The following is a 288358-nucleotide window of genomic DNA, read 5'->3' as shown; positions in this document are numbered from 1 at the left end:
CCTGTCATTACTTAATCACAGGCCATATACCTTTTCTACCCTGGTCCCTGACACACTATGGACCCCCTTGAGGCCCTGCCTCAGCAAATGCAGGGTCTCTCCCTACAGGTCCAAGACCTGGCTCAGAGGTGCAACCAGCGTGATGCTACCCAGGTAGTGCCCTCCACCCCACCTCTTGAACCCTACCTCAAGTTGCCTGACCGGTACTCAGGGGACCGGAAGACTTTTTTCTCCTTTCGGGAAAGTTGTAGGCTCTATTTCCGTTTAAGGCCCCACTCCTCAGGTTCTGAGAGCCAGCGAGTGGGTATAATTATGTCCCGGCTCCAGGACGGCCCCAAGGAATGGGCCTTCTCCTTGGCCCCTGACGCCCCTGAACTCTCTTCTGTTGACATTTTTTTTTTCGGCTCTCGGACTCATCTATGACAAGACTGACAAGACTGCCTTTGCCGAGAGTCAGCTGGTGACCTTACGTCAGGGTAAGAGACCCGTTGAGGGGTACTGTTCTGACTTTAGGAAGTGGTGTGTAGCTTCTCGGTGGAATGACCCTGCCTTGAGGTGCCAGTTTAGATTGGGTCTGTCGAACGCTCTGAAAGAACTGTTAGTTAGTTATCCCTCTTCTGACTCTCTAGATAAGGTTATGGCTTTAGTGGTACGTCTTGAACGACGTCTCAGGGAACGACGACTTGAATGTTTTTGTGCATTCTCCTCTGGCTCCCCTATGATGGCCCCTGAGGTTCCGTTGCTTCGTTCTTCCACGGAAAACTCGGATGAACCAATGCAACTCGGGGCCTCTGTGTCTCCCAACAACGTAGAGAGCTCCGCAGGAAGAATGGTCTCTGCTTTTACTGTGGGGATGGCAAGCATCAAGTGAACGACTGTCCTAGACGTAAGAATATGCAGCCGGAAAACTTCCGCGCCTAAGTGACCATCGGGGAGGTCGCTTGGGCGCACAGGTATTTCCCGTATACATGAAACCTAATAAGATCTTGCTTCCCTTTCAGGTCTCTTTTTACGGTAGGTCTGCCACCGGCAGTGCCTTCGTGGATTCAGGGTCTTCTGCTAATATTATGTCTGTGGAATTTGCTATGTCTCTAGCCATGCCATTGATTGATTTGCCTAAACCTGTCCCGGTAGTGGGTATCGACTCCACCCCACTTGCTAATGGTTATTTTACGCAGCATACCCCTGTTTTTGAACTAATTGTGGGCTCCATTCATTCGGAGCAGTATTCTGTGTTGGTGATGCAGGGATTATCGTCCGATTTGGTTTTAGGCCTTCCTTGGTTGCAGATGCATAATCCCACGTTTAACTGGAATACCGGGGATCTTACTAAATGGAGTAATGAATGCATGATGTCCTGTTTTTCTATTAATTTGCTTTCTCTCGCTGAGGAGGTAAACACTCTACCTGAGTTTATTCAGGATTTCGCTGATGTTTTTTCTAAAAAAGCTTCCGAAGAGTTACCTCATCATAGAGAGTACGATTGCACAATTGATTTGGTACCAAGAGCTAATCTCCCTAAAGGTAGGATATTTAATCTCTCTATATTCTCTCATGGCTTCCCGAACGTGAAGCCATGAGAGAATATATCCAGGAAAGCCTGGCCATGGGTTGCATTCGTCCCTCTACTTCTCCGGTAGGTGCTGGCTTCTTCTTCGTAGGGAAGAAGGGTGGTGGTCTTAGGCCGTGCATCGATTACCGAAACTTGAATAAGGTCACTGTAAGGAACCAATATCCCCTTCCTCTGATTCCTGATCTCTTCAATCAGGTTCAGGGGGCCCAATGGTTCTCTAAGTTTGATCTTCGGGGGGCTTACAACCTTATACGAATCAGAGAAGGGGATGAGTGGAAGACTGCGTTTAACACGCCCGAAGGTCATTTCGAATACCTCGTCATGCCCTTTGGGTTGTGTAATGCTCCTGTGGTCTTCCAGAATTTCATAAATTCGATTTTTAGAGACTACCTGGGGGTATTTCTTGTAGTGTACCTTGATGATATACTTGTGTTTTCCAAGGACTGGTCCTCCCACATTGAGGATGTCAGGAAGGTGATCCAGGCCCTTCGGGAAAACAAACTCTTTGATAAAACCGTAAAATGTGTGTTTGGGGTGCAGGAGATACCATTTTTGGGTTAAATCCTCACTCCTAACGAATTCCGCATGGACCCTGCCAAGGTTCAGGCTGTGGCTGAATGGGTCCGACCTGCCTCCCTGAAGGCTTTACAGTGCTTCCTGGGGTTTGCTAATTATTATAGAAGATTTATTGCTAACTTCTCGGTCATCGCTAAGCCTCTTACGAACCTTACTCTCAAAAGTGCCGATCTCCTCCACTGGCCTCCGGAGGCGGTCCAGGCTTTTGAAGTCCTTAAGAGGTGCTTTATCTCTTCCCCAGTGCTGATTCAGCCTAACCAGATGGAGCCATTCATCGTTGGATGATGACGCCTCCGAGGTGGGAGTGGGTGCTGTCTTGTCCCAGGGTACTAGGTCTCTCACCCATCTCCGTCCCTGTGCCTACTTCTCCAGGAAGTTCTCCCCCACTGAGAGTAACTATGACGTTGGCAAATGCGAACTCTAAGCCATTAAATGGGCATTTGAAGAGTGGCGCCACTTCCTGGAGGGGGCTAGGCACCAGGTAACGGTCCTTACCGACCACAAGAATCTGTTTTTTCTAGAATCTGGCCGGAGGTTAAACCCGAGACAAGCTCGATGGGCGTTGTTTTTTTACAAGATTCAACTTTGTGGTCACCTATAGGGCTGGGTCTAAAAATATTAAAGCTGATGCGCTGTCGCATAGCTTCATGGCCAGCCCTCCTCCAGAGGAGGATCCTGCTTGTGTTTTGCCCCCAGGTATAATCATATCCTCTATTGATTCTGACTTAGTCTCCGAAATTGCAGCTGATCAAGGTTCAGCTCCCAAGAACCTTCCTGAGAACAAGCTGTTTGTTCCCCTGCAATTCCGGCTAAGGGTACTCAGGGAGAATCATGACTCTGCACTATGTGGCCATCCAGGCATCCTGGGTACCAAGCACCTCATTGCCAGAAACTATTGGTGGCCTGGGTTGCCTAAAGACGTTAAGGCCTACGTCGCCGCTTGTGAAATTTGTGCTAGGTCCAAGACTCCCAGGTCCCGACCAGCGGGCTTTCTATGTTCTTTGCCCATACCCCAGAGACCTAGGACCCATATCTCAATGGATTTTATCACCGATCTGCCTCCATACCAAGGCAAGACGGTGGTGTGGGTTGTAGTAGACCGCTACAGTAAGATGTGCCACTTTGTGCCCCTCAAGAAACTACCCAATGCCAAGACGTTAGTTACCTTGTTTGTCAAACACATCCTGCGTCTCCATGGGGTTCCTGTCAATATTGTTTCTGACAGAGGGGTACAGTTTGTTTCATTGTTTTGGAGGGCTTTCTGTAAGAAGTTGGAAATTGATCTGTCCTTCTCCTCTGCCTTCCATCCTGAAACTAATGGCCAAACTGAGAGGACTAATCAGTCCCTAGAACAATATATAAGGTGTTTTATCTCTGACTGTCAATATGATTGGGTCTCCTTCATTCCCCTCGCCGAATTTTCCCTCAATAACCGGGTCAGTAACTCGTCAGGGGTCTCCCCCTTTTTCTGTAATTTTGGATTTAATCCACGGTTCTACTCCGTTTTACCTGGTGGTTCCAACAATCCCGAGGTAGATGTCATTCATCAGGAACTGTGCACAGTCTGGGCCCAGGTTCAGAAGAACCTAGAGGCGTCCAAGAGCATACAAAAGGCAGATAAAAGACGTTCTGCTAACCCCTTGTTTGTGGTCGGGGATCTGGTGTGGCTGTCTTCAAAAAATGTGTGCCCATGATAGCCGCAATTTCCCTTATACCAACCCCCTGCCCCATGACATGCTTTAAGCCACATGACAGACATACTTCCCCATGACAGCCACAATGTCTCTTTTGCAATAATGACAATGCTCCAATGATAGCAATACTGTCCCTTATGCCAGCCTCAATGCCCATATGACAGCTCTAATGACAGCTCTAATGCCCCTATGACAATATCCTCTTAGCAGCCACATTGTCCCTTATGCCATCCAAAATGCCCCATGACATCCAGAATGTCAATAATGCCAGTCACAATGCCTCATGACAACCATAATGCCTTCTATGTCAGCCTCAATGCCCCCACGAAAGGCACATTGTCCCTTATGCCATCCACAATGCCCCCATGGCAGCCGCAATGACCTCCCCATAACAGCCAAAATGCCTCTATGACAGCTACAATGTCACTTATGTCACAATTATAATGCCCAATGACAGTCACACTGTCCCCTATGCCAGCCACAATGCCCCTCTGACATCTAAAATGACCCCATGACAGCCACAATGCCTCCACGATAGCCACACTGTCCCTTATGCCAGTGACAATGCCCATATGACAGCCACAATGTCTCTTCTGCTAGACACAAATACACTATGACAGCCATAATGCCATCATGACAGCCACAATATCCCTTGTAGAAAATATACAAAAGAAATTGGTCCGCTCACCACTCATTTGAAGTAAGGATGCCACATTCTATGTTTGATCGGTGTATGGGCAAGAGAGCTACATCGAGAGTAGGTAGAAATCTAGGGAACAAAGTCAGAGGTCCAGCACACGATATGATATGAAAAAATACAAAACTGTTTATTTAAGTCAAAATTAAAACAAAAAGTTAAATGTCCCTTGTGCCCAATGACAGCCACAATATCCCTTATACCAACAACATCATGCCAGCCACTATGCCCCTATGACAGCCACAAGGTCTCTTATGCCAGCCCAAATGCCCCCATATCAGCCATAATGCCCCCATTGATCAGGGACAAATGTGATCAGCACAGTAAATAACAGGAATGATAATGCTTGCTTAAAGGAACAGTGTCATCACAAATTATTTTTTTATATGTTAAAGATGTTAGTGCTTTATTAAAAACGTTTATATTCATTTGTGTGTTTGTGTTTTACTTTTTCTTATTTTTACACTTTTTCTTCCCTATGGGGGCTGCCATTTTTTGTTCCATTTCTGTCTGTGTCGATTAACGACACATACAGACATGGAATACGGCAGCCACAGTCCCATAGGGACTGCGAACGGCTCCCGTCCCATTGACTTCAGTGTACGGCGTCTGTGTGGGAACTGCGCATGCGCCGCTCCCACACAGTCCAATTCGAAATTGGCGCCGTCCGGCGCCATTTTCCTGTGGACCGGAAGTCGCGGCCGGACAGTAATATTACTACTTCCGGTCGCGGCTTCCGGATTTGTGCACTTGGACCAGCGGCAGCAAACGGAGCAGACGGGCCGGAGGGAGCCGCGGCGGCAGGAGCAGGTAAGAGATTTCAATGTATGTTCGTGTTTGTGTGTGTTTACTACTGTATGTAAACCTACTACACTGTGTGTTAGCTCAAAAAATGGCGACACACAGTGTAGGAGGTTACACCGTTCAAACCCCTCGTTTATCCCGGCACTAGCCAGGATAAAGGAGGGGGGGATGCTGAGAGCTCACTAGAGCGAGGGCTTTTAACCCTATGTTGCACTGCTGCAATTTTGGGAATAGCTCCATCTAGTGACCAAAAATGGGTAGTATTATAAATTAGAATTAATTTATAATATTTCCTGACTATTTCCTGACTCGTGAAAAAAATAAAAAAAATTTGAACAATGTTTAATCACCCACACACTAAATGTTTAATTTTTAAAAAAAAAACATGTTTTTCTGGCAACACATTCCCTTTAAAGTAACCAACTAAGGCTTCGTTCACATCTGCGTCAGGGTCCCGTTCTGACGGAGTTTCCCATCAGAACGGGACCCTGACTGAAAAAAACAGAAACCATAGGTTTCCGTTTGTATCACCATTGATTTCAATGGTGATGGATCCAGTGCCAATGGTTTCCGTTTGTCTCAGTTGTGCAAGGATTCCATCGTTTTGACGGAATGAACAGCGCAGTCGACTTTGGTATTGATTCCATCAAAACTATGGAACCCTTGCACAACTGAAACAAACAGAAACCATTGGCACCAGATCCGTCACCATTGAAATCAATGGTGATGCAAAGGGAAACCTATGGTTTCCGTTTGTTTCAGTCAGGGACCCGTTCTGATGTCTAGCTCTGACGGAACGACAGAACGGGACCCTGACGCAGATGTGAACAAAGCCCTAATAGTTGATATTCTATGGTCCAACACATCACATTTCTTCAAATAACTACAAATTTCAATGTGCACAGTCAATGTTACAACAGCAAACAATTTAAACAATAGGTCATTTTCTGATAACACATTCCCTTTCAGCCCTGTATGCAAGCTAGTTGACTTCAAGTGTGAATACTGCCTTCCTTTCAAGAACAACTAAGACAAACAAAATTATTAGTATGTGAACAGAAAGCTTGGTCAGAAAAATGTGGACACATTGTACATGCTTGCTGCAGATAAAGAAACAATGTCCAAGCCCAAACCTTCTTCAAATATATTCAACCAACTTATTTATACATGTCAGCTACTTAGTCTAACAGACTGTGAAAATATTGAAGCCAAAATAGACATATACATCCATTACAAACACAATCATTTTGTTTAACGACTGGTTTGTATTAATTAGTAATGCTTAATTAAACACATTGCCAGTGTAAGCAAAAATATTCAAAGGGGTACAAAGACGTCTCCTAACAGAATCAATACAGTGTGAAACACTTGTCTATGTTACCATGTCTGCTCCACAGGACCTGAAAAGAGGATTATTCGGGAGAATTTGATCTGGGCAGAAAGGCTACTTCTTATTCCAGAATAAAATTTCCTTGGTGGGGTGTTTTACAGACACATACAATACTTAAAGAGGCTCTGTCACCAGATTATAAATGCCCTATCTCCTACATAATCTGATTGGCGCTGTAATGTAGATTACAGCAGTGGTTTTTATTTTGAAAAACAATAAGTTTTGAGCAAGTTCTAAACAATTTTAGATTTATGCTAATTAGTTTCTTAATAGACAACTGGGCGTGTTTTTACTTTTTTACCAACTGGGCATTGTATAGAGGAGTGTTTGACGCTGACCAATCCGCGTCATATACTAAGTGTCGGGAGTGATGAATATACATTGTGTCCTGGCTGGTGGTGATGTCTATTCACTCCCAAGACACTTCAATAAAGTTAACCCCTTCCCGACATTTGCCGTATGGATACGTCATGGAATGCTAGCGCTTCCTGCATTTTGCCGTATCCATACGCGAAATGCTTGGCACCGGCTCAGAAGCTGAGCCGGTGCCATCATCGCCGGATGTCAGCGATATCTTACCGCTGACATCCGGCTGTAATGGCGGGGACCGAAAATAGCTCAGATCACTGCCATTAACCCCTTAAATGCAGTGCTCAAATGCGATAGCTGCATTTAAGGTGTTTGCAGCTCATCAGAACCCCAGCAATGAAATTGCCGGGGTTCCAGGGTCTGCAATGGCAACCGGAGGCCTAATACTGGCCTCCCGGTCTGCCTAGCACAAAAGGCGTTCAGGACCCGCCCGGCGGCGGAGCCTGAACGGGTTCCGTAACTGCCGGCAAGATGGCGCCGGCTCAGGACCTGAGCCGGCGTCATCAGCGGTGGATGTGAGCTGTATGTTACAGCTGACATCCACCTGTAACAGCAGGAACCAGAGCTAGCTCCGATCCCTGTCATTAACCCCTTCGATGCAGCGATTGAAATCGATCGCTGCATCTTTAGCGGTTGCTAGCAGATTGCCAGCCCTGATATGCAATCAGGGCTGCCGACTGCTGCTATGGCAACAGGAGACACAATGGCCTCCTGCTCTGCTACTATGGAAGTCGATTAGGCGCCGCTGGGAGGCGAAGCCTAATCGGCTTGCTGTCAGTGAACAACTGACAGATCTAATACATTGCACTACGTAGTAGTGCAATGTATTAGAACAAAAAACAAAAATCAGACAGTTGGGACTTGAAAAAAAGTATAAAAAAAAGTATAAAAAAGTGAAAAAAATAAAAGTTTGAAAACATAATAAAAGTTTAAAGTAATAAAATAAAACACAATCGCCCTGTTCCCTTATCAAGTCCTTTATTATTGAAAAAAGAAATAAACCATACGTATTTGGTATCGCCGCGACCGTAACGGCCTGAGCTATAAAAATATTATATTATTTATTGCACGCGGTAAACAGCGTAAAAAAAACCTGTAAAAAAACTATACCAGAATTACTATTTTTTGGTCACTTTGCCCTACAAATAGTGGAATAAAAAGTGATCAAAAAGTCGCACGTATCCAAAAATGGTACCTATAAAAACTATAGCGCGTCTCACAAAAAACAAGGTCTCATACAGCTCCGTCAACTAAAAAGTTAAAAAGTTATGGTTCTCACAACACGGCGACAGAAAAAAGACATTCTTTTTATAAAAGTAATTTTATTGTGCAAAACGTTGTAAAACATAAAAGAGTGCTTTAAATTAGGCATCTACGGAATCGGACTGACACGCAGAATAAAGTTAACATGTAAGTTTTAACGCATGGTGAACGCTGTATAAAAAAAAACAAAAAAAAAGCTATGCCAGAATTGCGTGTGTTTGGTTACCTGGCCTCCCAAAAAATAGGATAAAAAGTGATCAAAAAGTCGCATGTACCCCAAAATGGTACCGATAATAACTACTGCTCATCCCGCAAAAAAACAGCCCTCATACCATCAGCGTTTGCAGGTAAGTAGCTACATCGACTTACCTGCAAACGCCGATGCTGCTGCAGAATCAACTGTAGCCTCTGGTGTCGATGTGTCCTCGCTCGTCCGACACGATGCAGGACCTGGGGCAGGAAGTGAGTGACGTCACAGCGTGATCTCTCGAGAACACGCTGTGTCTGCACTGCCAGAAGCTGGGCGTTCTGAAGAGAAGTGGATGATACTTCTATTCACAACGCCCAGCTAGTAAAAGAAGTAAAAACGCCCAGATGTACATACACAATACACGCCCAGTTGTACTTTAACTTTAAACACGCCCAGTTGTACTTTAGAAAGCCTCATTTACATAAATATAAAAATGGTCATAACTTGGCCAAAAATGCTCGTTTAAAAAAAAAACAAAAACGTTACTCTTATCTACATTGCAGCGCCGATCTGATGCAATAGGAGATAGGGGTTGCAAAATCTGGTGACAGAGCCTCTTTAAGGCTCCAATAAGTCAGGAAATAAAAAATATGCAGTCGTGCAGGTCCGAGGGGAACATTTCTTCTATTTCAAGAGGCGATTTATCAAGGCCCTAAAATTAGGGAACCAGGAAGGGTAGGGCCCAAACATATCCGCTGGAAGCGACGGTCCCCGTATTATACCAGGACAACACTTTCCTAGCAAAATACCCCAAACTGCAAAGGTGCCGAGTGTGGACCAAAAGGGGGATAAGAAAGGACACCGGCCTGTGTAGAAAGGACTGCTTTACAGCGTAACACACATCTATGGATTATTTTATTGTTTTTTTTACCCCATTATTATACCACCTGACTATGCCCCTGATGTACTCTGCCCAGCTTACATATGCCACCACATTATAAATGGAAACACAAGCAATTCTTAAACAAATCTACTACCAAGCAAAAATCCGCTCTCCAAAAGCCAAATGGTGATTCCTCCACTCTGAGCCCTACAATGTGTCCAAACAGCAGTTTACTTCCACATATATTGCATCGCCATACCCGTGAGAACCCTTTTAACAATTTTTGGGGTGTGTGTCTCCAGTGGCACAAGCTGGGCACGACATATTTGCCACTGAAATGGAAAAATATTTTTTTTTAATTTGCACCATCCACAGCGCATTCATTTATGGAAAAGACCTGTGGGGTGAAAATGCTCACTACACCCTTTAATAAATGCCTTGAGGGGTGTAGTTTACAAAATGGGGTCACTTATTTCACATCTGAGCCCTGCAATTGTGAACCAGTACTTTGTAAATGGCCAAATTAGGCCTCAATTTTACATGGTACTCTTTCACTCCTGAGCCCTGTCAAATGTCCTGGCAAAAGATTAGGGTCACATGTAGGGTATTTCTAAAACCGGGAAACAACGCATAATAATTAGAGAGCTGTCTTGTTATAGTGGCACAAGCTGGGCACCACATATTGGCATATCTATGGGAAAAAATCCCATTTTCACTCTGCAACATCGAGTGCACACTAATGTCTACAAAACACATGTGGGGTTAACATGCTCACTACACCCTTAGGTCAATGCATTGAGGTGTGTAGTTTCCAAAATGAAAAAAAAAACCGAAGCAAATGTGCCTGAGGCACACTGAAGACCAATTTCCCAACTGCTAACTGATATTATTAAAAAGTAACTTTTATTATTTCATTTAAAGATGTCCATAGGGACAAAAGAATAAACACGAACAATTAAAAATTGTAGCCAACGTTGCTTTAGCACACGCTCTATATTTTCTCTATCTGCATGTATTGCCAGGCAGAGTATGGAGTGTTCAGATTGCGGGGTGTCAGACCAGCAGCTGCAGACTGCCGGGCTATATTAGATGCCGAGTAATGTGCGTGCTAGGAATGCTAGTAAAGCCTGGCTGATTAAAACAATAAGTATAGCCCCCCGGACATGTTTCGCTGTCAACACAGCGTCCTCAGGGGATCAAAACGGGGCTAGTAACCGCGCGTGCATATTGTCACTCCCTTTAAAGACTTTGATTTACATCATACAGGATTCACCTGTGTCAGAACCAATAGGGGCTCTATTCAGAAGACGAGCCTCCAAAACTCCAGATTGACATGTGAATTAGCCAATGTGGGGATCGCTTGTGTGGCCCAATTGGAATGCGCCAAGTGCGCATGGGCACTGAATTCATCGCTAGACTTAGTCGGTTTCTTAAGAGATTTTACTCTATTAGCGGGGCATGCGCATATCAAACCCGGCTGGTCTTAGTCACTTTTTGACATCTTTAGCGGCAGTGCGCATGTCTGAGCTTACACAAAGGCAAGCCTCCATACTACATGATTGGCATCTGCATTAGCCAATATGGGGAGAGTATGTGTGGCCAATCGAGGTGCGCCGGATGCGCATGGGCACCAAAATCACGGCTAGACATAGTCAGATTATGATGACAACCCGACTATCTTTTCCGCGCATGCGTATATAACTGCTAGTTGGACTTAGCAGATTTTGACATTTATAGGGGAATCTGTGCGCATGTGCCTCAGGCACATTTGCTTCGTTTTGTATTCACTATAGACCTGCCAGCTACTAGGGTCCTTTCAGTATCTATACTTCAATTGGGTTAATCACCCTATATCTAGACCCTTTATCTGTGTTTTATTGAGATATCTTGGTCAAAAATATATACATATATACATCATTTATCTCTAACCAGGTGATGGCAAATTTTCTATCTAGAAAATTTAATCCAGACGACTTGGCTTCTGAAGCACTGTTCGTTTTTTCCACGGAAAGCATACCATTACACCAATTTGACGTACAGACTGCATTTAGAGACCTGCAAAAAACCTATAAACAATATGTGAGATCCTGCTGGGAAATTACCAGCTTGGAGACATACATCCAACAACAAATAATATACAGAGGTCTACGCATCAATTTAATTCCTAATCTCTACCGTAGTGATACCAACTTCATTAAGGGATGGGAACAAATACTAACTGAAAGCTCTTTGCGTCTAATGCAATATCTTCTGGATTTTGAAAAAAGAGATCTTCTCAAAGTTGGTTCACAATTGGAAAAGGAAATTCATGACATTCAGAACTTCAGTTCAACGCCAGAATTTAATGAGTGTGAAATAAAACTACAAAAAAATATTGAATATCTACAGAGAGAAATAAAGGAGAGAAAACATAGAAAATACATTAGAGACCGCAGAGATTTTGACACAGGTCAAATATACACATATCGTAGCCATGCCCCTCCTACTCATTTTCAGAATCGTGACAACAGATTTATAGATATCTCTGAGTCAGACATATCTGGTACCGAAGAGTCCAGAATACCTTCTGACGATAACAGACTAGGAGCCAAACGAAAAATAAAAAATAGAAAATACAACCCATCAAAAAGAACATCTACTGGCCCTAGGGGAACACCACCCTTATGGCCAATTCACAACGGGCAACGTACCGCTGGCCCGGCTACTTCAGCTATCTCTGGACATGCTACCTCCTCATCCTCAATATCCCATATACCTACAACAGGGACACCTACCACCCCTTTTCCCATAGGAAAACATACAGATGGCCCAGTGAGGAATATTATGAACATTGGAAATACGGGCTCATTAGCCCCAGTACCAACCAACACTTTTTCCGCGATTCCTTTTTTAGGACTGCACAACATACCGTGGAGCCAGACCAAATAACACATAGCGACAAATGCCGTCTAGACGATATGCAAGTGATCAATCTATCTCAATTTAAACTGAGCTCACAGCAAAAATCACTTTTGTGCAAAGGTTTATCATATACCCCCACTCCAAATTTTGATGAATTCACGTGGACTAAAGACATCAATTTATTTGCAAGAAAACTTGCCCTACATAAATACTTTAAGAACAAATCTGACGATACCACTTCTTTGAACTACACTGAACTCACCACCTTACGTGCATTAGAAGATTTATCAAATGAAAATGAATACACGGTTGATACGGCTACAGGTCCTTTTTCTTCACTACGACCTAGGTCACGATTAACACCTCCTATCTCACAATATCCACATATTGATATATTTGTCAAAATGGTGAGTGCGGACCTAAAAAAACTTCAAGCGCACAAACAAAAACTTCGCAGTAACCTAAGCAAATCAGAGAAAACAGCATTAGAGGAACTTAGTAAAAATGAGGAAATCATATTCAAATCATCTGACAAGGGGGGTAACATTGTCATTCTTAATCGAATAGACTATGTTTCCATGGTACATAGACTTCTCAATGACACATCTACATACAAGGTACTAGATGGTAATCCGACTGAACGATATCTGTCTGAATTACGCATACTATTGGACGACGCGAGGTCAAGCAGTTTAATATCAATAGAGGAATTTAAATCCATGTATAACTCTACCCCCACTTTGGCAACTTTTTATGCCTTGCCCAAAATACATAAAAACGTTACACCAATACCCGGCAGACCAATCGTCTCCGGTAATGACAACTTAACGCAAGGTATCAGTACGTATGTAGACTAAATGTTGTCACCTTTTGTCACAGCTCTACCCTCGTTTCTACGAGATACAAAAGACACCCTCACCAGGATCCAGGGGATTAATGTTTCCCCCACTACACTAATAGCTAGCATTGATGTCGAGTCACTGTATACCAACATCAATCATGATCTGGGCCTCAATGCCGTCCGACACTTTTTGAGCACCAAGGGGACTCCGTTTCAGGCACACAATAATTTCACTGTATCTCTACTAAAATTCCTACTCACACACAATTATTTCCTTTTCGATAAAAAATTCTATCACCAACTCAAAGGCACAGCCATGGGCACCGTCTGCGCACCCACTTACGCCAATTTATTTCTAGGGTGGTGGGAGGACACTTTAATTTTTAACGATGATCTACTCTTTTTCACTTGTCACATTTTGTTTTGGGGTAGATACATAGATGACATACTTATTTTTTGGGAGGGGGACACTGCTCTTTTTTCTGATTTTATGGATATCATCAACAATAACCAGATTGGGATGAAATTCACCTACACCATACACACCAAAGAAATTAATTTTTGGGATCTAAAAATCACCCTGGACCCTGGTGGGGCTGTACAAACTAATATTTATAGAAAAGAAACTGCAACAAACAGTTTCCTGCACTGGGGAAGTTTCCATCCACCGGCCCTCAAAAAAGGCATTCCAATCGGGCAATATCTAAGAGCGAAAAGAAATTGCTCCGAAGAAACTACCTTCCAACAAGAATGCGACACATTATATCAAAAATTTCTCACACGTGGATACCCAAAGAAAACCCTGCATAGAGCCTATGGTAGGGCCAGGGCAACATCGAGGGATGACTTACTCCATGGTAAGAAGGAGAATGATAAATCTAATCCCGATAACACCAAACAATCCCCCCTTGTCAGATGTATAGGGAACTTTGATAACTGTTCCTATCAAATCAAAGATATTCTAAAAAAACACTGGTCTATTCTATTAACAGACACTGACCTTTGTGATACAATCTCTAACATTCCTAACATCACTTACAGGAGAGGTAAGAACCTCCGTGAACATTTGACACATAGCCACTACTCCCGACCAACATCTTCACAAAAAAGCTGGCTTCCACCTCCAACACAGGGATCCTTCCCGTGTGGCAGATGTTCCTTTTGCCCTCTAATGCCGACAACCAAAACCTTCTCTAATCCAGTTGGTGGCAAGATTTTCACCATCAAACAATTTATAAATTGCCAAAGCAGTGGCATTGTCTATGCTGCACAGTGCCCCTCCCCAAAATTATATGTGGGCAAGACCACTCAACAAACTGCGTAGAAGGATTTCAAAACACAAAAGTACTATCAACACGAAAGAAGATACCCCGCTTTCTAAACACATCAGATATCACCATCAAGGTGACATTAATGCCCTGAAATTTTGGGGCATTACCCAAGTTAACTTGGGTCCCAGGGCGGGCAACCTTGATAAAAAACTTTTGCAAGAAGAAGCCAAATGGATTCATAGGCTTAGATCTCTAAGCCCAAATGAGCTGAATGAGGGCTTCACCTTCGTAGCTTTCCTATAGTGCCATCGACCTATATCGAATCATAATGTTATATCAATTACTATGTAACCATGATGACCAAACTATATCTCTACTGAAAAAATGATGAGATATCTTTACTTAAAAATGACAAGATATCTCCATACAAATAACTTGTATGATATATAATAGATATGTCCATCTGGACTACTTGTCATCTCCCCTATTTTTTTCCTCTCCTTTATAATTGAACCAATATATCGGACTTGCCCTAAATGTGGGATACAAAGCATTCTATACATTAACTTATAGTATGGATAGCATATATACGGGAATACGTACCTTATCCTTAGTAGAACCCCTGCTGCTGCATCTCGTAAGCACCCAGATGTGCGCACTGATTCAGACATCTGCAGGATCCAACTTAATCCCACTGGTAGCACAGTGCACTTACATCACTAATATATCCAGCTCTTCACCACAAATATTAACTAAGTCTCTCAGTGATCCCATTGCGCAAGCGCGCTTTACTTGTTCACTTTTATTTTCTAAGAGCCTAGACATGCGCACAGATTCCCCTATAAATGTCAAAATCTGCTAAGTCCAGCTAGCAGTTATATACGCATGCGCGGAAAAGATAGTCGGGTTGTCATCATAATCTGACTATGTCCAGCCGTGATTTTGGTGCCCATGTGCATCCGGCGCACCTCGATTGGCCACACATACTCTCCCCATATTGGCTAATGCAGATGCCAATCATGTAGTATGGAGGCTTGCCTTTGTGTAAGCTCAGACATGCGCACTGCCGCTAAAGATGTCAAAAAGTGACTAAGACCAGCCGGGTTTGATATGCGCATGCCCCGCTAATAGAGTAAAATCTCTTAAGAAACCGACTAAGTCTAGCGATGAATTCAGTGCCCATGCGCACTTGGCGCATTCCAATTGGGCCACACAAGCGATCCCCACATTGGCTAATTCACATGTCAATCTGGAGTTTTGGAGGCTCGTCTTCTGAATAGAGCCCCTATTGGTTCTGACACAGGTGAATCCTGTATGATGTAAATCAAAGTCTTTAAAGGGAGTGACAATATGCACGCGCGGTTACTAGCCCTGTTTTGATCCCCTGAGGACGCTGTGTTGACAGCGAAACATGTCGGGGGGGCTATACTTATTGTTTTAATCAGCCAGGCTTTACTAGCATTCCTAGCACGCACATTACTCGGCATCTAATATAGCCCGGCAGTCTGCAGCTGCTGGTCTGACAACCGGCAATCTGAACACTCCATACTCTGCCTGGCAATACATGCAGATAGAGAAAATATAGAGCGTGTGCTAAAGCAACGTTGGCTACAATTTTTAATTGTTCGTGTTTATTCTTTTGTCCCTATGGACATCTTTAAATGAAATAATAAAAGTTACTTTTTAATAATATCAGTTAGCAGTTGGGAAATTGGTCTTCAGTGTGCCTCAGGCACATTTGCTTTAGTTTTGTATTCACTATAGACCTGCCAGCTACTAGGGTCCTTTCAGTATCTATAGTTTCCAAAATGGGGTCACTTCTGGGGGGTTTCCACTGTTTTAGTCCCACAGGCGCCCAGAAACCAATCCAGGAAAATCCGCACTCCAAAAGCCACCACTTCCCTTCTGAGCTCTACTGTGTGCCCAAACAGCAGTTTATGAGCATATATGGGGTATTGTCGTACTCTGGAGAAATTGCTTTACAAATGTTGGGGTTCTTTTTGTCCTTTATTTGTTGAGAAAATGAAAACTTTTGAGCTAAAGCTACGTCTTATTGAAGAAAAAGGATTGTTTTTATTTTCACTGCTCAATTCTAATAAATTCTATGAAACACCTGTGGGGTCAAAATGCTCACTACACCCTTAGATGAATTCCTCAAGGTGTGTAGTTTCCTAAATGGAGTCACTTTTTGGGCGCTTTCATTGTTTTGTCCCCTCAGGTGACTTGCAAATGTAACATGGCCTCCGCAAACCATTCCTGCTAAATGTGATCACCAACAGCCAAATAGCGCTCTTTCCCTTCTAAGCCCTGCCGTGTTTCCAAACAGCAGTTTATGACCAAATGTGGGGTATTGTTTTACTCGGGAGAATTTGTGTTACAAATCTTATAGTGCTTTTTCTTCTTCAGTCCTTGTGTAAATGAGAAAAAATTAGCTAAACCTACATTTTCTTTGAAAAAATTTAGATTTTCATTTTCAGGGCCTTCTTCCAATAATTTCTGCAAAAAATCTGTGGGGTCAAAACGCTCACTATACCCCTAGATAATTTCCTCAATGGGTGTAGTTTCCAAAATGGGGTCACTTGTGGGGGGTTTCCACTGTTTTGTCCCGTCAGGGGCTTTGTAAATGTGACATGGCCTCCGCAAACCATTCCTGCTAAATTTGAGCTCCAAAAGCCAAATGGCTCTCTTTCCTTTCTAAGCCCTGCCGTGTGTTCAAACAGCCGTTTATTACCACATGTGGGGTATTGTTTTACTCAGGAGAAATAGCTTTTTCTGCTTTTGTCCTTGTGGAAATGAGAAAAAACCCGCTAAACCTACATCTTCTTAGAAAAAAATTTAGATTTTAATTTTCACAGCCTACTTCCAATAATTTCTGTAAGAAACCTGTGTGGTCAAAATGCTCACTATACCCCTAGATAATTTCCTTGAGGTGTGTAGATTCCCAAAGGAGGTCACTTTTGGGGGATTTCCACTGTTTTGGCACCGCAAGAGCCCTTCAAACCTGACATGGTGCCTAAAATATTTTCTAATAAATATAAGGCCCCAAAATCCTCTAGGTGTTCCTTTGCTTCTGAGGCCGGTGCTTCAGTCTATACGCACGCTAGGGCCACATGTGGGATATTTCCTAAAACTGCAGAACCTGGGCAATAAATATTTAGCAAAGAAACAAGGGGAGGAAACCTCCAGCTCACCAATCCAACGTCTGACACTCCAGCTTCGCTCAGATCTCCGTGACGGTCCACGGTAGACAGCAAATGGGAAGAAAAGAGGTTGATCCAGCGCTGTTTTAGTGTTTAAAAAGGAATCAATATGATAGCCATGACTAAGAACACCGCAAGTGTTCGAAACGCGTAGGCTTTGAATACCTACTGGAAACTGCCTTACTGCCACGTCTGTTTGTATGCCCGATTTTAACATTTTGTTATTCAATAAATATAGGAACATGATTCCTTTTTAAACACTACAACAGCGCTGGATCAACCTCTTTTCTTCCCAATAAATATTTAGTTGCATTTCTCTGGTAAAACTCTCTGTGTTCCAAAAAAAATGGATTTGTAAATTTTACCTACTTTGCTTTAATTCCTGTGAAACGTCTAAAGGGTTAAGAAACTTTCTAAATGCTGTTTTGAATAATTTGAGGGGTGAAGTTTTTAAAATGGGGTGACTTTTTGGGAGTTTCTAATATATAAGGCCCTCAAAGCCACTTCACAACTGAATTGGTCCCTGTAAAAACTGCCTTTTGAAATTTTCTTGAAAATGTGAGAAATTCCTGCTAAAGTTCAAAGCCTTGTAACGTCCTAGAAAAATAAAAGGATGTTCAAAAACCTATGCCAATCTAATGTAGAAATATGGGGAATGTTAATTAGCAACAATTTTGTGTGGTATAATTGCCTGTATTACAAGCAGATACATTTAAATTGAGAAAAATGCAAATTTTTGCAATTTTTCGCAAAATTTTGGTGTCTTTCACAATTAAATACTGAACGTATCGAGCAAATTTTGCTAGTAACATAAAGTCCAATGTGTCACGAGAAAACAATCTCAGAATCGCTTGGTAAAAGCTTTCCGAAGTTATTACCACATAAAGTGGAACATGTCAGATTTGAAAAATGAGGCTCTGTCAGGAAGGTCAAAAGTGGCCAAAGAGGAAAGAGGTTAATGTGGGAGAATACGACTGCACAGCATGATCTCGCAAGATCACGCTGTGTTGCGAGTACTGCTAAAAATTAATAAAGAGAAGTGTAGGACGCTGATTAGTCAGCGTCATACACTTCTCTTTACAACGCCCAGTTGGTAAAAAAGTAAAAACACACCCAGTTGTCTATTAAGAAACTAATTAGCATAAATCTAAAATTGTGCATAACTTGCTCAAAATTTATCGTTTTTCAAAAGAAAAAGCACTGTTGTTATCAACATTACAGCACTGTTCAGATTATTTAGGAGATAGGGCACTTATAATGTGGTGACAGAGCCTCTTTAAAAACAGGTACAGAGTGTGATTAATATACTGTAGTGGTTGCTGCCTTTTTGTTTTCTACCCATCACATCTTAATTTGTATAATTATTAAAGCATTTGAAAACTGTTCTTCATAGGTCGCTTTCACACTAGCGTATTTTGGTCAGTATTTAGCATTAGTATTTATATGCCACAACCAGGTGTGGAGCATAAATAGAAAAAGTATAAAGAAAAATTTGCAACTCAACTGTGTTGGACTCACTCCTGGTTTTGGCTTAAAAATATTTATGCAAATTACTGACCAAAATACTTCTATGTGAAAGAGACCATAAACACATTGGGGGGAATTTATTAAAGGGGTTGTCCATGACCAGGCAACTGATGACCTATCCACCAGATAGGTCATTAGAACATGATCTGTGGGGGTCCAACACCCGGACCACGCACCGATCAGCTGCTCTGGCTGCCTCCAGGCACCGGACGTCCATGCCGGAAGTAATTGGCTCCGGTCATGGAATTGTGGCTAAGCTGCAGTACTGCAGCTCTACTCCTATTCAAGTGAATAGGAGCAGAACTGCAGTTCGGCAGCACGGCCGCTATACAATGTACGGAGCCAACTGCTTCCGGCTCCATACATAGCAATATGTGCCATAACATTTGGTGCCCGCAGGCCACCGGAGCGGCTGATTAGTGCGGGGTCCGGTTGTGATATGATGATGACCTATCCGGTGGATAGAGCATCAGTTGTCCTGTAGTGGACAACCCCTTTAAGAGTGGGGTTTCAAACACCAGTTTTAATATAAGGGTATGTCTTTTAAGCATCAAACTTTTTTTGATGCGTTTTTTTGTGGCCTTTTTGGAGCTGTTTTTCTATTAACACAATGAAAAACGGCTCCAAAAACGGCTCAAGAAGTGACATGCACTTCTTTTTATTTGTTTTTTTTCTACGCACCATTTTTTTTCAAACGGCCGCGTAAAAAAATGCCCCGTGGGAATGAAACGCAGTTTTTCCAATTGAAATCAATGGGCAGATGTTAGGAGGCATTCAGCTTCCGTTTTTTCAGCCGTTTTCGGGCCATTTACGCCCCGAAAAATGTCTGAAAACAACAACTTCTGATATGTCACTAACATGTCAAAAGTTTTTTAAAAGCTTAGTTACTCTTTAAAGAGGCTCTGTCACCAGTTTATAATTGTCCTATCTCCTACCTAATCTAATAGGTGCTTTAACCCCTTAATGACCGGCGTATAGTGTTTTTACGTCGGCCGTTCAGGGTAGTTCTTCTGAAGCGCCGTCTTTCCCCGCATCGTGCGGGGTGCTGCTGAAGCCTAGGCTGTTAGTAGCAGCCTCGGGCTTCAGGGCAACGATCGGAGACCACTAATAGTGTTCTCCGATCATATTTAACCCCTCAGAAGCGGCGCTCAATAGCGAGCGCCGCATCTGAGTGATTTTAGAGGGAGGGGGCTCCCTCTCTAACCCCACTGGTATCCCGCGTGCATCGCGGGGTGCCGATGGGTTCTATGGCAGCCTGGGGGCCTAACAAAGGCCCCCAGGTCTGCCTTTAGTAATTGCATGTTAGGCCATGCCAGAGGCATGACCTAACAGGTGCCTGTGAGTTTTACGCTGACTGGCAATAATACACTGCAATACAGAAGTATTGCAGTGTATTATAATAGAGATCAAAAGTTTGAACAGTAAAGTCCTCTAGTGGGACTAAAAAAAAAGAAAAAAAAGTTAAATAAAGTTTGAAATAAGTAAATAAATGAAATAAAAACCTCCACTTTTTCCCCGTACAAGATACTTTATTATGAAAAACAGTAAAAAGTTACTAATATCTGGTATTGCTGTGTCCGTAAGGAACCCAACTATAAAACGATTACATTATTTAACCCGCACGCTGAACGCCATAAAAAATATAATAAAAAACAACGCCAGAATTGCTGTTTTCTGTTTATCCTGCCTTCAAAAGAATTTGATAAAAAGTGATCAAACCATCGCATCTACTCCAAAATAGTACCAAAAACTACAAGTCGTCCCGCAAAAAAAAAGCCCTCATACAGCTGCATCGGTGAAAAAAGAAAAAAGTTATGGCTCTTAAAATATGGCGACAAAAGCAGATAATTTTGACAAAAATGTGTTTTTACTGTGTAAAAGTAGGAAAACTTTCGGACGCATTATCCTCATTGGCGAAGGGCAAGTCATCTGGCCCTGATGGCATACCACTTGAAGTGTACGTCAAATACCAGGAACATCTCTTGCCTCAGTTACTTGCTGTCCTGAACACGTCTTTTGAAAAAGGGATGCTGCCCACTTCATTCTATGACGCGACCATAATTGTCCTCCTGAAGCCGGATAAATCTCCACTGGACTGCGGGTCGTACAGACCTATTTCCCTGCTCAACACAGATTATAAATTACTGACGAAAGTGTTTGCGAACCGGCTGAACTCGGTCATTGCTGAGCTCATCCATCCTGATCAATCGGGATTCATAACGGGGAGGAGCACATCCGATAACCTGCGGAGAGTCCATGCAGTGGCACAAATAGGGGAACGGCACAACAATGATTGGGCCTTAGCATCCTTGGATGCAGCTAATGTCTTCGACTCCGTGTAGTGGCCTTATCTCTCTGGCGTTCTAACCTGCTTTGGCTTTGGACCGACCTTTGTGTCCTGGATACAGCTCATATATAAACACCCGAAGGCTAATGTGCAGGGCCGCCATCAGGAATTTCAGGGCCCCATACAGCTAAATTTTCTGGGCCCCCCTACCGTGGCACCGCCTGTTAACGGTACTCCGTCCAGCACTAAATCATGCTACCCCTTCATTTCTACTTGCTCTCTGAGAATCGTCGACACAGATGTAGTGCAATTCAGAGTATTGCAGCCTCCTCACATTCACTTCATTGTGAGAAGGCTGCAATACTGTGAATCGGCGCTACATCCGTGATGACAATTCACAGTGAGCAAGTAGAAATGAAGAGGAAGCAGCGCTCGGACCGACCCATCAGCTATTGATGGCCTATCCTGAGGATGTAACTACATTGTGCTGCGCCACACGAACGTATTTCGGCCGCAAGTCCCGGACCGAACACAGTGCAGGGAGCCGGGCTCCTAGCATCATAGTTATGTACGACGCTAGCAGTCCCTGCCTCACTGCAGGACAACTGTCCCTTACTGGAATCATGTTTTCAGTACGGGACAGTAGTTCCACAGAGAGGCAGGGACTCCTAGCGTCATACATAACTATGATGCTAGGAGCCCGGCTCCCTGCAGTGTGTTCGGTCCGGGACTGGTGGCCGAAATATGTTCCGTCCTTTACGGACCGAACATGCTCGTGTGAATCCAGCAGCCTCAAGTTTTGTATTTTTTTAAGCTGGTTACAGAAAAAAATAATTGCAAATTCTACTGAACCAACTGCCTATTTAGAGACAGGCAGCAGCTCCAGGAGCACATCATAAGGGTAGGAACACACTAGGCGGATATGCTGAGTAAAACTACACAGCTTATCCGCCCCAGTAGCCGCAGGGAATTCCGCCAGCAAAACCGCACCAAATAGTGGCGCAGGTTTCGTGAGGTATGTCCGCTGCGGGAATCCTGCAGGGAAAAAAAAGTTTAGACTTGCCCCGGCCGTAGTTTAGGTGACGCGTCTCTCTCTTCTGAACGAAGCCCCGCCTCCTGGGATGACGCTGTAGACCATGTGACCACTGCAGCAGTCACATGGGATGAAACGCCATGAAAGGAGGCCGGGCTGCTCTAAGAATAGAGGATCGCGTCACCAGGACTACGGCCGGGGTAAGTCTAAACTTTTTTATAAATTAAAAAAAATACCTTTTTTTTTTCTCATTTGTGATTTTTGCGGCAGAACCGCAGCATTTCCGCAACAGAGGAGCAGCGATTCTGCAGCATAAATTGACATGCTGCGGCTTAAAAAAACACACTGCACGTCAACTTTTTTTGCAGCGTGTGGATGAGATTTGTTCAAATCTCATCCACTCTGCTGCGACTGTAATACGCTGCGGATTTTCCGCAATAAAACGTGTTGCATAAAATCTGCAGTGTTTATGCCTAGTGTGTTCCTACCCTAACAATAAGGCCCAGTTCACAGAGTTTTTGGGCCTTGATATTGACTCGGACACTGCGTCGGAATCAGGGCCAAAAAACATCCAAAACCGCCTCCCATTGATTTAATCTGAAATCAATGGGAGCCAGTCGCGGAAAAAATAAAAAGCAGCATGTCCTTTCTTGCCGCGGTTCCGCCTCTGACCTCCCATCGAAATCAATGGGAGGCAGAAAATGCATTTTTCGCTGCGTTTTTTGTCTGCTGTCCTCAATCGCCGCTGGCAAAAAACGCAGCAAGATAGTGTGGGCAGGTCAAAATCTGCCTCAAAATTCTTTAAGGAATATTGAGACAGATTTTTTCTGCCTGCAAAATACACAATTTTTTCTGCCATACATAAACAGCACTTTGAGACACTTTACTCACTGTGTCAGAAGAGCTGCTGGCTCCCACTGCAGTCCTCGTTGTCAGGCGATGTCTTCCAGGTGATGCCTTCGGTCCAGACGTCCAGTCCTTCACTGCCAGCGAGGCTCCAGAAAATGGCGTGGATTGTAGAACGCCTGCCGCCGCGCTACATTTGGACTCCTCCTCCACGTAGCTGCATAAGGAGAGGGGGAGGAGGACGAGGCGGAGGAGGACGAGGCGGAGGAGGACGAGGAGGAGGCGGCATAGGAGCCGGAGGAGGACGAGGCGGAGGAGGACGAGGAGGACAAGGCGGCGGAGGAGGCTTAGGAGGACGAGGCGGAGGAGGACGAGGAGGACAAGGCGGCGGAGGAGGCTTAGGAGGATGAGGCGGAGGAGGACGAGGCTTAGGAGGCGGAGGAGGATGAGGCTTAGGAGGAGGTCTAGGCGGACGAGGCGGACGAGGCGGACGAGGCGGCGGAGGAGGAGGAGGACGAGGCTTAGGAGGCGGAGGAGGAGGCGGAGGAGGAGGCTTAGGAGGACGAGGCGGATGAGGACGAGGCTTAGGAGGCGGAGGAGGAGGAGGCGGAGGAGGACGAAGCTTAGGAGGCGGAGGAGGAGGCTTAGGAGGACGAGGTGGAGGAGGACAAGGCTTAGGAGGCGGAGGAGGACGAGGCTTAGGAGGCGGAGGAGGACGAGGCGGCGGAGGAGGCCGAGGAGGAGGAGGAGGCTGAGGCTTAGGAGGTGGAGGAGGACGACGAGGCTTAGGAGGACGAGGCGGAGGAGGACGAAAGAGGACGAGGCTTAGGAGGAGGAGGACGAGGCTTAGGAGGAGGAGGACGAGGCTTAGAATGCTTAGGAGGAGGAGGACGAGGCTTAGGAGGTGGAGGAGGACGACTCCGAGGCTTAGGAGGCGGAGGACGAGGCTTAGGAGGCGGAGGAGGAGGCGGTGGAGGACAAGGCTTAGGAGGCGGAGGAGGCCTAGGCGGAGGAGGCAGAGGAGGCCGAGGCGGCGGAGGAGGACGAGGCTTAGGAGAAGTAGGAGGCGGAGGAGGACGAGGCTTAGGAGGTGGAGGAGGACGAGGCTTAGGAGGAGGAGGAGGCTTAGGATGCGGAGCAGGAGGAGGCAGAGGAGGAGGAGGAGGACGAGGCTTAGGAAGAGGAGGAGGACGAGGCTTAGGAGGAGGACGAGGCTTAGGAGGACGAGGCTTAGGAGGACGAGGCTTAGGAGGAGGAAGAGGAGGAGAAGGACGAGGCTTAGGAGGAGGACGAGGCTTAGGAGGCGGAGGATGAGGCAGCCCAGGTAAGCTGTCTCTGGGTCGCTGTCCTTGTGTGCCCGTCGGTGTCTCGTTCGCGGGTGTGCGCTCCGGCGCTCGCGGTTACGCGCGCGGGCACGCACGAGCGGGTGGGCACACGCGCGAGCGGGCGGTGTTTGACGGCCCCCGCGACGAGAGGGGGGCCCGCAGCTCACGACATTACTTTGGTGAAAAGAACAGACCCCATTGCAGGGGCCTGTTTTTTCTACCAAATGCAAGTCGTGGCAGTGGCCGGGCCCCCCTTTCAATTAGGGTTGGCCGGGCCCCTTACAGAAGTACCCCTAATACCCCCCTGATGGCGGCCCTGCTAATGTGGCGCTGAATGGATTAACATCGACTTCATTTGAGCTTGGCCGGGGAACGAGGCAGGGATGCCCCCTGTCGCCCTTACTCTTTGCTATGGCAATGGAACCACTGGCGATACTCATCAGATCAGACACAGAGTTGCAGGGTATCCCACATGCAGCAAGTGAGGATCGAATTGCTTTATACGCGGACGACATCATGCTTTTCATCTCAAGGGTGCAGTCTTCCCTTCCAAGGGCAATGAGCCTCATTAATACATTTGGAGACTACTCCGGTCTACGTATAAACTGGACAAAGTCGGCAGTAATGTTTCTTCACCCGGTCGAGTCTCAGCCGGTGGGTTCCACGATAGAAGGTCTTGCGGTAGTTGAACACTTCAAATATCTAGGACTGCATATTGCTGGAAAAGCGACACTCTCACTACCACTCAATGTTCACCCGCTTCTAGCCATTTTTAGAGAAAAATTCAAGGTGTGGGCAGCCCTTCCCTTATCAGTCATGGGCCGTATTAATTTTATTAAAATGGTGGTACTGCCAAAGAGTCTGTATGTTCTGCAACATGTCTGCACTCCTATACCAAAGTCCTTTTTCAAACAATTGGACTCATTAATTATATCCTTCATATGGGGAAGCTCTAGATCTAAACTGGCCTTACAAAAATTGCAACGCCCAAAAGAAATGGCTGGTATTGCTCTTCCGGATATCTACTTATACTACTTAGCTGGCCAACTCAAATATTTGAGCCCATGGACACAAGCAGGTCGACCCCCTGGAACCGAGGGAATATTACTGGAATACTCCGCACATGAATCATTATGGCCTGTCCTGTTCCATCAGGGGATTCCTGGGACATCTTTGCTACCCATTTGTCGATTGGCCAGAGGAGTGTGGAAAGTGGCTGTGGACATCTCCTGTTCATCTACAATACGCCATTATGGCACAATGTTGCCTTGGGAGCCTTATACACCTATCCGGATGCAGCGTATTGGATAGCTGCGGGTATACAGGTGCTCAACAATGTCTATGAAAACGATGTATTTATATCCTTCGAACAGATGCAGGAAAAATGTAACATTCCGAGGCAGCACTTCTTCAAATACCTACAATTGCGCCATCTACTTTCTACACAGTTTCCGGAACCTCGCCAGCCCATCTCCTCGTATCCTCTCATTGGGGTGGTCAGATCTCAAGGTCCTAAGGGGCTAATCTCTACCATTTATGCCCACCTACTGGACAAAAAGGCTTCAGCGGCCCCGCTGCCAACTACTTCTAAATGGTCCCAACTGATGCCATCACTCACTGAAGAGAATATCGTTGACCTATTACAGTCCCACTTACATGTGTCGCTGGCGGCAAACAACAAGCTCATTCAGTTATACTATATCCATCAAGCCTACCTGACACCTGTATGATTGTTTAAAATGCATTGTATAGCTGAATCTTCCTGCCCTAAATGTTCTTACGCTCCTGCAGATTTTTATCATATGGTGTGGATGTGTCCTCGTATCAAAGCATATTGGGCAGAAGTAGTTGGCTTCCTAAATCTGATATTACCTTCCCCTATTACGAGCTCTCCAGAGCTTTGTTTGTTTGGCATAATCAAGGAAGAACAGTGGCTATATTATACCAGAATCTTTCTACAAGAGACTCTATTTTTAGTTCGTAAAGGTATCTCAATGAGATGGATGGATAGGCGACCTCCTACAGTTACAGTGTGGAAAAATATGGTTAACGCAACGGTATCGTATGAACGTGTCATATTTAAACATAGAAATCGACCTGACAAATTTCACAAAATTTGGGACCTGTGGTGTGGATCTTCAGATACTAATTATTCATCCAGAGAGCTGGGGCTGGCAGTGAATGCGCTGGTAGGAGGGGTGGGGTGATAATCGCGGATTGTTGTGGTAGTAGTGGATGTCCCGGGCCTCTGACATAAATACGCACTTGTCATAATCTTTTGTTATGTATGCTCAGATTGTAAAGTTTCATGTCTGTGGTGCCACTGTTCACATGGCACTGTTTGTAATGTGTGAAATACTGTACTTCTATTTTCAGCACCTGCGAGTGCTCTGTTACGAATTTATAGGACAATGTTGTCCACTCAACATTTTGAACATGTCCTGTGATAAACTTTGTTTACTGTTCAATAAAACGAGTTTAAAAAAAAAAGTAGGAAAACTTTAAAAAATCCATATAAATTTGGTATCGCCACAATCGAAAAGACCCGCTGAATAACGTTATTATGTTATTTATACCACACGGTAAACGGTGTAAAATTAAGACGCAAAAAATATGGTGCAATTTCTCTTTTTTTTCAGTACCCCACTAAAAAAGTTGTTAAAAAGTTAATCAATAAATTATATGTACCCCAAAATGGTGCTATTATAAAAATACAACTTGTCCCGCAAAAAAAAAGTCCTTATACAGCTATGTCGACGCAAACATAAAAAAATTAAAAAGTTATAGATCTTTGAATGCGATGATGGAAAAACTTAAAAAATTGCTCGGTCATTAAGGTTCGGTATTAAGGGGTTAATGTAGATAACAGTTTTTTTTTTTTTTTTTTTAAAAACATTTATTTTTGACCAAGTTATGATTATTTTTAGTTTTATGCTAATTTGTTCTAAATGCCCAACTGGGTGTTTTTTTTACTTTTCACCAAGTGGGTGTTGTAAAGAAAAGACCAATCAGCATCATACACTTCTCTTCATTCATGCCCAGCTTGTTTCACAGCACAGCGTGATCTCGTGAGATCACGCTGTGACGGGACTTCCTCCCACAGGTCCTTCACTGGAGCCATGGAAGACTGAACAGACATCGCCTCCAGCCACTGCAGATTCGGATAAACGTCTTGGTACGGCTGGAGGCGATGTCTGTTGACTATTCCATCGCTCCGGTAAAGGACCTACGGGAGGAAGTCGCGCTGTGCTATGAAACAAGCTGAGCATGAATGAAGAGAAGTGTATGATGCTGATTGGTCAGCGTCATAGACTTTTCTTTACAACGCCCACTTGGCTAAAAGTAAAAAAACCGCCCAGTTGGACGTTTAGAACAAATTAACATAAAAATAAAAATGATCAGAACTTGGTCAAAAATAAAAGATTTAAAAAACAAAAAACTGTTGTTATCTACATTAAAGTGCCTATTAGATAAGGTAGGAGATAGGGCAGTTATAAACTGATGACAGTGCCTCTTTAACATATTCTGCTTGATTTTTCTCTTGGTTTATCAACATGTACTGTGCAACTTCATGATTTTTGTGTTTGATGAATACTTTTTTCTTAATCTCTATATTATAATTGTTATATTTTTATGATTAAAAGAAAAAAAAGAAATAGAATGGTATAGCACAATTGCAAATCTGCATTGAGCAGCTCATTCTTAGGGTATGTTCACACGAGGGCGTCCGTTACGGCTGAAATTACGGGGATGTTTCAGACTGAAAACATCCCCGTAATTTCAGCCGTACCGGCATGTGCAGGCGCTTGAACGCCGCGTCATTTACGGCCGTAATTAGCGCTGCTATTCATTGGAGTCAATGAATAACGGCTCCAATTACGGCCAAAGAAGTGACAGGTCACTTCTTTGACGCGGGCGTCTAGTTACGCGCCGTCATTTGACAGCGGCGCGTAAATATACGCCTCGTGTGAACAGACAAACGTCTGCCCATTGCTTTCAATGGGCAGATGTTTGTCAGCGCTATTGAGGCGCTATTTTCAGACGTAATTCTGGGCCAAAACGCCCGAATTACGTCCGTAAATAGGCCGTGTGAACATACCCTTAGGGTATGTGCACACGTAGTGACCAAAAACGTCTGAAAATACAGAGCTGTTTTCAAGGGAAAACAGCCCCTGATTTTCAGACGTTTTTTGAGCAACTCGCATTTTTCACTGCGTTTTTTGCGCCGTTTTCGCTGCGTTTTTTTTCGTCCGTTTTTGGAGCTGTTTTCATTGGAGTCTATGAGAAAACAGCTCCAAAAACGTCCAAAGAAGTGTCCTGCACTTCTTTTTACGAGGCGTAATTTTACGCGTCGTAATTGCCGTACGACGTGTAAAATTACGCGTCGTGGGAACAATACAGCGTTATACCCATAGAAAGTAATGGGCAGATGTTTGACAACGTATTTGAGACGTATTTTCAGACGTAAAACGAGGCAAAAAACGCCTCGTATACGTCTGAAAATAGGTCGTGTGAACCCAGCCTTAGGCTAGCCATACAGATAGGATTTTGATCTGCCAGAATGCTGCAAATCAATCGTCCTTGGCATCGTTTGTACAAATGATACCACCAGCAACATGGAAGACTAAACTGGCAGACCAGTGGAAAAAAACCAAAACAGACTGGGCTTGTGCAAATAATTGGCTAAATTCGTTTGATCATGCCATACACTTGTATTTTTAGCTGACCACGGATGAAAAAAATCGAAACCTGAAAGAAGCTGGGCTGGAACAATGAATGAGAAGTGTATGAGGCGGATTGGTCACTGATTGGTCAGCGTCATACACTTCTCTTTACAACGCCCAGTTGGTCATTAAGAAACGAATTAGCATAAATCTAAAATGGCTCATAACTTGCTAAAAAATGATCGTTTTTCAAAATAAAAACCACTGCTGTTATCTAAATTACAGCGCCGATCAGATTATGTATGAGATAATAATCATTTATAATCTGGTGACATAGCCTATTTAAAGGGCTTATCCAGGGATTTAAAAAAAACATGAAAAAACTCTTTTAATTCTCCCCAAACTGCTAAAAGTATAACTTATCAATATACTTACATTTAGAACTCCTCTACTGACACTTCAGTTAAAACAACTGGGTGCTTACTATCATGTGAGCAGGCCAGCCAATCATGGTCTGCTGCCACTCGTGTTTACTATTGTGATGTCACTACAGCGGGATATTCAGGGGTGGACACAAACAGATGGTCCTTGTGCAAGACCAGAATATGGGGGTGTCATCAAAGAGCACCACCCTTATGTTTCTCACCAGGGGCGTAACTAGGAAAGACTGGGCCCCATAGCAAACTTTTGACTGGGGCCACCCCTCCCCTGGGTATCACACAACCCCCCCTTGTAGATAGTGCCTCCCTATAGATTCTGCCACACAGCGCCCCCTATAGATAGCACCATACAGCCCCTTGTAGATAACATCATACAAGCCCCCTGTAGATAACGCCATACAGCCCTCCCCTGTAGATAACGCCATACAGCCCTCCCCCTGTAGATAACGTCATACAGCCCTCCCTGTAGATAACGCCATACAGCCCTCCCCCTGTAGATAACGCCATACAGCCCTCCCCTGTAGATAATGGCATACAGACCCTTGTAGATAATGGCTTACAGCCCCCCCCCTGTAGATAACACCATACAGCCCTCCCCTGTAGATAATGCCAGACAGCCCCCCTGTAGATAACGCCAGACAGCCTCCCCCTGTAGATAACGCCATACAGCCCTCCCTCTGTAGATAACACCATACAGCCCTCCCCTGTAGATAACGCCATACAGACCCCCCTGTAGATAATGGCATACAGCCCCCCTGTAGATAATGCCAAACAGCCCCCCTGTAGATAACGCCATACAGCCCTCCCCCTGTAGATAACGCCATACAGCCCTCCCCCTATATATAACATCATACAGCCCCAACCCCCCCCCTTGAGATAACGCCATACAGCCCTAAACCCCCCCTGTAGGTAACGCCATACAGCCCTCCCCCTGTAGATAACGTCATACAGCCCCAAACCCCCCCTTGAGATAACGCCATACAGCCCTAAACCCCCACTGTAGGTAACGGCATGCAGTCCCCAACACCCCCCCCCCCCAAAAAAAAACGGCATATAGTTTGTCCTACAAAAGATATGCATCCCCTATCCACAGGATCGGGGATACATGTGTGATCGCTGGCAGCGATAAGGAGACCGGGGGACCGAAAGTCCGCCAAAGTTCTTCCATGACAAATCTCGGACTATCCGAATCTGCAGTGGCTGGAGGCGATGTCTGTTCAGTCTTCCATGGCTCCAGTGAAGGACCTGTGGGAGGAAGTCCCGTCACAGCGTGATCTCACGAGATCACGCTGTGCTGTGAAACAAGCTGGGCATGAATGAAGAGAAGTGTATGATGCTGATTGGTCTTTTCTTTACAACACCCACTTGGTGAAAAGTAAAAAAAACACCCAGTTGGGCATTTAGAACAAATTAGCATAAAACTAAAAATAATCATAACTTGGTCAAAAATAAATGTTTTTAAAAAAAAACAAAACTGTTATCTACATTAACCCCTTAATACCGAACCTTAATGACCGAGCAATTTTTTAAGTTTTTCCATCATCGCATTCAAAGATCTATAACTTTTTAATTTTTTTATGTTTGCGTCGACATAGCTGTATAAGGACTTTTTTTTTGCGGGACAAGTTGTATTTTTATAATAGCACCATTTTGGGGTACATATAATTTATTGATTAACTTTTTAACAACTTTTTTAGTGGGGTACTGAAAAAAAAGAGAAATTGCACCATATTTTTTGCGTCTTAATTTTACACCGTTTACCGTGTGGTATAAATAACATAATAACGTTATTCAGCGGGTCTTTTCGATTGTGGCGATACCAAATTTATATGGATTTTTTAAAGTTTTCCTACTTTTTTTTTTAAACTCGTTTTATTGAACAGTAAACAAAGTTTATCACAGGACATGTTCAAAATGTTGAGTGGACAACATTGTCCTATAAATTCGTAACAGAGCACTCGCAGGTGCTGAAAATAGAAGTACAGTATTTCACACATTACAAACAGTGCCATGTGAACAGTGGCACCACAGACATGAAACTTTACAATCTGAGCATACATAACAAAAGATTATGACAAGTGCGTATTTATGTCAGAGGCCCGGGACATCCACTACTACCACAACAATCCGCGATTATCACCCCACCCCTCCTACCAGCGCATTCACTGCCAGCCCCAGCTCTCTGGATGAATAATTAGTATCTGAAGATCCACACCACAGGTCCCAAATTTTGTGAAATTTGTCAGGTCGATTTCTATGTTTAAATATGACACGTTCATACGATACCGTTGCGTTAACCATATTTTTCCACACTGTAACTGTAGGAGGTCGCCTATCCATCCATCTCATTGAGATACCTTTACGAACTAAAAATAGAGTCTCTTGTAGAAAGATTCTGGTATAATATAGCCACTGTTCTTCCTTGATTATGCCAAACAAACAAAGCTCTGGAGAGCTCGTAATAGGGGAAGGTAATATCAGATTTAGGAAGCCAACTACTTCTGCCCAATATGCTTTGATACGAGGACACATCCACACCATATGATAAAAATCTGCAGGAGCGTAAGAACATTTAGGGCAGGAAGATTCAGCTATACAATGCATTTTAAACAATCATACAGGTGTCAGGTAGGCTTGATGGATATAGTATAACTGAATGAGCTTGTTGTTTGCCGCCAGCGACACATGTAAGTGGGACTGTAATAGGTCAACGATATTCTCTTCAGTGAGTGATGGTATCAGTTGGGACCATTTAGAAGTAGTTGGCAGCGGGGCCGCTGAAGCCTTTTTGTCCAGTAGGTGGGCATAAATGGTAGAGATTAGCCCCTTAGGACCTTGAGATCTGACCACCCCAATGAGAGGATACGAGGAGATGGGCTGGCGAGGTTCCGGAAACTGTGTAGAAAGTAGATGGCGCAATTGTAGGTATTTGAAGAAGTGCTGCCTCGGAATGTTACATTTTTCCTGCATCTGTTCGAAGGATATAAAGACATCGTTTTCATAGACATTGTTGAGCACCTGTATACCCGCAGCTATCCAATACGCTGCATCCGGATAGGTGTATAAGGCTCCCAAGGCAACATTGTGCCATAATGGCGTATTGTAGATGAACAGGAGATGTCCACAGCCACTTTCCACACTCCTCTGGCCAATCGACAAATGGGTAGCAAAGATGTCCCAGGAATCCCCTGATGGAACAGGACAGGCCATAATGATTCATGTGCGGAGTATTCCAGTAATATTCCCTCGGTTCCAGGGGGTCGACCTGCTTGTGTCCATGGGCTCAAATATTTGAGTTGGCCAGCTAAGTAGTATAAGTAGATATCCGGAAGAGCAATACCAGCCATTTCTTTTGGGCGTTGCAATTTTTGTAAGGCCAGTTTAGATCTAGAGCTTCCCCATATGAAGGATATAATTAATGAGTCCAATTGTTTGAAAAAGGACTTTGGTATAGGAGTGCAGACATGTTGCAGAACATACAGACTCTTTGGCAGTACCACCATTTTAATAAAATTAATACGGCCCATGACTGATAAGGGAAGGGCTGCCCACACCTTGAATTTTTCTCTAAAAATGGCTAGAAGCGGGTGAACATTGAGTGGTAGTGAGAGTGTCGCTTTTCCAGCAATATGCAGTCCTAGATATTTGAAGTGTTCAACTACCGCAAGACCTTCTATCGTGGAACCCACCGGCTGAGACTCGACCGGGTGAAGAAACATTACTGCCGACTTTGTCCAGTTTATACGTAGACCGGAGTAGTCTCCAAATGTATTAATGAGGCTCATTGCCCTTGGAAGGGAAGACTGCACCCTTGAGATGAAAAGCATGATGTCGTCCGCGTATAAAGCAATTCGATCCTCACTTGCTGCATGTGGGATACCCTGCAACTCTGTGTCTGATCTGATGAGTATCGCCAGTGGTTCCATTGCCATAGCAAAGAGTAAGGGCGACAGGGGGCATCCCTGCCTCGTTCCCCGGCCAAGCTCAAATGAAGTCGATGTTAATCCATTCAGCGCCACATTAGCAGGGCCGCCATCAGGGGGGTATTAGGGGTACTTCTGTAAGGGGCCCGGCCAACCCTAATTGAAAGGGGGGCCCGGCCACTGCCACGACTTGCATTTGGTAGAAAAAACAGGCCCCTGCAATGGGGTCTGTTCTTTTCACCAAAGTAATGTCGTGAGCTGCGGGCCCCCCTCTCGTCGCGGGGGCCGTCAAACACCGCCCGCTCGCGCGTGTGCCCACCCGCTCGTGCGTGCCCGCGCGCGTAACCGCGAGCGCCGGAGCGCACACCCGCGAACGAGACACCGACGGGCACACAAGGACAGCGACCCAGAGACAGCTTACCTGGGCTGCCTCATCCTCCGCCTCCTAAGCCTCGTCCTCCTCCTAAGCCTCGTCCTTCTCCTCCTCTTCCTCCTCCTAAGCCTCGTCCTCCTAAGCCTCGTCCTCCTAAGCCTCGTCCTCCTCCTAAGCCTCGTCCTCCTCCTCTTCCTAAGCCTCGTCCTCCTCCTCCTCCTCCTCTGCCTCCTCCTGCTCCGCATCCTAAGCCTCCTCCTCCTCCTAAGCCTCGTCCTCCTCCACCTCCTAAGCCTCGTCCTCCTCCGCCTCCTACTTCTCCTAAGCCTCGTCCTCCTCCGCCGCCTCGGCCTCCTCTGCCTCCTCCGCCTAGGCCTCCTCCGCCTCCTAAGCCTTGTCCTCCACCGCCTCCTCCTCCGCCTCCTAAGCCTCGTCCTCCGCCTCCTAAGCCTCGGAGTCGTCCTCCTCCACCTCCTAAGCCTCGTCCTCCTCCTCCTAAGCATTCTAAGCCTCGTCCTCCTCCTCCTCCTAAGCCTCGTCCTCCTCCTCCTAAGCCTCGTCCTCTTTCGTCCTCCTCCGCCTCGTCCTCCTAAGCCTCGTCGTCCTCCTCCACCTCCTAAGCCTCAGCCTCCTCCTCCTCCTCGGCCTCCTCCGCCGCCTCGTCCTCCTCCGCCTCCTAAGCCTCGTCCTCCTCCGCCTCCTAAGCCTTGTCCTCCTCCACCTCGTCCTCCTAAGCCTCCTCCTCCGCCTCCTAAGCTTCGTCCTCCTCCGCCTCCTCCTCCTCCGCCTCCTAAGCCTCGTCCTCATCCGCCTCGTCCTCCTAAGCCTCCTCCTCCGCCTCCTCCTCCGCCTCCTAAGCCTCGTCCTCCTCCTCCTCCGCCGCCTCGTCCGCCTCGTCCGCCTAGACCTCCTCCTAAGCCTCATCCTCCTCCGCCTCCTAAGCCTCGTCCTCCTCCGCCTCATCCTCCTAAGCCTCCTCCGCCGCCTTGTCCTCCTCGTCCTCCTCCGCCTCGTCCTCCTAAGCCTCCTCCGCCGCCTTGTCCTCCTTGTCCTCCTCCGCCTCGTCCTCCTCCGGCTCCTATGCCGCCTCCTCCTTGTCCTCCTCCGCCTCGTCCTCCTCCGCCTCGTCCTCCTCCCCCTCTCCTTATGCAGCTACGTGGAGGAGGAGTCCAAATGTAGCGCGGCGGCAGGCGTTCTACAATCCACGCCATTTTCTGGAGCCTCGCTGGCAGTGAAGGACTGGACGTCTGGACCGAAGACATCACCTGGAAGACATCGCCTGACAACGAGGACTGCAGTGGGAGCCAGCAGCTCTTCTGACACAGTGAGTAAAGTGTCTCAAAGTGCTGTTTATGTATGGCAGAAAAAATTGTGTATTTTGCAGGCAGAAAAAATCTGTCTCAATATTCCTTAAAGAATTTTGAGGCAGATTTTGACCTGCCCACACTATCTTGCTGCGTTTTTTGCCAGCGGCGATTGAGGACAGCAGACAAAAAACGCAGCGAAAAATGCATTTTCTGCCTCCCATTGATTTCGATGGGAGGTCAGAGGCGGAACCGCGGCAAGAAAGGACATGCTGCTTTTTATTTTTTCCGCGACTGGCTCCCATTGATTTCAGATTAAATCAATGGGAGGCGGTTTTGGATGTTTTTTGGCCCTGATTCCGACGCAGTGTCCGAGTCAATATCAAGGCCCAAAAACTCTGTGAACTGGGCCTTATTGTTAGGGTAGGAACACACTAGGCATAAACACTGCAGATTTTATGCAACACGTTTTATTGCGGAAAATCCGCAGCGTATTACAGTCGCAGCAGAGTGGATGAGATTTGAACAAATCTCATGGTAGGCTTAGATACATGGTCCATGCGTGATCCTGTCTGCTGGGCCCTGTATCTAAGCCAATCACATGGTAGGCTTAGATACATGGCCCATGTGTGATCCTGTCTGCTGGGCCCTGTATCTAAGCCAATCACATGATATGCTTAGATACATGGCCCATGCGTGATCCTGTCTGCTGGGCCCTGTATCTAAGCCAATCACATGGTAGGCTTAGATACATGGCCCATGTGTGATCCTATCTGATGGGCCCTGTATATAAGCCAATCACATGGTAGGCTTAGATACATGGCCCATGTGTGATCCTGTCTGCTGGGCCCTGTATCTAAGCCTACCACACTGTAGGTTTAGATACAGGGCCCCAGCACACAGTAATCTTATACTGTATAACATTACTGTCTGCTGGACCCTGTATTTAAGCCTACGTTGTGGGAGGCTTAGATACAGGGTCCCACAGACAGTATCACACATGGGCCCTGTATCTAAGCCTAACACATGTTACTAATCGTTTTTTGTGTGTTTTCTTACAGGTTCGGTCGTTGGACTACGGAGGATTCCAGGACTACTTCAGACTACAGATTTTTTTTTTATTATCAATAAAATGGTTAATAAGGGCTGTGTGTTTTTTTTTTATTTCAATAAAATATTTTTTCTATGTCTTTGTGTTTTTTTTTAAACTATATTACTACCGCCTTAGTAATGGCCGCCGGCAGATTGACAGTATCCATTGCTAAGACAGGGCTTAGTGTTAGCCGGTGCAGAGGCGTACACTAACCCCCTTTATTACCCCGGTACCCACCGCCACCAGAGGTGCTGGGAAGAGCCGGGTACGATCCAGTACCTGACCATCTGTAGTGATGGTCGGCCACTGGGGTGGCCGCAGGCTGGTATTATCAGGAGGGGAAAGGCCAAAAACAGTGGCCCTTCCTACCCTGGTAATGCTAGGCTGCTGCTGCTTTATTGTATCTGGCTGGTTATGAAAATGGGGGGGACCCCACGTCATTTAAAAAAAAAAAATAATAATAATTGGAAAGAATGATGTGGGGTCCCCCCCATTTTTCATAACCAGCCAGATACAATAAAGCAGGAGCAGCCTAGCATCATCAGGGTAGGAAGGGCCACTGTTTTTGGCCTTTCCCCTCCTGATAATACCAGCCTGCCACCACCCCAGTGGCCGACCATCACTACAGATGGTCAGGTACTGGATCGTACCCGGCTCTTCCCAGTACTCCTGGTGGCGGTGGGTACCGGGGTAATAATGGGGGTTAGTGTTGGCCTCTGTACCTGCTAACATTAAGCCTCGCCTTAGTAATGGAGGTTGTCAATCAGCCAGCGGCCATTACTAAGGCGGTGATAATAAAGTTTAAAAAGATACAAGCACATAGAAAAAATGTTTTATTGAAATAAAAAAACACAACCCTCATTAACCATTTTATTGAGAATAAAAAAAACGCCGTCATTGAAGTCCTCGAATCCGAAGTCCAACAACCGAACCTGTAAAATAACACAAACACACTAAAATAATCAGTAACACATAAAGAAGCAAAATTATTATTCTTACCTATCCTGGGTCCAGCGCTGGAGACGCAATGTCAGCGAGCTGGGCCCTGTATCTAATCCAATCATGTGTGATACTGTCTGCTGAGCTGTGTATCTAATCCAATCATGTGTGATACTGTCTGCTGAGCTGTGTATCTAATCCAATCATGTGTGATACTGTCTGCTGGGCCACTGTATCTAATCGTATCTTGTGTGATACTGTCTGCTGGGCCCTATATCTAATCCGATCATGTGTGATACTGTCTGCTGAGCCACTGTATCTAATCCTATCATGTGTGATACTGCCTTCTGAGCCACTGTATCTAATCCTATCATGTGTGATACTGTCTGCTGAGCCGCTGTATCTAATCCTATCATGTGTGATACTGTCTGCTGAGTCATTGTATCTAATCCTATCATGTGTGGTACTGTCTGCTGAGCCACTGTATCTAATCCTATCATGTGTGATACTGTCTGCTGGGCCACTGTATCTAATCCTATCATGTGTGATACTGTCTGCTGAGCCACTGTATCTAATCCTATCATGTGTGATACTCTCTGCTGAGCCACTGTATCTAATCCTATCATGTGTGATACTGTCTGCTCAGCCACTGTATCTAATCCTATCATGTGTGATACTGTCTGCTGATCCGCTGTATCTAATCCTATCATGTGTGATACTGTCTGCTGGGCCACTGTATCTAATCCTATCATGTGTGATACTGTCTGCTCAGCCACTGTATCTAATCCTATCATGTGTGATACTGTCTGCTGAGCCACTGTATCTAATCCTATCCATAGTTTATAGGGTCGTAGTGCTATAGATATGCTATGCTGTCTCCTATACACACTTTTTTTTGGGCGGACACATATGTATTGGGGCTATTTCCCTGACATTTTAAGCCCTGAGGGTATGTTCACACGGCAGCGTCTGTTACGGCTGAAATTACGGTGCTGTTTACAGGAGAAAACAGCACCGTATGTTCAGCCGTAATGGCATGTGCAGGCGTCTTTCGCTGCGTCCATTACGGACGTAATTGGAGCTGTTTTTCTATGGAGTCCATGGAAAATGGCTCCATTTACGTCTGAAGAAGTGACAGGCACTTCTTTGACGCAGGCATCTTTTTTACGCGGCGCGTAAAAAAAAATGACCGTCGGCACAGAACATCGTAAGACCCATTCAAATGAATGGGCAGATGTTTGCCAACGCTTTTGAGCTGCATTTTCGGACGTAATTCAATGCTAAAACGCCCGAATTCCGTCCGTAAATAGGGTGTGTGAACCCAGCCTTAGTGACGCCCCGGCTGCTAGTGCTGCATTGTTGGGTCACTTAGGAGACCCAGCGATGCAGCTGAAAGCTGCGGACCGTCGGCCATGAGAAGTTTGCGGGGGGGGGCCCAGTAAGAATTTTTGCATCGGGGCCCATGAGCCTTTAGCTACGCCCCTGCCACATGTATCCCCTATCCTGTGGATAGGGGATGCATGTCTTTTGTAGGAACAAGTATTTGTGGAAGGGGAAAGAAGGGAAAGACTTGTGGTTCAATTGAACAATTGAAAAAAAAAAAAAAAACTATTTATAAACAAATATTATGAATATTTAAAATTATTAATGTTGCTATCTGGCAGTGAATTAGTGTAAAACAACCAATAAATATTTCTGCCTAGAGTATAAGTGCAGGTTGCAAGGGAAAACAGTATGAATGTCTGAATGTCTCCCTTTTATATCAGTTGAAACATGCTTAGACCCTTATTTGTGTCTATGTTATTATAGACACAAAGTGACATTGAGTTATAGAGTTTTAGGTCATGTCAAATTAAGCTGCCTGCTCCCTTGTATAGTAGCTGTAGCAGCTGTGAGCACGAAGAACGCACTGACTTAGTTATCATTGCTGTCAGGGCCGGCCCTAGGATAGATGGCGCTCTGTGCGAAATACCCCATAAAAAAAATTATAATGCCCCTTTAGTGCCCCCATACAGTATAATAATAATATTTAATAATATAATATATTACAACCCCTTCAAGGACACAGTATTTTGTCCTCTAATTGTGCCCACAGTATTATGCCCCCTGTAGTACCCCTACACAGTATAATGTCCGCTTAGTGGCCCCCACACAGTATAATGCCCCCCTGTAGATTTTGCCATATAGCCTCCCTGTAGACAGTGGCATAATCCCCCACCTCCTTTTTGTAGATCGTGCCATACAGCCCCCCACACCTGCCCCTTGTAGACAGTGCCATACAGTCCCACACCTCCCACTTGTAGATCGTGCCATACAGTCCCCGCACCTCTCCCTTGTAGACAGTGCCCCCAAACAAAAACAAAAATTGTACTCACCTAGGCCCCGTTCACATGACGAAATGAGCTGCTCCATGACGGGACCCTAGTACAGAGTTTCCCAACCTTTTCGGACTCGAGGCAGCACTGGAAAAACAAAATTTCCTCAGGGCCCCCCTACCAAAAATTGTTTTGAGAAAGACAGAAAATGGCTAAGTACAAGCACTCCACTCGTAGGGCATGTTCACACACGTTTTTTGTAAGGCAAAAAAAATCTGCCTCAAAATTCCTTCAGCAACTGACAGCGTTGTGTGACCTTTTTTTTGTGTTTTTTCTTAAGCTGTTGAAGCGAATGCAAAAGACGCAGGAAAAAAGGCTCCAAACGGGCGCTGCAGGTATTTTCTGCCTCCTATTAATTTCAATTGGAGGTCAGAGGTAGAAACCACTTGAAGACCATCAGCCCCCCACTCACAGAAAAATGACCATCAACCCCCCACTCACAGTAAAATGACCATCAGCCCCCCACTCACAGCAAAATGACCATCAGCCCACCACTCAGTAAAATGACCATCAGACCCCGACTCACAGATTCCCTCTGTAGGTAGCGCCACACAGCCCCTTGTAGGTAGCGCCACACAGCCCCTTGTAGGTAGCACCACACAGCCCCTTATGGGTAGCGCCAGATAGCCCCCTTGTAGGTAGCGCCACACAGCCCCTTGTGGGAAGCACCCCACAGTCCCCTTGTGGGTAGCACCACATAGCCCCTTGTAGGTAGCACCACACAGCCCCCTTGTGGGTAGCGCCACACAGCCCCCTTGTGGGTAGCGCCACACAGCCCCCTTGTAGGTAGCGCCACACAGCCCCCTTGTAGGTAGCGCCACACAGCCCCCTTGTAGGTAGCGCCACACAGCCCCCTTGTAGATAGCGCCACACAGCCCCCTTGTTGAAAGCGCCACACAGCCCCCTTGTAGATAGCGCCACACAGCCCCCTTGTAGATAGCGTCACACAGCCTCCTTGTAGATAGCGTCACACAGCCCCCTGTAGGGAGGGCCGCACAGCCCCCTGTAGGGAGTGTCTCACAGCCCCCTGTAGGGAGTGCCGCGAGCCCCCTGTAGGGAGTGCCGCACAGCCCCCTGTAGGGAGTGCCGCACAGCCCCCTGGTACGGAGTGCCGCACAGCCCCCTGGTAGGAAGTTTCGCAAAGACCCCTGGTAGGAATTGTCGCAAAGACCCCTGGTAGGGAGTGCCGCACAGCCCACAGCCCCCTGGTAGGGAGCGCCACACAGCCCCCTTGCAGATAGCGCCACACAGCCCCCTTGTAGATAGCGCCACACAGCCCCCTTGTAGATAGCGCCACACAGCTCCCTGTAGGGAGGGCCGCACGGCCCCCTGTAGGGAGTGCCGCACGGCCCCCTGTAGGGAGTGCCGCACGGCCCCCTGTAGGGAGTGCCGCACGGCCCCCTGTAGGGAGTGCCGCACGGCCCCCTGGTAGGGAGTGCCGCACGGCCCCCTGGTAGGAAGTGTCGCAAAGACCCCTGGTAGGGAGTGCCACACAGCCCACAGCCCCCTGGTAGGGAGTGCCACACAGCCCCCTGGTAGGGAGTGCCACACAGCCCCCTGGTTGGTATTGCCCACAGCCCCCTGGTTGGTAGTGCCCCACAGCCCCCTGGTTGGTAGTGCCACACAGCCCACAGCTCCCTGGTTGGTAGTGCCACACAGCCCACTGCTTGGTAGTGCCACACAGCCCACAGCCCCCTGGTTGGTAGAGCCACACAGCCCACAGCCCCCTGGTAGGTAGTGCCACACAGCACCCTGGTAGGAAGTGCCACACAGCCCACTGGTTGGTAGAGCCACACAGCCCACAGCCCCCTGGTAGGGAGTGCGACACAGCCCCCTGGTAGGGAGTGCCACACAGCCCCCTGGTTGGTATTGCCCACAGCCCCCTGGTTGGTAGTGCCCCACAGCCCCCTGGTTGGTAGTGCCACACAGCCCACAGCTCCCTGGTTGGTAGTGCCACACAGCCCACTGCTTGGTAGTGCCACACAGCCCACAGCCCCCTGGTTGGTAGAGCCACACAGCCCACAGCCCCCTGGTAGGTAGTGCCACACAGCACCCTGGTAGGAAGTGCCACACAGCCCACTGGTTGGTAGTGCCACACAGCCCACAGCCCCCTGGTTGGTAGTGCCATACAGCCCACAGCCCACTGGCAGGTAGTGCCGCACTGCCCACAGCCCCCTGGTAGGTAGTGTATGGACTACAAAATGACCGATAGCTGGCGGGCAAAAGACAATCAAAAAAGGACAACTGTGCAGGAGCACACAAAATACCCAGCTTTCCCAGCTATCAAATAAATGTGTGGAAATAAATTAAGATATAACTTTTATTTAGTCTGAGTAAAGGATTAATCCTTTTAGCTAGATTAAATAAAAGTTATATCTTAGTTTATTTCCACACTTTTGTTTCATACCCGGGAAAGCTGGGTATTGTGTGTGCTCCTGCACAGTTGTCCTTTGTAGGTAGTGCCACACAGCCCACAGCCCCCCTGTAGATAGCAACCCCCCCTCCTTCCAGTAAAGATAGCACCACAGTAGCTCCCTGGAGGAGCGGAATCCCCGTGTGGCCGGGGATTCCGGTCCTGCAGCGCTGCTTGATGCCTCTGTCCATATGTGGACAGTGACATCAGGGAAAACTCCCTGCTCTGCTATAGTGCCGTCGCTACCGCTATAGCAGCCACAGTAGCTGCTAGCGGTGTCACCGCCCTCATGCCCGGTGTCACCGCTAGCAGCCGCCATTGCTTCTACAGCGGTAGCCACTAAGTGAAGAAGCGCCCGGGTGCGACTGCAGTTAGTGTGTGTATCCCCGCTGGTAGTTGCAACGGCGCGGGGATACACACACTCGCTGGCGCCCCTCTTGCTGTGTGGCGGCTGGCGCCCTGTGCCCTGTGCGACCGAACTGGTCGAACATAGCTAAGGCCGGCCATGATTGCCGTCGCCGTGCTGCAGACACTGAGTGAAATGTCAAATCCTCCACACTGCCGGAGACGGGAGGAGCGACAGGCAGCAAGAGAATGAAGTTCCCGGGCTGGGTGAGTGATATAAGCCGCTGATGTGATCCAGTGCCTCTCGTAGTGTGAGAGGTTCTCAGCTGTCAGTGATGCACGATCACCTGACAGTTTCTCTTGTTGCCCTTCAGTGGCGTTGCGCTGTAGCAGTCATAGCGGCTCAGGCCGGCGGGTGGCACAGGCCCCCTCATGCTGCGGGCCCCGTAGCAGCCTCTACGGCTGCTACAGCGGTAGTTACGCCACTGTTTCTCACACTCCATTAGTAATTGTGAGCTATGAACTTTGTCAGCTCGGTCTGTTAAAAGATTTTTTTTTTTTGTAATCCTGGAAAAACCCTTTAAGGCTATGTTCACACAGAGTTTTTTTCAACGAGTTTTTTGATGCAGAAACCGCGCCGCAAAACTCGTCAAAAACGGCCCGAAAATGCCTCCCATTGATTTCAATGGGAGGCTGAGGCGTCTTTTTCCCGCAAGCGGTTTAACAGTCTTGCGGGAGAAAGAAGGGACATGCCCTATCTTCGGGCATTTACGCCTCTGACCCCCCATTGACATCAATGGGAGGCAGAGAAAGTGTATTTCGCTGCGTTTTATGCCCGCGGCGCTCAATGGCCGCGGGCGTGCAGGGAGAGGAAAATCTGCCTCAAACTTCCAAACGCAATTTTCAGGCAAAAATTCTGCCTGCAAAAAACTCTGTGTGAACATACCCTAAGGCTCTCCTTAGCTACACCATTTCAGTTACCAGAAATGACTGACATATCATCCATAAGAGTATGCTCCTGATGTCAATGTCTGTATCTCTTTAAAAGCACTGCAAAACTGCAGCAAAGGGCTTTTTTTTAAATCATTTGTTTTGATGATCCGACATTCCCAAGCAAATGCACTTCCTCATTGTCAGGATGTAATTAGATAGATCTCTTTAAAAGGCATTAAAACATGTTACACAACACAATTTGTATCTGAATTCTACTTGTTCATTACAGAGCATAATGGTAAAATGTTCCTTGCTGTTGTTGGCGGAGCAGCGGATGTGATAAATAATGCACTCTGTTTATATTTTTGTATTGTACTGAGTGGTGACCGGGAGTAGATGTTCTCTGATGGCAGACAACTCTGGAATTATGTTTAAAGTGTACCTGCTTTATACACACTGGGGAAGTAGGCAACAATATCTCCTGAACCAGTATTTATAAAAAAAAATATATAGCTTATAGCTCCTTGAGAATATTTACAGTATATCCTTGAAAAACTTTTTAAAGAGGATTCTTCAATAAAGATTTGTACTCTTCTAATTAGTTGTTTGCTGAGTATTTTATAATTCCATCTTTTTTTTCTGTGAAATTTTATAAGAAAAAAATATATATTTCCCATACCTTATATTGATATAGTAATATCAATATTGTACCTTTGTCTAAATAAAACGTAAATGCGTGAATGTCCCTGTTCTCTTAGTCTTTAGTTTGTGCTGCAGAGCTTAGGCCCTGTTTACATCACGTTAGTGACATACGCTTAGCGTGTATGCCAGGAAATGCTCCAGTCGTACATGCTAAAGTAACTATAGGGCTCTATTAACCCAACAGAGTCCAATAGTATCCCTTTGGCCTATACCAGGCTAGTATACAACAAAAAAAGGGTATGGAATAACATAGAAGATCACGCTATTCCATACAATGGTATACAGTAAAAAATTGTACAGCACAGTGTCACAGGGCGGGGTGTGGACCCACTGGGCCGTACCGCGTAGCGGGATAGCAGCTGGCCAAAAAGGTACAATGCAATGTCTATAGTTCAGAAAGGGTACCTGAGGCAATGTAGACAGTAGCGGTAGATTCAGGCTAAGATGAGGCTCCGACAGTAGACAGACACCCAGCGGGATGCGACACAATAGATGCAGCGGAGGGCACAACATGACTCCAACTCTTGACGGCACAGAGGCACGGTAGCACGGGATACAGGGTACAGGCAGCAGGAACAGGTAACACTGGGAATTGGAAAATACTAGACCATTTCCAATGACAAACTTTAAGTAACAAGGATCGAGAGGGCAGAGCCTCTTTTATAGTCCTGAAGCATTCTGGGATAATTGCAGTAATCTGCAACTGTGCGCGTACTGGCCCTTTAAGGCCGTGCACGGGCGGGCGCGCGCCCTGCGGGAGATAGTGTCTGGACCAGGAAGTGAGTGCCGGCGTCTCTCAGGAGACAGATGCCGCCGGGAACTCGCTTGTCCATGGCCGCGGCCGTCAGAGGGTAAGTCAGGATGACGGTCCGCGGCCATAGACGTTACAGTATCCCCCCTCTTCTTGGGGCCGGGAGAGAAAAATCTTCACGAGGGCAGGAGCATTGATGTTCTCCTCTGGCTTCCAAGACCTCTCCTCTGGACCAAAACCCCTCTAATCCACCAAATAAAATGTAATTCCTCCTACTTTCTTGGTTGCCAGGATCTCCCTCACCTCGAACATCCCTGACGAGCCGCCAGGAGCCACTGCGGAACTAGGAGTCCCGGAGTAGTGGTTCAGGACCACAGGCTACAGCAGGGAGACATGGAAGGAGTTTGGGATCTTGAGGGTGAGAGGCCGCCGAAGCTTGTAAGAGACAGGATTTATCGAAGGGTCCAAGGAACCTGGGGGCAAACTTGCAAGATGGCACCCTCAGCCGAATATTCTTGGAGGACAGCCAGACCTTAGTACCTGGAAGAAACTGGGGAGGTTCTCATCTTCTAGTGTCTGCCTTTTTCTTCATGGGGTTGACCGCCAGCAGAATAGAAGATCGGGTCTGCTGCCATATCTGCAGAAAGTCCCTGAAGGCAGAGTCAGCTGCAGGCACCTGGGACATAGTGGAAACAGGAAGAGGTATACGTGGATGTTAGCCGTAGACAATGAAAAACGGGCTGGAGGTGGTGGACTCACTAGTATGGTTGTTATTAGAGAACTCAGCCCAAGGAAGCAGCTGCACCCAGTCATCATGCTGCCTGGAGATAAAGTGCCGCAGATAGTTCTCCATACTCTGATTAACCCTCTCCACATGACCATTGGACTGGGGATGGTAGGCTGAGGAGAAGTCCAACTTTACACCGAGGAGACCGCAGAGTGCTCTCCAGAACTTTGAGGTGAACTGGACCCCTCGATCTGAGACAATATGCAGAGGCAAGCCGTGCAGACGCCAGATGTGTTGGATGAAGAGACCGGCCAGTCGGGAAGCAGAAGGCAGACCAGTCAGTGGAACAAAATGAGCCATCTTGGAAAATCGATCCACCACCACCCAGACCACACTGCATCCAATAGAGAGAGGCAGATCTGTGACAAAGTCCATTGCAATATGTCGCCAGGGGGCATCGGGCACAGGCAGTGGTTGGAGCAGACCAGCTGGTCTTGAGTGGGCAACTTTATTTGCTGTGCACACCGCACAGGAGGAGACAAAGTCCGTGACGTCTTTGGGAAGCGTGGGCCACCAGAACTGACAGGCAATTAGATCTCGGGTCTTATGGGCACCCGCGTGTCCTGCCAGCTTGGAACTGTGTCCCCAGCGAAGGATTCTTCCTCTGTCTGCTAGACGTACAAAGGTCCATCCCGGAGGAATGTCTCTAACTTGCAGAGGGTTGACAGAGATGATGCAGGAAGGGTCAATGATATTTTGTGGGGACTCCACAGTGTCTTTCTTGTCAAACGACCTAGACAAGGCATCGGCCCTCAGATTCTTGTCGGCAGGTCGGTAGTGGAGCTCAAACTGGAACCGAGTGAAGAACAGTGACCACAGGGTTGACGAGGGTTCAGCCGTTGAGCCGTCTGAAGATAGGTGAGGTTCTTGTTGTCCCTGAAGACCAGGATTGGATGAGCTGCGCCTTCTAGTAGGTGTCTCCACTCCTGCAGAGCCTGATTGATGGCCAGTAACTCCCGATCCCCAATCGAGTAGTTGCGCTCTGCGGTAGAAAAAAGCTTAGAGTAGTAGCCACATACCACAGTCTTGCCTTTGGAACCTCTCTGGAACAGAAGTGTGCCAGCACCAACAGAGGAGGTGTTCACGTCCACCTCCAACGAAAACTGTAGGGACACATCAGGATGATGAAGAATTGAGGCTAACAAGTGAGTATGGATTAAACTTGGCGTGGAGCAATCTTTTTTCAGAGGGTGTTGCACTATGTGTCTTCCTTTTTCCATCTATTCGAGACATAAGATCCTTTTCCTACCAGGAGTTCTTTGAATGTGGAGAGAGACAATAAGGTGCTCGGTGGAACTACAAGGATAAGAATTACCAACCACACCCTCATTGGATTGCGGATTGTCCACTGCATTTTTCTGGGATAGAGTGTCCATACTGAATGATATTACACTGTTACCAGTGCCGTCTGAGCGGTAAACTTAACTGTACTTTATATATGTCGTTTAGGGTATTTGTTGCATCATACCCAATTTAGTTTTTCCTGCTCCGGTCTGTGAGAGGTATTTTGGGTATTTGAGCCAAGAGAAACCACCATTATATTTATACATGTATGATGGTTGCGTATATTTTCTGTTTTGATGTATAAAATTTCTAATGAAAATATAAATAAAAGAATGTATATAAAAAACGAAAGTCATTAGCATAAATCTAAAATAGGTCATAACTCCATCAAAATTGATAGTTTTTCTAAATTAAAAAACACTGCTGTAATCTACATTACAGTGCTGATCACATTATGTAGAAGATAGGGCACTTATAATGTAGTGACAGAGCCTCTTTAATAAGGAGTGTGTCCCCCCTTTGCAGCTAAAACAGCTTCCACTCTCCTCGGAAGGCGTTCTACAAGATTTTGGAGTGTATGGGTATGTTCACACAGCCTATTTTCAGCCGTTTTTCGGGCCGTAAACGCCCAGAAAAACGTCTGAAAGTACGGGGGCTGAACGCCTCCAAACCTCTGTCCATTGATTTCAATGGTAAAAACAGCATTTCGTTCCCACGGGGCGCTTTCTTACGTGCAGTTTGGAAAAACGGCATGCAAAAAAAGCCCCGTAAAAAAGAAGTGCATATAACTTCTTGAGCCGTTTCTCATTCTCTCAATAGAAAACTGCTCCAAAAAACGGCCGTAAAAAATGCATCAAAAAACGCCTGATGCATAAAAAACGGCTGAAAATCAGAGGCTGTTTTACCTTGAAAACAGCTCCGTATTTTACAGCCGTTTTTTGATAAGCGTGTGAACATACCCTAACTGTGAGAATTTGTGCTAGTTCAGCCAGAAGAGCATTGGTGAGGTCAGACACTGATGTTGATCGGGAGGGCCTGGCTCACAATCTCCATTCTAGTTCATCCCAAAGGTGTTCAATGGGGTTAGGTCAGGGTTCTGTGTGGGTCAGTCAAGTCCTTCTACACCAAACCCACCCAACCATGTATTTATGAGCATTGCTTTGTGCACTGGGGCACAGTCATGCAGGAATGGAAAAGGGCCTTCCCCGAACTATTCCCACAAGGTTGCTAGCTTACAATCGTCCAAAATGTCTTGGTATGATGAAGCGTTGATATTTCTCTTCACTGGAACTAAGGGGTCTAGACCAACCCCTGAAAAACAACCCCATATCATTATCCCCCTACACCAAACTTTACAAGTGGCACAATGCAGTCAGGCAGTTAAAATTCTTCTGGCATTCGCCAAACCCAGACTCGTCCATCACACTGCCAGATAGAGAAGTATGATTTGTCACTTCACAGAACATGTTTCCACTACTCCAAAGTCCAGTGGCGGCGTGCTTCATACCACTCCAACCTACGCTTGGCATTGTGCATGCAGCTGCTCGGCCATGGAAACCCATGCCATGTAGCTCTCTGTGCACAGTTTTTGTACTAATGTTAATGCCAGAGAAGGTTTGGCACTCTGCAGTTATTGAGTCAGCAGGGCGTTGGTGACCTTGATGCACTAGGCGCCTCAACACTCGGCGTTCCCACTCTGTACCATTACGCGTTCTGCCACTTTGTGGTTGAGTTGCTGTGGTTCCTAAACACTTTCACTTTGCAATAAAACCACTCACAGCCGACCATGGAAAATCTAGGAGGGAAGAAATTTCACAAACTGACTTGCTACAACGGTGGCATCCTATTACAGTACCACACTCGATTTCAGTGAGCTCTTTAAAACAACCCTTGTAAAGGCTACTGCATGGCTAGGTACTGAATTTTATTTACGTGTGGCAATGGGACTGACTGAAACAACTGAATTCAATGATTAAGAGGTGTGTCCCAATATTTTTGTCCATATTGTTACATAGTGGGTTAGTGGACCCACTAGGCCGCACCGCCGTAGCAGGGAGGCAGCTGGCCAAACAACAGGAACCCCAGAATACAAAGTCCCGCACAATGGTACTTGGATAGTCCAGACAGTGGCCGCAGCTCTGGCACTGATGGAGATGGGTGCAGCAGGTGTCGCCAAACGTGGTGGATGTCACAGGTGCCGCATTAATGAACTCCTGAAACACTGTGCGTTACACAGTCCGAAGGGCATCACTAGGTATTCGTAGTGCCCCTCCCGGGTGTTAAATGCTGTCTTCCATTCGTCATCCGGACTAGATTATAAGCCTCCCCGGAGGTCTAGCTTAGAAAAAATGTTGGCTCCTCGTATGTGATTAAACAGCTCGGATATAAGTGGCAACGGGTATTTGTTCTTGACCGTGATCTGGTTGAGACCATGGTAGTCAATGCAGGGTCGAAGGGATCTGTCCTTCTTTTTAACGAAGAAGAATTTAGCCCCGGCCGGGGAGGAGGACTTTCGTATGAAACCCCTCTCCAGTTTCTCCTTGATATAGACTGACATGGATAGAGACTCTGGCAAGGAGAGAGGATATACTCGGCCACGGGCGAGAGAGGCATTAGGAACCAGTTCAATGGGGCAGTCATAAGTCCAATGTGGAGGCAGCGTCTCAGCCTCCCTTTTGCTGAAAACATCTGCAAACTGAGCAAACTGGGGGGGGGGGCAGTCCCACCAATGACTGAGGCAGAGGAGGCTTGACAGGATGGATCTGCAACAGGCAACGACCAAGGCACTTGGAGCCCCATTGTAGAACCTCTCCAGAATTCCAGTCCAGGACTGGGGCATGTAGTCGAAGCCAAGGCAGGCCCAGCAGAACAGGATTGATGGCTTTGGGCAAAACAAGGAAAGAAATCAGTTCAAAATGAAGGACTCCAACCTAGAGCTTCAACGGCTTGGTTTTAGAAACAATGGGATCAGGCAGAGGCAGTCTATTAACTGAGGCAACAGCCAAAGATGTTTCTAGCGGGACTGTGGGCAACTGAAGATGATCCACTAGCTCCTTTTGAATGAAGTTTGCCGCAGAACCAGAGTCAAGATAGGCAGAAACTTGATGCGTCCTCTCGCCGGATACTAGGGTCACAGGAATAGTCAGCTTGGAACAGAATGCTCTATTACGTATCGTTCCACCTAGGGTTGTCTCTCCAACCAATCCTAGGCAATGGGGTCTCTATGGCCTCTGGTGACACAGACGCACAATATGGCCTCCAAGGCCACAATACAAACAAAGTCCAGAAGTGCGTCTGCGTTGTTTCTCTTGGGTAGACAATTTGACATAGTTACTCTGCATAGGAACCTCTGGTGGGACGACTGAGGGGGATTGCTGGAAAGTAGAAACCAGCCTAGGAAGTTCTCTCTCCCGGGGAACCTCCTGGGAACGCTCCCGTACCCTAATGTCAACCCGGGAGGCGAGTAGGATAAGATCGTCCAGGGTAGATGGCAGATCGCGAGCAGCCAGCTTGTCCTTAATCCCTGAAGACAGTCCCTGCCAGAATGTGGCCACCAAAGCCTCGTTGTTCCAGGTCAATTCAACAGCCAGGAGACGGAACTGAATGGCATACTCTCCCACAGAGAGGTCTCCCTGGTGTAGGGTCAGCAAGGATGCAGCAGCCTAAGAAACTCTCCAAGGCACCTCAAAGATCGAGTGGACGGTCTGTAAGAAGCACTGCAAGTTACGGGTCTCAGGTCCCTGATGTTCCCACAGAGGATTAGCCCATGCCAGGGCTTTGGCAGTAAGGAGAGAGATGATGAAGGCGATCCTGATGTCATCCGAAGAGAAGGACCTGGCATGTAGTCTGAAGTGGATCAGGCACTGATTCAAAAATTCCCTGCCGGTCCTCGGGTCTCAGTCATAGCGTGGAGGTAGCGGCAGGAAGCACAGGGGATCGGTAACGGTACATACAGGAAGTGTAGCAGGAGGAACAGCAGGAATGGCTGCGGTGACGACTGTGGTTGGAACAAGCAGCCGATGGGCTATGGCGTTCACCGACAGGAGGAGTTGGTCTTGTCGTGACTGGAGATCCTCCTTCTCGGCCAGCATGGCTTGTGTCGTCAAGGTCTCAGGTTGACCAGCGGGGTCCATGGCCTGAGCGTACTGTCACGTAGCGGGTTAGTGGACCCACTAGGCCGCACCGCCGTAGCTGGGAGGCAGCTGGCCGAACAACAGGAACCCCAGAATACAAAGTCCCGCACAAGGGTACCTGGATTGTCCAGACAGTGGCCGCAGCTCTGGCACTGATGGAGATGCGTGCAGCAGGTGTCGCCAAAAGTGGTGGATGTCACAGGTGCCACAGTTTGCGCCAGACGTGGCGAATTCCTCCGGACGTGGCAGATGACACAGGACGTGGCGGACTCTGACACTAATAGGCACAGGAGCAAGAACAGCACGGGATACAGGAACAGGTAACAGGGCAACAACTGGAACTGGAAACACTAAGGGACCATTTGCAAGACAGACTGGGAAAACTAACAACGCTCAGGCAAGGATCAGAAGGCCTGGGGCCTTCTTATAGCCCAGGAAATCATGGCAGTTGATGATGATGATGATGATTTCCTCGTGCGCTGGCCCTTTAAGGCCGGGCACGTGCGTGCGCGCGCTCCCTACGGGACACAGCAGACCGGAGCGGAAGTGAGCGCTGGCGTCTCCTAGGCAGGAGATGGAGACCAGCGCTCACGGATCCATGGCTGCGGGCGTCGGGAGGTGAGCAAACCCGACGGCCCGTGACCATGGACGCTACACATAGTGTTTATTCCTATTCTTGCCTTTCTTTTTCCAAGACTTTCAATTTTGTGCATGTCACTCCTGTAGCTATACACCCGTGCTTTGAAGTGTTACTTGGTTTAGTACACAGGCAGAAGTCATTTCTACACTAAAATGAGGATGTCCACATAAATCCTGGAAAACTTTTCATATTTATTTTCACAGCCTGGTCAACAGCTATAAAATATGGTAGAAGTCTAATCTTTAACCCTTTCAGGACCGAGCTCATTTTGGCCTTCAGGACCAGACCCATTTTTTCAAATCTGACATATTTCACTTTATGTGGTAATAACTCCGGAATGCTTTTACCTATCAAAGTGATTCTGAGATTGTTTTGTTTTGGACGATAAATTCAATATTTATCAGTGAAAAACACCAAAATTTTGTAAAAATTGCAAAAATTAGCATTTTTCTAAATGTAAATGTATCTGCTTGTAAGACAGGCAGTTATACCACACAAAATTGTTGCTAATTAACATCCCCCACATGTCTACTTTAGGTTGGCATCGTTTTTTGAACGTGATTTTATTTTTCTTTGACGTCATAAGGCTTAGAACTTTAGCAGCAATTTCTCACATTTTCAAGAAAATTTCAAAAGGCTATTTTTACAGGGGGCAGTTCAGTTGTGAAGCGGCTTTTAGGGCCTTATATATTAGAAACCGCAAAAAAGTCACCCCATTTTAAAATCTTCACCCCTCAAAGTATTCAAAACAGCATTTAGAAAGTTTCTTAACCCTTTAGACGTTTCACAGGAATTAAATCAACGTAGAGGTGAAATGTTCAAATTTCATTTTTTTTTTTGCAGAAATTCATTTTTAATCTATTTTTTCTGTAACACAGAAGTTTTTACCAGAGAAATGCAACTCAATATTTATTGCCCGGATTTTGCAGTTTTTAGAAATATCCCACATGTGGCCGCAGTGTGCTAATGGACTGAAGCACCGGCGTCCGAAGCAAAGGAGCACCTAGTGGATTTTGGGCCTCCTTTTTATTAGAAAATATTTTAGGCTCCATGTCAGGTTTGAAAGGCTCTTTCGGTGCCAAAACAGTGGAAACCCCCCAAAAGTGACCCCATTTGGGAAACTACACCCCTTGAGGAAATTATCTAGGGGTATAGTGAGCATTTTGACCCTGCAGGTTTTTTGCAGAAATTATTGGAAGTAGGCTGTGAAAATTAAAATCTACATTCTTTCAAATAAAATGTAGGTTTAGCTAATTTTTTCTAATTTCCACAAGGACTAAAGGAGAAAAAGCACCGCAACATTTTTAAAGCAATTTCTCCCGAGTAAAACAATACCCCACATGTGGTAATAAATGGCTGTTTGGACACACGGCAGGGCTTAAAAGGAAAAGAGTGCCATTTGGCTTTTGGAGCTCAAATTTAGCAGGAATGGTTTGCGGAGGCCCTGTCGCATTTACAAAGCCCCTGAGGGGACAAAACAGTGAAAACACAAAAAAAGTGACTCCATTGAGAAAACTACACCCCTTGAGGAATCCATCTAGGGGTGTAGTGAGCATTTTGACCCCACAGGTGTTTCATAGATTTTATTAGAATTTGGCAGTGAAAATAAAAAAAATCCTTTTTCTTCAATAAGACGTAGCTTTAGCTCCAAATTTTAATTTTCTCAACAAATAAAGGAAAAAAAGAACCCCAACATTTGTAAAGCAACTTCTCTGGAGTACGGCAATACTCCACACGTGGTCATAAACTACTGTTTGGGCACACGGCAGGGCTCAGAAGGGAAGGAGCGCCATTTGCTTTTGGTGTACAGATTTTGCTGCATTTGGTTTCTGGTCGCTATGTCGCATTTGCAAAGTCCCTGTGGAACCAAAACAGTGGATCCCCCCCAGAAGTGACCCCATTTTGAAAACAACACCCTCAAGATATTCACCTAGGGGTGTAGTGAGCATGTTAACCCCACAGGTGTTTTGCAGAAATTCGTGTGCACACGATGTGGAAGAGTGAAAATGGGATTTTTTCCATAGATATGCCAATATGTGGTGCCCGGCTTGTGCCACCATAACAAGACAGCTCTCAATTATTATGCAGTGTTTCCCGGTTTTAGAAACACCCTATGTGTGGCCCTAATCTTTTGCCTGGACATTCGACAGGGCTCAGGAGTGAAAGAGTACCATGTAAAATTGAGGCCTAATTTGGCGACATATAAAGTATTGGTTCACAATTGCAGAGGCTTTGATGTGAAATAAAAGAAACCCCTGAGAAGTGACCCAATTTTGGAAACTGCACCCCTCAAGGCATTTATTAAGGGGTGTAGTGAGCATTTTCACCCCACGTGTCTTTTCCATATATGATTGCGCTGCGGAAGGTACAAATTAAAATTTTTCCCTAGATATGCCAATTCATTGTCAAATATGTCGTGCCCAGCTTATGCCACTGGGGACACACACCTCAAAAATTGTTAAAAGGGTTCTCCCGGGTATGGCGATGCTATATATGTGGACGTAAACAGCTGTTTGGGCATGCTGTAGGGCTCAGATGGGTGGGAGCGCCATTTGGCTTTTGGAGCGTGGAATTTGCTTGGTAATAGTTTTGTTTGGAGTATCACTGTTGTTTCCGTTTATAATGTGGGGCATATGTGAGCTCGGCAGAGTACATCAGGGGCATAGTTAGGTGGTATAATAATAAGGTAAAAAAAATAATAAAATAATCCATAGATGTGTGTTACGCTGTGATCGATCCTTTCTGCACAGGCCGGTGTCGCACTGATAAATGTTCTTACTTATCCCCCTTTTGGTCCACACTCCGTACCTTTGCAGTTTGGGGAATTTTGCTGGGAAAGTGTTGTCCTGGTATAATACGGGTGCCCTCCCCTTCCTGGTTCCCTAATTTTAGTGCCTTGATACATCGCCTTTTGAAACAGAAGAAACGTTCCCCTCGGGCCGGCACAACTGCATATTTTTATTTCCTGGCTTATTGGTGCCTTGACTAATTTTATTTTTTCATAGACGTAGTGGTATGAGGGCTCTTTTTTTACGGGACGAGTTGTAGCTTTTATTGGTACCATATTGGGGTACATGCAACTTTTTGATCACTTGTTATCCTTTTTTGGGAGGCAAGGTGACAAAAAAACAGCAATTCTGCCATAGTTTTTTAGTTTTTAATATACAGCGTTCACCACGCGTTATAAACTACATGTTACATTTATTCTGCGGGTCAGTACGATTCCGGCGATACCTAATTTATAGAATTTTTTTAAATCACTTTTTGCACAATAAAATTACTTTTGGAAAGACAATGTATTTTTTCTGTCGCCATGTTGTGAGAGCCATAACTTACATTTTTTCGTCAATGGAGCGGTGTGAGGGTTTGTTTTTTGCGAGACGAGGTATAGATTTTATAGGTACCATTTTTGGATACGTGCGACTTTTTGATCACTTTTTATTTCAATTTTTGGAAGACAGTGACCAAAAAAACAGTAATTATGGCAGAGTTTTTTAGAGGTTTTTTTTACGGCGTTCACTGCGCGGAATAAATAACATCATATTTTTATAGTTTAGGTCGTTACGGTCGCAGTGATACCAAATATGTATGGTTTTATTATTTTTTTCAATAATAAATGACTTGATAAGGGAAAAAGGGCGATTGTGTTTTATTTTATTACTTGAAACTTTTATTGTATGTTTTACAACTTTTATTTGTACTTTTTTTACACTTTTTTTTTTACACTTTTCTTTAGTCCCACTAGGGGACTTGAAGGTCCAACTGTTTGATGTTCTAATACATTGCACTACCTATGTAGTGCAATGTATTGGAACTGTCAGTTGTTCACTGACAGCAAGCCGATCAGGCTCCGCCTCTGGGCTGGGCCTAATCAGCTTACGTAATGGAACAGGAGTCCATTGTTAGGGCTCCTGTTGCCATGGTAGCAGACGCCAGCCTTGCCATCGCGTGGCAAGGCTGCCGATTTGCTACAAACCTCTAGGATGCAGCGATAACAATGGATCGCTGCATCGAAGGGGTTAATGGCAGGAATCGGAGCTAGCTCCGGTTCCTGGCGATAGATCGGGGTGTCCGCTGTAACATACAGCGGACACCCACTGCTGATGACGACGGCTCAGCTTCTGAGCCGGAAGCTGAGCCGGCGCCATCTTGCCGATTGTACCGGAAGCCTCCTGGGCCCCGCCGACGACGGGGCATAGGAGGATTCCACTACTGGCGGACCGGGAGGTAAGTATTAGCCCTCCGATCACCTTTGCAGCCACCGGCAACCCAGCGATCACGTTGCTGGGGTGCCGGTGGCTATAAACTCCTCACATGCTGCGATCTCTATTGAACGCAGCATGTGAGGGGTTAATCGGCCGGAACGGATGCTCGCTCCGGTCCTGGCCAATACCTCAGGGTGACAGCTGTAACATACAGCTGTCACCCGGCGGTGATGTCGCTGGCTCAGCTCCTGAGCCAGCTTCATCTCCATCACGTACAGTTACGTGAAAAGGCGCTAAGACACCAGTAGTAATCACGTAACTGTACGTGATTGGGCGGGAAGGGGTTAAATACTCTAAATAGCGTTTGATAAAGTAGCCTTCTTCAATAAATATTGAACAGACTATTTTCCCTTCACATGCATGTATAAAGGTAGGGTTAGTCTAATTTGAAAAGTAATACAACACATTCTGGGGACTGGAGATTTATAAAGGGCCTCAAAAAGCCATAGAAAAGCAACAATTGCCATATAAATCAAGGTGTCATACAGCTATGGAAATGGGAACTGAAACTAAAATGAAAAAATTATTTGTGTCTTATGGCAACATGTACGTAAAGAGGACCAGTCAGCTCTCCCGACATGTTTTAGTAAATTATTGTAAAGTGGTCCCTCAAGTTACAATATTCCGGGGCAACGATTGTAAGTTGAAAATATTGTAACTTGGGACTATAACTCTATGGAGAACTAGGAATTGGTTCCAAAGCCCCCAAAATGTGAACCACAGATAAGAAAAAATGATGATTAAGCAGATAACTTGTATGCCGGCGACGGGCCCTGCATCTGACAGCAGTCCCTGCCGCTGGGTCTTGTACCTGCCTCGGCGGCCTCTGCTCACGGCCGCCGGATTCTTAGTGCACGCGCTCCGGCCGCCTCTTAAAGGGCCAGTGCGCGTGAAATTCAACAATTACCCAACCATCACTGCTGCTTCCCAGGACTACTTAAGGCACTTTCGCCATCACCCAAGTGCCTGAGCAATGCTGTACTAACCCAGTGTTAGCCTGCGAAAGTTCCATATACTGTAACCTGAGTCCTATGTCCGTGACCAGTCCTGTATCCTGTGTCTGTGACCAGTACGGTATCCTGTACTCTGTGGCCTGCTTCCAGTAATACGGCACCAGCAAGCTTCCTGTAATCTGGCACCAGTCTGTATACGCTACCTGCTATCAGACTGTGTCCAGCTGCCACCAAAGTATCATGTACCAGTGACTGTATTACACCTGTCTGGCCAGCAGCTACTGAGTTGCGGCAGAATAGCCCGGTTCCACAACCCCATTGGACGTTACAGTTTGCTCAGGCTATGGACCCTGCTGGCAAACCCAAGACTGCTGTTCAAGTCATTGTAGATGATATGTGCACCAGGATCAGCTATTGCAGGCAGTTAAAACCTTAGCCAATGGCCTGAACATTGCTCCTTTTCCTACCCCGGCAGCTCCACAAGCTGTAGCTCAGTCCAATCCTCAGCCAGCTGTAGCTCCAGTAAGCTCCAGAGCCGGAATTTCTTTGACACTTCCACCCTGTTACGATGGAGAAGCAAAAACCTGTCCAGGCTTTCTCAACTAATGCAAAATACATTTTAAGTTACATGCTCATCTGTTTCCATCAGCTCAGGCAAAAGTATTCTTCATTGTCTCCCTGTTGTGTGGCAAGGCCCTGGCATGGGTTAATTCTATCTGGGAACATGAGGGACTGGGGTCTTCAAATCTTCAGCTTTCCATAGACACTTTTCGCAGTGTTCGAGGAACCTGGCCGTACTTCTTCAGCCGCTGCTTTGCTTCTGTCACTTTGCCAAGGAGGTTTGACGGTAGGAGAATACGCCATACCATTCCGTACTTTGGCAGCAGAGTTCGCTGGAAACAATGGTGGCAACCTTCTGGCAGGAATTAGCCAGTAGAGTCAAGGATGCATTGGCGGATTGTGATCTTACTTCTACCCTGAATGTCCTGATTTTTCTGGCTTCAAGCATTGATAAGCGGTTTCCGAGAGTGCTCCCAGGAAGTCCTTTGAGAGAGAAAGTACTGTGCACTGGTACCTGTTACCTCCTTCTGCTACATCCTCTGAAAAGCCTATGCAGGTTGATTGGGTCAGATTATCGGTCCAAGAGCGGCAGCATAGACGTTCCGCTAATATTTGCATGTACTGTGGAAGAAAGGGTTATTACGTGCGTCAGTGTCCTCAGGAGCCGGGAAACTCTAGTACCTAGGGTTGATAGGAGAGACTACCTAGTTGAATCTATGCCCTCTGCAAAATTCTCTCCTAGACTTTCTACTACAGTCGTAATCTTCACAGGTGAAGCTTCTCATCCTGTTCCCGCTTATCTGGATTCTGGATAAGCCGTAAATTTTATGCATCAAGCCTTAGTGGATCGTCTCCATTTACCTACAACTCCACTAAAGAAACCCCTAGCAGTGGCTTCTGTAAATGGACATCCGCTGCCGGATCCAATTATGTCCCTCACGGAACCATTGAAATTACAAGTGGGAGCTCTACATACTGAACTGATAGTCTTATGTTCTTGCTGAAGCTATTAATCCAATCCTGCTGAGACTTACTTAGCTTCGAAGACGTGCTTCGATTCTTGACTGGAATTCCGGAGAAATGCTCCAGTGGGGACCTCGGTGTCTACCTAATTGTCCCAGGTTCATCCTGTCCGACCTCGTGTACATCAGACTTTTCCTGGTCTGCCTACACAGTATGCTTGTTATGCTGAAGTATTTAACAAAAAGGAAGCCGAGACGCTGCATCCGCATCGTGCTTACGATTGTCCAGTCAAGTTGCTTCCTGGGCTCTTCACCTCCTCAAGGATGGGTATATCCTCTCTCACTGCCTGAGACCCAAGCCATGTCGGCATACATCCAAGAGAACCTTGAGAGAGGGTTCTGCTCAGCCAATTGTCATCTACACTGATCACAAGAATCTCACTTAATTACAGTCTGCACAATGTCTGAATCAATGTAAAGCCAGATGGTCACTTTGTTTGTGAGATTCAAATTCCAACTCCATTTCCGTCCTGCTGACAAAAATGTCAAAGCTAATGCACTGTCTCGTTCCTTTGAGACAGATGACCTAGAAGAGGATCCTCAACATATTATTGACCCTTTCCTGTATTATTGCTGTTAACCCTCTACAGATCAAAGACATTTTTTTGCCCAATTGACAGGAAGAAAATTCTTGTATGGGGTCAGAACTCAAATTTGGCAGGCCATTCGGGCATTCATAAGGCTTAGGACTTTTTTTCTTGCCACTATTGGTGACCCACGTTGCCAAAAGGTGTTATGGACTAGGCCTCCTCTTGTACCAAGTATGCACAAAATAAACGTACTCACTCCAGGCCTGCAGGTCTGCTCCTGCCCTTGCCAGATCCGAACAGCCCTTGGCAACACATTGCCATGGAATTCATTACAGATCTTCCTCTTTCTGATGGATGCTCCACTATTTGGGTTATTGTGGACCTTTTTTCCAAGATCGCATATTTTGTTCCTCTTTCTGGTCTTCCCCAGCTTCTCGTCTGGCAAGTCTATTTGTTCAACATGTCTTCCGTCTGCATGGATTGCCCCTTCATATCGTGTCTGATCGGGGCGTGAAATTCACATTCAAATACTGAAGAGCCCTGTACAAACTTCTGGATGTGAAATTGGACTTTTCATCTGCATACTACTCGCAATCCAACTGCCAAGTTGAAAGAATTAACCAAGTGCTTGTAAATTTTCTTCATTATTTCGTATCTGCTCAACACGACAACTGGGTACATCTCCTTCCATCGGTCGAATTCTCTTACAATAATCATACGAGTGAATCTATTGCTACTTCTCCATTTTTCAATGTTTACAGCCAACATCCGCGTGTTCCTCTTCCAGTGCCCACTACATCTTAAGTTCCTGCAGCTAATGTTTCTTATGGGAGTTTTCTCCAGATCTGACAGCAAACCAAGTCTGCGATCCTGCAGGCGATGGATCACATGAAGAAGTACGCTGATAAGAAAAGAAGGCCGCCTCCTCAGTTACTTCCCAGAATTAAGATCTGATTATCTTCTAAGAATATACGCCTGAAAATCCCTCCTACAAATTTGCTCCTAGGTTTCTCGCTACCTTTGAAGTCATGCAACAGATTAATCCTGTGTCCTACAAGTTACATTTGCCTCCTACCCTCAAAATTCCAAATTCCTTCCATGTATCCCTTCTGAAACCTGTGATCCTCAACTGGTACAGTAAGTCCTCTAACTCTACTACTGCCCCCATGGGATCGGCTAATGTCTTTGAAGTCAAGGAGTTTCTGAACCACAAGAGGGTTGGAGGAAAGACTTTTTATCTTATGGACTGGAAGGGATTTGGAATTCAGGAGAGATCTTGGGAGCCTGAAGAGAACATTGATGCCCCAGCTCTCATCAAGAAGTTCTTCCTACGCTATAGACCGAAGAAGAGGGGGCGTAAGGAGGGGGGGGTACAGTAATGCTGGCTGCAGGCCCCACATTTGACAGCGGTCCCCGCCGCCAGGTCCTGTCATCTGCGGCTCACTGCTGATGCTAGCACGCGCTCCGGCTGGCTCTTAAAGGGCCAGTGCGTGCGAAATTCAAAAATTACCCAACTATTGCACCAATATGTACAGAGAAGACCACGTGGGCCGCCTTGCACAATTGAAGAGCAGAGGCCTGATGGCGCATAACCCAGGGAAGCCCCAACCGCTCTGGTAGAGTGGATCGTGACCCGGAAATGGGGAACCTTTCCCCGGAGGTGATAAGCCTCACGAACAATCATTAGAATCCACCGAGCAAAGTGACCTTAGATGCCGCCCAACCCTTCCTGTGATCCTCTGAAAGGATGAAGAGGGAATCCAACTGCCAGAAGGGAGCAGTGATAGAAAGGTAAATGCGCAGAGCACAGACAACATCCAGGCTGTGGAGGGAACGCTCCCTCGGATGACTGGGAAAAGAACAAAACAATCCAGAAAATATCCTTTAATGTCGAAGACCGAAACCACTTTAGGCAAAAAGGAGCGCACCATGCGGAGCACCGCCTTGTCTTGGTGAAGAGTCAGAAACAGAGAGCGACAAGTGACAAGTGAAAGCCACCAACTCCGAGACTCGCCAGATGGAGGTCACCGCAACCAGAAAAACCACCTTCCAGGCCAGAAAACTAAAAGAGATCTCTCAAAGGTTCAAATGGAGTTGACTGTAAGACATCCAAGAACAGACTCAGATCCTACAAGGGAATCGGAGGACTATAAGAGGGGATCGCATGAACCACCCCATGTAAAAATGTCTTAATGTCAGATTTAGATGCCAATGGGAGACCAAACAAGATGGAAAGGGCAGAAACCTGCCCCTTCAGGGAGCCGAGAGCTAAACCATTATCCAAACCCTCTGTAAAAAGGATAGCATTCTGGACAAGAAAAAACGCAAGGGGGAAGCTTGCGATCCTCTCACCAACCAAGGTAAGTCTTCCATGTACGATGGTAAAGGCGGGCTGAAGAAGACTTTCTAGCCTTAAGCATGGTGAGAATAACACTCTCTGAAAAGCCACAAGCTCTCAGAATGGCGGCTACAACAGCCACGCCGGTAAACGTAGTGACCTTAAATTTTAGTGGAAAAGAGGTCTCCGAGAGAGGAGGTCGGGACAGAGAGGTAGGGGCTACGGGTTGTCAGCCAACAGGGATACGAGGTCCTCATACAAACATCGGCGTGGCCACCAGAATGGCAGGAATCCCCTCTGCCTTGAGCCGTCGGAGGAGCTGCGGCACGAGAGGCAGAGGAGGGAAAACAAACACGAGAGAGTCCACGGCGCATGCCTCTGGATCCTGAGCTCAGGAGATGAAGTAGGGGACCTGTCGATTGAACCTGGAGGCCATCAAGTCCACGTCCTGATGACCCCACCTGAGACAAATTTGATCGCAAACATCTTGGTGAAAAGACCACTCCCCGGGATCCACCGTTTTGCGACTGAGAAAGTCTGCAACCCCGTTGTCGACACGCTGTGAGAGCCAGAACGTGGGCTTTCGTACAGACCAGAGTCCTGGAATCCTCGGCCATCACTGTGGCGCTGTGAGTTATGCACTGGTGATTTAGATAAGGCGAGGGTGTGGCATTGTCCGCTTGAACCCTCACCAGGTTATCAAACAGAGACGGAGTCCAGTGCAGGAGGCATAGAAAAATGGCACTCAATTCCAAAAGATTAATGGGAAGGGAAGACTCCTGTAGAGATCACAGTCCCTGAGCGATGATATTTTGAAAAGTGCCCCCCCCCCATTCCTTGAGGCGAGCATCCGCGGAGAATATAGGCCAGTTCAGCAGGAGGAAGGAGTGCCCCCGGGGAATGGCCAAAGAAGTGATCCACCACTGAAATGAGCAACGAACTGAGGGGGGAGGGATGAACTTCAGATTTAGCAATTGCAAGGACTTGTCCCACCGGGAGAGGATCACTCGCTGTAGAGGGTGCTTGTGTAACTGCGCAAATGGAATAGTCTTGATTGATGCCACCATGGTCCCGGGCACCCACATGCAGAGGCGGAGGGAGGCCGGCACAGACGTCTGTAGGGAACGAATCTCGTCCTGAAGAATGAGAAGACATTCCAGAGGAAGGGCAACCTCTGATGAGGGAATGTCGAAGATGACCTCCCAAAAAAACGTTCTGCTGTGAAGAAAATAGGCAATTTGGACTGGTTAATGATCCAACCAACCCATCTCAGAGTGTCCAGAGTAATCTGGAGAGCCATCTTGTTGTCCTCCCTGGAGGGAGATTTGAGAAGTATGTAGTCCATGTACGGGGTGACAGACACCCCCCACCTGCTGCGAAGGAGTGCCATCACGACAGAACCTGCATAAACATTCTCGGGGCAATGGTCAGACCGAAGGGAAGGATCACGAATTGGTAATGACGAGACCGTACCTCAAATTACAGGTGGGTAGGGCACATAGGGACGTGTAAATAAGTGTCTGATGTCCACAGAAGAAAGAAAATTCCATCCGAAAACGATGGACCCAAAGAAGCGCGTTGAGGTGCTTGAGATCCAGGATGGGCCGAACTTAACTGTCCTTTTTGGGGGACGACAAAAAAGGTATGACTAGAAGCCCCGGAACCTTTGGTTCAAAGGTGTCGGAACAATGACCCCCTGTAGAGTGCCCGAAAAAAGGGTGTCCTCCTGGAGGGGGATTGTGGAAGAGCCGATTGAAAGAAAAGCTCTAGAGGGAGGCTGGCAAATTTGATTATGTATCCTGAAGATACTACCTCCTGAACCTAGGCATCCAAAATGTGAGAGAGCCAGACGTCCTTCCTTGAAGTGCAGAAGCCTGCCACCCACCCAAAAGCAAATCAAGTGGGGGCACACCTTCAGGCGGAAGTGGCCTTGTCAGTTCCAACCTTTGGAGGTGGACGTCGGGGACGCTAGGAGGGCCGTGTCTTGAAGGAAGGTTTGGCCAGATCCTTGCGAGTCTGGAGGAAATGGTATTGGATAAATCACGAAAGGAACGAAAACACCGACCCACCTTTTTGGGGTAGTGAGTTTACGTCTATTCAGAGGAAGATGGGTGCTTTTGCCACCCGTGGCTTCCGAAATAGTCTCGTTCAACTCAGGGCCAAAGAGATTAGACCCTGAAAAATACAGAGCAGTCAGGGAGTGCTTGGAGACTGAATGAGCAGACAAGACTTAAAGGACGAGTGTCGCGAATTTTTTTTTTTTTATATGAATTTACTCTTAGTGTTTTATTAAAAAATGTTTTATTTATTTGTATGTTTGTGCTTTACTTTTTTTTATTTTTGAACTTTTTCTTCTCTATGGGGGCTGCCATTTTTTTTCCATCTCTGTATGTGTCGATTAACGACACATACAGACATGGAATACGGCACATACAGCCCCATAGTGAATGCGAACGGGGCCCGTACCATCCACTATGCTGTACGCCGTCTGTGTGGGAACGGCGCATGCGCCGCTCCCAAACAGTCCAAATTGAAGGTCTTCGGCCGAGCGACATCCGGCGCCATTTTCTTGTGGACTGGAAGCCGCGGCCGGACAGTAAGATTACTACTTCCGGTCTCGGCTTCCGGACTTGTGCACTTGGAGTGGAGGGAGCAGACGGAGCGGACGGACCGGAGGGAGCGGCGGCGGCAGGAGCAGGTAAGTTAGGTCTGTGTATGTACGTGTTTTAGTGTGTGATTACTACTGTATGTAAACCTACTACACTGTGTGTTAGCTCAAAAAAATGGCGACACACAGTGTAGGAGGTTTGACCGTTCAATCCCCTCCTTTCTCCTGGCACTAGCCAGGATAAAGAAGGGGGGATTCTGTGAGCTCACTAGAGCGAGTGTGTATTCTCAAATTTTGCAGCATAAAGCAATGTGGTTGCTTTACCACATGCCAATGCTGCAATTTTGGGAATTGCTCCATCTAGTGACCAGCACTGGGAAATGTTATAAATTAGAATCTAATTTATAATATTTCCTGACTCGTGAAAAAATTTAAAAAATTAGAACAATGTTTAATCACTTATACACTAACTGTTTAACTAAAAAAATATATATATTTTTTCTAGCGACACATTACCTTTAAGCCAGGTAGTCCTGCGAATTGCGACAGAAAAAGCAGAAGCCCTCGCCACTAGGTGGACAGCGGCAAGGGCAGCTTCCCAGATATACTTCATTGGAGATTAGGTGAGATAGATTAACTAGTTCCTCCTGAGGAAGACCGGAGTTTGTGAGCCCATTCAATGACAGCTCTACTAACCCAGACAAATGCAAAAATTGGCTGAAGGGAAGTGGAATCTGCCATTGACAAGGTAGTGGCCTTGGCTAAGCGAGAGACCAGAGGATCTACCGCCAGAGTCCGCACACATGCGGAAGAATTGCCTTCTTGAAAGGGGTAGAAACCATCCAGATGACTAGAGTGGGAAATCTACTTGTCTGGGTGCTTCCATTCCTTAAAGACAATACCCTCTAGTTCAGAGTAGGCTGGAAAAACAGCCTGAGAAGGAAAGAAACGTAGTCAGTTGAAGGTGCAGAATCAGTGACTTGAAGTGTGCCACAGACCGCACTAATTAGAACCTTGAACGAGGAGGGAAGAGAGGTAGACCCTTACCAACTGAATCCAAATCAGATAATTCTCCATCACATTAAGCTTCTCTAGGAGAGGAGGCACCAGACCTCCTTCAGGACTAGAAATACCCTGCCCACATGTAGGAGGTGAAACAGAAGGGGACAATAAAAATTAAGGCAGGCGAGAAGCTCTATATTAGAGGGAAGCATCTGCAAACTGTTATCACAGAATTGGGGTAGCCTTGGGGAGGCTTTGTTGAATGTTTTTAACATAGAATCAATTCTGGGATAGCGGTCTGCAGACGCTTCCTTCTAGTATAGACGGTATATTAATTCTAGTGCTGTTAGCAGAGACTGACGCATTACAGCTATATGAGTGATAACGTTTCCGGGCTCATGGGTTGTTTTTAGTATATAGCGTCTTTAACCCCTTCACAACTACCATACAGCTATATATGTTCCAACTGCTGATGCCCCATGCAGCTGCCATGTATATAAACGTTGGCAGCTTGGAACAGGGTTTAATGAGTGAAGTGCTGCTTTATTGCGGCACTCTCATGTCTGTTGTGGCTTTGAGAGCCCAGAATACACCCCCCTCTGGATAGCGCCACACAAAACCCCCTGTAGATAGCGCCATCTAAGCTCACTCTAGGAGAGGAATCCCCGGTCAGAGCGATATGGCTGGGATTCCGCTCCTAGAGGGAGCCCCTGACATCTCTGTCCATATATGGACAGTGACGTCAGGTGCTCTCTCTAGGAGGGGAATCCTCGGCCAGAGTGTCGGCAACATTTTGGCCAGGACTCCGCTCCTAGAGGGAGCTCCTGAATTCACTGTCCATACATGGGGCTCTAACTACAGAGGGGATGGCAAAGGATAGGGAAAAGAAGGGAGACACAGAGCGCTCCTCTAAGCGGAAACTGTAGATTCAAAAACAGATGGCACAAACAAAGGTGTTTTTGGTAATGCACTCACCTTCTGTGGTTGCGCATGAAACTCGGTACAACACGATCATCTAGCCTGTGGAGACCTTGAGTTCCATACATAGGCAGTCTGCTGGCCTTCGGAGTGGGCACCGGTGGCTGAAAGATCAGCGGGATCTGATGTGGCAAAACAGTCCAAATAAGCTTGAAGAAAGGATCACTCCTTGATGAAGGTGCTCCTGCACAAGTGTTGAAAGTCGACCGCGTCCCCAATAACGGAAGGGCCTCTCAGTGAATGAAGTATAAAACGGCTTTATTGCTTAAAAAAGACATCTAAAAATTTCTTTTTTTAAGCAATAATCATGTTGTATACTTAATTCACTGAGAGGCCATTCCGTTATTGGGGACGTGGCCGACTTTCGCCGCTTGTACAGAGGAGATGGTGCTATCTACAGGGAGGTGACGCTAGCTGCAGGGGGGGGGGTGACACTTTCTACAGGGGGTGTGGTGCTTTCTACGGGGGGGGGGGGGTGCTATATACAGGGGGTGTGGCAGTATCTACATGGCCACTGCGGCATTATATGGGGACTATCTACAGGGGACACTGTGACGCTATCTACATGGGCACTGTGTGTGGCACTATGTGGACACTATCTACACTGGAAACTGTGGCACTATGTGGGCACTATCTACAGCGGGCAATGTTCCACTATCTACATGGGCACTGTGGTGTTTTCAGATGGCTGGGACAAAAAAAAAACAACGGATAAAATTCATCCATTTTTTTTCTTTAATGGCCATGAAAAACAGATGGCAAATGGCTGTTAAAAACGGTCAGACGTCCGGAAAATGGATTTCAAGTTTTGACACACACACAGATGCAAAACAGCCATGAAAATCTGAAAGTAGATCCGTTGTTAACTGCCCTTTTTTTCATGTTGTGTGAATATATATATATATATATATATATATATATATATATACAGTGAAGGAAATAAGTATTTGATCCCTTGCTGATTTTGTAAGTTTGCCCACTGTCAAAGACATGAACAGTCTAGAATTTTTAGGCTAGGTTAATTTTACCAGTGAGAGATAGATTATATAAAAAAAAAAATTTAAATCACATTGTCAAAATTATATATATTTATTTGCATTGTGCACAGAGAAATAAGTATTTGATCCCTTTGGCAAACAAGACTTAATACTTGGTGGCAAAACCCTTGTTGGCAAGCACAGCAGTCAGACGGTTTTTGTAGTTGATGATGAGGTTTGCACACGTTAGATGGAATTTTGGCCCAGTCCTCTTTGCAGATCATCTGTAAATCATTAAGATTTAGAGGCTGTCGCTTAGCAACTCGGATCTTCAGCTCCCTCCATAAGTTTTCGATGGGATTAAGGTCTGGAGACTGGCTAGGCCACTCCATGACCTTAATGTGCTTCTTTTTGAGCCACTCCTTTGTTGCCTTGGCTGTATGTTTCGGGTCATTGTCGTGCTGGAAGACCCAGCCACGAGCCATTTTTAATGTCCTGGTGGAGGGAAGGAGGTTGTCACTCAGGATTTGACGGTACATGGCTCCATCCATTCTCCCATTGATGCGGTGATGTAGTCCTGTGCCCTTAGCAGAGAAACACCCCCAAAACATAATGTTTCCACCTCCATGCTTGACAGTGGGGACGGTGTTCTTTGGGTCATAGGCAGCATTTCTCTTCCTCCAAACACGGCGAGTTGAGTTAATGCCAAAGAGCTCAATTTTAGTCTCATCTGACCACAGCACCTTCTCCCAATCACTCTCAGAATCATCCAGATGTTCATTTGCAAACTTCAGACGGGCCTGTACATGTGCCTTCTTGAGCAGGGGGACCTTGCGGGCACTGCAGGATTTTAATCCATTACGGCGTAATGTGTTGCCAATGGTTTTCCTGGTGACTGTGGTTCCAGCTGCCTTGAGATCATTAACAAGTTCCCCCCGTGTAGTTTTCGGCTGAGCTCTCACCTTCCTCAGGATCAAGGATACCCCACGAGGTGAGATTTTGCATGGAGCCCCAGATCGATGTCGATTGACAGTCATTTTGTATGTCTTCCATTTTCTTACTATTGCACCAACAGTTGTCTCCTTCTCACCCAGCGTCTTACTTATGGTTTTGTAGCCCATTCCAGCCTTGTGCAGGTCTATGATCTTGTCCCTGACATCCTTAGAAAGCTCTTTGGTCTTGCCCATGTTGTAGAGGTTAGAGTCAGACTGATTAAATGAGTCTGTGGACAGGAGTCTTTTATACAGGTGACCATTTAAGACAGCTGTCTTTAATGCAGGCACCAAGTTGATTTGGAGCGTGTAACTGGTCTGGAGGAGGCTGAACTCTTAATGGTTGGTAGGGGATCAAATACTTATTTCTCTGTGCACAATGCAAATAAATATATATCATTTTGACAATGTGATTTTCTTTTTTTTTTTTTTTATATATAATCTATCTCTCACTGGTAAAATTAACCTAGCCTAAAAATTCTAGACTGTTCATGACTTTGACAGTGGGCAAACTTACAAAATCAGCAAGGGATCAAATACACACACACACACACACACACACACAATATAAATATATAAAGAAATTACAAAACAAGTGTTTTTTTTCAAATTTTTGGCGATTTGTCTGCTCATAATAAAAAAAATGAAAAGCATGGAATTATTTAAACTAATCTAAAAAAATGAAAGCCTCATAAGTCTTGTAAAAAAAACAAAGTAAAAATAGTTGTGATATTCAAAGCAGTTGCAAAGATATTATCGTTTAAATAAGTGCATATCAGAAATGGAAATTTTGACTTGGACCATCAATGACCCTTGGTCATGAAAGGGCTAATAAAGGCTATTTTCATTATTAGGAATTATGTGAATAGAACAATTCAATACCTCCTGTTAGTAGTGTGGAAAATAGGGTTAGTTGCCTAATAGGCACATTGCATTCTATAGTGAAGGACCCGCTCCTCCGCCTACGGTGTGAAGCACAAATTAGCGCCGGGCATACTGTAAAAAAAAAGTGACGGGGTGCGCAGAGTAGGTTAAGGGCAAGCCCCAAGGAATAAGCACGTCCAGCGGACCACTACAGTGCACAAGCGGTGGCCCAGTTAGGGGTGGGGGGTTAAGCAACACTCACCCTACTCTCCATCTACTAGATGTTCTGACCAGCATTAGCAAACCCTCAGTGTTACCACCTTACTAAGGGGACACTGGTGGGAGAGGTGCTCCTTAGGCTGGTGGGTGACAGAGGAATTGATGCTCTTGTCCTGCTTGTTTTCGTAAGCAGATTGGACAACAGTGCCTGAGCATACAGTTAGGTCCAGAATTATTGGACAGTGACACAGTCTTCATGATTTGGGCTCTCCATGCCACCACATTGGATTTGAAATGAAACAACTGAGATGCAATTGAAGTGTAGACTTTCAGGTTTAATTCAAGGGGTTGAACAAAAATATCCTGTGAACCATTTAGGAATTGCAACCATTTTTCTACACAGCCTCCTCATTTCAGTAATTGGACAAATTAACATTACCATAAATAAAGTTGTTTTTTTTTCATACTTTGTAGAGAATCCTTTGCAGTCAAGGACTGCCTGAAGGCTGGAACCCATGGTATTACCAAACGCTGGGTTTCCCCCTTTGTGATGCTTTGCCAGGCCTTTACTGCAGCTGTCTTCAGTTGTTGCTTGTTTCTGGCTCTTTCTGCCTTAAGCAAGTGAAATGCATGCTCGATCGGGTTGAGATCTGGTGATTGACTTGGCCATTGCAGAATATTCCACTTCTCTGCCTTAAAAAACTCCTGGGTTGCTTTCACAGTATGCTTTGGGTCATTGTCCATCTGTACTGTGAAGCGACGACCAATCAACCTTGCTGCATTTGGTTGAATCTAAGCAGAAAGTATATCCCTGAACACTTCAGAATTCATCCGGCTGCTTCTGTCTTCAGTCACATCATCAATAAACACTAGCGACCCAGTGCCTTTGGCATCCATGCATGCCCATGCCATCACACTGTCTCCACCATGTTTTACAGAGGATGTGGTGTGCTTTGGATCATGAGCCATTGCAAGCCTTCCTCATACTTTCTTCCTCCCATCAAACTAAGGTTGATCTTAGTCTCATCTGTCCAAAGAATGTTGTTCCAGAACTGGACTGGCTTCTTTACATGTTGTTTGGCAAAGTCTAATCTGGCCTTTCTCTTTTTGAGGCTGATTAATGGTTTGCACCTTGTGGTGAACCCTCTGTATTTGCTCTCATGAAGTCTTCTCTTTATGGTAGATACTGATACACCTACTTCCAGGAGAGTGTTCTTCACTTGGGTAGATTTTGTGAAGGGGTTTTTCCTCACCATGGAAAGGATTCTGCGATCATCCACCAATGTTGTCTTCCGTGGATGTCCAGGCCTTTTGGAGTTCACGAGATCACCAGTGCGCTCTTTTTTTTCAAGAATGTACCAAACTGTTGATTTGGCCACTCCTAACATTTGTGCTATCGCTCTGATAGGCTGAAAAAAATTGAAGAACCCCAACGATGGTCTGCATCACTTGCATCGAGACGTCCTTTGACATCATGTTGTGGGTTCACAGCAACAGCTTTCAAATGCCACACCTGGAATCAGATCCAGACCTTTTACATGCTTAATTGATGATGGATTAACAAAGGAATAGCCCATGCAGCCCATTAAATAGCTTTTGAGATAATTGTCCTATTACCTTTTGTCTCTTCAAAAAGAGGCAGCTGCATATTAAAGAGCTGTAATTCCTAAACCATTCCTCAAATTAGGATGTGAATACCCTCAAATTAAAGCTGAGCCTGCACTTTAAGCCCATATTGATTATATAACTGAATATTCAATGTTTTGGTAAACAGCTAAAATGCTAAAACTTGTGTCACTGTCCAAATAATTCTGAATCTAACTGTATGACACGGTGTGCCTGCCAAAATGGAAACACAGGGAGACCCTAGTTCTTCATGATGAAAGGAAAAAAAAAAATGAACAAAAAATAAAAATTCTTGGAAGACTCTGCTGACATCAGCAGAAGTGTCTGCCTCTTACTTACACTAAGCTAAGAGGGGTTATGCAGTCCCTAAAAAAGTATGGCCTATCCTCAGGATAGGCCATCAATAGCTTATGGGTCAGGGTCTGGCTCCCAGGATCCCCGCCGAGCAGCTGTTTTGAAGGGGGTGCAGTGCTCGTTCGAGCGCGGCTTCGCCTTCGTTTCTACTTGCTCACTGTGAATTGTCTGCACAGATGTAGCGGCGATTCACAGGTATCGCAGCTTTCTTCTGCCATTGAAGTGAATGGGAGAAAAGGCTGTAATACCGGTGAATAGTTGCCACATCCGTGTCAATGAATCACAGTGGGCAAGAAGAAATTAAGGGGAAGCAGCGCTCGAACGAGCACTGCACCCCCTTCAAAACAGCTGATTGGCGGGTGTCTTGGGAGTCGGACCCCAACCCAAAAGCTATTGATGGCCTATCCTGAGGATAGGCCGTCAAATTTTAGGGACTGGACAACCTCTTTAAGAGGTTAGTGGTAATACTTCTCCTTTGAAACCACCTGGTATTACTACATGAAATTCTAAAGCAGCCCAAAGGACAAATCTACCTTTTGTATTTTCTTCCCAAATTTTCCCCTAACTACAGGATGCCAGCAAAAGCCCATAGTTGGCTAATGGAGCGCTTACTATAGATTGCTGTGAAATTGACATCTATAGTTTTAGCTGGCAGACAGTCTTTGGAATTTTGAATGGTCGCAGCTGCCAATATAAGTTGACCACAATATATCTAAGAGAGAGCACATTAATAGAATAGGACAAAAAAAAAAATTTGCAGTAATATAAATTTACACCATGTGGCGCATTAGGCAAATGTATTCTTTGTAACATGCAAGAGTAGTATAACATTTTATATCCCTGTATGTAATTATTCATAGCAGTTACAGTATGTGCATTAAGGAGCCAAGTGCTTTTAAAATATCATCATTCTGCAGCCAGTTTTCAGTTTTTCCTCCCCACTTTCCAAGAGCCATAACTTTCTTTTTCTGTTGACATAGCCATATGAGGGCTTGTTTCTTTGTGGGACAAGTTGTATTTTTCATGTTATTACTGCCCCTCAGTTATCTAAAACCATACAGGCAAAGGGGGAGGATCACAAATCCTCCTCCTCCCCCTGCACACTTAGCACTTACGCTGCTGCTCCCACTGTAGCTTACACTTCAGCCTGCTCTATCTCTCGCTGGATCGCAGCTAGAGCCGCAACTTTGGTCTTGGTTTAAAGCCTTAGCTGGGTCTATTTTTAGCCAGGACATATGAGAAGGTTCTACAATCGCTGACTAGTGCTGGACATCACTGTGAATGCCTGAGTAATTCAATGATCCTGTCAAGCAGTTTATTCTGAAGAACTACAGTAGTGAACATGCATTTTCGTATGAGTTCTCAGCAGCTGCATGGCTTATAGTCCAGCCTTGAGGGGGTTCATCCTGCACTTCAGTGTATCCTGGAAAGAATAATAGGTTCACACAAATGAAGACATGAAAATAAACCTTTTATGCTAGAATAAATGGGGTGTCAAGCAATGACACCCCATAAGTTAAAGCAACAGAATACGTTAAGTTCATCCAGCTATGTAAATTTGCCCTTGATGTAGCTTTGGGAGCCACTTCATTTCTTTCCCTCCCTCCTCCATAGACATTAACCCTTTCACACCGCAGCCATTTTTCCGATTTTCACTTTTGTTTTTTCCTTGCCACCTTCCAAAAGCCATAACGGTTTTATTTTTCCATCAATATTGGCATATGAGGGATTGTTTTTTGGTGGGACGAGTTGTAGATTTTCACAGGACCATTTTTTGTACCATATAATGGGAAATGAGAAAAAAAATATATGTGGGGTGGAATGTTTTACGGCGTTCACCGTACGGTAAAAACGGCATGTTAACATTATTCTGCGGGTCAATACGATTACAGTGATACTAAATTTATATAGTTTTCTTTATGTTTTACTGCTTCTACAAGGAAAAAACTGCTTGTTAAAAAATAAAATTTGAGTTTTGTCGCCACATTCTGAGAGCCATAACGTTTTTATTCTGTCGATTTAGCCGTGTGAGGGCTTATTTTTTGCGGGGCGAGCTGCAGTTTATATTGGTACCATTTTGGGGTACGTGAAACTTTTAGATCACAACAGAAATTCTGAGGTTTTAAATGTTTCATTTTTTACGGCGTTCACTGTGCGTAATAAATAATGATATATTGTAATAGTTCAGACTTTTACGGACGCGTCGATACCAGTTATGTTAGCTATTTCATTTTTTTACATTGTGCTTGAGGGAAAAATGGAAAAAAGGTTTTTTTTGAGCTTTTAATTATTTTTTTTTTTTTTATTTGTTGAAAAAAAACAACTTTATTTTACTGTTTTTTTTACTTGTCCCCCTAGGGGACTTTAACCAGTGATCGTTAGATCGCTTGCATGATATACTGCAATACTAATGTATTGCAGTATATCGCGTTTCTGACAGTCTCCTATGAAGCCCTGCCGGAGGCAAGAGCTTCATAGGAGTACAAAGATGGCGGACCTGGGGGACTTAGGCCCCCAGGCAGCCGTGCCAACCAACGGCTCCCCCCGATCTCGATGCGGGGGGACGACGACTACGTTGGAACGTTACAGTGGGTCGGCCCCTGTTTTTAGTAATTTAAATGCCGCGATCACTATTGAAAGCGGCATTTAACGGGTTAAACAAGCCCGCTCCATATTCCCCCACCCGGCGTGCACCGTATATATAGGGCGGATGTCGTGAAGTGGTTAACATGCATGCGTGCACAGCCAAGCTGAACACACAAGTTAGGCTTTGTTCACATTTGCGCTAGGGCTCCGTTCCATCTGAGCTTTCTGTCGGAACGGAGCACTGGTAGACACAAACGGAAACAATAGGTTTCCGTTTCCATCACCATTGATTTTAATGGTGACGGATCTGGTGCAAATGGTTTCCTTTTGTCAGTTGTGCGAGGGTTCCGTCGTTTTGATGGAATCAATAGCGTAGTTGAGTTGTGCACAACTGACACAAACGGAAATCATTTGCACCGGATCAGTCACTATTGAAATAATAGGTGATGGAAACGGAAACCTATGGATTCCGTTTGTGTCTGTCAGGGCCCACGTTCCGACGGAAAGCTCTGACGGAACGTCGGAACATAGCCCTAGCGCAGACGTGAACGAAGCCTAAACTCTGATATCAGAAGCAATAGGTGTTGACCAAACAATGCTTCAGCTTCAGCTAATTTATGTCTATGGACACCTATAGTGGACACAAAGGCTCTTTACAATTATGAAAATCCCAAGATCCGAAGGTCAAACAGGAAGTTGAACCCCTCTAGTCTTGTTCCACTATGTTCAGACAGAAGGTTTAGTCCCTACTTATTACAGAGGAACCAGCATGTGCAATTTGCCATTTACAGTATGTACCAGCTCACCATATTAAAAGAAAAACAAAATGAACAAAGTGTTTTAAAATATTATGCACAATATTATGTCAATTTTTTTACTTATTGGTCAACAATTTACATTGAGCGCAAATGTACATTTGAAATATATTTTTTATTATAAAAACAATGTTTAAATCAGCGTAATGCAAAAATTTGATGTACAAAGTTGTGACAACAAGCGGTTTCCATGTAAATACTTTCTTGCACTACTGAACATCAATCTTGTAACCTGTAGCCCAATATACAAGCATAAGGTTACAAAAGAAGAAAATGGAAAAAAAAATTACAAATTTCTGCGACTCAGGGTTCTTCAAGGAATCGGATGTGCTTGCTTGCCTCCTGAGTTTTTATAAGCCTCATGTTCTCACCTTTGGCAACCAGCTGCAAAAAAGAAACCGAATTAAAACAAACATGCCATTTACCTGCACAATACAAGGACCAGGCTTTGATTGATCATCACGGTTTATTTTCTGCTGTTCGGTCTAATATATGTGCTCAGCAATATAGTGTACAGTTGTACTGATACATGGGTTAATGTAATGTCCAGGTGACAATTCTGAATACCCGCTCTGCAGTGACATCACTGGACTTTAATGGCAGCTTTATTTACCGTGTGACACTTCCCGGTCCCCAGAGGCTTTTTATAAGAGTATTATATTATATAAAGGAAAGCTGACAGAAAGTAGATATTCTTGTAACGTTTCTAAAATGATTAGGGAACATTCTATAGGATTTTTGCAAACTCTTTTCAAGTGCACAGGTACCCTGGTGTTAATTCAGGGAGTCCTGCTGCTGAGACTTCTGGCATCAGCTGTTATAACTGTGTGAGCGATCAATACGTGCGCATTGATGCAGGGAAAGTGAAGTATGAACTGGTGGAAGCAGTCCTCCAGAGATAGAAGCTTTCTGCAGCAGCTCTCCAGTGCATCTCCTCTTGTTTAAAATAGATCACGCTTTTATGAAGTCCAATATATGGCAGCACGTACAGATCACTATTAAGAATTATACCTTTTTAGTTCCACGTATCTTTTCACGAGGTCTATTTAGCTTTGCCTGCCTGTCCACCAAAATCTTCTGCCAATATCTCTGTTCACTATCTCCTATGGGAAAAAAATAACATTAGCATTTACAAAAACACAAAATCAGCATAAAAACAAAAATGATAAAAAACAAAAATGATAAAAAACAAAAATACATCTAAGTGAAGTATTACAAAGTGTCTACTCAAATTTGCATACAAACTCCATTACATTTGTCTTCATCTGGATATTATTTCCCTTCACTATCAGGCTTTCCAGTATTTTTGACGGCAAGAATAGAGCAGTCTGAAGCACTACTCCTGCGGTCGAAAATACTGGAACCCAGACGGACCGTATAAAAATCATTATAATACTCGTATTTACAACCTTATGTCTTAACAGGTTCCCGACCGCTGGCCGTATTTATATGGCCAGCGGTCAGGGTCTCTAAAGTCCGGCGTATAGTATATATACGGCCGCACTTCAGAGACTGTGCACGCGGGATCGCGTGCACACAGCTCTATGCCCTGGCTGTTGCTAACAGCCATGGGCACTGGGCAGAATGTCAGGGTTCAATCTTTTGGCCCCTGAACATGTGATCGCTGTGACAACCAATCACAGCGATCACATGCATTTCTGCATAGAAAACAGTGTGCACGCGATCGCGTGCACACAGCCCTGTGCCCTCGCTGTTACCAACAGCTCTGAGCACTGGGCAGAGTATCAGGGACCAATCTGATGGTCCCTGAACATGTGGTCGCTGTGACAACCAATCACATGCATTCCTGCTTATAAAACAGTGTGCACGCGATCGCGTGCACACAGCCCTGTGCCCACGCTGTTACCAACAGCTCTGGGCACTGGGCAGAGTATCAGGGACCAATCTGATGGTCCCTGAACATGTGGTCGCTGTGAAAACCTATCACAGCGACCACATTTGTTTTATTTTGACTTTTCTGGCAGTAAATCTCCTGCCTCTTTTCTTCTCCTCAAACATTGTTTCAGTTTGAGGAGAAGAAGAGACTCGAGAGAATTGCTGCTAGAAGATTACAGTTACAGTTACAAAAAAATACAGTTACACTCTAAAACATTCTCTGTATAGATAGATTTCTATCTATCTATACAATCTATCTATCCATCTATCTTTTTTTCTATATATCTACCTTTCTATCTTTTATTCTATTAGAATAGGCAGGTAGGGAGTATATAATTATATATATATCCACATATATATAATATATATAGCAATAGCGGTTTATTTTTTTGTTAGCGGTAGTGTAGATATATATAGCAGTTAGTTTGTGTGTTTTATAAAAAAAAAAAAAATAAATAAATAATTTGTTGTGTTAGTGTTAGTTACGTTATGGCGAGGAAGTTGTTTAGCGCCGAGGAGGCATACGCCATGCTGTGGTCTGAGTCGGAGACCGCATCAGAGATGGCGTCCGAGATGGAACCTGTTTTAGGTAGTGACGATGACAGCGTCACTTCAGGTTCATCTTCAGGGGACGTTGTCCCTGATGCAGTCGAAACTGCAGAACATGAAAGCGCAGGGCCAAGTAGCGCTGTAGCACGGGACAGCCTGGTCCCTCCAGTCCAGGCTCTTGTATGGGCACCTGCCCCATCTTTTGGGCCTAGAATCCACGGATTTACGGCCACTCCTGGCATAACCGTGGACAATACAAATTTTGTCCAAATGGATTACTTCCATTTATTTATAACGGACGACATCCTAAATCAGATTGTCCACGAAACAAATTTATATGCCACGCAATATATAAGGCAGAAACCTTCATCCACCCATGCCAGAGATTGGACGCCCACCAATTTGCAGGAATTAAAAAAAATTTTGGGGCTCACCCTAAATATGGGTATTGTCAAAAAGCCCTCCATTAGGTCTTACTGGTCAACAAGACCCGCCCAAGCCACCCCAGTATATTCTGCAGTAATGCCCAGGTCTCATTATGAGACAATAATGAGGTTCCTCCACTTCAATGACAACGCACAGGCCCCCCCAAGTACCGATGCAAACCGGGATCGGTTGTTCAAAATAAGACCGCTAATAAATTCCCTGAATAATTTATTTCTGCAACTCTACACCCCTGAGCAGAATGTAAGTGTGGACGAATCCCTCCTCAACTTTCATGGCAGACTTAGCTTTCGCCAATATCTACCTTCCAAAAGGGCAAGATATGGCGTTAAGCTCTACAAATTGTGTGAAAGCGGGTCAGGATATACCACCGCCTTCAGAATTTATGAAGGGCGGGACCGCACAATAAATGTTCCTGGATGCCCCCCTGATCTTTCCACCAGCAGTAAGATCGTGTGGGACATAATGCAGCCTCTGCTTCACAAGGGGTACCACCTGTACTGTGATAATTTTTATTCCAGTGTGCCCCTGTTTAGGCATTTGCATGCTGCAAGGACTGGGGAATGTGGTACCATGCGCAAAAACAGAATTGGTTTTCCACAGCAATTAGTGGGGAAGCGCATGGTAAAGGGGGACTCCTGTGCTTATGCATCTGAGGAATTGCTGGCGGTCAAGTTCAGGGATCGCAAAGACGTGTATGTGCTAAGCACGATTCATACCGCAGGAACAGTGGCATTGAGGGAAAGAGGGGCAACATCGGACAAGCACAAACCAGTGAGCGTGTCCGAATATAACAAGTACATGGGGGGGGTGGATTTAAGCGACCAGGTTTTACAGCCCTATTTAGTAAAACGCAAAACTAAAACCTGGTACAAAAAAGTGGCCATTTATTTGTTACAGGTGGCCATCCACAACTCATTTGTGCTCTACAAAAATAACAGAGGCAGAGACACATACCTGGATTTCCAGGAAAAAATTATTGAAGGCCTCATTTTTGATGTTCAGGACACCCGAGAATGCCCCCAGTCTGAGGATGTCACGCGACTGACTGAAAGACACTTCATCAGTCGGATTCCCCCAACAGCAACCAGAAGCAACCCCCAGAAAAAGTGCCGCGTCTGCAGAAAAGACGGGCACCGCAAAGATTCCCGATATTTCTGTCCCTCATGTCCCTCGCAACCAGGCCTGTGCATTGAGCCATGTTTTAAAAAATACCACACTGTTCTGAATTATTAGATTTTAGTTAATTTGTTGAAAATATATTTGCCCTACATTACGTTTTTATTTTTCCCCTGATTTTACTCCAAGGGTGAGGGAGGGAATGGGTGGGGGGTGGATGTCATGTTTGATGTTTTCTAAAGTTCATCTGCTGGAGAGCTCCATTTGCATTAACCTGCAATTTCTTATTTTAGAAAACCCCAAAAAATTAATTCCCATTATACCCCTAGATGAATATTTTGGGATTTCTGCTTCAAGAGCAGATATTTTGGAAGTGTTATAGCAACTCTGTTGAGTTTTGTAAAACCAGCTTTGAAAAAAAGCGATATGTGAAATAATCTTCTTCTATCCTCCGCCCTCCTACATCTCTATGTGATAAATAAGACACACATATTTGGTATCCCCGTGCACGGGAGAAGTGGCAGAATGTGAACGGAGATTAATTTTGACCGTGGTCTATACCGTGTGTGAAAAATGCTGGTATAAACTGACGCATTTGCTAAAAAATTGCTAATTTTATTTTGATCCATCTTATTCAAGAAACTTTCAGAAGAAAACTGGACTGTCTAAAAATATGATAAACCCCTTGAAGGAAACATTGTGGGGTCTACTTGTGTGAATGAAGTCATTTATGGGGTGTTTCTAATGTTTCAGTAGCATTACACCCCCCAGAAAACAGTATGTGGCTATAAAATCAAATGCAAAATTCCTGGACCGAAAAGGCCAAAAAGCCTCCTTTTATGCCAAGCCCTGGCACATGCCCGCACAGTGAATAAGGCACACATATTTGGTATCCCCATGCACGGGAGAAGTGGAAGAACGTGAAAGGAGATGAATTTTGGCCGTGGTCTATACCGTGTGTGAAAAATACTAGCCTAAACTGACGCATTTGCTAAATTCTTGCATTTTTTTCCAATTTTGCCCACTTTAGAGAAAAAAATAAAAATGATATATACTGACAAATGCCACTAAAACAAAGCCCTATCTGTCCTTTAAAAAGAGTGTAAAATTCAAAGATGAACTTTATTCACCTGCAGCGTTATAGTCATCTAAAGAAGCGCATAGCAAAATTGTGAAATTTGCTCTGGTCATTTAGCTGTAAAACAGCCTAGTCCTTAACCGGTTAAAGAGGCTCTGTCACCGGATTATACGTGCCCTATCTCCTACATAATGTGATCGGCGCTGGAATGTAGAGAACAGCAGTGGTTTTTATCTTGAAAAAACAAAAAATTTTGACCAAGTTATAAACAATTTTTGATTTATGCTAATTAGTTTCTTAATAGACAACTGGGCGTATTTTACTTTTGACCAACTGGGCGTTGTGAAGAGAAGTGTATGACGCTGACCAATCAGTGACGAACCAGCGTCATACACGTCTCATTGTTCCAGCCCGGCTTCTTTCACTGCACAATCACGCTGGAACAATGAGAAGTGTATGAGGCTGATTGGTCACTGATTGGTCAGCGTCATACACTTCTCTGTACAACGCCCAGTTGGTAAAAAGTAAAAAACACGTCCAGTTGTCCATTAAGAAACTAATTATCATAAATCTAAAATTGTTTATAACTTGCTCAAAATTTATAGTTTTTCAAAATAAAAACCACTTATCTACATTACAGCGCCGATCAGATTATGTAGGAGACAGGGCACTTATAATCCGGTGACAGAGCCTAAGACTACAATAAAAGATAGATACTGTAAAGATCACATAGAATTACCATGGGAATAAAATAACAGTTTATTTTTTTTTCAGCCCTCTTACACGGATCACAAGGACTAATCACATCTGCCGCTCAGACCCTCCATTTGAGGTGAAGTTCAAACATGCCCGATCCTTCTCATCCCTACCCCGACATCTGCTATTGGGAGAGTCTCGGGAGACCTCCAAGCACATTATATAGAGCTTAGCTGACATTTATATAATGTGTATGACCATTATCTCCTTGGTTTCCTTTCATATGCTTATTTACAGGTTATATAAACAAATTAATTTCTCTCCACCCAAGAGGACTTTATCACAGCAGAAATGTTTTCACATTACCTATTTAAAAGTATAGGCAACTAAAAATAGCCACCTTTCCGTGATTCTTTGCTTATCAGTATTAATCGTGTTAATGCTAAATGCTGATCAGGATAACAACTGCATGGAATTTTTCCGTTTACATGGGTTTTACCCAGGTACTCCGGTTTTCTACAAAAATCCAATGAAGAAAATTCTTGGTTTGTGGGTTCATCTGATGAAAGAATTTCATATTATGAACTACAATGGGCTAAGGACCAACATGAGTTAATGCATTCTTTGTATTGAGATGTATAATACAGCACTATATAATTTAAGGGTTATTAATATTATAGACATTTATAGAATAACAGCAGGATATGCTATAAATGTCTGATCGGTACGGGTCCCACCTTTGGGACCTGCACTTCTCTCCAGTAGAATGATAACCCAGCAGCTAACCCTCCCGGTGACCAGCTGCCACATCCAGGAGGATGAATGGAGATGGGGCCCTCTCCACTTAATTTTATGGGAGTTACGAAAACAGCCAAGCATGATTGCCGTAAAGATCTCTGATGGAAATAACCCCTTTACCCCGAATTTTTGTTATGCTGCAAATAACCATCAGGGGTATCACATCACCCGCAACATATAACAATATGTAGGAGACCAAGCGATTGTGAATAGATCATTATGTCCCTGCACTTTGGTGCTGAGAAAGAATAAATGTAATGTGCCATAATCATTCATTAAAAGTAATTATTTGGTAGTCCTGGCTTGCTGTTAAAAAAGCCACATGCAAGTAAATTGTATATTTATTGGAAATTTATGCATAAAATACAAAAGTATAGTACTATAATATATTCACAGAGATAGAAGAGGTACTTGTTGGGAATCACCATCAAAGTTGGGGGTTCCAGTAGCACTGCCATAATCATGGCCCCTTTATTGAGCAGATATATTATAGTCTGGTTATTGGTATGTCATGAGGACAGCCGACGCCAATCATTCAACGCCTTACCAGACAGGATCTGCATTTTCCAGTTGTGTTTTCTCTGCACTTCTGGGCAGGAATTGAAGAGCGTCTGGGCATCCTCAGGAGTTTTAAGACGGACATGGCACTCTGTATCACCTTCCAACATATCTACATATGCAACTTCAGATACTCCAGACAAAGCTTCCTACAGGGGGATAACTATATATTAGTTCATTTTGCATTATTACATATTAGCCGGAGGTATTCTGTGAGTGATTCGGAGAATACTATTTTCTATACACAACGCATTTTTCATACAGTCTTAAACCAGGTTGGCATTTCTTTCAAAATCGCAGCATTCTCTAGATGTGGAATTTTATTCTGCTGCTTTGCTCCAAGAAGTCCTCTATTTTGCTGAAAAAGGAGTAAACACCCGACCCAAATAAAAACCGCAACAACTGTAGTTTTCTTTTATGCTGATGTTTTTGATGAGGTCTTGCTGGTTTACAAATGCACAGAAAACCCTTCGTAAAGGTGGCCTTAATCGAAAATATAAAGTAGTCGAATTAATTTTGTGCTGCCAGTGAATGTATATATTCTTGTGTACATCCCAAAAACCTGACCATGTCCTGCTTACACAAGTGGATGGCTTGCGTAATAAAACAGAACTCTCTCTTCTGCTGTGTTCACACATCGCAGTTAAAAAGCGATTTTTGCAAAACCGTGCCGTTTTGCCGTGACGTGTGAACGTGTGAACACAGCCTTCAAATGTGTCAGGACAATTTTTCAGCTCCTGGATGTAAACAAGAGAGGTGCTGAAAATGATGGGGGAACAAACACAAAGCACATAAAAAAACGTGACCACACATTTGTGCATACCATACAGTTCTAGCATGTAAAAATAAAAAAGGACAATCACTATTAGATAAGCTGAGAATAGGAGTCACCTTAACATGCTGGCGATTTGGAAAAGGTTCCAAACTGGTGACCTTCACAATAACCCCACTGACAAATTGGGGTCCAAATGTTTCGTTTTTCACAATATCCACTGTAGATACAAAAAAATAAAAAAAATCAGTGTCATGAAGAAAAGCAAAAACTGAAATATATCTAAATATTTTCATATTTATAAGCAAAAAGGGGAACAAATATACGCTATATGACCAAAAGCATTTGGACAGCCCTCCTAATTATTGATTTCAACAGCATACAAACATTGGTGGTCGTATGGGTCGTACTGAATAGCTCAGTGTCTTTATACTAGATCTGCCGTGGTCAACTGTAAAGCTAGCCATACATTTCAGTTAGCCGTCAGCCAAACGCTTGTTCGGCGAACAGTTATTTCTCTTGACCCCCATATACACATGCACGCTCGGTTCTCAATAGAGATGACGAGTAAAGCTGCTGCCGGACTCCTCTCTCAAGACTGTGTCGGTAGAACCATGAAATGGGTTTCCATGGTTGAGCAGCTGCACAAGCCAACGTTCACCATGCACAATGCCAAGTGTTGGCTGGAGTGGCGTAAAGCACACCACCACTAGACTCTGCAGCAGTGGAAAAGTGTTCTGTGGAGTGATGAATCATATTTTAATATCTGGCAGAAAGTGGGTTTAGCAGATGCTAGGAGAACGCTACCTACTAGACTGCATAGTGCCAACTGCAAAATTTGGTGGAGGAGGGATAATGGCATTTCAGGGTTTGGACTAGGTCCCTTATTTCTAGTGATGGGTAATGAGGTCGTCGTAAAGTGGCAAGTAGGCTTATACAGTTTGATCGAAATGTTTACGAATAACCTCATTTGCGTGCATTTTTTAATTTTGCAGAGCCGCAATAGGTAAAGTATAGCAAGCGGATGTGCTCCCAACTGAGAGTTTAATCAGCCTTCAAATGAGAAAAACGCATGTGCATTATGCGACTGGAAGATATTTGCAATAATCAAAATGCGTTTTCACCAATAAAAGAGTCATTCAAATAATTGCAGGTATCTTGCCACGTATGCCCCTTTAACAATCATTTAAAGAGTGTGTCAAACCGCAACAAGTTTTCCCGGAAAGGTGATAAGTGTTTGATTGCTGCAGGTCTCACCATTGGGCTCGCCTTCTGCGTCCCATAGAGAATGAACAAAACGCCAGCAGACATGCATGACAGCGGCTCTATTCAAACAGAGGACTCGGGATTTCCATTCCTGTGATTGGTGGGGGTTCAAAGAGTGGGACCCCGAATGATCAAAAACTCTTATCACCTATTCTGTGGATAAGTTAGGGTGGGAAAACCCCTATAACAATCAATAAGTGCTTACATGGTGAAAAATATCAAATGCTGGCTGGACTGGAGGGCAAATTAAACTCTGTATGGCCAATTCATTTTCATATGCCAGGTTCTTCCCACAGATAACAGGTCATTGCTGGTGGTACAACCTTGAATCATCTTGTCGTCAGGGGACCCTTCTAATAAGAAGGGATAATCCAATATGAGCAACCTACTTAAGGACATGCAAAGTGGATAAAACGAAAAGGTGGAAGATGGACCCATCCTCTCCTTACCGAGTGGGCAACAAGGGAACATGAACATCATCATAAAGAAAATAAGCATAGTGCCGTATTTCTTTTGGACTGTAGGACGCACCGGACCATAATTAGAAGTTTAAAAAATAAAAAATAAAAATACATTTTTCCTGTACGTATCCTATGTGTAATATTTAGGTAATTTTGTACAGACACCGTAATGTACGAAAGCCTGATAACTTAATCACAATGCAAATCACAGTGCCCAATCATTATTAGGGACAGGCTTGCAATAAACCCCCTCCTCTGAGCTCACCAGACAGCAGAGGTGTGGAGAAGAAGAGATAAACCAGCTGGCTGTCAGCATCATGGCTGCTCCTATTCATAGAAAGGGGTAGGGAGACTGGAAGGTCCTCGCAGAGCATAAATTGCACAGATTTACTGCATTGTGCTTGTACAAAATGTCTTATCTGCTTACGGAAACTCAGATTTTTTTCCAGCTGTGCATGATCCAATTGTTAAGTGAGCATATGCTACAGAAGTTCTGTACAATACGTGCTGCTTCAGCATAACTGCACAGCCAGGACCTTGGACTAACTCCAAGCTCTCACACGGTTTTGCCGCGATTTTCACAAAAAAAACAAACAAAATGACCACAAAGTGTGAATAGTTCCAGATTCTCCTGCTTCTAAACACTGGCAGCTGCATGCATTCTAAATATTAGACACATATATACTATATATATTGCTACATACTTAAGACGAAAAAAAATGTCTCTGATATTCTAAAAAAACATAGAAAATATATGGTAGTTATTTCTACGGTTTAAAAACGTTGGGCATCAAAAAAAAACAACAAAAAAACAAAAAAAAAAAAAAAACACAAAGCAGGAGTACATGGAACCAAGCAATTTCACTGAAGTCAGGGCCAGATTAAGGCTGGTGGAAGCCCCTGAGCAAAAAAATGTATGAGACCCCCCCAGTCCCTCCAATGGAATCGGGACTACACGATAGGATCGCCTGACAGAACTGCTAAAAGAGACCTGCATGGATCGCCGCTTTCCTTCCCTATAACACGGAATACAGTACGTATAAGTGAAAATGTTAAGGTTAACAAGCTTTTTACCATCTTTCATCTTGGATTTCTGTTTGGTTTGTTGAATTTCCATTTCTCCCGTTAATTCATCATTTCTTCCACTTATCGCCTTCTTTAGGGAAGACATGCTGGCTCTCTGCAGTGTCAAATATTCAGCCTTCAGATCTAACCATTCTTGCCTGTATTAACAATGGGAGGATAAAAATGTTATTAAACAATGGAAGAAGTCAATTCTTTCAAAAGTTAATCGTTTTCAAGATCTCTTCTTGCTGTTGGTGAACAAACCCATTCATTGTTCACATACAGAAGCTGAAACCTGTCCTGCTCATAGGTGAGGATTTGATAAGCTGAAGGAAATCCTTTTAGGAGCTAAAAAAAACAAAAGCACATACATATCTCCTGTCCTGGACTCCAGGCTGATCGCTCTCATCTAAACACATACATTATAACAAAGCCTAGCTGTGAGCAGGACTAGGTTTGTGCAGCTTTTCTTCCCCTGAATGTAAACTAGATCGTTTTCATTCAATGACATGAAGCAGAGATACAATTATTATTCTACAACAATAAAACTATATTTACCCAACACTGGTCCAAACCTGCCCAAATAATTTGGCAAATCTATAGCCTATTAGGTTTTTTCAAACAAATATCACATTTTGTCTCATTTTTAGCAAGCTTCTCTACCCTGCTGAATGACAATGGTTGCAATTTTTCAGTGAGGATGGGAAATATTAGAATAATTGTACATAGTAAGTTAAAAATCAATGGAATGGTGGATCTGTGCTATACTGCAGTATATATCTTGCCCACATACATACATACATACTGCAAGAGCACTCATATTTGCAGACTGGACACAGATGGTAAGGCTGTGTTCACATCACCGTCTGTGTTCTGTTGAGGGGTTCCATCGGAGGTTTCCGTCGGGTTAACCGAGTCGACTGCGCTATCGGTTCCGTCAAGAACAACGGAACCCTGTCACAACGGTGACAGACGGAAACCATTAGCTAGGTTTCAGTCACCATTGATATCAATTGTGAGGGAAACGGAAGCTTAGGTATCCGTTTGCCTTTCCATTGAGTGGTTAACCTGACGGAAACCTCAGACGGAACCCCTCAACGGAAGGGCAACGGTGATGTGAACAGGCCCTAAAGGGAAGCAATGGCTTATTTATTTGCATTAAGATCTACCTGTGAAAACGGTATCCAGCTTTAGGGTGGTCACCGAAAATCATCTATCTTTACACCAATCCATTAAATACCAAATATTGTACTCTTATACTATTTTCCATTTTAGAAAAGGTAAAGCTTGTGATTAGCTCATAATAAAATATTAAAGAAACAGCCTGAGCGCCTCTAATGATTGGAAAATCTCTATATCACCCACATATCCCGTTTCTCTCCCAAGTGTTATTTTGTAGCAAAACCAGACAGCAGGTGTTTAACATAAAGATTACTATTTCTTATTAAAAATGGCATAAGTTTTTTTTTGTAGGTTAGTGGTGTGGTTCGATCAACTATTGCCCATGTGCAGTGGCGTAGTTATAGGGGTCGCAGTTGCCTAGGGGGCCTGCAGGGACTCCGTTGTCACCCAGCGCTGAGCGCGCTTCTAACTGTATTTGCGTCCTTAGGACGCAAATACAGTTCAGTGCAATGCTGGAGCCTCCCCCCAGCATTCACTGTGCCGCGAGCGACCCGGCGCAGGCAGGGGCGATGTAGTGACGTCATCGCACCTGTTTGCGCCGAGTCACTCACAGCACAGTGCAGAGGAGGAGAAGAATCTGCTCCACCCGTCGTGGGAACAGGGATGGGTAATGAATTATGTTATTATTTTTCTACTAGGTATGTACATATGGGGGGCATTATACTGGGTATGGGGGGGAGGGGCTCATATGGTTGCTGCTGAGAAAGCATTACACTATACGGGGGCATTATACTGTATAGGACAGCTAAGGCTGGCATACTGTATGGGAGCATTACACTGTATGTTGCAGCTATGGAGGGTATTATACTGCATGGGGCAGCTATGGGGGGGCTTTATACTGTATGGGGGCATTATACTGTATAGAGCAGCTATGGGGGGCATTATACTGTATGGGGCAGCTGTGGGGGACATTACACTGTATGGGGGGCACTATGGGGGACATTACACTGTATGGGGGCATTATACTGTATGGGGCATTATAATGTATGTGGCAGCTATGGAGAGCATTATACTGTATGGGGCATTATAATGTATGTGGCAGCTATGAAGAGCATTATACTGTATGGGTCAGCTATGGTGGGCATTATACTGTATGGGGGCATTATACTGTATGGGGCATTATAATGTATGTGGCAGCTATGGAGAGCATTATACTGTATGGGTCAGCTATGGTGGGCATTATACTGTGTGGGGCATTATACTGTGTGGGGCAGATATGGGGGGCATTATAGTGTACGACGCAGCTATGGCGGGCATTACACTGTATGTGGCAGCTATGGTGGCATTATATTGTATGGGGAGCATTATATCGTATGGGGTTATTATACTGCTATGGATGGCAATATACTGTGGGGCAGCTATGGGGAGCATTATACTGTGAAGGCATTCATTGGATCTGTCGGGCAAGGCGGCTGGGCATAGGAGTTCGCAGGGGTCTGGTGGTGTTGGGGAGGGGTACGGGCGCCCAAGCGGAATTCTTGCACCAGGTCCCATAAGCCTTTAGCCCCTGCCCATGTGTGAATGAGGGCTTAAAGGGACGGCACTAATAGTTTTCTGAGAATTAGGTCACAGACATTAGCATAGCATGTTTTCAGAAGTCACTGGATTGTAGTTGGTGTGAACAATGACAATGAAACTTGCTCCTAGGCGTCACGGAGGTTAGATAGACTTGAAAAACCAAGTTATTCCTGTAAAGAACTTAATTGCACTTAAACATGGAAGTGTTCTCCTGAGCTCTGTACAGTAAGTGCTTCAATGTGTCAGTGAAGTTGGGCTCTACTTTCTTTCCCAACATTACACCCCCCCCCCCCCCATAACCCATGCACAGCCCCGTATCAGCATCTCTAACAGCTACAAAACAAGATGTGGTTATAACTAAACCATACCTAATAGAATTACCCAAAAATGAAATATAAATATAGCACAGTGCCATTTCTGATAAAGGATATATAAAATACTAAAAGAAAAAAAAAAGGAAAAGGTATTCCAGAAATATAACTAGGCACTCTTGGGTTAATATAAATATATGAAAAGTATTTTATTCTGAGCTCCGAATATTTTCGGAAATATTAATAAATACACAAGTTTAAAAAAAATCTCCTGGCCAGGGAAAAGGTAACATACAATTGAAATCAATCCTCTATACATGAATTCAAACAGCTAAAGGATAAAAAACATTTATAGTAAGTGGATGTATTTGATCTCGGAGAATTACTTCCAAAAACCGCTGGGTTGTATTCACACTTGCGGTTTCTGACAGAATATATTTTCCATCCTGAAAGTGGCCAGAGTTCCTATTCCAGATAGTTGGTAATAATTTTTCTTGGAAAGAAGCTTTCCATATAGTGTAATTCCCGTCATAAGAAGATAGCCATCATATATTGAGGAGACATATCATACAGCGTGTTTTGTTTCACTCTCCCCCTTCGGTGATTAGATCCTTGTTTATATAGGGATCAACGGTGTTTAGCAGTTTATTCATAGACCCTTAGGTCAATCTATAGCCCTCCCGATCTCAACTCTTTCAAAGGCCCATTTCATCAAGATTTTTGATTTTCCCTGGCCAGGATATTTTTTTAAACTTATGTGTATATATTAATATTTCCGAAAATATTCAGAGCTCAAAATAAAATACTTTTCATATATTTCTATTAACCCAAGAGTGCCTAGTTATATTTCTGGAATACCTTTTCCTTTTTTTTTCTTTTAGTTTTTATATATCTCTAAGGCTATGTTCACACGGGGTATTTTGCCGAGTTTTTTGACGCGGAAACCGCGTCGCAAAACTCGGCAAAAACGGCCCGAGAACGCCTCCCATTGATTTCAATGGGAGGCGTCGGCGTCTTTTTCCAGCGAGCAGTAAAACTGCCTCGCGGGAAAAAGAAGCGACATGCCCTATCTTCGGGCGCTTCCGCCTCTGACCTCCCATTGACTTCAATGGGAGGCAGGAGAAAGCGTATTTCTCGCTGTTTTATGCCCGCGGCGCTCAATGGCCGCGGGCGAAAAACGGCGCGATAATTGCCGCGAAAATCGGCGTGCAGGGAGAGGAATATCTGCCTCAAAGTTCCAAACGGAATTTTGAGGCAGATATTCCTCCCCCAAAATACTCAGTGTGAACATAGCCTAACAGTTACACTTAGTACAAGATCAGTTCCATTAGCAGGACCCAACGTTTCATCCCCAGTCTGCTCTTGTTGTTACTACAAATGATCCCTTAGACTAGTGTCCGTATTCTGCTCAGATCAGATGACACCACCTCAGGGCAAGCCAACCATCGTCCCCATTGCTTATCAAATTTCGTCACATTACTCCTTTTCGAGAATATTTTATACTCCATCAAAATATTATGATTTAGCATTCCCACTATTTCCCTCTGCACGGGAGGCTCCACATCCAACCAGTGTTTAGTGATGCACTTTCTAGTCTGATATAAAATTTTTGCAATTGCTAAACATTCCAACCGGTCACAGTTCTCCCACAAACCCCAGCAACAACACCTTTGGATCTGCCGCCAATTCCATACCATATACCTTTTTTATAAAATATCTCTCCCCATAAGGTCCGCAAGGCCCCACATGTCCAGAACATATGATAGATGTCTGCCTTCTTCTCCGGGCACCTAGGACACTTAGCATCCGATCTGAGCCCCATCTGTTTTGGCACCCAAGGGGTTCGGTAAACTCGATGTATCAAGAAAAGTTGCAACCTCCTCTGCGCCATACTGAGAGAAAAATGGTAAGATCTCCTCCCAATCTTCTTTGGGCAAAGAGCCCACATCCCGCTCCCATTTCACGCTCACCAGCTCCATAGGATCTCCCAAGTGTTTTGATAACAAGCTCTTAGAAGCCATCGAGATCAGACCTTTAGATGTGTCCGCCTTAACCGTATATTCCAAGACCCCCATCGCACAAACAGTCAGGTCCACCACAGCCGCCTGCAGATATTGGTAGAACATACTGTGTTCCAGTTGGAATTGATCTTTCAACTGCTGAAAGGACCGTAGTGCGGTATCATCATACAAGTGACTCAGTCGTACAACCCCTGTCATTTCCCATTTTTGCATGCCCTCCAATTTATACAATTCCCACAGAACCGGATTATGCCATATGGGAGTATATTTAGTACACATCCCTATGCTTAAGATCTGTTTACATTGCCACCATACGTTATGTATCAGGTGTAATGTCGGTTTAGTACTTGCTATTCTCTTGTAAGTATGCGCTTCCAGCCCCTCCAGCGGAGAAATCCCTCCCCCATATACGACAATAAGTGTGCACTAGATCCCCAGTTCTCTTTGTCCTCCCATCCCTTAAAATGTTGGCTCTGAGCAGCCAAGTAGTATATCCAAGCATTCGGTAAAGCTACACCCCCTTCATCTTTTGGCAATTGTAATTTCTCCAATTTTATTCTAGGCACCCCCCTTTTCCAGACCAGATCCCGAAAGAGATTATGCAGTCGTCTAAACCAGTGTTTGGGTATCCATACCGGGGAATTGTGGAGAATGTACAGTACCTGGGGTATAAGAATCATCTTAATTAAGTTGGTCCTCCCCAGAGCAGAGAGAGGAAGTCTATTCCAGGTCTCCACCTTACCTTTAACCTTGGGCAACAGTGGCAAGACATTTAAAGTCATATAATCTTTAACCCTAGACATCACCTTAACCCTCAGTTATGTAAACTCTGATACTACCGGGACATGGGGTCCCACTCCATTGTCCACAATATTAACCGGGTCAAGTGGCATAAGAGCTGACTTGTTCCAGTTAATATTTAACCCTGAAAATACACCAAATCTAGTGATTGTGTCCAGTACCAAAGCCAAAGTGGTCTCAGTGTCTATCAGAATATCGTCCGCATATATAGATTTTTTTCCTCCATTTCCCCATATTTCAAACCCCGTATGCGCTCCTCCTGTCTTATGAGACAAGCTAATGGTTCGACTGCCAGAGCAAATAGCAATGGCGACAGTGGGCACCCCTGGCGCGTTCCCCTAGCCAAAGGAAACTTTCCAGACAGTGCTCCATTCACCCGTATTCGGGCCGTAGGAGCCACGTATAGCAACTGTACCCACTTCACAAAATTAGGACCAAATCCCATCTTACCCATAACCTTCCATAAATACCCCCATTCTACACAGTCAAACGCTTTAGCAGCATCTAGCGTTAGCACAGCTCTTCCCACAGGGTCATCCGGTACTGCCTGAAGATTGAGGAATAACCGCCTAAGATTTACAGCCGTTGACTTGGATGGCATGAACCCCGATTGGTCGTCGTGCACAACCTGCTGCACCACCTTATTTAGCCTTAGCGCTAAAACATTGGCCAGTATTTTAATGTCTGATGTCAGAAAGGATATCGGTCTATAGGATTCCGGTAATTGATTCTCTTTCCCCACCTTAGGTAAAACCACTATAGTTGCTTCATATAAGGAATCAGGTAATTTGCCTCTTTCAAAACTATCCAGCAGAGTGTTTAAGAATTGTGGAGCCAATTCATTCCTATATTCCTTATAAATTTCCCCAGGCAAACCATCTGGACCTGGAGCCTTTTCGTTTGCCATATCCCCTATCCAGTTCCTCCAGGGAAATAGGTGCCTCCAAATTTTCTCTGTCCTCAGAACCAAAGATAGACACTTGAATGTTTCCCAGATAATGCACTCTAGAGGTATATAGGTCAGTATAAAACTGCTTAAACACTTGTAGAATTTGCCCCGTGTCCATCTCCACCCTCCCCCTAAGGCCATGAACGAAGTTATTGCCCCCTTGTGGCTGTGCCATCCTAGCAAGCAACCTCCCAGCAGTCTCCCCTTCATAATATTTTATTATCAGCTGTCGCCAGTTGGTGATTTTTCAACAGCGTCTGAGCCCCAACCCAATGTCTACGTGTGTCCTCTGAACCCTCTTCCACGTGCCTCCCTTCTGTTTCTGCCACCCGTTCCATCAGACTGTCCCCCAATTGCCGAGACCTTGTTTTGATCCGCTTAATATTCTGGATGAACACTCCTCTCAGTCAGGCCTTCATGGCGTCCCATAAAACCCCTTGTGGTACCGAATCAACATTAAAAGTAAAATATTCCCTTATCAGGTCTCGTATCTCCTTGCCATCCATCAATTTCAACCAAAACGCATTCAGCTTCCAAGTCCCAGAACTTCTGACAGGCCGTTCACCCACTTCCAATGTCACCGCCACGGCCACAGGGGAGTGGTCCGACAACGCCCTCTGTAAATATTCTATTTGTACGACATAATACACTGCCGAAGCTGAACATACGATTAAATCTATACGAGAAAGTGAAACGTGGACGATGCACACGATTCCCGGCGCACCCCTGGGTGTTTATCTCTCCAAATATCCCGTAGTCCCATTTCCACAATTAACCTTACAAATGCTGTCATGTCTTCCCCTTGTCCCCCACCCCACCTATGAAATCTATCCAACCCCTCGTGCATCACCGCATTAAAGTCCCCCATCAGGAGTAACGGTACCTCAGGCAACGTTGAGAGTTTTTCCATAACTTTCTGAAGTACAGTGCTAGAATAAGGAGGAGTGATATACAGTACCACTAAAATACATTCCCAATGATATATGGTGCAATGCACTCCCAAATACCGCCCCTCACCATCAGTGAATGAAGAATGACAAACAAAAGGAAGACTCCTATGTATCAGCAGACTCACCCCCCTAGAATAAGTCGTATGAAAGGAGTGAAACCCATGTGCGATCCAGACTCTATGCAATAAGGACACTGAATCCCTAGTCAAGTGAGTCTCTTGTAACCCCACAATTAGAGCATTTTGTTGTTTAACACAGTCAAAAATCGCCTGACGTTTCCTAGGTTCCCTTAGTCCCCGGACATTCCAGGATATACATTTAACCAACCCCATCAAGAAGTCTGCTATTGAGCCTAACCACTTTGACAGAGATACTGTGCCATGCTCCCCCCCCCCCCAAACAAAACCTCCCCTCCAAAAAGGGTCAGAGCGACATAGACTGTCACTCCTAGTCAACAGAAGCACACCTGAGTGTGAACATACTTCATGCCTTACAGACACATCTAACCTGACCATGTAACGTTCTCACCACTCCCATCAAGTGGTGTCTCCCACTGCTATGCATAGGTAATAAACAATCCCACACAATCAGATATTACAGTGAAGTTTGTTACCCAGTAGTTAACCCTTAATGCCAGGTCTATCAAGTGCAATAGCTTTGTAAAGGATATCACTCTGCGGAGCTGGATTTAAGGGTGCTCGCACAGATGAAAACAGAACATAGTATAGAATACTACAGTCCCACAAAAAAAAGCATTTCCTCCGAACTTCACCACCGAAGCGGGCTCTCATGCGTCCTCCACTCCATCAGGTCTCCGCAGTCGACTCTCGTTGCAGTCCAGACACCTGGCAGCCTCCCTAGGCGTCTCCCAAAAAGAGGCAGTCCCAAAAGCAACCACTCGCAATTTAGCCGGATACATCATAGAATATTGAATGTTCAGGTCTTTTAAGCGGTTTTTAATATCCCAGTATTGCAACCGCTTTTTCTGCACGTCCGCAGAGAAATCCGGAAAAAAGGACACTTTAACGCCATTAATGGATATATCTTGCCGCTCCCTTGCCTTTCGCAATATCCGATCTCTTGTCCTTATGATGCAGCAGCTTCACTAATACCGGTCTCCCCGGCGGTCCTGGTCTGGTAGGGACTCTGTGCGCCCTCTCGACAGCAAATAAAGGGGACAATTCCTCTCGGCCAAACTGTTCCAGCAGCCATTTTTCAAAGAACTCATCGGAGTTAGTGCCCTCCACATTTTCCGGCACTCCAACCAAGCGCACATTATTTCTGCGTAGCCGATTCTCCAAATAGTCTGCCTTGGCCTGAAGGGCTATTACAGCCATTGAGTGTGACTGTACATCTCGTCGTAACTCAGGAATAACATCTTCAACCTCAGACACTCTCCCCTCAATAGCCGTTGTACGTTCTGCAAATCATTCCTCAAAAGCAAAATGTCCTCCTTCAGGCCTCCCACCTGACCTGTCAGTATGGAGAGAATCGAGGAGTTCTGCTTCACTGCAGCAAGTATGTCTGTGAGGAACGGCTCCTGCACCTTATCCTTTCTGTGGTGCATTCTTCCACCATCGTTATGCATTTCCCGCCGCTGACTACCCAGCTCTTCCTCCTCTTCACTCACCATGTCCTCCTCCAGCACAGAGTAGCGTGAGCCATAAGATGGGCTGTCAGCCTTTCCACCGCTAGCCACAGGTACCCTGCCCGCAGCGGAGCTGCTCGCACGTGGTGTTCTGGCAAATCTCTCCAGTCGGTCTGCTGCTTCAGAGCACATGTGTCTGCTCCGGCAGTCTTTCTCCTCAGCGCCATCTTGGATTCCAGGCCCCGGACTCGCCGGCGGTGTTTTTTGTTTCTTTGAGCGGGTCATCGTAGCCAAGTTGATCGGTACAGTCACCTCCAGCTTCACAGCAACCAATTCGGTAAGTATTACCCAGGTAAGTAAGGGATAAACGTGAATATCAGGATGGGCACAGCGGGAGCTCCAGCCACACACGTCCAATACTTTAACGGTAAGTGCTCCAATGTTTTAGTATCGATCAATCCTGTAATTTTCCACATAAAGGTTTAAAAACAAAAAGTTTAACAGCTGGAAGACACATTTTCAGAACAGGGAGCAAATGCTGATTTAAGTGTCTTAGTAAGTGCTTCTTATTTTGGCGCCGGTGCTTTGCTGGTGGACGTTGTTGGGGATATGCAAATCGCACATGACTGCTTCAAACCCTTAACGACCAGGCCATTTTGCACGTTAATGACCAAGGATTATTTTTTGTTTTCTCACGGTCTCATTCCAAGAGTCGCAACTATTTTTTTATTCTGTTGATATAGCCGTATAATGGCTTGTTTTTTACGGGACGAGTTGTATTTTTCAATTGTACCATTTTTGGACTAGTCCTTCTCAATTAATTAGAATGTCATCAAAAACGTAATTAATTTCAGTAATTCAATGCAAAAAGTGAAACTCATATATTATATAGATTCATTACACACAGAGTGATCTATTTCCAGCATATTTTCTTTTAATGTTGATGATTACGGCTAACAGTTAATGAAAACCCCAAATTTAGTATCTCAGAAAATTTGAATATTATGTAAGCCCAATTTCAGAAATGATTTTTAATACCGAAATGTTGTCCTACTGAAAAGTATGTACAGTATATGCACTCAATGCTTGGTCGGGGCTCCTTTTGCATGAATTACTCCATCAATGTGGCGTGGCATGAAGGCGATCAGCCTGTGGCACTGCTGAGGTGTTATGGAAGCCCAGGTTGCTTTGACAGTGGCCTTCAGCTTGTCTGCATTGTTGGGTCTGGTGTCTCATCTTCCTCTTGACAATGCCCTATACCCGGACTATAAGACGCACCTAACCATAAGACGCACCCAGGTTTTAGACAACAGGAAAAAAATAATTTGTTAAAAAATAATTTATTCTGTTTCACCACATTCTGAGCGCCAAAACTTTTTTAATATTTTTTTTATCGATTGAGCGGTGTGAGGGCTTATTTTGTTGCGGGACGAAATTATTTTATTTTTTTACATTGTACTTGGGGAAAAGTTTTATTTTTTTTTTACATTCCTAAAAACGTATCTAACATATATTTTTTTTTTTTTACACATTTTATTAGTTCCCCTAGGGGACTTGAACCAGCGGCCACTTGGTTACATGTGGCGTTACTGAAACAGCGTAACTACTCTGTTTCCCTAACTCCCATAGTAGTGAATGGCAGTTACGGCAGCAGCGTAGCATGCGAGCTACGCCGTTTCTGTAACTACTGTTCAGTTCTATGGGAGTTACGGAAACAGCGTAGCTCAGCGAGTTACGCTGTTTCAGTAACTCCACATGTAATCAAGTGGCCGGAAGAGCACAGAAAGCTAGAACGGGGTTTAGGGGGCCCCGTTCTAGAGATAGGTGCGGGTCCGGGGGTGGGACCTACATCTATCTGACATTTGAGACATATCCTGTGGATATGTCAGAAATGTTCTTCATAGAAAAACCCCTATAAATGACGCGGTCGCTATTGATCACAGCATTTAACTAGTTTAAGGGGTTTGCCATAAAACAAATGTAGCCCCTATTCACAGGATAGGGGCTACATGTGAGATCGCTGGGACCCCCAGCAATCAGAAGAACAGGGGAGCGAAAGTCACCCAGAGCGTTACCTTAGAAGCCTGGACTTCCGGGATCTGTGTCCGGCTTATCTGTTCCGCAGCTCCATAGAGATCAATGGAGAGCCGCTCGCGCATGCGCAGAAGAATCCCATTGATCTCTATGAAGCTGCCGGACACAGAACGCAGAAGTTACAGCTTCTCATGCAGCGCTCTTGGTAACATTCAGTCCCCGTTCTCCTTATCGATCACACATGGTATCCCCTATCCCGTGGATAGGGGATACAAGTGTTTTATGGCACAAGCCCTTTAAAATGCCAGGAACAACGAAATTGCTGTTCCTGGCCGTTATAGCAGCGTGTCAGAAGCTGAGCCCGCTCCATACATCACCCCCCTCCAGCTCCATGATGTGCCGGCACGTCATGGGTTGGGAAGGGGTTAAGTAATGAAGTGGTCATGGCGCCCGGCGATGCCAGGTCCCTTGACTGCGGACTATAAGACGCAGGGACTTTTTAGAAAGATTTATTCTTGCTAAAAACTGCGTCTTATAGTCCGAAAAATACGGTATATATTTTTTTCATAAACTTTATTTAACTGCTTTACATTTTTTCACCATGCGATCTGCCGATTGCTGATATAATGCTTTGGTATACTTAGTATACCAAAGCATTATTGCCGGTCAGTGTAAAGCTGATAGGCAATCTATTAGGCCATGCCTTTGTCACCTATACACAGTACAATAAAGTGAGGGATCAGCGGCGCTCCTCTGAGAGCATACGTGGAGTGAAGTGATGTTTTGTACCGGCTGCCACCCACTGCGGTCCCTCGGTAGTAGAATCCTTCTTACCGGGTACAAAACATATAGAGGAATGATGAGCAGAAAAATAGCAGTGTCGTATCGGGCCAGGCTCGGAAGATAAAGAACGAATTAGTTCTTTATCTTCCGAGCTTGGCGCCGATACGACACTGCTACTTTTCAGCTCATCATTCCTCTGTCACCTATAGGCTCTCATGTTTTAAAAGAAAAAAACGAAAAAAAACAAAAAAACGTAAAACGGTGTACTGATGTATATAAGCATGACGGAGGCCAAAAGGACACATTTATTGTGTACGTGGGGAGCTTTCCTAATGTACACAATAAACGTAGGGCAATAATGTAATCTGAAGGGGGCCTTATCTGTGAATTTCAATGTAATAATTCCAAGGTAAATAGCTCTTAACACATGCAATTTTAGCATTTATACAGCTAAAATGTAGCTAGAGGTCATATGCAGGGACCACATAAAAAGATCTATGCACCCAGCAAAAATGTACTTGCATGATGTGGAATAGTTCTCATTAGAAAAGATACTTTATCTAGAACGGTTGCCACATTGCAATTGAGACTTTCCTTTTAGCGCTGGATCCCACTTTACAAACCAGGTGACTGGACTCGGATGATAATTCCTGAGGACAACCCTACATTTTCAGTCTGCTTTGCCATATACATAAAACGATGATTCCCATACTGTACTGTAAAACGAAATCATAAACATATTTTTTTATTTTGAAACATGGATCCACTGGCAATCTCAGGTCTATGGATACAAACCAAATGTGACCGGAGGTCTCCAGTGGAGAAGCAATGATAAGGTAGTTTTGAGTACAAACCCTTCCCATCCTATCGTTTTTCAGTGATAAGGGTCACAACCTCTTATGGATTTAACAATACATCACAATGTTGTGTATATATATATATCTATCTCAAAAACACACACACACACACACACACACACACACACACACACACCACACACACACACACACACACACACACTCTACATACTTGGATAATACTCTTAAGGGAATGACCTCTTCTCCAACTCTATGTCTCTCCCTATGCTTCTTTTTTCGTTTTCTCTTCACCTTGTTAGCAGTTTCCTTCTGGTCATCTGTGACCTTTTCTTCTTCTGTTGAAATCTCTGCCCAAAAAAAAAAAAAAGCAAAAAACAGATATGAAGACAAATTTGTGTGGTTTCCCTTGTCACAGTGATAACAGATTATGAGAGGGCTGATAGATGTGCGCAAATGGACACTTATGTTGGCCATACACATTGTATAGGTGAAAGGCGAAATGTTCAGCTGACTGCTATCTCGGAGTCCCCCATTTAATCTAACGTGTATAGCGCCATCATGTGGTCTTGTTCATGCGCCACATTTTGGTGCAGGTTTGCATGGATTTTACAACCAGATTATCTAGTCCCAACACATGACAAACAGAAAAAAATGATTGTCAATATCTTTTGGATCAGTTTAAATCGCAAAAGCCCACATTAGCGTGCATCTGTGGAACATGCTCGATAACTATGAAATTGAGGGAAATAAGAGGCTGCCAAACCACTCAACTTGCATACCAGAGGTAACAAAATAAATGGACCTCATGCAAGCTGTTACAGCCTCCATAAACATCTGTCTGTTGATACCAGTGTACCCCCCAACACTTCTAATTATGGTGGGCAGTTTTAGATAAATGAATATTACGTGCTATACTTGATAGGACCCTGCGCCAATAAAGTTTTTTGCCTACAATTAATGTATACATCAGGAAAAAGCTTCCAGTGAATGCATTAAACCTAGTCTGTGACAGATGGTATCCGTTTAACGGATACAGCATGAACTTTCATGACGCATCTGTTAAACGGATACAATTATGGCCTATGGGTGACGGATGCCACGTGTAGGCATCCGTCGCTGACCTCCGTTTTAACGGATATGTTGAAAAGCTTCCGAGCCTGCGTGCAGGGTGGCCTCTGCTGCTTCGGTTAGATCCAGTGATATCGGTCTATTTATGGACAGTTACATCACTGGAGCTTCCCGACATACGTTTGACAAAGGCATCTGTAACCCATGGGAGTTAAAACCATATACTGCGTGGTATACTTTTTTTTTTTGCGGGATCCGGCGGGATGGAAAAGTGTATGCGCACAGGGCCATAAAAGAACAGAACAATCACCTCTACATTCTGCCAGCTCTAAAGATGCCACTTTTGATTTTGACTGTAGAGCATCATCTTTATCTTGCAATTTCCTGTGCTTGGAAAAGTCCTGCTCCTCTGAACTGCTGTATTTTCTTTTAGAAGGTCTGCCTTCTTCGGACTGGTCAGAGCTCTCGGCTCTGTCCCGTTTCCTTGTTTCCTTCTTAGGGGGTGGTTTGTTAGATTCTGATGTATCCGTCACCGAGCTTTCAGAAACACTGCGATGCCTCTTAGATTTTGTTGCTTCTTTGGTTGGTAATTCCATCACACTCTGGTCATTACTTTCATCCTCTGCCGTTTCATCGCTCTCCTTTTTGCTCTTTGAGTTTTTCCTCCTCTTCTTTTTCTTTTCCTCTGAAATAAAAATAAAAATTGTATTAGGCTCTGTTCACATCTGCGTCATGGCTTCCGTTCAGAATTGAGGCCACAACCCTGTGTCGGATCAGTCCTATGTGATACCCAGCAGCGCCTGACTAATTTGATTGATTCATGACGAGGCCCGTCGGGGTTCATAGTGGTTTCCGTTATTTTCACGGCAATATAGAGCTGCATGCTATTCTTGCCGTCAAATCTGACAGAAGTGCCAATGATGCCAAATTCTCAGAAATTATTTTATTTGCATGCAATCTTTCCCCACAGTGAATTAAAGAAATTACATGCGACTGCAAATCGCATTATTTCAAGTGGCCGTGTAGCCCTAGCAGTCTATAGAACAAAATGGCAGGACTAATAGTTTTTGTTTCCTTTCATGATTTACGCCAGGAGTCAGCAACTTTCAGCACTCCAGCTGTTGTGAAACTGCAAATCCCAGCATTCCCTGACAGCTAGGCTTTAGCATTCCAGCCAAAGACTGTTAGGGCATTCTGGGAATTGTAGTTTCACAAGCGATGGAGTGCATAAAGGTTGCTGACCACCGCTTTAGGCAATTGCTCTTTAAAGCTACATAATCTATACTTGTGATATAATCGTCCTAAATTTACTTTTAGGACAATTTTGTGAACTAGAGCAAAACTAATAAAATTTATTTTTGGAAAAATGTTCGATCCTTTTCATAGGCAAGTATACATACCTATAAAAAGGACTTCATGCATAATCTATACCGGAAACAGGTACCAATCAGCTTAATTTATGATTCTGCATATCCCTGCATTTATAACAGTTAAAGTGTAACTAAACTTTTAAAAAACTTTTGACACGCTTTGTTTCTGATTGGCTTTCCTTGGAGCGGTGTACAGGCCCAATAGAAAGTCTATTGAGCCCATACACCACTTGCTTGGCTTTCCAGGACAGCCGATCAGAAACTAAAGCGGTCCAGCTGTTCTACCGCTTCGTTTTAGTCATCGGTGGTGGTCTCAGTGCTCGGACCCCCACCGATCAAAACTTTTGACATGTCACTATAACATGTTAAAAAGTTTTTAACAGTTTAGTTATCCTTTAAGGGAGTAACGAACAAACTTAAAAGATAGTTTGGATTGATAATCACTATATCTTAAAGAGGCTCTGTCACCAGATTTTGCAACCCCTATCTGCTATTGCAGCAGATCGGCGCTGCAATGTAGATTACAGTAACGTTTTTATTTAAAAAAAACGAGCATTTTTGGCCAAGTTATGACCATTTTTGTATTTATGCAAATGAGGCTTGCAAAAGTACAACTGGGTGTGTTGAAAAGTAAAAGTACAACTGGGCGTGTATTATGTGCGTACATCGGGGCGTTTTTACTTCTTTTACTAGCTGGGCGTTCTGAAGAGAAGTATCATCCACTTCTCTTCAGAACGCCCAGCTTCTGGCAGATCACGCTGTGACGTCACTTCCCCAGGTCCTGCATCGTGTCAGACGAGCGAGGACACATCGGCACCAGAGGCTACAGTTGATTCTGCAGCAGCATCGGCGTTTGCAGGTAAGTAGCTACATCGACTTACCTGCAAACCCCGATGCTGCTGCAGAATCAACTGTAGCCTCTGGTGCCGATGTGTCCTCGCTCGTCCGACACGATGCAGGACCTGTGAGTGACGTCACAGCGTGATCTCTCGAGAACACGCTGTGTGTCTGTGCACTGGCAGAAGCTGGGCGTTCTGAAGAGAAGTGGATGATACTTCTCGTCAGAACGCCCAGCTAGTAAAAGAAGTAAAAACGCCCTGATGTACACACATAATACACGCCCAGTTGGACTTTTGCAAGCCTCATTTGCATAAATACAAAAATGGTCATAACTTGGCCAAAAATACTAGTTTTTTAAAAATAAAAACGTTACTGTAATCTACATTGCAGCGCCGATCTGCTGCAATAGGAGATAGGGGTTGCAAAATCTGGTGACAGAGCCTCTTTAAGTTATCATTATTGGATAGGAGAGTCCATGGCCATTTAAACACAATGAACTAACAGATATGAATGTGTATCACTGTACAATTCCAACAATCTCCCTTTAAGTCATACCTAATTCATGTGTCTCTTCGGCACTTAGCTCAGGGATAGGTTTGTTTTTCACAGTTTTCGGAAAAATGCCTACTTTCCTTGGGGCTTCCTCAGGTGGGTTGTTTAAAAGCTACATAATGTACAAGGGAGAAATAAAAGTCAAGATCTCACGGTTTGATCACAGCTCCTGGCTATATTTATAGGAAGAAATTTTATTAGAGGGGTAGTCCAGGATTAGAAAAAAAATAAAAGGGTCTGCTTTTTTCCCCAGAAACTTGGCTATGGACGGTATCTTGTATTTCAACATCAATTTGAATGGAGCGGACCTGCAATACAAGATATAGCTCATGGCCAAGAGTGGCATAATTTCAGGGGGTAAAAAAAAAGCAGACTTGTTTTTTTTATCCTAGACTCCTTAAACTGTATCTCGATTAGGTAGAATAGAGCGAGCGATGGATGATTTTACCATTAGACTCAAGGGGTTTGTGCTTGGTTTCTTCAGTTTTGAGCACAAATTCCTATCTCCCAAGAGAATACTCACCTATAAGCTGCAGGTAGTGATGCTAAGCAATATACACTGCTTGTATTAACCTCCTGATGGTTACTAACAAGGTAATGTCTTATTTCCCCTATTATATAAAAGGGATAATTTGCTAGGGTTAGAACAATTTTTTAGACCGTAACATTTTGCTCATTTTACTAAACAAATCTAATGCTCATATATAGGGTCTTCACAGACAATCATATTTACACCACTAAGATCATCATAATAGAGAACAAAAAGCTTGTGGAAAACAAAAACCGATAAGCGTGTGGTTGGCTGTTTTTTTTGGGCTATGTATTTTTCAAGCCAACCACGAGCCTTTGTTATATTACAGCTCAAATGTCAATTGCTGTGGGACTTGAGTGCAACTTTTGTCATACCGTTTCTTTGTAAAGTGATTCATAAAGCTTTCACGTGTTAGTCAGCCGAGAGTTAACGTGGCAGTTATCAAGTGACAAAATTTTGGGTGTAGCCCCAGCTTAAAATACTGCCAATAGTTCACAAATGTATCTAGTATATAAACTTGTGGCATACTAGTATCTCATATTGGCATACAAGGCTGCAGAAAATCCATGTAATAAAGTGTATAGTACACATGCACCAACCTGGGCTTTCCACTTCAGACAATCCCTACTTGTTAGAAGGGTCCCTGAAAAATGAGCAGATCACAAAGTGTCCCCTTGCTGGATCCGCAGTGATCAGCTGTAATATGTGGGGAAACCGGTCAGTAAGTGTTCAATTTCCCTGCTCTGCCACCACAGGGGAAATTAAGTATTACACGATGCTCATTCATATCAATAGGTTGTCTGTGTAATGCAGACCAGGACCGGTCATCCACAGAAAGACACTATTTATAACCCCTCTCCACTCTGGCCACCAGATGAACAGGGGACTCTCCTCTTTTACCTCAGAATTGAAATAAAAACAAGTTTTCTAAACTGAACAACCGCTTAAAGATGTTGAACTGGGATTCAAGACCTAAGGCCTGTTCAGTTCGGCTCAGTGTGTCAGTATGAGAATGACATCATCGTATCCAAGCCACTGCCTAAACAATTCATGAATCTTTAGCCCTGATCGCCATTTCCCTATATTGAATGTTATTTGGGTTTCGTAGATGGTCTGTATCCCCATTTGCCACGTTTTGCTGTTCTTTATAATCTGATCCATTCGTGTAAATCACTGTGTAAATGATCATCGTTAAAAATGAAATTTATTGTAGCAAAAACCCTAACAAATCCCCAGTCTGTAAAGAAATCACCTCAATTGCTTTGGCCGCTTGTTCTTGTGTCTCAAACTCTATAAATGCGAATCCTTTTGTGTCTCCTGTGGCTTTATACCGAGGAATGCTTATATAGACCACATTGCCACATTTACCAAATACCCGTTCTATCCAGCTGTGTGTAACGTTTTTAGGAAGCAGCTCCTGAGAAAACCAAAAATAGGAAAAGTTTACCACAAGAAGCATTGAGCAGAGCCTATACACATTAGAAAGAAATTGGTTAAAATAGCGGATTAGGATTGGTTCAAGCTAATGGGCACATGAAAATGTTATGCGAATGGCTGACGCCTGACAGATGAATTAAACTCTTTAGACTGTTTTGGCCGTTCGTCATCTGACCTGGTAAGGAGTTGTCGGTGAAGCAAGAACCCTTGTTTGTTACTTTGTACAGGAAATAAGCTTTCCTAAATCACCCATTAGGTTCACGTGCTATCATCGAGAAATCACAGTGATCAGATCGGGGGAATCCTCTTTTACAGGTCAGATAATGGATTGATGGATCTAATCAGCATTTTACACAAACGTTGTTGGATAGACTGTACCGAGAATCACCATGTGTAAACATAGCAATAAGAAGAAACGTTAAACAAATGTATCTTTGAAATTATGGAAATTATTTAACTAAAAGAAACTATTTCATTTTATAATTACAAAACAATGATTCTTTGTGCTGTCGTACTCTTAGGCTAGGACCCCACATGCAGTTTTGATGCAGTTATTGGCCAAACATAGAAGTGGACACAAAATAAATAAAACACATCAGCCTTTTCTTTATACCTTTACTTCCCTTTGAATCCACTTCTGACTTTAGCTCAAAAACTGCTTACATGATTCTGGCCTTACTCGCTGTGTGCAAAAGGGGACCTTAGAATGGGCACATGTTTCAATAACAGCTGTTCTTGGTGAGGTATATGGATCTCTTAAAGGGGTTTCCCAGCCACTAAAAATTGATAGCCTATCCTCAGGATAGGCCACTAGTAGCTGATGGGTCAGGGTCCGAGTCCGGGACCCCGCCGATCAGCTGTTTTGAAGGGGCCGATGCACTCGTATGAGTGCTGCTTCCCCTTCATTTCTTCTTGCTCACTGAGTCGTTGACACGCATTTAGCAGCGATTCACAGGTATTGCAGCGCTTCCTCCCATTCACTTCAATGGGAGAAAAGGCTGCAATATCTGTGACTTCCGCTAAATGCGTGTCGAGGATTCATAGTGAGCAAAAAGACGTGAAGGTTAAGCAGCGCTCATACAAGCGCTGCGGCCCCTTCAAAACAGCTGATCGGCGGGGTCCCGAAAGCTGGACCCCGACATCAGCTATTGATGGCCTACTCTGTGAATAGGCCATCAATTTTTAGCGGCTAGAAAACACCTTTAAGTCTGTTTTAAAGGCGTTATCCTATGTATCATACCAAAAGTCCAGAAACGCAGTTAATAACGGTTTTAAAGTAATATGCAGTGTTTCTAGCATATAAAAATACCTTCCTCATACTTTTTTTTGCTTCACTGTGCCCCCCTTGGTGCTGCTGCAAATCTGTGCTGCTAGGGGCGAGCCCTGAGTAGAATCAGTCCCCTTGCCCCTCTGGCAGCTGACAATATAGTCCTTTCTTACTTCCCCTGTAGATAGGCAACATGGAATCCAGAGTAGTGAAGATATATACTATGTGACATCCACAGTATGCACTCCCTTAGAAACCAATGAAAATGGAATGAAATAAAGACTAAGTAGGCATGTGAATTGTGTATAACTGCTGTCAGGATGCAGAGCTTTACAGTCCTAACAAGCTGAGAAGTAGTCTCCTCAACTATACTGCCCCGCTACTGCACAGGCTTTGCAAAAAAAGCTATTTCTATTAACTGCTCTGCAGTAAACGGAGATTCACTATGAAGACCTGCCTATGGGGTGAGTAACTAAGCACGAGTAACCACCAGCACTCCGCTATGGTGCGCAGTGCTATGCAGCTTGAACACCAGAAGCGCCATACTATGGAAGTACATGTCACAATTCTGCACTGGATCAGTTTTTTAAACAGTATGTAAATAGAAAACATGTTGGAACATCCCCTTTAACCCCTTAGTGACCACTAATACGCCTTTTAACGTCATTCACTACTGGGCTTTAGGCTAGGCTGACGCCTTTTCACGTCAGCCTAGTCTAAGTCCTGCACGGGTCTCCAGTGCAGGCTGGTGCCGGGGCTCTGCTGTCTGATGACAGCTGAGCTCCTGCTCCAACGCCCGCGATCGAAGTTTACTTCGATCGCGGCCGTTTAACCCGTTAAATGCCGCCGTCAATAGCGACCGCGGCATTTAACTTTGTTTACAGAGGGAGTGCGCTCCCTCTCTCACCCATCGGCGGCCCGCGAATGCAATCGCGGGTCTCCGATGGGGTGTCATGGCAGCCGGGGGACTGATAAAAGCCCCCAGGTCTGCCCTGGACATATGCCTGTTAGGACGCGCCGGAGGCACGTCCTAACAGATTGCCTGTCAGATTTACACTGACAGGCAATAATGCTCTGGTATACGAAGTATACCAGAGCATTATAGCAGCGATCGGAACATCGCACAGTAAAGTCCCCTAGTGGGACTAATAAAATCAGTCATCAAAGTGAAATAAAGATTATTAATAAAAAGTACAGTAAAAAAATAAATAAAACCATTTTTTTCCATAAAAAGTGGTTTTATTTAGTAAAAGTACACATATGTGGTATCGCCGCGACCGTAATGACTCCATTAATAAAGTTAATATGTAATTTAAACCGCAAAGTGAACACCGTAAAAAAAAAACGCCAAAAACTATGGCGAAATTGCAATTTTTTTCCATTGCCCCCCAAAAAAGTCATAATAAAAATGAATCAATAAGTCCCATGTACCCCAAAACAGTACCATTCAAAACTACGTCTTGTCCCGCAGAAAACAAGCCCAAAAAATCACTACATTGATGGAAAAATAAAAAAATTACGGCTCTTGGAAAGCGACGATGCAAAAACAAATAATTTTAGTTCAAAAGTGTTTTTATTGTGCAAAAGTCGTAAAACATAAAAAAACCTCCACATATGTGGTATCGCCGTGATCGTACCGACCCATAGAATAAAGGTAACATGTTAATTACGTCGCACAGTGAACGGCGTCAATTTAAAAACGCATAGAACAATGGCGGAATTTCAGTTTTTGTTTATAATCCCTCCCAAAAAGGTTAATAAAAGTTAATATAAAAATTATATGTACCCAAAAATGGTGCCATTAAAAAGCACAACTAATCCCGCAAAAAACAAGTCCTCATACAGCTATGTAGACGAAAAAATAAAAACGTTATAGCTCTTTGAATGCGACTATAGAAAAACGAATAAAATAGCTTGGTCATTAAGGCCTAAAATGGGCTGGTCACTAAGGGGTTAAGTGATGCAAGAGAAAACATATTTTTATTTTATTGTGATAACCATCAAAAAATAAAGTCACCATAAGAGGTCAATCCAACTGTGTATTGTGAGTAGAAACCTTTCAATATCAGTATTAATAGTGATATTTTCTGATGCCTAGGATCCCTTCCTGCTCATAAAGGAAAAACATCAACCATAGAACGGAATGGTAGTTACGGAAATAGCGTAGCTCGCATGATACGCTTCTTCCTTTACTGCCATCACTACTATGGGAGTTACGGAAACAGCGTAGCTCAGCTGTTTCCGTAATCCATGGTTGGGATTCGCACGTTTCAGCCACAACACTGATCAGTAGAAAGGGGTTCTAGAGAAAGGTGTAGGTGCCAGAGGTGGGGCATCTATCCGATATTTATGACATATCCTTTGGATATGTCATAAGTGTCTCTGATGGGAAGACCCCTTTAAGCTTCTTAAACATTAGGGTAAAAGACTTAAGCTAAAAACAGCTTAATAACGTAGTACGAGGTTTTATATCAGCAAATGACTCCTACATTACTGCAGATACAATAGAACTATATTTACTGTTGGGTTTATAGAACCAATATATTCCGGAGCACTATACACAGATTGCCATTACTCACTTACCGCATATACAGTACGTGCATCAACATCTTGTGGCTTCTCCCCTAGGGGAAGCCGCCTTCGGACTTTTGTACTGTCCAAATTAATCTTAGAATAAAAGAAAAAAAAAAATTTAGAAGCTGCTTAAAGCAGATTGGTCACATATTTATGCTGCCGTGTCGTACGGCAGCAAAAATAATTGACTAACATGCTGATTTCAGCAGTCTGTCACATATTAGGCAATGTTAAGTAGTTTCTGAGTATTTAGATGTTATACTTGCGGAACTCGGCCAGGGCTGAAAGCTTAAAGGCTATGTACACCTTTGAAAGGCAATTTTATTTTATTTTTTTAATAAAAACGTTATTCAGTGTGATTAGTGCAACTTTATAAAAATACTTTTTATTAAAAAAACATTTTACTTTTTAGAAAAGTCTCAATCAGCGGCTGGAGAAAGGCGGTAGCAGCATGACTATATAAATATACTTGGACAAGATGCAGAGCTGGCCGCACGCCGCAAGTATACCAGCTAAATACTCAAGCTCCGGCACATTACCTAATAAGTGACAGACAGCCAAAATCAGCATATTAGGCACCTCTTTATGCTGCTCTCAGACACACAAGCATAAATATGACGGACCCACTTTATAAAAGTCTAAGAGTAAGGAAAACCTGATGGTAAATACTTACCTCTACTACAGAAGAATTCTTCAGGGCTCTGGCAATAAGCTTGGGGTCGGTGGTCAATTTTTTCATTTTATTAAAAGAAGCCAGAAGGGATATGTCGATATCTAGAACAGAACACATTTGAAGTGAACTTTAAATACTGCATGAATCCAAAAAACAAATGATTTGCAGATGCAGGTACACCTGATCTGTATTAGGCCAGCTTCCTACGAGCATATTAGTAAATGTCCGCAATGCGGACATATTACGGATGATATTAATAATAATAATCTTTATTTATATAGCGCCAACATATTACGCAGCACTTTACAATTTAGAGGGAACATGAAACAAACAATATCAGACATTACATAGTGACAAAGTTCATTTACAATTCAAACCTGGGGAGTGAGGACCCTGCTCACAAGAGCTTACAATCTATGAGGACATAAGGGAGACACAAAGTGTAATAGTGTTTGTTCTGTACAATGGTCCGGCCATTTTTATACACATGCGGTGGTAACATAAAGCTGCATGAGCCGGTCACCAGCCAGTATCCGTGTATGACGGACATGAAGAGAAGGAGTGTGAGGGGATTTAAAACTGTGGATATTGGGAATTAATCGGATTGTCTGGGGTAGCACATTCCAGAGGACGGGTGCAGCACGAGAGAAATCTTGGAGACGGGAGTGGGAGGTACGGATTATGGAGGATTTTAATCTAAGGTCGTTGGCAGAACGTAGAGCCCGAGTAGGGTGGTAGACAGAGATGAGTGAGGAGATGTAAGGAGGTGCAGCACTGTGGAGAGCTTTGTGGGTGAGAGTAATAAGTTTGAATTTTATTCGGAAGGGGATGGGCAACCAGTGCAGTGACTGGCACAGATTAGAGGCGTTGGTGTAGCGGTTGGTCATAAAGATGAGCCTGGCTGCTGCATTGAGGATAGATTGGAGAGGGGAGAGTTTAGTGAGGGGAAGACCGATTAGTAATGAGTTACAGTAGTCAAGACGAGAGTGAATCAGAGCAACAATGAGAGTTTTGGCGGTTTCCTCCGTAAGAAAAGAGCGGATTCTGGAGATGTTTTTGAGGTGAAAATGACAGGAGCGTGAAAGTGATTGTATGTGAGGAGTAAAGGAAAGATCTGAGTCAAAAATAACCCCGAGACAGCGGGCGTGCTGCTTAGGAGTGATGGTAGTGCCACACACAGAGATGGAGACATCAGGTTTAGGGAGGTTAGTAGATGGTGGGAACACAAGGAGCTCAGTTTTGGAAAGATTCAGTTTCAGATAGAGAGGACACATGATGTTAGAGACAGCAGACAGACAATCACTGGTGTTCTGTATTAGAGCAGGGGTGATGTCACGGGAAGAGGTATATAATTGGGTGTCATCAGCGTAGAGATGGTACTGGAAGCGAAATCTGCTGATGGTTTGTCCAATAGGAGCTGTGTAGAGAGAAATGAGCAGCGGACCTAGGACTGATCCCTGAGGAACCCCGATAGCAAGGGGAAGAGGAGAAGAAGTAGAACCAGCAAATGACACACTGAACGAGCGGTCAGAGAGATAGGAGGAAAACCAAGAGAGAGCCGCGTCCTTGAGGCCAATAGAGTGGAGCATGTTAAGTAGGAGTTTGTGGTCTACAGTGTCAAAGGCTGCAGAGAGATCCAAAAGAATAAGGAGAGAGGATTTGCCGTCCGATTTAGCCACCAAGAGATCATTTGAGACTTTAGTAAGGGCAGTTTCTGTGGAGTGTAGAGTGCGGAAACCAGATTGTAAGGGGTCAAGAATGGAGTTAGCAGAGAGATAGCAGATAAGGCGAGAGTAGACCAAGCGTTCCAGGAGTTTGGAGATGAAGGGCAGATTAGAGACTGGTCGGTAGTTAGCAGCGCTGGATGGGTCAAGAGTTGGTTTTTTCAGTAATGGGTTTATATTTGGCATGTTTAAAAGCGGAGGGAAAGATACCAGAGGAAAGAGAGAGGTTAAATATTTTAGTCAGGTGACTAGTGACAGCTGGGGAGAGGGACTGGAGGAGGTGTGAGGGGACTGGATCACTAGGGCAGGTAGTAGGACGAGAAGAAGAGAGGAGCCTGGAGACTTCTTCTTCAGTTATTGGGTCAAATGCTGAGAGTGAAGAAGAGGGAGTGCGGGAGGGAAGGGGATCGATGTTACTAGGGGACTGGGGGATAATATCATGCCGGATGTCAATTTTAACTTTAAAATAAGTGGCCATGTCTTCAGCACTGAGATCTGTGATTGGCGTCTGCACTTTAGGACTAAGGAGGGAGTGAAAAGTATCAAAGAGGCGTTTTGGATTATTAGATAGTGTGGAGATGAGAGAGGTGAAATAGACTTGTTTGGCGCGGTGAAGGGCAGAGTTGTACGTTTTGAGCATAAATTTGTAATGGAGGAAATCTGCATCCAAATGCGATTTTCTCCACAGTCGTTCGGCACATCTCAAGCACCGCTGAAGAAAGCGGGATTGAGGCGTGTGCCAGGGTTGTCATCATCTTTGTCGTGTGGTTCGGAGTGTAGGGGGGGCTACTTCATCCAATGCATTTTTGAGAGTGTTATTATAAAGTTTGGCAGCCAGATTGGGACAGGAGAAGGAAGAGATAGGAGACAATGAGGACTGTAGACTGTCTATGAGTTGCTGAGTGTTAATGGCATGTAGATTTCTGTATGTCTGATACGTAGGGATGACCTGAGAATGCAGAGAATATTTGATAGGAAAGGAGAGAAGATTGTGGTCAGAAAGTGGGAGAGGAGAGTTAATAAAGTCAGAAACTGAGCAGAGACGGAAGAAGACCAGGTCAAGTGAATGCCCGTCTTCATGTGTAGGAGAGTTAGTAAGTTGTGACAGACCTAGGGATGAGGTTAAAGATAGAAACTGGGAGGCAGATGAGGAGATTGGGTTATCAATGGGGATGTTGAAGTCACCCATGATGAGAGTGGGTGTTTCAGAGGATAGAAACTGTGGAAGCCATGCAGCAAAATGATCCAGGAATTGGCGGGGTGAGCCAGGTGGGCGGTAGACAACTGCCACTCGGAGGGCAAAAGGGTGAAAGAGTCTGAGGGTGTGGACTTCAAAAGAGGGAAGTGTGAGTGAGGGGACCGGGGGAATGACCTGAAAAGTGCAGTGTGGAGAAAGAAGTATACCTACTCCTCCACCCTGCCTGTTCTCAGGTCTGGGGGCATGAGAGAAGTGGAGACCACCATAAGATAGAGCAGCAGGGGAAGCAGTGTCAGACAAGTGTAGCCATGTTTCTGTAAGAGCCAGGAGGTTGAGAGAGTTAGAAAGGAATAAGTCATGAATAAAAGTGAGTTTGTTGCACACGGACCGAGAGTTCCAGAGAGCACAGTTAAAAGAGACAGGAGAAGACATACAAGGAATGGCAAGAAGATTTGCAGGGTTTCTATGTGTGGCAGGTAAGTGGTTGAGCTCGGCAGAAGAAAAGGGAGGACCAGGGTTGGGAGAGATGTCCCCTGCAGCGAGTAGCAGGAGAATGGAGAGAGACAGCAGATGGTTCTGTGATTTATGAGAGCGTTTTTATGTTGGGCAGTGGGATGAGATGGGTTAAGTTGACTGAGGAAAGTGAATAGTGAATGGGAGCTGTACATAGGCGAGGCAAGGAGAGAGGGACTGATGTAGACTGTTTTTTGGCAAGGCTTAAATGGACGATAGGATTGTAAACCAAGAGCAGCTATAATGATGAGAGCGGTAGCAAGCATGTTTGTTTACAGATAGTTAGAAATCTAATATTTAGAGCGTGTGCTAGTTTGTTTGATTTGGTAATGCAGCTTACCTGTCACTGACCCTGTGCAACTGCCATGTATAACTGCCATGTATAACTGCCATGTATAACTGCCATGTATAACTGCCATGTATAACTGCCATGACACTTTGACAGTATCACACTTAGACAGAGATGACTTCTGCCGTCGTGCCCCCCTGCACGAGTGCCTTCCCCATATGCTACATCTAAATTTATAGGGGAGTAGATGCTCAGATCTAGGCCTAATTAAGCTCGTTCAGCTATTAATCAAATCAACTAGACACATGAGGTGAAAAGCTATGCAGAGATAAACAAACAAACTAGCAGGTCTGGATGATCCTAAAACTTAACGACGATCAAACACTTTGACAAAACTTTGAGATAACAGACTATATATTTTATCAGAACTCGAACAGTATTACAGATCCATAATACCGACGGGCTGTCCTCCAAGGGAGATAAATGAATTACATAACAGCCCCTCTGAAAAACAGATGCAATACATATACAATACGGATGACATACTAATGCAATGTGTTTTGTTTTTTTTTATCTGCAAAATCGATTATAATGTGTTCTGCATTTCTAAAATAGGCAAATATTTTATACGCCCATGTAAATAGCCTCATGTAGCTCCGTGTTATGGAAAAAATAAAAACTAGATATACTGAAGAAACATTTTGCATCAGCATTTGTAAGCCAAAACCAGGAGTGACACAAACAGAGAAAATTCTAATGGAAAGATTTGTATCTCTGAGGCTCAATGAACACGATGCGTATTACGTGCGGTTTTGCCGGCCGGATTTGCGTGCGGCAAATCCACAGCGTAATACCGTACCAGCACAGTCAATGAGATTCCAGGAAATCTCATACACGCTGCGGTATTTTTCGGGATGGAAATTGACCTGTGGTGCGTTTTTTAGAATCCGCAGCACGTCAATATATCTTGTGTTTCCTCTTGCGAATTCTATCTGCCTAGTGCTGTGAAAAATCGCACCAAAATCCGCAGCATGAAAACGCGCTGAAAAACGCAAACCATAAAAACCGCACCAAAAAAAAAACAAAGTAAAAAAAAACAAAAAAAACACACGATTAGGTCCGTGCATGGCCCCGGAGCTCGGACCACAGAAAGAATCGGCATGCCTTATTACGGCCGTGTTCTGCGCGCTCATTGAAAATATTGGCTGTGGCCATGTGCACAGCCCGCGATTTGTGGGCGGCTCGCAGCGGTCACTCCGTGGCCGGCCGACCCGGAAATCACGGCCGTGCACATGGCTACGGTTGTGTGTATGAGGCCTTAGGCCTCATTCACATGGCAGTATTTTTAATCAGTATTTGTAAGCCAAAACCAGGAGTGGGTTCAAGTGTTTCCATTATAATTTTTTCTCGGTGTAGGTTCCAATCCTGGTTTTGGCTTACAAACACTGATACAAAATACTGACTTGTGAGACTATTGTTACTGATCCTGTAAAAAGACAAGACACCCAACGGAATCCATTAAAGTCAATAAGTTCCATCGGGCGCCGTTGGTGTCAGTAATGCAACGGATTCTGGTACTTTATGTTATTCTGCTCCTATGTCGGGGCAAAATAATGGAAAAAAACTAGCGCAGATGAGTATGAAGCCTTATGTGTTTTGGACCCTGTTTTGGAGTGCTGTGGGATTTCTTCTACATATATTATACACACACACACACACTCTGGACAAAATGTGTACATTGTTAAGCCTAATGCAGGTCCTGAGGGGTTGTGAGTGACTCAGGGGTTCAAAGAACACCAAAGAGAGAGTTGCTGTGTCAAACACGGATCCCCCTCAGGCCCTGCACGTTACTTTAAGGGTATGTGCACATGACAGCGCAAAATACGTCTGAAATTATGGAGCCGTTTTCAGGCGAAAACAGCTCCTGAATTTCAGACATAATTGCTGGTACTCTCGTTTTTCGCGGCGTCCAATATGGACGTAATTGGAGCTGTTTTTCAATGGAGTCAATGAAAAACGGCTCCAATTACGTCCCAAGAAGTGTCCTGCACTTCTTTTGACGAGCCGCCTTTTTTACATGCCGTCTTTTGACAGCGACTGGTAAAATGACAGGTCGTCGGCACAGCACATCGTAAAACCCATTGATAGTAATGGGCAGATGTTTGTCGGCGTAATGGAGCCGTTTCTCCAGACGTAATTCGGGGCGTAAAACGCCCGAATTATGTCTGGAACTTGGTTGTGTGAACATACCTTAACTCTTTGGAGCTGTGCCTATTGCAGATTTCCCAGTTCTAAGTCTGTGACCTTCTCATGTCTACTAAATTAAAATCTCAAACTCATTTCAAAGATTTTCACGTGTCTCCACTCCTTTCTGAAATGTCATCCTCCTAATATTCCTCCAACCATAAAAATGCATCAAACAAGAAATAACGCTTACCATTTCCCACCATTAAAATGTTCTCAATAAATAAAAAAAACGACTATACAACAGGTGAGGGACACTATGGCTTCTCCATAAATACTGACCCTGATAACTTCCATTTGTCCAGGGCACATTGACATGAATCAACTCAAAACACTCATTGTCCTAACACAAAAGTGACCAAAAGAGCTAGCCTAAAAACCATCTCCCCTACTGGGACGGCACATAAACCCATTTGTATTTGTAAGAAAACGAGCTCCTGTCAGGAAGTCACTGAGTGTTTCAATAGGTCAGAGGGATTTACATAGGTATGTGATAAGATGAACAATGATCTAAAAAACAATACAACTCCCATCAGACTTGTTCATGCAGGGAGGGGGTTTACATTCCTCATTAAAAAAAAAACTGTTAACTATTTCCAAATACAAAATAACCAACAAATAATTCACTTCCATGAAGTTCAACCTAAAATATGAGGAATATTTCATATGGGTGGGGGCAAATACCCGCTGTAAAGAGCAATACCAGCCTGGTTTAATAACAAACGCTGGACAAAATAGCAAAGCATGTTGTGCTATTTTGTCAGGTAAAACGACGAACACTATGACGGAAACTTAACAGAACCCATTTAACTTAATAGGTTCCGTCATGTGCCATTGGTATCCCTCATATGACGGAAACGGCACTTCCATTTTTTTTTTGTTCTGCACCAATGAAAAAGCAGAACACTGGAAAACCAGAACGTAGATGTGAGCAAAACCTTACTCTGCATTCCAGGATACATTATTCCCAGCTAAACAGGTAACAAATTAGTCATGTTAGGAAGAACTTACAGCCATCTCTTGATTTTTCAATTTGTTCTTTCATAAAACGATCTTTGTGAAGGTTGACGTCACCAAACCAGAAGTCCACCTGTTTGGCGATGTCGGCCAGTAGCTGTTTCACCCGATAACGCTTCTTTTTTTCAGGATCATTCCTCATCTCTGTGCTTTCATCTTCCTTCAGTTCGTTCCTGGGTGTATCCATCTCAGCCATTGTGATCTGTATGCAAATAATTAGAAATGGAATTAACTGGGAAAAAAAAATACAAAAAGTATAAATAAGAATATAACAAATTGTACTAAATTAAAAAACTCTACTTAAATATTATAAGTCTGCATATAGCTTTAAAACATGTTCATAAAAAAATCCTGTGAGTATCATGCATATACAAGCAAAGAGCATGGCTGGAGTAACAACCAGGAGAGTTTTTACATTATTCTATACACAGCGCAGTGCTGTATATACACAATGCGTGATGCTGCTGCTTGTATTCCTCCAAGGCATAATATGAATAATTACATAAGGGGCTGAGAGTTAAATGGGCTCCCAGGATTCCTACTGCCCTGACACGTGAAAAAAAAAGTTCCCATCACGGTTTCAGAGCTCCGAGACCCAGTAGAGGTCACATTAAAAGGAGTTGTCCCTCGATTCAAAATCACATTTCTCTGTTAAAGAGACTCTGTCACCACATTATAAGTGCCCTTATCTCGTTTACCTTGTAATCTCGCGAGATTTCGTATCCGTTGCTGTAAATCTCACAGAAAAGAGTCAGAAGTGTCAGGATTCTGAGTACACATGACGTCCAGGCTGGATTTAATGTGTATTCATTATCAGGACACTGTAGTAATGTTAGGGTTTGTGTATGTGGCTGCACATAATGATTTAACTATATCGCTAGTGCAGTGTAAATGAATGGAGAGGAGTGCATGATGCTGATTGGTCAGCGTCATGCACTCCTCTGTACAACGCCCACTTGGTCGAAAGTAAAAGTACGCCCACTTGGGCATTAAGAAAGCTCATTAGCATAAACTAAAATTGCTCCTAACGTTGTGAAAAAAGATTGTTTTTTTTAAATAAAAAGCATTACTGTCACCTACATTACAGCGCCGATCTCCTTATGTAGGCGACAGGGCACTTATAATGTGGTGACAGAACCTCTTTAAATTGTTGCGCAAAACATAAGTTAAAAAAAAACAAAAAACTGCTCCTACTTGCTTTAGTGCCTTCAGATGTTCTTTTGATATTCTCTAAGAACATCCACCTAATATGCCCACTGCTGGTGGTCTGACCCATCAGCTGTTGATGGCCTATACTGAGGATAGGTCAAAAATGATCATTTTTCGAAATAAAAAACACTGCTGTAATCTACATTACAGCGCCGATCACATCATGTACAATATAGGCCACTTATTATGTGGTGACAGAGCCTCTTTAAAAAGTGGACATTCACTGTAAGCTCAGTGTCTCCCCCTCTATCCTATCCTGACCTCAGATAGGTGAGCATTAGGCTGGGTTCACACACACTATTTACGGACGTAATTCAGGCGTTTTAACCTCGAATTACGTCCGAAAATACGGCTCCAGAGCGTCGGCACACATCTGCCCATTCTTTTGAATGGGTTTTACGATGTAATGTGCCTGTCACTTCTTAAGACGTAATTGGAGCCGTTTTCCCTTGACTCCATGGAAAAATAGCTCCAATTACGTCCGTAATGGACGTGGCGAAAAGCGCCTGCACTTGCCATTACGTCTGAAATTCAGGAGCTGTTTTCTCCTGAAAACAGCTCCGTAATTTCAGCCGTAACGGAGGCTGCCGTGTGAACATACCCTTAGAGACTTAACACACCTACTCTAACATAACATTTTGCTACTGCATAGCTACGTGTTTTCTAACTGAGACATATGATCAAAGCTTGTAGAATGTATAATTATTTTTTTTTAACTTGAGTAACACTTAGGGTATGTGCACACACACTAATTACGTCCGTAATTGACGGACGTATTTCGGCCGCAAGTACCGGACCGAACACAGTGCAGGGAGCCGGGCTCCTAGCATCATACTTATGTACGATGCTAGGAGTCCCTGCCTCGCTGCAGGACAACTGTCCCGTACTGAAAACATGATTACAGTACGGGACAGTTGTCCTGCAGCGAGGCAGGGACTCCTAGCATCGTACATAAGTATGATGCTAGGAGCCCGGCTCCCTGCACTGTGTTCGGTCCGGTACTTGCGGCCGAAATACGTCCGTCAATTACGGACGTAATTAGTGTGTGTGCACATACCCTTAAAGTTGAGGTATTTGGGTATTCCATCTACTGACCAGCGTTTTCATGACACTTATGTAAATGTTACCCCATAGCTGCAGCTGTTAGCAAACATTATAAAGTTTGTTTGGTTCCCATTGGCTGCACCAATAAGCAGAACATAAAGGCTGAGACCTAGTGGTCGGACTGCTACTGATCACCTACAGAGCAATTATAAGTCAATACGTTCCATCGAGCGCTATATCAGCTGTACAACAGATCCACCAGAGTTTTGTGGCTTTTATTCATAACAGAAACCACAGCACTAGAGTGAACATAGTCTTAAGCTGGCCATACATTATGGATATCTAAAAGACTTGTTATTTATGGTTGGTCTGTGAAAGTTGTTGATCTGGACAACAATGCCATAAGTCAAAAGAACAAATCGCTGATCGATTGATATCTGCCTTGATCTGTGGCCTGTCTGGGCTTCTATTGATGGGATCACACAGCACAGCTGCTGTCATTCACAGTGTGATCTCGCGAGATCACGCTTTGCTGTGATTAAGTCCCATGCAAACTTTACCGAAGTGTCGGGAGTGTGAATAGACATCGCGTCCTGGCTGGAGGCAATGTCTATTCTCTCTTAAGACACCTCAGTAAAATTAATGTGGGTGTATGTGACAGATCACTCTGTGCGGAGTACAAATGGACATGAATGGAGAGAAGTGTATGGGGCTGATTGGTCACTGATTGGTCAACGTCATACACTCCTCTGTACAACGCCCACTTGGTCAAATGGTTGGGCATTAAGAAACTAATTAGCATAAATCTAAAATTGCTCATAACTTGCTCAAAAATGATTGTTTTTAAAATAAAAAACACTTATCTACATTACAGCGCCGATCATATTATGTAGGAGATAGGGCACTTATAATGTGGTGACAGAGCCTCTTTAAGGGCACCCGTCACACAGATTATGCTGCTGAGGGCTGCATAATATAGTGACAGACGCGCTGATTTCAGCAGTCTGTCACTAAGGCCGGATTCACACGAGCGTGTGCGTTATGCGCGCGTTGCAGTTCCGTGTGTCATAAGTGTTTGGTGCGTGGCTGCGTGATTTTCACGCATATGCCATCCTTATGACACGAGGTTTTGATGTTTAGAAAAAGAAATGAAGGAAGTGTTTTTTTTCTCCCTTCATTTCTTGATCTACTGTTGTGCGAATCACGTGCGACACACGGAAGTACTTCCGTGTGCTGCGGGTGATTTTCACGGACCCATTGACTTCAATGGGTGCGTGATGCGCAAAAAACAGCCAAGTATAGGACATGTCGTGAGTTTTACGCAGCGGACACACGCTGCATGAAAATCACGGAATGTCTGAACGGCCCCATTGACTAACATAGGTCCGTTAAACACGTTCGTGTGAATAAGGCCTCAGGCTTCGTTCACATATGCGTCAGGGCTCCGTTCCGATCAATAGCATAGTCGACTACGCTATTCATTCCGTCAAAACGATGGAACCCTTGCACAACTGAGACAAACGGAAACCATTGGCACCGGATCCGTCACCATTGAAATTAATGGTGATGCAAACAGAAACCTATGGTCCCTGAAAGGAAGCTCCAACGGAACGTCAGAATGGGACTCTGACGCAGATGTGAACGAAGCCTTATTTGCTTAAAGTGTAACGGTCATTTAAGCAAACGTTTTACATATAGTGACATGTTAGAAGTCTGTATAGGTGGATGTTCAAGTGCCAAGACCCCCACTGATCGCCTCAGGCTGATGACGCAATCATAGACTTTCTATGTGAGCCCGTCTTCAGGCAAACTAGGATTGACGAGAGCCGAAGAGGGACAGCGCTCAACGTTAGTGTCAGTTTGTTTTAGTGATTGGTGGGAGTCTCTGCATCTGGACCCCAACCGATCGAAACTTCTGACAAGTCACTATGACTTGTCAAACAGTTTGCTGAAGCGACAGTTACTTTTTAAAGAGACTCTGTCACCACATTATAAGTGCCCTATTTTGTACATGATGTGATCGGCGCTGTAATGTAGATTACAGCAGTGTTTTTTTATTTAGAAAAACTATTTATTTTCACCAAGTTATGACCTATTTTAGCTTTATGCTCATGAGTTTCTCAATGGACAACTGGGCGTGTTTTTACTTTTGACCAAGTGGGCGTTGTGGAGAGAAGTGTATGACGCTGACCAATCAGTGACCAATCAGCATCATACACTTCTCTCCATTCATTTACTCTGCACATAGTGATCCTGCGTTGTTCACTATTTGCAGCCACATACACACACATTAACGTTACTGAAGTGTCTTGACAGTAAATAGACATCGCGTCCAACCAGGTGATGTCTATTCACAATCCCGACATTTCGGTAACGTTTGTGTGGGACTTACAGCACAGCAAGCGTAATCTCGCTGTAAATGACAGCACAACGTGATCTCGATGTGCTGTGCTGTAAGTCCCACACAAACGTTACCGACTGTTCGCAATGCGGGACACTTTCTGGTTTGCCGGAGACTGCTGAGCTCATATACATATGACACATGGAGGAATAAAAGTACATTTTACAAGCTATAGTCGGACTCACATTGACAACATAGATAGATTTGTAATGCTTTCAGCCTTTGCTATCTAGCGGTATTAGCAGTTTCAATAGTACAGACAGACTCCCTTTAATGCTCTGCTCTTATCACATTTGAGCCCATGGTCTGGGGTATATATCATAAGGATTTCCCAAGCTATACCTCTGATGGAAGGCTGCAATGTATGTCACTGTATAGGAGTACAGTGTAACGTGTCACCCATATATAAACCTTGTAAATGTAAAAAAAAACACAAAAAAAAAAACACGTGTGGTAGTTTGTTTTTTTTACATTAGAACAGCGCTACTATATTCTATACAGCAAAAAAAAAAAAAAAAAAAAAAAGGTATGCTGGCGCTCTTTGGGCATACGAAAGCACATTGACGAATGTAGTTCCCAAACGTAATGTGAACAGAGCTTTAGTAAGGCAACCCAAATACTGACAAATTCTAATAATCTACAATTAAAACAAGTCACTCGGCAGTAAACGCATTATTTCTCGTTACTAGAACTGCAAGCAACTCACCTGCGACACTCACATGTCACTCGCGGCTCAGAAAACAACAGTGGGACGGCGCCACGCGTCACTACAGCGCGACGCACGGCAGATTAGGACCCAACACCCCTCCTCTGCGCGAAGGGTAGCCGTTCTAGTGCCTGTGTCACCATAGTAACGCCGCTCTGACAGATACTTTCTTTCACCCCGTGTTAGTAGATAGAGCAATTATTTTTACGTATTTTACCACATATGCAATAGAACGCATGTCAGGTAAAGCTCGGAGGGTTCTGTGAATGAAGTTACTTGGAATATCTCCCTGTGAGGCGCTGAGTAATGACGTAATGTGAGCGCGAAAAGATGTCAGATGTGAGTATTGTAATGTTTTGTCTTCTTTACACCAGAGAAAGTACTGGAGTTCTGCTGAAGCCATTACTATTAATGACGTGTATCTGGGAATTAAAAAAAAGAGCGTTGCCTGCCACATACAGTAAATGGAGCAGACTATGAAGTTTGTTATCACTCGACTACCACAAATCTAGCGTGTATGCCTTCTAGCTGCAGGGCACTAACAGGCCACTACTAGTAAGCTCCCAATGGCAAGTGCTCGGAAACAGCACAATTCTATTTTGCAGGACACATAGGGTCTTATTGTTGTTTCAGAATTGTTGTTTATTTTATTTTGTATGTCTTATAGAGGGAAAAATGGTCAGAAACAGAAAAAAAAATTCACATTCTACTTTATAGTGTCTCTTATAATAATAATAATAATAATAATAATAATAATGCATAGCGATGCCAAATATGTGTACGTTTTGTAACAGATGAAGTTGCTATAGTGCCGAATAAAATACCCTTATTTCTCCCCTGCTTTGCTTTACATTCAGTGATAATGAACCATATACAGACATTTTTTGTAGTGAAGGGATTCATATATTCTGCATAATGTGGGCACCTGACGCCTATCCACAATGTGTTTGTGTCACACAGGATGTCTAATTCTACATTCACAGGTAGCGGATTTGTTGCGAAAAATGTCCGCACCAAATCGAGCGCATTTACCTGCAAAAACAGGCAAGCATAAGAAATAAAACAAAACAAAAAAAAACCACTACCTGTCACCTGACATGCATTTATAGGGTGTCTGTTATGTATGAACTTGCTCCAGTTTGGCTAAACGTACATTTTATTCGTCACAGCGCGTTGTGAGGAAGGAGTCCGGCGTATTCATGAGCATTTTTTTGCGGCACTCAATGGCCGCGGGTGAAAAAACGCCACAAAAAATGTGGCAAACCGAGTGCAGTCAGATCAAAATCAGCCTCAAAATTCCGGACGTAATTTTGAGGCAGAATTTTCTGCCTGCAATAAACTTCGTGTGATCAGGGCCTTAAATGAAAAAAGCACAAGCAATAACATTTTATTTCACATTTTCTTATTTTATTTATCTATTTACATATTTTAATAAAGTTATTTATTTAAAAGGGTTGTAGAGGGCCAAAAAAACATGGCTGCTTTCTTCCAGAAACCGTTCCACACCTGTCCATGGGCTGTGTCTGGTATTGCAGCTTAGCTTTACTGGAGTAAATAGAACAAGCTGCAATACCAACCCCTGTATGTTGTAGCAGGGGGGGGGGGGGGGGAGGGGAGTATAGAGCGGACAAGCTAAGCCCACTTTATGCAGTACGGGTGTCCGCTATATATTACGCCTGAGACCTCGGCCGAGATCAGAGATAACTCTGATCACTGATGTTTAATCACTTAGATGCCATAGTCAGTAGCGGCATCTAAACCTTTGGACAGAGGGGATGCCTCTGTCATCCCATCGGCTCCCCTGCAATGTGATCGCAGGGTGCCAAAGCGTTCTTAGGGCCTACAAATTTTTTTTGAAAGATACGTTTTAAAAACATACGGAAAATTTTTAAAACAAACTCTTTTCCCATTTTTTTGGTAAAATAACGTTAGCAATAAAAAAAACCTCTCACACAGCTCCATCGGCAGAAAAGTAAAAAAAGTTATGGATCTCAGAATATGGCAACACAAAGCAAATTATTTTCTAACAAATTTATTTTATTTTGTAAAACAAAAACGATATACATTTGGTATTACCCTAATCATACTGACCTGCAGGATAAAGTGAACATGTCATATTTACTGCACAGTGAACATTGCAGCTTCTATGTATCCACTATACATAGAAGCTGAATAGCACCGCTGTAAGCAGATATGGTGTACAGAGGCTTTGTATAGTGGATACATAGAAGCAGCAAGAGCCATAACTTTTTATTTTTCTATCAACAGTTGTATGAAGGCTTGTTTTTCCGCGGGATGAGTTGTTTTTGAAATGCTACAATTGAATGTACTTAAAAATGTAAAAAAATGTACGGTGGAATGGGAAAAAAACAGTGGAGGAACTTCTTACAGCGGTGTTATTCAGCTTCTATGTATAGTGGATACATAGAAGCTGCAGCGCTAAAACAAAATAAAATTTGTAATAAAACTATATTAGAAAAATGTTTAGTATGCCCAAACAGACTACATTTAAAAAATAGGCATCAAGGGTTTTCATAGCCTTACAGAAGTTGTCTTACCATGAAAAACCCTTGAAAAAAAAAAAAATACGCCTTAGCGACACCCTTAGTTGACCCCCAGAGAGATTTGGGCAGCCGTATATTTCGTATTACGTGGCAGCCATTGAAAGTACATAGGTTTCCTGGAGCCTTTATGTTTATAGTTTTTCATTCTGTATTCCCTGCCACCTCCCCTACGAAGTCAAAAGGGAATACAGCAGCATAAAATAAAGCCTGTTCCAGTTTGTGAACACTGTCTTATGTCTTAGGCTTCGTTCACACCTGCGTCAGGGCTCCGTTTTGATGTTCCGTCAGAGCTTTCCGTCAGAACGGAGCCCTGACTGAAACAAACAGAAACCATAGGTTTCCGTTTGCATCGCCATTGATTTCAATGGTGATGGATCCGGTGCAAATGGTAGCGTAGTAGACTACGGTATTGCTTGTTTCAGTCAGGGCTCCTTTCTGACGGAACGTCAGAACGGAGCCCTGATGCAGATGTGAACGAAGCCTAACCTGCATGTTAACAATTGCTAAGAAACCTAGTTATATGAAAACGAAGAAAAGAGCTTTGCCGATTTGGTTTAACAATATGATCTACTTTGACTTTTTTTTTCTTTAGTTAAGATTGAATGTGTATAAAGTGTTCCTCTAATGAAGCCATGGCTGCCCAGGTGTTCTCTGTAAGTACAAGTATTTACTTATTTTAATAAGCAAAGGAAAAAGTTAATTTGCTTGAATTCTAATAATCCGTATGTCTTAAGGCTCTGTATACACACCAGAAGAATAAAAAGGCTAAGGTTTGGCAAGATGGCACTCTGAAGGCATCAGGAGGTGGACAACAGGTGATGGTCGCTTTATTTTTGAAGTTTCTAATGTTGTAATAATGTGGCCCATTCATTCTAAATAATTACAAGTGTATATTCCAGACATTCATTTATAAGGATAATCCATTTTATTATCCTTATACATTGAATCTTTGCTGAATCTTGTGGTCCCACACACTTCCTGGCACGTTGTGATAAGGACTGCATTTTTCCAAGGTCGGTGACCTGGTTTACTTTTTATTTTTGAAATATATTCAATACATGTCCCTATGATATTTTATATCTGCTTATGCCCCTTTCATGGCACATCTTGGGCGTACAAAATTGATACAGGGTTTTTTTCTTAGAAAAAAAGAATGCCATACAGTTGCATACTGCTATTATTGACTTTCACTTAAAAAAAAAAAAAGAATGCGTACCATAGCATATACTTTTTATAAACAAAAAATTCCGTATTGAATAATATAGCAATCCACAGTATTCTTTACAGCAAAGAGTATAGTTATGTACTGTACATCTCGCAAACGCTGACCAAAAAGGACACTTTTGGCACATGCTTGGCCTATAGAAAGTTATGGGTAAGTCACAGTCATCAGTATTTGGAAGCCAAAACCAGGATTGAGTCCAAATCACGGAAGAGGTGCAAATCTTTCTATTATTCTTTTTATGTGTGTAGGTTCCACTCCTGATTTTGGCTGCCAAGTATTGATGCAAAATACTGCTGTGTGAAAGCGACCTTAGTCTCATTAATTTGATTTAAGTCTATTGAATAGAAATAAAGTGTGTCTTTTTATTTTTTTAAATGTTGTAGCCATTTTATTTTTATTAACTTCCTTTGGTCAGCCATATTGGAGTTACATGCTTTCTTTCTGTAAACTATAGGCCCCTGAGGCTAAAACATCATTTTATTTAGAAAAAAGTATTTTTATTGTGTAAAAGTAGTAAAACATATGAAAACCATATAAATTTGGTATTGCCATAATCCTATCGAACCGCAGAACAAAGTAAACATGTTGTACAAAGAATGCCGTTAAAAAATTCTAAAAAAAAAAGTTAGAGAATTTCAGTTTTTTGGTCTTCTCACCTTGCAAAATTTTTTATAAAGACTGATCAAAAAAATCACATGTACCCCAAAATGATACTAACAAAAACTACAGCTCGTCCCATGAAAATCAAGCACTCCCGACAGCTCGTCAACAGAAAAATAAAAAGTTATGACTCTTGGAACGCAATAATGCAAAACCATGGCCCAGACTAATTTATATGTGCAGCAGTTCTTCACCTAAAACCCCACGTCATCATTTGCAGCCCCCACTGTAAGACCCTGTAAATGCAGCGGAAACTATGACATTTTGGGGTCTGTGCTACATATGGGGCTAGTGAAGAAGTCAAAGATTAGGCAATGCTGGAGTGCAGATATTTTGTACAATACCATGGACATCCTTTAGAAGTGCGACTCCTGCACCCGAAATCTGGCCTGTGCATAAAGGATTGGTTCAAAGCGTACGTCACTATCCACGGATAATTAATTTTATTATTCATTTACCCCATTAATAAATCATCTTATTATGACTTGATGCACTCCGCACAGCTTACATATACCCTCATGTACTCCGCACAGCTTACATATACCCCGATGTACTCCGCCCAGCTTACATATACCCTGATGCACTCCGCCCAGTTTACATATACCCTGATGCACTCCGCCCAGATTACATATACCCCCACATTATAAACAGAAACACCAGTAAAACACTAAACAAAACTACTACCAAGCAGAATCTGCACTCCAAAAGCCAAATGGCGCTCCTTCTGGGCCTGGCAGTGTGCCCAAACAGCGGTTTATGACCACATATGGGGTATTACTGTACTCTGGCGAACCCGCTTAACAATTTATGGGGTGTGTCTAAAGTGGCACAATCTGAGCACAACACATTGGGCACTGAAATAGCATATCTGTGGAAAATGTCAATCGGCAATATCTACTGTGTACTAATTTCTGCAAAAACTTTGGGGTCAAAATGCTCACTACAATTCTAGATGAATTCCTTGAAGGGTTTAGTTTCCTAAATGGGGTAACTTCTCAGGGGTTTTCACTGTACTGGTACCTCAGCGCAATGCAAAATAGCGCCAAAAAACAATTTGGTAAAATTTCCACTCCAAAAACTAAACTGCGCTTTTCCCCTTTAGACCCTTGTCATGTATCCAAATAGCAGTTTACAACCACATATGGGGTCGCATGTACCCCAAAATGGTACCAATAATAACTACAGCTCGTTCCGCAAAAAAACAGCCCTCATACCACTACGTCTGTGAAAAAATAAAATAAGTTAAGGCTCCAATAAGTCAGGAAAGAAAAATATGCAGTTGTGCAGGCCCGTGGGGAACATTTCTTCTGTTTCAAGAGGCGAATTATCAAGGCACTAAAATTAGGAAACCAGGAAGTGTAGAGCCCAAACATATCTGCTGGAAGCGAGGACGCCCGTATTATACCAGGACAACACTTCCCAGCAAAATTCCCCAAACTGCAAATGTGCGGATTGTGGACCAAAAGGAGGATAAGGAAGGACATTTATCAGTGCGACACCGGCGTGACACACATCTATGGATTTTTTTATTTTTTTTTTACCTTATTATACCACCTGACTATGCTCCTGATGTACTATGCCCAGCTTACATGTACCCCCACATTATAAACTGAAATACCAGTAAAACTCCAAACAAATCTACCAAGCAAAATCCACTCTCCAAAAGCCAAATGGCGCTCCCTTCCTTCTGAGCCCTACAGTGTGCCCAAACAGCAGTTTACTTCCACATATATGGCATCGCCATACCCGGGAGAACCCTTTTACCAATTTTTGGTGTGTGTGTGTCCAGTGGCACAAGCTGGTTACGATATATTTTCCACTGAAATGGCACATATAGGGAAAAAAATTTATTTTTACTTTGGACCTTCCACAGCGCAATAATTTATGGAAAAGACCTGTGGGGTGAAAATGCTCACTACACCCCTTAATAAATGCCTTGAGGGGTGCAGTTTCCAAAATGGGGTCACTTCTCAGGTGTTTCTTTCATTATTTCACATCAGAGCCTCTGCAATTGTGAACCAAAACTGTGTAAGTCGCCAAATTAGGCCTCAATTTTACATGGTACTCTTTCACTCCTGAGCCTGGTCCAATGTCCAGGTAAAAGATTAGGGCCCCATGTTGGGTGATTCTAAAACCGGGAAACACAGCATAATAATTAGAGAGCTGTCTTGTTATGGTGGCATAAGCTGGGCACCACATGTTGGCATATCTATGGAAAAAATCAAATTTTCAGGGGTGTTGTTTCCAAAATGGGGTCACTTCTCAGGGGGGATCCACTGTTTTGGTCCCACAGGGACTTTGCAAATGCGACATAGTGCCCAGAAACCAAATGCAGCAATATCTGTACTCCAAAAGCAAATCTCACTCCTTCCCTTCTGAGCCCTATATTGTGCCCAAACAGCAGTTTATGACCACGTGTGGAGTATTGCCGTACTCGGGATAAATTGCTTTACAAGTGTTGGGGGTTCTTTTTTTCCTTTATTTGTTGACAAAATTAAACATTTTGAGCTAAAACTACGTCTTATTGAAGAAAAAGGATTTTTTTTATTTTCACTGCCCAATTCTAATAAAATCTATGAAACACCTGTGGGGTCAAAATGCTCACTGCACCCCTAGATGGATTCTTCAAGGGGTGTATTTTCCTAAATGGAGTCCCTTTTTTGGCGTTTTCACTGTTTTGGTCTCTCAGGGGCTTTGCAAATGTGACATGGCCGCCGCAAACCATTCCTGCTAAATTTGAGCTCCAAAAGCCAAATGGCACTCTTTCCATTCTAAGCCCTGCTGTGTGTCCAAACCGTTTATGACCACATGTGGGGTACTGTTTTACTCGGGAGAAATTGCTTTACAAAGTTGCGGTGCTTTTTCTCCTTTAGTCCTTTTGGAAATTAGAAAAAATTGGCTAAACCTACATTTTCTTTGAAAGAATGTAGATTTTCATATTCACGGCCTACTTCCAATAATTTCTGCAAAATACTCACTATGCCCCTAGATAATTTCCTTAAGCGGTGTAGTATCCAAAATGGGGTCACTTTTGGGGGATTTCCACTGTTTTGGAACCGCAAGACCTCTTCAAACCTGACATGGTGCCTAAAATATTTTCTAATAAAAAGGAGGCCCCAAAATCCTCTAGGTGCTCCTTTTGATTCTGAGGCCTGTGCTTCAGTCCATTAGCACACGGACCACATGTGGGATATTTCTAAAAACTGCAGAATCTGGGCAATAGATATTGAGTTGTATTTCTCTGGTAAAACTTTGTGTTACAAAAAATATAGATTAAAAATGAATTTCTGCAAAAAAAAATGTAATTTGAAAATTTCGCCTCTACTTTGCTTTAATTCCTGTGAAACGTCTAAAGTGTTAAGAAACTTTCTAAATGTTGTTTTGAATACTTTGAGGGGTGCAGTTTTTAAAATGGGGTGATTCATGGGGACTTTCTAATATATAAGGCCCTCAAAGCCACTTCAGAGCTGAACTGGTCCCTGAAAAAATAGCCTTTTGAAATTTTCTTGAAAATGTGAGAAATTGCTGCTAAATTTCTAAGCCTTGTAATATCCTAGAAAACTAAAAGGATGTTCAAAAAACGATGCCAATCTAAAGTAGACAGATGGGGTTGTTAATTAGCAACAATTTTGTGTGGTATTACGATCTGTCTTACAAGCAGATGCATTTAAATTTAGAAAAATGCTAATTTTCACAATTAAATACTGAATGTATCGAGCAAATTTTGCCAGTAACATAAAGTCCAATGTGTCACGAGAAAACAATTTCAGAATCGCTTGGATAGGTAAAAGCATTCTGAAGTTATTGCCACATAAAGTGAAATATGTCAGATTTGAAAAATGAGGCTCTGTCAGGAAGGTCAAAAGTGGCCAAAGAGGGAAGGGGTTAAGGAGTTAAGAAATGTTTTCAATAAAAATTACAAATTGATTGAAAAAAAAAAAAAAAAAAGTCTCCCGGTTTTAAAACATGCCCGATCCTTTGTTCCCCTCTCTTCATTGTAGTAAACATTCATCCTCTGCTAAGTGTGCATGTTTATGGTGGAGTCAGGAGAAATAGCTGTTGGCCCAACAGTTATTTATTTGTATGTCTTTATTTACAGTCTCCATGATGTCTTGGAGTGCAATCCACTCTAACAGAGATCAGGGAGTATGTTCTAATAAATAATGTCATTTTCTGATGATACATTCCCTTTTTAAATGGGTTTCCCCAATGATCCTAAGAACAAATATGCTGTATTTACTTTCTGACAACGTGCAGAAAAGTGAACAGTGGTATAATTCACAGGTGAAGGGGACCACTGCGCTTTGCCTTCATTCTAAGGATCAGTGAGGGACCCAGGGGTGAGACTTCCATTGATTAGATATTGATCGCATATCCTTATGATACGCCATCAATGTTAATGCTTGAAAACCCCTTTTGCATATAATATTAACAAAATGACTGCTGTTTCCATCAGTAGTGATCCAGATTACAGGTACAGCTAGATGGAAATTTAAAATCCCCCACGGGTTACAGTCTATTTAACACTATAGTCTGACTGTACATTACTTTAAGCCCTTATACACACGTCAGGGTTTCAAAAAACGGCCGTCACACGGCTGCAGTAGGAACAATAGACCCCTAGTGGGGCTATTCACGCGACCAGGTTTTTGGACGGCCCGGGAAACCTGGCCGTCAAAAAATGGGACGTGCCCTATTTTCGGCCGTTCGCCCGGCTCCCATAGAAGTCTATGGGGCCGGGTGATACACGGCCATCACTTGAATGTGCTCCAAGTGACGGCCGTGTCTTCCGTCGCTCGCTCTCTCCCTCTTTCTCCTCCTCACAGTGCGAAGTGCATGTGAGGAGGAGGGTATTTTTTTTGCTCCCTGTTGGAGCGGAATCCCCAATCCCCGGCTGTGGCCTGGGATTGGGGATTCCGCTCCAGCAGAAGTCCCTGACTTCACTGTGTCCATATATGGACACCATGACGTCAGGGACTTCTGAAGCGCAATACCCGGCGATGTGGCCGCGGATTCCGCTCCAGGAGAAGTCCCTGCCTTCACTGTCCATATATGGTATGGACACAGTGACGTCAGGGACTTCTGAAGCGGAATCCCCACCGCTATGGCCGGGGATTCCGATCAAGAAGAAGTCCCTCACTTCACAGTCTATATATGGACAGTGAAGTGAGGGACTTCTCCTGGAGCCGTCCCCTACAGGAAAGTAGGGGGTGGGGGTGCCAACTATGGGGCGGTGACTATGTACAAGGGGTCTGTGTAGCACTACCTACAGGGAGCTGTGTAGCACTACCTACAGGGGGGCTGTGTGGCACTGCCTGCAGGGGGGCTGTGTGGCATTGCCTGCAGGGGGGCTGTGTGGCATTGCCTGCAGGGGGGCTGTGTGGCATTGCCTGCAGGGGGGCTGTGTGGCATTGCCTACAGGAGGGGCTGTGTGGCATTGCCTACAGGGGGGGCTGTGTGGCATTACCGGTCTATTGTTCCTAATGCAGCCGGGTGACGGCCGATTTATGAACGGCCGTCACCCGGCCGGGAAACCCGGTCGTGTGAATAAGGGCTTAGGCTCTATTCACACGTCCAGGTCCGCGTGTCAGCCGATAAAAATGGCCGTTTTGGACCGTTTTCCCGGCCGTTTTGCATCCGTTCCGATTCCGTTCCGGGCCGTGTTGCCGATTTTGACTCGTTATGCATCTGTTTTTTTGCCTGTCCACTTTAAAATCTGATGAATTTCATTTGTACATTTTTTTTTGCCACACACTGCCCCCTGTAGGTAGTGCCGGGCGACCGGGTAAACTACTGAAAATAGGGCATGTCCCATTTTTTGACGGCCGGGTTTCCCGGGCCGTCAAAAAATCGGTCGTGTGAATAGCCCCATTTGGGGTCTATTGTTCCTACTGCGGCCGTGTGACGGACGTTTTTTGAACAGCCGTCACACGGCTGGGAAACCCTGTCGTGTGAATAGGGCCTAAATAGCAGTTTGTAGTCTGCTGATGTATAAGTATGGTCTACTTGTACATGTAAATGTGCAGAGCTGTTATCACGTGGGCGCAGCGACTGAGACCACTGTTCTGTTTGCATTTAGCTCTGATCACACTTTTGTGTTCTTTTTCATCCGGTTGTTGTTGCCTTTTTTTGGCCAGTATAGCAAACCATCATGCACTAATTTGTTGAGTAAAAAAAGAATTACCGCATTTGCAAACCAAAGAGACCTCTTATAAGTCAATAGGATCCATCATGGTCAATTACAAAAACTCATTGTAACAGATCAGCCATAGTCGCTATGACGCGAATATTAACAGAGCCTTATGGAGATAGATATATATGTATGTATATCTATGTGTGTGTGTGTGTGTCTGGGAACCGGGAGGTCAGCTGACACTCCAGTCTTGCCGGTCAGCGGACAATCGCCGCTGATTTAGTAAATTAACCCCTTAAATACGGCGACCAATTGCGATCGCTGCATTTTAGGGGGTCTGAAGCATATCGGCAGCATAAAAAAACTATATAAATTTGGTATCACCGTAATTTTATTGAATAAAGTCAAGCTTTCATTTTTACCGCACGGCGAAAAGCCGTAAAAACGAAACCCCCAAAAAATTTAGGAATCGCTGTTTTTTCCAATTTCAGCCCGCAAATAATTTTTTTGCAGTTTCCCAGTACATTTTATGGCACTTTAAGGCTGGGTTCACACACACTATTTACGGACGTAATTCGGGCGTTTTAGCCCCGAATTACGTCCGAAAATGCGGCTCAAAAGCGTCGGCAAACATCTGCCCATTCATTTGAATGGGTCTTACGATGTTCTGTGCCGACGGTCATTTTTTTTACGCGCCGCTGTCAAAAGGCGGCGCGTAAAAGACGCCCGAGTCAAAGAAGTGCCTGTCACTTCTTCAGACGTAAATGGAGCCGTTTTCCAAGGACTCCATGGAAAAACAGCTCCAATTACGTCCGTAATGGACGCAGCGAAAGACGCCTGCACATGCCATTACGGCTGAAATTCCGGTGCTGTTTTCTCCTGAAAACAGCACCGTAATTTCAGCCGTAACGGACGCTGCCGTGTGAACATACCCTAAATGATGTCAATAGAAACTACAACTCCTCCCGCAATAAATAAGCCCTCACGCCACTCTATCGACGGAAAAAGAAAAATGTTATGGCTCTTGGAATGCGGGGAGTAAAAAACTAAAATAAGAAAACAAATAATGGATCCGTCCTGAAAGGGTTAATTCATTTCTAATGAAAAAATGTGTGGTATTTCTGTACTCAGAAGTTGGGGTGCTTTTTGTCTTTTATCCCTTGTGAATATGAAAAAATGCAACATGTTAGTGGAAAAATTTTTGATATTCATTTTCGCAGCCTAATTTTAATAAAATTCTGCAAAAGACCTCTGGGGTCTAAATGCTCACTATACCCCTAGAAAAATTCCTTGAATAGCGTTGTTTCCAAAATGGGGTCACTTTTCGGGTGTTTCCACTGTTTTGGTTTTCTCCAGGGTGTTGCATACGCAACATGGCACCGAAAACCATTCCAGCAAAATCCGTGCTCCAAAATCCAAATGGCGCTCCTTCCCTTCTGAGCCCTGCCATGGCTTCAATCAGCAGTTTATTACCTCATATGGGGTATTGCCGTAATCAGGAGAAATTGCTTTACAAATGTTGTAGTTGTTTTTTCCTTTATTCCTTAAAAATTTAAATGTCTAAGTCTTTTCTTTTTCACGGCCTAATTCCAATATATTTAGCGAAAAACCTGTCGTCAAAATTCTAACTAAACCCCCAGATAAATTCCTTGAGACGTGTAGTTTCCAAAATGGGGTCACTTTTGGGGAGTTTACACTGTTTTGGCACCACAAGACCTCTTCAAGCCTGACATGGTACCTAAAATATATAATAAATAAAAAAAGGAGGCCCCAAATCCACTAGGTGCTCCTTTGCTTCTGAGGCCTGTGTTTCAGTCCATTAGTGCACTAGGACCACATGTGGGATATTTCTAAAATCTACAGAATCTGGGCAATAAAATATTGAGTTGCATTTTTTTTATTATTATAAATGAATTTTGGCCAAAAAAAATAAATTTGCAAATTTCACCTCTACTTTGCTTTATTTCCTGTGAAACGCCTGGACGGTTAAAACACTTTATGAATGCGGATTTGAATACTTAGAGGGGTACAGTTTTCAAAATGGGGTGATTTATGGAAAGTTTCTAATATATAAGGCCCTCAAAGCCACTTCAGAACTGAACTGGTCCCTGAAAAAAATGTCCTTTGGAAATTTTCTTTAAAATATGAGAAATTGCTTCTAAAGTTCTAAGCCTTGTAAGGTCCTAGAAAAATAAAGGGCTGTTCAAAAAACGATGCAAATATAAAGTAGACATATGGGAAATGTAAACTATTAAACTATTGTGTGTGGTATTAATATCTGTTTTACTAGAAAATACGTTTAAATTTAGAAAAATGCAAAATTTTAGCAAATTTTCTCTACATTTTGGGGTTTTTCAGAAATAAATACAGAATTTATCGACCAAATTTTTCCATTAACATAAAGTACAATATGTCGTGAGAAAACAGTCTCAGAATTGCTTGGATAGATAAAAGCATTCCAAAGTTATTACCACATAAAGCGACACATGTCTGATTTGAAAAAAATCGTCTGTGTCCTGAAGGCCAAAACAGGCTGTGTCCTGAAAGGGTTAAATGGAGAACCCCTGAATAATGTCTTCATTCCTGGGGAAGCCCTTCTCCATTTCTACCCTAAAGAAGCTTGTTGTAGCGGCTGGTAAAACATTTTATATTCCTTCGACTGCTCTTTCTGCATCTTTGAGCAGGCTGAAATACGCTTGCCTTCCCTATTGTAGAAGTGACATCTCCGCTGCTGTGTTTTGGTGAACCCCGGACCAGGTTCCAAGGAACCCTAGGGGTTCACTGGAAAAACTTGCATAAACAATGACAATTTATTGATAGATCGTAGAGTGATTCTATAGTAAAATAAAGGGGGCCTAACCGTAAAATGGATGTAGTATGTGGTAATGGCTTATGATTTTTTCACATTCAAGTCTTTATATTTTATAATGCTTTTTCTTCAAATAGGCAGTATTATATAGTGACAAAGGACAGCGTTTGGACAGTGTCTTCCTAAAAAATGGAATGGTGAGTAATTATTGTATGGAGAAGCAAGTTGAGTATTCTCTTCAGCCCATCAACCAGATTTTTACACGCCTGATTTATTTTTTAAAGGGTTATGGGTTTTTTCTGACTACTAACGGTTAGCCCTTTCACTACCATGGACATATGCTGACTTGAATCACTTGCCGCAACTAGAATAAAAGGGCTACATCTTGGTACGCATTTAAGCCCAGAATTTTAGTATTTTTTTTAATTATTACAAGGATCAAAGCTAGATCTAATATTTGGGACACAGCACTCAATTGAAGTCTGGGAGCAGAATTAAAAGTTTTACTTTACCTTTTTTTAGTGTCACTTTAAGGGTCAGTTCACACGGCGGATTTTGCGTGGCGGTTCCCGTCACAAAATCCGCCGCGGAATTATTGACTTAAATGGGAGGTTCGCCCGAAGATCGAGCAGGATGCTTCTTTTTCCCGCTTGCTGAAAAAATCAGCTAGCGGGAAAAACAAGCGTCCGATTCCCATTGAAATGAATGTGAGGCAGAATTGTGCGTTTACTCGTAATTTTTTCAGCCGCTTCTTTCTGTATGTATCAACATACTCTTAGAGAGGGGAGACTGTAAGGCCTCATGCACACTTCAGTTTTTTCCTTCAGGGGGCTAGCCGTTTTTGTCACTGATAGCACCCTGAACCCATTCATTTCAATGGGGCCATGCACACTTCAGTTTTTTTGACGGTCCGTTGCTCCTTTCCGATCCAAAGTAGAGCATGTCCTACTTTGGTCCGGGATTCCGTGACCATGAGGCCCATGCAAGTCAAAGGGGCCGTCAAAAAAACTGAAGGCACACGGAAGGCATCCGTGTGCCGTCCTTATGTGACGGAGCCGTTGCCTAGCAACCGCCGGGCGGGCAGAAAAACATTAGAAAAATATTACACTAATCGGCAGCCACTTGTCTCTATCAATAACTGATAGAGAATAGAGGCTGCTGATTAAAAATAAAATAAAAAGCATTTCATACGTACCCGGTCGTTGTCTTGGTGACGAGTCCCTCTTCTTCCTCCAGTCCGACCTTCTTTTGTGACGCGGCAGCCTGTGATTGGGCGCAGAGGCCGCGGCAGCCTGTGATTGGGCGCAGAGGCCGCGGCAGCCTGTGATTGGGCGCAGAGGCCGCGGCAGCCTGGGATTGGGCGCAGGGGCCGCGGCAGCCTGGGATTGGGCGCAGGGGCCGCGGCAGCCTGGGATTGGGCGCAGGGGCCGCGGCAGCCTGGGATTGGGCGCAGGGGCCGCGGCAGCCTGCGATTGGGCGCCGGGGCCGCGGCAGCCTGCGATTGGGCGCCGAGGCCGCGGCAGCCTGCGATTGGGCGCCGAGGCCGCGGCAGCCTGCGATTGGGCGCCGAGGCCGCGGCAGCCTGCGATTGGGCGCCGAGGCCGCGGCAGCCTGCGATTGGGCGCCGAGGCCGCGGCAGCCTGCGATTGGCCGCCGCGGCAGCCTGCGATTGGCCGCCGCGGCAGCCTGCGATTGGCCGCCGCGGCGACATGGATTGAACGTCATCGCTGGAGGCCGGACAGGAGGAATGTAAGTATGAACTTATTTTTTTTAAAAAAAAATTAATTACATTAAAATTTTATTTTCCGCGCGCCGAGCATGGTACTGTCCAGGGTGCTGAAAGAGTTACCACCGATCAGTGCAGCCCATTAACTCTTTTAGCACCCTGGACACTACCATGCTCGGCGCACGGAAACACGGAGTGCACACGGGAGTTCACACAGAAACCACACGGCCGCTAAAACGGGTTCACGGACCCGTCAAAAGCGGCCGTGAAAACGGTGACGTAAGTGTGCACGAGGCCTAAGTGGCAGCAGAGAAAAAAATAAATCTCATCCTGTTACTCTCATCTCTCTATTGATCCCAGGGGGAATACAGGAGCTTTTCTTCATGTTATCGACCTTCTTACCAATGAGAGAGAATATGTGCACTCTGATTGTCTTTTTTTGCGGGGGTCTTCTTTTTTTTTCTCGTCTACTAAAGGAGTGAGAAGATGAGCAGTTACTTACCCATCTGTGCCTAATTAGGCGATTTGTCTATTCCGATGTGTACCGGCATCTGGATCACAGGGATTTGTGACGTCTTCAGTTGTGGGAATTTTTTGAAGATATGTTCATATTGACATGGTTATAAACGGCATGTATGAACTCTGCACATCCTTAAACTTTCATTGTCCGGATTTGTTGTGCGTTTCAGACTTTGCCCGAGTCATCCTTTTATCCACAAATTAGAATTTGTAAGATTTTTTTTTTACAAAACGTTAAAACTAGATGTAAAATTGCATGAAGGTGCTCATGAATTTAAAGAGCTAGGTGGCATTTTTGCAATGTGCCAGGTGTCTACTTTCAGAAAAGTAGGGCTGGACAATTAATCGAAAAATATTAAAAATTCAGCGCAATTAATCGACGTCATCTTGCGGTTTTCGGTTTTATCAATTTTTCCCCGATTTAAACTGTATCTACATCTTCAGGGCACAGATACAGTTGAATCTAATGGTAGAGCAGTGGATCGTAAGTTCTCGGATCTACCATACACTATGTATTTCCGGACGTGAGGCAGTGATGTCATTGTGCCTGTCTGAGCCTTGCTGCACAGACCAGAGGAGCAGAGGGATCTCCTCCTCGTGGTTGGAACGGGTTAGGTGAGTATTTATATTATTATTTTTATCAGGCACTATTAGGGGCAGCTGTAGGGGCATTATACTGTGTGGAGGGAAAATATAGGGGCATTATAATGTGTAGGGGCAGTTATGGGGCATTATAATGTGTGGTGATCACTATGTATATTATAGAGTGGTATACAGCAGGCTCAAGTGAATAAATATTAATTCAATGGCGTATCATGCAAATAGGGTGTGTGGCCTTAAGTCATTCATTGGGATGCATCGAAACTTCGATACTGTTTCGATATCGTGCACCCACAAAAAAGGCTCGATACCGTTATTTCATGTATATCGATACTAAGCTGTGCGGCCGCACAGCTTAGCATTGTAACACATGAATGTACAAGAGCGGGGCTGCGGATGTGCAATACAGCCATTGCCCCGCTCCTGAGCTATGACAAGTGCACGCCGTCAGGATGATGCGATGCGGCCAGCACTGCATTAATGAGCGGCGGCACTGAAGACCGAACATGGCGGGCGCACTCCAAAACACCCCCATGTTCTGTCTTCAGTGCCTGAACCGCAGCTCATTTGTGCAGCGCCTGCCGCATCACCTCATGCTGACCGCACACGCACTTATTGTCAGGAGCGGGGCAATGGCTGTTTTACACGGCCGCAGCCCCTCTCTATAACGTCAGAGATCAGAGAAACCTCTCATCTCCGCCGTTATTCCCCTGAATGCTGCGATCAAAGCTGAACGCAGCATTCAAGAAGGAATCCCTGTGACGCGATAGAGGGACATACCATATATGGGCAGACAGCCCATGGTCCATTGAAGGACCCCAGGGCTGTCTTGCCATATTTCCACTTAGGGCATACTTCGTCCTAACTGCCTGTGTACTATCCGTACACAGGCTAATGTACTGGCATATAGATATATGCCAGTACATTAAAGTTTAAAAATAAAGTAAAAAACATAAAGTAATATTAAATTAAAAAAAACACACATACACATTTTTTACAATAAACATTAAAATAAGTCTCAAATACATAAAATATACACATGTTCGGTATTGGCGCGGCCGTAACAACCTGCACAACAATTTTTTTTGCATCATTTATGATGTGTACGCTGTCAAAAAATAAAATAAAAACTGCTTTCACTTATTGTGATGCACGAGGTGTGATGAATTTAATGGGGTTAATTACTATTAGGCGGGATTCACAGGACCGGGTCGTTCCCGAGCCCGAGTGTCGGCCGGTAAAATCGGCCATTTTGCCCGGCCGGTTTGCATTAAGTTTTGCATCCGTGCCGGGCCGGGCAGATCTGGACAGTGACATCAGCGGCAACTCCTGAAGGGGAATCCCCATGTGTTCGGGGATTCCGCTTCAGGAGTTTCCCCTGATGTCACTGCCCAAATATGGACAGAGACATCAAGCGCTCTGTCCAGGAGCGGAATCCCCGAAAACACGGGGATTCCGCTCCTTCAAGGAGCTAAAGTGCGGCTAGCACATAGCAGAGCGGGGAGATACCTCCTTGCTCTGCTATAGTGGCGTCGCTACAGTAGTAGCAGCCGCAGCAGCAGCTGCTAGCGGCGCCATCGAAGGTGTCGCCGGGCCAGGGCGCTTTTAAAACAAGCAGGGGAAGGGAGCCAGCGCAGCGCTCCCTTCCACCTGCTGTACACCCCGGCCCTGCCACACAGTGTACAGCGATGCCATTCGTCCGAATGGCATCAACTCCTCCTCCTCACATGCACTTTGCGCTGTGAGGAGGAGGAGATAGAGCGCAAGCGCCGGAAAACCCGGCCATCACTCGGGACACATCCCGGTGATGGCCGTGTATTACCCGGCCCCATAGACTTCTATGTGAGCCGGGCGGCCGGGTACCCGGCCGAAGATAGAGCATGTCCTATTTTTTGACGGTCGTGTGAATAGCCCCATTAGGGGTCTATTATTCCTAATGCAGCCGGGTGCCGGCCGATTTATGAACGGCCGGGAAACCCTGCCGTGTGAATGAGGCCTTAATGTGAGGCACATTCAAAATTCATCACACTTCGTTCCTTAAATCAGAAAATGGAAGAACTTTTTTTTTATTTCTGTTGGCAAAGTATCGTTTTGGTATCGAAATCTCAATACTACACAAAGTATCGGTATCGAAGTCCAAATTCTGGTATCGTGACAACCCTAGTTATTAATTAATCGTAATCGAGGTTACACGTTCAATCAATCGTGATTTTGATTTAGGTAATAATTGACTAGCCCTAGTATAAAGGTATGCTATGATTTTATTGGGGAATTTTTTTTTATCAAAAAATGTTTTTGGTTGTTTTCTCTTTCAAAAATGTGAAAATTTCCCCGGCAGTGAAAGGGTTAAAGCATATTGATATGATATTCTAACAATGGAGTTGCAGCGCTACGTCAAAAACTATAGTTTATTTGGGTGTTCACCTACTCGGCGCTCTGTAGAAAAAGGCATTCACTTTAAGGGTATGTTCACACGACAACGCCAAATACGTCTGAAATTACGGAGCCGTTTTCAGGTGAAAACCGCTCCTGAATTTCAGACGTTTTTACAAGTGCACGTATTTTGTGTGGCGTCTTTTACGGACGTAATTGGAGCTGGTTTTCATTGGAGTCAATGAAAAACGGCTCCAATTACGTCCCAAGAAGTGTCCTGCACTTCTTTGACGCGGCCGTAATTTTACGCGCCTTCTTTTGACAGCGACGCGTAAAATGACAGCTTGTCTGCACAGAACATCATCAGACCCATTGCAAGCAATGGGCAGATGTTTGCCGACGTATTGGAGCCGTCTTTTCAGGCGTAATTCGAGGTGTAAAACGCCTCCATTACATCTGAAAAGAGGTTGTGTGAACATACCCTAATTGAGCATTGTTGTAATACTAAACACAGTGCCTGATCGGGAGCAGCGCTGTGTCAAAGAGAAGCCAAAAGGCCCCTTCATTCTAGGCAAAATCCACATTGTTTGACATTGATGTGCCATCAATACTATTTTTTTAATAAGGCACCAATTTTCAGGATAATTTTTTTTTATTCTTCTTAGGCCTCATGCACACGACCGTAGCCATGTGCACGGCCGTGATTTTCGGGTCGGCCGGCAGCGGACTGTCAGCCGTGGCCATTATTTTCAATGAGCCCAGAAAGAACGGACATGTCTTATTACAGCCGTCTTCTGCGGTGCGGGCTCCCGGGCCATGGTCAGACCGTAAAAACTACGGTCGTGTGAATGGCCCCATAGAAATGAATGGGGCCGCAATTCTCCCGTGGATTTTTGGGGGAATTGTGGCTGCAAAAGCACTTTCGTGTGCATGGGGCCTTAGGCCCTGTGAATCATTGTTTTCAACTGTTTATTTTAAAATTTTTCCACTCTTAGAGGATATGAGGCTCCATGCACACGACCGTATTTTCATCTATCAGTAAATACTGCCCGTAAATACGGATCCGTAGGCAGCCGTTATTTATCCGTATTTACGGTCAATATTTGATCCGTATATACAGATCCGTAAAAAAAAGAGGGAGATTGCAAATTATGTCATCAACATGTTACCTAGCAATGCTTCCGTAAATACGGACGGTTTACGGATGCACATTCATAGCCGTCCGTATTTACGAAAGCTTCCATAGACTTCTATGGGAGAGTCTGTGCTGTAATTAGGCCTCATGCACACGATCATAGCCATGTGCACGGCCGTGATTTTCGGGTCGGCTGGCCGCAAATCGACACCCGCGAGCCGCCCGCAAATCGAGGGCCGTGCACCGTTATTTCCTATGAGCCTCGATCGCTGAACATAGCCGTAATAAGACATGTCCGTTCTTTCTGCGGTCCAGGCTCCTGGTCCATGCACGGACCGTGGAAACCACGGTCGTGTGCATGGGCCCATAGGAATGAATTGGGATGCAATTCATTTCGGGGGAATTGCAGGCGCAAAAGCACGTTCGTGTGCATGGGAATACAAGAATAGGACTGGTTCTATGATTTTTTTTCAGCACGGACACCCATCAGTAAAAATACTGAAACGTGTCCCTGGCCAATAGAAATGAATGGGTCCATAATTACTGTCCGAAATTACTGATGAAAATACAGTCATGTGCATGGAGCCTTAGGCCTCCTGCACAGACTTCTGTAGGGGAGCTCGGCACGAAAATGTGGCTCGCGGGCCATGATTACGGGCACGCCCGTGTGCATGAGGCCTTTGTTGTGAGCACCTGCCAACTGCCTCCTATATTGGAAGATAAATGACATAGGGCTGACACATGTCTGATCTAGAAAATCTTGTGTTATGCCATAGACATGATTCGAATGAATAATTATTGTTTACGTTTAGATTGGTAATATAATTGCTAGTAATGTAAAATCTTATTGTCCCATCATAAGTGCTTCCATTTTAGTTTTTCTCTTACAGATTTACCCTGGAGATGAACTGGAAAGTGATCGCTATCTAATCACAGTGGAAGCAGTGGCTGATAGCACTAGCTCCACAGAGAGCTCGACTGAAAATGTCCAAAATTTCAACAGGGGTTCTCTGAAACCTATTGGTCTGCGGCCTCCAGCTGGTTTAAAGAGGAAGTTTACTGTGAGAACTGTTAACCTTTTTTCATGATTGAACTTTATGGCTTAACCTTTGGATATGTCTGATTTTGTGCTGTGAAAATGTTGTGTTTTTGTTCATTTATTTTACACTTTTTCTTTTTTTTCTAACAAAATATGGATCCCTTGACCTGGTTGTACGTTGTTGTTTAGGGAATGCTTAACCTGTATTTTATTTAATTTTTTCATCTGTCGATGCTCTTTTTTTTTTTTTATTTAATGCATATATTATGGTTTGGCCAAGAGCATACAAATATCTACTGTAGGAGTTGGAGACTCTTTTATATGTATTAAAGCAAAGCATGTATATCTATTTCAGGGCTTTCATGGTCCTCGTGAAATGACAAAGAAGCCATCTCTAGAGGTAGAGGATACTCCGACACTCTCATCTCCCCATCGGGCACATGGCTGCTCTTCACTATCTCCACAGCTGTATGCTACCTCTCCCCTCTTTGCTGCTCCTTATGGAAAACAGGCAGACACAATTAAGCAAATCAACTTTTCTTCAAAACACGCAATAGTGACCCAAACAGATCTAGATGTTAGAGAAAATATTTTGCACAGTAACTTTTCAGCTTCTCCAGAGTGTACAGTTACATCAGGAAACGTTGGCAGAGTCGTAGAAGGAGAAAGGACTAAACAAAACCTCCGAAGCACAGCACAAATTTTGGCTCTGCTAAACACTCTACCAAGTCAAACGGGATCAGTTGCTGATCATTTACCTGCAGAAGTGTCTACTGTGTGCAATAAGGAAATCCAGAAGAATGCCTGTACACTGGGAGGCACAAAACCTTGTAAGCTCCCCAATGATGAGCTATCACCTGTAAGAACGAAGCCTGTCAAGAGTCGATGGGATGTTTACTTAGAAACCCCTCCGGCTTCCAGCACTTCTCAAACTGTCCATGATCACGTTATCGTTACCCCAGACAAAAGGCTTGATATCAGTTTCAATAATTGTATCTTGGATAATGGAACAAGACCAGATGAAGTAAAGGTGTTTGACAAAAAGACAGGTATAATAGTAAACAAGCAGCTAGAGAATTCACACATTTCTGAACCTGGCCCTACAAATAGTCTTTCACCTACACCAGAAATATTGTCTGTTTCTCAGCAAGTTGATGCTAATAAATTTATCACAGATGATGAACGTAATGATGGAGCTTTCTCTGAGGTCACATTTAATCTAATCGACAGTTTTGATTTTACAGAATTAGATGATAGTGATTCAATAGAGAGTCAGCCTTTTCCAGAAACAGCCGAGAAACAAGATTTTTTACAGACGAAAAGTCAAGAAAAATATGTTAAAGAATTGTTCAAATATGACCATACTGAAAACACTTTACATCATGAGACTAACTATACGGATTGTGCTATCACCACAATATCGGAATTGTCATATAGCATAGCCAAAAGTAAATCCACTATACAAACACTGCTGAAGGACCAATCTAGAATGGATAAAACTGGGGACGATGACAACAAAGCAGAGGTAATGATTGAAGCCAATGTTATACAGACAGGAGGAAAGGGTGAATTTTTATTTCCAAACAAAGCAAAGGAAGACCATATACCTTCTAGGCCAATAGCGTTTCAATCAGATGATATATCCAAGCAGAATGCATTACCTAGATATGTGGATGACTCGTTTGGATACCTGAAGGACAAATCGCCATCTCTATTGCCAGATGCCAACATATACCATTCAGTTGAAGGGTGTAATGAAGATTGTAACTCACCTGAACTATGGCCTTCAGGGGGCAGCATTTCCCTACTGAAATCTTTAACCGAGCCTAGCAATGCTCTAGAGAGTCTGAATGTGTTCAGTGCGATGTCCATCCCCAAGAATGATGGACAGACCGACTTGGAGAGGGTAGAAGACCAAGGTCAGGATTACACATTTTTAATTCGACAGAAATAAAACGAAACTATAGATGTTACTTTCAACAGCAATATGTTTCTAGTCCGAATTTTTCCTGATACTAGAAGACTTATTGACATTTGTATTAAATGCAACAGACACTACATGACCTCAAATCTCACTGGAGGGGAATCCGTCATGCTAAAGAAACAGTCCTATCTGTTGACATTCTGTTATAGAGCAGGAGGAGCTGAGCTGATTTATTATATAGTTTTGTGGGAAAATATTCAGTAGAAATTGTAATTTATTGAACTAATCATCTGTTCTATCTGGGCTTAGTCTAGTGGGTGGTCCTAATCTGTGGTTGATAGCCTTCCCTGTATAAGAGCAAACAGAGATCGCTGTCAATAATTTAGTCCAACTGCCCATTGGACTGCTAAGCGGAGAATTTTAGACAAATAAATTGTAAGTTCTATTGAATATTTTCCCACAAAATTATATATCAATCTGCTCCGCTCCGCCTGCTCTATAACATGGTGTCCGCAGATCAGACTACATTTTCAGCATAGTCTTAATTTCTATGCCATCCCAGGTATTTTATAGTTGACGTTGTTAATTGGATAACTAAAGATTGATATGTTTTATAAAAATAGATATTGGTATTGATTCAAATATGCTGCAATCTGGATTAATTGGGCGTTACATATGGAGTAAAACACAAAAAAATATATATAAAAATTTGGTTTCTCTGTAATTGTATCAACCTGTGGAAGAAAAGTAACATGCCGTTTTTACCACACAGTGAACGCCATAAAAACGAATCCAAAAAGCAATGGCGGAATTGCAATTTTTTGCCCATTTCACACCACAAAGAATTTTTCCCCCGGTTTTTTAGTACATTATATGGTACATTAAATGGTGCCATGAAAAACTACAATTCGTCCTGCAAAAAAACAAACCCTCCTATAGCTACGTCGATGGAAAAATAAAAAAGTTATGGTTGGAAGGCAGGGAGGGAAAAAACTTAAATTGAAAAAACAAAAATTGGCCCGCTCATTAAGTGTTTAAAGACTCTCTGTACACCTTTTGAACTCAAGATAATTTTATTTATTTTATTTTTTTTATAAATGTTTTAGTTGATTTTAAGCAACTTTTCAATTGACTTTAATTTAAAAAAAATGTTTTAACTTTTCAGGATACAGCTACTCTATGTATCCTGTAAGCTTCACCACAGAATATAGTGGGACATAGAATAAGAGTAAACCAAAAAAAAGGCCATACTCACAAATTGGGCAGGTATAAGCCCAGCAGGACGCAGACAGGTCAAAAATGCTGCTGAAGGAGAGTGCTCCGGTGTGTTAAATAATAATAGCCACTCCCACTAGTCTTGAGGGGAGTAGTGTGTGCGGCATGGATATAAATGTGTGGTGTATCCTGTAAGCTGTATCTTGCCGTCAAAGCCGAGTCCGTCAGGTCAACTGGACTGACTGCTCCAGTGAAGCTGGTCCTGCGTATCTCTGACATAGGATCCAGATAATATCGATCACATCTAAATGCAGCTGACCTGACAGAATTCGCTTTGACGGCAAATTATAGCTTCTATGTTTTCAAGATCTTACAAAGTAAAAACTATTTTTAATTAAAGTCAATTGAATTAAAAATTTGCTTAAAATTATCTAAAACATTGTTAAATTAACCAGCCTATTTTAGACCTTAATGACCAAGCCATTTTTTTTTTCCATCGTCGCATTCCAAGAGCTATAACTTTTTTATTTTTGCGTCGACATAGCTGTATAAGGTCTTGTTTTTTGCGTGACAAGTTGTAATTTTTAATAGCACCATTTTGGGGTACATAGAATTTATTGATTAAATTTTATTAACTTTTTTTGGGGGGGGGGAATAGAAAAAACCTGCAATTTCGCAACACTTTTTTGCATCCTAAATTTACGCCATTTACCAAGTGGTATAAATAACACAATAACTTTATTTAGTGGGTTGTTGCGATTGCTTTTACACAGTGAAAACACTTTTTTTTTCAAAATTATTTGTTTTTGTGTCTCCATATTTGGAGAGCCATAACTTTTTTTTCTTTTTTTTTTTTCGCCGATGCAATTGTATGAGGGTTTTTTGTTTTTTTTTGCGGGACGACTTGTAGTTTTTATCGGTGCCGTTTTGGAGTAGATGCGACTTTTTGATCACTTTTTATCACATTTTTTTTAATGCTGGATACAAAGAAAACAGCAATTTTTGCATTTGATTTAATTTTTTACGACGTTCACTCTGCGGGTTAAATGGTGTAATAAGTTTATAGTTGGGGTCGTTATGGACGCGGCGATACCAAATGTGTGTAACTTTTTTACTTTTTTTTTTTTTTTAATAATAAAGCAATTTTGTAAGGGGGAAAAGTGGGTTTTTCATCTCTTTTTTTCACTTTTCTACTAGTCCCACTAGGGGACTTCACTATGCGATTATCCTATCGCATTTATAATACACTGCAATACTTCTGTATTGCACTGTATTATGCCTGTCCGTGTAAAACGGACAGGCATCTGCTAGGCCATGCCTCTGGCATGATCTAGCAGGCATTCACTACAGGCAGACCTGGGGGCCTTTATTAGGTCCCCGGCTGCCATCGGAGACACAGACACTCGGCGATCTTATCGCCGGGTGTCAGTGGGATGAGAGGGAGCTCCCTCCAACTCTCTAAAACCACTCCGAAGCGGCGCTCGCTATTGAGCGCCGCATCTGAGGGGTTAAACGGGTGAGATCGATACTAATATCGATCTCACCCGGTCGAGCAGGGATGCCCCAGCCCTCAGCTACCTCTGGTAGCTGAGAGCAGGGATATTTGACGGCTCCCTGCTCTGTTTACTTATTCCGATGCAGCGCCGTAAAAAGGCTATTGCATCGGAATAAAGCCTGTTAGTGGCCGCCGTAAAAACACTATGGGGCGTCACTAACGGGTTAAAGAAATATTTTTGGGAGTTCAAATGTGTATATTGCATTTAACCCGTTAGTGACCGCCAATACGCCTTTTCTCGGCAGTCACTAATGGCCTTTATTCTGATGCCTATGCCTTTTCACGGCGCTGCATTAGAATAAAACGTGCCACCGGGAGCAGTAAAAGCTCCCTGTTCTCAACTACCGAAGGTAGCTAAGGGCTTGAAGCAGCGCTGATCGAGCGGGCGGGTCAAAATTTGCAGATTTAACTCCTTAGATGTGGTGTTCAATAGCAAGCGCGGCATCTAAGTGGTTTTGGAGATAGGGGGCTCCCTGTCTCACCCCAACGGCACACCAGCGAACGCAGGGTGCCGATGGCTTCTATGCAAAAGGCATGGCCTAACAGATGCCTGTCGGTTTTATACTGACAGGCAATAATACACTGCAATACAGAAGTATTGCAGTGTATTATAAAAGAGATCAAATGATCACATAGTAAAGTCCCCTAGTGGGAATAATAAAAAAGTTAAAATAAAATATATTTAACCCGCACGGTGATTTGCTGTTTTCGTATGTACTCCAAAATGTTACCAATAAAAACGACAAGTTGTCCCGCAAAACAAAAGCCCTCATACATCTACATCGGTGGAAAAAAAGAAATGTTATAGCTCTTAAAATATGGCAACACAAAAAAAAATTATTTTGAAAACAAATTATTTTTACTGTGTAAAAGTAATAAAACATGAAAAAAACTATAGAAATTTGTTATTGCCGCAATCATAACGACCCGCTGAATAAAGTTATCTTATTTATACCACACGGTAAACTATGTAAAATTAAGACGCAAAAAAGTATGGCGAAATTGCTGTTTTTTTTCTATTCCCCCCCCAAAACTTACTTTTTTTACATAAGGAAATGGAAAATGTGTAATTTTTATTTTTATTATTTTTATTATAGCAAAATCAGTTCTTTGTGTTTTTTTTTTTTGTTCAATTACATCACCTATACTTTTCTATATACTGTCTGAATGTAGATGAAATATTGATATGTCTACATATGTTGAAAAAGGTACAAATAACAACTTTTAATGGGGTGACCTTACTTTTTCACATGACTGTAGCTATTCTAATTTTAGTGATAGTAGCAGGCCCTCTACCACTTTCATTTCCAAAAAAGCCCGTTTACTACTTCCATTCTACGTATAATTGGTTTGTTACTGATGAATATCAAACATGAAAATGGTTGCAAAGGAAGACTAAGGTTCAACTAAGAATTGTAATTGCCGCTCTTGTCACCTTTTTAAAGGAAAAAGTTTAATGTCTAGAGCCAGTGCACTTTTATCTGACTGATAAGATACACTATATGGACAAAAGTATTAGGACACCTACAGGAGCATTTAAGACATCCCATTCTAAATCCATAGACATTAATATGGAGTTGGTCCTCCCTTTGCAGTAAAACATCTTCCACTCTTCTGGGAAGGCTTTCTACAAGATTTTGGAGTGTGTCGGTGGGAATTTTCGCTCATTCATCCAGAAGAGCATTTGTGAGGTCAGACACTGATGGTGAATGGGAGGGCTTGGCTTGCCACCTCCGTTCTAGTTCATCCCAAAGGTTCGATGGAGTTGAGGTCAGGGCTCTCTGCAGGCTCGTCAAGTTCTTCCACACAAAAACCCAACCATACCTTTATGGAACTTGCTTTTTGCACAGAGGCACGTCATAAAAGAAGAGAAAAGGGCCTTCTCCCAAACTGCTCCCTCAAAGTTGGAAGCAGTTGTCTAAAGTGATATTAATGCAATGTTTTTGGCTTTTCAGCACATAGTTGAATAAGTCAAACATAGTGTTGGTCATGATAACTTTTTAAAATTGACCATATAAATAAAGCCTATAGATCTAGGGTAGTTTTAATTTTTATAGCTATATAGGAACAGTCATTTCCAGCACTAGCTATTTTGAATATATCACCTACGTGCATTATAGGCCAAACCCTATTATTACAATTGTCCACGTTATTCGGTAGCATCCTTTTGTGAAAACTTTCAATAATAAACACGTTGTTTTTTGGGTTGATATTTGGCTGTAACCTGACATTTATGATATGATCAGCAGATTAGTGAATTGTACAATAGGTTTTCTTTTCTCTGCATCTGACAATATTTGAGCATGGTAGTAAATGTTATGCTATCGTGCAGTATTGGTCTTCTGAGCAGTGATACATCTTACACCAGATTCAAATCTTAGTCTGTGGTCAACTTAAAGAGGCTTTGTCACCACATTATAAGTGCCCTGTCTCCTATATAAGGAGATCGGCGCTGTAATGTAGGTGACAGTAATGCTTTTTATTAAAAAAAACGATCTTTTTTCACAACGTTAGGAGCGATATTGGTTTATGCTAATGATCTTTCTTAATGCCCAAGTGGGCGTACTTTTACTTTCGACCAAGTGGGCGTTGTACAGAAGAGTGCATGACGCTGACCAATCGGCATCATGCACTCCTCTACATTCATTTACACTGCACTAGCGATATAGTTATATCACTATGTGCAGCCTCATACACAAACCCTAACATTACTACAGTGTCCTGATAATGAATACACATGACCATCCAGCCTGGACGTCATGTGTACTCAGAATCCTGACACTTCTGAATCTTTTTTTGTGAGATTCCGGCAAGTGAAACCAAATCTCGTTTAGCTCCGTGATCTCGCGAGATTTCGTATCCGTTGCTGGAATCTCACAGAAAAGAGTCAGAAGTGTCAGGATTCTGAGTACACATGACGTCCAGGCTGGATTTAATGTGTATTCATTATCAGGACACTGTAGTAATGTTAGGGTTTGTGTATGAGGCTGCACATAGCGATTTATATCTATATCGCTAGTGCAGTGTAAATGAATGGAGAGGAGTGCATGATGCCGATTGGTCAGCGTCATACACTCCTCTGTACAACGCCCACTTGGTCGAAAGTAAAAGTACGCCCACTTGGGCATTAAGAAAGCTCATTAGCATAAAGCTAAAATCACTCCTAACGTTGTGAAAAAAGATCGGTTTTTAAAATAAAAAGCATTACTGTCACCTACATTACAGCGCCGATCTCCTTATATAGGAGACAGGGCACTTATAATGTGGTGACAGAGTCTCTTTAAAGGTGGCCATACATCGTAAATAGCGGACAGCCTAACATCTATTTTTCTCCACCCCCTTATACACATACTCAATGGGGAAATGGGAATAAGATGCTGCCAGACACCTTTTGACGACGGCTTATCTCGCGTGTGGACAAAGGATGGCACATATTTGCGGGCCCATAGTATTTAAATTAAGGCACGGGTCCGCAAAAACAGACAGGAATAGGACACGTTCTATAATTTGTGGAACGGAACAACGGATCCGCAAAAAACACTGATGTGTGCATGGCCCCATAGAAATGAATAGGTCAGGGTGCTAGCCACATTTTTTTCTGGAGAAAAACACGGTCATGTGCATGAGCCCCGTCTATGCCAGGTTAATTTAGACCTGTCCAGTGAGTTAATATTTGGAAATGTGCTTACTCCCACCTTCAGTAGCGAAGCATCGACACAGCCTAAGGCATTATTCAGACGGCCATATTTTTGCTTCAGTGTTTGTGAGCCAAAACTAGACATGGGTCCATAACACGGAAGAGGTGCAAATCTTTTCATTATACTTTTTCTCTGTGTTGGTTCCACTCCTTTGGCTTCCGATCTAATACTGGCGTGTGAATGAGGCCTAGGTATTTTAGAACGCACCTCAAAGCCAGTCTCTAAGCCAATAGCATAGTAACTTAAACGTATTGAATCTGTTGTGCTAAAATATAAAATATAAACTGTATGTTCAATAAATAACGGAAAGGTTACTAAAACAGAATGTATTGCATACCTTAAGCTCTTCACAGGTTAAGTCAGCGGGAAGTGCCCCTAGCAGCTAGTGAAGATTACCAGGCAACACATTTATTCGTTGCAGAACCCCCTTTTTCTCCAGCATTGACTACCCCGTACAGCCCTGTGCCTGTCTCACAACATCTGGTAAATATGATTGTGTTACTTGTAGTTCTAGAATGATACTAAAGTACTGTAAGATATAAAAATGTGCTTTCCTTTCTGGCACATGAATCCTGCCCGGAAAGTCTAGGTTTAATGGAGGTGAAGTAATACAGTTCAAATGACTTTATTGAGAGTCCCTAGTCTTGCAGTATTCTTCCTCCAATAAACTAACTATACTTGCTTGGAATACCAGCAGTATTAAATGATGATATTGTAAAATTAAAGTCTTGACATAATAATAATAATAATGAGCTGACTAATTTCTCAACATGCAGAAGCATTATATAAATGGAACAAAGCTGGCGTTCTACATATATGCTATTTAGCCGGCTCCCCATAAACATGGACACACGAATTGGCCATTCACTGCCATCGGGAGAGAGAGATAAATTTCAGCCATACACCTTTCATGTCACTTAGGCTATGTTCACACCACGCTCCATGTGTACATTTGGCTTCCTGCTTTTCAATACAAGGGCATCTCGCTCCAAAAACGTATGAGATGGTGTATGCACAGGATCTGACGACATTTTATTGCTCTAATATTCTCTTTATCTAATGGTGCATTATCTTTTATGCTTGTAGATACCACTTATATTGCAAGAGAAGCTGTGTGATGTCACCACATCCTGTCTGGCAAATAGATGGTTGTATGTGATGACTCAATATAACCATAATGGCAGAGTCTGCACTTATTTAGCATTGTGTTTTTTTTGCTCTGTATCAGCTTTTAAATCTTGCATTGACTCCAAAGGTTCTAAGCCGGAAAAAACTGATGCACTGTGGCACCAGTTTGAGTCCTATGGAAATCACTATGTACTGTTGAAGGACCTACAGTATCATGGTCTGTTTTTGTTTTTTGGTAACCAAAAACATATTGCAAATAACTCTGCATGAACTTAGGCCTAATGCACACAACCGTGGTGATTTTGCTGTCCACAAAACCATGGATCTGTTGTCTGTATTTGTGGTCCATTTATCTGCAAAAAGCCTTCCGTAGTGCATCCGTGTGCCATCAGTATGCCAAAACAGAAAGGCTGGAATTGATGTCACCAGTTAGTCCCAACCCCCTGAGTAAGTCACATGGTCCACAAATACAGGCAGTAACATGACATTTCCTGAGTTTTTGCGGGTCAGACTCGTGGCCCCCCCACACGGTTCCGTGAACATCACGGTCGTGCATGGGGCTATATAAATGAATGTGCTATCCGCAAAATTTCGGATAGCACACGGACGGAAAACCACAGTCATATGCATTAGGCCTTAGCCTAACATTGCTACATATTCAGCCATCGTTTAGGACTACTCCCAATGATTGGCAACTTATGGCATATCCATAGCGTACTATAGTGAGGAAACTCCTATAAGTGTACATAATTGTACTATCCCTTACTTTTATACTGTGCAATACACAGCTGCAAAGCCCTAACTGGTGCATAAGTCAGCCTTTATGATGCAAAGAACATAAGTGTTTCTTTTTCTCAGCACCACCCTTTAACTCTTTTTGAAGAGCAATTCCATTTAGTGTATATTTTATGCATGGATGTATTTACCATCTATGTATAAATACAATATTAAGAGAATTTATTGTGGTCTGGACATTGGCACCATAATGCAGTTATGTCAAGTGCCAGATACAAATCTCTGTGTTACCCTTCCCCTAGGGTACAGTGTGGTGGAACGGGAACGTAACTCAAAGTGGGAGATTATAACTTTTTAAGATGGGGGGCTTGGACGGAAGAGCTTGGAGTGAGACGTGTCTTCCTCAGCTCCATTACACCAGGCATCCAAGCGGCTCTAAAGTGCAATATTTAGGACGATAATCTCGTCCAACACTGCTCTAAGACCTGCCTCAGCAACCCCGGTTTATGGGAAAAACTAAAAAGGAGAGTTCAGCGAGACTCACTGAGTTTTTTTTTTCCTTCCACGAGGTCCCAAAATGGCGCTGGCACCAGGCGGGACACAGAACCGAATGATAGACCTACTCCTTCTCCATCTTACTCGATTCTACCTCCAGTGCACCTGGACATACTCAATCTCTTCATAATACCTAATTTCCGAGGAGTATCTGATACCCCTCGGAGTAATGTGAGTAACGGCGTAATGCTCCCCATATTGTCCCCTATGATGCAAATGGATGGCGTGACGCCATGTCCAATGCAGAACTTACCTCCTGCTTACCGGTCTCTCCAGCCTGTGTCTGAGGACATACTTAAATTTATGCTAGAAGGCCGCAATCTTTTTTTCAGAAGGACATACAGACAGCCTTTATGAATATATACAGGCTGAATTTTCTGCAAAAAGAACGTCCCACATGGAGAACAATGGTGGAATTTTCTACTGCTCATACTGAGTTAGTCTATCTTAATACTTCTCTGGAAGAAGTGGTGGGGGTCCTACGCATGAAAATGGCTTATATGGAGGATTGCTCTAGGCGTAATAATGTGTGGTTTACAGGCATTTCTGAGTCGATTAAACCAGAACAACTTGAAGAGATTCTTACTGACTTTTTTGTTACACTCTTGCCTGATTCTCCCCAATTGGATCTGCTTATTGTAGAGTGCATCGAATTCCTAAACCTAAGGAGCTATCTGCCGCCATAACCAGAGACGTGATTGCTCGGTTGCACTTTTGTCATTTTAAAGAATAGATGATGCAAGCTGCCAGAAATCCAGTAGATCTTCCGGAAAGATTTCAAGATGTGTTGGTATTTACGGATTTATCTTCAGCTACACTGGCTAGAAGGAGGGAATTCACGAAGTTGCAAAAATCCTGAGAATGCATAGTATTCAGTATAAATCGGGTATCCCAGTTAAATTGGTGATTTCAAAAGACGGCAGGAAAGTGATTGCGACCTCTCCAGGGAAAGTGATGCATCTCATTCAAGAATGGCGGATAACACACACACCTCTTCATCTACCTCTCCAAGACCGAAATCATCACCTAGAATGGAGGAAGAATGGGTAACTAAAACTCCACATTGACTGCACTATGTTATTTCTGATCGAAATGGAGTCTTCTGTAAGGTTCGAGTGATTTGAACAATTTCAGTGCAAGTTCTTGCAAGTAATAATTTATTTTCCTACAAAACATTTATGTTTCATACGTATGCCATGGTACGGTTTATGTTAAAACACTGCAAGTGATGTGTATCATTCCCCCCCCCCCCCCCCTATCATCCTCCCTTTGGTTACGATGTCACCTCATTCAGGAATTTGTTCAATGTTTGTATGTCAGTTCTAGTTATTTTTGTGTTTTCAGGTCTATGTCAGGCATGCGTAAGATACTTAGAACGTGACAGTGATCACCATATTCAATGGGTGTGTGGACCCACTGGCCTGTACCACAGTATTGGGATATCAGGTGGCCAACAGGATACCAAGTCAATGTCTATAGTTCGAATAAGGGTACCTGTGGTAATTCAGACAGTAGCGATGGTAGGCTCGGATGGGACCTTGGCAGCAGGCAGACACCAGACGCGGTGTAACACAGAAGGCGTAGTATACGGCACAATCCAACTCTATGGCACAGGAACAAGGTAGCACGGGATACAGGTAGCAGGTACGGGAACACTGGGAACTGGAAAACACTAAGGGACCATTTGCAAAAACTAACACGGGTAAACACAACAACGTTCAGGCAATGTGGGGGCAGGGCCTTTCTTATAGTCCAGGGTGATCATGTGCTAATTTTACATACTATTCAGGTGCGCGCGCTGGCACACAGGACACAGCAGAGTGAAGCGGAAGTCAGAGCTGGCATCTCCTGAGGAGGAGATGCGGGCCAGCGCTCACAGATCCATGGCTGTGGCCGTCAAGAGGTGAGTAATCCTGACGGCCCGTGGCCATGGGTGTTACAATCTCATTTTGATTACGATGTTAGAGATTGTTCCAACAGGAGTTAAATTAGAAGGTAAAACTCCTGTAGTACAATGGTGTTACAAGTGGTCTCGATTAATGTAAAGGGACTTAACAGTCCCTTTAAACGATCTGTGATGTGGAAGGAAGCCCAAAGGTCCCATACAGATATTATATCTATCCAAGAAGCACATTTGAATCAGATAGAGAATTGTACTAGTACTACATCATAAGCAGTTTCTGCATATCTTTGTATCCCCGAAACGAGGCGTAGCTATAGTCATAAAAAAATCGGTAGCCTTTATGTTAAAGTCATCTCGTATCGATCCATATGGGCGCTATATAATGTTAATATGCGATATTAACAATTTTACGTATATCTTAGTGTCAATCTTTGCTCCAAACCAGAGACAAACAAGGTTCTTCGAGTCGATTTTCAAATGAATTAATAGATACAAGTCCGGTTCAGTCTTGCTTATGGGGGACTTCAATAAAGTAATGTGGCCTTCTTTAGATACTACTGTTCATTTAGGAGCAGCTAAACCCTCAGATTTGTTCACTCTTACTCATAAAGAAGCCCTTTTCCATGTTTGGAGGCTACAGCATCCATCTGAAAGAGACTATACCTTTTACTCCCATCCACATAAGCCTTATTCTCAAATTGATATGATTTTCACTGATGACTTACTATTTCAACGAGTATTCTCTTCTAGACTGGGCACCATCGACTGGTCAGATCATGCACCAATATTTGTTTCCATAGCAGAAAAGTATAGTACACCTCCATCATCTCTATGGCGTCTTAATAACTACTTTTTGCAATCCCCTAAATACATAGATGCCTTTGAGAATTTATTACGAGAATGCTACTTAAATAATAATACTGAGGCTATTTCCTATAACACGCTTTGGTGTGCTCATAAAGCGTATATGAGAGGTAATTTCATTAGCATTGCATCTAAAGACAAGAGACAGAAGGCTGAGTTGCGATGTCATTTATCCTCTACTATTACTCAACTCAGCGTATTTAACAAACGGGTCTACTGTCCGCAAAGGGCAGACATGATTAGAAATATGCAAAATCAATTACACAATTATATTTATATAAACAGTCCCTGAGGAGAGTTAAAGCGAGATATTACGGGTATAACAAAGCTAGTGCCCTTCTAGCTTCACATCTTAAACACAAGTCAACCCAATCTAGGATTCCTTTTCTGTATAAACTAATAACGAGAGAGTTTTTATCTCCTCCTTTTTACAATTACCTTCAGTCTCCCCTCAGCAAATTGAAGATCTATCTGCCTCCATTTCTGAAACGGAAATTTTACAGGCCATAAGATCCTTGAGACCTCATAAGGCTCCAGGTCCAGACGGTTTCACTACCGATAATTCAGCTCTATTTTAATACCTCATTTGTTAAATTTATTTAACTCGGTACAAAATGGTGGGAGGTTTCCTGACGAAATGCTGCGTGCCACAGAAGTAATTTTACCAAAACCTAGGAAAACCCCTGATATACCAAGTAATTTCAGGCCTATATTGCTTTTAAATACAGATCTTAAATTATATTCTAAAATTCTTACTGAACGCCTTGCTAAGGTTTTGCCTGAACTAATACAATCAGGATCAAGTAGGTTTTGTGAAGGGAAGGCTCTCTTCAGATGGGACAAGGAGGTTTGTGGATTTATTGGGATTGGTGGAGCGGGATCGGACGCCTTCTCTGCTTCTTTCCCTGGATGCAGAGAAGACCTTGGATCGGGTCCATTGGGGATATTTGGGAGAAATTCTGACCAAATTTGCTATTTTTTTTTGGTAGCACACCACAGTATTATGGCCTTGTATTCTTCCACTTCTGCATTGGTATACACTTCTGGTTGTACAGCTAAACAATCTGTGATCACTAATGGGACAAGGCAAGGATGTCCTCTATCTCCGCTTATTTTGACTTTGGTGATGGAACCCTTGGCCGCTTCAATCCGATCTCATCCTGGGATTAGTGGAATAAAAGTAGGAGAAATAAACCATAAAATTGGCTTATTCGCAGATGATGTGATAATTGCTATATCTAATCCCAATTCGTTACTAAAAGAGGTCACTAAGATTCTGGAACGGTTCAGTGTAATTTCATACTATAAAATGAATGTCAACAAATCATTCATACCAAGCATGAATATTTCAAGCACATTAATGAGGTCTCTACAAAGCAACTATCCCTTTGCTTGGGCCAAGAAGTCTATTCCGTACTTTGGAATACAACTAACTTATCCCACTTCTCTTTTTTATAAGCATAATTACCTTCCATTGTTGCAACAGGTTGAGATAGAACTAGCTACTTATTTGAAATATGAAGCGTCTTGTGTAGGACGAATATCTGCTGTTAAAATGATGGCATTGACCAAAATCTTATACATGTTTAGAAATTTTCTTACCAAGATCTTACTACAAGGTATGATTAATAGGTATGTTTGAAAACATTCTCGTCCCAGAATATCAGCAGAAGTCTTATGTAGACCTATAATAAAAGGGGGTCTGGGTCTTCCGCAGATGTCTTATTAGTACCTTGCAGTGATCCTAGATCAAACTAGGTTTTGAAAAACTAAAAATCCGGTAAAGCATTGGATATCAATAGAGAAAGGAATACACGAAAGAGTACCTGTCGATGCACAACTATGGTTACTTTATATGGGTGCTATGGTACCCAAATCAAATTTTTTTTTACTCAATGCAGGATTTAAGGTTTGGAAAAGATTCTTTGTAAATCACCCTATGAGATCTTTTGATCTTTCTTTTAGACTCATTCCTTTTCTAATCCCTGACATAGTTATTCAAAATTGGGTCAATGCAGGTATCGAGAACCTCTCTGATATTATGGTTCAGAATCATCTTAAGGCGTTTACCGACATTTGTAATAAATTTTGAGTTTCCTCCAAGTGACTTTTATACATTTCTTAGAAAAAGACATCTGCTGAACTCTTTACCTAGCTCTGGTGATTCCCCTAGATCTACTTTGGAATTATCATTTAATAATTTAAACAAAACTTCTAATTGTACCTCAAAACTTTCTGCTGCAATTTGTGAGAATCTACTTCAAGCAAAAATGACCTGTTCTCGTTGGGAGAGAGATCTAGGAATTTCTATAAATGCAGAGGAATGGGAATCTACTTTTAGATTGGCTTGTTCCCTTTCTAAATGGGCAACACATTTAGAGGCTTCAAGAAAAGTAATGTATAGATGGTATTATACTCCAAGTCGTTATATACCTCCTTTTAGATCAATGTTGGAGATTCTCATCATCTAGAGGTACAATACTTCATACGTTTTGGGATTTGTATGGTTCTCAAGCGTTTCTGGAGCCAAATAGAACAATGATTTAATTCTCCTCTAGGGATTACTATTACCTTGACTTCAGCTATTGCTGTTTCGCATGTGGGGTTGGTAGATTTCTCTCCTGACGATAGGCTTATTCTTTTTCACGTGTTGTCAGCAAAAATTTTAATTGCGAAATATTGGAAATCGACTAAAATACCTAGTATTCAAGAGCTCATACAATATGTGAATACCCGTTGTGCTATGGAACGTTCTTATAATTGGTTAAAGCCATGTTTGGATAATATGCAATTACTTTAATAGACCATGTTACCCTGTTCCAATTGTTGTGTTATTTATGTGTAAAACTTTATGGACCAAATGTTTATTGTATTACTACACAATTTAATGAATCTCATGTATTCATTCAATGTAACTCTGATTGGTTCAATAAAAACTGTTGTTATAACTTTTTAAGATGGCCATACACCTTAGACTCTTTTCGGCCGATAGCTAGCCTGCCGACCTTCCCCATACAAATGCAATGTGAGTGTGCATGCATTCTCAATGGGGAGAAGGGAATAAGCTGCTGCCACACGCATCTTATCTCCCCCTTTCCCCCAACATCTACTGTTGGATGAGAGTCGGGACATCCGCATACACATAAGATGTTCGGCCAGTCCTGTAGAAATCGTCTGGTTTGACAGATGTACATCTAAGGTGTATGGGCAGCTTTAGTCTCTTCCCATCTTCCTGGACTGTTACATTTAACAGTCTCTATTACATTTAAAGGGTAACTAAACTTTCAGAAAACTTCTGAGATGTCATAGTGACGCTAAAACTAGGCGGCAGAAGCACTCGGGTGAGCAACGTTCCACTTCGTTTCTGATCGGCTATTCTCGGTAAAGCCGAGCAGTTGGTGTACAGGCCCATAGACTTTCTATTGAGTCCGTACACCAACTGCTCGGCTTTCTGAGAAAAGACGATCAGAAACCAAGCTGCTCTGCGCTCACCTGAGCGCTTCTCGTGCTTTGTTTTAGCGCTCGGTGGGGGTCTCGGTGCTCGCACCCCCACTGATCAAAACTTCTGACATGTCACTATAACATGTCAGCAGTTTTCTGAAAGTTTAGTTACCCTTTAAGAAACCAAAGTATGGTATAGCATTTTTTTGGGCTGCTTTGTTTTAAGTCTTATTTAATACAGGCGTTTTTTGCAATCTGTTTTTCACCAGTTAGGAATTGAATGCTTTTATTTGTACTTTTATATTTTTAAAGTTACTGTTCTAAAAAATTCTAGTGTAATGTCACTTTATTAGACAACCCAGCCAGTTGAGTTCCAGGGTCACCGAGTGAAAGGATCAGCAACTAGTGCAGTCATGATAAGACATAACAACCCGGAGCCAGACTGCACTACATCTCCTCAATACACAGAATCAACCAGTAGCTTTGTTCCACCATCCACATGCATTCTGGGTGACATCATACCGGTAAAGTATCTTATATATGGGTTTTTAAATATCAAGGTGCCCTATATAATAATTTAGTATAAATGATCCTGTGTATTTATTTATTTACTTGGACAAGAGTATTATTACAGTTTAACCCGTTAGTGACCGACCCATCGTGTTTCTACGTCGGTCACTAACGGGCTTTATTCCGATGCTATAGACTTTTTATGTTGCGGCATCGGAATAAAATAGCGCCGCCGGGGGGAGGTTTAGCTCTCTGCTCTCAGCTGCCGGAGGTAGCTGAGGGCTTGGAGCAGTGACTGGGGACCGCTGTTTGCGGTCCTAATACCGGCGAACGCCGGTATTCAACGAATACCGGCGACCACCGTTACAATAAATGTTCCTCAGCAAATTATGATTTTATCTCCTCTCACCATGTATGTTTGGTGAGAGGAGATAAAAAAACTGCTGCTTAGGCCCCCTGCTGCCTCCGATCGTGTCCCCCGTCGTGCCCACCCCCCCCCCCGTCCGTCCCTAACTGCCGGGAAAAAAAAGAAAATGGCGCACGCATGCGCTGTGAGTCTAAGGCAGCTATTCTGCCTGTGAATAGAAACCGATCAGGGACCCTGATAATTGGTCCCTGATCATATGGTCACTGTGATATACCTATCACAGTGACCATAGTCCCATATTTACACAATACAGCACAAGATTTGTGCTCTTTCCCTCCTCTCACTGTAGTTGATCTGTGAGAGGAGAGAGAGAAATAATATAGAAATCTTGTGCTGTATTATACTGTAAAATACACCACATACTTACTCGCCAGAGTTCCGATATTGTCCGTAATCACGCCAGATTACCCATAATCACGCCAGATTACCCGTAATTACTTGTTATCTCCGTAATTCTTTTTTTTTTCCGCTGAATTCGTTTTAGTTGCTGTAATTAACTGCGGTTTACCGTATTTTTTTTATTTTTTTACGTTAGTGTTGTGTCTATATTATATAAAAAAATAAATAATCCAAAAAAAATTTAAAATACAAAAAAAAATAATTTACTTGTTAGTTTAGTGTTAGAAAATAATGAACCGCAGAAGCCGCAGAATGTTCTCTGCAGAGCAGGCATACGCCATGCTATGCTCTAGCGGTTCCGGCAGTGATAAGGACACTGCGTCAGAAGAAGAACTTGGCTCAGAAAGCGACACAAGTTCTGCTTCTGCCACTGGACCCCCCCAGCCCTATGGTGGTGGACGCAGCGGTCACCGGTGAAGCGTCAGGAGCCGGGCCTAGTACTGCAGTCCCTCCCGCAATGTGGGATCCTGCAGTTTCTTTCTCCCCCCAAATTCCGCCATTTACAGCGACTCCAGGCATCAACTCTAATGTCACAAATTTTACCCCCTATAATTTTTTTTATTTGTTTATAGGCGATCAGGTCCTGGAACTAATCGTCCAGCAGACGAATTTATACGCCAGGCAATTTGTCACCCAAAATCCCAGTCCTTACTATTCCAGAGGATGGATCCCCACAACCGTCTGTGAAATGAAAATTTTTTGGGGAATTACCCTAAATATGGGGATAGTAAAAAAAACTTCTATCCGCTCTTACTGGGCTACTAGCGCTATCCATAGCACCCCTGTATTTGCTGCTGTCATGACCCGAACGCGCTATGAGACGCTAATGCGCTTCATGCACTTCTCGGACAACTCCCAAATCCCCCCAAGAAGTGACCCAGGCCATGATCGCCTCAACAAGTTGAGACCCCCTCATCTCCCTCCTATCTGAGTCTTTTCTAAATTTGTACACCCCAGGCCAAAAAATAGCGGTAGACGAGTCCCTTATGGCCTTCAAGGGCCGTCTATCGTTTCGCCAATATATCCCCTCCAAAAGAGCCCGATACGGAGTGAAACTCTATAAGGTGTGCGAGAGCACAACGGGCTACACCTGTGGCTTTTTCATTTATGAGGGCAGGGACCGCCACCTTAATCCCCCAGGATTCCCAGAGGATATTGGCATTAGTGGGAAAATTGTCTGGGAACTCATGGTGCCATTCCTACAAAAAGGGTACCATGTGTACACCGACAATTACTACACCAGTGTCCCCCTGTATAAGTCCCTCCATGCTGCGAAAAAATAGTCGGCTTCCCTCAACAGCTGGTGTCCAGGCGACTAGTAAGGGGTGCGTCACTCTCATTCACCAGTGACCAGTTGCTCGCAATAAAATGGAGTGACAAAAAGGACGTGTACATGCTCTCCACCGTGCACGAGGACACCACAGTGGCAGTGAGAGAGAGGGGCGCTACCTCTGATAAGAGGAAACCGGTCTGCGTGGTGGACTATAACAAGTTCATGGGGGGAGTCGATCTATCTGACCAGGTCCTACAACCGTACCTGGTCAAGCGCAAAACTAGGGCCTGGTATAAAAAGGTAGCGATCTACCTTATCCAGATGGCCACTTACAACAGCTATGTGCTGTACAAGACCCAGGGAACGCTCCGTTTACTCCAGTATCAGGAGAAAATTATAGAGCACCTCCTGTTTGACTCCCCCGCACCTGGAGACTCCTTTGAGTCAGAGAATGTCAAAAGGCTCACTGAGCGCCACTTCCTTCACCCCGTCCCTGCCACTGAGAGTAAGGAATACCCCCAAAGGAGATGCCGGGTGTGCAGTAAACACGGAAGGAGGAGGGATACCCGGTTTTACTGCCCCATATGCCCTTCAAATCCAGGCCTGTGCAACTACCCCTGTTTTGAGACCTACCACACCGTTTCTAATTATTAATTTTATCTATAATTTAGGGAACACCAAAAAGGGTGGGGTGGGGGGGGATTCTTTTTAGGGAGTCAATTTCATTTATGCATATTTTATTTTTCGTTTCTGGGCTTTCCAAGGGAGGGAGGGATTCTCATGGGGAGGTAGTAAAGTATTTATTTCAGACTGTAAAACTAATTTTCCCCTTTTTTTTTTTTTTTTTTTTTATACATTTCTTGAACAATTAAATCCAGGACTTGATCACTCACAAATGAATACAGTTTATTGTGCAGGAGCCCACATCTGTCTATTCAGAACATGGACCCCGCAAGTGTTCTTGAAATAAAAAATAAATGTGGGCATTGCATTTATTAGTAGATAAATCCAACACCTGCGTCCTGTGCCGCCCCTGAATTAGTGGAAGTCGTGCATTTTAGCAATGGTTACAAGAATAAATTGGGGATGTATTTCCTTTTTCTGATGACTACGTCCTGCCACATACGGCTGTTACATTCCTAATTCTGTACCGTGATACGGGCATGATATTTTTTTTTTGGAGGATCTCTAATAATTGAGCTGTTCCTTATCAATACACCATGGGCTTTGTTACGGTTCTTATGGAAATACTGACATCATTTTGGGGATTAGTGATCCTTTACTGTTCCTATAGATGGTTTTGGACATTGCCCCTCTATATATTCTGTAGGTGATTGGTTGTTTTGTGCACATAGCGGTTCCTACCTTGCCGGGCAGGGGTCTGTTATGGTGTACCGCGTCACTTCGTCCCTCATAAGGATTGATGGAGCTAAAGAGACGTTGTACAACCAGTCACTGAAAAAAAAGTCCTTGTCATGACAGCCCTGCAGGTGTTCTTCTATCTAGTGAACAGACTCGAGTTTGCAACATAGTTGGATACATTTTCCTCCATTTGTTTGAAGATATTGCCCGTCACTCCAGTACAGTTTATTTTTTCCTCTGACTGATTTTATATTAGGACAGAATTCTGTCCACAATGACATCATAATGGCACCAACTGCTTCTTCAGCAAGACATAGTCATAAGTACAGGCAAATACGTCTATAGCGACATGTATCCATTATGAATACACGGCTTCACTTCTATTCTGTGCCGCACAAATTTATTAATGTGGCGTATTTCTAACAAAATAACCTTCTACCACGTCTCCTCTATTTCATGTGGAAACGTAATAAGAGTTTGAAGAAAACATTATATACCCATAGTGTCTGAAATGATACCCATTATTTCCTCCTTTAAAAAATTTTTGATCCGCATGCTCACTACACCACTAGATGAATACCTTTAGGGGTTTAGTTTATAAAATGGGGTAATTTCTGCGTGTTTTTTTTTTTTTGTTCAGGCAGCTCAATGCCTCTAAATGCATGATATGGGGCCGAGAATTTATTCAATTGTGCCCTGAAAGCCAAAGGGTGCTCCCTCTCTTTTTGGCCCAGCCACACGTCTAATGAGCAGATTGGGGCAACAATGAAAGTATTTTTGAAAACAGGAGAAACCGGCTGATTGATTTTGGGGTGTGTTTCTTCATTTTCATGTTCGCTTTACAAAGAAATCGGTCTTCAAACTGATACTTTTATGAAAAAAGTGAAGTTTAATTTTTTTTCACCTGCTATGCATTAAATTTAGCAAAAAACTGTGGGGTCAAAATACTTACTATACCCCTAGATAAATACCTTAAGGGGTCTAGTTTTCTAAATGGGGTCGTTTTATGGGGAGTTTCTATCGTTCTGGTAGTTCAAAACCTCTCCAAATGTACAGTGGGGCCTAAAACATTTTCAATCAAAATATGAGTCCTGAAAGCCTCCGTGTGCTCCCTTCCTTTCAAGCCCTGCTGTGTGTCCAGGCAATGCATTAGGGTCACAATGTGGGCATTTTTGAAAACAGGAGAAACAGGGTGATAGATTTTGGGGTGTGTTTCTTCATTCTCATGGTCGCTTTACAAAGAAATCGGTCTTCAAAGTGATACTTTTATGAAAAAAGTGAGATTATATTTTTTTACGCCTGCTTTGCATGAATTCTTACAAAAAAACTGTGGGGTCAAAATACTTACAACACCCCTTAATAAATACCTCTGAAAACCTGGCTTGGTGCAGGAAAACCAAATGTACTTCAAAATGTATAAAATTATTACTAAACTTGTAAGTCTTCTAAATTGCTCCCCAAAAATTTTTTTTTTTCAAAAGTGCTGCCAAAATAGAGTAAAGAGATGGAAATATATATTTAATAAAAAAAATGGTACAGTATGTATGTACATATGTGACATATTGCCGTTAAAAATAGGGAAAAATTATAATTTTTACAAAATTTCTTCATTTTTTCTATTTTTTTATTAATTTCCGTAAATCGTATCAGTCTACTTTTACCACTAAAATAAAGTACAACATGTGACGAAAAAACAATGTCAGAATTACTTGGATATTCAAAACTTTCACAGAGTTATTCTCTGATAAAGTCACACATACCAGATTTAACAAATCTGGCTTGGTCATTAAAGAGGCTCTGTCACCAGATTTTGCAACCCCTATCTGCTATTGCAGCAGATCGGCGCTGCAATGTAGATTACAGTAACGTTTTTATTTTTAAAAAACGAGCATTTTTGGCCAAGTTATGACCATTTTCGTATTTATGCAAATGAGGCTTGCAAAAGTACAACTGGGCATGTTGAAAAGTAAGTACAAGTGGGCGTGTATTATGTGCGTACATCGGGGCGTGTTTACTTCTTTTACTAGCTGGGCGAAGTATCATCCACTTCTCTTCAGAACGCCCAGCTTCTGGCAGTGCAGATCTGTGACGTCACTCACAGGTCCTGCATCGTGTCGGCACCAGAGGCTACAGTTGATTCTGCAGCAGCATCAGCGTTTGCAGGTAAGTAGCTACATCGACTTACCTGCAAACGCCGATGCTGCTGCAGAATCATCTGTAGCCTCTGGTGCCGATGTGTCCTCGCTCGTCTGACACGATGCAGGACCTGTGAGTGACGTCACAGCGTGATCTCTGGAGAACACGCTGTGTCTGCACTGCCAGAAGCTGGGCGTTGTGAAGAGAAGTGGATGATACTTCTATACACAACGCCCAGCTAGTAAAAGTAGTAAACACGCCCCGATGTACGCACATAATACACGCCCAGTTGGACTTTTACTTTTCAACACGCCCAGTTGTACTTTTGCAAGCCTCATTTGCATAAATACGAAAATGGTCATAACTTGGCCAAAAATGCTCGTTTTTTAAAAATAAAAACGTTACTGTAATCTACATTGCAGCGCCGATCTGCTGCAATAGCAGATAGGGGTTGCAAAATCTGGTGACAGAGCCTCTTTAAGGCCCAAACAGGCCCGGTCATTAAGGGGTTAAATAAAATAAATGTGATTTATTGTGTATTCTCTAGTTTCGAGAAAATAAGCACCAATAATTTTGGAAACATATTTATTTTTTTTACAAAAAATGACAACCATATTTAGAATCTGCGTTATATGGATTCCAATATGGTGATAATAAATTCCAATGGAGACATGCATACCGTTGTCTTCATACGGCAGCATATGTCATCGCATGCTCCAGTGGATATCCCCCCTCCCCCCCACCCCAATGTTTCAGTGCTTCAAATATAGTGTGATATATTGCACACAATACTGAACCACATGAACTGCAGTATGGTTCTGAATTTCACTATGTGATGCACACTGTCATGTGCATGAGACCCATTCTTTTAAGACCACCACTTTGTTGACATTTTATGTTGAGCATGTAGTATGGGTAGGTAACCTGATCTGCTAAACTGCATCTGCCATGAACCCCCACATGAGTTTCCTGTGAGGGCAAGAAGAGATTCCTAAAGCTATAGCCATCATTTTCATAACATCCAGGCGCAGAGGCAATAGCAATGTAAACCAATATATAGAATGATACTTTTTACATTTAGGAGATCATGTGGAAACTTTTATTACAAGATGTCCGGGATTAGTAATTGCATTATTTAATAAAAGTGCAATTCAACAGAAATAAGACTGTAATAATGTGTGATAGGTAAGGTATGGCTATAATGTATTATAGTGACGTGTGTTGCAGTTTCTTTTTACTATGGCAGCAGTTTTTCACCCTTGCTTCATCAGCCAGAACAAAAAAGGGGCAATGTGCGTGGTTTCTGTTTCGTGATTTCCACGTGGAAATGACAGGAGAAGCAGAGTTCTTAGATAAGGCCATGTTCTCATCACGTTTTTGAGGTCTGTTTAGGTACGTCAGGAGACCTCTTGAAGTACACGGTAAACGTGTCCATAAGGCTCTATTAGCCACACGTAGTCCAAAAGTGTGTCCCTTTTGGTTTCTGTCGGGCTGGTATATGTTTTTTTGAAGTATGAAATGGCATAGTAGACTATGCTTTTCCATCTTGCCAGATCCCGCATCAAAATTATACTGCACAGTAAAAGTATTTTTAACATGGGAGCTGTATGGCATTCGCCACAGGTATCCGTTTAACGTATACATCATGGGCATTCCAGTAGCCCTTCTCAATGTAATTAGATGCCTAACCTTGGCATCCCAAATATGGCAAGAGAGTAAGACAGCGCTTCTTTTTAATCACTCTTTGCCAAGCGTGAAATACACAAGACCATTAAAAAGAAGCGCTGTCTTACTCTCTTGCTGTATTTTGGATGTCAAGAACTGTAGATCTAATCTTTTGAGATGCGCACTATTGAATTGCAGCTGTTGTCCTGGTGCTTCTGATTTTCTTGCTAACATTGGCATCTGTTGCCCATAGATTATAATGGTATAAATTTAAGGGTTACTTCATAAACTCTTATAATCCCAGTTCAAGATGTATCAATTTAATGGATAGGATTCAAATCTATTGTTAGGCATTTTTCCCGACGTATACGTTAAATATAGGCAAAAAAACATGATCTGAGCAGGTCCTGAGCAGAATACCCACCTAGATTTATCGCAGTTTGAATCTCATACTATGAAAATCGCATAATTATTGCACTTATTATTAAATCATTTTTATACATGAAATTATACAGGAATTACTACTTTGTGCTTGTACTATTATTGCAAGTCTTGCAAATATTATGGATACAAAATGTTGGCTTGCTATAACATCGCTGTTTCTTTGTTACAAATAATTAGGGTCAAGTAGTATTATTTATATATATATATATATATATATATATATATATTATTGATGAGAATATATAAATTATTTAACAACTATTTTTTTCTAGGTTTCCCCCAACACTGCCCAGGTGGATACATTCTTTAAATCCAATGTCTATTCTCCGTCTGGATCAGGACACAGTCCAGCTCTTCATGACGGTGATTTGTAGAAGAATAATTAGAGCCATGAAACATATGTTGTGGTGACCACGTTATTGTGGATGGGATGTTATCATTTTCTTATGTTTGCCTGGCTTAACAAGTTAAATGACAAATAAATATTTGTTAGCACCTCTCGCATTTAAGATCTTTTTATGAAAGCTAAATACAAGCAAATATTGTGAAAGGCAGATCTTGGAAGTCAGATCGTTTTTTTTGTTTTTTTCTTTCAATAATTGATTATAATTGCCTTCCCAAATAGCGCTGGGTGATCTAATTAATTCGATTAATTCACCCTCAAGGTCTCTGACGATTCTGTTTTTTAACAAAATCGTTGAATCGATTCTTTAGTGGCGCTATACTGCAGGCAGAAGCTCCACCTTGTCACCTGCCTGGTCAGCCCCATCCGACAAGCCGCGCCCCGTTCTGTCCCTGCTTCCCCACGGAACTGCTGTTCTGTACTGAACAGAATGATACACTACGGAACAGCAGTTCCATGGAGATGCAAGGACTCCTCGTATATAGCCACACCGCCCTATAGATACTACCCCCCCTTGTAGATAGCGCCACCACCCCGCTGTAGATACCACACTCCCTTATGGATTGCACCACCACCCCCCTTGTAGATCGCACTACAAGTTGGGGGTTTGATCTACATGTGGGGGTGTGATCTACAAGGGGAGGTGGGGGTGGTGCTGCGATCTACATGGGGGAGTGGTGCTGCGATCTACATGGAGGAGTAGGGGTGCGATTTACATGGAGGTGGGAGTGCGATCTACAATAGGGGGTGGGGGTGCCATCTGCACCCCCCTTGCAGATTGCACACCCCTTGTAGATTACAGCCCCATCCCTCCTTGTAGATCGCACCTCCACTCCCCCATGTAGATCGCAGCACCACCCCTCCTCCCCTTGCAGATTGCACACCCCAGAAATCACCACAAAACCTTTGGGTGGTTTATTTTTTCTTAAGCGGGTATCTATACCACAAAAAAAATTGCAGAACTTGAAAAAGGGTCTGTATTTTAAAGTGGTTGTCCGGGATTACTAAAACGGGTCTGCTTTTTTCCATCATTCAAGTGAGCAAGAGTAGCGCTATTTCTGGGGAAAGAAATACCTTTTTTTTCTGATTCTGGATAATCTGAAAGTTTGGTTCAGTAGAATGACACCGGATCCGGGGGTTGCAGCCATATTACAGTCCCTAAAATGCAGCTGTATTATGGCCATCTAAAGTAGTATATGCTTAGGTTTCATGTGACCGTTTGCTATGAACTAGTTCAAGTACCCACAAGGTTTTACTTCTGATCTGTAGCTGAAGAACATTAACAAATTGATCTCATTTTTTTTCAGTAAATATTTAAACATAATGCATAAAATTGGAGAACATTACTAGCAAAACATTTAATTTTCTGATTTATAAAAGGTATCATATTAATGAATAATAAAAATTATAATTAAGATTAATTATTGTCTTATCTATAGTCACATCTATGCAAAACCGCCTACCTCGGTGGATTGTGGGGATCCCAGGATCAGACTGTGATTGGGAGTTGTCACAATGGTCATCAAGTGAATCTAATAAGGTAGGTATGAATTGCCCAGTGCAATACTTCCTGATTGTTTGTAAATTACTGTTAATGCCATAAATCCTGAGATGTCCACAGAGATGAAGAAAGTTCACGGCATTCACCCCTGGAGACTAGAAGCAGCTCTTTATTTGCAAGTGGAAGGCACACGCTCAGCAGCGCTAAAATAAATACTCAGCGGCTCAAAACGACCTAATGAATCTAAAAGTCAGTCCAATAGTCCTGATAGTATCCTTCTCCTAAACGTCTTGGGGAAAGGTAAAGATGCGGTATTACTGGTGTAGCAGATGTCTGTAAACGCTGGGCTCAGTAGTTCTACAGATGTCTCCGGCTCAATCTGATATAAAAAAAACGTGGCACGCCAAGTCGGCGGACATGGGCTGACTTGGCGTGCCACGTTTTTCTATGCAGATTTTAAAAGATTGTTTGTAAGTACAATAAACCTTGTGTTTTTTGCAAATTACTGGCTGTGCTGCTCTGTGTTGTCTCCTTAGTACGCTTATGGTTACATCAGATTGAGTCGGAGACGTCTGTAGAACTATTGAGCCCAGCATTCACTGACATCTGCTACATCAGTAATGCTGCATCTTTACCTTTCCTAAAGACGTTTAGGAGAAGGATACTATCAGGACTATTGGACTGACTGTGGATTCATTAGGTCGTTTTGAGCTGCTGAGTTTTTTTTGTTTTTTTTTTATCTTATGTACGTTTAAAAGAGTTTTTTAGGACAACTCTGAGCTTAGCTTGCTCCGACCTTTTGTTAAAGTGTTCGTAACACAACAATATATATAATTGTTTAGTTACATTTATATCTGTATTTCTATTTTTACACTTCGCAGCACGCCTACTGTAATTTAGCATCCATCTGAGGGATGCAAAATTGCTATAGGCCGACTTTGTATCCCATTTGAATATCTGCATAAAGTCTTGAAAGACCTGCTGCTAATCTCCAGGGGTGAATCCCGTGAACTTTCTTTATATATGTGGATATTGAAGTGACACTTGGTTTACACTGGTCACCACCCAAATATGCAGCTGAAGTACCATAGAACCAGGCAGTTGAAGTACTCCAGGGGAATTCCCACATACATTGTGTAGTCCCAACAGATTGTTTTCCTTACTGGATGTTTTTATTGTATAGTGTATCTGTGAGTTGCTCTATAGTTTCTAGCACCACAAGAATTATGTCACGAGGCGCCTGTTGAATTTTCTTTCTTTAAAAAAAAAAAAAAAAAGAGAATATCAAGGTAGGCAACAGTATTTATCTAGCTAATATAATAAAACAGGACTGGACAAATCCCTGAAGCCATCTAGCCAATACACCTACAAATTGTTTCTGGCTCCTAACCTATATGGCTCATGTAGTACTGTAACTTTAACACTAAGATTTGTTGCATACTCTATGGTGTTCTTATAAAATATCATAGTACAGAATAGAGAACATCCATGTTTGCGATATTTTTGTTTTGTACCAAACTCAAATAGGTAACAAATCTGATTAGAGAAATATATATTATCTCATCGGTGTTATTAAAAACGTTCCAAATGCGTGTATTTTACGTTTGCTTACTAATCTATTTTGGTCAATGTTCAGGTGAAGACGCTAATACAGGAGAATCGATCTGAAAATGTACGTCCTTTTTTTCTGAGACCAAGACAAAGCAATGTGGCTGATGACTCCACAGTACAGTCACATACCTCTACAGCTTCACTGGAACAAAACTGTAAGAGCTTTATTAAATTCCTTTCAGCAGAAAAATATATCTTGTTTTTGTTGTTACAGTGCATCTAAAATGAAAAATGAAGCAACTTTGCAAATAGTGATAACTAAGAATCTTCTATTATCTTGTGTCTACAGCTTCTATGCAAACATATGTTTCCATGGTAACAGACTACAAACAAACCATGTGTAGTCTGATCGTGCAGTCATATTGCCATCTATCTTTTCCCGACTTGTTGCTAATCTACCAAATGTATGTTAGTAAGAAATAGGGGACGGAGGGAAATATTGCAGGTTCAGACAGAGTTTGTTAGTAGTCTTTTACCATAGAAGTATATTGGCCTGCATAGGAGATGTATGCTCAAGATGATACGAGATTCTTAACTAAGAGTATTTACAAAGTTGCTTAACTTTTTCATTGTAGATTTTTTGGCGAAGCTGGTGTAGATTTCCACTATAATTTACGCCAGTTGTCGGTCGTAAATTGTAATAAATTTGTCAGGCCGTTGTGGCCCCGCCCACTTTCCACAAAAGTGTTGAGGGCGGCGTAAAAAGGACAAAAGTCGCAATTTGCAACATAAATTGCGTCTTTTGTGCCCTTTCGTGGCTTTTCTATGCCAGTAACTGGTGTAAAAAGGTTGATCAATTCCCCCTTTGTGTTTGGAGAAGATGGTGGTCTCACAATGACCATATTTTTCGGACTATAAGACGCACCCGACTATAATACGCACCCAGGTTTTAGACTACAGAAAATAGGAAAAAATGTCATATTTTACTACTCTTATAAAGCAAAAAATATGTGTTAAAAAAATAATTTGTTCTGTTTCACCACATTCTGAGAGCCATTTTTTGGTACATACGATTTTTTTTTATCACTTTTTTTTATTTCATTCCTTTTTTTTTTTTTTTTTTACATTGTGCTTGGGGAAAAATGGGAAAAGTTTTTTGTTTTTTTTTAACTTTTAATATTTTTTTACACTCCTGAAAATGTATGTAACTTTTTTTTACACATTTTATTAGTTCTCCTAGGGGACTTGAACCAGTGATCATTTGATCGCTGGTACAATACACTGCAATACATGAATGAGTTACGGAAACAGCGTAACTCGCTGAGCTACGCTGTTTCCGTAAATCCCATAGTAGTGAATGGCAGTTACAGAAGCAGCGTAGCATTCTACGCTGTTTCCGGAACTACTATTCAGTTCTATGGGAGTTACGGAAACAGCGTAGCTTAGTGAGTAACGCTGTTTCCATAACTCGACTATGTACGCTGCTTTCGGAGCTACCGAGTTACGGAAACAGCGTAGCTTGCGCTGCTACGCTGTTAACGTAACTCCTATTCACTTCTATGTGAGTTACGGAAACAACGTAGCTCAGCGAGCACTTGGCTGCTTCCGTAACTCCCGACCACCTAACCAGGAAGTGGCCGGGAGACAGCGGAGCAAGTAAGCTAGAACGGGGTTTAGGGGGCCCCGTTCTAGAGATGGGTGCGGGTCCCAAAGGCGGGACCCGCATCTATCTGACATTTATGACATATGTTCTGTGGATAGGTCATAAATGTCCTTCATAGGGAAGACCCCTAAAAAATGCAGCGGTTGCTATTGACCGCGGCATTTAACTAATTAAATGGCCAGGAACTGCGCCGTTGCTGTTCCTGGCTGTTAGAGCAGCGTGTCAGCTGTAAAATACAGCTGACACATGCAGTGTATGGAGCGGGCTCAGCGCTTGAGCCCGCTCCAAACATCATCCCCTCCCCGCGCCATGATGTGCCGGCACATCATGGGTCAGGAAGGGGTTAAGTAAGAAATGGTCAGGGGGCCCGGCGCTGCTGGGTCCCTTGACTACCGACTGTAAGACGCAGGGACTTTTTAGCAAGATTTATTCTTGCTAAAAACTGCGTCTTATAGTCCGACAAATACGGTAATTCCTAAAGTGAACCAATTTTGATGGCAGGACTCGATTAGATAATGGCTGTATAAATATATATTGTGGAGGTTTTGACACTCCCAGTGGGTTATGTACACTATCATTGCAGTGTAGATTACCGGAGAGAATAGTGCAGCATGCTGCGCTATTGTCTCCGGCAAAATCACGGACACCCCGGCGGAAAGCCGACGGAATCCATTAAAGTCAATGGGTTCTGTCGGCCGCCGGCGGTGTCCTCTGTGCAACAGAGGGAGCAAAGTAGTTTAAGCAGATGAGTGTAACATTCTTAAAGAGACGCTTTCACTGTCTCTAATAGACGTAATATGTGTAATAAAGCATGTGTAGAATTAAAGACAATTTCTTTATTGAAAATATATTTTTTTTGTATTTTTCGTTAGTGAAAAAAAACGTATCAAAAAACACTTCCTTAAAATAGTTTATATAGATAAGTGTATCACCCAATATGCTAGAGTCTATAAGGGTATGTGCACACGACCTCTTTTCAGACGTAATGGAGGCGTTTTACGCCTCGAATTACGCCTGAAAAGACGGCTCCAATACAAACATCTGCCCATTGCTTGCAATGGGTCTTACAATGTTCTGTGTAGACGAGCTGTCATTTTACACGTCGCTGTCAAAAGACGGCGCGTAAAATTACGGCCGCGTCACAGAAGTGCAGGACACTTCTTGGGACGTAATTGGAGCCGTTTTTCATTGACTCCAATGAAAACCAGCTCCAATTACGTCCGTAAAAGACGCAGCGAAAAACGCGTGCACTTGAAAACACATCTGAAATTCTGGAGCTGTTTTCTCCTGAAAACAGCTCCGTAATTTCAGACGTATTTCGGGGTTGTCGTGTGCACATACCCTTAGAAGTTCCTGCTAGACCCCGCGTGGTTTCTTTGTAGGACTTTGGCAGAGACAAAACATGTGGAGGAAAAAGTCTGCGTCTTGCTACACCTGGTGCGATGTTTCGGGGGTCCTAACGCTTCAGAAACGCTTGAGAAATGGGGCGGACCCCCGAAACGTTGCACCAAGACGCCGACTGATCCTCCACGTGTTTTGTCTCTGTCGAAGTCCTACAAAGAAACTACCCGAGAAAAGTTCTAGCCGGAACTTCTAATGGGCTCTCGCATATTTGATGATACACTTTTATCTATATACACTATTGTAAGAGAGTTTTTTTTATACGTTTTTTTCACTAACGAAAAATACAAAAAAAATTGTCTTTAATTCTACACATGCTTTATTACACATCTTACCTCTGTGCAACAGAACCATTGCTTCCGTTATTCCTTTGTTCTGCTCCTCTGGCGGAGCAGAACAACAGAACACACTGACGCTAGTGTGAACGTAGTCTAACCGCTTTAAAGGATGCCCGCTCTTCTCACTTACACCTTTTCAAATATTTTACAATTATGATTCATGTTAAAACCTAATATATACGTTTTGTTTTTTTTTATACCCTTTAGATTTTTTGGGCTCTAATAAAATATCCAAAGTACAGTCTAGCTTTATGAAGGAGATGACCGGGGTCTCTATATCAGACGATGAGGTGGATGATGCTGCGTGCAGCAGAACTCTAAAGCCTAGTAGTTTCTTATTAAGGAATGGCAGAAGTGTTGTTTCTCCCAAAATGCCATCAAGCAAATGGGCAGAGTATCAGAGCATTTCTCCTGGAAGTTCACAAAATGTAAACAAAGAGGACAGGGATTTCTCTCCACAAAGTGTATTTAGAAGGCCGAATGGAACAGATGAAATACTAAATAATGATATGGAACCAACTTCTAGATCTCATCTTGGATCTTTAAAGGATAGACTTGGTTACCATAATTGTAAAGATACTGTATCAGAGGTGCAGATCCCCCATACAATCCTTCACCCATCTGATCGTATTCTGCCTCTTGTAAGGATAAAGAGTCTACATTCACGAGACAGAGAAGATGAGCAGGTTTGTATCCATAAAGTAGCAGCATGTGTCATTTTAGTGCTTATTATTGGAGGAGGAAACGATCTAAGGCCTCATGCACACGACCGTAGTTTTTTGTCCGTGTGCTATTCGCATTTTTGCGGATAGCACACGTACCCAATTTCTATGGCCCCATGCACGCGACTGTGATGTTCACGCGAATCCGGACCGCAAAAACTCAGAACAAGTCATTTTACGGTCCGGAATTTGCAGCTTCACAAACTGGCGACATAAATTTTTTTTTTGAGGATCTGTGACTACTGATAACACACAGATGCACAACAAAAGTTTTTTTGCGGACAAATGGACCACAACGGAGCCCTTGTTTTGCGGCCCGCAAAACTACTACGGTCATGTGCATTGGGAAATAACCGTTCAATGTTATATGATCTAATGAACATGCAGTACATGTAACCTATATGACATCATTACAGTATTGTTTATATAAAAAATATATATGTATATCTTCTAAGTTGGTGATCTCCGTAGGGAAAATAATGGATTATACCAGAGTATATCAAGCAGATCTGTACTACAATTATGTGGATATATAGAAAGGCTTAGACATTAGTTACCCAAAGTTTTAATGTAATAGCCGCTTTTCCTATATTACAATAATATGAGATTGCAATTGGTGGATTTTTAACCCGTTAGTGACCACCAATATGCCTTTTCACGGCGGTCACTAAGGGGCCTTAGGCCAGGCCGCAACCTTTTCACGTTGGCCCAGTCTAAGTCCTGCATGGGTGTCCCGTGCAGGCTGAAGCCGGAGCTCGGCTGTCTGATGAGCCGGGCTCCTGCTCCAACGCCTGCGATCGACGTTTACTTTAACCCGTTTAACCCGTTAAATGCTGCAGTCAATAGCGACCATGGCATTTAACTTATTTACAGAGGGGCGGAGCTCCCTCTGTCATCCATCGGCGGCCCACAAATGCAATTGTGGGCCTCCGATGGGGTGCCATAGCAGCCAGGGTCCTGATAAAAGCCCCAGGTCTGACCTGGGCATATGCCTATTAGATTGCCTGACAGATTTACACTGACAGGCAATAATGCTTTGGTATACTAAGTATACCAAAGCCTTATAGCAGCGATCTAAAGATCGCAGAGTAAAGTCCCTAGTGAGACTAAGGAAATAAGTAATTAATGTGAAATAAAAATTATTACTAAAAATTGCAGTAAAGAAATAAATCTATTTTTTTCCATAAAAAGTAGTTTTATTTAGTAAAAATGTAAAAAAATTAAATAAAAGTACACATATATGGTATCGCCATGACCATAATGACCCAAACAATAAAGTTTATGATGTAATTTAAACCGCAAGGTGAACGGAAATAGCTATTTTTTTCCATTGCCCCTCCAAAAAAGTTATAATAAAAGTTAATCAATAAGTCCCGTGTACCCCAAAACAGTACCAATCAAAACTAAATCTCGTCCCGCAATAAACAAGGCCAAAAAATCACTACAATGACGGAAAAATAAAAAAATTACGGCTCTTGGAAAGCGATGATGCAAAAACAAATTTTACTTCAAAAGTGTTTTTATTGTGCAAAAGTCGTAAAACAAAAAAGCTCTACATATGTGGTATAGTCTTAATCGTACCGACCCATAGAATAAAGGTTATTACACCGCACAGTGAACGGCGTGAATTTAAAACGCATAGAACAATGGTGGAATTTCAGGGGATTTTTCTATTCCCCAAAATAAAGTTAATCAAAAAATGATATATACTCCAATATGGGGCCTTTATAAAGTACAACTAATCCCGCAAAAAACAAGTCCTCATACAGCTATGTCGACGGAAAAATAAAAAAGCTATAGCTCTTTGAATGCGACAATAGGAAAACGGAAAAAATAGCTTGGTCATTAGGGACTAAAATAGGCTGGTCACTAAGGGGTTAAGTAATATATTGTTTATGTAATTTCATGTTCATATTATTACCCTAGATTTTGTTGTCCTGTGAACTTGGATTTCCATGTAGAGAGACTGTGCTATCTTCATCAGTTCCTAAAAGAAAAGTAAATATTCCGGCTTTCTTCACGTCCGCAGCACATTATAAGCAAGTCTTCAGTGCATGCCTTGCAGGTGGGAGAAGGTTTTCTCACTGATATATTTTTCTTGTCCTACACAGAACATAAATTCTGTTTAGAAACTGTTCACATAGGCATTCACAGGTATTTTGGTTCTAGCAATTAAAGCTTATAAATTGTATGCGAAAAAGTTATACAATTTTCCATTACTTTCTATATCAATTCCTGATGCTTTTCAAGATCTCTACTTGCTGTGATTCAGTGGGAACCTTTATTGTTTATTTCCAGAGATATAAGCCCTTATTCACACGACCGGGCTGCAGTAGGAACAATAGACCCCTAATGGGGCTATTCACAACCCGGCCGTCAAAAAATGGGACATGCCCTATTTTCGGCCGTTCTCCCGGCCGCCCGGCTCCCATAGAAGTCTATGGGGCCGGGTAATACACGGCCATCACTTGAATGTGCTCCAAGTGATGGCCGTGTCTTCCGTCGCTCGCTCTCTCCTTCACCTCCTCACAGTGCGAAGTGCATGTGAGGAGGAGGGTATGTCTTTTGCTCACTGTAGGAGCTTCGGCAACGCTGTGGCCGGGGTTTGGGGATTCCGCTCCAGCAGAAGTCCCTGACTTCATGGTGTCCATATATCGACACAGTGACGTCAGGCACTTCTGAAGCGGAATCCCCTGCGATGTGGCCGGTGTCTCCGCTCCAGAAGTACCTGACTTCACTGTCTTCATATATGAACATTGAAGTCAGGGATTTCTCCTGGAACGGTGGGGGGGGGGGGGGGGGGGTGCTGTGTGCCACTACCGACAGGGGGCTGTGTGCCACTACCGACAGGGGGCTGTGTGCCACTACCGACAGGGGGCTGTGTGCCACTACCGACAGGGGGCTGTGTGCCACTACCGACAGGGGGCTGTGTGCCACTACCGACAGGGGGCTGTGTGCCACTACCGACAGGGGGCTGTGTGCCACTACCGACAGGGGGCTGTGTGCCACTACCGACAGGGGGCTGTGTGCCACTACCGACAGGGGGCTGTGTGCCACTACCGACAGGGGGCGGTGTGCCACTACCGACAGGGGGCGGTGTGTCACTACCTACAGGGGGCTGTGTGCCACTACCTACAGGGGGCTGTGCGCCACTACCTACAGGGGGGCTGTGGCAGTATCTACAGGGGGGCTGTGGCAGTATCTACAGAGGGCAGTGTGTGGCAAAAATGTACAAATGAAATTCATCCGATTTTAAAACGGACAGGGAAAAAAACGGATGCAAAATGGGTTAAAATCAGCCGTTAGAAACGGCAGCCCGGAACGGATCCAAAACGGCCGATTTTATCGGCCGACACTCGGACCCTCTTGTGTGAATGAGGCATAAGTCTGTCCTGGTCATGCGTTGATCACACAGATGCTCGTATCATTACAGTTGTCAGATCTGTGTCACCAACTGTGCATCTGTGTGATGAATACATGACCAGGACAGACTTTCATCCTCTTGAACTAGATTATAAATGTACCCATTGAATGACTGCAAGCAGCGATCTTGGAAACATATGAGGAATTCATACATAGAATACAATTTATTTGCTGAAACCACACTAACACTTTTAGTCTGACTGTTCTACATTTCTGTCCATCTGTATCCATTGAATTGGACTATATTGGCAGTGCATTTCATAAATAAGCCAAGGTATGTATTAAAATGTTCTTGTTATGATGAACTTTTATGGCATATCAATTATAAGTGGAATGAACTGAGATGTGACCACAAGGACCCCTCACCCATTCCCTGAATGAGTTGACTCTCGTCACTATTGTTGGCAGAGAGGTAACTACTTGAGGCATATATGTTTTCGCTTAGGTGCAGCCTTTGTAGTGGGTCCCAATGTATTTTTTTTCCCCTTTTGACATTTGTAGTACCTTATTATGACCAGTAGGTGCCACTGTTACATTTGAATCCATTGTTGCAGATAATAAGTATGAATAAATTCACAAAGCAGAAAATAAAAGTATTTAGCTTTTTTGTTATTTAACATGTCTATGGGAACAAAGTATGGTAAATATATATTTAGAAACATGTACAATATATATATATATATATATATATATATATATATATATATATATATATATATATAACCAGACACCTACTTTCAATTTTTTTTAAAGTAGCAGTTTCCTCTTAACTTTGATCCATTTCCTTTTTCTGTGCAGAACATTTGAATATAATAATGTATGAGCTGTCACAGCGTCTGCACAAGGCCTTCTCCAAAGTTGACATGTCTTTCTATACTTCGAGCGGCGACGAGACACATAGGAAAGATAGTGCTGCTCCATTTTGTCTACACCAGCAGCCAGCTAAGCTTGTAATGGTCAGAAAGGAAGGCCCCAACAAGGTAAAGAGTTCATGTCCTTGTAATGGTTATTGGATTAGATTATGAATTAGGATTATATTAAAGAGCCTTTCTACCTAAAATCAAACTATTTGCAATAAATATAAGTGATTAAAATGTCCTCTTTTGAGAAGTTGTTAAGTCTGTTTCTGCTTTTCAAAAGTGACAACTAAAAATGTCATTCCACAACCTATAGTGTTTAACAATTATACAGGAGCTGGAATAGCAGCTACATTGGTTGTCAACCAGCTTTCTCGAAGCAGACATAATAAAAAATAGCCATTTTGACAGTATTTGTACAGCAGAGGTTCAATTTAGGTTAAAATTTGCTTATATAATTAGGAATATCATTACCAGCAATTCCCTATTACCCTATTGGGAGTGATTTATATAATAGGCTAAAGCAGTAAGAAAATCAATATCTCTTTGGCTGCATACCTTTAGATCACAGATCAACAATAGTCATTGCAGAGACGTTGTGATCTGCATGTCGGTGTATATAGAATAGTGATCTAATGGGCTGTTACCATTAGGTCACTGTTATCAGTGATCTGTAAATGAGGACAGCAGGGAACACACAGACCATGTGTTCCCTGCTAACCTGAGCCCCAGTAAATGAAAAAGCATTAAATTGAAATAAAATAAAATGAGAAAACCATAAAGGAATGATATAAAGTTTAAAAAAAAAAGTGCACACCTATCCGAACCCAGGGGAAAACGGCATTCGACATCCTGTAGGAATTTTGCAAGGTGCTCCGGCATTAATACAGTCCTATCACGCAGGATGTATGTTTCCCCTTTGGGATTGCAGAGGTTTGCAACTGTAATTTCCCTGGGATCAGAGTTATGGGAACATAATGTAACATGAGGTATATGAGTAAATCTGAGCACTAAGACCCATATTTACCGATGTACACTACCCTTCAAAAGTTTGGGGTCGCCCAGACAATTTTGTGTTTTCCATGAAAACTCACACTTATATTTATCAAATGAGTTGCAAAATGACTAGAAAATATAGTCAAGACATTGACAAGGTTAGAAATAATGATTTTTATTTGAAATAATAATTTTCTCCTTCAAACTTTGCTTTTGTCAAAGAATGCTCCATTTGCAGCAATTACAGCATTGCAGACCTTTGGCATTCTAGCTGTTAATTTGCTGAGGTAATCGGGAGAAATTTCACCCCATGCTTCCAGAAGGCCCTCCCACAAGTTGGATTGGCTTGATGGGCACTTCTTGCGTACCATACGGTCAAGCTGCTCCCACAACAGCTCTATGGGGTTGAGATCTGGTGACTGCGCTGGCCACTCCATTACATATAGAATACCAGCTGCCTGCTTCTTCCCTAAATAGTTCTTGCATAATTTGGAGGTGTGCTTTGGGTCATTGTCCTGTTGTAGGATGAAATTGGCTCCAATCAAGCGCTGTCCACAGGGTATGGCATGGCGTTGCAAAATGGAGTGATAGCATTCCTTATTCAAAATCCCTTTTACCTTGTACAAATCTCCCACTTTACCAGCACCAAAGCAACCCCAGACCATCGCACTCTTCCAGCATGTTTTCAGTTGTTCTGCGTCTCACAAATGTTCTTCTGTGTGATCCAAACACCTCAAACTTTGATTCGTCTGTGCATAACACTTTTTTCCAATCTTCCTCTGTCCAATGTCTGTGTGCTTTTGCCCATATTAATCTTTTCCTTTTATTAGCCAGTCTCAGATATGTCTTTTTCTTTGCCACTCTGCCCTGAAGGCCAGCATCCCGGAGTCTCCTCTTCACTGTAGACGTTGACACTGGCGTTTTGCGGGTACTTATTTAATGAAGCTGCCAGTTGAGGACCTGTGAGGCGTCAATTTCTCAAACTAGAGACTCTAATGTACTTGTCTTGTTGCTCAGTTGTGCAGCGAGGCCTCCCACTTCTCTTTCTACTCTGGTTAGAGCCTGTGTGTGCTGTCCTCTGAAGGGAGTAGTACACAAGGTTGTAGGAAATCTTCAGTTTCTTGGCAATTTCTCGCATGGAATTGCCTTCATTTCTAAGAACAAGAATAGACTGTCGAGTTTCATATGAAAGCTCTCTTTTTCTAGCCATTTTGAGAGTTTAATCGAACCCACAAATGTAATGCTCCAGATTCTCAACTAGCTCAAAGGAAGGTCAGTTTTATAGCTCCTCTAAACAGCAAAACTGTTTACAGCGGTGCTAACATAATTGCACAAGGGTTTTCAAGTGTTCTCTAATCATCCATTAGCCTTCTAACACAGTTAGCAAACACAATGTACCATTAGAACAGTGGAGTGATGGTTGCTGGTAATGGGCCTCTATACACCTATGTAGATATTGCATTAAAAACCAGACGTTTGCAGCTAGAATAGTCATTTAGCACATTAACAATGTATAGAGTGTATTTCTGATTAATTTAATGTTATCTTCATTGAAAAAAACTGTGCTTTTCTTTCAAAAATAAGGAAATTTCTAAGTGACCCTAAACTTTTGAGCGGTAGTGTATTTGTGCCGGGTTTTTTGTGCATTTTACTCCAATATAGGGGGAAGTTTTGAATGGCTTTACGTCGGTTCTGTAGCATTTAAAAAGTTACAAATTATAGCACACCATATGTGCGCGATAATTCTCAACTATTTTGCCTTTTTACCCTTCTCTCTCGCCACTCTTCAAAAGCGGCTACAAAAGAGGGCAGGAGTTAGTGGGGGACGCATGGCGTCCCACTCATCAACGTATTTACGCCTGAAATTGCCTATAGCAGGAGTAGATTTGCATTTCTGGCGCACGGACCGACAAAGATGGGCCAAGTTTACTAAAGAGGTTGTACCAGAATTAACAGTTATCATCCATCCAAGTATTTAATAAGTGTCTGATTGCTGGGACCACCACCGATTGGGAGATGGGAGGTTTCGGAGGCTACTGTTTCTCCTCACTGCACACTCTGCAGTGGGTAGGTGTTTGAATTGAGTGGCGATCGAGAATGCGCCTGCCGCTCCATTTGATGTTTATGAGGTTGCTGGAAACACTTGTACTTTGCTGTTTCCATCAGTTAGCAATGCACATGCTCGACCGCCGCTCCATTCAAAGTTGTTCTCACTACTGTTAAGCAGTGGGCCTGTGACATATATTTCAGCTGTAAAAAAAAGAAGCACATTCGTTTTCTTGTGTTTTCAAAAATGTTTCCCACATCAAGAAAAAAATCTTCATGTTTTTGTTTTTAAGACAAAATATATAATGTTGGGCCGCTTGAATTTGTATTTTCTGTCTATATTAGGGACGATTCTTTTATACTTGTGATTCACCCAAAGCCACTCAATGTAAGTTCTTTAAGTGGCTGGATGAAGTAAAGGGGACACATACACAAAAGGATAAACATGAATCCCGGGTGGCCATAGCAGATATGAAAAGTCTGTCCAGCTATATCAGATGTCAGAGTATAAACTTGTATGCGGAGAGCCAGCTCAATATTAGGTATGTGCTTATTGTTCATTTTAATTATTATTGCAATAGCTTCTGAATTAAGTTGAAATAACTTCTTTATATAATAAACAAATTTACATTTGTAATTGGTGTATTTGCGCTTTTAAAGTTTTAACCCCTATTGATAAAAAAAAATCCTATTGTAAAATGTATTATGAAATCTGTACATTTGTTATAACTATACTTGAGATTTACAGTGATACATTTCTTTTTTTAGACTCTTGTGTGATTCCTCTTATTGAACACATGGCACAACGCCCAAATAATGCCAGATCAGTTATGGTTAATGGGGGTACAATAATGTGCCCTCTTATGCATAGCATTTATATTCACCATTTTTCCGCTTGTCTTTAGTTACCACATAAATGTCTAATATGTGTGTACGCCAATTCACCCACATAAAAATGTATTGAAGTTGTCGTAGGACTAGACTCATGTGCTAGATGGTGAACGGCATGGATCAAAATATTCTAATCCATTGAAAGCATTCAAATAATAGTGCCAAACATTTCCAGATTATCACTCAGAATTTCAGTACATAGCAAATGTATGGCCCGGACCTGTCATTTTTCTTAGGGTGTTTTTTAAGCTCATTTCAGGAATTTTGTTTGTCTTTTTATATAGCACATTGTGACTCTGAGACTCTGTAGCCATTTTTACCTTCGTAAACTTTTCCATAAGTTTTTTTTCATTAAGATTTTGTCCATGTTGTGTCATTTTCCCGTCAGCACTGACTTCGCACACTAGACTTCAAAACCCAGCCCTGCATCAACATATTTAAATTTCAATATTTATAATAGACACCGGAAATACTTTTGTACATAGTACTTGAAGAAAAAAGGCAAAGATAATTTGTAGGCAGCTAAAACGTGGCAAAGTAAAAAAAAATAATAAATGGAGCTGAACAGGTAGTTCTTATTGTATATTCATGAAATTTACCCCACAATCTACTTTTTCTTTTCCTTTAACCTAAATGGGATTGGCCCTGAGTGTCTTAAATTGCTTCTCTACACATTGTGTTTTACAGAAAAGTTTCGAACTTTCCAAAAAGAAAATCTGGCAAATTTACACAATTTTCCAGTGTTGATTCAGAATTTGGTGGTGAATCAAAAACAAAACTTTATCTTAAATTGAGTAGGAAGGATAGTTCATCTGCTTACAGCAAAGGTAATAACGTGTGAATCTGCAGCTGCCCTCTGGCAGGAATGGTTATTTTATTGCATTTCTTATTTTATTTTGGTGTGTAAAACATAGAAATAAACAATTGTTTGTAATGGGCATCATGGGTTTCTTCAGCAATGTCGATTTATGTGAATCTCCTGAAAATTTGTAACTTTAGTACATGGAAATCCTTGCAAGTAAAGGCCCTTTTACACAGGCTGATAGAGGCCGGTGCAGCGAGCGCCGATCAACGAGACATCGTTGATCGGCGCTCTTTTGCTCCTGTCATTCGGGGCTATGTATTAGGACGAGCGGTCGTTACTCCGAACGCTCGTCCCCATACATTATTATCATGTCGGCAGCGTGTCTCCCTGTTTACACAGGAAGATGTGTTGCCGACAACGATAATATTTCACTTTTTTAAAACTATACGATCAGCAGATGATCAAGCATTTGCTCGTTCATTTGCTGATCGTTCCCCTGTTTACTCAGGGCAATTATCGGCAACGAGCGTTATATGAACGCTCGTCTGCCCGCTAATTGTCCTGTGTAAAATCCCCTTAACCTAAAAGCTCAGTGATCTGACCGACACCGTAGCCTGTCCATTAATTCTATGTTAATCCTTGTCATCTTGGGACTGAACGGTCATATATAACAGGACTATTTCTAATCACCGACTTCATTACTTTTTCAGATGATCTCTGGGTTGTTTCAAAGACCCTGAACTTTGGTCTCCTGGATACATTTATTGCTGGCAGTGTTTTCTATGGGCCCTCTGCTAATAATGATATCGAGATTTCACCTTTGAAAGGATACAGTCCATCCAACTGGCCCTCAAATAGTAGGTGACTAGCAGCATTTTACAGAGAAATATAAAAATGAATCATATAAGCTTTTCAGTGACGATATGTGTAAATTGTAACACTGTTATAGCATTTAATATTTTTGCCTGTGGGGCAGCCAATTGGATACCAGCTTTATTTTTTTTAATGCATGTTCAAAAATATTATTAGCATTCGCTTCACTATATACAGCTCCAACAAATCGATTTACATTTCTTTACAAAAACATGTTAAAAAAAAAAAGGATTAGGAATTCTGCTCCTTTTATTTGTCCGGTGCATTGAATCCTGTTCCTCCTAATCCGTATCTTGTAGATCCATAAGATGTAGGATGGACAGTTGTTTCATGGAATTGTAATTGAAGGGAGATAATATTCTCCCAAATAATTTCTTTCATTTATAGCAGAGCCTTGTGTCCTATTCGGATGCGTCATTAAAAATATTTTTCTTCATAACAAGTAGACGGACAAATTTGTTCCCATCTGTCAAGGTCTGGTATAGATCAAGTCTGGATAACTATTTAATTTGTTCACTTGTCAGCATTTGTTGTATCTGCATATGGGGTATGATCTTCTTTCTCTAATATGTTTCTGTCCTGCCCAGTGTTTGAATTTTGTATTATTCTTGTGGAGGGTTGGAATTATTCTTTTTTAGATTATCAACATGGGCTGTGCTTTTACCCTTATGCTGGTTTGGTGTCTGTATTAGCATCATGAACATCTCTACTGTATTTTAACTTTTTAGTTTGCATAATTCTCTTACAATTTATTAATAATGCAATGCATCCCTTTGTAGTTCTGTAAAATCTGGATTTGTAGCATATTGCCTAATAGAATCTTGTATCAGTGTGAGATATACAATACCAGTAAAAAAAAATAAAAAATAGCTAGTAAAAATTATTAAAATCTCCTTTCCAATATGGGAGCTAGAATAATGTTTTATAAAAAGAGATTTGCTAGTGCAGGCTATGCTCCGGGACTCTGTGGAATTCCCTGACATCGCTGTCCACATATGGACAGCGATGTCAGGGTCTTCCCCAGAGCGAAGTCCCGGGCAGAGCGCAAGTATCGGCTCTGCTCCGGGACTCTGTGGAATTCCCTGACATCACTGTCCATATATGGACAGTGTTGTCAGGGTCTTCCCCAGAGTGGAGTCCCGGGCAGAGCGCTAGTATAGGCTCTGCTCCGGGACTCTGTGGAATCTTCTGTCATCGCTGTCCACATATGGACAGCGATGTCTGGGGTTTCCCAAGAGCCGGAGTCCCGTGCAGAGCGCTAGTATAGGCTCTGGGGAAGCCTCTGACATCGCTGTCAATACATCGACAGTGATGTCAGGGGCTTCCCCAGAGCAGGAGTCCCAGTGATGTCCGGAGCACAGCTGGAGTCCCAGGAAGATCCTACTAGCGCTCTGTCAGGGACTCCAGCTCTGGGGTTGCCCCTGACATCCATGTCCATATATGGACAGTGATGTCAGGAGCAGAGCTGGAATCCCATGTAGAGTGCTAGAAATGGCTCCATATATGGACACCGATGTCAGTGGCTTCCCCAGAGTTCCGGCCCAGAGCCTATACTAGTGCTCTGCTCCGGGACACCGGCTCTGGGGTTGCCCCTGATATCACATTCTGGTCCAGGAGGATCCCCTGACGTCACTGTGTATGGACAGTGACGTCAGGGGCTCCAACAGCAGAGGAATCCCCAGCCAAAGCGTCGGCAACACTCTGGGATTACACTCCTAGAGGGAGCCCCAATGGAGCTATCTACTTGGGGTGTGTGTGGCAGCATCTGCAGATGGCACTGTGGCAGCATCTGCATATGGCACTGTGGCAGCATCTGCATATGGCACTGTGTCAGCATCTGCAGAGGACACTGGCAGCGTATGCGGAGGGCACTGTGGCAGCGTCTGCGGAAGGTACATTGGTGGCTTCTGCGGAGGGTACAGTGGCGGCATCTGCGGAGGGCACAGTGGCAGCGTCTGCGGAGGGCACTGTGGCAGCATCTGCGGAGGGCACTGTGGCAGCATCTGCGGAGGGCACTGTGGCAGCATCTGCGGAGGGCACTGTGGCATTATCTAGGGGTGAGTGGCATTATCTACAGAGGGCACTGTGGCATTATCTACAGAGGGCACTGTGATATTATCTACAAAGGGCACTGTGATATTATCTACAGTGGGCACTGTGGCAGTATCGATAGAGGGCATTGTGACATAATGCCACAGTGCCCTCTGTAGATAATCTACAGAGGACTCTGTGGCACTATCTAAAAAGGGGCTGCCCAATCTTGACATGTGTGTCTGCCAACTGAGCCGCCGGACTGCATTTAGTGACACTTAAACTGGAAAACTGGATTGTTGAAATAAGCATGTGGATAAATCTCGCAAATTTTAAACCTAGCGCTATTGTTATAGTAATGTAGTATTATTATTATTATTATTATTATTATTATTGTAATGTAGTATTATTATAGTAGTTCAAATAACTAATTAATTAACAATCATTTTGTATTGTATCAAATTTGAAAGTAATGCGGCCCGCCAACTTCCCATTTTTTCTATATGTGGCCCACTTACCCGGCCGAGTTTGAGACCCCTGGTGTAGAGCCTTCTGGTCATATACAGTATGTGGTCATTAAAGACTCGTGTAACTAATGTTTCTTTTGCAGTGGTTGTCCATGCATTACTAGTGTGTAATGCAAGTACAGAATTGACATCTTTGAGGAATATACAGGAGCACTTTAACCCGTCTTCACTGCCTATAATACCTCATCTTCTCACAATGTAAGTAAACCCATTATAATAGAGACACAATGCACGTGGTAAGATGAATTAGCCACGTTGGGAAATTTTCACTCCATTGACTTTAAGGCGCTAGACCCTGAGCTGCTGGTAGTACACTGTTCTACTAGATATAAGAAGTATACATTTTCTGTTATGTTCCATAATACTGTATACTGCTACCCTTTTCTTGGTCTGATACTGGACATACATCTGGCAAGTCTCCTTCAAGACTGAAAATAAATCACCGTTTTTGTCTTTTTGGTTCCAGGTCTTCTGAATCTGAGAAACCAATAAAAAATCCTAGAGGGAAGTTCAAACCACCTACGATTACTGCTAAAGTCTCCAGCAAATTTCATTTTGCGGATCATAGTTTTGTGTTGAATTTAGCAATGGAGATGATCACACCGTTTTCTTTGAATGAAGACCAAGCCACAGCTTTGCTGCAAATAGCACATATGATGGCTAGCTCTGATGGCTTCCAAGGGCTCCAGCCTGCGCCCATCACAATCATTCACGGTACGAGGAAAACAATTATTCTGCCTTGGTCACGCTTTAGTCTATGAAAGATAGGTAAACTTCAATCAGCTTACACTTCTTAGAAGACACATGCAGTTGGAATACATAGAAGTGGATGTCCATAATAAAATGATGTCATATGCACCCAATTGATGAAATTACCCCTAAGATTACATCTATATAATAATATCCTATAAAAAGTGTGAATTTGAAAAATTATTAAGGAACTGTCCTAGTAAGGTCGTGTTCAAACTGAGTTTTTTGCCGCGGAAACTGCGCCAAAAAACGGCCGAAATTGACTCCTATTGATTTCAATGGGAGGTGAAGCGACATGCCCTATCTTGAGGCATTTTCCGCCTCAAAAACCTCATTGAAATCAATGGGAGACGGAAATAGACACTACTTTTTTTTTTTTGCCACTTTTTTACACGTTTTTTGGCAAAAAATGTTGGCAGTTTATTCACTTTGTCTCTTGAAGAAATAGGGGAAAAAAAAAACGCAGTCAAAAAACGCGTGTGGTGCAAAACGACTTAAAAAAAAAATGGAGCTGATTTGTCCAGGCAGAATTTTGAACATACCCTAAAGGGGAACTATTAGGTGTAATTGCTGACTGTCCTACATTGGTTGCTGGGCAGACCGCCTTGTCTAATATTATGGGCGTTGACTAATAGGCTGTAAGCCAGAATGGCGCACTACATGTAACCATGTGACTGACACTCTTATAAAAGCTACATTTGTGTGCAATGATAATACTAAGCAGCCACCCCCCTCATGAATAGTAGATGTGTGAGTGGGTATTCATCAGTATATTGCACTGTGTAATCTCCCTCTATGTAGCATTGTGTTTTGTCTGCGTCCTGTTGGGATGTGTGTGAGTACCTCCCTCATGAGTAAGTATGGCCTGTTCAGTGATTTTAAATGAATCTAGTTCTTTTTCAGAGATTTCTAATATACATGTATTTAAATTCGGATCATAACCTTTCTAATATCAGTGCAGATGCCTCTATTTAAAAAAAATAATGGTATAGTCCACAGATTAGTCTATAGAGATGCATTCATAGGATAACTAAGAAGACTAAAGATGGTGTCAGTCATGTGACCCACCACCCACACATCATGTGACTCCTGGCATTCAGGTAACACTGTCCAGGTATATAACAGGTTAATAGTACATTGAGGAGCAGAAATTATAAAGCATTTCTACCTACAGCAACATCTCCTCATAATGTCTGTGAGGGGCAGCTCCCCCATTCTTCTCCCTGTATCCTCTGTTTACGTGTTTTTTTGTTTTTTTTTTTTTTTCTTATTCAAAAATTTTTATTGAGTTTTAGAACACAAAATTACAAAACATATGGGAGAGAAGGCCTCCACCCATAACTAAAAGAACAAACAAGGTCAGTGGACCAAAGCAAAAACATACAGAAAAAAAAGGGAAAAATCAATAATGTGCATCACATCTTGACATGAAACAGAATTATCAGTGTACAACAGTAGCATGAATAATCATAAAGGCATAATCATCAAAAGGTACAATGAGATCACTTAACTCAAACAGAGAAGGAGAGGCACTTAGCCCTAGTCAGGGGGAAAGAAAGTACAGTAAAAGGCCCCACGAGAGGGAAGGATAGGGGGGAGGGGAGAGGACAGGAGGGATCCTGGACTCCAGTTCCAGCGTATTATGAGTAAAAAATCAGCAGCGAGCAAGAGCCGTAGTATGTTTCACCGGGGCATAGGCCGACTCAGGCTACAACCGTGAGGTAGGAAGGCGAAGAAAGAAACACTATCCAAGGAGACCATGTAGACGTGTATTTTACCACAGCTGCCGGGGAGTGAGCCACCAAGTGTTCCATTCGCTGTATCAAGGCAACTTCCCGAAACCACTCATCTAATGTTGGGGGCATTGCCGTTTTCCACCTGCGCGGGATCACTGACTTTGCCGCCTGAAGCAGATGTCTAGTTAGGGAGCTTTTATAAATGTGTAATGGCATCGGGAACATGAATAAGAGAGCTGCCTCCGGAGAGTTGGGGACAGAGACTCCAGTAACCTCCAATATCAATTTAAGTACCGCATCCCAAAAACTCCTCAACAAGGGGCAACTCCACCAAACATGAGACATGGAACCTCCCACAGCACCACAGCGCCAACAATTATCAGGCACAGACGGATACCATTTATGAAGCGCAGCCGGGACCCGATACCATCTAGAGACAATTTTATAACTAGTTTCCTGGGCCCTAACGGCTATAGAGGCTTTTTGTGAGAGGGAGAAACACCGCTTCCATTGTGTATCAGTAAATGTAGTATGTAATTCTCTCTCCCAGGCCCCGCAGAAGGAGGGGAGTTGTTGGGAACGCAGCGAAAGGAGTAATTTATATATTGTGGATATGGTATGTGTAGGGGGCTGGGAGGAGACACATAGGCGCTCAAAGTCCGTCAACGACCTGTGAAGATGTGCGCGTCGGTTTACCACTCCATAAAAATGTTTTAACTGGGCATACTCATATATATGGCGAGTGAGGGGCACGGCATCGGGGCAGATGGAGGTTAGTGGGAGAAGAGAGGAAGCGGAGAGGACCTGGGCAAAATACATGGGGTTGGTGGACTGCCTGCCTAGGAAGGAGCGACCAGCCTTACCAGCAGGAAAGGCTGGATTATCTGTGATAGGAGTTAAAGGACCCAGGGGGTCTACAAGCGTACTTCCAGGCCCTAAGGACCTCAACGCCATGAGAGTATGGTAAACAACAAAGGAGGCTTGAGTCGGTCTATTCCCGGGCAGGATCCACGGCAGGGATGATAGGGTACTGGGACATAGTTGTTGAGCTAAACGAACCCATAGTTTTGATTCACGGTTATGAAAGAAATCTAAAACCCGTGCGTGATTTGATGCCAAATAGTAGAGCCGACAATCCGGCAGACCAACCCCACCCGTACCCCTGGAACGAGTCAGAAGAGCCCGGCTCAGACGTGGGCGACCAGTCGGCCAAATGAAGGAGCCGAAGCATCGCTGAAGCCGCAACCAATAGGAAGATGGGATAGAGATGGGGATCGTCTGCAGGAGATAAAGCAAGCGGGGGAGGAGGGACATCTTAATAATATTGATACGGCCAAACCAGGAAAACTCAGTCTTATGCCAGGAATTAAGGTCAGTACGAAACTTGGCCAGTAGGGGGATAAAATTATTTGTAAACAATTGTGTAAGGTCCCCACTTATACGGGCACCCAAATATGTAATACCTCTGGAGGGCCATGAAAAGGGGAAATTACTTTGGAGAAGCGACACTAATGGGCCCGGGAGAGAAACATTTAGCGCCTCAGACTTAGAGAAATTGATTTTGAAATTAGACCATGTTCCAAAACGAGACAGCTCGGACATCAGTGAAGGGAGAGAGACATGAGGGTCTGTGAGATAGACCAATAGGTCATCAGCGAATGCCGAGCACTTGTATTCCTTCCCTCCAATGTTAATACCCTTAATATCTGAGTTGTTCCGAATGGAGGCCATGAGATGTTCCATAACCAGGACATACAACAGGGGGGATAGGGGACAGCCCTGTCGTGTGCCATTGTAAATAGGGAAAGGTGCCGAAAGGGAGCCATTTATTTTTATTTGGGCCGAGGGTGTACGATACAATGCCATAATTTTTGCCAAAAAAGATGGTCCTATTCCCACATGTCGAAGGGTTTGGTAAAGGGCAGACCACGATATTCTGTCGAACGCCTTTTCAGCATCCAGGGACAGGATCATGAGCGGGATTCGGTTAGCCTGGGCGTGGTGAATGATATCAAAAGTTTTAAGGGTGTTGTCACGGGCCTCCCGACCAGGCACAAACCCCACCTGATCCGGGTGAATTAGATCTGGCAGGTATTTATTCAGTCTATTGGCGAGCAATTTGGCGTAAATTTTTAAGTCTACATTGAGCAGGGAGATGGGACGATAACTGGAGCAGAGTTGAGGGTCTTTACCCGGCTTAGGGATAACCGCGACATGAGCCAAGGTGGAGCTAGGGGGAAACAGGACCTCCGGGGAAATAGAGTTGAAAGCTGACAACAGAAGCGGTAGCAACCGGTCCGCCAACACCTTATAAAACTTGACAGTGTAACCATCCGGGCCAGGACTCTTTCCCCCAGGAAGATCAGATATAACCATGAGGAGCTCCGCGGGAGTGAAGTCCGTATCAAGTTCCTCAGCCATCTCCCCAGACAACGGTGTGAAGGGAGATGAGAAAGAGTCCCGTCCCGGCGGATGGGAGGGGGCGGGGGTGGGAGGGTTAAGGTTGTAAAGCTCAGAGAAAAAGCTATGGAAGCACTCCGCTATCTCTGGGGTCGTGTGAACAACTTGGCCAGAAGGGGCCTTAGTATTTGGGATGTGTGACTGGGCAATTCTGGTTTTTAAAGCTCTGGCCAACATACGTCCGCTCTTATTGCCAAACTCGTAGAATTTACTGCGACAGACTTGAAGAGCGCGCTGCTGGGCAGAGTCCAACAGCCGTCTGGCGTCCTGTCGGGCAATCTGTAACTCACGTAAAATCGGGAGAGACAGCGCACGTTTGTGAGCCAGTTCAAGAGCACTAATTTTTTGGAGAGCAATTTTAAGGGAGTGGGCCCTTTCCCTCTTAAGGCGCGCCCCGTGTTTTATGAGGACCCCCCTGAGAACACATTTAAGAGCTTCCCAACGAACCAAGGGGGATGTGTCGTCCTGGGCATGATCAATAGTGAAATTTTCCACCGTTTGAAGCAAATCAGCATGGCACACCCCATCCAGGAGCAGGGACTCATTCAGTCTCCAAGTCCAGGGGCCTTTAGTGATGAAGGGGAGATGTAAGGTACAATATACCGGGGCATGGTCAGACCACAGGATACTGCCAATGGACGTAGATGCCACCCAGGGGAGAGCATGTTGCTGAAGGAAAATGTAATCCAGGCGACTGTAGGTGCCATGCGGATGGGAGTAAAAACTATAATCCTTATCCGTGGGGTGTTGAATGCGCCATGCATCACACAGTTGAAGCTGTAGGAGAGCACGCCTCACCCGCCTAATAGCACCGTATGCAACACTAGAGCGACCAGTAGAATTATCCACCGTCGGATCTAGAGTAAGGTTAAGGTCTCCGCACAGCACCACAGTCCCTCGGACCACTGGAAGGGCGGTTTCTATTAGTTGAAGAATGAAGGGCACCTGACCCTGGTTAGGGGCATAAGCGTTAATCACCGTAAATTCCCTCCCACCAATATTAAGCACTAAGATGAGGTATCTCGCATCGGGATCCGCAACAAGATTGACAACCTGATGGGGGAGAGACTTGTGGAGGGCTATGGCAACTCCACACGATCTGGAAAGGGGATTATTACTGAAATGCCACGTAGTGTAGTGTTTGTGCCTGATAGTAGGGGTATGTCCCTCCTTAAAGTGTGTTTCCTGGAAGCATGCGATGTGTACCTTACGTTTGTGTAGATGGTGTAAAATTTGCGCCCGCTTTTCAGGAACATTCAGCCCCTTCACGTTGAAGGAGGCAATATTAAGGTCAGCCATGGATGCAGACTAAACGGCTCGCTGAGGTATGCCGGCTAACGCACGAAGGATCGGAGTCCAGGATCGCCAGGAGGGAAGTAGAGGAGGGAAACAAGCTAGGAGTAAAGAACAGAGCATTAGAAAAAAACACAGACATAAAATCAAACAGAAAAGGCAGTAGAAAAACAACTGCCGCACAAGCTAATCGCACTATTGCGGAAGACCGAAAATTCGGTCCAAAACCTACAGGGGGAAGGTGACAACTACGCATAAGAGTTATCCGCACTCCCTAGCGTACAATAATATAGGTATTAACAGCTTTAACATCATTTGCACACTTTAAATAATAAGAGAGGAAGACATTGGAAGGCATCTGAAGGTAACGGTAAAAAAGCAACAAGCAATCTTGAAAACAGACAGCAGCAAGTAAATAAAAGGAGGAATTCCAAGAACGGCCGTCCGGGTCATCACGCCGAACGGGCGGTCTCCATGGGTGGAATAGGGTCATGTTCTTGTCGGCGTCTAGATCGTCTCCGGGGTCCACGCGGAGGGCGTCCCTCCACCACCGCTAGGGGCCCAGAGATTGGGCGTCTCCCCCGTGATCCCCCGCCAGCAGAGGATAACAACGAGGGCCACTCCGGTAATGCAACATGAGGAAGATTCAAGTCCCGCAAGAAACCAGGCAGGTCGGTCGGGGATCGCACAGTGTAGGTACGGCCCTCCTGTCGGACCATCAGGGCAAACGGGAAGCCCCACCTGTAGATGATGTCCCGGCTTCGGAGTACCTCCAGCAGGGGTTTGAGAGCAGCTCTTTGCGCCAGCGTATGTCGAGATAAATCCGGTAAAATACGTAACTGCGTGCCTTGATGGAGAATGATGGGTTGCCGTCTGATTTTTTGGAGGATAGAGTCCTTGATTGCGTAGAAATGTATTCGGCAAATGACATCCCTCGGCCGAGGATCGTCAATACTTACAGGGCGGAGAGCTCTATGTGCCCGGTCGATCTCTATATGGGTATTCGGCGGACGGCCTAGTAAAGTATTGAAGATGGTGGATAGAGTCGAAAACAGATCAGACGCAGGAACAGATTCGGGCAATCCTCGAACACGTAGGTTGTTCCTCCTATTACGGTTTTCAATATCATCAAGATGCTGCTGCAAGGTGAACAACTGAGCTGAGTGCTGCTGGATAGTGGATTGGATATCTGCAATAGTGGCACTTTCAGCAACCCGATCCTGCGTAAGAGTGTCCACCCTCGTAGAAAGTGAGGAAAGTTCCGCACGAAACTGTGTAAACTCCAGCTTGCATTCTTCCACGATCTGTCTGGCAAAGGAAGTCATATCAGCCCTAGTAGGCAACAATTGAACAAGCTGGCGGATATCTGAGAGAGTCGCCGGCCGATTTTCACACATAGATCCAGACAACGGGTCGGTAAAACTTAATCCACTACTGGCTGGCGTGTCCACTTCAGGAGACGGGAGTGGATGCAATTGAGGACCTTGGCCACTTGCAGGTAGTGCAGGCATAGTCCCGGGGTGCTGGGGAGATCCCATAAGCAGGGTCGAGGTTAATATCATTGGGGCATTGGGGTATCCGTGCCGTGCGGAGCTGGAGGGCCGAGAGGGAGAGGTTCCCACCAGCCCCGGATCCCTGGATGGAAGGGGGAGAGTTGGGGCTATCCGTCCCATGGGGTGTGAGGTGACCTGGATGATGGGAGGCTCAGGGCCTCGGTACTCACTGTGCCTCCTCGCTAACTCCTCCAACTGCAGAACTGCAGGCAGGGCAGATGCGGTGTCTCTCACTCCAGGGGCTGGTAGTAGGCCGCAGTCGGATCCCGGAAGAAGAGGGCCCGCAGGCCATGAAAGCAGAGACGATGGAGGATGGCAGCCATCTTGAGAGGCCACATGTTCTTGTGACCGGGGAACGGCATCCGCCGCTACAGTGGTCTCCGAAGTCTCCCAGCAAGACCGGGGATCCAATGCCTCTGGGTCCTGTGCTGGCACGCTCTCTATCGGAGCAGCTGAAGGGAGGGCCGTGCTCTCCAGAGCAGGCCTGCATCCGCCAGCCTCGTGGTCCCGGCGGCCATCTTGGGAAGCTGGAGGCGTTGTCGCACGGGCCGCACGATCCATCGCAGCCCGGGAAGGAGACAGAGGATCGGTGAACTCCAGGGTCTGCACCTCAGAGGGTGAGTGGATATGTCCTGCCGTCATCTCCGGGCCCTGGTCCGTTGGAGATGGAGAGGTCGGGCGGCCATTTTGACCTCCAGCCTCGGCCCGCGCCGCAGCCCGCAGCTGCATCTGGGGCTGTCGCCCAAAATAATCCCCGATATCGCGCTGGGGCGATGAGGGACATGTAGGGGCTGCTGCCCTTGCTTTTTTAGAATTTTTCCCCATATCTGGGAGTGGATGTAAGCCAATTTAGTAGCGCTAGTTGAGGAGCTGGAGAGAGCACGTCTTCACTCTCCCATAGCTGGCCACCGTTTTTTTGTTTTTTAATATATATATATATATATATATATATATATATAATGTCTTTATTAACAACATGACAACATCCCTAGAGATAGATAGCCATTTTGAAAAACATCTAGAGACAGTAAATACAGTGAAGTAGATGTTTTATTCCACCATTAGTCCTATTGACCCATGGATGTGTCCTCTATGTGCCCCAACGCATGTCTTTCATTTTGCCTTATTTCTAAATGAATGCTAGAGGTCACATGATGTGTGTGGAGGAGGAGGTCACATGACTTGACACCATGTTTAGTCATATGCGGTTAGCCCATGGCTGTACTACACAGGACTAATATGTGGGCTATACCATTCCACTGTGAAAAGACACAATACTGGTATAAAAGAAAGGTATGTGAACAGAATTTATAATACCTATATATTAGAAAACTATAATCTTCTATTCTATAAATAAAAAAAACCTGGAAAACCCCCTCCTGACATCCGCCGTATATATACAGCGCACATCAGGTGCGTGAATATGGAGCGGGCTCACGGGCCGAGCCTGCTCCAGAGGACGAGTGTGTTGGCTGTGTGTTACAGCCGACACTTCCAGGTAACGAGCGCGACCCTGCACATTTAACCCTTTAAATGCCACGGTCAATAGCGACCGCGGCATTTAAATCGCTGAAAACAGGGGGGGGACCCCCTGTAACGTTCCAATGGCTCCCCCCGTGGCGAGATCGGGGGGCTGCCATTGTTTGGCATGGCAGTCTGGGGGCCTGATGAAGGTCCGCCATCTTTGTAGTCCTATGAAGCCCTGCCGAGACTGTTAGTCACGATATACTGCAAGCCCACTTGGGGGACTAGTAAAAAAAAAAACTGTGAAATAAGTTTTTTTTTTTAATAACTTAAAAGTTAAAGAAAAAACACTTTTTCCATTTTTCCCTCAAGCACAATGTAAAAAAATTAACATAACTGGTATCGACTCATCCGTAAAAGTCGGAACTATTACAATATATCATTATTTAGTCTGCACGGTGAACGCCATAAAAAATGTAAACAGTCAGATTTGCGGTCACTTGATATCCCATAAAAAGTGATCACAAAGTCTCATGTACTCCAAAATGGTACCAATAGAATCTACAGCTCGCCCCGCAGAAAATAAGCCGCTAAATCTACGGAAAAATAAAGTTATGGCTCTCAGAATATGGCGACAAAACTCAAATTTTATTTTTAACAATCTGTTTTTCCCTTGTAAAAGTAGTATAACCTAAAAAAAACTATATAAATTTGGTATCACTGTAATCGTATTGACCCGCAGAATAAATATGATGGAAAAATATTAAAGTTACGGCTTTTGGAATGTGGGGAGGAGAAAAATAAAGTGAAAATCCGAAAAATGGTTGCGGCGGGAAGGGGTTAATTAAATTTCCACCACGGAATCCCAATGGTTCACTAAGAAGAAAATGGTTTATGAAGGATGAAAGGGTGCACGACATCTCGGCAGTTGTGTTCTAGGCAATTCCTATGTGTGATGCTGCATCTTGTCTGTCCACCTCCTGCTCTACTTATTATAATGCTGCCTTCCTATGGTGACAGATGCTGAAAATATGAACTATTATTTTATATAGGGTTAGATTGAAAATTAAAATCAATATACAGTATAAATCTATATATTTCATATTCTAATGCAAAGTGTGACATTTCAGGAGTTTTTGGTGCTGGAAAAAGTTACTTGCTGGCAGTGGTTATTTTGTTCTTAGTTCAGCTTTTTGAAACCCATAATCCTCCTGAGGAACATGGTTCATTCCATTGGAAATTACTAATTTCATCATCCACAAATGTTGCAGTTGACCGCGTTCTTCTGGGGTAAGTAACTAGTTGGTAAATTATAATGTAAGTAGATTTTACCATACAGATACTTTTTATTATTTAGTCACACCCACTCTTTTCACAAAATATATTTCTTCAATATTACTAGTTCATGATTGCTTGTTAGTTTTTGTGTTTTTTGTTATAAACTTAAATTCTAAATTAAAATTTATAAATATAATAATTTTTTTAATATAAATCTGTCTTTTATTAGAAATTTTTAGAAAAGTATAAGACAAAAGCGGTGACAAGGGTGCAGGACATCCATCCGCCATTGGGAAAGTAACTTCTTAAAATTTTACAGAAAAAAGGCAAAAATTGATAAAACAATATCATGCAAAAAAAAACCAAACAATAAGCTCAAAGTCCCGCAAAAATCACCACCCAAAGCATAGAAATAGAAGAAGAAAAGGGGGGAAAAAAAAGGGTTGAGGAGGAAAAGGAAGGGGAAAAGATCAGTATGTTCAGTCAGGGCGCCAAATCTATGTAAAAGTAAGCATTGCAAGCATGGTTGCTCAAGAGAATACTATATTCAGCAGAATTCTGGAAATCAATCCAGAGACACCAGGTCTGGTGAAAGCGATCATGATCATCCGAAAAAGAAGATGACAGGTTTTCCATGGTCATCAGGTCATTGACCTTAGACAACCACAATGAAATGGGAGGAGATCTTGGTTGTTTCCACAACAATGGTATACACATCTTAGCAGCAGCCACAAAATGTTGAAGAATTGAACGTTTGTACGCTGGGAGTGCAATCTCGCAGTGATGCAAGACTAACAAAGCAGGGCCCATTTCCATCATGCAATCTGTAAGTGAACGAATAAACCTAGTCGCTGTCTCCCAAAACAACGCCTGAATCTCACAGGACCAAAAAGTATGTAAAAGCGTGCCCTCCTCAGAATTGCATCTCCAACAAAAGGAGCATCTGGGAACAAAGCATGCAAACGGTTAGGCACACGGTACCATCTCCTTTAAAAGTTTATAATTCGATTCCTGAAATCTGGAACTAATAGAGGTCTTGTGCATTAGGGTAAAGATTCTAGTACATTGTTCAGGGGGAGAGAGTAACATCTAGGTCGGTTTCCCAATGCAAAAGGTACATCGGAGGCAATTGGTTCGGAGGTGTCGAGAAGTTTATAGGTCAGTGACAAGGTATGGCACAGAAATTCTGGGGTCATAGGGTCTCAAAAGTAGTCTTATCTCTAACAAAGGAGCTTCTTGCGGGAAGAGTGGATAGAAAATGCTTGAGTTGGAACGTCCTCCAGCTTCCCAAAGCACGAGGCTCTGATATTGAGGAGAGCTCCTCATTTGAGGGCCACTGTAGTTCAGTGCCAAAATGCGTGACTCTAAATTTCTCCGCCTCTGTCCATGCCCTGATCACCGGATCCTCAACCCCCGGAGGGAAAGACGGGTTTCCCAATATAGGATAGAGTGGGGAAGATGGGGGAAGCATATAAGATTTTACTACAGGTGTACGACAACAGTCTAGAGTGGGACCTATAGTCCGGTGGAGGCGTAGGGAACAGTTTAATGAACGGTCCATCCATGGAAGAGCTTTCAATGGAATACGTATAAAGCTTTGCTAATGAAAACCAATGGTTTGAGCAGGGAATGTCTGCACCAGTCTAAAATTAGAGTAAGATGTGAGGCAATATAATACATCTTAAAGTCTGGAAGACCAATCCCCCCGCGATTCCTAGGCCTGCATAAAAGTGTACGTTTTAGACGTGTTGATTTCCCTCCCCAAATATAGGAGTTTTGAACGGTTACAAGGGTGTTGAATAAATTTGGAGGGATTCTAATCGGGATGGTTTGGAACAGGTATAGGACACAAGGCAAAACATTCATTTTATTGATAGCGCATCATCCAAACCACGTGAAAGTTCCCTTTGCCCATCTATCAAAGTCCGCCTTGATGCTTTGAAGGAGAGAAGCGAAGTTAAGCTGGTAAAGTAAAAGAGGATCGGCAGATAATTTTACACCCATGTACTTAATATAGCGTGGTGCCCAATGGAAACTAAATGCATCTCGCAAAGATCGGACCACGAGAAGGCAAGGTAACATTCAGGGCTTCAGATTTTGAGTAATCTTAAAATTGGAGAGACTTGCGTACTTCCGAAATTCCATCATGAGGTTCGGTAGAGAAATGTGGGGCTGAGAAATAAAGAACAACAAATCATCCGCGTACGCCGCCACTTTGAACATTTTACCTTGGATCGTAACCCCTTGTACATCCGGGTTAGTATGAATTTTCCGTAGAAAGGGTTCTAAAGTGAGTGAGAAGATCAGGGGGGGACAGAGGGCAGCCCTGACGAGTGCCGTTAAGAATATTAAAATCCTCCAAAAGGACACCATTCACCCGGAATCTGGCGGATGGTGAGGAATAAAGTGAGAGGATCCAGGTCATCATGTTCGTGTTCCCTCAAACCGATGCTGCGTAGTGTTTCCTCAAGGAAGATCCAATTGACACGGTCAAATGCTTTTTCAGCATCTGTCGAGAGAAACATGGTGGGAAGGTCATTAAATTTAGCACTGCATATCAGGTCTAGTGCTTTGATCGTGTTATCGCGAGCCTCTCTGCCTGTCATAAAACCAGCCTGGACCGGGTGAATGATGTCCAAAAGAAGGGGGGTCAATCTAGAAGCCAACATCTTTGCCAAAAGCTTAACCCCTTCGCACACCCGGACGTGCTATTACATCCAGGTGCGGGGGTGATGTTTGGAGCGCGCTCACTAGCTGAGCGCGCTCCATATGCTGCAAATGTCGACTGTATTTTACACCGGACACCCGGGACTAACAGCCGGTAGCAGCGATCGCGCTGTTCCTGGCTGTTTAACCCCTCAAATGCTGCGACAGCTCATCCCCCCCCACCCCCGCAGTGAGATCGGTAGGTGACGACGGTTGTTATGGCAGCCCAGGGGCTTAATGAAGGCCCCCAAGACTGCCTTCACTCTGCCTCTGTTAAGCTCCGCCTGCGGCAGGGCTTAACAGAAGCCTGTTAAAAAGGACGATATACTGCAAAACCTTAGTATTGCAGTATATTGCACCAGCGATCTAACGATCGCTGGTTCAAGTCCCCTAGGGGGGCTAATAAAGTGTGTAAAAAAAAAAAAAAGTGAAAAAAAAAATTAAAAGTTCAATAAACCACCCTTTTCCCATTTTCCCCCTAAAGTAATATAAAAAAAGTATACAAAATTGGTATCGCTGCTTCCGTAAAAGTCCGAACTATTACAATATAGCGTTATTTAACGCACACGGTGAATGATGTAAAATCGCTATTTTTTTTTTATCAACTTCGCTCTCAAAATTTTTTTTATAAGCGATCAAAAAGTGCTACGTATTAAAAAATGGTACAGATAAAAACGACAGCTCGTACCACAAAAAATAAGCCCTCACACCGCTCAATCGGTGAAAAAAGTTATGGCTCTCAGAATGTGGCAACACAAAACTTGTTGTTTTTTTTTAACAAAGTTTTTTATCAATAAAAGTAGTAAAATATTAAAAAAACCTGTATAACTGTAATATCACCGTAATCGTATTAGGCCACAGAATAAAGATAAGTTGTCGTTTTTACCGCACGTTGAAAGCCGTAAAAAACGAAACGCAAAAAAACATTGATGAATCAGTTTTTTCCAACTTCAGCCCGCAAAGGGTTTTTTTTTTCAGTTTCCCAGTACATTATATGGAACTATAAATGGTACCAAAAGAAACTACAACTCCTCCCACAAAAAATAAGCCCTAAACGCACTTTACTGACGGAAAAATAAAAAAAGTTATGGCTCTTGGAATGCGGGGAGTGAAAAACGAAAATTAAAATATCAAAAAAAGTCTTCGTCCTGAAGGGGTTAATATCGATGTTCAGCAAAGATATAGCTCTGTAACTGGGACAGAGAGAAATGTCTACCTTGTTTGTGGATTACAGCAATGTGTGCCCTAGTAGAGTCTCTAGGCAAACATGAACCCGCTAGTAGGGAATTAAATGACAAGAGGAAGTGGGGGCCTAAAGTGTCCTGAAAGGTTTTATAGTATGGGAGAGTCAGTTCATCTGGACCAGGCGCCTTCCCATTCTGGGTTTGTTTCAGAGCCGTATGTAGTTCCTCGATCGTGAGAGGGGCTTCCAACGAGTCATGGTCATTGTCGGAGATGGAGGGAATACCCGATTCAAGAATGTGGTATCTAACTTTGTTGCGAAAATCGGAACTAGTAATGTGCGGATTTGAGGAATCCGTGGAGTATAATGACGAATAATAGGATTTGAAAGCATTCGCAAAATCTTCCGAGAGAAGGCACTGTATGTTGTCTGTATTTTTAATGCTCGGGACATAAGTAGAAGCTCTTTGGGCTCACAATGCTCTCGCTAACGATTTACTGCATTTATTCCCATATTCGTAGAAATGTCAATGACATTTGGTCAGAGACATCTTGGCCTTACCAAGTAAAAGAGTACGTAGGGAGTCCCAGGCCTGTGTAAAAGCTACAAGTATGTCATCCGTGGGTGCACGCTTATGTGAGGTCACCAACTAACGAATTTGCGCAAGGAGGGTAGTAGTTTTGTGTGCCCGTTTTCTTTTGAGGCGAGAACCATGTTTCACGAGTACCCCCCGGATGACACACTTATGAGCTTCCCAAACCGAACATGGATTAATTCCCTCCATCTACTTCCTGTAGAAGTAGAGGGTCAGACAGTAAGGAAGCATTAAGAGTCCAGTTCCACTGGCGAGGTAGAACTGTAGGGATAATCCGTTCCAATATGACCAGGACATGGTCAGAGAAAGTAATATCTATGCGGACCGAGCGCAGATCAGAAAGATCTCTATGCCTGAGGAAGAAGTAGTCCAACCTAGAGTACACGTCATGGGCAGAATCATAAAAGGCAAAATCCCTATCTGTCGGCTGAAGGAGGCGCCAAGTATCTATAAGCTGATGGTCATGAAGTGTTCGTCTGATTGCACGAAGTCTATTTTCCCCAATAGATAACTCTTTAGAAGAAACCTCTATAGCGGGATCCAGGGCTATGTTGAAGTCCCCTCCAAGGATTAACACGCCCTCAGCGAATTCCTCTAGTATGTCTGCATATTTGATCAAAGCATGCCCTTGGTTGGAGTTGGGGAGGTAAAAAGAGGCAAAAGTGAAGGTGCAAGAGGCAATACGGCCCTTCACCAACAGCATGCGACCATCATCATCACTGCGAGATTCCAAAAATTCCCACAGGACAGAACGTAGGCTTTAGGATCGGAAAAGTAGCTGTTATAGGAATGAGGTAACCAAGAATTAGTTAACTTAAATGGTTTAGTCTGACATAGGTGTGTTTCTTGTAAAAACGCAACGTGAAATGCTGACGTTTCAGTAAGTACATTAAAATAGAGTGTTTTTCTGGGCTATGTAGACCCTTGACATTTAAAGAGCCAATCGGGAGTTCAGATTGCGGATTGGAAGCCATGACCATGACCAAATCATTTTGATAAATTGGAAAAAAAGAGTAGGGTAAAATAGAAAACCATGGGGTCAGCCCACGTGGCTCACAGTGCACCAGAATGGTGTTCCTCCGGGGCCCAGAAAGAACCCAGTTCAAGAAAATGCAACAGGCAAAACCTTAGCAATAAAATTTACCCAGGTGATAAACTATTTGTAACATTGAGCCTAGACATGAGTGGAGAGAAATCAAAGGAGATGACCGTACGAGGACATTCAGTGAGGAGTCATAACAGAGAGGAAAGTACCATAAAAAATGCAAGGGATGGCTCACACCATACAGGGTAATAGTAGGGAATGCAATTATATGTCCGATTACATTGAGTAAGTACTAACTTGTACAGTCACTCTCCACTGCGAAGGATCTCTCCTAAATCCCACAGTCTTATCGTGGCTGAAGAAAGATTAGAGTCCTGCAGTGTACAAACCCGGCAAGGTTACATCATACAAAGTAGGAGAGAGCCAGGAGACAACATATTCAAGCTTCCAATGGTAGAGGAACCGACAGCAACAGGGGTATCACAGAGGACGGTGAAGTACTCGGACATTGATCACGGCGCCTTATCCGCTGTGGTAAAGGTGGAGGTCTGTCCACCGACAGCCAATCAGGAACAGAAATCGATGTAGTTTCCAGAAATGCAAAGAGCTCCGGCAATTCATGGTGATGACAAAGAGCAAAGGTGGTAGAACCCTTCTTTACGATGAAGTAAAATGGATGACCCCATCTAGAAGTAGCACCACAGTCCAGAATTTTATGAAGAAGTTGTAAAATTCTTCTCATCAGAAGCGTGCGAGAGGACATATCAGAAAACAGCTTAACTTCCACACCGTCTATGATAATAGGACCGAAATCCCCAGTGCATCTCAGAATAGCTTCTTTTTCATTATAGTAGTGCAATCTGCATAAAACATCTCTGGGATCAAGTCGATCAGAAGGGCCCATTCTTGTGACACGATGTATTCTATCAATGAAGGTAGAATCCAGCGGTCTCTGCGTGACCGTATTAAAGATTGTAGTAACTCTCCCCAATAAGTCATCTTGGGAGGGGCGTTCAGAAAGGCCTTTCAGGTGAATATTTTTGCAGCTACCCCGGTTCTCTTGATCGTCTAAGAGTAATGTTAGGGATTGTATCTGAGATCTGGAGCGTCCGTTATCGTTTTCAAGTTTGGTAAGTCTCAGCAAGAGATAATGTAACCGTATCAGTTTCAGATGTGCGGGTCGTTAATTGCCCTAAAAGTGTCAAGGGCCTGCTGTTGGGTCTGTTCTTTTCGGTGGATAACTTCATCTAAATCCCTTTTGGTGGGGAGTGCCTGAACTAATTCTCTCCGCAATTGCAGCTCAGGCGCCCCTGGGATGCACATTTGTTAAGTGCTGTGGGTTAGGGGATGTAGCGCTGAAAGTGCAGGCTCACCATTTTGATGATCGGATGTCAGGTGGGGCCTCAACTGCATCTGAGGAAGAGGTGCTCATTCCATCAGTGATGGAGGTGCTGTTGCGGAGGATCGCGTGGTCAGAGGTGGTGAGGGAGCCATGATGATGGCAGGCGGGGAAGCGGTGATTTCTGCGTGGGGAAGCAAAAAGCGGTCAAGCGATGTAACGGGGCCGGATAAACGATGATGGGGAACCAAGATCTTGCTGCTGTCTCCTCTCTTCCTCCTGGGCATGTCTGGTAGGTGGAAATGCTAGTTTTTGTGGTGCAGCAGCACCCAAAGCCACGGAGCTCATGTAATGGTAATCCACGCCATCGCTAAGCCACGCCCCCTGCTTGTTTTTGTTCAGTTTAGTAAACGTAAAACACGCTATCTGACCTGACTTCATTTCATACAGAACTGTAAGTGTTGTTAGAATTATATGGCTGGCAACCATACAATGTTCTTATGTTGTCTAGTTAAAAAGGAAAAACACAACTCTTGGGTAAGTGAACATCAAAATTGGACTGTTATAAAATAAGATAACAGAGACTTTATTGATGCCATAGGGAAATTAATAACAGTCATAAAATGCTTCTTAAAAAATAACAAAACCTAAAACTTAACCCCTTAGTGACCAGCCCATTTTAGGCCCTAATGACCAAGCTATTTTATTTGTTTTTCTATAGTCGCATTCAAAGAGCTATAACTTTTTTTTTTTTTCGTCTACATAGCTGTATGAGGACTTGTTTTTTGCGGGATTAGTTGTACTTTTTAATAGCACCATTTTAGGGTACATATAATTTTTTTATTAACTTTTTTTGGGGGGATTATAAAAAAAAACCCTGAAATTCCACCATTGTTCTATGCGTTTTTTAATTGACGCCATTCACTGTGCGGCGTAAATAACATGTTACCTTTATTCTATGGGTCGGTACGATTACGGCGATACCACATATGTAGAGGTTTTTTTCTGTTTTACACGACTTTTGCACAATAAAAACACTTTTGAACTAAAATAATTTGTTTTTGCATCGTTGCTTTCCAAGAGCCGTAACTTTTTTATTTCTCCATCAATTATTTTTTTGGGCTTGTTTTCTGCGGGACAAGACGTAGTTTTGATTGGTACTGTTTTGGGGTGCATGGGACTTATTGATACATTTTTATTATGACTTTTTTGGGGGGCAATGTAAAAAAATTGCTATTTCGCCATTGTTTTTTGCGTTTTTTTTTTTACGGTGTTCACCTTGCGGTTTAAATTACATATTAACTTTATTAATGGAGTCATTACGGTCGCGGCGATACCATATATATGTACTTATATTTATTATTTACACTTATACTAAATAAAACCACTTTTTATGGAAAAAAATGGTTTTATTTATTTTTTTACTGTCATTTTTATTAATCTTTATTTCACATTTATTATTTATTTCATTAGTCCCACTAGGGGACTTTACTGTGCGATCTTCAGATCGCTGCTATAATGCTTTGGTATAATTCGTATATCAGAGCATTATTGCCTGTCAGTGTAAATCTGACAGGCAATCTATTAGGACGTGCCTCCGGCGCATCCTAATAGGCATATGTCCAGGGCAGACCTGGGGGCTTTTATCAAGCCCCCGGCTGCCATGACAACCCTTCGGAGACCCGCGATTGCATTTGCGGGCCGCCGATGGGCGACAGAGGGAGCGCACTCCCTCTGTAAACAAGTTAAATGCCGCTGTCGCTATTGACGGCGGCATTTAACGGGTTAAACGGCCGCGATCTAAGTAAACTTCGATTGCGGGCGTTGGAGCAGGAGCTCAGCTGTCATCAGACAGCTGAGCCCCGGCTCCAACCTGCACGGGAGACACGTGCAGGACTTAGACTAGGCTAATGGGAAAAGGCGTCAGCCTAGCCTAAGGCCCCTTAGTGACGAACGTGAAAAGGCGTATTGTTGGTCACTAAGGGGTTAAGCACACAATAATACATAAAAACAATACATAAAAACAAAATACAATAATCCATTTAGTTCTTAACCTTATTAAACAAAGTGATAGCAATAGGCAAAAGTAGACCATAGTTATGGTCTATTAAATGATTGATAAATTCTGTTTCCTAATGTTGATTGTTGAATTTGGCCTTCGTCCATAGACCCATCCTGTGGGGTATCAAAGTACTTCTAAAAGGTCCTTGATACCGCTATAGAGAATGGAACACATAACTTTTTGTGATTTTACATGTGAAGTCATTGTGATTATAAAAAAATCTTTACATTTTATATTCATTATGGAATTCTTCGTATTTTTCTCTGTTGGCTAGGCAGCCCCAAAATGTGTTTTACAGGTGCATCGGGGGGGCAGTATGAAGGCTGGAGTATCATACTTCTGTGTGTGTGCCTAGTGTTGTCATCTACCTGTTGGCAGAAGTGCTAGTGGTTAATATTAATGACATTCCACCAGTACTATTGCACCCTTTCACTTCTATGTACCGCTAGTATTCCGGACTAAAGTCAGGAATATAAGTGTTGCTTTTTTTTAATGCAGGTAGTATGAAGTGGGCACTGCAAAAGCAAGACATTTCTTCATAGAAGTTTAATTAAAAAGTTTTTACACCCTTGCACAAAGTTTTCAGAAGTAATTCTTTCCCACATATCATTTTGTTAGTTCTATTTGGCTTTCTTTTATGACAGGCCCAGTTCACACAGGGTTTTTTGTCGTTGATTTTAACGCGGAAACCACGTCTGAATCCACGTGAAAAAAATTGCCAAAATCGTCCCCCATTGATTTCAATAGGAGGCAGAGGCGCCTGCAGGGGAAAAAAGCAGCATGTCCTTTCTTGCCATCAATCCGCCTCTGACCTTCCATTGAAATCAATGGGAGGCAGAAAAAAAACACGCCGCTCGTGTCTGAGCGTTCTTCACTGCGTTTTATTTGCTTGCGGTCCTCAATGGTCGCGAGCGGAAAACGCAGCAAAAAAGCGCAGTCAGGTAAAAATCTGCCTCAAAATTCCTGAAGGACTTTCGAGGCAGATTTTATCTACCTAAAAAAAGCTGTGTGATCTAGGCCTTAGTCTGTTAGCTTTCTCCTGTTAATGAAAGCATGGTGTAGGATGTCTGTATCCAGTGGCCAGGAGGCTTCGAAAACTGTTACAAATGCTACAAATAGTGGGTGACTATAACTGGAAATACACATAAGATATCTGTTGACCAAACCATTGTTCAGCTGACTGCTGTCATCGCTGATCTCCTCATAAACATACATGTTCAGCTTGTTGACTGTGCATGTTTTTTCAGTAGGGGTAATGGAAATAAGCAAATGGTGCTGCTTATCTTCAGGGGAAACAAATTATCTGATCAGTTAAAGGCAATGCAAACCTTTTGAAGACCTCAATGTTTTATTGTATTTGAAACCAGTTTTGAATGGGGTTATTGTCACGGCGCGGGGTGTGGACCCACTGGGCTGTACCGCGTAGCGGGATAGCAGCTGGCCAAACAGATATAATGCAATGTCTATAGTTCTGAAAAGGTACCTGAGGCAATGTAGACAGTAGCGGTGGTTTCAGGCTAAGATGAGGCTCCGACAGTAGACAGACACCCTAGATGTAGCGGAGGGCACAACACGACTCCAACTCTTGAAGGCACGGTAGCACGGGATACAGGGTACAGGTAGCAGGAACGGGAAACACTGGGAACTGGAAAACACTAAGACCATTTGCAAGGACAAACTTAAGGTAACACAACAATGCTCAGGCAAGGATCGAGAGGGCAGAGCCCCTTTTATAGTCCAGAGGCATTCTGGGCTAATTGCAGCTATTCTGCAAAGTTGCGCGTACTGGCCCTTTAAGGCCGTGCAACCGCGGGCGCGCGTACCCTGCGGGAGACAGTGTTTGGACCAGGAAGTGAGTGCCTACGTCTCCCAGGAGGGAGATGCCGCCGGGAACTCGCTCGTCTGTGGCCGCGGCCGTCTGCGGGTAAGTCAGGACGACGGTCCGCGGCCACAGTTGTATTAAATCTTCCTAGATACTTAGAAGCTGTATCTTGCGGTCATAGCCAAAACTGTCAAGTCAGCGGCACTGATGGCTTTGGTGAGCGCTGATCCAGCTTTTATCGATCATATCTAAGTTCATGATGCCTTCAAAGGCTTACATAGCCTTTAATAGTCTGGATAGCCCATTAAAACAGTAGATGATCAGAAATCCTGTTAAAATTGATGGAATATGTGTGCACATATTTAGTGTTTATCCCCATCTTAAGGGGAGAGGCTTTTACTGACGTCTTGTAATTGGGAAGTGAGGGTTTAGCAAACTCTACTTGAGGTCTGAAATCTTTCTTTTTTTTCTTTTTAAATCAGACACATTTTTATTTAATTACATCACAAAATATAGCTGACACATACAATAAAGAATATCAATTCCCAATTATACAGAATATGCTCATGTCATACCTTGACCCTTGTCATATTATACAGACTCTATAACCCCTGTAGCACTGTAAAATAGCAATGCCTTCCAGGAACTCTCATTTAGGAATCTCCAAAAACGCAATAGCCCGTACCATCTCACATACCCAATACATTAATATAATTAAACCATGTGACACAGCTGTATGTATTCAAACACATCTCTCCATGAACCCCTAACCCCCGCCCCCCAAAACTAACCAACCCCCCCTTCCTGACCGCAGTACTTAGTACCCTCCCATTCTCTCTAAGCCGAGTAGCTTGCCATATTATATTCCAGATCATATGCATTCATTAGAGGGCCTTATGAGATCCCATCCGGTCCAACCAAGTCATGACTTTGCAACTATTTTCCCCATTGTTTGTCATATTTGTGCAATGCCCCGCGTTTAAGATATGTTTGTTTTTCTAAATATATAGTATGAATGACATAGCTTACCAGCTCAGGTAAGCCAGGAGGATCCCTTTGTAACCAGTACTTTGCAATCAGCTGTCTTGCATGATATAACACCTTTCAAAGAGACATAATTTCAGCTCGATCTCCCCCTCCCATAGACCTTAGGATCTAACGGAAGATCCCTCCCATACACCCTCGTTAACATACCCCGAACCTCCTGCCAATACCCGTTTAGGGCTGAGCAATCCCAAAACATATGTTTTAAATCAGCCCCATCAGACGAGCATCTAGGACACTCTGTTGATGACCTGATCCGCATTTGCCATAACACCTTAGGAGTCCTATACACCCTATGTATCAAAAACCGTTGCCATCGTCTAGGCGCTTTACTAATGGATAACTCTTTTGGAGACCCCAATATTTCTCCCCAGTCCTCAGTAGTAAGGGCCCCAACATCACCTTCCCATTTGCCTTTTATTTCTGCCATAGGATTCCCCAATAAGTTGGTGAGTAAGGTGCTATATACCAATACCCTTCGTGCCCCTAGCTCCCAGAACATGTTCCACAACCCCCAAGGTGGAGCAACTCAAGTAAACCGTCCTAGCCTGTGTTTGAGCTGCATGTCGCAATTGTAGGTATTGATAGAATAGTCTATGTGGAAGCTCAAACCTCACCTGCAATTGAGAGAACGACTTGAAAATCCCTCCTTCATAAAGCTGACAAACCAATCTATCCAGTTTTTGGTCCCACTCCTGAAAGCCTTCCAAGGTAGCAAATTCCCACAGATACGGGATGTTCCATATAGGCATAATCCTGTAACTTTCAACAATTTTTTGCATTCCCACCATACCTTATGTAAAAGCAACAAAGTCAGTTTACCCCCCCCCCCCCCCCCCGCCTCCCTTTTCAGTTTATGTGATTCCTATGCTTCCATCAAATCAGTTTGCGGGCCTAAATAAAATAACAATTTACCACATGAATCCCACTGGTCCCTTTTTTTCCATCCCTTAAGGTGTTGTAGTTGAGACGCTAAATAGTATACCCATGCATTTGGTAGAGCTAATCCTCCCTGTTCTTTTGGCAATTGCAATTTATCTAATTTGATCCTAGGGATCCCCTTTTTCCATACCAAATCTCTAAACAAATTATGTATCCTCCTAAACCAATATTTAGGCAACCCACACTGGGGAATTGTGTACGACGTAAAGAATCTGAGGCATAAGAACCATTTTGATCAGATTTGCCCGGCCCAAAACCGACAACGGCAGCCCAAGCCAAAGCTTAATCTAATCTTTCAGTCTCGGCAACAGGGGCTGCATATTCAGAGCGACAAATTCCTGTACCCTTGCCGAAACACGAATTCCCAGGTATTTAAATTCCTTCACGCAAGGGATATTCACCCCTCCCACAACCAGCGGTGTACGGTCTGAAAACTTTAATGTTAAATGTGTAATGTTCGTCTTTCTTTGAGCAATTTTTCTATCAGACCAATAGGCTTGGGCTCCCTACTGTGTGTTTGAGATGCTGTTTTAATTGGGGAGGCTGGGATTATTTTACAGACAAAAGATTATTCGGATTTACATCAAAATTATGAATATATTTTGGAAACCGTGTAGTTAAGTAGATCAGATTGTCTCAGATAAACCAATTACCATTCATGTTTTTAAACCCGTATAACTGTATATTGAGCCTCTGATACCAAAACATGAAGATTATCCCTTTAATGCTGGAGGGTATATCAGATTATTGAGGGTTGACAAATAACAATATGGAAACACCGTACGACCAAGCACTTGACACTCTAGAACGAGCCTTAATGGAAGAAGCATATGCTACCATGTTATTTGTAATAACTGTCATTTATAACCTTGTTAGAGAAGTTCTTGTCATGGCTCATCTCCTTTGTGTGTATTTTATACATGGTCATTGCCTGCAGGCTTCACTCAGGATCCCTCACATCTGTTACCTCATTCTGCATGCACCTTCCTGAGGAGATGGTTTTAAGCAACCATAAATACTGGCTAATTTGGGTAAATTACAGCAATACACCATAACCCCCACCACTACCAACACATAAGATGTCTCCGGGCAGAAGTGTGTCATCCATTTAAACATTAACACAAGTAGTTGGGACAGTTTAACATGTGACACAATTTTCCTAAACATTCATGGAAAAGAAGCCTCCAATTACTATACGCTATACTATTACTATGTAAATATAATAATTGTCTTAAAATATTCACAGTATTTGTCCTATGTAGCTTTTCCTTTTGTAGCCCTGGTACACACAGTTTATGCAGAATGTTTTTTTGTGTGTAAAAGTTAGTAAGACTATAAAGTGACACCATGATGTTTGAAAGAGACCAAGCAAAAGAGATTTATAACAGTCCCCTTAGTGTACATGGAAAACATTTTTAATTTCTTACTTCTATGTTAAAGGGGTCTCTCCTAAAGAACTCTCGTTCCTAATGTGCCGCTCTGGCAGACCCGGCAATGCCATGTATAACATAGACCGTGGCCGCTGCAGGATAAAATGTTTTGCCAGTTGCGGCTTCCCTCTGCAATAACAGCTGATCGCCAGGGTTTATAGAAATTGGGCCCGTTGCGCCATCTACCTGTTAAAAAAGGGGTCGTCTACTTGAGACTATACATGGCTATACATGCAGTCCATCTGTATGGTTAACCATGTAACAGGACCGCGCGAGTCCACCAGAGGAAGAGCTTCTGTTTGTTAGCGGCTCTCTGCTCTTAGAGCAGGGGGGGCTCGAACGGGTTTCCCTCTTAATCGGCATATGGACAGAATTGTCTTTGTGACAAATACATCAATTGCAACATTCTATCTAGTTTGACTAGTGGCAAATATGTATTTAATGTACAGTGAAAGGGCCTTTTATATATCTCTTCTGTTAGATCTCCTTTAAGGAATAAATAAGGCTTTAACAAGCAATAGCAATGAAAATGTGTTGTGATTAAAAGGTTCATCAATAAGTGTTGCTGGGTGACCTTTAAATGTCATAAATTTTTACAATATACTATAGATTTCTATGAGTAGCTGCACTGATTAACACATCTAAAGACACTAAGGCCCCATGCACACAAACGTGCTTTTGCGGCCGCAATTCCCACGAAAATACACGGGAGAATTGCGGCCCCATTCATTTCTATGGGCCCATGCACACGACTGTAGGAGTCCAGGCTCATAGAAAATACTGGACGCGACCATGTGCACGGCCCGCGACTTGCGGGCGGCTCGCGGATGACACTCTGCGGCCGGCCGACCTGAAAATCAGGTCGGCCGTGCACATGGCTACGGTCGTGTGCATGAGGCCTAAATTTGTGACACTTCCCCAGTGCATAACCAATGCATGTTTATTAGGCTCTGTCCACACCACATTTGTGCATCCTGTTGAAAGTTACCGTTTTGTATTTTTTTGTTGGCCAAATTTACCATTAACTCCTTGGCAACATGCGACATACTATTTCGCTGGTTGTATGCCATCACAATACGCGTGAGCTCAGGAGCTGCGCCCGCAGTATACGCAGCAGTTGCAACAGCCGGGAGATAACACCGATCCTGGCTGTTAAACCCCTCAGATTCCGTGGTCAATAGTCGTAGTCGCTGGTACCAAAATCGTACCAATAAAAACTACATGTCGCCTCACAAAAAACAAGCCCTCATGCTCTCAATCGACAGAGAAATAAAAGTTATGGCTCTCAGAATATGGCAACACAAAGCATTTTTATTTATTTTTTTAACATCGTTTTTCTTTTTTAAAAGCAGTAAACCATAAAAAAAAACACATAAATTTGGTATTGCCGTAGTCATATTGATCCACAGAATAAAGATAACGTGTCGTTTTTACCACCTGGTGAACGCGGTTAACATGACACCCAGAAAACAATAGTGCAATAGTTTTTTTTCGAATTCCACCCCACAAATAATTTTTCTTTCAGTTTCCCAATACGTTATTTGGTACATTAAAGGGTGTCATTACAAACTACAACTCGTAGCACAAAAATAAGCCCTCGTATACATAAGTTGACAGGAAAAGAAAAAAAGTTATGGCTCTTAGAATGCAATGATGGGAAAATTAAGAAACGAAAATTGTGTGTGTCTCAAAGGGGTTAAATCAGGATACAACTGGACACAATTATGAGGCAGTTTTTTTGTCCTGATAAACAGGATCCAGACAGATCTTGTTTTTCGTACGATAGAAGTCAATAGCAACAGGATAGGCATTCTTGGATAAAAAAAAAAGTACAGTTCAACAGGATGTAAAAACGTGATTTGAACCTAGCCTTTGCCAATGTATGTTTATTGAGGAGTCTGTGACATAGGCATGTTGTGATTTGTTAATTACAGATTACTGGATCTCGGGTTTGACCGGTTTATTCGAGTTGGAAGTATAAGAAAAATTGCAAAGCCCATCCTACCTCACAGGTGAGCTCAGGCCTACGAGCTGTGCTATATTTACATTTGCCATTATACTATAGTTAAACAATTAGTGTATAGGTGATTAAACATTGTTCTAATTTTGTTAATTTTTTCACGAGTCAGGAAATATTATAAATTAGATTCTAATTTATAATATTTCCCAGCGCTGGTCACTAGATGGAGCAATTCCCAAAATTGCAGCATTGCATGTGGTAAAGCAACCACATTGCTTTATGCTGCAAAATTTGAGAAAACTCACTCGCTCTAGTGAGCTCTCAGAATCCCCCCTCCTTTGTCCTGGCTAGTGCCGGGAGAAACGAGGGGATTGAACGGTCAAACATCCTACACTGTGTGTCGAAATTTTTTGAGCTAACACACAGTGTAGTAGGTTAACATACAGTAGTAAACACACAGTAAAACACACAGTAAAACCCGTACATACACAGACCTAACTTACCTGCTCCTGCCGCCGCCGCTCCCTCCGGTCCGTCCGCTCCGTCTTCTACCTCCGCTCCAAGTGCACACGTCCGGAAGCCGCGACCGGAAGTAGTAATCTTACTGTCCGGCCGCGACTTCCGATCCACAAGAAAATGGCGCCGGACGTCGCACAGTTCAATTTGGACTGTGTGGGAGCGGCGCATGCGCCGTTCCCACACAGAAGGCGTACAGCATAGTGGATGGAACGGGCCCCGTTCGCATTCACTATGGGACTGTATGTGCCGTATTCCATGTCTGTATGTGTCGTTAATCGACACATACAGAGATGGAAAAAAAAATGGCAGCCCCCATGGACAAGAAAAAGTGAAAAAATAAAAAAAAGTAAAACACAAACACACAAATAAATAAAAAAATGTTTAATAAAACACTAAAAGCAAATAGATCTAAATACATTTTTTTCGTGACACTGGTCCTTTAAGCAGAATTAAATTTTTTTTAAATCGTTTTAAGATTTTGTTTCACAAGCAAAGACATACACCTAGAATTTACGGAGATTGGATTTATTTCTAGTTGTGATATATTATGAAGATCTGTTAAATATACTTCTAGAACCTTCATGCTTCAGCAGTACAGAGATTCACACATACTCAGAGGTACTTTAACCAAAATTTATATTTTGAAAAGCAGATTAATAACTCCGTTTTAGTTGAGTAATGGCATAAATGTATTGCTGGCAAGCTATATTTCTGCTGTCCATGCTTTATCAATCTTATTGAATTAGTTGAGTCATGCGAAACAGTCTGCTTATGCCGGCTACAGATTTACAAATTGGCTTGTCAGGCAGCATATCCCTAACAAAGAGTTTGTCTCAGAATTGGTGGTGGTAAAATGAAGTCATAGAAGGCAAAAAGAGGCTTTACAGGATGCGGACTACGACTTACTCCTTTCCTGTAAAATTTTTAGAAATAAAAAAATGTAGATGAGGAACTGATCTAGTTTTACGATTTTTATTTTATAAGAGTGTTATTGTGTATTGAACTAATAATCTTTGGCTTCGTATTTTCATGATATCACTGTCTGATTTTGTCACTGTCCATATACGTTTTCCTCAATGACCCCTGCAATGATGTCACATTTGAAGTTTGCATTCTGGGTCTGAGAATGAAAGTGAACAACTTAAAGAACTTCAAGCTCTATTAAAGGAGGACTTAACCCCTGGAGAAAAGGCATATGTTCGAAAAAGTATTGAGTTGCATAAACTGGGCACCAATAAGACATTGCTGGGACAGGTATGTGGTGTTCTGTATTGAGAATGTTTGGCATAAATTATAAATTGGATAAAGTATTGACCCACTCAATATAGGAGCAAATTTCTTTGCAATGTAATAATTATGTTGCTTGTTGCCAGGTTCGTGTGGTTGGTGCAACTTGTGCAGCTTGTCCCTTCCCTTGTTTGAGTAATCTGAAATTCCCAGTTGTGGTTCTTGATGAATGCAGTCAGATGACAGAGCCAGCATCTTTGCTTCCAATTGCCAGGTAATGTCCACATGGCCATACTGAATCATATTTATAGTATTCTATGCAATATTTTTTCAGAACATATACATTAGATTTTATCTGGTTTTACTTGAACAGTAGGGTTGTAACCCATATTTCTGAACCTGATATTTCCATTTATGACAAACAGACCTTTAACCCCTTAGGCTGGGTTCACACGACCTATTTTCAGACGTAAACGAGGCGTATTATGCCTCGTTTTACGTCTGAAAATAGGGCTACAATACGTCGGCAAACATCTGCCCATTCATTTGAATGGGTTTGCCGACGTACTGTGCAGACGACCTGTAATTTACGCGTCGTCGTTTGACAGCTGTCAAACGACGACGAGTAAAGTGACTGCCTCGGCAAAGAAGTGCAGGGCACTTCTTTGCAACGTAATTTGAGCCGTTCTTCATTGAACTCAATGAAGAGCAGCTCAAGATTTACGAGCGTCACAGACGCCTCGCATAATACGAGGAGGAGCATTTACGTGTGAAACGAGGCAGCTGTTTTCTCTTGAAAACAGTCTGTCTTTTCAGACGTAAAAGCCTCTCATCGTGTGCACATACCTTAACGACCGGCGTATAGTGTTTTTACGTCGGCCATTCAGGGTAATTCTTCTGAAGCGCCGCCTTTTCACGTGGGCACTTCAGAATAACTTTCCTCGCATCGTGCGGGGATCTCCTGAAGCCCGTGCTGTTGCTAACAGCCTCGGGCTTCAGGGCAACGATCGGAGACCACTATCAGTGTTCTCCGATCATATTTAACCCCTCAGATGCGGCACTCAATAGCCAGTGCCGCATCTGAGTGATTTTAGAGGGAGGGGGCTCCCTCTCTCATCCCACTGGCATCCCCGCGTGCATCGCGAGGTGCCGATGGGTTCTATGGCAGCCTGAGGGCCTAACAAAGGCCCCCAGGTCTGCCTTTAGTGATTGCCTTTTCGGCTATGCCAGAAGCATGACCTAACAGATGCCTGTCAGTTTTACACTGACCGGCAATAATACACTGCAATACAGAAGTATTGCAGTGTATAATAATAGCGATCAAAAGTTTGCACAGTAAAGTCCCCCAGTGAGACTAAGAATAAAGTTAAAAAAAGTTAAATAAAGTTTGAAATAAATAAATAAATGTCCCAAGTAAAAAAAATAATAAAACCCCCCACTTTTTCCCCATACTTTAGTATGAAAAAAAGTTACTCACATTTGGTATCGCCGCGTCCGTAACGAACCCAACTATAAAACTATTACATTATTTAACCCGCAAGGTGAACGCCGTAAAAAATATGAAAAAAAAACAACGCCAGAATTGCTGTTTTCTGTTCATTCTGCCTTCAAAAGAATTTGATAAAAAGTGATCAAACCGTCGCATCTACTCCAAAATAATACCAATAAAAACGATAAGTCGTCCCGCAAAAAAAAAGCCCTCATACAACTGCATCGGTCAAAAAATAAAAAAGTTATGGCTCTTAAAATATGGCGGTACAAAAGCAAATAATTTTGAAAAAAATGTATTTTTACTGTGTAAAAGTAGGAACATAAACAAATCCATATAAATTTGGTATCGCCGCAATCATAACAACCGGCTGAATAAAGTTATTATGTTATTTATACCACTCGGTAAACGGCGTAAAATTAAGACGCAAAAAAATTGTGAAATTTCATTTTTTTTTCCAGTACCCCACTAAAAAAGTTATTAAAAAGTCAATCAATAAATTATATGTACACCAAAATGGTGCTATTATAAAATACAACTTGTCCCTCAAAAAAAAAAGTCCTTATACAGCTATGTCGGCGCAAAAACCAAAAAGTTCTAGATCTTTGAATGCGACGATGGAAAAACTTACAAAATTGCTCGGTCATTAAGGTTCAAAATACCTTCGGTATTAAGGGGTTAATATAAAGGAGACCTTTCATTAGAATGCATAATTTTTTTATAACAAAACCAAAAACTTCAAATGAAATATAGACATGTCAGATCTATGCACTTTCTGGATTATACACTGAGTAGAGAAAAAAATAGTACAGTAGTAGATTAGAGACAAAGAAACCATTTACAAACATTTTCTTAGTTATACAGCATCCATACAACACACTCACACACCGCTCTCTCGCCATTGCATAGACCGTATACTAAATCCCTAAAGGGGATGTCTCTAAACCTTTTATAGCGGGTCTGCAAATGTGGTTTCCAGAGTATTAAGCCAAGTGGCCCAAATTTGTTCAAATTTCACTGGGCTATTCCTAGTCATATAAAGGGACAGTCAGTGGATTTCCGTGCCATAACTACTAATTTCCTGACACAAAACAGTAGGAACCTGATTAACAATCTCCAATACATTACTTTAACTAAGTGATCTATAATACCCAGGAGACACACTTGCGGAAAGAGTACTCTGGAAAATGTAAAGTGTTTATTTATGAAAAGCACTGCAGACCAAAACCGGACCAACATGGGATAGGTACCCATAGTTTTTAGTTTAGCTGGGGTGAAATATACACAATGAAAAAATTTGGACTGAATGACTAAGCCTCGGACAATAAGTACTGAAATTAAATAGGAGTCTATTACATCCTCCCAATCATGAGAGGAAATATCAGGTATACAAGTGCTTTATCAAAGGGTCGCGCACTACTAGATTGTAGTAATGTATAAATGTGTCTAAGAGGCGTCTCCAAATCTGGCATATGGAGGAGGTCCTCCGATTTAGAACTATTTAACTGCGGCTGTAGGGACCCACACTGTGCTTGTAAAGCATGTCTTTGTTTGGAAAACCAAATGTTGAGGTTCAAATTTGGGTTTACTCGAGTAGTCAGGGAAGAGTTGTTCAAGGTATTTAAGTCCTCGAGTAGCCAAAACCCATGGAATGTGTACTTTAAAGGCTATAGAAACATTTGACATTGAAATAATAATTTCTACATATATTAGTAGTTACCTGGAGCTAAAAAAAAGTTGCGCTATATTTCAGACGCGAATCTTCATTCATTCATTTTTAGATCCCCTTAGATTCAGTTTGTAACCTGCTCCTAGTTTAGACATTTCTCAAGTTGGCGTGACCCCCCCCCCCCCCCAACCCCCACCCCGCCTCCAGTAATACATGCTGGATATAAGCTCTCTGTGTCTTGGATGCTGCTGCCTTCACTAGCTCCAATGTATCAGCACAGCTTCATTCCTGTACTACTTTCTCCTTCTACAGCCCATGAGGTATATGCTCTTCCTTGTGACGACAGACACTGATGATGAGTTTGTGACTCTCCCTCCCCTGCTGTGTCCGTGAGTTCTCTCTTTTCTCTCCATACTCATACACTACCTGTGTGTTCTCCTCCCTATCTTTACTCTGATACTGACAGCCTCTGTTATCTGCCCTCCCTCAAGACATTGATGCTTTCTCCCCCTCTCCACACTCTGATCTGCTGTGTACAATCTCCTTCCTTGCTGCTATCTCTAAACACTAGAGGGCCTTTTACACCGGCCGACAAAAGGCTGGTGCAGCGAGCGCCGATCAACGAGACATCGTTGATCGGCGCTAGTTTGCTCCTGTCACACGGAGCTATGGATGGGGACGAGCGGTCGTTCATCTGCTGATCGCTGCCCTGTTTACACAGGGCAACTATCGGCAACGAGTGCTATATGAACTCTTGTCTGCAAGATAATCGCCCAGTGTAAAAGGGCCTTTTAAGAGAAGTCAGAGCACATAAAGCCGACACAACCAGGATCAGCGTGCTGTCAGAAGCAGCAGGACAAAAAACTATGTACAGGAGCTGCACAGACTGTACAGCAGTTAAATGGTAGGACATTTTTAATAAAGACTATTTAGAAAGTTGCATAATTTTGGATTTAGAAGATAAATGAACAAACAAACAAAAGAATTGCAGTACAAAGTGTCTATAGCATTTAAAATAAATGTTTACGTATATCTATCTACTGACATGAGTTCGTGCCTAAGCCCCCAGCAATCTAGAATGAAGGAGAACTTCACCTTGAGATTTCCAAATCTCCAATAGGCTAAGGGCTCTCTCATTGTAATACATATCACGGTAATGTGCATTTCACTCTCTTTACTGCCTCAATTCAAGTACTGTCAATTCTTACCAAAACCTCTGTGATAAGCCAAAGGGGCACATTCACTCTGGCAATTAATGTGGGCTTAGCTCACAGACCACCACAAACGCTATCCCCTGACATGTCATAAGGTAAATAAAGATAAACATAAACCTTGTTTGAAGAACATACATATTTTTTATTCTATTAAATTAGCCTTTTCTGCCATTTGTAGATTTCAGTGTGAAAAGCTGATCCTGGTTGGGGACCCAAAGCAACTTTCTCCTACTATTCAGGGCTCTGATGCTAATCATGCATATGGACTAGAACAAACTCTCTTCAATCGGCTTTGCCTAATGGTATGCTTATTGTGCCTGCTCACACTAGCATTTGTCTCTGTTATTCTGCTCTGTTGTTTTTGTAGAAAAAAACTATTAATCCCTTGCCGCTGCAGCCATTTTTCCAATTTAGTTTTTTAAAAGCCATAACTTTTTTATTTTTCCATCAGCATAGCCGTACGAGGGCTTGTTTTTTGGTTTGTTTGTTTTTTAGCAAGGACTTGTAGTTTTTAATGGTGACATTTAATGTACCATATAATATACTGTAAAACGTTAAAAAAAAATATTTGTGGGGTGGAATGAGAAAATTACAGCGATGCCTCATTTTGGGTTTTTTAGTTCCATTTTTACAACTTTGAAAGTGTGGTAAAAACAAAATGTTAATTTTATTCTGCGAATCAATGAGATTATGCCGATACCAAATTTATATAATTTTTCTTATGATGTACTTACTTTTGCAAATAAACAATTTGTAAAACAAAATTTGTTTTGTGTCCCCATATTGTGAGCGCTATAACTTTTTTTTTCCGTCGATGGAGTGGTGTGTTTTCTGCGTGGGTAAGGCCTCATGCACACGAACGTAAAAACGCCTGTAATTATAAGCCATAATTACGGCCCGTAATTACGGGCCCATAGACGTCTATTGGCCACGGGTACCTTCCCGTATGCTTACGGGACGGTGCCCGTGCCGTTGAAAAATATAGAATATGTCCTATTTCAGGCCGTAATAACGGCACGGGCAGGCCCATAGACGTCTATGGGGCTCCTGTAATTACGGGTGGCTACGTGTGTGCACCCATAATTACGGGAGCGTTGCTAGGCGACGTCAGGGGATAGTCACTGTCCAGGGTGCTGAAAGAGTTAACTGATTGGCAGTAACTCTTTCATCACCCGGGACAGTGACTGCCGCTGGAGTTAATAGTATTAAAAGTTAACTTACCCAGAACTCCCTGCTTCTTCCTCCAGTCCGGGATGACGTTTCATACCATGTGACCGCTGCAGCGGTCACATGGACTGCCGCGTCATCCAGGGAGGTAGGACTGGATGTCAAAAGAGGGACGCGTCACCAAGAATACGGCCATGGTACGTATGAACTTCTTTTACTTTCAATCGCTGTGGAAACTCTGCCCGAAAGGGCTGCCCCTTCTCTCTATCCAACACTGATAGAGAGAAGGGGCTGCCGAATTAGTGCAGAGAAAGCGGGTCTGTAAATACGGGTGGAATACTGGTGACACCGGACCCGTAGTTACTGGCACGGGTTCGTAAATACTGGTGGAATACGGGTCGAATACGTGTGACAAAGGACCCGTATTTACGGGAGGAAAAAAATACGTTTGTGTGCATGAGGCCTAAGGCCCCATGCACACGACTGTATTTTTCCCCTCCCGTAAATACGGGTCCTTTGTCACCCGTATTCCACCCGTATTTACGGACCCGTTTTCTCTGCTTCTCTTTACACGTAGAGCGAGCTATTTCACTGCACTAATCGGCAGCCCCTTCTCTCTATCCAGCACTGATAGAGAGAAGAGGCTGCTGATCAGTGCTGGATAGAGAGAAGTAATGGCTTTTGGAAGGTGGGAAGGAAAGAAGCGAAAACCAAAAAAACTGCTGCGGCGGGAAGAGGTTAATGATTATATTCAAAAGCATGTTTAAAATAATTTCTGTTATAATTATTGTTACACCTAATCATCTTGTTTGTCAGACGGTTGGTTATTGTTAAATAATCCAAACAGTACTGGAGCATTTATCCATTTTACGAGGGTTGTGTTCAGTGGATAAATATCTGTCCTGGACATATGATGGACACACAGGTTCTGGGATCGTTACAGTTATCAGCGCTGGGTCTTGTAACGAGCCCTGCACCTGTGTGTCCATCACATAACCAGGACAGAAGTAAACAATAAAGGTTACTATTGAATGACTGCAAGCAGTGATACTGACAACCTTGAGAAACGAATACAGAAAGTATATTGGAAAATGTTATAATTTTGCATTATACAAAAAAAAAAACAATTTGCTGAAAATGGAATGCCCCTTTAAGGCTAGCCATAAATGTGCAGGACATATTCTTTGGTTCGCCATGTTACTTTTTTTTTTATATAATCACATTTTAATAGCATTTTATACCAAATTTCTGTTGTAATGATCACCATTTCGACAATGTCTAATAACAAGAATATTAGTATTTCAATTCTTGTGTGGGATTTTTGCTCTTGTAATAATCTGCAGTGATTTCAACTCAAAATCTTCTATTTTTTAATGTATTCATCTTATAAATAGTATAGAACTTCAATTCATTCTAAATCACCTGATTTTCTTGATCTCCAGGGACATCAAGCAGTTATGCTGAAGACTCAGTATCGCTGTCATCCCTCTATTAGTGCTGTAGTTAATGAGCTGTTTTATGAAGGGCAACTTTTAGATGGAGTATCACATGAAGACAGGAAACCCCTATTGGACTGGTTACCCACATTATGTTTTTATAATGCGAACGGCATCGAGAAGGTATGTTTAAAGGGAAATGTGGATTAATTTATTACTATATTGAATTGTTTCACAAATCATAGGTGTTAAAGATTCACTGTGTTAAAGAGGCTCTGTCACCAGATTTTGCAACCCCTATCTGCTATTGCAGCAGATCGGCGCTGCAATGTAGATCACAGTAACGTTTTTATTTTTAAAAAACGAGCATTTTTGGCCAAGTTATGACCATTTTTGTAGTTATGGAAATGAGGCTTGCAAAAGTACAACTGGGTGTGTTTAAAAGTAAAAGTCCAAGTGGGCGTGTATTATGTGCGTACATCGGGGCGTTTTTAATACTTTTACTAGCTGGGCGTTCTGACGAGAAGTATCATCCACTTCTCTTCAGAACGCCCAGCTTCTGCCAGATCACGCTGTGACGTCACTCACAGGTCCTGCATCGTGTCAGACGAGCGAGGACACATCGGCACCAGAGGCTTCAGTTGATTCTGCAGCAGCATCGGCGTTAGCAGGTAAGTCGATGTAGCTACTTACCTGCAAACGCTGATGCTGCTGCAGAATCAACTGTAGCCTCTGGTGCCGATGTGTCCGACACGATGCAGGACCTGTGAGTGACGTCACAGCGTGATCTGGCAGAAGCTGGGCGTTCTGAAGAGAAGTGGATGATACTTCTCGTCAGAACGCCCAGCTAGTAAAAGTATTAAAAACGCCCCGATGTACGCACATAATACACGCCCGCTTGGACTTTTACTTTTAAACACGCCTACTTGGACTTTTGCAAGCCTCATTTGCATAACTACAAAAATGGTCATAACTTGGCCAAAAATGCTCGTTTTTTAAAAATAAAAACGTTACTGTAATCTACATTGCAGCGCCTATCTGCTGCAATAGCAGATAGGGGTTGCAAAATCTGGTGACAGAGCCTCTTTAAGCCCCTATTACACCGGCCGATAATCAACCGGCGCAGCGAGCGCCGATCAACGAGACATCGTTGATCGGTGCACGTTTTCTCCTGTCACGCGGAACTATGTATGGGGACAAGCAGTCGTTACCACGATCATTCGTCCCCATACATTATTATCATGTCGATGGAGAATTGCTCCCGACAACATTTAACTTTTTTAAAACTATAAGATCAGCATTTGCTTGTTCATCTGCTGATCGCTGCCATGTCTACACAGGGCAATTATCGGCAACGAGCGTTCTATGAACTCTCGTCTGCCCGATAATCGCCCAGTGTAAAACACCCTTTATTGTATGTGTGTTATGCATATTATAGGTGCATAAATTATTTTTAAATAAGCAATAGAAAGGTAATGATTTTGATTGCAATGTTGCTTATGTACGATTTAAATAGCAAAACGATGGTAAAATGAAATGTAGTGCAACGATATATGCAAAATGTATGCTATTTGCAAGATTGTTTTAAAATAAATTATAAGCTATTTAGGTGGATCTGTTGCGTGAAATCACGTTTCCCATGGCACTGTTCCCAGTGCAATCAGCAAAAAAATGGTACCTGTATTTTTAGAACATAGATTTTGATTATAAAATATAAAAGGACATTTCATGAAAATTTTCCTTAAAGGGGTTTTCCCATAAACTGCACTTATCTCCTATCCACAGGATAGATGATAAAGGTCTGATCGGTCGGGGATCGACTGCTGGGACCACCAGCGGTTACAGGAATGCGGGTCTCCTAAATCCCCAGTGTGAATGGAACGGTAATGTGCATGTGTAACCACTGCTCTATTCACTATCTGGGACTGACAGAGATAACCGAGCACTGTACTCTACTTCCTCCGTCAGCTCCATAGACAGTGAATAGAATGGTGGTAACGCTTGCTTACTACTGCTCTATTCACACACAGGATTTGGGGACCCGCGTTCTCATTATTGCTGGGGGTCCAACTCCTTGGATCCCTAGCGATCAGACATTTATCACCTAAATATCTGTTTTAAATGTGGTTTATGGAGAACCCCTTTTAAGTGATGGCCAATGTCAACCACTTAGAGGTCTTTATATGAATGAAATCCATTGTGTATTGAATAGTTCAGATTCAGTTTCTTCTCTCTATATAGCAATCTTAACCCCTTCCCGACATCCGCTGTATACGAACACGGCGCTGTCGGGCAGGTCTTCCCGCAAAGCGCAGTACCATTACATCGCGGTGATAGTGCGGGCTCCGGAGCTAACCCCGCACCATCACTGCCGGGTGCCAGCTGAATGTTACAGCTGACACCCTGATGTAATGGCCAGGGCCGGAGCTAGCCTCCGATCCAGCCAATAGAATAGAAATCTTCTTGAAAATGTGAGAAATTGCTGCTAAAGTTCTACGCCTTGTAACGTCCTAAAAAAATAAAAGGACGATGCAAACATAAAGTAGACGTGGGAAATATTAACTAGTAACTATTTTGTGTGGTATTACTATGTTTTACAAGCAGATACATGTAAATTTAGAAAAATGCTATTTTTTTCAAATTTTCTCAAAATTTTGGTGTTTCTCAGAAATAAATATTGCATTTATCAACTAACTTTTTCACTAGTATAAAGTCAAATATGTCACGAAAAAAGAATCTCAGATTTGCTTGGATAGGTAAAAGCATTCCAAAGTTATTACCACATTAAAAAGTGACACATGTCAGATTTGAAAAATAAGGCTCTGCCAGGAAGGTCAAAAGTGGCCACAGCGGGAAGGGGTTAAAAACTGAATAAAGCTACCATTATATTCATTATAACAGTATTCCTTATTTAGTTATGTTAACTCTCTTCACACAATTTAATAAGCTGTAGCAAGCAACATGTTAATGGTAGTTATTTCAAGAAAAACTCATACGCATATGTTTATATTTATTATGAGACGTTGTTATTATAATGACAGGTCTCTGTTTTTAGATTATTCTCAGGAGTTACAATAATTTTTTTGTAGGTGGAGGGGAATAGCAGCTTCTGTAATGTGGAGGAAGCCAGCTTCACAGTGAAACTTATTCAGTCACTGGTCGCAAGTGGAATACAGGGATCCATGATTGGCGTTATTACGCTCTACAAATCACAAATGAATAAGGTTTGTTTTACTCCGTCTCAACCTCTGTGTTTATATTTATTTTGACTCGAAATGTACTGCAGAAAGCTTGTGTGACAGCGATACATTTTGCATAGGAGTCCCACACTCATATCACAGTGGCGTGCAAAATGACGGGCCAGTCAAAGTGGAGAGGGTAGTTAGCGAGAGGTGCACCAAATTTATTAAAAGGCGTACACCCCCTAATAAATTTGACGCATTTTGACATCTTAGACTGACAACAAAAAAAATATCTTTCTATGCCTGCCTTAAGCTGATGTAGATTTGCACCACAAATGTGTGCCATTTACCTTTTACATTTGTTAATAAATGCAGCCTAAACTATGCATGCCCACTAGGGTGGGCACAAGGTGTAGGGGGAAATTTTATTCTCGGTCTATCTTTCGGAGGACCCCCTCCCTAAAAGTTGTCAATTGGCTAGAAAATTTGATTGGCAAAGTTTCAGCTCAACTTCATAACGTTAACCTGTGCCTCATTGAGGTTAAAGTTTAGAAAAACAGCGACTTTTAGCAAAAAAATCTCAGTTTTTCATATTTAAAATGGAAACCATTCGTCCTAGAAACCTGATTCTTGTCTCATTTTATAGGAAATTTTGTTGTCTTGAAGTTTGATTTCATGACTTTGTTGCTAAAACTTATAGATTTAGTGGTATTTAGCATTTTTAGCTGTTGTGCACTGGGATGGGAAACTGCTTCCAGATATGTTGAGTAAAGAAAATGTGGAGGGGGTAGCAATTTTGATTAGTTGTGGGGATGAAGAACAGTTGAAAATAGTATGGGGATTACTCAGGCAAAAGCTGTATTATCAGCAGTTGAACATTGGGGGGCAGTTGGGAAAATCCAGGCAATGTGTTTTGATACCATGGCAGTAAATACTGGTCGCCTTAGGGGAACCTGTGTTTTGCTAGAGCAATTAGAGAAAAACCTTCTGTATTTAGCATGTCGCCACCATATTTTTGAAGTTATTCTAAAAGCAGTTTCTCATTGCAAAATGGGCTCATTCACTGGTCCTCAGCCAGATATTTTTTGAAAATTCAAGACTGGGTGTTCTAGGCTAAACAAGACGAAATACAAAACCGGAATAGAAGATGAAAATATTAGACATAAAATAATTAATGAGGAGCAAATTTCAAGTTTTTTGAACAATTAAAAAACCAACAGCCCAGGGATGAATATAAAGAATTCATCCAACTTTGCTTAACTCTTTTAGGACATCTTCCACCAAAAGACATTTTTTTTAAAGTACCTGGCGCTATTCATCACGCCAGATGGATGGCAAAGGCCATTTATTCTCTCAAAATATATCTTTTCAGGGATCAATTTACGTTAACTGATTTAGAGAAAAAAGGTATTGAAGATATTTGTTTATTTCTAATCAATATTTATGTAAAAGCGTGGTTCAATGTCCCCAAACCCACTTTGGCCCCCAACCAAGACCTACAATTATTGAAATCTTTAGTTAAATACTGGGAAATTGATAAAGTGGTTGCAGACAAGGCACTGTCTAAAATGATAAGCCATCTCTGGTATCACAACTCGGAGCAAGTTGCATTTTCATTTTTCGATGATACATCGGGAAAAAATGTCAAAACAAGCATGGTTGGAAATTTAAGGTCCAAAGTAAAAAATTATGAAGATGATTGTAATGACAGGGATGTAAAAGCAACACTCCGTCTCAAACAAGTTCATCATTTATTGGACAAAGAAGTTGATTTTTTTGCTTCTCCTAAATTTTTTTAAGAGATTTGAAATCGATACAGAATTTTTAAATACTGATCCCGATGTATAGTGTGAAAATCTCCATTATTTAAAAGCTAAAAAAAATAGTGAACGGTTTTAGGGTTGTTAATGACACAGCTGAAAGGGGTATAAAATTAATCCAAGACTTCAATTCCTCTTTGACGAAAGACGAAGAACAACGACAGTTTCTGTTACAAGTTGTATCTGAATGTAGACAAATTTTTCCTGACTCTTCAAAAGCCACCATATCTTAGCCATTACCGTCTTAATCTGAAAATGATACGTTTTAACTGTATAGAATATTTAGAAACCTTTTTTGCTACACTTGGTACAGGAGGAAGGCCACATCTGCCTTGCAAAAAAATAAATAAACATACACCAAAAAATATTCACGTCAACAAAGGAAAAAAATTAAATAAATTTGTTCTCGTCACCAAGGCTTATCAGACATCCAGTCATGAAAGTGTTACATAGACTTAAGACTTAAAGAGACTCTGTCACCACATTATAAGTGCCCTATCTCCTATATAAGGAGATCGGCGCTATAATGTAGGTGACAGCAATGCTTTTTATGTAGAAAAACGATCTATTCTCACCACTTTATCAGCGATTTAAGATTTATGCTAATGAGTTGCTTAATGCCCAAGTGGGCGTATTTTTACTTTAGGCCAAGTGGGCGTTGTACAGAGGAGTGTATGACGCTGACCAATCAGCCTCATGCACTCCTCTCCATTCATTTACTCAGCGCATAGGGATCCTGCTAGATCCTTATGTGCTGTCTTATAGTAACACATTAACAATACTGAAGTGTTTAGAGAGTGAATAGACATTCCACGGGATGTCTATTCACAATCTCTGCACTTCGTTACTGTTTCTATGGTAGTTACAGCCGAGGAAGCGTGATCTCGTTGTAACTTGTCATTTACCGCGTAATCTCGCGAGATTACGCTTCCTCAGCTGTAACTACCACAGAAACAGTAACGAAGTGCAGAGATTGTGAATAGGAGTACGGATTTAAGAGGCACACTGAAAGGGGCATAAAGCTTTTATTTTTTTTACTGTACATTGAAAAGTTATTCTAACATGTGTACGGCGATTCCTGCCCATTTTCAAGATCTCTGCTGTCAGTGAATGGGAGCACTCCTGTTTACATCCAGAGGGTTGAAAACCTGTCCTAATCATGTCCTACTGACGCAGCTAATTGTTAAAGAGGGGGAGTATTTACACGTGCAGGTTTTGTGGCATTTTGTTTATCGTGATTATCACAAATGCACGGCAAAAAAACATCATGTTTTTCGTATTTGTTGTATAGCTGCATGTATATGTATGTGTAATCTTTTTTTCAGTTCGCATAATGACAGAAAATCAGAACATGAAGTGTCCTCCGCACAGAGGGCAGGGTAAATAGTTGGATTGTCTGTATATTTTTACATGTTCAATAAAGAATTAATATCTCTTGTACGCAGATTTGCTCTATGCTTAGCTCTGCTGCTGTATGTGACCCATCGAATATGAAAGCCATTCAGGTGTCCACTGTGGATGCCTTCCAAGGAGCTGAAAAGGAAATAATCATCCTGTCTTGTGTCCGAACGAGGCAGGTTGGGTTTATAGACTCAGAAAAGAGGATGAACGTTGCGCTGACTAGGGGAAAGCGACATTTATTAATTGTTGGCAGTCTCGCCTGCTTGAGAAAGAACAAGCTGTGGGAGCAGGTGATCCATCACTGTGAAAGTACGTAATGTAACACCATGTGGACAATTCGGTGTGTAACTATATTTATGAATGCATTGGTGTCAATTCACTTATCTCTTATAACATAGCTATTACGGTTGAAAAAAAAAAATACTTGTCCATCAAGTTCAATCAGAGCAAGGAGGATGTGGATGAAAGGAAAGGGGAAAGTTAAATTTAGAACTTTGTTTCCCTATATTGACCCAGTGGAAGGAAACCACCCATAAGGCATTCGTTAATCTGCCCTGAAAGGGAAAAAAAATCCTTCCGGGTCCCGTGGTGATCAGACTGGATCAACATTCATACAAGGAATCTTTACATTCAGATAAGCGTGGATGTTGTGTTCTTTCAAGAAATCATCTAGAACATTCTAGAGGCCAGCAACTGTTTCTTCTAAAACCCGCTCCTGAGGTAGACTATTTCATAGCTTTACCACTCTTACAGTAAAGAAGTCTTGTCGTATGTGGAGATTTAAGCTTTTTTTTCACCAGACAGAGGGAGTGCCCCCTTGCCTTTTAAGCGGATTTTAAACAGCTTTTCACTATATGTCTTGTATGGACCATTAATATACTTCATGTCCAGACTAAATACATTTAATTCTTTTAATCTTTCCTTATAACTTAGATTCTCCATGCCCCTTATTAGTTTAGATTCTCTTCTTTGTACCTTTTCCAACTCCAGGGCATCCTTTCTATGAACTGGAGCCCAGAACTGAACTGCATATTCTAGATGAGGCCTCACTAATGCTTTGTAAAGTGGTAATATTACATCCCTGTCCCGCGAGTCCATGCCTCTTTTAATATACAACAGTATCCTGCTGGCCTTAGAAGCAGCTGATTGACATTGCATTTTCTCATTTAGCCTATGATCTACAAGTACACCCAGATCCTTCTCAACAAGTGACACTCCCAGTTTTACCCCCCCCTAGGACATATTGTGCATGCAGATTATTAGTACCCAGATGCATAACTTTACATTTATTCACATTAAATCTCATTTGCCAAGTGGATGCCCAAACAGTTAGGGGGTAATTTACAACCTTTCTACGCCAGTTTTCTGACGTTGAAAAGTTACAAAAGGGCCTAAAAGTCGCAAATTGAGACACTTGGTCTTTTTCGCCACCCACTTTTGTGGAAAGGGAGCATAGCCATCGAGGCTCGACAAAACTGGCGTAAATTATAGTGAAAAACTACATCAGCTCCTAGCTGGGGGCGTAGCAAGGTAGAAACCCATGCTGGGCCCCTACCTTACTCTCACCCCCCATTAACCAGTTAAAATAAATTATAGTCACCTCATTGCTCCTCATCTTCCCTCCGGCTCCTTCATCCCTCCAGCGTTGCTCATACAACGTAATGATGCTGGGCAAAGTCAGGAGGTTGTACGCGATTCAACACTGATGACGTTGAAGTTCTTAGTTGCACATAAGGCCCTGACACTAACCGGCGTCATGACCTTGTACGAGTGGTGCATGGACAGACATCGTTTGACTACTACCATTTTAACAGTCGCACTGACAACAGGAAGTTGTCATGGCTTAGGGAAGACACCCTTAATGCTGATGTGTTCAAGACACCTGGTGCATATATGGGGAATCTAAAATGCTTGATACAATTCTGTGTACTAAACGGATGTCTGCTATTCAGAAATTCAGCTTTTACAATGAGCAAAAAATGTACCTTATCTTCAAGTTGACGCCACTCTAGTGACTCAGTCCTTCTCATGGTGATTTATAAGATATTACACTCTGTTATGTTTTTGACTACAGCCACATTAAAGACATAAATGTAGCATTTTTTTGTTTCCAGAGCATAAAGATGGATTAAATCATATAAGTCAGTGGGATGAAAGGCTCAGTGCTATACTGGCACTTTATCAAGAAAGGAAAGAAGAAGAGGAGGCATCCAGTACACAGAGGAAACATATCAGAACAAAGTCTGGGAAGGTAAACAAAAATAAGAGCACTCCGACAAAAAAAAAAGAAGGAAAATCACAATCACCCCATAATCATGTACATACCCGTCACGGGAAGGGCCCCCTTCCCACATTCCGAAGTACATGTATGTCATTGTGACTGACAGCTGAGCTACAGCTGTGTTCGGAGAAAACTTAGACCCTGGCCTTTAACTCCTTAAATGCCGTGGTCCATAGCGACCCTGAAATTTAAGTCGTTTGACAGAAAGAGGGGACCAGCCGCCAATGAATTGTCATGGCAGCCAGGGACCTAACATTAGCCCCAAATGCCATGACTATTTGCCTTTTAGGCCATGCTAACAGACTTCCTGTCAGTTTTACTATGACAGGAACTAATGCTTTGGTATACTAAGTATACCAAAGCATTATATCGGAAGATCGCATAGTGTAGTTCCCTAGAGGGACTAAAAAAAATAAAGTTCATAAAAGAAAAAATTGCACAGTAAAAATGGAATAAAACTATTATTTCCTTTAAAAAAAATTTTTTTAAAAATACACACATATAGTATCACCGCGATCATAACGACGCAAACAATAAAGTTAACATGTTATTTAATCCCTTAACCCCTTCAGGACTGAGCCTGTTTTGGCCTTCAGGACGAAGCCGATTTTTCAAATCTGACATGTGTCACTTTATGTGGTAATAACTCCGGAATGCTTTTACCTATCCAAGCGATTCTGAGATTGTTTTCTCGTGACATATTGTACTTTATGTTAGTGAAAAAATTTGGTTGATAAATTCAATATTTATTTGTAAAAAACACCAAGATTTGGAGAAAATTTGCAAAAATTAGCATTTTTCTCAATTTAAATGTATCTGCTTGTGAAACAGATAGTAATACCACACAAAATAGTCACTAGTTAACATCACCCATATGTCTACTTTATGTTTGCATCGTTTTTTGAACATTGTTTTATTTTTCTAGGACGTTACAAGACTTAGAACTTTAGCAGCGATTTCTCATATTTTCAAGAAAATTTCAAAAGGTGATTTTTACAAGGACCAGTTCAGTTCTGAAGTGGCTTTGAGGACCTTATATATTAGAAAGTCCCCATAAATCACCCCATTTTGAAAACTGGACCCCTCAAAGTATTCAAAACAGCATTCAGAAAGTGTATTAACCCTTTAGGCGTTTCACAGGAATTAAAGCAAAGTAGAGGTGAAAGTTACAAATTTCATTTTTTTTTTACAAAATTCATTTGTAATAAAAAAATTTCTATACCACAGGAGGTTTTACCCGAGAAATTTAACTTATTATTTATTGCCCAGATTCTGCAGTTTTTAGAAATACCCCACATGTGGCCCTAGTGCGGTCATGGACTGAAACACCGGCCTCAGAAGCAAAGGAGCACCTAGTGGATTTTGGGGCCTCCTTTTTTCTAGCATATATTTTAGGTACCATGTCAGGTTTGAAGAGGTCTTGTGGGGCCAAAACAATAAAGACCCCCAAAAGTGACCTCATTTTGGAAACTACACCCCTCAGGGAATTTATCTAGGGGTATAATTAGCATTTTGAACCCACAGTTTTTTTTGCTAAATTTATTTGAATTAGTTTGTGAAGGTGAAAATCTACTTTTTTTCTGAAAAAACGTAGAAATTTGTAATTTTTTCAAGGAATAAAAGAGAAAAAACACCCCAACATATGTAAAGCAATTTCTCCTGATTATAGCAATACCCCATATGTGGTAATAAACTGCTGTTTGGACCCACAGCAGGACTCAGAAGGGAAGGAGCACCATTTGGATTTTGAAATTCTGATTTTGCTGGTATAGTTTTCAGTGCCATGTCGCGTTTGAATTGCACTGGAGGGAACAAAATAGTGGAATCCCCCGGAAAGTGACCCCATTTTGGAAACTACACTCATCAAGGAATTTTTCTAGGGGTAAAGTTAGCATTTTGACCACACGGTTGTTTTGCTGAATTCATTGGAATTATTCTGTAAAGGTAAAAATCGACTTTTTTTCTGAAAAAAGGTAGTCATTTTTAATTTTTACAAGGAATAAAGGCGAAAAAGCACCCCAACATTTGTAAAACCATTTCTCCCGATTACGTAAATACGCCATATGTGGTAATAAAGTGCTGTTTGGACCCACAGCGGGGCTTAGAAGGGAAGGAGCGCTATTTGGCTTTGGGAGCTCAAATTTAGCTGAAATGGTTTTTGGGTGCCATGTCGCATTTGCAAAGCCCCTGAGAGGCCAAAACAGTGGAAACCCACCAAAAGTGGAAATTACACCACTTAAAGAATCTATCTAGGGGTATAGTGGGCATTTAGACCCCACAAGTCTTTTGCAGGATTTATTAGAATTGGGCCATGAAAATGAATATCAACATTTCTTCCACTAAAATGTTGCATTTTTTTAAATTTTACAAAGGATAAAGGGGGTAAAAGCTGCCCAACATTTGTAAAGCAATTTCTCCCGAGTACGGCAATACCCCACGTGTGGTCATAAATGGTTTTTCATTAGAAAGTAATTAACCCTTTCTGGACTGATCCATTTTTTTCTTTTCCTTTTTAGTTTTTTCCTCCCCGCGTTCGAAGAGCCACAACTTTTTTATTTTTCAGTCAATAGAGCGGTATGAGGGCTTATTTATTGAGGGACGAGCGGTCGTTTTTATTGGTACCATTTTTTGGTACATACAACTGTTTGAGCACTTTTTATTACATTTTTAGCTAGAGCGAAGGTGACCAAAAAAACAGCGATTTTGCCGTTTTAAATTCTTTATTTTTCACGTGAGACGCTCCATACATCACCCCCCACACTAAGACATGCTATGTTGTGGTGCGCGAAGGGGTTAATGCGCAGCGCATGGTGCGGAGTGAAAATTACAATTTTCCACTCATATGCCACTTTAGTGCACTATATGTTATGCCCAGTTTGTGCCACTGAAGACAAATACCTCATAAAATATTAACCGGGTTCTCCCGGGTATGGCGATGCCATATCTGTTGACGTAAACTGGTGTTTGGGCACGCTGCAGGGCTCAGAAGGGAGGGAGCGTCATTTGGCTTTTGGGGCGCAGATGTAGCTTGGTAGTTGTTCTGTTTGGGGTTTTACTGGTGTTTCAGTTTGTAATGTGGGGGCATATGTAATCTGTGCGGGGTACATCAGGGTACATGTTATCTGTGCGGGGTACATCAGGGTACATGTTATCTGTGCGGGGTACATCAGGGTATAATAAGAGGGTATAATAATGCAGTAAATAAATAATAATCCGCAGATGTGTGGCCGGTGTCGCACTGGTAAATGGCGCCCAATCTTATCTGCTTTTGGAACACTCCGCACATTTTGCATCGCCATATTCTGAGAGCCAGAACGGTTTTATTTTTTCTCCACCGGAGCTGTGTGAGGGTTTATTCTTTGCGGGACAATCTGTAGTTTTCATTGGTACCATTTTGGGGTACCAGAAATTTTTTTGATCACGTTTTATTCCATTTTTTGGCAAGCAAGGTGACCAAAAACCATCAATTCTGACAATGTTTTTTATTCGTTTTTTTATGGCCTTCACCCTGGGCTATAAATGACCATTATACTTTATTCTGCGGGTCGATACGATTACAGCGATACCAGATGTATATAATTTTGTTATGTTTTGCAGCGTTTGTGCAATAAAATCACTTATTTATAAAATAAATACATTTTTGTGTCACCCTATTCTGAGAGCCATAACGTTTTTATTTTTCAGTCAAAAAAGCGATGTAAGGGCTTGTTTTTTGCGGGACGGGATGTAGTTTGTATTGGTACCATTTTGGCGTACGTGCGACTTTTTGATCACTTTTTATTGTATATTTTGGGAGGGTTGGTAACCAAAAAATTGTGATTCGGGCACTGTTTTTTGTTTATTTTTTTTGCGGTGTTCACCGTGCGGGAAAAATAATATTACAGTTTTATAGTTGGGGTCGTTACGAACGCGGCGATACCAAATATGTGTACTTTTTTTAACGTGTTAATTTTTTTCCTATAATAAAAGACTTATTATAGGAAAAAAAGCATTCTTTGTTTATGTCACTTCTAACTTTTATTTTTACACTTTTTAAAAACATTTTTATTATCTTTTTTTTACTTTTTTTACTTGTCCCACTAGGGGACACTTAGACTGGCAGCTCTGATCGCTGCTGGAATACATTACACTACACACGTAGTGTAATGTGTTCTAACTGTCATTGTGACGTGACAGTCACACTGACAGGAAGCATCGGAGGACCGGCCGGGGGCTGATCCTCCGAGGCTTCCGTACATGGCAACCCGGAGGTCATTATCTGACCTCCGATTGCCGTGATAAGGATCGCCAGCCCCCGCAAATACATGTGGGGGGCTGCCGATCCGCTGTAAACCTCTTCGATGTGGTGATCGCAATCGACCACCGCATCGAAGGGGTTAATTGCCGATTTCAGCGGCGACAGGCTGCTGATCGGCAACGGGGAGAGCAGGGCTGACACCCTGCACAGTTAACCGCCGCTGCGGTGTAGCGCCGCGCGGCGGTTAACTGTTAAAGCGCGGACGTAACTGTACGCCAAGGTGCGCAAAGTTACTGCTCACCTGGACGTACAGTTACGTCCAGGTGCGGGAAGGGGTTAAGGACACAGCCTGTTTTGGCCTTCAGGACACAGCCAATTTTTTCAAATCTGACATGTTTCACTTTATGTGGTAATAACTTCGGAATGCTTTTACCTATCCAAGCGATTCTGAGATTGTTTTCTCGTGACACATTGGACTTAATGTATCAAGCAAATTTTGCCAGTAACATAAAGGATCTAATTGTGAAAAACACCAAAATTTAGAGAAAAATTTGCATTTTTCTAAATTTTAATGTATCTGCTTGTAAGACAGATAGTAATACCACACTAAATTGTTGCTAATTAACATCACCCATATGTCTACTTTAGATTGGTATTGTTTTTTGAACATCCTTTTATTTTTATAGGACGTTACACGGCTTAGAACTTTAGCAGCAATTTCTCACATTTTCAAGAAAATTTCAAAATGCTATTTTTACAGGGGCCAGTTCAGTTGTGAAGCAGATTTTAGGGACTTATATATTAGAAACCCCCGATAAGTCACCCCATTTTAAAAACTTCACCCCTCAAAGTATTCAAAACAGCATTTAGAAAGTTTCTTAACTCTTTAGACATTTCACAGGAATTAAGTCAAAGTAGATGTGAAATGTTCACATTTCTTTTTTTTTTTTTTTGCAGAAATTCATTTTTCATAAAAAAAATTTGTATCACAAAGTTTTACCAGAGAAACGCAACTCAATATTTATTGCCCAGATTCTGCCGTTTTTAGAAATACCCTACATGTGGCCCTAGTGCACTTATTGACTGAAGCACAGGCCTCAGAATCAAAGGAGCACCTAGAGGATTTTGGGGCCTCCTTTTTTTTAGAAAATATTTTAGGCACCATGTCAGGTTTGAAAGGCTCTTGCGGTGCCAAAACAGTGGAAATCCCCCAAAAGTGACCCTATTTTGGAAACTATACCCCTTGAGGAAATTATCTAGGGGTATAGTGAGCATTTTGACCCCGCAGTTTTTTTGCAGAAATTATTGGAATTCGGCCGTGAAAATGAAAATCTACATTCTTTCAAAGAAAATGTAGGTTTCGCAAATTTTTTCTAATTTCCACAACTACTAAAGGAGAAAATGCACCACTACATTTGTAAAGCAATTTCTCCCGAGTAAAACAATACCCCACATGTGGTCATAAACGGCTGTTTGGACACACGGCAGAGCTTAGAAGGGAAAGATCGCCATTTGGCTTTTGGAGCTCAAATTTAGCAGGAATGGTTTGCGGAGACCACGTCGCATTTGCTAAGCCCCTTATGGACCAAAACAGTGAAAACTCCAAAAAAGTGACTCCATTTAGGAAACTACACCCCTTGAAGAATCCATCTAGGGGTGTAGTGAGCATTTTGACCCCATAGGGGTTTCATAGATTTTATTAGAATTGGACAGTGAAGATTAAAAAAAATCCTTTTTTTCCAGTAAGACGTAGCTTTAGCTCAACATTTTTCATTTTCTCAACAAATAAAGGAATAAAATAACCCCAACATTTGTAAAGCAATTTCTCTGGACTTCGGCAATACCCCACATGTGGTCATAAACTGCTGTTTGGACACACGGCAAGGTTCAGAAGGGAAGGAGTGCCATTTGGCTTTTGGAGCACAGATTTTTACTGGATTGGTTTCTTGACACCATGTCACTTTTGCAAAGCTCCTAAGGTACCAGTACAGTGGAAACTCCCTAAAAGTGACTTGATTCATGAAATTGCACCCCTTGAGGAATTCATCTAGGGGTGTAGTGAGCATTTTGACCCCATAGCTGTTTCATAGATTTTATTGGAATTGGGCAGTGAAAATAAAAAAAATCCTTTTTCTTCAATAAGACGTAGTTTTAGCTGAAAATTTTTCGTTTTCTCAACAAATAAATAAAAAAAAAGCACGCCAACACTTGTAAAGCAACTTCTCCTGTGTACGGAAATACCCCATATGTGGTTATAAACTGCTGTTTTGGTACAGAGTAGGGCTCAGAAGGGAAAGAGCGCCATTTGGCTTTTGGAGTACAGATTTTGCTGGATTGGTTTCTGGGCGCTATGTCACATTTGCACAGTCCCTGTGGGACCAAAACAGTAGATCCCCCCCCAGAAGTGACCCCATTTTGGAAACTACACCCCTCAAGGTATTCACCTAGGGGTGTAGTGCGCATGTTAACCCTGCAGGTGTTTTCCAGAAGTTAGTATACACTAGATGTTGCAGAGTGAAAATTGGATTTTTTCCATAGATATGCCAATATGTGGTGCCCAGCTTGTGCCACCATAACAAGACCGCTCTCTTATTATTATGCTCTGTTTCCCGGTTTTAGAAGCAGCCTACATGTTGCCCTAATCTTTTGCCTGGACATTCGACCAGGCTCAGGAGTGAAAGAGTACCATGTAAAATTAAGGCCTAATTTGGCAATTTACAAAGTATTGGATCACAATTGCAGAGGCTCTGATGTGAAATAATAAAATAAACTGCTGAGAAGTGACCCCATTTTGAAAACTGCACCCCTCAAGGCATTTATTAAGGGGTGTAGTGAGCATTTTCACTCCACAGGCCTTTTCCATTAATGATTGCTCTGCGGAAGGTGCAAAGTAAACATTTTCATTTTTCCCTAGATATGCTATTTCAGTGGCAAATATGTAGTGTCCAGCTTGTGCCACTGGAGACACACACCCCAAAAATTGTTAAAAGGGTTCTCCCGGGTATGGCGATGCCATTTATGTGGAAGTAAACTGCTGTTTGGGCACACTGTAGCGTTCAGAAGGGAGGTAGCGCCGTTTGGCTTTTGGAGCGTGGATTTTGCTTGGTAGTAGTTTTGTTTGGAGTCTTACTGGTGTTTCCGTTTATAATGTGGGGGTACATGTGAGCCGGGCGGAGTATATAAGGGGCATAGTCAGGTGGTATAATAATGGGGTAAAAAAAAACAATAAAAGAATCCATAGATATTTGTTACGCTGTGACGCAATCCTTTCTACACAGGCCGGTGTCTCACTAATAAATGGTCCTTACTTATTCCCCTTTTGGTCCACACTCGGCATTTTTGCAGTTTGGGGAATTTTGCCGGGAAAGTGTTGTCCTGTTATAATACGGGCGCCCTCGCTTCCAGCAGATATGGTTGGGCCCTCCCCTTCCTGGTTCCCTAATTTTAGGGGCCTTGATAATTCGCCACTTGAAACAGAAGAAATGTTCCCCTCGGGTCGGCACAACTGCCTATTTTTTCTTTCCTGACTTATTGGAGCCTTAACTAATTAAATTTTTTCATAGACGTAGTGGTATGAAGGCTGCTTTTTTTGCGGGACGAGCTGTAGTTTTTATTGGTACCATTTTGGGGTACATGCGACTTTTTGACCACTTGTTATCCTTTTTTTTTTTTTTTTTGGGAGGCAATGTGACCAAAAAACAGCAATTTTGGCATATTTTTTTAGTTCTTTTTATACAGCGTTCACCACGCGTTATAAATTACATGTTACCTTTTGTCACCGATTCTGGCGATACCTAATTTATTGCACTTTTTTATGTTTTACAACTTTTTGCACAATAAAATAACTTTTGTAAAGAGAATGGATTTTTTCTGTTGCCATGTTGAGAGCCATAACTTTTAAAATTTTTCGTTGACGGATCTGTATGAGGGCTTGTTTTTTGCGAGACGAGTTTTGGTACATGCAACTTTTTGATCACTTTTTATTTCAATTTTTGGAAGACAAAGTGACCAAAAAATAGCAATTATGTTAGTATTTATTTATTTTCTTTAAGGCGTTTACTGTGCGGAATAAATAACATCATATTTTTATAGTTCAGGTCGTTACGGTCGCAGCGATACCAAATATGGATGGCTTTATTATTTTTTTCAATAATAAATGACTTGATAAGGGAAAAAGGGCGATTGTGTTTTAGGTTATTACTTGAAACTTTTATTGTATTTTTGACAACTTTTATTTTTACTTTTTTTACACTTGTTTTTTTTTTTTTACACTATTCTTTAGTCCCACTAGGGGACTTGAGGGTCCAACTGTTTGTTTGATGTTCTAATACATTGCACTACCTATGTAGTGCAATGTATTAGGACTGTCAGTTGTTCACTGACAGCAAGCCGATCAGGCTCCGCCTCCGGACGGGGCGTAATCGGCTTCCGTAATGGCAGATAGGAAGCCATTGTTAGGCCTCCGTTTGCCATAGTAGCAGTCGCCAGCCTTGCCATCGCATGGCAGCCTGCCGATTTGATACAAACCTTTTTGATGCAGTGATCGCATTGGATTGCTGCATTGAAGGGGTTATTGGCAGGAATCTGAGCTAGCTCCTGTTCCTGCCTTTACAGTGGGATGTCCGCTGTAAAATACAGTGGACACCCACTGCTGATGACGCCGGCTCAGCTTCTGAGCCGGCGCCATCTTGCCGATGGTACCGGAAGCCTTTTGGGCCCCACCACCGACGGGGCATAGGAGGATTTAGTTGCTGGCAGACCGGGAGGTAAGTATTAGGCCTCCGATCGCCTTTACAGCCACCGGCAACCCAGCGATCACGTTGCTGGGGTGCCGGTGGCTATAAACTCCTCGCATGCTGCGATCTCTATTGAACGCAGCATGTGAGGGGTTAATCGGTCGGATCGGAGGCTAGCTCCGGTCCTGGCCGATACCTTAGGATGCCAGCTGTAACATACAGCTGTCACCCGGCGGTTATGTCGCTGGCTCATCTCCTGAACCAGCTCCATCTCCTTCACGTACAGTTACGTGGAATTGCGTGAAAACACCAGTTCCCATCACGTAACTGTACGTAAAAATGCGGGAAGGGGTTAAACCGCATGGTGAGCGTTATACAACAAATAACGCTAAAAAAATCAACGGTGTAATTGCATTTCTTTCCATTCTCAAGTAAATTAATAAGTCTCATGTTCCCAAAAATGGTACTAATGAAAACTGTATCTCATCTCGCAAAAAAACAAGCCCACATTGATGGAAAAATAAAAAAGTTATGGCTCTTGGAGGCAATGCAAAAATAAATCATTTTTGTTCGTGTTTTTTTTGTGCACATGTTCTCAAACCGTAATTGTACCGACACATAGAATGAAAATAATATCTTGTTTACACCACATAGTAAATTTAAAACGTGAAATACAATGCTGGAATATAGCTGTTTTTTTTTTAAATTTCCTCCCCATAAAAAGTTAATAAAAATTTATCTATATATTATACTAGCTTTTATACCTGGCGTTGCTCGGGAGGTTGACTTACGGTATGGATAGAGTAAAAGCTCACTATTTAAATACCTCTCAGTAATAATTTAATTGCTACCCCTCGATATGAATGTAATTGCTAGAGAGTGTAACTAATGCTATTGAAAGCATAACAGAAATGAAATGAAGCAATATATTCATTACAGATTTAGGCCTCGTGCACACGAACGTAAAAACACCCGTAATCACGGGCCGTAATTACGGGCTCATAGACTTCTAATGGCCACGGGTACCTTCCCGTTTGCTTACGGGAAGGTGCCCAGGCCGTTGAAAAATATAGAACATGTCCTATTTCAGGCTGTAATTATGGCACGGGCAGGCCTATATAAGGCTTCATGCCCACTTCAGTCATTTTCTTCAGGGTGCTAGCCGTTTTTCAGACGGCTAGCACCCTGACCCATTCATTTCAATGGGGCCATGCACACTTCAGTTTTTTTGACAGTCCCGTTGCTCTGTTCCGACAAAAGTAAAGCATGTCCTACATTGGTCCAAGATTCCGTGACCGTGATGCCCATGCAAATATAATCTGAATATATAAGGAATGTTTAAAAGTAAAGCAAAATATCAGAATAATATAAAATGTAATAATGTAACATTAACCGCAATAGCGCTATCAAGTCCCCTCATACTGTAGAACTGAGCCCAAACAGTACAGTTTTTATATAGTTTCTCGTTAATATCGTTGGAGACACAGCACCATGGTATAGACCCCAGGCACTAAGAGACAGACACTAGGTAGGAAAGAGTCTTGGCTACACACAGGCAGGCCATACCCTTCCCACAGACATTGGTTAACTCAGTTTTTTTTTTTTTAATCAGTTCAATTTTATTCAATAAACTCCACATTATTACAGGTCATTGTACGTTCTCATACAGTGTATAAGCAAATTTCAACAGACCCAATTATTTACATCCAACCAAACATTCCCTTCCCCCTTGTATCCCCCCAGCCGGTCTTCTCAGTACCACTTTTCCAATCCTCTCTCCTTCTCTTCCCCTTTTCCATTCCCCATCTTACACCTGCTCTCCGTATGTACCCCCCCGTCAGTGGCCCTATACCTGAACGTGTGGCCTTAGTGTCATTAGCTCCACAGAAGCATACCCAGATTGATCAATCCACCTAGCCCATTGTTTTTCAAACTTGACCCTGGACCCCCTCTTGGAGTATATCCTATATTCCATCAGAACCTGTGAGTTAAGTGCCCCTATGATTTCTTGTTTTGATGGTGGCTCCGCATCCAGCCAGTGCTTTGCTATTCCTTTCCTAACTTGATACAGTATTTTAGCAATTGCCAACCCTGACATCCTATCCCCCACCAAATCTCCAACATACCCTAGCAGCATTACCACAGGATCCCATGGAATCTGTACCTCAAACACTCTCCCCACTAGTTCCAATATTTCCGTCCACAGACTCCCCAGCCTCCCGCATGTCCAGAACATATGAAGGATGTCTGCTTTTTCCTCCGGGCACCTAGGGCACTTGGCATCCGCTCTTAATCCCATTTGTTTCAGCACCCACGGGGTCCTATACACCCTATGTATCAAAAACAACTGCGATCTTCGTTGTGCTACATTAATGGACAAAGTACATGTTGCTGCCAATACCGCCTCCCAGTGGTCTGTTGTAATAGGACCCACATCCCTCTCCCATACAGCTTTCACTGGTGCCATAGGATCCCCCAGATGTTCCACCAATAACCTGCGATAAACCAATGAAATTAATCCTTTTGACGTTACTGCTTTTGCAATATGCTCCAACACCCCCGCGGCATGCATCGTCAGGTCCACACTGACCGCTTGTGTCTGCACAGCGTGCCGAATCTGCAGGTACTGATAGAACATGCGGGAGTCCAGTTGAAACTCCTCCCTCATTTGCTGAAAGGATTTGAGTATGCCTCCCTCGTACAACTGACTCAATCGTATTATGCCTCGCTGCTCCCACCCCTGCATCCCTTCCAATTTACCCAATTCCCCCAAATAAGCATTCCTCCAGAGTGGTGTATATTTAGTGCACTCTCCTATCCCCAGCAATTGCTTGCACTGCCACCACACCTTGTGTATGAGCAGCAGAGTGGGTCTGGTACTCGCCATCTGTTTATAGCTGTGCGCTTCCAGTCCTGCCAACGGGTTCTCCCCCCCCCCCCCCCCCCAGATATGATAGGATGCGCGCACTGGACCCCCATGTCTCTTCCTGCTCCCACCCCCAGAAATGTTGACATTGGGCAGCTAAATAATACACCCAAGCATTGGGCACAGCCAGGCCCCCCTCCTCCTTTGGCAGCTGTAATTTCTCCAGTTTAATCCTAGGTACCCCCTTCTTCCATACTAGGTCCCTAAAAAGGTTATGCAATCTCCTGAACCAATATTTGGGGATCCATACCGGGGAGTTATGTAGGACATACAGCACCTGGGGCATAAGGATCATTTTAATCAGATTCGTCCTACCCAGAGCCGATAGCGGTAACTTATTCCACGCCTCTACTTTGGCTTTTATCGTTGTTAACAGTGGCATTACATTAAGGGACATATAATCCTGTGCTTTCGCCGTCACCCTAACCCCCAAATACTTAAACTCCGTGACCACCGGTATCTCCACCTCCTCTTCCCCATTCTGGATAACCCCCGGGTCCATGAGCATTAGAGCCGATTTTGACCAATTAATGAGTAGTCCTGAATATTTCCCAAACCGCTTAATTAGGGCCATCACTAACGGTAGTGTGCGCTCGGTATCCGCCATGAATAACAGCATATCGTCTGCGTATAGTGCAATTCGTTCCTCCACCCCCCCATATCTCAACCCCTGAATATGTTCATGTTGTCTCACTGCACACGCCAAGGGTTCCACCGCCAACGAGAACAACAATGGAGATAATGGACATCCCTGACGCGTTCCCCGCTCCAGCGCAAACCGATCCGATAGCACCCCATTCACCCTTATCTTTGCTGTCGGGGCTACATACAACAACTTTACCCATTTTATATAATTAGGGCCAAATCCCATTTTCTCCAGAACTGACCACAAATAATTCCACTCCACGCAATCGAATGCTTTAGCCGCATCTAAGGACATAATGGCTCTCCCCCCACGATTATCCGGCAGAACTTGTAAATTCAAGAACAGCCGTCTCAGATTCACCGCCGTCGATTTGGATGGCATAAAGCCGGCCTGATCTCCATGTACCACCCCAGCCACTACTTTAGCTAGTCGAAGCGCCAATACTTTCGCCATGATTTTAATATCCGCCGTCAGTAGGGAAACTGGTCTATAAGAGTCCGGGAGCTGGGGATCCTTCCCCTCTTTAGGCAGAACGACTATAGTCGCTTCGTACATTGTTTCCGGAAGCCGCCCCCTATCAAAGCTATCTAAAAGAGTGGCCAATAACTGCGGTGCGAGCTCCTCCCCATATTCCTTAAAAACTTCCACCGGAAGACCATCCGACCCCGGCGCCTTTTCACTGGCTAGTATCCCTATAGCCGCCTGGAGTTCCTCCAGAGATATGGGCTCCTCCAATGTCCCTCTCTCCTCCCCTCCCAACCTGGGAAGTTCTATCTCCCCTATATACTCTTCCAGCTTCTGAGGTGTGTGCTCTGCCCTAGAGGCATACAAATTCGAGTAAAACTGCTGAGACACTTTCAAAATCTGTCCTGTATCCGTCTCCAACTTCCCCCCCTCCCCTTTAATAGTGTGTATGTAATTATTCTCCCTCTGAGCCTGCGCCATCCTTGCCAACAGCCGTCCAGTGGTTTCCCCCTCCTCATAATATTGGTGTTTTAAAAACATCCTTTTGTTATCTGCCCTCTCCAACTGATGCTGTTTTAACAACCGCTGCGCCTCCACCCAATGCTTTAATGTGTCTGGTGTGTTATCTATTATATGTAGCCTTTCTGTCTCCGTTACCCTTTCCAACAGCGCTTCTCCTAATTGTCTAGACCGTGTTTTTACTGCTGAAATGTGCTGGATGAACACCCCTCTCAGCCACGCCTTCATCGCGTCCCACAGTATCTCTTGCGGTACCGTTCCCGAATTGAATTGAAAGTATTCCTTTATGAGGTCTAAAATTTGTTTATTATCTATTAACTTCAGCCAAAAGGCATTGAGTTTCCAGCACCCTTGTCCCCTCCGTCTCTACCTTCATTAACAAAGGAGAATGATCCGATAACGCTCTTTGCAAGTATTCTATCTGGGCTACAAATGGTACCGCTGCCGGTGAGCACAAGATTAGGTCTATCCTGGATAAAGACTGATATGTGGAAGACGCACAAGAATACTGAAAGCTATTTGGATGTTTATCCCTCCATATGTCCCGCCAACCCATTTCAGCAACAAGATGGCCGAACGCTGTTAAACCTCCCCCTGTCATGCCGAATTTATCCATATTGGTATTCAATACTGCGTTAAAATCCCCCATCACTAGTAACGGCACCTCCGGGTACCTAGCCAGTTCCTCCACCACTTTCTTGATACATCCGCTAGAAAATGGAGGGGGGACATACAACACCACCAACACACAATTCCAATGATACATCGTACAGTGTACCCCCACATACCGCCCCTCCCCATCCTGGAAGGAGTCGTGACATATAAATGGCACTGCCCTATGTATGAGAAGACTCACCCCCCTTGAATATGTAGTATGGTAAGAATGAAAACTATGGCCTACCCAGGCCCTATGCATCATGGAAACTGAATCCCTAGTCATATGTGTCTCCTGTAATCCTATCACCCTCGACTCCTGTTTCCTAATAAAATCAAATACCGCCTGTCGTTTTCTGGCTTCCCGCAGGCCCCGTACATTCCAGAACAAACAATTAAGTGATCCCATCATCCCTCAACATATCCCAACACATCCTATCCTGTTCTCGTAATTTTACATATCCGACCGGCTGGGTCCTCTTTCCCTCCCTCCCCTCCCCCCCCTGCAACCTCCCCCGTAAACCTACCCCTTTCCAAGGGTTGGGGCGACAGAACGTATCTGCCATTACCCATAACAAGCGTCGGCAGGTCAACTCCGCCCACCGTACATTCAACAATACCATAACTCGTTATGCACTTTTCCCGCGTAACTGACCGTCCCTCCCGCTGCCATTTTCTTGCAAATAAACTACCATCCCTTCAGCATATCGGTACCCCTCAATGTCCATAAACACATTCCTCCTCTTCCGGTCTTCCGCGTTCACCGCAACCATGCCCTCCAACTCCAAGTCCAAACATGACCCGAAACCCTCAATGCCATATCTTGCAATTTTCTACGACACCTGGTTCAGTCCCGCAACCCCAGCCTCCTTTTGTCAGCCGGTCTGTTCCGGATCAACGCCGTCCCTCTGCCGGTCTCAGCTGACTTTCATGGCTATCCAACCATCTAACCGCTTCTCTCGGTGTCTCGAAAAAGGAAGTTGTGCCCAGCGCCACCACTCTCAGACGGGCAGGATACATCATTGAATATTGCACTTGTAACGCCCTTAGGCGTCTCTTTATATCCATAAACTGTGATCTTTTCCGTTGAACTTCCATAGAGAAATCCGGGAAGAAGGACACTTTTTCACCCCATTAAAGGAGATGTCTTGACGTTCTCTAGCTTTCCTCAGGATCTTGTCTCTATCTTTATAATGTAGAATCTTTATCAGCACCGGTCTCGGCGGCCTTCCCGGAGGGCCAGGTCTGGTCGGCACCCTGTGCGCTCTCTCCACCGCAAATAAAGGGGTCAATTCCTCTCTGCCAAATGTGTCTATCAGCCACTTTTCAAAGAAGTCATCCGGATTCGTTCCCTCCACTCTTTCCGGAACCTCCACAAGGCGAACGTTATTCCGTCTCAGCCGATTTTCCATATCGTCTGTCTTAGCCAGCAATGTCGCCACTGCCTGCGAGTGTGCCTGTACATCTTGCTTTATGTGAGGAATCGCATCCTCCATGTCTGAGACTCTCCCTTCCACGGCAGTGGTGCGTTCCGCAACTTTCTGCAAATCATTCCTGAGCAGCAAAATGTCCTCCTTCAATCACCCATCTGGCTTGCTAAGGTATTAAGGACCATAGAATTTTGCTTCACCGCTGCCAAAATGTCCTTTAGGGAGGGTTCCTCCTTCCTTACTCCACTTTTCCCTCCAGCACCTGGCTGATCCTGCATGGCGCCACTCATCTCCTCCTCCTCCTCCTCACTTCTCATGTCCCCCGCCAAAGGAGAGTACCTGGATCCATAAGATGAGCCTCCAGCTGCCTGATCTCCAGCCGACTTTCGCTGCTGTGCAGCCCCCCCCCCTGCTCTCGGCGTGCGGGCGAACCTCTCCAGCTTCTCCACTACTTCCTGCCGGAGGCCTCTATTGCGGCCTTCCTTCTCCTCGGCGCCATCTTGAGCGCGGGACCCGGGACTCGCTGGCGGCGACTTCTGCTTCTTGGAGCGCGTCATTATGGCCGGGTACTCGTGCTCCTCCACCTCCAGACTCTGGTAAGACCCTGGGGAAGCTATTTTCCCCGAATTTTACGGGATATATGGACCTTATAGGATGAGTACAGCAGGAGCTCCGGTCACACACGTCCTCTCACATTCACCGCTAGGCCACGCCCCCGGTTAACTCAGTTTTTAGCCTAGTATTTATAGGAGGCAGACCTGACCTGATATTCAGGTATGCTTCTATTTTTGTTCTATTTATTTATTTTTCTCTCCTTATCTGCAGGAGGGTTGTCAGCCTGTTCACATCTGCGTCAGGGCTCCGTTCCGTGGGAGCTTTCCGTCAGAACGGAGCCCTGACAGACACAAATGGAAACCGTAGGTTTCAATGCTGACGGATCCAGTGCCAATGGTTTCCGTTTGTCTCCGTTGTGCAAGGGTACCATCGTTTTGACGGAATCAATACCATTGTCGACTACGCTATTGATTCCGTCAAAACGACGGAACCCTTGCACAACGGAGGCAAATGGAAACCATTGGCACCGGATCCGTAACCATTGAAATCAATGGTGATGGAAATGGAAACCTATGGTTTGTTTCTTTCAGGGCTCTGTTCCGACGGAAAGCTCAGTCGGAACGGAGCCCTAGCGCAGATGTGAACGAAGCCTTAGTCAATCCTGCACGTGCCCGAAAACCAGGCAGTTCTCTGCAATGAATTTCCCTCACCGCCTTTCACCTAACCTCATTTTCCGCAGACAGAGTGTCTGTAAGCCCACTATACGTGCAAGATTTCTGAAGAGGAGAACATGCACACACCCAAAGACTCTGGAGGGCGAGTATGAAAATCTCCATGCTCCCTCCCCCATGGAATTTCCCTACCTCTGGTACACAAGATAGATGGGGGGACCCCTATCTAGAGGTGTATATCTGTATTGGGATACTTTAGTCGTCCCTATCTGGATAGGGGGACAATGGGGAAATATGACCTTTTAACCAGTGTGGAGGCAATTTTTTTTCCATTGGCACTACATCTTAGGGGTGAGGCAATGAGTACCACGCTGTGCCCTTTTGTGCCTTCGCCACTCGTCCCGTCAATGCTGCAAGCCGGGGGCTGTTACACCCAGTTTCCAGCTTGCATCAATGCTAAGCCGCAAGCTCGACCGCGTAGTCTCATTCGCCAATAAGCCAGCCGCCATCATGCTATTGGTCTCTGAGAGGGAGTCACTCTTGAAGGTAGGTTCAGGAGCAGGGTGGTCTCTTTCACAGTGTGGGATTTTGATAGGATGGACCCTCCACCCCCCCCCCCCCCCCCCCGCATTGTACCCTTAACGATACTTCAGGAACTGCCACTAGTGCTGTGATCTTCTCCTCAGCTGATGATCCACGAGATTTACTTCTCCATCGTTTCTTCATTCATCTTCAGCCTCTCATGTCAGCAGATTCAGCACCAGTGGTCTAGCAGGTCAGCCTTAAGGCTGATTTCATGTTTGTTTTTTCTAGGGGGTCACTTATTTTTTTCCATTAGTAACTGCAGCTTTGTATCTCGCAGGGATCTAATCTGACACTGTTAGTTGTGTGTTTTTACCCTCTCCCTTGAGATGTCTTTATCTCGTAAGGATTGCATCGGACAGCTGAGCACTAGTGGCCCTAGTAACCTACTATAATTGTGGCCAGCCTCCCCCGTTCTGCCCAGTGTTTGCAACCCAGAGTCCCCCATGATGTGACACCACCTGCATGAGCCAGGTCTTTTGCACAGGCCTTATGTGACATTTCTAGACTCTCACAATCTTTGGTTCAGTCTTTTCGGAATGCTTGCCTTCCCACATAGCGGCTGAACTCAATGCCCCTCTTTACTTTCCCATGGATTCTACACTGCCTACCTCTCGCAGTTTACCTTGTAAGAAGTACCAAGGACAAATCCTGCTCTTCTTCAGATTCCCTCCTCAGGTACCTGTTAGAGTCTTCAATGGAGGAACTGCTTCTAACTAGAATCGGTCATCTTCCTCCAATGTATTCCTCCAGATTAAGAATCTGAGCAGGAGAACCTTCTTTCAAGCCCAGACCTGCTTGGCCACACTCCCCACTCATGCAGACTGTTTTTCTTTCAGAAGACATGGCTCTTCTTCACCAGGACACTCCTTCATCTATATGTTTTGGGCATGTGGGTATTTGGCAGCGTTGTCTCGACTTTTGAATCAGTTTCATATGCACAATTCCACTCCAGGTCCCTTCAGGCGGCAATCTTCTTGCGGTGGGGCAAGTCGCATGACTCCCTCGACAAGTTGATTCTCTTACCCTCTTGCGTTCTGGAATTCAGATGATGGGAGACCTTACCGGCCATCCCGATGGGTCACTCTTTTCCTCCTCTCCAGGGGCTGGTTGCCAGTCTTCCTGGGTGAGGTGCAGTTTTTGGTCTTTACACGTTTGAAGGTACTTGGTCGCAGGAGGAGACATCCTTACAGATCAACCTTCTTGAATTAAAGGCAATCTTCCTAGCCTCTTCCCATTAGATTATTTTTCTTCAGGTTTGGCCGGTCAGGATCCTGACTGACAATTCCACAGTGGTTGCTTATCTTAACCACCAGAGCGACTCCAGAGTCGGGCAACTACATGGCCAGGAAATAGGATACCAAAGCCATAGAAGTCGACTCACTGGTTACTCCATGGAGAGATTTCTCTCTCCTGTATCTCTTACCTCCATTTCCACCCTTGCCCAGAGTACATGAGAGGGAAGGCGTTCCCATTATTCTAGTGGCACCAGGCTGTCCCTGGCGGGTCTGGTGCGAAGGCCTAATCCTTCTCGCAGACGAGCCTTGGCGTCTTCTGCTTCTACCTGACCTCCTTTCCCAAGGTCCACTAATCCAACCACTTTACCTCAGATGCGTTTAACACCATGGCTGTTGAACCTAAGGTTCTGGGGGCCGGGATTTTTCCGAGCCAGTCATCCAGACAATGTTGAAGGCCAGAAAAGTCAGTCAGCTAAGGTGGGTGTACCATTGTACGTTGAAGGCTTACTTCCGCTGGTGTGAACAGAGTAATTTACAACTATAAACTGTTCCACATTTAGGATGGATTCCCACGAGCACATTACGTCCGTAATGGACGGAACGTATTTCGGCCGCAAGTCCCGGACCAAACACACTGCAGGGAGCCGGGCTCCTAGCATCATAGTTATGTACGATGCTAGGAGTCCCTGCCTCGCTGCAGAACAACTGTCCCATACTGTAATCATGTTTTCAGTACGGGACAGTAGTTCCACGGAGAGGCAGGGACTCCTAGCATCGTACATAACTATGATGCTAGGAGCCCGGCTCCCTGCAGTATGTCCGGTCCGGGACTTGCGGCCGAAATACGTTCCGTCCATTACGGACGTAATGTGCTCGTGTGAATCCAGCCTTAGGGTTCTGTCCTTCCTGCATTCAGGCCTTGAACAGGGACTTGTCTTATGTTCACTGAGAAAACTTTATTTTGTTCTCAGTTGAAGACTTTTTTGCAAGGGATGGTTCTTGCGGTCCCTCCTTTCAGATATTTTATTCAGCCTTGGGATCTTAATTTAGTCCTCAGGGCTCTTCAGGTGACTCCTTTCTAACCCTTTGAGAGACATTTCGCTGTGTCTTCTTTTCTGGTCACCTCCATGGTATGGGTTTCAGAACTTTCTAATTTGTCTTACAAGTCTTCCTTTTTGGTCATCCATACAGATGAGGTGGTGTTCCGACCTGCTCCGTCCTTCTCTGCCTTCCATATCAATGATTGTTCTCACTTTTGCCCTTACCGATCTCATCTGACGGAGCGGGTTTGTATTATCTTGATTTGGTAAGAGCAGTCCGAGTCTATCTGGATACGATGTAGTCTTTTTGACTCTCCAATTCTTTTGTTGTCATTCCTTTGCGTGTTGGATCTAGTGCGTGATTTTGGAAACCTATTAGTCCACAGGTAACGTTTTTCCCTTTCGGGTTACTGCCCATTCTACAAGGGCTGTTGGTGCCTCCTGGGCGCTCAGACATCAGTCTTCAGTTGCTCAAGTCTGCAAGGCTGCTTCCTGTGCTTCTGTGCACACCTTTACTAAGTCTTACCAAATAAATTTTTTAGCCTCTGCTATTGCTGGGCGATTAATCAAATTAATTAGATTAATTCGCCAACAATATTGTATTTCACCTAATTGTGATATCAAATTATTGATTAAAATGGTGTCTGCCACACCACACTACAAGTAGGAGTCAATGTGTTTTCACAAAGTGTCTCCGCCCGAACAGTGTTAAGAAGCTTCTGGGGGCAGGGTGCGTACTGTTCATTTTTGTCAGATGTACAAGATCAGTATATAAGCGAAGAGTTTTATATTGGTGCTGAATGTTGTGGTAGCAATATATGGACTCCAAAAGATTTGAAAGAGTAAAGCATATAAAAGTTATTCTGTATCTTAATATTTTATCACATAACTATGTATCGATTGTGCTACAAATTGCTGCCTGCGGATCAGACACCGGGTCCAACTTGAGGGGCCCCTATGGATATAGTTTTGTTAGTCATTTAGATTTTTTTTTTATTATTATTGTATTTATGAAAAAAAAATATTTGCACATGTTTAAACCTGTGACGTTGCCTATGGTATTTCGATAAATAAAATAGTGAATTTAGTTGTGTCTTGGTATGTTTTAAAGTAAATATAGCAAGAAAAAAAATTATTGAGATTAGAATCGAAAATTGTCCATAAAGTTGAAAAAATATTAGAACATTTATTTTTTTACAAAATTACCTTGCTCTAGCCTCTGCTGATGCAGGCAGCTGTGTATTAGGGAAGTTGCATGGCTGTACTTTTTCTTTGTTATTCCCACCCCCTGAGACTTCTTAAGGACGACCTATCGTGCTGTATCCCCCAATGATCTTAACGGGAAAACAAGATTTTTGTACTCCATGTAAGGCTGGGTTCACACTGAGTTTTTTCAGGCGGAAAATCTGCCTCAAAATTCCGTTTGGAATTTTGAGGCAGATTTTGCTCTGCCTGCACGCCGATTTGCGCAGCGTTTTTCGCCCACGGCCATTGTGCGCGGCGGGCAAAAAACGCTGCAAAATACGCTTTCTCTGCCTCCCAATGATGTCAATGGGAGGTCAGAGGTGTAAGCGCCTGAAGATAGGGCATGTCCCTTCTTTTTCCCGCGAGACGGTTTTTCCATGGGAAAATCAATGGGAGGCATTTTCGGCCATTTTTTGGCGTGTTTTCCGACGCGGTTTCCGCGTCAAAAAACTTGTCAAAAAACTCCATGTGAACTCTCCCTAAAGTCTATTTCTTGTTAACCCATTAAGGAAACAGCCTGTTTTCGCCTTGTGGACTAGACCATTTTTTTTAAAACTGACATGTCACTTTATGTGGTAATAACTTTGGAATGCTTTCACCTATCCAAGCGATTCTGAGATTGTTTTAACGTGACACATTGGACTTTTTAAGTTAGTGGTAAAATTTGGTTGATACATTCAGTGTTTATTTGTGAAAAACACCAAAATTTTGAGAAAATTGGTAAACATTTGCATTTTTCTAAATTTAACCCCTTCTCGACATATGACATACAGTTACGTCATAGCCGGGAAGGGGAAGTATGGAGCGGGCTCACGCAGTGAGCTCACTCCATACGATGCTGGTGTCGGCTGTACGTTACAGCCGACACTTCAGAGTAACTAGCGGCATCGCGCTCGAGCGCAGCATTTAAATTGTGAGAAAGAGGGGGGTGACCCCCTCTAACAGCTCATCGCGCCTCCCTCAACGCAATCGCGGGGGGGCGATGGTTGCTATGGCTGCCTGGGGGCCTAATGAAGACGCCCAGGTCCGCCATCTTTGTACACCTATTAAGCCCTGCCTCTGGCAGGGCTTAATAGATGCCTGTCAGAATCACAATATACTGCAATACATTAGTATTGCAGTATATCGTACAAGCGATCTAACGATCGCTGGTTGAAGTCCCCTAGGGGGACTAATAAAAAAAGTAAAAATGAGTTAAATAAAGTTTTGTTTTTTTGTGTAAACATAATTGGTATCGCCGCGTCCGTAAAAGTCTGAACTATTATAATATATAATTATTTAACCCGCACGGGTAACGCCGTAAAAAAAAAAAAAAGCTTGTAAACGGCAGAATCTCTATTTTTTTTTTGGTCACCCTAGCTCCCACAAAAGATGAAATAAAAAGTGATCAAACCATCGCATGTACACCAAAATGGTATTATTAAAAACGACAGCTTATCCCACAAAAAATAAGCCCCCATACCACTTAATCGACAGAAAAATAAAGAAGCTACGGCTCTCGGAATTTGGCGACGCAAAATAAATTTTCTTTTTTACACTTAGGTTTTTACTTGTAAAAGTAGTAAAATATAGAAAAAACTATATATATATTATCGCCGTAATCGTATTGACCCACAGAATAAAGTTAACATGTTATTTTAATTGCACAGTGAATTCCGTAAAAACGGCACGCAAAAAATGATGGAGGAATATCTTTTTGTTTTTTTTCATTCTCTACCCCACAAATAATTTTTTTCCCGTTTCCTTGTACGTTATACAGCAAAATAAATGGTGCTACGAAAAACTACAACTCATCCCGCAAAAATCAAGCCCCCATAGCCCCACTATATAGACGGAAAAATAAAGACGCTATCGGGAGGAAAAAATGAAAATCTGAAAGTTGTTTACGGCGGGAAGGGGTTAAATGTATCCACTTGTAAGCCAAATAGTAATACCAAACAAAATAGTTACTAGTTCACATATCCCATATGTCTACTTGATGTTGTTCTAAAGTGACTTTGAGGCACTATATATTAGAAACCCCCATAAATCACCATTTTAAAAACGGCACCCCTCAAAGTATTAAAAACAGCTTTCAGAAAGTTTATTAACCCTTTAGGTGCTAGGGATTACAGTAAAGTGGAGGTGAAGTTTACAAATTTCTTTTTTTTTTTGCAGACAGTCACTTTTAATCCATTTTCTTCTGTAACACAGAAGGTTTTACCAGAGAGAGGCTCCTCAATATGTATTGCACAGATTCTGCAGTTTTTAGAAATATTTCACATGTGGCCCTAGAGTGGTAATGGACTAAAACACAGGCCACAGAAGCAAAGGAGCACCTAGTGGATTGTGGGGCCTCCTTTTTATTAGAATATATTTTAGGCACCATGTCAGGTTCGAAGAAGTCTTGTGGGGCCAAAACAGTGGAAACCCCACAAAAGTGACCCCATTTTGGAAACTACACCCCTCAATGAATGTATCTAAGGGTATAGATATAGATCAGCAGCACAGGACCAAAGATTAGGTTGGGTGCACACCCCTTGGGTCACTGTCCAAATGACCCCTTCAATGTAGACAGAAGAAAATGAGGCAAATTGGGTTGTTGTACAAAACATCTGTACTCCACTATTGCCTGATCTGTGGCTTCTTTACTTGCAGCACAAGGCCCCAAAATTTGAGCATCTCCGCTGCATCTACAGGGTTCCACTTGAAGGGCCTATGACGTGAGGTTCTGGGCAATAAATTGCTGGGCATATAATTTGGTCTGGGCCACCATTAAATTCACTAAATCCTAACTGAAAAAAACCTTTAAAAAAATCTATATCTATGAATTCAGGGATCTTAGGCTCATAATTCTCATAGGGGTGGGTTCCACACGGGATCACTTATCTGGGGGGTTGCCTCAGCTGATGTCCTGGGTCGCCTTTGCGGGGTTCCTCATCACCAGATCATGAGAAGGAGGACAAGATGTATAGGGCGAATTCCTCTTCTTCCTCGCTGGCGGAATCAGTGTCAGAGGCCAGGATGGCGTATGCCTCCTCTGCTGAATAGACGATTGGGATGATTGGGACATTTTCATTCAGGGTGTGTGTAGTGCTTGAACACGTGTAACACTGACTTTATTTTTTACACGGGGTTGTGTGTGTTGTGCTATTACACGTGTATTTCAAAATGACTAAATATTTTAAAAAAAAAAGAGAAGAAAGAAAATAAAAGTTAAGAAAAAATTTACTCAACAGACTTCAGTAACAAAAAATTATGGCAATATAAAACTAAAGAATTTCCTGACTTCCTGACACTAAAATTTATTGACGTTGAATCTGCTAAAAAAAAAAGTAGTATAAAAACTACTGCAGTAAATTTAGGCTAAAACGATCAAATTACCCAATATAAAATTTAGTGAATCTGCAATTTTTGGCACATGAATTCTTTTTTTTTTTTCGGTTTTGCACCATCTCCATGTGTGTGCCCTGCGGCCACTGAGTGCTGATCAGTCACATGGTACTTTTCTGTTTGCAAACATACTTTTGACTGCTGTTGCGCGAATCACGCGCGTCCCACGGAAGTGCTTCCGTGTGGTGCGCGTGAGTTTCACGCACCCATTGACTTCAATGGGTGAGTGATGCGTGAAAAACGCAGAAATATAGGACCTGTCGTGAGTTTTACGCAGCGGATTCATGCTGCGCAAAAATCACTGACAGTCTGCACTGCCCCATAGACTAACATAGGTCCGTGCGAGGCGCGTGAAAATCACGGACGTATTACACGTTCATGTAAATAAGCCCTTAAAGGACGAGTGTCGCGAAACAAATTTTTTTTATATCAATTTGCTTTTAGTGTTTTATTTAAAAAAAAATTATTTGTGTGTTTGTGTTTTACTTTTTTTTATTTTTTCACTTTTTCTTGTCTATGGGGGCTGCCATTTTTTTTTCCATCTCTGTATGTGTCGATTAACGACACATACAGACATGGAATACGGCACATACAGTCCCATAGTGAATGCGAACGGGGCCCGTTCCATCCACTATGCTGTACACCGTCTGTGTGGGAACGGCGCATGCGCCGCTCCCACACAGTCCAAATTGAAGGTCTTCGGCCGAGCGACGTCCGGCGCCATTTTCTTGTGGACCGGAAGCCACGGCCGGACAGTAAGATTACTACTTCCGGTCTCGGCTTCCGGACTTGTGCACTTGGAGCGGAGGGAGCGGACGGACCAGAGGGAGCGGCGGCGGCAGGAGCAGGTAAGTTAGGTCTGTGTATGTACGTGTTTTACTGTGTGTTTACTACTGTATGTAAACCTACTACACTGTGTGTTAGCTCAAATGGGGACACACAGTGTAGGAGGTTAGACCGTTCAATCCGCTCCTTTCTCCTGGCACTAGCCAGGATAAAGGAGGGGGGATTCTGTGAGCTCACTAGAGCGAGTGTGTATTCTCAAATTTTGCAGCATAAAGCAATGTGGTTGCTTTACCACATGCCAATGCTGCAATTTTGGAAATTGCTCCATCTAGTGACCAGCACTGGGAAATGTTATAAATTAGAATCTAATTTATAATATTTCCTGACTCGTGAAAAAATTAGAACAATGTTTAATCACTTATACACTAACTGCTTAACTATTTGATCACTTTTATAATACACTGCAATACTTCTGTCATTGTGAGGGTATGTTAACACGGCCTATTTTCGGCCGTTTTTCAGGCCGTAAACGCCCGAAAAATGGCCGAAAAATCGGAAGCAGAATGCCTCCAAACATCTGCCCATTGATTTCAATAGGAAAACGGCGTTCTGTTCCGAAAGTGCAGGACACTTCTTGGGACATTTTTGCAGCCGTTTCCATTGACTCTATTGAAAAAAGCTCCAAAAACGGCCATGAAAAACGCAGACAAAATCGCGAGTGGCACAAAAAACGTCTCAAAATCAGGAGCTGTTTTCTCTTGAAAACAGCTCTGTATTTTGATAAGTTTTTGACTCTGTGTGTGAACTTACCCTTAGGGTATGTGCACACGCTTACTAAAAAACATCTGAAAATACGGAGGTGTTTTCAAGGGAAAACAGCTCCTGATTTTCAGCCGTTTTTTAGCAATTCACGTTTTTGCGGCGTTTTTTTACGGCCGTTTTTGGAGCTGTTTTTCTATAGAGTCACTGAAAAACGGCTCAAGAAGTGACATGCACTTCTTTTTCGCGGGTGATTTTTTTTACATGGCCGTTTTTCAAAACGGACGCATAAAAGAAGCCCCGTCGGAACAGAACGCCGATTTTCTCATTGAAATCAATGGGCAGACGTTTGGCGCCGTTCTACTTCCGCTTTTTCAAAAAACGGCCGAAAATAAGCCATGTGAACATACCCTAAGGCGTTCAATTAGGCGTTAATTTAAGGTAGACCTGGGGGCATTTGTTAGGCCCACGGCTGCTATAAAAACCTATAGGAACGCCGCGATCGTGTTGCGGGTGCGCCGATGGGGTGAAGGAGCCCCCTCCCTCTTAAACCATTAAACCAAGGCGTTAAACAGGCGGGATTGATTCTAATTTTGATCCCGCCTAATAGAGCAGTGCCCGGCTGTCTTTAGGCAGCCCAACATCCCGTTGGGCTTATGTCACAGCGCTTCCTTTTCACAGCGCTGGTGCATTAGTACCCTTAATAACCATTGTGAAAAGACGTTTGGGCGCTCAGTAAGGGGTTAATTTAAAAAAGTGACAAATTATGACATTTTATTTATCAGTTGTTCAAATTTAGAATATCACAGCCTTCCCTATCAGCCTTGCAAAAAAGATGGACTGTTCGTTGTCAGAATAAGGCTCTGTTTACATCTATGCTGGGGCTTCAGTCTATAACAACCACAACGCTGTGATCGATCGCACAATAAACCCCAGTGCTGCCCGATGGATCGCATTGACTTATAATGGGGTCCGTTAGGTTCCACTGAGATGTTTGTCGTTTTATTGACAAAAATAGCGCTGAATGCAACTATATTTCATATAAAAAAAAACCCACTGAAATCTGTGACACCGGCTCCTAACAGTCTCAGACGCAGATGTGAACAGAGACTTAGAGAATCTTATTGTATCAATGTTTTTTAATATTTTTAGCAGCATTGATAAGGAAATTAACAGCAGATTAGTTTAGTACAAGATTATATTGTAACGATGACCTCTTCTATATCTTCCGTTAACCCCTTAGTGACCAGCCTATTTTAGCCCTTCATGACCAAGCAATTTTTTTCGTTTTTCCATCGTCGCATTTAAAGAGCTATAACTTTCTTATTTTTCCGTTGACATAGCTGTAGGAGGATTTTATTATTTTTTTTTGCGGGATTAGTTGTATTTTTAAATTGCACCATTTTGGGGTACATATAATTTTTGGATTCACTTTTTTGGGGGAGAAATCGAAAAAAATTCTGCCATTGTATTATGCGTTTTAAATTTACGCCATTTACCGTGCGGCGCAGATAACATGTTACCTTGATTCTATGGGTCGGTACGATTACGGCGATACCACATATGTATAGATTTTTTATGTTTTACGACTTTTGCACAATAAAAACACTCTTGAACTAAAATTATTTGGTTTTGCATCGTCGCTTTCCAAGAGCCGTAACTTTTTTTATTTTTCCGTCAATTTAGTTATATGTAGTTGTCATTGTTACTTTTAGGGGTACACAGGATTTATTGATTAACTTTTTATTACTACTTTTTTAGGGGGCGATCACTTTTTTAACTGTAATCTTTATTAATAATATTTATTTTTTCAGTCCCACTAGGGGACTTCACTGTGCGATCTTTAGATTGCAGATATAATGTTTGGTATACTTCGCCTCTGGCATGGCATATAGCCAGGGCAGGTCTGGGGGCCTTTGTTAGGGCCCCGGCTGCCATTGCACCCTTTCGTAAGCTCGCGATTGCATGTGTGGACCGCCAATGGGTGAAAGATGGAGCTCCCTCTGTAAACGACTTAAATGCTGTGGTCACTATTGATCGCAGCATTTAAGGGGTTAAACGGTCGCGATTGAAGTAAACTTAGATCGCTACCGTTGGAGCAGGAGCCCGCCTGTCATCAGACAGCCGAGCACCCGCTCCAGCCTGCACGGGACACCCACACAGAACTTAGACTAGGCTGCCGTGAAAAGGCGGCGGTCTAGTCTAAGGCCCCTTAGTGACCGCCATTAAAAGGCGTATTCATGATCACTAAGGGGTTAAAGCAAAGTAAGCCTTTCAGGCATAAAAACAGATGGTATGGTTATAGTTCTGTTAAAGTGGTTTGCCCAGAGGACCATTGGTCCAGCTTATGTTTAGGTGTGTATAGGGTCCTAAGCAATTTTACAATGTCATCATCTTTTGGAAAGTGTTTGCTTTTGAGCTCTGCTACATTAGTGCACAGCTATGCTTCTTGACAGCATCTTAGCTGCATTGTCTGCTGGAAGTCTTAAAAAGTAAAAAATCAACCTTCTGTTTTATCAGGGTCTCAGGCTGCTGCTGTCCTTCCCTCATGCTTTACACTGCAGTTCTGGTTTTTTTTTTTTTGTTTTTTTTTTAAATTGGCTGCAAATATAATCCTAAAAGCAGCATGAAGTTGTTCAGAGCAACTAAACCACTAGTGAGATTCTGTTGATTTCCACAAATTTAATCAGGCAATTCCTGACTGAAGTGCCTGATGCAATTCAAGCTCCTTTTAAGCCAATGCAATGTATGTTTCAAAATTACCTCAAGCTATTTGTAGAATGTAGTGCTTTTAAAGGGAATGTGTCGCTAGAAAAAATTATATATTTTTTAGTTAAACAGTTAGTAAATACATGATTAGACATTGTTCTAATTTTTTTAATTTTTTCAACAGGTCAGGAAATATTATAAATTAGATTCTAATTTATAACATTTCCCTGTGCTAGTCGCTAGAGGGAGCAATTCCCAAAATTGCAGCATTGGCATGTGGTAAAGTAACCACATTGCTTTATGCTGCAAAATTTGAGAAGACACACTCGCTCTAGCGGCCTCAAACAATCCCCCCTCCTTTCTCCTGGCTAGTGCCAGGAAAAAGGACGGGATTGCATGTTCAAACCTCCTACACTGTGTGTCGCCATTTTTTGAGCTAACACACAGTGTAGTAGGTTTACATACAGTAGTAATCACACACTAAAACACGAACATACACAGAAATAACTTACCTGCTCCTGCCGCCGCTGCTTCCTCCGGTCCGTCCGCTCCCTCCGCTCGCTTCTGAACACATGTCCGGAAGCTGCGACCGGAAGTAGTCATCTTACTGTCCGGCCGCTGCTTCTGGTCCACAAGAAAATGGCGCCGGATGTCGCTCGGCCGAAGACTTTCCATTTGGACTGTGTGGGAGCGGCGCATGCGCCGTTCCCACATAGACAGCGAACTCCATAGTGAATGGAACGGCTCCTGTTCGCATTCTCTATGGCATTGTATGTGCTGTATTCCATCTCTGTATGTGTCGTTAATCGACACATACAGAGATGAAAAAAAAAATGGCAGCCCCCATAGAGAAGTAAAAGTTAAAAAAAAAAAGTAAAACACAAACACACAAATAAATAAAATTTATTTTAATAAAACACTAAAAGCAAATTGATATAAAAAAAAAATTCCGACACCCGTCCTTTAATTAGTTTGGTTGCATTCATCGACAGATCACCCAGCAAAAAAAAATGTTTTTTTGCGGCGTTGACAATTTTTTTTTTTAACAAATAGTTTTTTCTTTGTAAAAGTAAAACGTAAAAAAAAGCTATAGAAATTTGTTATCGCCGTAATAATATAATTCCGTAGAATACAGTTGACTTATAGTTTTCTCCGCACAATGTACGCCGTAAAAGCGAAACTCTGTTTCCCAGTACGTTATATGGTACATTAAATAATGCCATGAAAAACTACAACTTGTCCCACAAAACACAAGCCCTCATACGGCTATGTCGATGGAAAAATAAAAAGGCCTGGTCATAAAGGGGTTAATGTGTCATTATCCGGCTATCTTAGTTTTTGTGTATAAATCTTCAAATATGGGTATGTATTACTTTTTTCTTTAAATTTCTCTTCCAGACATAAATGAAGAACAGAAGACCCTTTAATCTACTACTACTGGATCGATGTGAAAGTGAAGATAATCCAGTCTTATTTGACCTTTGTCATGTTTGTATTTATGAACACTTATATTTCTTACCACGTTACGGTCTAAAAACTGAAACCATGAAATGAGCACTTTTTTGCTACAATTGTTTCATTGTTTTGTTTTTTTATTGTTCGTAAGATCTTAAGATAAACACCAGCATAATATTAACCACATGACGTAAACAAGAGGGACATACGATGCCATCTTTTAGATAGTAACTTATCCGTTCTGTCTGAATATTGTCTTAAAATGTAAATATTTAACTAAACTCTTATCCGAATTGTAAATATGCTTATATCTAGACCCCCAGAAAGGTGTAATAAAATAAACTGTGTAATGAACACTAGGTGGCACTAGAGTGTTCATTGTTCAGAGTGGTGTGGATATTTTTGTGTCATATTTATCTATTATTTATAAAGATCTCTGTGACTCCTTGGAGACTATTAACTATGTTTTATTATTTTAAAATATCGTAATTCCGGATCTGCAGTTCAAATTCCATTTTTAAAACAAAGACTGAAATTCAACATAATACGCAGTTATTTTTTATTTTTTGGTGAGAAATGATTAATAACTGTGCAGGCATTCCGTTCCCTGTGCTGTATTATTTATTTCTTGATATTTTTATATGTACCGTTACCTGAATGGATAAACATTGGTTAATTATCTTGAAGTTATTAATAAAAATAATCTTAGGGCCATTGAATTACCTCATTTAAATTACTACTGACATCTCCGTATAGTTCCTTAAAATCTCAATCAACAATCCATTAGAGCTCAACAGGAGTAAAACTAAATCCTCGTTTAAGTGTATTTATCCAATCTCTTTTCTCTCTTTCAAATGCTAAATCCATTTTAGCATATGCCCCTTCTTTCCCTCGCCTTTTTCTAAAGCCTAGCAGCTTCTATCACCCTTGTAAATATGAAAGATGCTAATCATATGACATATCACGTCTCAGTCGGAGCCTGGAATAAAGCCTTGTGATGTGGGATCATTGCATCCAGACAACAGCTTCATCAGCCAGAAAGTTGTTTTTTTTCTCTTTGCCTTCAACTCTCAATCCGTTCTTTGTCTGCGGGAAAATGTAGGCAGTACAAGCTTCCATGGCCATATGGTCCACTCTGTATTTTGTTAGTCTGATTCAGTCCTCTTTCTGTGGCTAGGGAGTGTGTAGAGATTCACTGTATCCTCCTCATCTTTTTTTTTTTTTTGTTCTTAAATCAAAGCTTGTTTCCAAATGTGCTTTTTATAATTTTTTTCAAGCATTTGTACACCATTTGAAATAGTGTTTTTTGTTTTTTTTTAAATAAAAATATCAGTGTATTGGTGCAACTTTCAAAATACTTTTTATTAAAAATTAATTTTACTTTATGAGACACAGCTGCTTTGTATACTGTATACAGAGCAGCTGTATCGTGCGCAAAGACCTGAATCCATCAGGTCCGTGGGCCTGACGGGTTTAGTGTGTCTCTGACAGGCAGGATCTACCTGTTAAAGAACACATCTAAGTTATGATCTTAGATGTGATCGTTAACAGGTGGATCATTGTGTCAGTGGCACGCAGGACCCACTGACACTGAACCCGTCAGTGACGCTGACCTGACAGATACAGGTTTCAGTGCTAGATACAGCTGCTTTGTATACAGTATACAAAGCAGCTGTATCTCATAAAGTAAAAGTATTTTGAAAGTTGCACCAATCACACTGAAACCTACATAGTGGGGGAAGAGTGTAGCAGTGCCCAAGACAACCAATCTGGTTTCTATTTTGATTTTCCAAAGGGCCTCTGAAAAATGAGAACTGGTATCTGATTCGTTGCTATGGGTGACTGCTCAATTTTTTCCTTGCACCAGTTCTGATGAGTTTCTGAATTTGTTTATATATACACTGAATAATCACTTTATTGGAAACATCTAGTAGCACGTTGGAGCGCCTTTGGCCCTCTGAACTGCAGCAATTCGTTGTGCCAAAGAGTCCGCTAGGTGATGAAATTGTTCTACAGGGATATTAGCCCATGTGGATAGGATAGCTTCTCAAATTTGCAGCTAAAGTGTCCTTCTACTATAGGTTAAACAGCCTCCATGAAGGGATGAACTTGGTCAGCCACAATACTTTCGGTAACCCTACTGTTCAAATGTCCATCCACAGGTATCCGAGGACTCAGGGTGAGCCAAGAAAACATTCTCCACCCCATTACTCCTCCTCTACCAGCCTAAAATGTTGACAACTGACAGGAAGGGTTAATCGAATCATGCTGCTAGAACCAAATTCTGACCCTTCCATCAGCATACTGCAACATAAATCTAAATTCATCTGACCAGGCAATGTTTTTCCACTGCTTTATGATCCAATTTTTGCTCTTTTGCCCACAGGAGTCTTGCCTCTTTTTTTTCCCCTTAGACAGCAATGGCACTCTAACTGGTTGTCTGCTGTTATAGCTCATTTGTGCTAAGAAACAACGAGTTTTGCTTTCAGACCGGTTAGTTGGAGCCCCAGACTTGTATTCAGCTGCAATTTGCTTGACTGTGCACCAACTGTTCGTCAGAACAATTCTTGACCTCCTCCGACCACTTTCATCAATGAGTTGTTGGCGTCCACAAGATCTCCTTTCGCTGGATGTTTTTCCTCGATCACACCTTTTTCGGTATACTCTCTAGACTGTTGTTTGAGACAACCGCACAAGGTTGGCAGTTTTTTTAAATACTGGACCCGGCTAGTCTAGCACCGATGATCTTGTTCTATTCGACAAGTCAATTAACTGAAAAGGGGAGGGGTACAGTGCTAGATGGCGGACTCTTCCTGGTTTGACAGGCGCAGCAGAATAAAACTTTATTATCTCTACTAATGCAAGCAGTAGCAGCAAGAACACAAGTATGTAACTCCTCTGTTACACGATAGCTACACAACGGTGACCAACGGAAACCATTAATAATGTTTCCATCACCATTGAAATCAATGGTGAGGGAAACGGAAGCTAAGATGTCCGTTTGCATTTTCGTTGAGGGGTTAACCCGACGGAAACCTCCGACAGAACCCCTCAACGGAAAGCCAACGCTGATGTGAACAGGCCCTAAACTGTGTTGTGGGATTCGTGTTGCACAAATCTTCCCTGCTTGAGTCACTCCCCAATAGAAGTGAATGTGACAAGTATACAGTCACACTGTTGCCTTGAACCTCATTCACTCCTTGAGTGTTGTGTGTGTTGTACTTCTCACCAAATTGCACAAATGTTGGGGAATACTGACCATAATACTAAACAACACCAGACATTGATGGGGCTATTTATCAAAACTGGTGCAAAGTAAAAGGAAAGTAGTAGCCATTTCAACTAATAAGGTTGCTTCTTTCATTTTCAAAAAGCCTCTGAAAAATGAATGTAGAATCTGATTGGTTGCTATGGGCAACTGCTCCACTTTTAATTTGAACCAGCTTTAATAAATCTCCCCAATTGTTCACTGTCCCTTCAAACAAGAAAAGTGGAGAACATGAAATCCGTCGCACAGAAGCCTCATCCCTTTTTTCGAACACAAAAATAAAAGTTACTTGTCTGAAAAAGTGGAGGGGGACATTTTTGCATATAATGTCAAGAAATTTCTGCCAGATAACTGGTGTAATTGATACATGACCACATTGAGTCTCCGTTTTATGGATGCACCTGTCACACCTCCAACTTCATTTAAAAATATTTTTATTTATACTATGAAGGATGAATAAGTTGGGTATCTGGATAGAAAAAATACACTAAAGAAATGTACATACATGTCACATAATTTATTTACAGTATTATTGACAGGGAGAAGCAGCTGCACAGAGCTCTGTCATAGAGATCCCCGGCATGCCTTCTTACTGGCCACCAATTGTTTTCTTTTTTTGGGGGGGGGATAAAGTAATTTTTTATTTTCAACAAAAACACAACATTTGCGACACAGTATCGCATCACATATATAACTCATGAATACATAATACTCAGCACCAAGCTCCATATCCAATATATAAAATACCATTGACATATCTATGACATATTCAAATAAGATTGAACATAGTCCCCCCAAGACCGACCAGATTCCTCAAAGCAGCATATATCATCCACCCCCCTACCTCATACTAGACTGCAACTCAGCCGCAACCCCCTATGATGAACTCAGGCCCCTACTTGCCACCCATGGAGACCATATTTTATCGAAGGCATATTTAGCATTCCTAGCCGTGTAAACATATCTTTCCATACGTGTTAACCACGTGACTTTGTTACAGAATTCCGATAATGCTGTGCAATGAGCTTCCTTGCTATATACAGCATACAAGCAACGTCCAAGTTAACATGTTCAGAGGCAGAAATATGCTCCACATACCCTAGTACACATACAAACGGAGTGAAATCCACCGACACCTGAAATACAGAAGAGATTGTGTCCACCACCTCAGACCAGAACTGTCGCAGCCGCACACATTGCCACATCATGTGTATCAATGTGCCAGGTTCTCCACCACACCTAGGACAGTCGGAGGAGTCCCCAATTTTAGTTAGAAATTCCGGCGTTCTGTATACCCGATGTATCAGAAACAGATGAGAGATATGATGTGCCTCATTCAGAGAGAGTTTAGTTATCCGTGACAATATATCGCCCCACTGACTCTCTTCTATGGGCCCAAGATCTCTTTCTCATTTACTTCGCAGCATGGAAGGTGAGTCATCAAGGAATCTTATCAGAAGACTTTTGTATAAAAGGGATATAAGGCCAGAGGTATGACTAGTCTTACTAATAACTCCGATCAGGACATTATCCATTAATGTGACAGCGTTACTCCTATGACCACACCGTACGCATGTCGAACCTGGTATGTGGAAGACCAAACTCCGTCTGTAAACATGAGAATAATTTCAACTCCTAATTATCCAACAACTGACCCATTCTACGAACCCCTTGGTCTTTCCATAGGGCAAAATCTGTTAGAGAGTTCATATGGGGCAACCACGGCGTATCCCAGATAGCCGTATACTGTGTACAACCAGTGGTACCCTGCACAGTTCGGACACTCCACCAGACCTTGTGTATCAAATACAGCGTTGGATAATGTTTAGTATGCTGTTTAAACTTATGTGCCTCTAGCGCCTCGTATAAAGAGTCTGAACATAGGAAATGTTGTAAGAGCTGCCTATTGGAATCAACTGAGTCATCAATATCCCACCCTCTGAGATGTTGCAGCTGAGAGGCCAGATAATACAAGCGGGGGTTAGGAACCGCCAGACCTCCGTCTGTCTTATCTCTCTGCAAAGTCTCCAATTTCACCAATTACTTTCTATGGGCAGGTGGTCTTATGAGAAAATGTTAACTTTGTTAAAGATTTTGGGCAAAAGTTGCCATGAAATAGAACTTCACTTTAGATGCTAACATATAGTTCAGGTGTAATTGTGAAATGAAATTGTTATTCTTCCGTAAATGTCATGACTTCAGCAGTCCAGGTTCTGAGCTTTGCCCTAGCAAGAGTAGTAACATAAATCCGAAGTGTGGAGTGTACAGTGCTTTGTAGATATGTCTTTAAATGACATCTAATGTGTATTTATTTGCAAGGAGTAGCCTAACTTGGATGGCTGCCTACAAATCCCTTCCCTCCCGTTCTATTCGAAGCTCAAACCCCAAAAGGCTTTCAGCCAAATCATTAAATTCAACAGAGGTGGTCAAGCTAGCACAGCTTTTCTGTGATGCCTTGAAAAGAAAGGCATCCTTGAAGTTTAGGAGATGCCCAAGGAAAACTCCCTGAAAGACATGAAAAGATTGAGTTTCCATAGCTGTTGGAGCACGAGAGCAGTGTAAGAGCACAAAGAGGGATTGGAGCGCTGCCACTGGCCCACCGCTCTATCTCCGCACAATTGGGTCCCTGAAATGGGGAATTAATTACCATTGGTGAGTGGGCAGTCCATTCAACACTGGCTGAGTTTTATTAAACGCCAATATAAATAACAAAACAACTCTTGTGGCTGCACTATTCCTACACGCCAAAGGAAGGATTATGCTGAGGATTAACATCTTAAAGTCTATGAGACTTTCTGACTCAGGGCTCCGAGCTCGTAATCGTATTTGTCTGCTGTATCAGCGATTAGTGCTCTCATTCTCCCACTTTTGCCTGGATGGCCAATGTCCCTTTTTGCAGGCAAGAGCTCCAGCACAATAGGCTGTTCTTTTCTATGCATCTTTGTAGTATGAGAGGAATATAATAAAGCGCAGTCTGACCGGTCTTCTTAATCTTAACAATGACACTTGGAGGGTTATCCTTGATTGTTGTGCTAGGAAAGGAGGGTATGTGGTAGGCCTCAAAATATATAAGACAAGATGAGTGGAGTAATTCATACAAGTGTCTGTATGCATAAAGATAAACATCAATGATAAAAATGTATTGCCCCACAATTGTCACGTTGTCAATAATTGCCATTATATTATGTCTTGAATAGGTGATACCGTCAAGATTGTTCTACCATTCACTGACATTTGTGAATATGAGGGTGCACTGCACAGGTCACAGCACACAGATGAGTGTATTAAGAATTATACAAAAGACATGTAAAGTGACACAATTCATAGTGTCATGCATGCCATAAACTGCAAGTGGCTATTGGCATCTTTAAATATCTTCCCATTAAAAGCTTCAAATATCTAATGATTTATTTGTATCTAAAGAGGATATTCTACTTTTGTTCTTTTAAAGGGTGTTTAGTGTACTCACCACTCCTGGTAGAACATAAATCATGACTTTCCTTTCTTGTTCTTTTTTTTTTTTTTTTACTATACACCCTATATTTCTTTCCGGTTGACCTACTAAAAAAGAAAGACTGTCCGGGCATGCTACTTGTGGGGTCTCTCTCTCTTTCAGTCACCAATGACTATAAACACACCTAAACTTCTGTGGTTATTTACAGACCTTACAAAGTTCAAACATACAAAGAGCTTTCTTCTAAACTTGGAGAGTCCCCTTTCTTGCAGAAGTGCTGGTGGGACAAGCTGAAGCCATTGTGTGTGATTTCTTGATCTTGTGCCTTTGTTGATGTAAAGTAGGATTTTCCTACAAAGGGTTGGAGTTGAACAATTTGACCCCCAGGACAATTTCATATGCTGGAAAGTATAGACATGACTTTTCTTCATCAAGTTAAGCCAGGCACTTATTCTAAATGTACAGTTTAGGTCCAATTTTTACTGTACTCATCAGAACCACTGCATTGCTGCCAGTTCAACAAGGTGGCACGGAAACCATTTTCCATAACTTGGAAGCTTTGCTGCTGTTTGTATGGCAGCGTACTTGGTAATCTGTAGTCCAGAGGTACATTACCAGTAAAAAGTTTGGAGACACCTACTAATGGAAGGGGTTTAGAATAATCGTAAAGTCATTAGAACGAAGAAGTAATACAAATGGAACTGTACAGTGACCAAAAAAAGATAATACAATTCAAAACTGACTTATATTACAGATTCTTTAACCCCTTAGTGACCACCAATACGCCTTTTCACGGCGGCCCAGTCTAAGCCCTGCACGGGTGTCCTGTGCAGGCTGGAGCCGGGGCTTGGCTGTCTAATGACAGCCGGGCTCCTGATCCACCGGCCACGATCGAAATTTACTTACTTTTACACAATCGCGGCCGTTTAACCCGTATTGACTGCGGCATTTAAATTATTTGCAGAGGGAGGGAGCTCCCTCTCACCCATTGGTGGCCCGCAAATGCAATTGCGGGTCTCCGATGGGGTGTCATGGCAGCCTGGGGCCTGATAAAAGACCCCAGGTCTGCCCTGGGTATATGCCTATTAAGACATTCCAGAGGCACGTCCTAATAGATGCCTGTCAGATTTAAACTGAGTATACCAAAGCCTTATAGCAGCGATCTGAAGATCGCATAGTAAAGTCTCCTAGTGGGACTAAAAAAATAAGTAATAAATGTGAAATCAAAATTCTTCATAAAAATTACAGTAAAAAATAAATCAATTTTTTCCATAAAAAGTGGTTTTATTTAGTAAAAGTGTAAAAAATAAATAAAACGACACATATATGGTATCGCCGCGACCATAATGACCCAAACAATAAAGTTAGTATGTAATTTTAATCCAAAATAATCAGTGTGTAAGGTATACGTTTATTTAGATATGAAAATACACTGCCTGTCTAAACGTTTAAAAATACAATTTATTAAATGTTTAATGTAAAAAATAGGGCACTAATTGCCAAGGCTCTGAATACAGGCGTTGGCAACACAGATCACGAACGCTTTGTGGAGTGTGAAAGGTGGACAACCACTGAAGACACTCAATTGAAAGTGTATAACAGTTAAAACATGATCAGCCCAACACTACACAACTCCACAAACGTAGTAAATAAATAATAGTTTGTCTAGTTGCCACAAACAAGTAAGATTCCCAACGAGTTTCTGCGCCTCTAAATGAAAAGAGGAGCGTCCTCGGGTATAACTTGCCTTGATCTGTCACAATGCCGGTCAGCAGATATTATGCTGAAAGATTCCGGCGATTGATCTATCTAACTACCGGTCAGCACATATTATGCTGCAGGATTCCGGCGTGGATTTCTAACTGACTACGTAGCTCCAGGGAACTCAAGGACGGGATTGACCAGGTCAAAAAATTCAGTGGTAGTACAGAATTTGAGAAAAAAGAAACCACCCTACAATTAGCCAAATTAATGGCACATATTAAGGAACGCAAGCATTTCCAATACGTGCGTGATACCAACGATTTCAAAGAGGGGAGAATTTTTGACTTTGGTCCTAGATCAACTGGATATCAGGAGGCTGATACTGAGTTATCCTCCTCTGAGCCGGATATATCAGACTCTGATACCCAGAGGTACCCTTTAAGAACAACACGCAATAACAGACCCCAAGGTAAACCATCCCTATGTAGTGCACAAAGAGGCAGGAATAGAGGAAGAGCCCCCAATAGAGAGGGTTTTTTAGGGCAGAAGCCATCCCATCTCAGATTATCTTCTAAGGGAGCAAAGGGAGGTGTAAGCTTCAGTCCCCATAGCCACGACGACGAAATGCAGATCATCAATTTATCTACCAGAAATCTCACCATTGATGAGAATAGAGTACTCAGGAAGGGTCTCTCCTTTGTACCTACTAACAAATTCAACCTTTTTTCTTGGGTAAAAGACCTCAATCTTTTTATCAGAAAATTAAAATGGAGAAAGTTCTTTTGCACACATGATAAAAGACAATGTGGGAATTGGGGATTCAGGAGGAAGATCTTCCCCATGTGAGGGTACTTCAGGAGTTGTGGGTTGAAGGCCAGAGAGGTCTGGGTGAGGGCGCCTTCACTGATTTGAAGGCTTCCTCAACCACGAATCCACCTCTGAATGATAATACACTATTGGATGTATTCCTTAACCCCTTCAGGACCAGGCTCATTTTGGCCTTCAGGACCAGACCCATTTTTTCAAATCTGACATATTTCAATTTATGTGGTAATAACTCCGGAATGCTTTTACCTATCAAAGCGATTCTGAGATTGTTTTCTCGTGACACATTGGACTTTATTATAGTGGAAAAATGTGGTCGATAAATTCAATATTTACCAGTGAAAAACACCAAAATTTTGTGAAAAATTGCAAAAATTAGCATTTTTCTAAATGTAAATGTATCTGCTTGTAAGACAGGCAGTTATACCACGCAAAATTGTTGCTAATTAACATCCCCCATATGTCTACTTTAGATTGGCATCGTTTTTTGAACGTCCTTTTATTTTTCTATGACGTCACAAGGCTTAGAACTTTAGCAGCAATTTCTCACATTTTCAAGAACATTTCAAAAGGCTATTTTTACAGGGGCCAGTTCAGTTGTGAAGCGGCTTTTAGGGCCTTATATATTAGAAACCCCCAAAAAGTCACCCCATTTTAAAAACTTCACCCCTCAAAGTATTCAAAACAGCATTTAGAAAGTTTCTTAACCCTTTAAACGTTTCACAGGAATTAAAGCAACGTAGAGGTGAAATTTTCAAATTTCATTTTTTTTTGCAGAAATTCATTTTTAATCTATTTTTTTTGTAATACTGAAGTTTTTACCAGAGAAACGCAACTCAATATTTATTGCCCAGATTCTGCAGTTTTTAGAAATATCCCACATGTGGCCCTAGTGCGGTAATGGACTGAAGCACTGGCCTCAGAAGCAAAGGAGCACATAGTGGATTTTGGGCCTCCTTTTTATTAGAAAATATTTTAGGCACCATGTCAGGTTTCAAGGGCTCTTTCGGTGCCAAAACAGTTGAAATCCACCAAAAGTGACCCCATTTGGGAAACTACACCCCTTGAGGAAATTATCTAGGGGTATAGTGAGCATTTTGAAGTAGGCCGTGAAAATGAAAATTGTCATTCTTTCAAAGATAATGTAGGTTTAGCTAATTTTTTCTAATTTCCACGAGGACTAAAGGAGAAAAAGCACCACAACATTTGTAAAGCAATTTCTCCCGAGTAAAACAATACCCCACATGTGGTTATAAACGGATGTTTGGACACACGGCAGGGCTTAAAAGGAAAAGAGCGCCATTTGGCTTTTGGAGCTCAAATTTAGCAGGAATGGTTTGCGCAGGCCATGTCGCATTTGCAAAGCCCCTGAGGGACCAAAACAGTAAAAACGCCAAAAAAGTGACTCCATTGAGAAAACGACACCCCTTGAGGAATCCATCTAGGGGTGTAGTGAGCATTTTGCCCCCACAGGTGTTTCATAGATTTTATTAGAATTGGGCAGTGAAAATAAAAAAAATCCTTTTTCTTCAATAAGACGTAGCTTTAGCTCCAAATTTTTAATTTTCTCAACAAATAAATGAAAAAAAGAACCCCAACATTTGTAAAGCAACTTCTCTGGAGTACGGCAATACCCCACACGTGGTCATAAAATGCTGTTTGGGCACACGGCAGGGCTCAGAAGGGAAGGAGCGCAAATTTGCTTTTGGGGTACAGATTTTGCTGCCTTTGGATTCTGGTCGCTATGTTGCATTTGCAAAGTCCCTGTGGGACCAAAACAGTGGACCCCCCCCAGAGGTGACCCCATTTTGGAAACCACACCCTCAAGGTATTGACCATTTATTAAGAGGTGCAGTGAGCATTTTCACCCCACGTGTCTTTTCCATAAATGATTGCGCTGCGGAAGGTACAAATTAAAAATTTTCCCTAGATATGCCAATTCAGTGTCAAATATGTCGTGCCCAGCTTGTGCCACTGGGGACACACACCCAAAAATTGTTAAAAGTGTTCTCCCGGGTATGGTGATGCCATATATGTGGAAGTAAACTGCTGTTTGGGCACACTGTAGGGCTCAGATGGGTGGGAGCGCCATTTGGGTTTTGGAGCGTGGAATTTGCTTGGTAATAGTTTTGTTTGGAGTATCACTGTTGTTTCCGTTTATAATGTGGGGCATATCTGAGCTGGGCAGGGTACATCAGGGGCATAGTCAGGTGGTATAATAATAAGGTAAAAAAATAATAAAATGATCCATAGATGTGTGTTACGCTGTGATCGATCCTTTCTGCACAGGCCTGTGTCGCACTGATAAATGTCCTTCCTTATCCCCCTTTTGGTCCACACTCCGCACCTTTGCAGTTTGGGGAATTTTGCCGGGAAAGTGTTGTCCTGGTATAATACGGGCACCGTCGCTTCCAGCAGATATGTTTGGGCCCTCTCCTTCCTGGTTCCCTAATTTTAGTGCCTTGATACATCGCCTTTTGAAACAGAAGAAACGTTCCCCTCGGGCCTTCACAACTGGATATTTTTCTTTCCTGAATTATTGGAGCCTTAACTTATTTTATTTTTTCATAGACATAGTGGTATGAGGGCTCTTTTTTTACGGGACGAGCTGTAGCTTTTATTGGTACCATATTGGGGTACATGCGTCTTTTTGATCACTTGTTATCCTTTTTTTGGGAGGCAAGGTGACAAAAAAAAAACAGCAATTCTGCCATAGTTTTTTAGTTGTTTTTTTTTACACAGCGTTCACCATGCGTTATAAATTACATGTTACCTTTATTCTGCGGGTCAGTACGATTCCGGCAATACCAAATTTATAGAACTTTTTTATAACTTTTTGCACAATAAAATTACTTTTGGAAAGAGAATGTATTTTTTCTGTCGCCAAGTTGTGAGAGCCATAACTTTTAAATTATTTCGTCGATGGAGCTGTGTGAGGGCTTGTTTTTTGCGAGACGACGTATAGATTTTATAGGTACCATTTTTGGATACATGCGACTTTTTGATCACTTTTTATTTCAATTTTTGGAAGACAGTGACCAAAAAAACAGTAATTATGGCAGTGTTTTTGAGGTTTTTTTTACGGCGTTCACTGCGCTGGATAAATAACATAATATTTTTATAGTTCAGGTCGTTATGGTCGCTGCGATACCAAATATGTATGGCTTTATTATTTTTTTCTAAAATAAATGACTTGATAAGTGAAAAAGGGCGATTGTGTTTTGTTTTATTTTATTACTTGAAACTTTTATTGTATGTTTTACAACTTTTATTTTTACTTTTTTTACACTTTTTTTTTTACACTTTTCTTTAGTCCCACTAGGGGACTTGAATGTCCAACTGTTTGTTTGATGTTCTAATACATTGCACTACCTATGTAGTGCAATGTATTGGAACTATCAGTTGTTCACTGACAGCAAGCCGATCAGGCTCCGCCTCTGGGCGGGGCCTAATCAGCTTATGTAATGGCAGACAGGAGTCCATTGTTAGGGCTCCTGTTGCCATAGTAGCAGTCGCCAGCCTTGCCATCGCATGGCAAGGCTGACGATTTTCTACAAACCTCTAGGATGCAGCGATCACAATGGATCGCTGCATAGAAGGGGTTAATGTCAGGAATCGGAGCTAGCTCCGGTTCCTGGCGATAGATTGGGGTGTCCGCTGTAACATACAGCGGACACCCACTGCTGATGACGCCGGCTCAGCTTCTGAGCCGGAAGCTGAGACGGCGCCATCTTGCCGATGGTACCGGAAGCCTCCTGGGCCCCGCCGACGACGGGGCATAGGAGGATTCCGTTACTGGCGGACCGGGAGGTAAGCATTAGCCCTCCGATCGCCTTTGCAGCCACCGGCAACCCAGCGATCACGTTGCTGGGGTGCCGGTGGCTATAAACTCCTCACATGCTGCGATCTCTATTGAACGCAGCATGTGAGGGGTTAATCGGTCGGATCGGAGGCTAGCTCCGGTCCTGGCCGATACCTCAGGGTGCCAGCTGTAACATACAGCTGTCACCCGGCGGTGATGTCGCTGGCTCTGCTCCTGAGCCAGCTTCATCTCCATGACGTACAGTATCGTGAAAATGCGGTAAGACACCAGTTTCAATGACGTTACTGTACGTGATCCGGCGGGAAGGGGTTAAAGTGGTCACTGATCATCTTAGGAAATTGGAAGTTGATAAATTTGTGGATTATAATTTATCCTGGAATGAGATGTCGGCCCTCCAGACTCTGGAGAACGACTCGGGAATCATAATTAAACCCTCTGACAAGGGGGGGAACGTGGTCATTATGGATCGTACCCAATACATTACCATGTGTATGAACATCTTGAGGGATAAATTATGTTACCAGGTCATGGCTGCCAATCCGACGCAGAAATATTTTAACGAGCTCAAAGGTATTTTGGCAGCAGCAAAATCTGATAGGATTATTGACGCTAAGGAGTTCGCATTTATTCTAGGTAAATGTCCACAGATGGCCACTTTTTACAGTCTCCCCAAAATCCACAAGGGACTGGTTCCCCTTAAGGGCCTTCCAATTGTATCTGGAATTGACAGTGTTTCACAGAATCTTGCTTGTTTGTGGTAAATAGACAAACTATTATTTATTTACTACGTTTGTGGAGTTGTGTAGTGTTGGGCTGATCATGTTTTAACTGTTATACACTTTCAATTGAGTGTCTTCAGTGGTTGTCCACCGTTCACACTCCACAAAGCGTTCATGATCCGTGTTGCCAACGCCTGTATTCAGATCCTTGGCAATTAGTGCCCTATTTTTTACATTAAACTTTTAATAAATTGTATTTTTAAACGTTTAGACAGGCAGTGTATTTATGTAATTTTAACCGCAAGATGAACACCGTAAAAAAAAATACGCAAAAAACAATGGCAAAATTGCTATTTTTTTCCATTGCCCCTCAAAAAAGTCATAATAAAAGTTAATCAATAAGTCCCACATAACTCAAAATAGTACCAATCAAAACTACATCTCGTCCTGCAAAAAACAAGCCCTCACATAACTACATTTATGGAAAAATAAAAACATTTAGGCTCTTGGAAAGAGACGATGCAAAAATAAATAATTTTAGTTCAAAAGTGTTTTTATTGTGCAAAAGCGGTAAAACATAAAAAACCTCTACATATGTTGTATCGTCGTAATCGTAACCGACCCATAGAATAAAGGTAACCTGTTATTTACGCCACACAATGAATGGCGTCAATTTAAACTGCATAGAACAATGGCAGAATTTCAGGGGGTTTTTCTATTCCCCCCCCCCCCCATTGCATTAGATTCCATGCCCGTGGGCAATAACGCAGTGAAAAAGAAGCGCAGGCAGTTCAAAATCTGCCTCACAATCCCTGAAGGAATTCTGAGGCAGATTTTCTCTGCCTGCAAAAAAACTGTGTGAACAGGGCCTTATTTGTCTCCCTCAGTTTTCTTGGTGCAGTTCTGGAGGCCTGATTTACGCAGTCTCCTCTAAACAGTTGATGTTGAGATTTGTCTGCTGATTGAATTAATTGAAGCATTCATTTAGACTAATCTAAGGAACTGTTAACTTACGATTTCTGAAGCTAGTGACTTGAATATACCTGTCCCGTGCAGTAGAGGTAACTCTTGGTCTTCCTTTCCTGTGGCACTCTTCATTAAAACCTGTTTCATCATGAAGGTAATACGGTGGTTTTCTCTAAATTGATTCTTTTACAGCCGAAAAATTTGGTTATGTCTGTTTGTTATTTCTGATGTATTTGTATTGTAATTCATCATGATTGTACGTTAACTGGCTGACAATGTAAGGAATTGTTGCTATTGGAATGGATTATGGAGTGCAAATGTGTTTATTTTTCTCTTTGTTATATTCAAAATGTAATAAAAAATGTAAATGTAAAAAGAAAAACCTGTTTCATCATAGCACTTAAAAGAGTATTCCCAAGATCTCAACCATGGTTCTTTGTGTCCTTTATGTAAAATCTATAATATTTGCAAATATAATAAATGTTCTATAATGCACCCTATCTTTGTTATAACTAACGCAAATAACCCATGCATTACCACTGTTGTTATCTCATTGCTTCTGGACACATATTCCAGTAGTTCATCATCACTGGCCTTGTACTTTATCACTATAATGTCCAGGAAGAAGCAAACGAAATCCAGGTTCAATTGCTTGGCGTGCCTCTTTTAATTAAAGCAAATCTGTCAGACAGGACGGCATAAAGAAATGAGAGATCAGCTTTGATGAGCTTTCATTATTTGCGCTTTTCTGAGTATAATAAACTACCTTTTCATTTATTAACCCCTTCACGCAATATCACGTAACTGTACACAGGCTCAGCTCACTCCATACACAGCGGGTGTTACGCGGTCGACAACTCACTGCAACGGGCGGAAACAAAGATCACTTTGATCCCGCCCATTTAACACCTTAAATGCCGCGGTCAATCGCGACAGCGGCATTTAAAGTGTTAGAATACGGGGGGAGCCCCCTGAAACAAGCCATCGCACCCCCTCCCCCCGTGGCCGATCGGCCCCGAGGTATGCCATCTTTGTACTCCTTTAAAGCTCTGCCTCCGTCGGAATCACGATATTCCTAAATACATTAATATTGCAGTATATCATGCAAGCGATCCAATGATCGCTGCTTCAAGTCTCCTAAGGGGACTAATAAAAAAAAGTGAAAAAAAACTGTTAGATAAAGTATTATTTTATGTTCCAAAAAAAGAAAGTTAAAAAAAAAACCCTCTTTTCACATTTTTTCCCTATATCAATGTTAAAAAAAATAAAAGTTAACGTAACTGGTAGCGCCGCGTCTGTAAAAGTCTGAACTATCACAATATAGCGTTATTTAACCCGCTCGGTGAATGGCGTAAAAAATATATATATATAAAACACGCAAATTGCTGGTTTTTGGTCACCTTAGCGCTCCAAAAAAAATTAAATAAAAAGGGATCAATAAGTCGCATATACCCCAAAATGGTATCAGTATCAAAACTAGAACTCGCCCCGCAAAATTTAAGCGCTCACATAGCTAAATTGATGGAAAAATGAAAAAGTTATGGCTCTCAGAACATGGCGACACAAGAGTTTTTTAATTTAGCACAAATAGTTTTATTTTTTTAAAAGTGGTAAAACATAAAACAAAACATATAAATTTGGTATCACCGTAATTGTATCAACCTGTAGAATTAGGTGAATATGTAGTTTTTACCGCCTGATGGATGCCGTGAAAACAAAACCCCCCCAAAAATTGCGTAATCGCTGTTTTTTTTCCCATTTCACCCCACAAATAATTATTTTTCAACTTCCCAGTACATTATGTGCTACAATAAACAGTGCCATGACAAACTAGAACTTGTCCCGTAAAAAATAAGCCCTCATGTGGCTATATACACGGAAAAAGAAAAAAAATCATAGCTTTTGGAAGGTGGGGAGGAAAAAACAAAAGTGAAAATCTACCTTGATGATATCTTGATTTTTTATCCAGATCCTATGACGCATCAGAGACATGTCCGTCAAGTTTTGCTGCGGTTAAGGGAGAATCGTCTGTACGCTAAGTTGGAAAAGTGCGTGTTTAAAAAAGATGCTCTTCCCTTCCTGGGTTATATCGTCTCAAATCGAGGTCTCGAGATGGATCCTGAAAAGGTAAAGTCTGTCCTGGAATGGCCAAGCCCTCAAGGCTTGAGGGCCATACAGCGCTTTCTGGGATTCGCAAATTTTAACAGTTGATTCCAAACTTCTCACTGACTTCTCCTATCTCTAACCTCACTAAGAAGGGCATGAACGCCAAGGCGTGGACTCCTGAGGCAGAGTCCGCATTCAATAGCCTGAAGAGTGCCTTCACGTCAGCCTCTATACTCCATCATCCAGATGTCTCTCTACCGTTCTCGTTGGTGGTGGATGCATCCTCTGTCGGTGCTGGTGCACTCCTGTTCCATAGAGGCTCCAAGTGCAAGTCAATGGTATGTGGATATTTTTCTAAGCTCTTGTCTTCCACAGAACGCAACTACTCGATTGGGGATCGGGAGTTACTGGCCATCAAATTGGCTCTGGAGGAGTGGAGATATCTACTAGAGGGCGCAGCTCATCCCATCCTGATATTTACGCACCATAAGAACCTTACCTATCTTCAGACTGCCCAGCGGCTGAACCCTCGTCAGGCCAGGTGGTCACTGTTCTTTACCAGGTTCCAGTTTGAGCTCCATTATTGCCCGGCCGACAAGAATGTGAGGGCCGATGCCTTGTCCAGGTCTTTCGAGACAGAAGACACCATGGAGATTCCACAGAACATCATTGATCCAGCTTGCATTGTCTCTGTCAATCCCCTGCAAGTTGGGGACATTCCTCTAGGGAGGACTTTTGTGTGCCTGGCTGACCGTGGAAGAATCCTCCGCTGGGGACACTCCTCTAGACTGGCAGGTCACCCGGGGACCCATAAGACTCGGGATCTGATTGGTCGTCATTTCTGGTGGCCCACGCTGCCCAAGGACATTATGGACTTTGTTTCTTCCTGTTCAGTATGTGCAGCCAACAAGGTCGCTCACTCCAGACCTGCTGGTCTGCTCCAGCCATTGCCTGTGACCAATGTCCCCTGGCAGCATATAGCTATGGACTTTATTACGGACCTGCCTCTCTCTGCCGGATGCAGTACTGTCTGGGTGGTGGTGGATCAATTTTCAAAGATGGCCCCCTTCGTTCCTCTGACCGGTCTTCCTTCTGCTCCTCTACTGGCCAAGCTGTTCATCCAACACATCTTGCCCTCACGGCTTGCCGCAGCATATTGTGTCTGATCGGGGGGTTCAGTTCACCTCGAAGTTCTGGAGAGCCCTCTGCGGACTCCAAGGTACAGTATAAAGTTGGACTTTTCCTCGTGCCTACCATCCTCAGTCCAATGGTCAGGTAGAGAGGATCAATCCAATCTTGGAGAACTACCTATGCCACTTCATCTCCAAGCAGCATGATGACTGGGTGCAGTTGCTTCCGTAGGCTGAGTTCTCTTACAACAATCATACCAGTGAGTCCACACAGAAGACACCGTTCCTTATTCTCTATGGCCAGCACCCACGAATTCCTCTCCCGGTCCCTGTTACGTCTGAGGTGCCAGCTGCTGACACGGCCTTTGGGGACTTTCTGCAGATCTGGCAGCAGACTCGATCCTCCATCCTGCTGGCGGTCGACCGCATGAAGTGGAAGGCGGACACAAGGAGAAGAGAACCCCCTCAGTTTCTTCCTGGCACCAAGGGCTGGCTGTCCTTCAGGAATATTCGACTGAGGGTGCCGTCGTACAAATTTGCTCCCAGGTTCCTCAGTCCCTTTGAGATCCTGCAGCAGATCAGCCCTGTCGCCTACAAGCTTCGGCTGCCTCCTACCCTCAAGATCCCCAACTCCTTCCATGTTTCTCTCCTGAAGCCAGTGGTTCTGAACCGCTTTACCAAGACTCCAAGCCCTGCGGTTGCCTCCAGCGGCCTTTCAGACACCTTCGAGGTTAAGGAGATCTTGGACATTAAAAAAGTAAGAGGAAAACCTTTTATTTAGTAGATTGGAAGGGGTTTGGTCCAGAAGAGAGGTCCTGGGAGCTAGAGGAGAATCTCAACGCTCCTACCGTCATTAAGAAGTTTCTCTATCCCAAGAGGAGGGGGCGTAAGAGGGGGGATACTGTAACGTCCGTGGTCGCTGACCACGAACTCCTTCCAAGCAGTCAACACCCTTCTCTCAAGAGATGTCTGCATATATGGCCATCCTGCTCGACAGTGACCGCCAGGGTGCGCTCACCAGCTTTCCAGACTTAAGAAGCCAGAGCGCACGCATTTTGGTGTTTGAGCTAATTGCTCCAGAGCACCCTGGGCTATAAGAAGGTCCCAGCCCCATCCTCCCACGCCTGAGCTTTGTTGTTGTATTCCAAGTCTGTCTTGCAAATGGTCCCCTAGTGTTTCCTGCTCCCAGTGTTCCCTGTTCCTGTATCCTGTAACTTGTATCCTGATCTAGTGCCATGCTTAGCTGTAGCCGTGCTGTATACCATGCCTGTCCTGCTTCTCCACGCCTGACGTCTACCTGCTGCCTAGTTCCTGCCAAGCCTGCCTTGCTACTGTCAAAGCTGCCACAGGTACCCTATATAAACTATGTGGCCCTGTTGGCCAGCTGCCATACCGCCAACGGTGGTACGGCCCAGTGGGTCCACGAACCCTACGTGACATGTGCCAATTTAATAGCAAATTGTTGTTTTATTCCTCTGCCACCCCATATTCATTTGGTCTTATTTTTCTCAGAACATATAGGGCTTTGATATTGTTTAATAAAATAAGTGATATATTTTTCTTTTTGTATCAAGTAAAGCTTATGTCCCCCTGCGTTTGGATATTCCAGTCAATTGTGCAGATTATCTGCCCCTGCGTTCGGATAGTTCAGTCAGTTGTGCAGATTATGTCCCCCTGCGTTCGGATATTCCAGTCAGTTGTGGAGATTATGTCCCCCTATGTTCGGATATTTCAGTCAGTTGTGCAGATTATGTCCCCCTGCTATTGGATATTTTAGTCAGTTGTGCAGATTATGTCCCCCTGTGTTCAGATATTCTAGTCAGTTGTGCAGCTTGTTTTTTAGAGGTTTCCAAACAACAGATGTAAGTAATGTGAGATGTGCGATCTTTCAAAGAAAGAGCCCTTTCTGGTGGTCATAAACTTCACTTGATCCAACTTTTTAAATATAGAGAGAAAAAAAAGATTTCCTTTTTTAGTTTACTTTTACAATGAAGGTGAAACCAATCTGACAAGTGGTTGTGCCACAACTGGCACAGTTTTAGAATGTTTGTTTATTATCACATGGCTTTTGAAGGACATAATCAAACATTGCAAAACTGCTGTGATTTTGTCCCACTCGGCCACTCCACTATAACGGAGTAGAAGCTGGCCAAACAAATATACAACGGTCATTAGGTCAAGGGTACCTGGATGGCAGGTTGCTGCCGGATTATTGGAAGCTGGCTTGTGCCGGATGGATTATTGAAAGCTGGCTTGTGCTGAATAATCGGAGTTGTCATGGATACTGGGCACGGATACTGAAGTTGTCACTGACACTGGACTTGACATGGACACGGGACATGCATACTGAAGTCGTCACGGACACGGGATACAGGAACAGACTATGGAATCTTTGCAGAATAACACAAGTAGCAACAACATTGCTCAGGCACTGAACTATTGGGCAAGGCTCCTTAAATAGTCCAGGGTGTCCAGGGGTAGGCTGGGGACACTTTACTAGTGCGCACGCTGGCCCTTTAAGAACATGCACCAGCGAGCGTAGAAGGAATCTTCTGATGAGAGCGGGAGCATCAATGTTCTCCTCTGGTTCCCATGACCTCTCTTCAGGACCAAAACCCTTCCAGTCCACCAGATAAAAGGTCCTCCTTCCAACCTTCTTGAAATCCAGAATCTCCTTGACTTCAAACTCATCAGCGGAACCTCTGGGAGCAGTAGAAGAACCAGGAGACTTACTGTACCGGTTGAAGACCACAGGCTTCAGAAGGGACACATGGAAGGAATTGGGAACTTTAAGAGTAGGAGGTAGACGTAGCTTATATGACATAGGATTGATCTGTTGCAGGACTTCAAAGGGACCAAGAAATCTAGGATCGAATTTGTAGGAGGGAATTTTTTTCAGGCGAATATTTTTAGAAGATAACCAGACCTTAACTCCGGGAAGGAACGAAGTACGTTTCATGGTAGCATTGACTATTAACCCTTCTAATAACCTCCTGTAAAGAGGGGGAAATCAGAGATTTCCAAGATTGTGTGATGGCCATTCTACTGGCTAAAAGAATATGGTGAACAAGTAATCTATCCAACGGATCTATCTCTCCCAAATTAATACCCAAAATTGCTATAGCAGAGGATATCGGCACAGGAACTTGTACGGATTCCGAGATAAGTGCAAATACTTGAACCCAAAGTCCAGACACTATTTGTCCACAACCTCCCCAACATAGTCTAGAAGAACCAGAGATAATATGTGCTAATCTGGAAGGCGTCAAATACCACCTCAGGTGAACCTTCCGCATTAAATCAGTATGATTGACACATTTAGAGTGTTTTGCGGCCCAATTTGAGGCTTTAATCCAATTATCTTCAGAAAAAACCATCCCCAACTCCCTTTCCCATTACAACATGTAATTTGTTTTACCCTTACTGTCCAAAGCAAGGAACAATTCATGAAACTGTGGTAAACCCTTCGAATATCCCTGTCAATTATGTAAGAATTTGTGGAATGAAGTAAAATGAGTAGGTGATTGAGGGAGTTTCATGGATTGGATACAATGTCTTATTTGTAGATATTGATTAAAAAAAAGGTTATGGGAGAGTTGATAAGCCTTCTGTAAATCTTCAAACGTCCGAAAAGTGTCGGAGTCATAAAAAATCAGATATGAACTTCATACCTGCGGCAATCCAAGGATTCATGGAAATGTGAGGAACAAAGAACTCAAGAACAGAAAGTGGAATATATTCTTTCGTCACATGAACCCACCTATTTTTGCAAACATACAGTAACCACACCTGTAAAGAATCGGTCATAGATGTCAAAGTAAATTTCGGTACAGTAGCTCCCAATAAGGTCGCCATAAGAGTGGATTTAAATGAAAATTTAGGGTGATTATTCTCTTCCAATACAGCCCACAAAATAGGGGCTCGTAGCATTCCAAAAGGGATGTAATTGGTCTGCAATAGCCGCTATATTATATGCTACAACATTTGGTACACACATCCCTCCATTTTTCGTTTTGCGATAAAGGAGATTTTTAGCTACTTTTGCTCTTTTCTTATTCTAAATAAAATTAAGAAATAAGGATTGGAGTTGTGAGGTAATAGAACCGGAAGGATATATGGAATAGTTCTGCACAGATATAAAAATTTGGGGAGCAAAAACATCTGAACTAATTGAATTCTAGCAAACAACGAAAGATGAAGATTTTCAAATTTTACACAATCCTGTTTAAGAGACCCAATAAGAGTAGAGAAATTAATAGGAACTACCTGAGAAGGATTGGGAGTGAGCGTAATCCCCAAATATTTCAGACCTGAATCTGCCCAAGCAAAATTAAATCTAGAGAGAGAAGCTTTGAGTTGTGGGGAGATATGAATAGGCATCATTGAGGATTTGGCAACGTTTAATTTATAAAAGGAGACTGCCGAATAAGAGTGTATAACTTGAAGTATTGTGTGGATCGTTGTTAAAGGGGATTTGCAGAATAACAAGACGTCGTCGGCATACAGCCCTATTTTATGCTCAGAGGGACCAACCGGAAGGCCATGGATGTCAGGGGAACTACGTATAAGTTCAGCAAATGGTTCCATACACAGGGTGACAACGGACACCCTTGACGAGTACCATTACTAATTCGAATAGGCTTCGAAAAGAAACCAGACGTAAATACCTGGGCCAATGGGGAGGTATATAAAGAAAGGATTGCATCTTTGATAAAGGATTGGAAACAAAATTTATCCAGAACGGCTTCTAAAAACTGCCAGTTAACCCTATCAAAGGCTTTTTCTGCATTTAATGAAATCAGCACCATAGGAACCTTCAAGGTGTGTGCAATTTGGATTAGATCTAGACTCCTCCTAGTTCTATCTCTGGCCTGACGGCCTGTAATAAAACCAACCTGATCTGGAGAGATCAGAGAAGATAGACATCTATTAAGTCTAGAGGCTAGTAATTTGGCAAAGAGTTTTATATCGCTGTTTAGCAATGAAATTGGTCTAAAATTAGCAAGAAAATCAGGGGTTTTCCCAGGTTTAGGGGTAGTAACAATTATGGCTTTCAACATTTCCGCTGGAGGAGACCCATTAATTACTATGCTATTAACCAAACCGAGAAAATATGGGGACTGAACACTAAGAAAAGTTTTATAGTATTCATTTGGAAGGCCATCTGGGCCTGGTGTCTTATTTTGTTTCGAGGAACCCGTAAGCTTCCTGATTTCTTTCTCAGAGATAGGGTCATTCAGGCTTCTCAGTTGCTGAGCAGACAGTTTTGGTAAATTCAGGGATGATAAAATACCTGGGCCTTTTCTAAAATAACTGTTGGAAGATTAGGATCATCTTTCAAATTATACAGATCACTATAATAAGCAGCAAAAGCGTCCGCTATTGTTTGAGGATCATAAGTGTCTAAACCCTCTTTCGTTTTGAGGTGCGAAATTTTAGATTTAGCTGTTTGTTTTTTCACTCTATTCGCCAAAAATCTACTAGGCCTATCACCCTGCGTGTAAAAATTCCATTTCATACGTTTCAAATTAGTTTCATAATAACACCAATTCAAGAATTCCAATTTGTTCCTTATATTTTTTAGCATATCCTTATAGACTGGTAATGGACTTTGTTTCAATAAACCCTCGTACTGTTGGATTTTATGTAGAAGATCCTCTATTTCCTGGGTTCTTTCCTTTTTGGCTCTAGACGCTAATTGTATAAATAAACCTCTGATATAGGCTTTATGGGTACATCATAATAATTCAGGAGAAGAAGCAGAAGGCGCATTTATGTAAAAAAAAACTCAGACAATCCCTTTTCAATGGAAGCTAGGACGTTGGGGACTTCAAAAGGTGAGTTCTAAGTCTCCAAGGAGATCTAGGGGGTAAATCATAGTTATCAGATATTATTAGCTCAATAGGGGCATGGTCAGACCACGTAATAATCCCTATATCTGAAGATATTGAATTTAGAAGAATGCCTTTATCCACCAAAAACATGTCTATCCTAGAATAAACCTGATGAGGAGAAGAGAAATAGGAGTAATCTCGCTCCGAAGCATGCTGGTATCTCCATACATCATGGAGTCATTCCTCTAGTAAAATATCGCTAATATTAGGAGACCCTCTAGCAGTAGGTACAGATCTAGCCAACCGAGCATGAGTAACTACATTAAAGTCCCCACAGAAGACTAGCCCTCCCTGCTGTATGGCTTTGGCAATAACTTTTCTTATAATTAGAATGCTGTCTAGAGTTAGGAGCATACACCGAAACAATAGTAAAAGTAATGGCATTAAGTTCACAAACCAGGATCACGTATCTACCCTTTGGATCAATTACATCTTTAACATGTTTAAACGCAACTGAATTTTTAATAGCTATGGATAGCCCCACCTTCTTTTTGTCAATAGAAGATGAAAAAACGTGAGGGGATCTTGAATGTTTAAGGAGAGAAGTATCTGTAGTACATAAATGAGATTCTTGGATACACAAAACATCACATTGTGATTTACCTGCTTCTGTCCAAAGTAGCGATCTTTTAAATGGAGAATTCAGCCCATGAACATTAAATGAAAGAAACTTGATTCCCATAAAGATTACCACAAATGAGTCAGAAAGCAATCAATCTTATTATCAACACACAACTGTATAAAACTGATGAAATGAGTAGAGACAAAAATCTTATATTGAGATATATAACAGTATAACGAATATCCCTCTTTCAGGGAAAAAGAAAAGGAGGCAAAAGTCAGTGGAACTTCGCTACCGTCTAACAAAGGGCCACGAAATCGGACCAAAGCAGAGAGTCACACGCTTATCTGAAGCTTAGACATCTAAAAGCAAAGCAGAAGTAGAACAATCTCAATCTCCAACTTTGTGCTTAGAACGGGTAACCTTTTCGGACCAGAGAGGCGTCACCGTTTCTGGTCTGGTGTCTTGCTTGCGATGCAGACTGTTAGGTGGGATTGAAAGGAGACCCCAACATCGAAGAAGATCCCTTGCATCCGCCAGAGAGAAACATACATGTTGAGATCCATTTCTTTAAATTATAAGTTTGACCGGAAATCCCCACTTGTACAAGATGCCTTTCTCTCTCAGGAGTTTGGTCATAGGTAAGTATTCCTTTTCGACGTAACATAGTGGCCGTGGAGAGGTCTGGATAAATCGATATATCTCGAAATTTATCCGGAAGTTCTGGAGATTTCTTTAGGGCTTTCAAAAAATCATCTTTGACATGGTGGATATGTGCAACAGTATCTCTAGAAAGATGAGCAGCAATATGCCGCGGCTTGGGAATTCGGTGAATTCTGTCAATAGTTAGATCAAGATCAGAGCTTTGAGGAAGGACCAGGGACATAAGATCTTTCAAATATGGAGATAGCAACTCCGGAGCAATAGATTCTGGGATACCCCGAATTCATACATTATTCCTTCTGGACCTATCTTCCAGATCCAGAACTTTGTTAGAAAATCTCTGTACTTCTTCTTCTAAGGTAGCATTAGCATCAATCAAGGAGTTATGAGATTTAGCAAAAACCGCCATCTTGCTTTCAATATGATCTGTACGTGTAGCAATGGACTGAATATCAGACCTTAATTCCCCCATGGCTTGTCTAATATCCGTTTGCAGAGATATCTCACTGAATTTAAATGCTTTTTAATCACCGCCTCTGACACAGGGTGTGAGTCCAGGGGATCCTGCATCTCACTATCCAGAGATTCTGCTCTGGACGAGGGGGTAGGAGAGGAAGGAGGAAGCGATATACGCCTATTAACATCCGAGGACTGAGAAGACGAATTCTGAAAAAACTCTGTGAGTTTCGTAGGTTTGGACTTGGCATTTTTTTTAGTTATACCACCCATGGTGAGAAGGAAACACTTGTGCCGCAGTCAGAGAAACAGTCAAATATATATTAACATGCAACTTGTAGAATAGAAAAGGGACTATCACTTGCAAAACACTTCCACCAACAGGAGAGGAATAGAACGAGTCAGGTATAGTGCAGCACACTATAATGAAGTTACTTAGCAAAAGTTTTGTAATGGCGGACAGTAGTGATGTTAGCAAGTAGTATCAGATCAAAATGTCTGGCTGGGAGTACGGCAGTACCGCATAGGACACGAGGTGTACTCACTGTGGAGAAGATGAAGGAAGACTGAGGAAACCATCGTAGGATACAGGAGGATCCTCATCTGCAGAGATCCGAGGTAAGGACTTGAAAAAACAGAGAAATGGCAGTCTCTTCTAGCATCAGCACACTGTAACAAGGACGAGCAGAGAAACACTGCAGCGTCCGCCTCACTGGACGCTGGGCTCCGGCTCCACTTTACTCCCCGGTTTCCACGTGTCTTAGGCCGCAGTGATATAGATCAAGTCCGACAAGCAGGAGACACGCCGGCAGCTCAAAGTCTCTCTGCTCCTTTGCTCCGCAAGTACCAGAGGAATCCCCGGTGATTATGAACAGTCCACTTCCACAGCAGAGGTTTAGTTTAGACGATTTTAGCTTCAGTCAGCGGGAGAGCAAGATCTAATGCGTCCGCTCTCATGCTGGTCCAGGCCACGCCCCCATCAGCATACTTTTTCATGCGATTCACTGCCTGCAGGATTGTAGACTTGGTTTGCTGCCAGATCTGAAGAAAACTCCCAAAAGAAACATTAGCTGCAGGCACTTGAGATGTATCAGGTACAGGAAGGGGGACACGCGGATATTGGCTGTAGACAATGAAAAATGGGTATGTAGTAGTAGATTCACTCATGTGATTATTGTAAGAGAATTCGGCCCATGGAAGGACATGTACCCAGTTGTCGTGTTGAGCAGAGACAAAATGGCAAAGATAATTCTCAAGCACTTGGTTAATTCTTTCAACTTGGCCATTGAATTGTGGATGGTATGCAGATGAAAGGTCCAATTTCACATCCAGAAGTTTACACAAGGCTCTTCAGAATTTGAATTTGGATTGCACGCCCCGATGAGACACGACATGGAGGGGCAACCCGTGCAAACGCAAAATATGTTGAACAAATACACTGGCCAGGCAAGGAGCTGAGGGAAGATCAGACAGAGTAACTAGATGTGCCATCTTGGAGAAACGATCCACCACAACCCAGACAGTGGTACATCCAGAAGAGGAAGGAAGTTCTTTAGTTCTTTAATAAAATCCATGGCAATATGCTGCCAGGGACTATCGGGAACCGGCAGAGGTTTGAATAGACCCGCAGGCTTGGAATGAGTAGCTTTGTTTTGGGCACAGTTAGTACACGACGAGACATAGTCCACAACATCTTTTGGCAACGTGGTCCACCAGTAGTGGACAGAGATAAAGTCCCGAGTCTTTTGAATGCCTGAATGAACTGCCAGCTTGGAATTCTGACACCAGATGAGAATTTTCTTTCTGTCAATAGGACGAACAAAAATTTGCCCCCGGAGGAATGTCTCTAATGTGCAGAGGGTTAACCGGGATAATAC

At 43.0% G+C, this 288358-nt stretch overlaps 2 protein-coding genes across 6 annotated transcripts; one reads left to right on the top strand and one right to left on the bottom strand.

The window, feature by feature from the left end:
- Nucleotides 1-74555: 74555 nt before the first annotated feature.
- Nucleotides 74556-120860, bottom strand: LARP7 (La ribonucleoprotein 7, transcriptional regulator). Of its 2 annotated transcripts, none has more exons than XM_075860530.1 (13): nucleotides 120775-120860; nucleotides 115409-115616; nucleotides 108430-108530; nucleotides 107766-107849; nucleotides 103731-103895; nucleotides 101950-102058; nucleotides 99495-99869; nucleotides 98328-98463; nucleotides 85171-85319; nucleotides 82489-82589; nucleotides 81587-81746; nucleotides 75471-75562; nucleotides 74556-74843 (listed from the first exon to the last, which is right to left on the bottom strand). In XM_075860530.1, exons 2-13 carry the CDS (start codon nucleotides 115608-115610, stop codon nucleotides 74763-74765), a joined length of 1755 nt encoding a protein of 584 aa, XP_075716645.1. In that variant the 5' UTR covers nucleotides 115611-115616; nucleotides 120775-120860; the 3' UTR covers nucleotides 74556-74762. The 2 variants fall into 2 exon arrangements, with proteins under 2 accessions (XP_075716645.1, XP_075716646.1); XM_075860531.1 differs by having other exon boundaries at nucleotides 115409-115646; nucleotides 120775-120835.
- Nucleotides 120861-120899: 39 nt separating this feature from the next.
- On the top strand, nucleotides 120900-261507 carry ZGRF1 (zinc finger GRF-type containing 1). 4 transcript variants are annotated; one of them, XM_075860526.1, is made up of 29 exons: nucleotides 120900-121113; nucleotides 123931-123991; nucleotides 124073-124153; nucleotides 134303-134362; nucleotides 141409-141579; nucleotides 141913-143476; nucleotides 150293-150432; nucleotides 158929-159099; nucleotides 167064-167154; nucleotides 168634-168734; nucleotides 170332-170461; nucleotides 173856-174334; nucleotides 176297-176435; nucleotides 178592-178773; nucleotides 182038-182234; nucleotides 183271-183410; nucleotides 184099-184245; nucleotides 186903-187017; nucleotides 187286-187533; nucleotides 197206-197365; nucleotides 213456-213533; nucleotides 215107-215254; nucleotides 215374-215501; nucleotides 219778-219901; nucleotides 222209-222385; nucleotides 225292-225426; nucleotides 228650-228914; nucleotides 230720-230856; nucleotides 260855-261506. In XM_075860526.1, the coding sequence occupies exons 2-29, from the start codon at nucleotides 123941-123943 to the stop codon at nucleotides 260858-260860; spliced, it is 5565 nt and encodes a 1854-aa protein (XP_075716641.1). In that variant the 5' UTR covers nucleotides 120900-121113; nucleotides 123931-123940; the 3' UTR covers nucleotides 260861-261506. The 4 variants fall into 4 exon arrangements, with proteins under 4 accessions (XP_075716641.1, XP_075716642.1, XP_075716644.1 ...); XM_075860527.1 differs by lacking the exon at nucleotides 134303-134362 and having other exon boundaries at nucleotides 260855-261507; XM_075860529.1 differs by lacking the exon at nucleotides 158929-159099.
- The last annotated feature ends 26851 nt before the right edge of the window (nucleotides 261508-288358 follow it).

The sequence above is a fragment of the Rhinoderma darwinii genome, chromosome 1 (genome assembly GCF_050947455.1).
Source record: "Rhinoderma darwinii isolate aRhiDar2 chromosome 1, aRhiDar2.hap1, whole genome shotgun sequence".
NCBI lineage: Eukaryota > Metazoa > Chordata > Amphibia > Anura > Rhinodermatidae > Rhinoderma > Rhinoderma darwinii.
Note: the sequence above shows the minus strand (reverse complement) of the source record. Positions and strands in the feature narration are given on the sequence as shown.

Coding starts and splice junctions, on each gene's coding strand:
- LARP7 (XM_075860530.1), bottom strand. CDS start 115,610: ATGGCTGAGATGGATACACCCAGGAACGAACTGAAGGAAGATGAAAGC. Junction 103,896..107,765: donor ATGCACGTACTGTATATGCG/GTAAGTGAGTAA, acceptor TGGTTTTCTCAG/GAGCTGCTTCCTAAAAACGT. Junction 81,747..82,488: donor CAAATCGCCAGCATGTTAAG/GTGACTCCTATT, acceptor ATCCCCCTGTAG/GAAGCTTTGTCTGGAGTATC.
- ZGRF1 (XM_075860526.1), top strand. CDS start 123,941: ATGTGTATAAAGTGTTCCTCTAATGAAGCCATGGCTGCCCAGGTGTTC. Junction 134,363..141,408: donor TCTTCCTAAAAAATGGAATG/GTGAGTAATTAT, acceptor TTTCTCTTACAG/ATTTACCCTGGAGATGAACT. Junction 174,335..176,296: donor GAGACAGAGAAGATGAGCAG/GTTTGTATCCAT, acceptor TTATTACCCTAG/ATTTTGTTGTCCTGTGAACT.